The sequence below is a fragment of the Mytilus trossulus genome, chromosome 3 (genome assembly GCF_036588685.1).
Source record: "Mytilus trossulus isolate FHL-02 chromosome 3, PNRI_Mtr1.1.1.hap1, whole genome shotgun sequence".
NCBI classification, from domain to species: domain Eukaryota; kingdom Metazoa; phylum Mollusca; class Bivalvia; order Mytilida; family Mytilidae; genus Mytilus; species Mytilus trossulus.
The window spans coordinates 38,296,984-38,528,804 of NC_086375.1; the positions used below are offsets into that span (position 1 = coordinate 38,296,984).

At 31.1% G+C, this 231,821-nt stretch overlaps 8 protein-coding genes across 11 annotated transcripts; 3 read left to right on the top strand and 5 right to left on the bottom strand.

The window, feature by feature from the left end:
* Window positions 1–606: 606 nt before the first annotated feature.
* LOC134711421 (denticleless protein homolog) lies at window positions 607–25,785 on the bottom strand. The gene is made up of 15 exons (XM_063571988.1): window positions 25,626–25,785; window positions 13,016–13,104; window positions 12,369–12,405; window positions 11,895–11,990; window positions 10,302–10,484; window positions 9,689–9,754; window positions 8,898–8,992; window positions 8,299–8,372; window positions 7,804–7,907; window positions 7,481–7,585; window positions 5,736–5,848; window positions 5,222–5,311; window positions 2,630–2,744; window positions 977–1,992; window positions 607–749 (listed from the first exon to the last, which is right to left on the bottom strand). The coding sequence occupies exons 1-15, from the start codon at window positions 25,669–25,671 to the stop codon at window positions 699–701; spliced, it is 2,280 nt and encodes a 759-aa protein (XP_063428058.1). The 5' UTR covers window positions 25,672–25,785; the 3' UTR covers window positions 607–698.
* Window positions 25,786–25,948: 163 nt separating this feature from the next.
* Window positions 25,949–45,354, top strand: LOC134711422 (T-complex protein 1 subunit delta-like). Its single transcript, XM_063571989.1, has 14 exons — window positions 25,949–26,191; window positions 30,401–30,453; window positions 30,779–30,868; window positions 32,269–32,377; window positions 32,706–32,848; window positions 33,431–33,552; window positions 37,263–37,398; window positions 39,047–39,186; window positions 39,758–39,854; window positions 40,087–40,194; window positions 42,638–42,768; window positions 43,525–43,759; window positions 44,295–44,408; window positions 45,054–45,354. The coding sequence occupies exons 1-14, from the start codon at window positions 26,089–26,091 to the stop codon at window positions 45,069–45,071; spliced, it is 1,599 nt and encodes a 532-aa protein (XP_063428059.1). The 5' UTR covers window positions 25,949–26,088; the 3' UTR covers window positions 45,072–45,354.
* Window positions 45,355–53,423: 8,069 nt separating this feature from the next.
* LOC134711423 (acylphosphatase-2-like) lies at window positions 53,424–58,857 on the bottom strand. Its single transcript, XM_063571990.1, has 4 exons — window positions 58,737–58,857; window positions 54,994–55,010; window positions 54,671–54,780; window positions 53,424–53,635 (listed from the first exon to the last, which is right to left on the bottom strand). The coding sequence occupies exons 1-4, from the start codon at window positions 58,801–58,803 to the stop codon at window positions 53,521–53,523; spliced, it is 309 nt and encodes a 102-aa protein (XP_063428060.1). The 5' UTR covers window positions 58,804–58,857; the 3' UTR covers window positions 53,424–53,520.
* A 1,144-nt stretch (window positions 58,858–60,001) lies between these two features.
* Window positions 60,002–62,245, bottom strand: LOC134710750 (uncharacterized). The gene has a single exon (XM_063571145.1). It carries the CDS (start codon window positions 62,243–62,245, stop codon window positions 60,002–60,004), a length of 2,244 nt encoding a protein of 747 aa, XP_063427215.1.
* Window positions 62,246–73,251: 11,006 nt separating this feature from the next.
* LOC134711424 (uncharacterized) lies at window positions 73,252–115,846 on the top strand. 2 transcript variants are annotated; one of them, XM_063571991.1, is made up of 9 exons: window positions 73,252–73,605; window positions 81,397–81,468; window positions 81,875–81,988; window positions 92,987–94,131; window positions 102,355–102,596; window positions 103,260–103,452; window positions 105,168–105,221; window positions 106,909–110,862; window positions 113,508–115,846. In XM_063571991.1, exons 4-9 carry the CDS (start codon window positions 93,214–93,216, stop codon window positions 113,607–113,609), a joined length of 5,463 nt encoding a protein of 1,820 aa, XP_063428061.1. In that variant the 5' UTR covers window positions 73,252–73,605; window positions 81,397–81,468; window positions 81,875–81,988; window positions 92,987–93,213; the 3' UTR covers window positions 113,610–115,846. The 2 variants fall into 2 exon arrangements, with proteins under 2 accessions (XP_063428061.1, XP_063428062.1); XM_063571992.1 differs by lacking the exon at window positions 105,168–105,221.
* A 4,238-nt stretch (window positions 115,847–120,084) lies between these two features.
* Window positions 120,085–153,043, bottom strand: LOC134711425 (probable tubulin polyglutamylase ttll-15). 3 transcript variants are annotated; one of them, XM_063571995.1, is made up of 16 exons: window positions 152,927–153,043; window positions 144,869–144,941; window positions 134,616–134,843; window positions 133,822–133,977; window positions 133,195–133,314; window positions 132,342–132,417; window positions 131,663–131,732; window positions 130,700–130,783; window positions 129,677–129,761; window positions 129,281–129,359; window positions 127,065–127,173; window positions 125,343–125,409; window positions 124,214–124,341; window positions 123,171–123,270; window positions 121,685–121,801; window positions 120,085–120,222 (listed from the first exon to the last, which is right to left on the bottom strand). In XM_063571995.1, the coding sequence occupies exons 2-16, from the start codon at window positions 144,908–144,910 to the stop codon at window positions 120,091–120,093; spliced, it is 1,593 nt and encodes a 530-aa protein (XP_063428065.1). In that variant the 5' UTR covers window positions 144,911–144,941; window positions 152,927–153,043; the 3' UTR covers window positions 120,085–120,090. The 3 variants fall into 3 exon arrangements, with proteins under 3 accessions (XP_063428065.1, XP_063428063.1, XP_063428064.1); XM_063571993.1 differs by lacking the exon at window positions 152,927–153,043 and adding an exon at window positions 152,705–152,834; XM_063571994.1 differs by lacking the exon at window positions 152,927–153,043 and adding an exon at window positions 145,504–145,632.
* A 5-nt stretch (window positions 153,044–153,048) lies between these two features.
* Window positions 153,049–223,305, top strand: LOC134711427 (annexin A6-like). The gene is made up of 27 exons (XM_063571996.1): window positions 153,049–153,229; window positions 154,353–154,463; window positions 161,319–161,399; window positions 166,257–166,375; window positions 167,698–167,806; window positions 168,367–168,471; window positions 170,091–170,186; window positions 172,171–172,191; window positions 173,652–173,732; window positions 187,332–187,407; window positions 188,272–188,366; window positions 189,333–189,446; window positions 190,201–190,285; window positions 190,942–191,021; window positions 191,369–191,437; window positions 193,577–193,757; window positions 194,288–194,391; window positions 195,047–195,184; window positions 196,077–196,091; window positions 203,698–204,102; window positions 205,945–206,115; window positions 206,467–206,500; window positions 207,990–208,138; window positions 210,143–210,247; window positions 216,273–216,348; window positions 221,851–221,963; window positions 222,501–223,305. The coding sequence occupies exons 2-27, from the start codon at window positions 154,383–154,385 to the stop codon at window positions 222,621–222,623; spliced, it is 2,826 nt and encodes a 941-aa protein (XP_063428066.1). The 5' UTR covers window positions 153,049–153,229; window positions 154,353–154,382; the 3' UTR covers window positions 222,624–223,305.
* A 5,299-nt stretch (window positions 223,306–228,604) lies between these two features.
* LOC134710751 (uncharacterized) lies at window positions 228,605–230,248 on the bottom strand. The gene has a single exon (XM_063571146.1). The coding sequence runs from the start codon at window positions 230,246–230,248 to the stop codon at window positions 228,605–228,607; it is 1,644 nt and encodes a 547-aa protein (XP_063427216.1).
* Between the last annotated feature and the right edge of the window lie 1,573 nt (window positions 230,249–231,821).

Genomic DNA, 231,821 nt, shown 5'->3' on the forward strand with positions numbered 1-231,821 from the left:
ATCACATTATTTTCATATTTGGCAATCAAACCACATCACATTATTTTCATATTTGGCAATCAAACCACGTCACATTATTTTCATATTTGTCAATCAAACCACATCACATTATTTTCATATTTGTCAATCAAACCACATCACATTATTTCCATATTTGGCAATTTAACCACCTCACATTATTTCCACATTTTGCATTTAAACAAAATCTAATTTTTGTTAAACATGTATATGTACCAGTACATCTTTCTGTATAGAGAACTAAATTAATGAACTACAAAGCTGTAAGCTGAGCGTTGCATAAAATTTGAAAAGTTGGACTGTAGATTATTTTAATAACTTGCACATCATTTGCTTAAATGTATTAATTCATAACATCTAGACACTTTTAAGCCACAAAAAGCTGGTACCAAACTTGTCAGTAAAATAGCTGAATATTAAAAGCTAGAGTACCTGATGGAAACCACGATTGATTGTACAATCTAATGTTTTTATTTTTGTAGATATACGAGATATACTCTAAAAATCAAAGGTAAAATTCTTTAAAATGATGATTAAATTAAATATTCTGAACACAATATATTCTGAGAGGATATTGCATGATTTGTATAAAATTAATCAAAGAAACAGCTGGCTGTAAAACTCCACCAATTTCCTAAATGAAAGCACCATAAGACCCAATGGTCCATATCCAACATTAATTACTTGATTGAGAAGTAGTGCTTCAGTGACTTCATTCCTTTGGGTGGAGTCTGAAATATACATTAAATAATCATTAACAAACATTTTGTTTTATTTCAACCATTTATATGTTAAATAAGTCACACAAGAAGTGTAACTTTAAATTTGTACTTTAACCAAGCTTATATCTTAAAAGTGGACTTTTTAAAATTGACTCCCATCAATACACATTACCTATTTTCAAATGTTTATGCTTATCTGGCACTTTAAAATATAAAATGTAAAATTATCACTTTACCTCTCTCAGCTTCTCAGCAGTGTCATCATCTTCCTCCTGTGAATGATTTCCTTTAACCCGACAAGGTGAACACAATGTCGTGTCCTCCTTTAATTTACTTTTCTTATTAATTTTAGGGGAACTTGTACTGATGTCCTGAGAAATACTTTTAGTTTTACGTAGCCTGGGAGAACCTAAATCTTTAGGCGAATTTGAATCCTTTTTAAAAGCACTTGTGTCCTGAGAAATACTTTTAATTTTCCTTAGCCTGGGAGAACCCAAATCTTTCCTTAAATTTGTAGATTCTGACTCTTTCTCTAATCGTTTTTTTGTTAACCAGTCTATTTTGGATTTTTTCGGACTGTTTTCTTTATCACATTTTTTGAAATTGACATTAATATCCCTGACTGTTCCCTCTTCAACCAGATTTGGAAGATTGATTGTGGGTGAAGAGTTGAAAAGTTTTGTTTTAACATGTGAAGGTACTGACTGAGGCGTAGCTGCTAGTGATAATTTTGATGGAGAATTGTCAGTTGCAGATTTTTCCAGTACAACGGAACATCTCTTTCGAGGGCTTCCAATAGGGGATGCCATTTTACTTGTTTGTAGCCATTTTTGTGGATTATCATCACATTTCCATGGACTTCTCATAACATTTGTAGTAGACGTTGAAGGTTTATTTGGACTAGACAAAACAAAGTCTTGATCTCCAATATTTGGTCTTTTTCTTGGATTGTCATCTTCTTCATCGTCACACACCAATTTTCTTTTGCAGCTGACCCGTGTCAAAGATTCCTCATTACATGTAACCAACACAGACTTTGATGCACTTTGTGAGGTATTGTTAACACATGAGTTATTGATGCTTTTACTACCTTCAGTCACATTAGATTTGGTATCTAGCTTGGCAGTCTTATTATCACAGGCTGCTTTTTGAGCACTTTTGCTCAGGAAATGAAGTATTGATGGAGACACAGTCTTAGGGGTACATGGTATTTTATTTGGTGTTATTTCCACATGTTGGCTTGCAGATATACCTGAAAAGACAAAATTAAAAGTAAGTCAATGTGAAACTTCTCAATGTACACAAATACTATTACACTGGAACAAAATTTATGCACATATAAATTTCATTCCCCTAAAAGTCATTCTAATCTGTAGAATAGAAGGTCTTTTATTTTCAAGGTTTCAAAACTTTCCAGAAACAAGAATAATTTACAGTAAATTTACTGTGAACAACAGACTTATTATTACCAAGACATTATTAGGAAAGCATTGTAAACAAAATCAAATCCTTATAAAAAGTACAATTGATTTTATTAAAGGAGTAGGTCCAGTAAGACCTTTTTTTGGCCCCAAAATATAGCAGTTTTACACAATTGTTATAATGAATACTTGGAGTTATTAATTGGACAGTAAAAATGCTTCTGCTACATAAATATGGGCCGTCTTTGACGATATAATGCACATATATTGGGTACTAGCAACGCTAAGTCATGCTAAATTACAGAAATCTTCATAATTCTAGCATTTTAGTTAAATTTTAGACGGTTTATAAAGTGGTTAAAAAGTGGTCAGAATCTTTTAGTCAGATGAACCTGAAATTTGAGGCCAAAATCTGCCTTTACCGGACCTACTCCTTTGTTTTTAGTTTTTCTACCAGATCAAGAATACCTATTTCTCTGTGAGTTCTTTCCGAATATCCTGTTACTTCCCTTGGTAACCTTGGTTCCAATCGTCTGTTCAGTCTCCATATCCTCATTGTATTGTCGTCTGACAAAGTGGTCAGCTGTAACAGCAAGATAAATTTGTATACAGAATGTTGACTAAAGAAAAATGAAAATAGGCTGAAAACTGGAGCATTTATGTATACTTAGAAGGTATATATAAAATAATCAACAAAGTATATTCTCTTGATTTTTTATCAAATTTTCAAAACTGAATAATCTTCTTGAGGCCACTTTTTTTTTATTAGTTGGTTTACGGATCCGCCGACCCTGTTTTTCACGATTTTGAAATAAAAATAAAAACGATTTTGAAGATTTTTTTTAATTCTGCTGACCTTTTTCTGTTTGAAGAAGTACAAATAAAAATAAAAACATCATTAAAAAAGATCGATTTTTCTTCTTCCAGTCGGAATACCCTCGGAGTGGATTCGGAAATCCCGTGCGGTTCCCTGTTCGGTCAACGTTTCATGATGATCTAATGTGGTGAAAAGGAACCAGTTGAACGGCGGTTCCCTGTTCAGTCAACGTTTCATCATGTTTAAATGCGGTGAAAAGGAACCAGTTGAAAATGGAGGCAACTTCCAAGCAAGGACCGAAGCTCATAAACTCGGCAATCAATGTTACACGCAGGACTTCGGGAAAGTTCGGAGAGCCGACAACCTTGCTTCAGAAGTTGAAATGGAGGACCAGATACGACAGATACGATTTTAATATTGTTGCCTTGGTGAATTTCGGTGTAAATCTAACGGTTGAACAAAATAAACATCGCAGTCAGGAATAATAAAAATGAAAATTATTTTTGAGATGGTTTGGGAAGTTTGGTTTAAAAGGTCGAACAACCGCTAACTTGAAACCCTGTTTTAGACAGTCAGTGAGGTTGACGGCGGGTCAACTTTGGTTCAAGTGTTGATCAGAAAGTCTGAAACCCGTCGAAAGGGGTTGTTTTAGTTTCTTGAGGATTGAGCTCCATTTGTCATTACATATATGAGGTATTAGTCCAAATAATTGTGACGTCTGGCAAGGCTTTCTGATATCCAAGATTTGTTACAAATAGCCTTGCCAGACGTCACTCAAGGGAAGAATCTTTTAACTTGCTGCCAGGGATGGGTGTCTGATTAATTGGCCTTATTATATAAATACCTAAATACCATCCCACCGTACCCATTAAGATTTAATGGAACAGAGATGGGATATGGTGAACAAGATCCCAACACAAAATCAGAACATGTATTACTGTAATAGAATGCCTGACAATTAAAATCACTTCGACATTTATAAAAAGGGACAATCACAGAACACTTCGAGATACATTATATAAGCTAATACTTTATTAATAGCAGTGTAAAATAGCATAAAAAGCCTAAGAAGGACATGTTTTCATGTACCACATATGAAGGCATATGACATGCAGAGCGCATATGGTATTTCCTCAATAAGATTGTATTTTGTTATGAGGAATTTTGTCACTCCCTGATCTAAATTTGATAAATAAATACACAGAACAAAGAGAAATGCAATTGGTAAAGACACATCCCTTTCATCAGGGACATGCTTTCATCAATCTACATTGACATTGGACTCCTTGTAACACATTAAATTTAAATTAAAACAGCAAGAATCAATACCAAATTATGAAACGATCTGCATACATGTTTAGTACAAAATGCATAATACTATCTATCTATCTATCTTCCCGTCAAGGAGTGGACTCATTTTTGAGTGTATATACTCCAGCGATTATATTACTATTATATAGAGTAATGTCATTGTTTGTTTCTCTCCATTTTTGGTTAAAAAAACAGTATTCATTGTAATTTTTATTTTTATTTATTTTTCGACCTCCTACCCTACATTTTTTCATTGTTTTTATTTTTATTTTTTTTTCGACCTCCTACCCTTCCTTTTTTAAGAAGTATCCCGTAAACCAACTAATAAAAAAAAAGTGGCCTTAAACTAATCAAGCCTTACATTTTTTTCTCTCCAAATTTTTATTGAATGCAGTTAAAATATGGAAAAGTATTACACATAAATACATCCAAATTACATCAATCGTTATACTTTAAAATGCACACTAACGAATGACTTAATTGAATAAAAAGATTATTTGTTACAAATTTCAAGTCAAGCCTATGCACCACATCTTTGCTTATGCTTTTAGGTAATCATAGTTGAAGAGGTAATGCTTTACAGTGTCTAAGTTTGAATAATGGCTAAAAGATTCATCGGTAAACAATTCTGGAGTAAAAAAACTCTTATAACATATGTAACAAATTACGGATCTATACATGGGGCAACTAGTGGAGCAGAAACTTGTTACCATTCAGGAGTACTGGAGCTCATATGTTCGTTACTTATCAGGGTAATCCTTGTTGTTCAATATTTAGTTTTCTGTGTAGTGTTATGCAACCTTTTTTTTGCCATGGCAATCTTTGTTTTTCTTCTAATTAAGATTTTTCTCAACACTTAACCAGTTTTATATTTATATGAATTTCTTTTATTTCTGCAGTTTTTCATTTTGTTACTTTTACTAAAGATTTACCTTAGTGAAATCATTGCAATTCCATGAAACGTCTGTTACTTCAGCATTGTGGCCTTTTAGAACAACAGGACTTTCATTAGGTTTAGCAATCTGAAATCATATCAATGTACAATATTTACTTAAATCAGATGTTATGTGATCCCATGATTAATATTATGATTCAGAATTTGTATCAAAGGTTAATTGTTTTTGATTTAACCTTAAAACAATAACATATTTCTTATATATAAAGGTGGAGAACAAAATCAATGAATCAGTAAAGTAGGTCCTGCATAAGATGAGGGGGGATAGGACCTTTATTGGGACTCCGGGATCGGGTGTTTTTAAGATTGAGATTTCGGGATCCAGAAATTCTGTTTTCGAATTTCGGGATGTCTGGATTAATTTTTTTAAAATTCGGGACCTCTGGATTTTGTGTTTTTAAGCCTGCGATTTCAGGATCCTACCCTCCCTTTAAGATGGTTGAATAAAACAAGCTCACAATAGATGTTTGACTATATATATTTGTTATTACCTTCCAAATATAAGCCATTTCATTACTGGATCCACTAAGTAAGAACTGGTCATCTGGACTTATTGCTGCTTTAACATAAAATGACTTGTTCTGGTGTCCTTTAAAATGTGCCACTGGAAAAAACATACAAATATAAAATTCTATAACATGTTATATTCTACTCGCCAAATTGTTAAATTACACTTCCATAATCCAAGATGCATTTTGATTTTGTTAATAATATGTATAGCGAAACATACATAAAATTAACAGCATAGCAGGGAGTATTGCATACTTTCAGGTTTGTGAATGTTTAACAATGGAAACAACTAGAGGCTCTTTAGAGCCTGTGTCGCTCACCTTGGTCTATGTGCATATTAAACAAAGGACACAAATGGATTCATGACAAAATTGTATTTTGGTGATGGTGATGTGTTTGAAGTTCTTACTTTACTGAACATTCTTGCTTCTTACAATTATATCTATAATGAACTAAGCCCATTAGTAACAGAGAAAATTATTTGGTAAAAATTTACATAAATTTACCAAATTAATGAAAATTGACTATAAAGGGCAATAACTCCTTAAAGGGTCAATAGGACTGGGGGCAGCAACCCAACAACCAGTTGTTCAATTCATCTAAAAATTTCAAGGCAAACGATATTGATTTGATTAACAATTTAACTTCTTGTCAGATTTGCTCTAAATGCTTTGGTTTCAGAGTTATGAGCCAAAATCTACATTTTATCCCTGTTCTATTTTTAGCTGTGGCGGCCATCTTGGATGGCTGGCCAGGTCATCTGACACATTTTTCAAACTAGTTACCCCAAAAATGATTGTGGCCAAGTTTGGATTAATTTGCCCCAGTAGTTTCAGAGGAGAAGATTTTTGTAAAAGATTACTTGATTTACGAAAAATGGTTAAAAATTGACTATAAAGGGCAATAACTCCTAAAGGGGTCAACTGACCATTTCGGTCATGTTGACTTATTTGTAAATCTAACTTTGCTGAACATTATTGCTGTTTACAGTGTATCTCTATTTATAATAATATTCAAGATAATAACCAAAAAACAGCAAAATTTCCTCAAAATTACCAATTCAGATAGATCTTGACCTGATAAACATTTTTACCCCATGTCAGATTTCCTCTAAATGCTTTGGTTTTTGAGTTATAAGCCAAAAACTGCATTTTACCCCTATGTTCTCTTTTCAGCCGTGGCGGCCATCTTTGTTGGTTAGCCAGGTCACTGGACACATTTTTTAAACTAGATACCCCAAAGATGATTGTGGCCAAGTTTGGAATAATTTGGCCCTGCAGTTTCAGAGGAGAAGATTTTTGTAAAAGCTAAAGACGACGGACAACAACGGCCGACGCCAAGTGATGAGAAAAGCTCACTTGGCCCTTTGGGCCAGGTGAGCTAAAAATGGTAAGAGTAATTAATGTGTTACATACAGGAATTGACACATACATTAAATTACAGCAGAAATGTGTTCTGATCAATATAAAGCTCAGAACCTTATATTTTTCATTCAGAAAATCATAAGAACTAAATTCAACATTTTTTTTATTAACAGCATATGGGTGCAATTTATATATGTGAAATTTCAAGGATCTGGTTTGAAGACTAGAGAAGGAATTTTGGCCTAACCTCAGCAATACTTTGGACTGTTCCAACATTTAAGCAGAGCTGATAAAATTCCATTGTTTTGTTCTTTTTCAGATGTAAAAATATTGCATCAGCCTTATCTAGAATAAGTACATACCTGGTTTAGGATCTAGAGAGAGTAGATTATACTGGTATATTATATCATCTGTACAGCTTGCAAACAACTGGGTACAACTGGAATCTAATACCAGACTGGAGTATCCTATAATAGGAAAATTAAAATCTTTTACAGCTAATGAAAAATTGGTATCCCAAAGATACAGAAAATGAAAATAATTAAGTTACAAGTACAGCTCACAAATAAAATTGAGAAAATCATTAATTTCATACCTATATTTGACTATAACTGAAAGAAACTAAAGTTAATGTCTAAACATAGCGATTTCACCTACACCAGTTATACTCAAACAACAGACTTACCATGTGATCGTTTATTTACTCCACTGTAATTAAATGTGTGTTTAGCCATTGGATCAGGTATACTGGAGCTATAATTCTTTCTTAAATCCCACATTTTGACACACCTACAATGAGTTTCAAAATACCAAAATTCATTTATTATCATCGCTACAACAAATATATAAATAAGCTTGTATTACACTGTCAGATATAAAAGACACTTCTTCCAGCAGATAAAAGTCAGAAATAACCCTTACTACAAAATATTTGTCATCAAATTTAATATCAAAGTTTTCATTTGTTCCTTTATATTTGAACAATAATATAGACTTTTGTATCCATTAAAATAAGTTTTTATTTACAAGTATCAAATTTCGATCTAACCTGAATCTGCTATAAAGTGTAACAAATTGTAAACAAATGCCTGTGAACTAAGTTATGTAAACAGTGAAGTAATAAAAAGAGATGACAATTTTTCCTTTCTAGTCAATGTATAACTAATGTTTTAATACCAACCCATCAACAGCTCCTGCAGATAGTAAGGTCATGTCTGTTTGATACACTACTATAGTCACACTTTGTTGGCTATCCTACAATGAAATATTTTACTTTTTAACAAATAACAACATCTTTTCTCTAATGGATTATTTACTAAGTTAGACCTATAAATCTCCATGAAATTAAGAACTGTAAGTTTTTTTTAATTTGAAGAATAAATATAATCTGAAAATGATGTAACATTATGGAATTAACTTAAATGTTGTCTTTCTTTTTTTTTTTCTATACCTTTGCTTGAATGATAATCATGATATACAACTAAAGTGTTTATAAACAGTCGCTAAACCTAGAAGATGAGGTCAAAGACAACTGACATTTGCCATAAAAATATTTAAGAATAGGTATATGAGATATGTGGTATACAGGTTTTCTACCATCTAAAACAAATAGTTTAAGCCAGTGAATCCCTATGCCTTGTATTCTGCAACTTTCATCAGATGAAAACTAAAACAAAATGTAAAATGACTAATAAAAGAAGAGCCTTATGGACTTTTTGTGTTTCGTTCTCTTGATTATATAGAAAGCTGAACATACAACAGTTCAGAGTTTATACGTACCCTTGATGGACCAAGTTTTGATTTCTTTTTGGCTTTCAGTATATGTGGAACAGAATGTGCATTTTTGATGACTTGTACAGGGGAGGTATATAATCCTGAAATATAATATACTACATTTAACTATGGACAAAAATATTTTTAATCATGCAATCAGGACTTTTTTGTATTCTTGTATTCTATAAGATATACAAGTATAACAATGAAAACTGTCAAAACTAGACCTCGTCAGACAAATGGGTCTTTTAAAGATCCATGCATGAAAATGGACACATTTACTTGCTGAATTATGTGCATTGTTCCTCCTAGTATAATTTTTGTTTATACAGTACTTACTACATCAAGAGACAAGCCTGCAACTGATTCTTCAAAAGCGTATGTATAGAAATATATTCCTGCTGCTCTTGTGTTTAATCAAAACTATGCATTAAGCAACTGACACATGATATTTGTACAAACAAGATTGGAATAATAATAAATTTACAAGAATAACTTAATTTTACACATGTATGCAGAAATGATTTTCATGCTTAATATATATTTGCATAAAACATAATGTGTTTGGTTTGAAAAGAAAATGCAGTGCTTTTTATTTTAAAACCATAATAATGAAAGTTTACTTTAAATACCAGCTTTAAACACTGTAAGAAGGCAAGGTGGGGTTTTAAAATCTCTATGTGACTGAAATAGTTTAAAGTAGCTATTTTTCTATGGAGGTAACAACCTTATTTGCATCTATTTTTACACGATTTAAAGGACCTAAGATCTGCCAATATTTTGTATAGAAAATTCACCTTTCTTGTTACATCTTATGTCCCATATCATTACATGTCCATCTCTAGATCCTGTAGCAAACACAGCTGCAAAATAAAATCAACAACATAAAATTTAACTTGTTCGCAAAAGTAATAAATGATAAAAAGTCTAATTGAAGTTTAAAACCACATTTTGAAAAGAATCACATCTTATAACTTAATTTTCACATGTCTGATGATGTTTGTTTTAATGACCTTGATTGGCTATAAAGCTCTCCCACAGTCAGTTTCACATTTAAAAGATATCAAGAAAGAAACCATTCTTTTGGTGTAAGAACATGATTTATTTGTGATATGATTCAATGAGAAATGAACTATTAATGAGGGCCCATATAAATATTAGATGGATTTCTTCTAAGAAGATATTACAATTCCTCATCTTGGCAAATTCCTTTAAATCATGATCACCAACTTGAAAGTTATCATTTTGTAAAAGATTAAGATGGCTTTTAGTGTCAACAATAATAAAAGGTAATCTTTGATATTTACAGACAATAACCTTAAAACTACTGTACCAGTATTACTGAAAATATTTCCGTTGGTAGCCATAATATTTCTGTTTATTATTGGCTTAAGTTAATGTGTTACTTACCTGGATCATTTGTTTTGAAATTAACAGATCTAACACTGCTTGTATGACCTTGAAAACTGTTTAGTTTTTTGGCAGTTGGGACATCCCATAATACAACAGTCTGGTCCCCTGCTGCTGATAAAAGCTTGCTGTCTCCACCCATCCATGCCAGGTCAAATATAGCATTACTGTGAGCTCTCCAATCTGAAGTGTACATTTGTTTTATCATATTCTCATTTTCTACCATGATGCCAATGCAATTGAATCACTCTCCATTACTTTTAAGTTGTTGTTTAATGTTCATGCAATTTATCCCATTGTTTTTACTTTCCTGCTACATACCATACATTTTAAACAGGGTATTTAATTAATGGTGTTGAGGATATGGTGTAAATTATATCTTTATGTTTCCCTTATTGTACATCTTGTGTTTGTGTTAGGCCAGGATTTTTTAATTTGTTGGTTTACAGATCCGCCGACCTGATTTTGCCGATTCCAACAATAAAAATAAAATGACTTTTTATGCTTTTTTAATCCCACCGACCCAAACAAATACATTATCCCTGAAAAATAAATAAATTCTTATTTTAAGAAATGAAATGCATGAATCACTAACAAAATTGATAACACTCTCTGTTGTAAAAAAATAAAACTTCCAGTTTATGTTTCTAAAAATAGACACATCAATTATAACTGACCTTGAAATGTTGTTTAAGCAAATAATTTTGCGGAACGAAATTTGTGTTTAAAACCAATTACACAATAAGTTCTTTTCCCTTATTTGGCATCAGTCCGTAAGATGCATAATCTCATAGAAATAGACTTATCCAAATGTGGACAGGTGGAAAGCACCTTGGAAGTAAAGGTTCTGATTATCAACAAGTCATTTAGAATTTTCTTGTTTCATGGATAAAAAAAAAATCGTCGATTTGGATGAAAAACGGGAATGCATGACACCAGATTAACCCGATAGTCTCGTTTGTTCCGTGGACGAGTCTATTACGTTCTTGACACGTGTGTTGAAACTTATTTTCGTACGACGTTTTTTACATTTTTTCTTTATAAGTTTTCGTTCTTGAAGATCATTACTCCCCAAGTTTTCTGGAATTGATTAAGAGCTACGCGAATTTGTTTTTGTTTGTTTGTGAAATGACGGTTTAATTTCGTCTTAGTCCGTGAACACCCCCCTTTTTTTACGGTAAATCATTAGACAATGTCATGCGATATTTATGACAGCTGAGCAAGAATATTTCATCGAACTAAAATTTGAAATGATGACAAAATAGCATAAAAATTATATTGTTAGAAAGGTGAAATTTATATTTATTTTGCATTTTTTCTGTCTTGAAAGATATTTTTTTCTTTTTTTCCTGACCGACCGACTTGACTTTTTCATGGGGAAAATCCGTAAACCAACAAATTAAAAAACCGTGGCCTTATGTTACTTTGACCAAAAAAACATACTGGGGTAAGTCAATTATCCAATAAAACATAATCACATAAACTTTACTTGTGACTGACATTGATTTGGAAAATTATAAATAAATTCAAGCGAATGCATACTTCAGGCATTTTTTTTTTTATTCTTGAATTATTGTGTATCTAAAACTCTACCTTTAACAATAGCTTCCTGTCCATATTTGTTCGTATTGTAGATGACTACATAACCATTCTCATCGACTAGACCAAGGATGTGTGAGGAAGATTTTTCTGTAAGATGAAAAAGGTTAAATAATTCATATGGTTAAAGAAGACTCATCCTGTACACAAATATCATTTAATTTTTTCAAAATGTATTTAAAGCTAAATAAATAACTCCCCCCCCCCCCCCTCATTTTTCAAAGAATTTGCTATGTGTAACCATGTGGGTATCCTATAAAACTTTACAAATAAATTATTATAGAACCATGCATGAATTGATAATCTATCCTTGTTTAGAGTGTGTCTTTTTATGTTATGATGTTACACTTTGTCATTAGGAAACACAATTTCTGCTTTCAAATGTGATGAATCTTGGAGAAAATAAAGTTATTACATATTTCTAAGAGGCTGATATATACAGACAATATGATTAACTGTAGATCTTACCTTTAGAAAATTCACATGCCAATGGTGGTACAGACGACTGTAAGAGAAAATAAAAATTCTATAAATCATACAAAAATTGGTGTTCGAGAAATACAGTTAACAAAGTTATTCAATCAAAAATAACCCTCACTTAAAGTTTCAGTTAAATTTCTGTGTATCCAGAGAATCTATTATACATGTACATTTTTGTACTTCACATCACAAGTTTTAATTCAAAACAGATGAATCATTCTTTCCTGTCCATAGCAGGCTACTCGTTATTCCTACATGCTTTAAAACTTTGGACAATATATATCAGTAAAACAAATCATGTAAATAAGAAAGTATACATATGATTTTACTAATATGTAAAAAAAATTTTTGATGAAAATGTAGATTTTTCAATTATTTCTAGTGATATACTGTAAATTCAGAACTTATTGCTTGCATTTATTTTTGCAATTTTATCTTTTAAGACTAAAATTGCGATTTCAAATTTTGCAAATATTGAGAAAAATTCCTGTTTAACTTATTTATATATAAAATTTCAAAATGAGTTTTAATTATTACGATTATAACCCTGCCACTTGTGTGCAATAATAAAAACATCGCAATAATTTCAGAATTTACAGTAATTTTTGAAGGACAACTACTTTTAAGCTACTAACCCCCTCCTCTTCACCTTCTATGCCATACTCATCATAAATAGAGGATTCATACTGCTCCAATAGTTGGGAAAATAAATGTGGAGAGTAGCCTGCAGGTAAAAATATTATAACTTGGTGTTTTTAATAGATGAAGAAACAACAATACATGTATATTAAAAATATTCTTTACATTCATGACATTGCACCAGGTTAGTTCAGATACATTTTTGTACTACTGACATCTTTTAAATTTGTAAGATACAATGCAATCGTTTAGCTTTACCATTTCTTCTCTTATAAATGCTTTTGCTCAAAAAACGAAAATGACATGTGTAACTTGTTAAAACTATTGACAAACAGGAAGTGGCTACAGACTACAACTCAACATTATCAAAAGCAGACAAATATTATATCATTCACTTCAATATCAATTGAGAAAACTCACTCAGAAAACTTTGACAAAAATGTTCCTTGTACATGTACAACAAGTGTTGTAAAACAGCAAACAGTAAGTGAATATCATAAACATTATAAAGCTGCAGACCAAATATTAAATCCTTCCCTTTCTTTATATCATGTATATACATTGTAGAAGCAAGAAAACTTTGGTTACTTGAACTGCTTTTGCCTTCAGCATGTCTGTTTAAAGATACAAATTCCATTACAAAGACGGTCATTAGATACAACTAATATGATATCCCTTGTAAATCATGAACTTGGAAAATCATCTGACACAAAGAAAGATTTAAAAGCAAATATTTAGAATAAAGCTATGAGTTTGTTTATTTGTCAGAAATATGAGATGATTTGTTCATGTGAGGTAAATGTTCAGTACTAAAAAAATATTCAACCTATGATTTTCGACAGTGTATTCTCAAAATTAATGTTATCATGCATATACTTATAAATTATTGTTGATCATCTCAACAAGATTGATTTTCTCGCTCTAGCTGGTACAGTGAAAGTGAGAAAAGCAATCAAGTTGAGATGACCAATGATAATCTGTTTATCGCTATTTTACCTATGACGACGTTGTCAATTTCAATGTCAATTTCGTTAGCAACGCCACGTTGCCTCCTTAGTTTCTAGGGATAATTTTTCCATCTCAAGCAAGAAGCATGATATGAAAATTATCACAAAACAAGAATGTGTCCATAGTACACGGATGCCCCACTCGCACTATAATTTTCATGTTCAGTGGACCGTGAAATTGGGGTCAAAACTATAATTTGGCATAAAATTAGAAAGATCATATCATAGGGAACATGTGTACTAAGTTTCAAGTAGATGTGACTTTAACTTCATCAAAAACTACCTTGACCAAAAACTTTAACCTGAACTTTGCACTGTCATTTTCTATGTTCAGTTGACCATGAAATTGGGGTCAAAACTATAATTTGGCATAAAATTAGAAAGATCATATCATGGGGAACATGTGTACTAAGTTTCAAGTGGATTGGACTTCAACTTCATCAAAAACTACCTTGACCAAAAACTTTAACCTGAAGTGGGACGAACGAACGGAAGAACAAACAGAGGCACAGACCAGAAAACATAATGCCCCTCTACTATCGTAGGTGGTGCATAAAAAGATCAAAAGAAAAATGCACAAAATAGCGATAAATTAAAGTATATCAATTTTCCATATTTACAATGATGAATTTTCGGAAGAATATCTTAAAATAATGCTCTTTTATGACATGAAACAAGTTGCATAACAATATGATAGAATTTGCAATAACAATTTACAACATGTACAAGTCATTTTTTCACGTGGTAATGGACTTATAACATTTTATCTAATAGCTATGTTGAAGAATGAAGATAAGTATTGCAATCAATATACAGAATTTTTCCTGGAGGGAAAATATATATTTTTTTACCCCATCCTTAAACATGTTAAAAATTTGAAATTCCCAAATCACTAATTAAACTGATAGGCTCAATGCATCCCTCAAAATTTTGTGGAAACACATGTAATATGAAATATATCTTCTTAATCTATGAATAATTTATTGGCAAATAATGACATTTTGTTGACCGTATAATATCACTCTGTAATTCCAGTTTATCCAAACAGTACATGACACATTGCTTTTTTACATGCGAGTATTGGTATGTTCTATTTAACATTTCAATCACATGCATATAATGACATCCCTTGTCCATGTATTTCTCTTTACTACATTCTTCCTTTAAAATATGAAGTATTGCCTTTATCAAATCACAATCTTTATGCAACACTTCAAACACTTGATCTTTTTCAATCCTTCTGCAAAGAAAGCCATCGTCTTCTAAAGAAATCAACACTTCTTCAACACATTTGCGTAAAATTTCTGAGTCAAGCCTGTTTCTTATTGCTTCCAAACTCTCTAAATTCAATGCTACATTTGCAGTTATTTCTTTAATTTCTGAAGATTGTAAGTATCCATACAGTGTGGTTTTTATCTCCTTCATATCTTGTGTATTCAATTCATTCTCATCAACTTTACTCAATAATTTTTTTGCAATTTTCCACGGTAGCTCAAATGGTTTATCATATTTCATTTGATACAATTTAGGTAATTCCATCATTCTAAAAACTTCCAGCATTGGATCACTTACAATTTGATGACTTGCTGCTACAATCTGCCTTTTATCTCGAAATATACTTATTTTCCCACGTACTTGAATAACAGACCCTAAAGTATATCCACTGAATTCTTCAGTTGCATTCGAATCTAAAGATTTGAATTTACTTTGTAACTCAACAGGAAGCTTACAAATATCAATTCTAACATTTTCACAATGCTTGTCTGAGTATGAAAATTTCCAACAACTGCAGGAGATAACACCAGTTCCATCATCAACTTCATACATGAAACATTTAGAATTTTGATCTACTTTAACTATCACTCCTACCACATCTACTTTGTATATTGGATGATTTTTATACATGTATGCTCCAGGAAACATTTGATATTCGCTCATGGACAAAATATCACAAACGAACATTTTATTGTATGTCTGGAAATAGAAATCCAATCCCCAGTTCTCTTCTGAGTAAAATTGTAAAGTCCTGCTATCTTTTGAGCCTGGTGTATCTATTATTGATGCCATAACAAAAGGTAAATGGGTTTATGTTGTAATCTAAAACCAATTCTGAAAATATATATTTAGGTTCACTTCCTATATATAGCATCATTTCCAGCAAAATACTTAAAACCAGGCATACATGTATGTCATGTAGCAATTAGCCAACACTGTAAATTTGATATTTTTGTTTGAATAAATAAACATGATAAATGTTTAAACATGTTAAACTAGTTTGATGAAATTATTTTCTGTCATAATAAAGGTTTTAAAAGGGGCACAGGATACTTGTATACATGTATAGTAAAATCATTGTACTCAGCACAAGTAAAAAATATGTGAATCTGTGTTTGCAATAAAAATCAATCATCTATCAGTCTCTGTACCCTGACACATATTTTTTTTTAATACAATTCTTTTTTGATGTGATTTCAAACAGTAAAAAAGCAATAGAAAATCGTCCGCCTCAGATGGAATTGTACATGTGTACAAAAATGTAACTTATTTTATTATTACTTTAGAGTATTAATATTTTGCCCAAACAAGCACATAAAAGCTTTGAACAATATATTTAACAGTAATGAATCTGATAGGTTTTTCAGTATAAAATTAGTAAGGGTTCCGAGGAACCCAGTGTCTCGCCTACTTTTGCTGTTTTCAAATCACTCACTCAACAAAAATGATGAAAAAAATCAATAAAAATATTCCTCTCAATACTATCTTTTGATTGTCAGAAGCTTCTGTCCAAGTTTGGTAAAAATCCAGGAAAATTTAAGAATCTTAAAAATGTTTTAAAAACTTTAACTGCAGACTGTATGTAATGTAAACTGGAAAAAAACTAAGTCCATAAGTCATGTAAGTAAAATACAGGAAAAATGGAATTTTTTTTTTTTACAAAATTTACTTCTGGATACTATCTTATGATTAGAAACATGCTTCTGTCCAAGTTTGGTACAAATCCAGGATAGTTTAAGAAAGTTTTAATAATTTTAAAAACTTTAACCACAGAGTGAATGTCATGTTTCCTGGCAGAAAAAAACTAAGTCCATTTATAAGTAAAATACAGAAAAATTGGAATTTAATTTTTATAAACTTTACTTCTGGATACTATCTTATGATCATAAACAAGCTTCTGTCCAGGTTTGCTACAAATCCAGGATAGTTTAGGAAAGTTATTAAAATTTTAAAAACTTTAACCACAGAGTGAATGTTATGTTTCCTGGCAGAAAAAACTAAGTCCATTTATAAGTAAAATACAGGAAAAATGAAATTTTATTTTTACAAAATTTACTTCTGGATACTATCTTATGAGCATAAACAAGCTTCTGTCCAAGTTTAGTACAATTTCAGGATAATTTAAGAAAGTTATTAAAATTTTAAAAACTTTAACCACAGAGTGAATGTTATGGTTCCTGGCAGAAAAACTAAGTCCATTTACAAGTAAATTACGGAAAAAATGGAATTTTATTTTTACCAAATTTACTTCTGGATACTATCTTATGATTAGAAACATGCTTCTGACCAAGTTTGGTACAATTTCAGGATAATTTAAGAAAGTTTTTAAAATTTTAAGAACTTTAACCACAGAGTGAATGTAATGGTTTCTGGCAGAAAAACTTTAAGTCCATTTACAAGTAAAATACGGAAAAAATGGAATTTTATTTTTACCAAATTTTCTTCTGGATACTTATCTTAAAAACATAAACAAGCTTCTGTCCAAGTTTGGTAGAAATCCATGATAGTTCAAGAAAGTTATTAAAATTTCAAAAACTTTAACCAGAGTGAATAATTGTGGACGCCGCCGCCGACAGAATGTAGGATCGCTATGTCTCGCTTTTTCAACTAAAGTCGAAGGCTCGACAAAAAACTTGGTAAAATCTCTGACTTTACCAGACTACACAAGATTTTATGTATTTTGGTAGCATCTGACTGAAAAACTATCGGGTCTGCTCAATAAATTAACCACATAATTTTAATTGTAAATAAACACAAGTTTTATCATATAGTAGATATATTTCGTCATATGAGTTGACCAAAAAAGGTGAGATTTATTTGGTGTAAAGCATTTTAAAATGGTTTGTGAATTTGGGAATGCAATCAAAGCAATTTTTTTAATACCTCGTTTGCTTTCAAAAGGTGCCGAATCGACTAGGCTTCAAATTAACTGTGGGTCTCAATGCATATAAGGCACGTGGGATTGCAGATTTTTTGTAAGTGTAACACATGAAAGTCAAATTATTGTGCCTTGAAAACAGGAAATGAAGACTAGGACACCGGAAATTAAAAAATCAAAGCGCTGTAAGTGCTGAAGGCAGTTAACCAAAAACCAAGGCAAACGTAATTATGATAACTGTGGCAATGTTGCTTCAACACTAAACATTCATATATAGTACATTTAATAGGCTATTATTTGAACTTCAAATTATTTTTGATTATGGAATTTACATAATTTCTTGTGCTGGATATTTATTAATACATGTAAATTCCATGTTTATTCTGTACTTTAATGTTCTGTGCTGTGCACAACACTTTCTATTACAAAGAAGATAGTTAATTTTCAATAGAATGTACTGTGCCGCGCACATCACTATCTATACAAAATACATTATGTGAAAAGTGTTATGAACCATTCAAAACATTTAAAACCAAATAAACATGGAATTTATTAAAAATTTCAAGCACAAGAAATTATTCAAATTCCATAATTAAAAATAATTCCAAGTTCAAATAATAGCCTGTTATTTATTTCATTTGATTTGTTATATTGTCCCATACATGAATATATATGATTTAGGGGTGGGGATCTAGACCGTTTTTAAATTCTAAAACAGGAGGGGTGGGGTGACCCCCAGCGACTCTCCCTATATTTCATTTGATTTTTCATATTGTCACAAACATGAATATATAAAGTTAAGGGGTGGGGATCTCAACCGTTTCCCAACCGTTTCCAAGTTCTCAAACAGGAGGGGGTGGGTGACTCCAGGGACTCCCCCTATATTTTATTTGATTTGCTTACATTCAGGTATCATATAGTTGCATTATTTGTGAAAATAAAGTAAGAAACTTCCAGCTACTTTAATTGACCCTTCAAAATTGCAGTAATATGTTTACACTTTAAAAGCACCTCACATGCATTATCATCATTTCTCACTGATTAAGAAAATTTATACTGTGACCATGAACATATATATTGTTAGATATACTGTTCCCAGCTGTCACATTGTTTGGATTTTGACATTAAAATTTGTCAAAAAGTAATTTTGAGTGTCTGTATAAAATATTTTCTGTTTTTTTTTTCTTTTTCATATATCTTTTGGTTTTCAATTCTAGTTTTTATATTCATTTACCATGCATATATGTATTTTGTCACCTGCCTGGATCCGATATTGTAAAATTTTCTCTTCACGGCAGCCATTGTTATTGTGTTTACAATGTTGTTTTTGTCAATCAGATACGATTTTACTCGAATTTACACATTATTTGTCGGCGTTTTTCTGTATAAAGCTAGAGGTTGAACAAAATGAACATCGCTGTCATGAATTTTAATGATGAAAATAAGTTTTAGATCGTTTATTTGGAGACTTTGGTGAAAAGGTTTGCAAAGTTATTTGAAAATTTCTTATTTTCTTTCAAGTGGAAGGCAACTCCGTAGGGCCTAGCTAGAAACCAAGTCGAATTTCCGCGTGCAAAAGTGGAAGGTCGCAGACCTCGGGCCACCGCTAATTTGCACCCCTGCGTCCAAATTGAAAAGATATGAAAATTTCGTCTTCTAATTTGAAATTGCCGCCAACAGCATGAACAGTTAATCTTATTATATAATAGACCTACTGACGTAGTTGTACTACGTATTGATGACAAACAATATTCCTACGACTTTTGCCATTTGGGAAATCTAAACTACCGGTACCTGTCTTAAGAGATATTCTGCAATTAAATATTTCATACAATTGTTCTTTGACATCTTAGCCAAAAGCACAGGTCATAATAAACTACACAAGGATTCCTAATGAGCACTACTTCCTATGTGTAACTTCAAAACTTTTGGGTGATTTGAAGATCATTTAAGGTTTTTCTGGTCATATTTTTTGTAATCCAGAATACAAATTATTTAAAAAAAATTTCAATTAGTTATATATATATAACATAGTTGCCAGCTAGATAATAACAATGGCAAGTATTTCAGCATTTATTGGGTAGAACACAAATCTAGGGTGCTCGCATAACAGTAGGTCTTTTCACCACCGAACACCACCGCACACCCCCAAAAATTTATTATTTTGTCTTTTATCAATACAAATGAGAACTGAATATAGTATTTAAGGTATTAATTCATCAAATCCAGACCTGTTTACCCATTCTGATGTCTATCAGTAGAATTGTCAGTAGTTTTGCAATGTTGTCAGTAGTACTCTTGATGTTTGCGGCACAAAACCTTCTAGGGTGGTTTGGGGGCATGCCCCCTAAGAAAATTTTGAAAAATTAGATGCAATTTCCTGCTTTCTGACAGTATCTGCAGTCTTATTCAGACATGGTTGGAACAAAGATTTTGACCAAGATTATATTCTATAATTTGCATGATTTGACCAAAAGTTGAGCTCAATTTTGGAATAAGACAATACATGCAAATCTGGTTTTCACAGTGTACTTATAAAGAAACAAGATATGTACATTTAAAATTTCATTAAACATTTAATCTTGTACAACACATTAAAAATACAAAACCTCAAAATAATGAATTAAAACTCAATAGGGACTAGATTCTCCAGTTCTGTTGACTTTATGAAAGACGATATAGGCCTTTGGGTCGATTTCAATTTGTTATATTCAATGTGTGATTTTGTCATAACGTGTCTCCGGCAATCATCATTGCCTCCATGTTCGCACGAAAAATCCCATTCACATATGAAGCAGTAAACAAATTTTGGGCCCTTCTTCGAAACCCCCAAAGAAGGGAAAGTTTCCCTGTAACAATCTCTGAATTTTTGGCATGATTTGTTTGCCGATGTTGGTCCGGTTGTAGTATTATTATTATTGTCATCAGTGGTCGTCCTCTTGGACATGCTTTCATTTTACCTTGTCTTATATGCGCTTTAAACATGATATTCTAATTAATTCAATCGTTTAACTGATCAAGATCAAAATTTAACGGATTTTGAAATGAAATTTTTTTTTTTAAACCCGTAGTTTTTGGTATGACAATCGTAGTCCGTATTTTTTCACTGAAATCCGTAGAAACTACGGCAAAATCGTAGATGTAAACACCTCTGCAAAACAGAAGAGTCAGAGTCTACATTTCTACAGAAAACAGAAAAACACTACACTTTTTGACCTCCGCAAACCACCATCATCTGGGACACCACAAATACATTTTTGCTTCTTCTATCTCTTCTATAAAATAGTTGTACCAATAATGAGGGGAAAACTTCAAAATATAACAGATGAAGAGAGATCGAGGATACTAGGATACTAGAACTAATTATTTTAAAATTATGAATTTTATCTTTACAACGCACACAACGTTATCCCTAAAGTGATGAATTCGGAGACGTTTTTTATTATATTAATTATATTGATTATCGACTTTATTATAAAAATGAGGCCCTTAAAAATCTAAAAATTGATTAAATATCTTTAATTTAATTTAATTTATCGTTTTATTGTATAATATCACAGTTTTTGTTAGTGGTTGGTGGTTTTTGGGGTGTTCGGTGGTGTACGGTGGTGTTCGGTGGTGAAAAGACCCACCCCTCGCATAATGCAGCTTAAGGTTCATCATAACCTTTTGGCTAAAATGGCCGTATTTACACCCCAAAGGAGTAGGGGCTTTAATGGCCTAAAATGGCCCCAGATTTACAAGATAATAAAAATTCTAACAGAGCAGATTTTTCTCCATAAATTATTAGAATATGAGTCAATGATTAAAAAAAAATGTTTTTATTTAACTAAAAAAGGTTCAATGACGTCACAATGGTAGGTGCAAATGACGTCATAATTGGGAAAATAAGCAAAAATACAGAAATTTTGATGGTTTTTCTAAATTTTGACCACCGCACCATGCTTGCACCAATTAGAAATTTTAACATTTTGACAAGTTCATACATATCAAACTTCGGATTAAAAATCTTTTTGGTGCAAGGTTGGTGCGATAGTTTATTTTATATTTTTCATAGCAAAGCGGAGCAATAAAAAGCTAAAATTTGCTGTCCAAATTGGACCTTTTCATCTGACAAAGTTTAGTTTATACATTCTTTTGCCTATAGAAACTTTTTTTTTTTTTTTATGAATGTAAAGTGTATTCCTAATTATATTTCTGTAAGTTTATCTAGTTAAATTTCTTTAAAAAATCCGACAGCAATGAACTTCATGTGTATTAAAGGGAGTCAATAACAACTTTGAGGACATTTTTTTAATTATGAAATTGTGGAAAGACCTTCAATATAACAAAATCTGTACATTTCTGATGTTTTTGTTAATTATCAATTCTAAATCTGTTGTTTGAATGGGGCAATGTTCTCTCTCTGGTATAAGGGTCAGATCCATGGCTTATGTTACGAAAAGGGGGGGGGGGGATTATTTTACTTAAATTTCCATAATTGGAGAGAAAAACGAGGTTTATTTTGAAAATGAAACTACCTATATTATAATTGGATGTGTCTTTGTGGGTAATGTGCATAGAGAACAAGTTCTATAAAATTTGATGGTAAGAAAACGGAAACGGCATAAGGTAGACTATCCATATATCCGTATATACATATAAGTACGTCTAAGCCAGTGACAACTCTACAACAGATTTATCCATTGGATCACCAGCAGTGATGGTGATACATGGCTGTGTACATTATGTATATACAACTCGTCTAAACATCAACCCAACAATGTAAGATCTGTAAATTTGCTAGAGGGTGTGGGGTGGGGTGTGGGTGTACTTCAATACTTAATTGATAGAGGGTGCCGCTGTTGTGTCACCTCACCCAGTTTTACATTTTAAAAATATATACCTTTTCATAAATTGCGTAGGAAAAAAAGTTACCTTTTCACATATTGATTTGGTTTCATGAGGTTTTATGTAAAAGAGTAATAGTGTCAAAAGAGAAAAATTGGTTGATAAAGACACAGCGGGAACACCAAACAAGTTTACAGTCAAAGAAGTTATGGGATCTTTATTGTCCTTATCATATATATCTGATAGTTTTCTTAACTTTTCACTTATTCAAGCTTGAAAAGGTGTTAATAGAAGTACCCCAATCCCTTCCTGAAACATAACTACTGTAATGGAAATACACTTTTAAAAACACCCTTTAATGCATGTGTCTGTATCTATTTATTTAAAATAATAAATATTAAGATTTCTTTGCGCTAAATGTGTCTTGTCTTAAATTATTCTTCTTGTCGCTGATAAGTGAGACCCCACCCAGCATCAGATGCACAATCTGTATATATTAGCAATACCCGGTGTTTTGTTTTGTTTCTTGATGTTTCAATATTGCTTTCCCCCTTAATATTTACCTTGGAGTTTGTTTCTTTTTACAATTTGCATCTTAAATTGCCTTTCTGTTGCAATATATTTAAAATCAAATCTTGTAAAATAGAAAACAAATTGCGGTTGCCATGGGCACAGATGTGTTTCTAGGGAGAAACAACAGACGGTGAACAGTGAATTTGGCAAAAATGTGCAATCAATTATGTAATATTCAAATAGTGTAAAAGTGTAAAGTTCACTTCATGCTAAACAGGTTTAATTTCAAATATAGATATATTAAAGCTGTATAATAATCATATTTGACGAGTTTAACTACGCCATTATAGTGGTTGCTAGGCAACAGAATAAACGAGCTAGACCCAAAATTCAATTATTTTCAGAAGGTCTATGGTATAGACTTACAACATGACAAATTAAATGAGCACAGAATACCCTATACACCTGGAACAGTTTTGAGGGATGGCAGGAACTAGATATATATAAATTTTAAATGCATTTTATGTTTCAGAAAATTATAAACTTTTCTAGATTTTGCTATCCATTTTTTTTCGTTCCTGCAGAAGGTGCAAAAATTAACTAAGTAGTGAAAACGATTGAGAAGCTCCCCTCATATAATCAATATTGTGAGTAGTATTGATTTAAATGGACAATAGATGGACAATAGACACCTGTAGACAATAGGTGATTTAACAGGTTTAAACTGTGTAACTGAGTGGACCGTATCAAATGAAACTCGGGTGTTTGTTTATTTTGCCATCTTCTGCTGACTGGAAAAAAATGCACATCAAAATGCAGGTAAGATTTTAATTTTCTGAAACGTAGATTTCATATAACTTTTATATATCTAGTTCCTGCCATGCCTTAAAACTTTCCTGGATGTACCAGTTTGTCTGTACTCATAGTAATTTTTGAGGCGTAAATGTAACAGCCTCTTTGTTCCGTCAGTTGCTTTGTTCCGGTGGAACTTTTCAACTAGTTATTTCGTTCCGATGGAACTTTCCAACTAGTTGTTTTATTCCGAGTGCAGTCGAAAAGTTCCGGAAAAAAGTAGCTAGTTGAAAAGTCCCGGATCAATGTAGCTAGTTAAATAGTTATAGCTGAACAGAACAATAAGCTGCAAAATTTCAGTTGTATTTCATAGCTCACAAAATACGGAATAAGTTGCATTACCATTATTCATAGTACCTCAAGAAAGGGAGGAATACCCCCTCCTCATGTGGTTTTTTTTTAAAATATCAATTTCAGATAAATGTATAACAAATTCAATAAATTAGAACTTATTCCGTTATTTTACTTTGCATCAATTCTCCTAATGGAACTTTGTGACTGGTTGATAAGTTCAGTTGGAACTTTTCGACTAGATTGTTAGTTTTGGTTTTGACTATATTGCCAAAGAGGAACTTTGTGACAGTTGATAAGTTGCTTTTAACTTTTTTAATCAGTATCTTGGTTCCCCTTTGAAAGGGTCAAATGTAATATGTTGCGCTTTTACTTTGCATCAATTCTTCAAATGGAACTTTGTGACTGGTTGATCAGTTCCGTTGGAACTTTTGGGCTAGTTTGTTAGTTCCGGTTTTGACTAATTTGGCAAAAAGGAACTTTCTAACTAGTTGAAATGTTCCGTTGGAACTTTTCAACTAGTCACTTTGTTCCGTTGGAACTTTTAAACTAGAGGAAGAACAAAGTAACTAGTTGATAAGTTCCTCCGGAACTTTTCGGCTAGTTAATTCTTTCCGCCCGGAACTTTCCAACGTCGGAACAAAAGAGCATTTACATAAACACGGCCATATTTTTCAATTCCTAATGATGAACCTTAACTGCATACAAAATGAGAATTGTTTACGTTCATGGTGTAAGTGTGATACAGGAATCAGACAAAACAGTTAGCGGGATCTGGGATCAGAACCCCCAATGAGACACCCTTAACTTGAACACGACACGTCCAGCACATATTTCTAAAAATTCTATAAACTAGATATTAAAATAGGTGTTGGAAATCACTTGAGTCCATGTCCTCGGATTGTAATTTTGCATTTTTCTTGACTGAATGTATTTTAACGTTTGGTGTCATTAACTTACATTTTATTCCTAATTTTCGACTAGTTTCTAAGTGTTTTAACAGCATTTTCTCTGAAAAAAACTTCCCTATCTCCCGCCAAATATTCGTTGTCTGAAAAATGTTTGTGAGCAAATGTTTTATCGTGAAAGCTTCTATTTAACACAGACAACATACATAAAAGAAAAATAATCACGGATTGTAAAACCGGAAAAAATAAAAACACACATTTTTCTTTAATATTTGATGTTTTTCAATTTTTTTACGTCAGTATTTAAATAAATAATACAGTTTTACTCGATTAGAAAATGTGTTTCACTGGCGTAAGAGATAAAAGTAAGAAATTGGAAAAAAGGGGGGGTGAATGTTGACTTCCGGCCAACAAGAAGGATCGAGAACCAACGTGAACAAGCAGGCAAAATCTGAACCCATCAACATCATCTTTGCCAATATTTCAACGGTTTATACAGTTTAAAGTAAAGTAAAATGAAGGGCAAGTCAGGACCTCCGAGTAATTCCTCAAGATCTTTGTACAAAGACAAAGAAAAGCCAACTCAAATCCGTTACAGCAATATAACGGCAGCAAAGGGTTTGTTTACATTAGTTACATTCTTCGAATACACTTTATGCTACAAGAATAATGACTTGTTTATTATAATCAACAAAGAGTCAGTAAATACTAAAGATAACATGTCTAAAATATCTTTCTCCAGCACATTTTCTTTGCAAGGAAAAAGTAGGGATGTTAAAAATGTTGTGGGACTCATTGTAGATTTCTTTTGTGTCTGACTTTTAGGAGAGGTGTGTCATAGACCAAAGGTGATGGTTTTGCAAATTTAGTTTGGTCAGTTGTCACTAATAGGGTCTGCTCCATTCATTTAAGTTATAATAGCTTGATGTGATGTCTGAATTCTTGTTGGACTGTTTTGACCAAAAATGGCAGCTGATTTCTTAGAAAATGAAGCTGAGGTGCCTGGACATGTACCTGCAGTTCCAACTGAGCTCACCCAGGTAAAGATGTCTTTGCAAATGAAGTCCTACCACTGACTCGATCACTCATGCCAATTGTAAAAGTTGTATCCTCTTCTAACAGATGTCTAATTTTGACATTAAATTGCGGTCCATCCTAATTAAGGTTCATCATAACAAATGGACAAAACTGGCCGTATTTCACCTCAAAAACTACTCTGTGTACAGTTTTACCTGTGCTGTTTGGAAAGTTTTAATGCCTAGCATCCACTAGATATATGAAAGTAAAATGCATTTTGTGTTTAAGAAAAATAATATCTTTCTTGGTTTTTGATGGGCATTTTTTTCCTTTCCGCAGAAGGTGTAAAAATAAACAAACACCTGAATTACTTTGATACTGTCCACTCACTGACTCAGACAAACTCTTAAACTCACATGTAGTTGTGAGGATACCTCTTGTCCATTTCAATTAAGGACAATCAAAATAATTCAAACCGGTTTTTTACCTGAGGGAGCATCTCATAGTTGTACCACAACGTTAATTTTCACACCTTTTGCATTAAAGAAAAAAAATGCCCACCAAAATTCAAAAGAGATTTTATCTTTCTGAAACACAAAATGCATTTAACTTTATTATATCTAGTGGATGCTAGGCATTAAAACTTTTCCAACTTCACAGGTAAGTCTGTACTCGGAGTAATTTTTGGCATGTAAATACAGCCATATTAGTCCGTTTGTTATGATGAACCTTAAGAACTGTAACTTGAGAAGTTGAATTGAAAGGATTTTAAGACACTTGACCTGATTTATGCCATGCCTTTGACCTTACAAAACAAAATATTTTATGTGAGGTGCTACTTCTTGCCTACTGTTCTTCATTTTCTTCAGTTAGTCTTTTCTGTAGTTTACTCTTGTATTGTTGAATTATAATATGCTTAATTGATGGGAGGAAGAAATATTTCAAACTGTTTCTGACCTACTATAAAGAAAATATACTATAGTATTATGATGATGCCTGTCGGGTTCATTTTACTATTGGAAACACTCAACTTAAACCATTGTCGAAAAATAATTTATTAGGGGACATGGCATAATAGACCAAAAAGTAAAAAATTAAAAGTAATGTGCTGACACCTACATTTTCCAACAGAGTTCTCATTACAGAAGGCAAACTCGAATACTTCACTTGTTGATATCAAAGTGATATCCTCTAAAGTTTATACTAATACCTTCCTCAGTCACACTTGCACTTATTGCACATGTTGAAATGGTATCTGTAAAATTAATATAATTCATAGAAAAGATGACAGGAAGTACTGGAAATATAGACTGACAAGATTACAACATATTTGAAGTGCAATATAGACTGACAAGATTAAAACATATTTGAAGTGCGTATGTTTTAACATATGTAGGACTCGTAAAGTGCAATGGGGACACTAAAGTATGATGGTCACGCTAAAGTGCAATGGTCTATGCTAAAGTACGATGCTTCCATATGCTAAAGTGCTATGGTACGGGAAAATATAGACGTAAAAACGTAGTTTGATTATGACGTTAACAGTCCTTTATACAAACTCAAAATTTAACACGCCGGAAGATAAATTACAAATATCTATTTAACACCTTTAAAACCAAATGTCAATGACTAAATTGATTCAAACCTGACTGTGCTTTGACGGCTGAGGCAAATGTGTTTTTTAGCTCACCTGGACTTGAGCTTTTCTCATCACTTGGCGTCCGTCGGCGTTTGTTGTCCGTCATCGTTAACTTTTACAAAAATCTTCTATGAAACTACTGGGCCAAATAAAATCAAACTTGGCCACAATCATCATTGGGGTATCTAGTTTAAAAATTGTGTTCAGTGACCTGGCCAACCAACCAAGATGGCCGCCATGGCTAAAAATAGAACATGGGGGTAAAATGCAGTTTTTGGCTTATAACTCAAAAACCAAAGCATTTAGAGCAAATCTGACATGGGGTAAAATTGTTTATCAGGTCAAATTCTATCTGCCATGAAATTTTCAGATGAATTGGACAACTGGTTGTTAGGTTGCTGCCCCTGAATTGGTAATTTTAAGGAAATTTTGCTGTTTTTGGTTATCTTGAATATTATTATTGATAGAGATTAACTGTAAACCGCAAAAATGTTCAGCAAAGTAAGATTTACAAATAAGTCAACAGGACAAAAATGGTCAGTTGACCCCTTTAGGAGTTATTGCCCTTTATAGTCAATTTTTAACCATTTTTCGTAAATCTTAGTTTAACAGATACATTTGAATCATTATAAATTTTATGTTGCAGTTTATTTTGCAGTTCCCGTTAAAATATTGTCGATTTTTTGGGAAAGTAACGTTGATAAAAAAAATAAAATTTCATGCTTAAATTATAATTTGTCGGCTGTACATTGAAGGAAAATATAACATGTTTGTGTGGTCACTATGAAAAAGAAGAAAGGTCAGCAAACATGACCTCTCTCTCTCTCTCTCTCTCTCTCTCGTTTAGATTAAAGCTTTAAAAAATGTGACATATTCCGTTAATAATCTAATTTTGTATTTGTCATTCACAATGACGACTGAATGAGGAGGTGCTTCCACTAGTGATAGACTGTATTAACGGCAATCTACACCAATTATCTTTTGTAACAAGACTATTTTGTAACATGGATGTTTTTGTTTAACTATTAACATCGATATTTTTGTTTAACTATTAACAATCAAGTGATACAATCTTCCACATGTGAAAGTTTTTTAGGCATTAAAATTGACCCTTCCCTCACATGGACAAACCAAATTGACGTGATCTGCTCAAAAATATCATCTAGACTGTATCTACTATTAAAGATTAAAAAAAATCTAAATCTAGACTGCAGAAAATTATTCTATAATGGTTATATTTTGCCACTAATTGATTATTGTTGTATAGTGTGGAGAAGTTGTAGCAGTGAGGGTTTAAAAAGGATATTAAAATTACAAAAGAGAGCTGCTAGATTAATACTAGAAAGTTTTAACAGACCCTTTTGCTCCTTCTGCGCTCTTATTCAAACACTTAAACTGGATGACAGTTGAACAGAGAATAAAATATCACAAGTTTGTGATGACATTTAAGTGCATTAAAAATGATGCCCCATCATATCTTACTAAAAAGTTTCATTATGTTTCAGACAGAAATCCATACCCCTTGAGAAATGCTGTTCAAGGAAACCTCATACTCCCTAAACCAAAAACAGAATTGTTCAAAAAATCTTTTATGTATTCTGGACCATTCTTGTGGAATAATTTGCCAATACCGTTAAGAAATATTACAAATGTTAATTCTTTCAAATACAAAATAACAGATCATTTATTGAAATCAACCTAGCTGTATAAATAATATTAAAAACTTGATTATGTCATCATGTTTATTTTTTCATCACATTTTATCAAGTTGTATTGACCATTATTATCATACTTGACTTTTTATACTAATGTATGCAATGTATATGTTTGCATTTTGTTTGATTTTTCATGATGAGGGCCTCAGGGAAGATTAGTTATCTAGCTAACTGTGTAACCCTCTTAAAATAAAGTATTGTTGTTGTTATTCCTCGAAGCTTACCCTTTTGCCATCGCACTTTAGCGTGATATACAAATGTACATGTACTATCGTACTTTAGTGAACACACTTTAGCGTAGACGACGTACTTTAGCGTGACCATTGCACTTTAGAGTATCATAGCACTTTAGAGTCCTACACCAAACAAATCTCTAAGACCTGAATCCCCATAAAAAGTTGCATACTAAGATTAACACATACTCCTGACAGCCTATTTTTATAATTTTATTTTTAGCTGTAGCTGATGCTATCAGGACAAGTCTTGGTCCAAGAGGAATGGACAAAATGGTGAGTTAAATATTATTTATACTACATGTAAGTAATACAAAACTTTCAAGTTTGATGCATTTCCATTAATTTTTTTTTTTTAGTGAACATCTTTAACACGTTTATGGGCAATTGCAAGGTCACTTCTGTTCCCATGTTGAGGGAGTGGTTGGAAAATTGTAATGCTATATTGCTTGAATTATTCAAGTATTTTATAAGGAAAGATAGGAAAAATAATATATACATGTATGTAGATAGTTAATATCACATGATGAAAGAGTAAAAAAATTCAGAAAACTTCAGAAAAGTGTACTGATTGTTGAATAAATTAATTTTCTTTCTTTAGATACAATCTTCCAATGGAGACGTAACTATCACTAATGATGGAGCAACAATCCTGAAACAGATGCAAGTCCTTCATCCTGCTGCAAAAATGGTATATTTCTATACATGTATTATAAAAATAACATAAAATTATTCATACTTTTTGATTTCTAAGGTTTTTTTTAGTGTGTGGAAAAAAAAATCATTGATTGAAAAATGAAAGTCTTCTTACAGAGAAATAATTTGTTTTCAAAAAGTCTTAAAGGGTATTTGGAAGTATTATGGTATGATGATGTCTATCTGTCCATCAGATCTCCTAATCAATGGATGTAAGCCCCATTTGTCAGATTTGAATTTTTGGGGTCATTTCAGAGTAATGGGGTAATAGCCTGAGATGATGATGATCTAAGATAATATTTACATATCACACACTAACTAGGTTTATGTTTATATCCCAGAACATTTTTTTTGATTGAATTCCCACACTGCAGAACTATTTCCATGTTATGCTGACTATAGTTGTTCATGTATTTTTGTCGAGCCTGCAACTTTTGTTGCAGAAAGCTCGACATAGAGATAGTGATCCGGGCGGTGGCGGCGTTAGCTAACTTCTTAAAAGCTTTATATTTTAGAAGGTTGAAGACCAGGATGCTTCATACTTTGTATATGGATGCCTCATGTTACGAAGTTTCCGTCAGTCCAATGACCAATGTCCTTGACCTCATTTTCATGGTTCAGTGACTACTTAAAAAAGGTTAAGATTTTTTGCAATGTTAAATTCTCTCTTATTATAAGTTATAGGATAACTATATTTGGTATGTGTGTACCTTGCAAGGTTCTCATGCCTGTCAGACAGTTTTCACCTGACCTTGACCTCATTTCATGGATCAGTTAACAGGGTTAAGTTTTGGTGGTCAAGTCCATATCTCAGATACTATAAGCAATAGGTCTAGTATATTTGGTGTATGGAAGCACTGTAAGGTGTACATGTCGACCTGACAGGTGTCATCTGACCTTGACCTCATTTTCATGGTTCAGTGGTCAAAGTTAAGTTTTTGAGTTTTGGTCTTTTTTTCTAATACTTTATGCAATAGGTCAACTATATTTAGTGTATGGAAATATTTTGTGATCTATATGTCAGTGGTGCAGGATTTATTTGACCTTGACCTCATTTTCACGGTTCATTGCTCAGTGTTGAGTTTAGTGTTTTGGTCTGTTTTTCTTAAACTATAAGAAATAGGTCAACTATATTTGTTGTATGGAAGAATTGTTAGCTGTACATGCCTGCCTGGCATGGTTCATATGACCTTGACCTCATTTTCATGGTTCTTTGGTCAATGTTTAGTTTTCTTGGTTAATGTTAAGTTAATGTGACAGTTGTAATAAAGCTTTATATTTAGGACTATCAACATAATATCAACTATCAGTAAAGAAGGCGAGACATTTCAAGGTGTGCACTCTTATTTATATATTATATAGTTTTTTTCATAAGTGAGTTTCTGTATATTTCAGTTGGTAGAATTATCAAAGGCACAAGATGTAGAGGCTGGTGATGGAACCACATCAGTTTGTGTTATTGCTGGTAGTCTGTTAGATGCTTGTCACAATCTCTTGGCCAAAGGTCAGTTTATTTCATTTATATTGTTACTAAAATTGACTTAGTACTGTATTTTTTAAAAGAAGGAGCAGAAACCAAAAAATATAGTCAAACATTTTAGTGAAATGCATTTACCGTTTGTTTAAAGATATATATCATTACATGAAAGTACAGTATTTTAAAAATCCTGCAGAAAAGAGCACTTCTACACATGGGATGTCAAGTTAAGAGCACAATTTTAACAGACTTTAAAAAATTAGGTTCATGATTTGGGATTAAATGTAGGGACTGAGTAAAGAGTATAAAATAATAAATTTGTAAAAAGGTAACTTTTTTCTTCTTATACCTTCAGGAATCCACCCTACAAGTATATCTGAGGCATTCCAAAAAGCTTCAGACAAAGCTATCAAGATACTTCAGGGCATTGCTACACCAGTTAAATTGTCAGATAGAGAATCTTTATTGAAAAGTGCATCCACGTCATTAAATTCTAAAGTAAGTTATATACAAGATATAATTATTTTTTACTGTGTTAGATTCAAAAGATTTCTTTTTTTCAAAAAAAGATTTGAATCGTTTTGGCAAACATAATGTTCAAAGATAAAGTGTCATTTCTCAGTTTGATGGTTACAAAAGAATACAAAATATATAAATGTTTAAATGTCTTGTCAGAAAGTTTAGCTTTAAAAAGAAGATATCAGATGCATCACTTGAATTTTGTGTTATTATGATTGCTAAATAAGGATACATTGAATAATTAGTTTATATTTCAAGGTTTAAGAAATGAACAATCCAAAAAGGAAACCGTAGAACAAACTTTCCTGACATGAAACATGTACATTCCAAAAAAGGAGACGTATTGAAGCTTGTAACTGTCTGAATTTACAGTGGTTGGTTATAAGAACAAAACATAACTTAACACACCAATATTATCAAGTGTCAGTAGAAACAAACAATATTGTCCTCGAAACTGTTAATTTTAGAAAACATTGCTGCACAGTATATTTTACTTATTCTACCAAGGAAATAAACTCATATGATTATCATGAATGTAATAAATACTTAATTTTGGTATAGGTGGTTTCTCAGTATTCAAGTTTGTTGTCACCAATAGCAGTTGATGCTGTGATGAAAGTAATAGATCCAGCAACAGCTACCAATGTTGATCTTCGAGACATTAAAATGGTGAAAAGGTTGGGGTAAGTATGTTTGTTTCTGATAATAAAGTTACTTCCTTGAAAACTTATCTTTTAACCTTTCATAGTGATCAATTTAAAAAAAAAAGTTATGTTTATACTCCTTGAAACATTTGTAAGAGGCTAATTTTATTAGTTTCCAACTATGAATTAAGTCTTTGGAGCGTTTGATCTGTTTCCAACTTTAACTCATTCGCCCCAAGAGATTTCTTGAAAATCAGGCATTTTCGAAAATTTGCAATCATATGTAAATTATATGCAAATTAGCAGACTCTTGATGCTGTAACTGATGCTCATGTATTAAACTATATATTGGGATTTGGGGGTGGATGGCATGGGTGGGCGGTGGGGTGGAAAAATGGTAATTTCCCGTCTTTTTTCCGATTTTAAAACGACCTTAAGAGGTGAACATTGACAAGACTGTGTTTCTTTGTCATTCAAGTATTACCCTAAAGTTACAGCAGTCCATTCATGCTAACTGGGAGTATATTGGACTTGATTGTCTTGCTGGGGAATCATTATTGTCAAGTCAGGTCTGCCTAAATATCCTTTTTTACGGATTTTTGACAAAACAGTGACCTAGATTTCACAGACTAGATTTCTAATGTTCATATTATACCTCTTTGTGTTCCTGTACCACCTATGCATGCATGTATGATAATAGTTAATACCTACAGTCACTTCCAGTTACGTAGTGACCATCAAAAGATGCCCACCCCCACCTGATTTTGTCTACTTTTCAGGTTTTTCCGATTTTGAACTCTTAAACGGCTTTCAAAGTGCCATATTTTCATGAGCAGACATCTGAGAAGAGTTTATGGACCATGAACTGCTTGGTTAAAGTCCCTGCTATCATGACAGTTCAGCTGGGGCAGTTAGAAAAAAGGTTGGAGGGTCATACGGGCCATCAAAGAATTGTTCACGCCTACAGGCGGGATTGGGGGTTAAAGGGTTAATGTCTTACAGTCAAAGGTAACTTCGTTTTGTTTCTATACCCTCCTTAAAAATAGATTAATATCCTGGACAAAACCAGGAAAAACCCTATTACTTTTTGTTGCAAAAAGAGTGGGAACCCTGATGCATGTATTTAGTTAACTATTACATGTTTGCTATATGAAGAATTTTTCCAGTTTCACACAAATTCCTGGATTTTCATTTCTAAGAACTTAAAAAGTTGAATTTGGAAAAATAGTTACTCATGTTTTGATTTGTTTATATTAATAAGTTTTTAATTTTCACAGATCTTTGTCTTTTGATTGAACTTCCCATCTCACACACTTGAATATTGTTATATGAATATAAAATACACAATAATGATTAAACTTTTTTAGCTCACCTGGCCCGAAGGGCCAAGTGAGCTTTTCTCACCACTTGGCGTCCGTCGTCCGTCATCGTCCGTCGTCGTCGTCGTTAACAATTTACATTTTGAACTTCTTCTAGAGAACCACTGAATGGAATGGAACCAAACATGGCATGAATGTTCCTTATGAGGTGCTGACCAAGTGTTGTTACTTTGTAGCCGATCCATCATTCAAGATGGCCGCCAGCGGGGGACTTAGTTTAACATAGGACACTATGGGAAATGCATACAAATGACTTCTTTTAGAGAACCATTGAATGGAATGAAACCAAACATGGCATGAATGTTCCTTATGAGGTGCTGACCAAGTGTTGTTACTTTGTTGCCGATCCATCATCCAAGATGGCCGCCAGCCGGGGACTTAGTTTAACATAGGACCCTATGGGAAATGCATACAAATGACTTCTTTTAGAGAACCACTGAATGGAATAAAACCAAACATAGCATGAATTATCCTAATGGGGTGCTGACCAAGTGTTGTTACTTTGTAGCCGATCCATCATCCAAGATGGCCGCCAGCGGGGGACTTAGTTTAACATAGGACCCTATGGGAAATGCATACAAATGACTTCTTCTAGAGAACCACTAAATGGAATGAAACCAAACATAGCATGAATATACATTCCTTATGGAGTGCTGACCAAGTGTTGTTACTTTGTAGCCGATCCATTATCCAAGATGGCCACCAGCGGGGACTTAGTTTAACATAGCACCCTATTGGAAATGCATACAAATGACTTCTTTTAGTGAACCACTGAATGGAATGAAACCAAACATGGCATGAATGTTCCTTATGTGGTGCTGACCAAGTGTTGTTACTTTGTAGCCGATCCATCATCAAAGATGGCCGCCAGCAGGGGACTTAGTTTAACACAGGACCCTATGGGAAATGCATACAAATGACTTCTTTTAGAGAACCACTGAATGGAATAAAACCAAACATAGCATGAATGTTCCTTATGGGGTGCTGACCAAGTGTTGTTACTTTGTAGCCGATCCATCATCCAAGATGGCCGCCAGCGGGGGACTTAGTTTAACATAGGACCCTATGGGAAATGCATACAAATGACTTCTTTTAGAGAACCACTGAATGGAATGAAACCAAACATGGCATGAATGTTCCTTATGAGGTGCTGACCAAGTGTTGTTACTTTGTTGCTGATCCATCATCCAAGATAGCCGCCAGCCGGGGACTTAGTTTAACATAGGACCCTATGGGAAATGCATACAAATGACTTCTTTTAGAGAACCACTGAATGGAATAAAACCAAACATAGCATGAATGTTCCTTATGGGATGCTGACCAAGTGTTGTTACTTTTTAGCCGATCCATCATCCAAGATGGCCGCCAGCGGGGGACTTAGTTTAACATAGGACCCTATGGGAAATGCATACAAATGACTTCTTCTAGAGAACCACTAAATGGAATGAAACCAAACATAGCATGAATGTTCCTTATGGAGTGCTGACCAAGTGTTGTTACTTTGTAGCTGATCCATTATCCAAGAAGGCAGCCAGCGGGGGACTTAGTTTAACATAGGACCCTATTGGAAATGCATACAAATCACTTCTTCTAGTGAACCACTGAATGGAATGAAACCAAACATGGCATGAATGTTCCTTATGTGGTGCTGACCAAGTGTTGTTACTTTGTAGCTGATCCATCATCCAAGATGGCCGCCAGCGTGGGACTTAGTTTAACATAGGACCCTATGGGAAATGCATACAAATGACTTCTTTTAGAGAACCACTGAATGGAATGAAATCAAACATGGCATGAATGTTCCTAATGTGGTGCTGACCAAGTGTTGTTACTTTGTAGCCGATCCATTATCCAAGATTGCCGCCAGCGGGGGACTTAGTTTAACATAGGACCCTATAAGGAAATGCATACAAATGACTTCTTTTAGAGAACCACTGAATGGAATAAAACCAAACATTGCATGAATGTTCCTTATGAGGTGCTGACCAAGTGTTGTTACTTTGTAGCTGATCCATCATCCAAGATGGCCGCCAGCAGGGAACTTAGTTTAACATAGGACCCTATGGGAAATGCATACAAATGACTTCTTTTAGAGAACCACTGAATGGAATAAAACCAAACATGGCATGAATGTTCCTTATGAGGTGCTGACCAAGTGTTGTTACTTTGTAGCCGATCCGTCATCCAAGATGGCCGCCAGTGGGGGACTTTTGAATGAAATTAAACATGTTCCTTTTCTTATAAATGAGGTTGTGTTGTCACTTTTAGCCAAATTTTATATTTTTTTATATGATTTCAAAAACCCAAGTAGAATCAGGTGAGCGATACAGGCTCTTGAGAGCCTCTAGTTATCATTTATTTTCATAACAGAGGAACAGTAGACGATACAGAGTTGATTGATGGATTAGTATTCTCACAGAAAACAACTGGTGCTGGTGGACCAAATAGAGTGGAAAAGGCAAAGATTGGTCTAATTCAGTTCTGTATATCACCACCTAAAACTGATGTAAGCTTCAATACAAATATACCACAATCTGCTAGATTCTATGAATAACTACTAAAACATAACATAAACATAATGTGTCCAATGTCTGAGGATATAACTAAAATCATAGTTAACCAAATGTATTGATCTTAATGTGTGTTCAATATAAAAAGAAGATGTGGTATGATTGCCAATGAGACAACTCCCCACAAGAGACCAAATGACACAGAAATTAACAACTATAGGTCACCGTATGGCCTTCAACCATACCTACCAATTGTCCCGTTTTCAGAGGGAGACTCCAGTGCAAACACCGAAATTCCAGAAATCTCCTGCTTGCCGGTCAGTTCCTGTGCGGGAGTATAAAATATCCCGCTTTCGGATATTTTGACCTAGAATAACCTGCGTTCGTAATTCTCTAGCTTTTTCATTACTTTCAATAGAAATAAACAATTGGCGATCATTTGAAAACTTTGGTCAGTAGTTTTCATGTTCGATATATAAGTAATTGAAATTCAGTTCTGCTATGTCAACTCAAACAAGATAGAGGTCTTTGTCTGGACCAAGCGACAGTGTAAAAAAGAAGTAATGGGTAACTGCAAATCGAAATGTCGAGCAGATTTGAATGAAACATTTTAAATTTTTACGACCAAGTTCACTTGGCAATGCATCTTTTTGCACATCATGTTCAATCAACTTTTCGAATTCTTCTGGTGGTATGTACAATGTTTGAAAGCATGCTTAGTGTGAGACTCACAACAAAATCAAAACATGGAATATTATGAGTCATGAGACTCGGAGGTATTGAAAAAGGTTAAAATAAAAACCACCTTGTATAGATTATAACCAAAAAAAGAAATGAAGTATATTTATTAACTCCTATTGGTGTTTTGTAGATCATTACATAAACAGGTCATATATTTAACTTCAAAATGTCTTTTGCGCAAAATCTCCCACTGAATTACAGGCTCCTAACTGCTCATTTCTGAATTTACCTTTTTCAGGTAAAATTCTGGAAACTAAAAATCAATATAAAAATGCATGATGAGTTTTTTTTCAAAAACAGACTTTATAAAAGGAACAGCATTAATCATCTAATACCACTTTCCTTTAGGAAATTCCCTGATTTATTATAGCACAGAACAGAAATTTCATTGTTAAATTATAAATATTTAAAAAAACAAAAACACATTATTAGTGACCACATCTGTTTCAATTATTCATGGAAAAGCATTAAAAAAATATAAAAGGTTATCACATAGAAGTAAGGAAAAAACAAAAAATAGTCCACAAACCATTATAACAAAAAGCTATAATTATTTTTTAGTAATGTACCTAGTCTTTAAAACTTAAAGTGACCTCAGTTCTATACAAACTTATGCGGTTTCTTCTCCACTGGTTGTACTTGTTAGGTTGCTCATGATGAGTATTAGTCAGACAGAGTGTCATATTCAATGATTTGAGAAGGATAGAATTGATGCAATGACAAATTGAACTTAATATGTTGTTTAAATTCATAATAGTCGAGCAAGTCATGATATATTTGTAGATATTTTTTTTAATAAAGTATCCTACCTACAACCATCTGCACATTATCATGAAGTGGTCTATTGACTCAATAAAATACTGAAAGACATTAATTTCAGTATAATTTTACATTTATTCACAGATGGACAACAGTGTTATTGTATCAGATTATACACAGATGGATAGAGTTTTACGAGAGGAAAGACAGTATATCTTGGATATTGTTAAAAAAGTAAAAAAGGCAGGCTGCAATGTTCTGCTTATACAGAAATCTATTTTAAGGTTAGTAATTCAAAATATAGAAAACATAATGTTGCCAGATTTAATTTAAGCAAATAGTAGTATTGTATTTGAAGATATGAGGTTATCAATTTGCAAATTGATGGTCACTGAGTTCCATGCACTGCTGTCTTTGAACTGATTGTGACTGTTCAATCCTAAATTGGTATCTGCAAATACTGTTCTCACCCTTCTGATGCAACAGAAGGAAAACTTGCTAAATCATACATTATAAAATCAGTCTCATGACATCTGTAATTTTGTGCAAAATTTCAGACCATCAATTTTGGAATACATGCCCTGAATTTTTTTTTCAAAATCAAATCATAATGTTGCATTTAATATTCGACTTGACAAACTATTATCTTCTATACCAGATGTTACTTTTACAACTTATCAAGAAATTTTGATAAAGAAATGAAAGAACAAATGTTCAGGTTTTCATTCATGTTACATTTGATAGTCAAGTTTTTATGTAAATGTAGCATTTACATAAACTGTATCTAACAGACATCTAAAACATACTGTATATAAAACTTACACTTGATCATGAATTTTATATGTTATATTTTAGAGATGCTGTTAGTGATTTAGCTCTACATTTCTTAGCAAAGATGAAAATTCTAGTTGTTAAAGATATTGAAAGAGAAGATATTGAATTTGTTTGTAAGGTAAGACATTGATTTAAAGAGATATTTCATGTTAGAGGCCTAGCAATGGATTTTATGATCTGAATGATCAATAACTTTTTTTATTCAGTATATAATTTTTTCTGCAGTTTCAAAATCGGAAAAGAAAGGATATTGGGTGGATGAATTTGTGATAAAAATCTCTTGTTATACTTGTGAAATGTCAACTTTCATATAAGGATATCTATAGTTACATTCTAGTTATATTTTTCAGTCAGTAGGATGTAAACCAATTGCAAGTATAGACCATTTCTTACCAGAGAACATGGGTAGTGCAGAATTAGTGGAAGAAGTACAGACAGGATCAAGTAAAATTGTCAAGGTAATTGTACTGTACAAAATTCTCTATTTTCTTGTAGCAACAAAACTAAAAAAAATGATACATAAAAAAATAAAAGGATATGTACATGAGAAAAAATCGCACACAATACATAGAAAAAATAAAAATTATCAATGAACGGCTTTTATTCCTGTTCTTCTTGAAAAACTGGGTATAATATTAACAAGTACACACAATGATACACATGAAAAGCTGTCATACAATATCAAACAAAAAGGAACTGTGTTATGTTACTTAATTGATTACATTTAAAGTATAGATGGTTTTTAGCTCACCTGGCCTAAAAGGCCATGTGAGCTTTTCTTATCACTTGGCGTCCGTCGTCGTCGTCGTCTGTCGTTGTTAACAATTTTTCAAACATCTTCTCTGAAACTACTGAATGGATTTGAATGAAACTTAGCATGATTGTTCCTTAGAGTATCCTGCACAAAGTGTGCGCTTCGATTTTTGATCCGTTAAAAAACATGGCCGCCGTTACTTAAAATAGAACATAGGGGTCAAATGCAGTTTTTGGCTTATATCTCAAAAACGAAAGCATTTAGAGCAAATCTGACATGGGGTAAAAATGTTCATTAGGTCAAGATCTATCAGCCCTGAAATTTTCAGATGAATCAAACAAACCATTGTTGGGTTGCTGCCACTTAATTGGTAATTTTAAGGAAATTTTGCAGTTTTTGGTCATTATCTTGAATATTATTATAGATTAAGATAAACTGTAAACAGCAAAAATGATCAGCAAAGTAAGATCTACAAATAAGTTAATATGACCAAAATTGTCAATTGACCCCTTAAGGGGTTATTGTCCTTTAATGACAATTTTTCACAATTTGTTCATCATATTTGCTAACTTTAAAAAATCTTCTCCTCTGAAACTACTGAATGGATTTGGATGAAACTTAGCATGATTGTTCCTTAGATTATCCTGCACAAAGGGTGCGCTTCGATTTTTGATCCGTTAAAAAACATGGCCGCCGTTACTTAAAATAGAACATAGGGGTCAAATGCAGTTTTTGGCTTATATCTCAAAAAGAAAGCATTAAGAGCAAATCTGACATGGGATAAAAATGTTCATTAGGTCAAGATCTATCAGCCCTGAAATTTTCAGATGAATCAAACAAACCATTGTTGGGTTGCTGCCACTTAATTGGTAATTTTAAGGAAATTTTGCACTTTTTGGTCATTATCTTGAATATTATTATAGATTAAGATAAACTGTAAACAGCTAAAATGATCAGCAAAGTAAGATCTACAAATAAGTTAATATGACCAAAATTGTCAATTGACCCCTTAAGGGGTTATTGTCCTTTAATGACAATTTTTCACAATTTGTTCATCATATTTGCTAACTTTAAAAAATCTTCTCCTCTGAAACTACTGAATGGATTTGGATGAAACTTAGCATGATTGTTCCTTAGATTATCCTGCACAAAGTGTGCGCTTCGATTTTTGATCCGTTAAAAAACATGGCCGCCGTTACTTAAAATAGAACATAGGGGTCAAATGCAGTTTTTGGCTTATATCTCAAAAAGAAAGCATTAAGAGCAAATCTGACATGGGATAAAAATGTTCATTAGGTCAAGATCTATCAGCCCTGAAATTTTCAGATGAATCAAACAAACCATTGTTGGGTTGCTGCCACTTAATTGGTAATTTTAAGGAAATTTTGCAGTTTTTGGTCATTATCTTGAATATTATTATAGATAAAGATAAACTGTAAACAGCAAAAATGATCAGCAAAGTAAGATCTACAAATAAGTCAATTTGACCAAAATTGTCAATTGACCTCTTAAGGAGTTATTGCCCTTTAAAGACTTTTTTCACAATTTGTTCATCATGTTGACTTACTTTAAAAAATCTTCGCCTTTGAAACTGCTGTATCAATTTCAGCCAAACTTAGGCTAAATGAGTTTCAGAGTTTCAGAGTATCTAGTATAAATTTTATATTTCATTTCCTTGTATGTCAAGAAACATAGCTCCTATGGCTAAAATAGAACATAGGAGAACATGATTTTTTTTGGCTTTTGAAGAGAATAGGACATAAATAAATTGAAAAGCCAAAATAATCATTGATGAGAGATTAAACCAAAAAAATTCAGGTGAGCGATTCAGGCTCTTGAGAGCCTCTTGTTTTATTTGTACATTATAAACCTATTCCACATTTTCAAATATAATTGTGTCAAACCTCTGATCTGAAAGTGTGATATTTTCAAATAAAGATGCAAGAAAAGAATGAAGACAAAGTATATTTTGTAACGTACCTACCAAGCTGTTAAAATTATTATCCTGAATACAAAGTTTAAAGAGAGTTTATATGGATTGTTTGGAAATCATTGCAATGACAATTTGTACATCATTAGACAGATATCTATAAGTAGAAAATAGTAAATGATTTGAAAGGAATGCATTGATTTAAATCTTTTTTCAGATTACTGGAATGGCTATTCCCGGGAAATGTGTTACAGTACTTATGAGAGGATCTAACAAACTTGTGCTAGAAGAAGCTGATAGATCACTCCACGATGCCCTGTGTGTCATCAGATGTCTTGTTAAACAAAGGTATGGTGAAGATAATAAATATAATGGTTTTTAATCGTCATGAAATTATGATTTGCTAAATGAATGATTACTGGCTGGCAGCCTGAAAAGCTTTTTAAGAAAATTTGAGTAAGTTTAGATTTATTTACCAGATATGGATTTTTTTTCAGTACAGTGACAGTGTTCTCCCCAGGGCCTTTACCATCATGGTAATGTGATGCTATAATCTTAAATGTGATGCTATCTGAATTAATTTTCCTATAGTTTGTGTTATGAATGTGATGCTCTAATTTTAAGAAACAAGATGGTATTTCAAATCTTCTTCTTTACCAGGATGCTATATGAAATGTCTGGGGAGAACACTGAGTGATTTCAGTGCCAACAACATGTGTTAGTTGAATAATTTCATCGAGGACTCTCAAGAAACATGTCATTGCATTGAACACACACACTTTGTATAATACTTACTTCTTGCTATTTAGCATGGACAGTTGTTAAATGAGGAGAAACTCTGCTGATTTTGTAAATTATGAGGAATTTGGCAGAAGGAAATAGATATTGATGAAATATAAAGAGAACTGGCATTATGTTTTGGTTTAGGTTAGAAATGTATAAACTGATAATCTAGTCTGTTTTATCGCACTTTGTCCATTAAATAGAATAAGCAATATAAAAGATCCTAATAACTTTTTGATAAGAATTTGAAAACAGATAAGTTGACTTGACTGAAATATACCACAACAATTTTTCCTTAAGTATATATTGTGTTAATTTCAGGTTCATTATTGCTGGAGGTGGAGCACCTGAAATAGAACTATCTCTACAATTGATGGAATATGCCAATACCCTGTTAGGAACAGAACAGTATTGTTTTAGAGCATTTGCTGAAGCATTAGAAATCATCCCATTTACATTGGCTGAAAACGCAGGGTTAAATCCCATTGCTACTGTCACAGAACTCAGAAATAGACATGCTGAAGGAGAGATAACAGCTGGTATTAATGTCAGAAAGGTATGTACATTTAAATTAATTGATTTTCAAGACATGGGTGTATTGCAGAGGGATTGTGAGTTTTATATTAAAAGTAAGAAGATGTGGAATTGTTGCCAATGAGACAGCTCTCCACCAAAAAACATAGAATTTAACAAATATAAGTCATCGTACATCCTTTCACAATGAGCAAAACCAAAACAACGTAGTCAGCTTCAAAGCTTCCTGAAATGACAAATGTAAAACAATTCATTCAAGGAAACTTGTGGCCTGACTTATGTAAAAAACAATGTGATGGCTATCTCTAGAAATCTATCTCCACATTATAAATAAAAACAGGAATATGATATACCTTTGCTGTACAGATATTTATTGTTCAAATATTCAAGAAGGGACTATTATTTTTAGACAAATGTATTGCGTTTTAGCCTCATGCTGCTAATTATACTGATCATTAGTAATAGTTATACTTTATAATTATTATTGAAACTTGCATTATAAAGCATCATCATCTTGTATGTGCACATAAATTTAATTCCAATTTCTGTTTCTACAGGGTGCAATTACCAATATCTTAGAAGAGAATGTCCTACAGCCACTTCTTGTATCAACCAGTGCCATTCATTTAGCATCTGAGACTGTAAGAAGTATCATGAAAATTGATGATATTGTAAGTATATAAAATAGAAGATACAATAAGATTGCCAATGAGTAACTGCTTGATTTCTATTGGCATACTAATAAAGCTACTAAAGATCACAGTATGGCCTTCAACAATAAGCAATACCCACATTGTATAGGCAGCTTCATACGTAGTTGTGACAATTCAAACAAAAATAAATTGATAAACAGCCTGATTTATGACAAGAAAATTAAAAAAATAAACAAATATCACAAACAGCAACCACTGGATAACAGCCCCCTAAATGGATAGGCACTATATAATTTAAATGGTCTCATAATTCTGATTTCATTATCTGCTTCATATTAGTTTCTTAAAACAGATATTGCATATTTTGCCTTCATATTCTTTATCCCATTGATGCCACAAAATGGTATTGAATTTATTTGTGCTGAGGGCTGTTACAAGTATTTGGGATTGGGAGTGGTTTTCTTTATGCATGAGATGAAATTTTCATTTTATAAACTGAAACCATCCACATTTCATTGGTTTTAGTGTCTGGTACCACCCAATCTAGAATCCTTATTATGCCAAACATAGCAATGAAAAATAGTTTATAACAATTTATAAATTTTAAAGTAGAAGCTATAATTTAGACTTTATATATGCTAAATGTTATTGTTTATGTTTCAGGTGATGTGTATTAGATAATCATCTTTTGGACCATGCTGGTGGTATAGATACATGTGACACATAGGACACTCATCTACAAACTCTCGTCATAAATCTATCATCCACTAAGTGTTCAGGACAAAGCTTTTATATCCCCTTTATTGATGTGATCTAATGATAATTTAAAATAAAACTGGTACCCTGTGTACTCCAGTTGGTTATATTTATTTACAAAAAATGAATTTGCTTTTCCAGTCGAATACATTGTGAATATTTCACTTATAAGTATTAAACATTGAATTTAACATAAAGATTGGATAAATTCTTTCTAATCAGCTGGAAATTAGCATGTGACTTTAGCTTTATTATGGAATAACAAACTGCACATATTTAATAGTTACGGGAAATTTGACTTAGTAGTCAATACAATGAATCTGTAAATGTGAATTTCTTTTGATTAAAAACAGAAAAAGTAGGTAATGAAAAATAAAATTGCTGTTTTATTTACTTCTTTAATAGTGCTATATCAACAATACTTGTTCATTTTAAGTATCCATGTTAAGAAATGGGCATTATGAACAAATTTTATTAAAAAAAAAAGAAGGAAAAGGCTCAATTTTTTCAGTTAAGTTATTTACAGTGAAATCTTTTTACAGAAGCTTATGTATGGACACGATCAGATCTAAATTATTATTACTTAGTAATTGCAGGGTTTTAGCTAGGATTTTGAGGGCTTTAGTCACTTTTGCGCGTGATAAAAATCAGCCTTATTTTTTATAATAGCAAGGGGTCTATGATGTTTATCAAACTAGCTATACATATATGTTCAAGTCCTTCAAGGACTAGTTTAGGATCTTTGAAGACTTTTGGATTGCTAATGTAGGCAGTTATTGGCAATATTAAATGAATTGACTAATGTGATGCTAAGATATGAAGCTAAGAACAGGGATCTGGTAATATGGTTCACAACTTCACTTCAGTTATTTTCAGAGCACACCCCTGATCAACAAAAGTTGGGTGCCTCAGTCTATATTTTAAACCACTGCAGAGATGTACTTGTAACGACTTTTTCACTTCACAATCATTTATATCCTTGAAAATACGTTTAAATATCTATTTGGAATCAATTTCTTTAATATTGAATTGAAGGATCTGCATCTGTACTTAATGTGACGATTCTAATGACTGTAGATCACGTTTACTTTCGATTTTTAAACGAAATGAAATGAAAACGGGAAGTGACAATTGAATAATAATTTCAGAATAAAACCGGATTCATCTACGAACTTTTACGCATGCGCAATACATAGAACAGGAAGCACCTGTTTGCAAGTGAAAATATTTACGTTTTGAATAAAGTTCATTCTTTTTACTCGAAGTTGTCGAAAGTTTTTGATGAATATTTATGTAAAGTTTGACGAAAAACGTTAAAATGACGAAACTACGACAAGCAAACTGCAAATTATGATTGTAAGGGAAATATTGAAATTAAAATAAAGTTGAAATGTCCGGGAAGATCTTTATCAATTTGGTTTAAATAAATGACGAAAATACGACGGAATTGTGAGAAATGATTAAAATGAAATGCTGACTGACTGATTTAACTTTAATAGATTATTATGATGGTCATTTATGAGGTTTTATAATAATAATTAAGGGATTAGTGACCCATCTGATTGGCGATAGGCGGATTACTTGTCATCACAACTTTTAACACCTTTGGTAAACGTTAATTACCTGAGGGTCATAAACTTGTCAGAAACATAAAGACAGGTAGAATTCAAGTAATTTGATGTGTAAATATTTTTACACTTTCCAAATTTAAATGACGAAATTCAAATGAAAATTTTTCGTCATTTCGAAAACCTTTTCGTAAAATACGAAAGTGACGAGCGCTAGCTAAATCACTGGTAATTGTAGATTCCTATACAAAAGTTCACTTAAAATAAGTTTCACACAAATTTATGTCTCAGATTCCAACAAACTTTTTATATTTTTCTTTTTTTTTTGCAATTCACATGATATTTATTATTTGTAATATACAAAAAATGTGTGAAATAAATTTTTGTACTGAATTTTGTGTCTGAATTGTCTGCCTAATATTCAAAGCTTTGTAAACATGCAGAAAGATGGTCATGTCCTTAATGTTTCTTTGTGACTTCCATTCCATCAGTTTATCCTGATTTTCCAGTGGCATTCAATATTTCCAGGACCTTCATTCTGAACTGCCTCTATTACAGGACCTACCTATTGTTAATTTGTTCTCATCTTTAACATGCATGAAATATTTTCCACTGGACATTAAGCAATCTATCTACTACATCAAAAATCAATCAATGTGAAACAGAAAGGGATTATTTCTTCTGAGTCTGAACCTTGGTTTCACATAAATATTTATTACATGTATTGGGACAAGTAATTAATCCTAAACCTATACATTTTAAATGTAAACAACCCTTACATTGCGGATGCACTTTTAAAGCATTGATTACATTCGTTGTATCAAAAATATGAATAAAAGGATATGATGTGTATATATCAACGATAGAGCAATCCAACAACACAACTTAACAACATCTATGTCAATCTATAGCTTTTAACAAAAGATGAATGTCCTTACAATATCTAATAATATAAGGTTATTAGCAAAACTAGATCTCTGTCCATATCACATTCTTCATTAACAATTGTAATACATGCTGAGAACATAAAACCAAAACCTTAAAAAAAAGATATTTTGCTGCTTATCTGCCATGTGTTAAAGATTTGTCCATGTAGGTTGATATTTCATCTTAATATAAACTTTCTTTGTAAGCAGGTACATTGAAAACTCCACTCAGCAATAAGTCTAGAAAACTGGCTATATGCATTTGATGTTAAACTACTTCATTACAGGATTGTAATAGACCAGTAAGATAAAAGGTGCAGGATACAAAATTACTTTTACTGATATAGATTGATATTAGGTATGGGAAGACATAGGTTAATAATAAGTTGAAATTAGCTTTGAACTGTTTTTCAGTAACTTAGACTTCTTAATGGTACTTTGTTTCTTTCATCTTTTTGTTGGTTGTTTTTTCGTGATTGTGTTAATTTGATGAGCCTAGCCCTTTCAACTGAATTCATAAAAATGAGATGGGGTTTGATTGCCAGAGACAAAATGACATAGAAAATTAACAAGTAAAGATCACTGTACTGCCTTCAACAATGAGCAATACCCATACTGCAGTCAGCTTAGTTTATTGTTATGTTGTACTTTAACTTTCAAAATATTCTGTTTTACACCAATTCCAGTGACTGGCAAGGTCATGGCTGCAAATTTTTATTGAGAAGCGACACATCCTGTAGAGATCCACTGACTTCAGAAGGAAAACATTAGTTAAATTTGACATTTATTTGTAATAAAAAAAATCATGTCTGATACAGATCTTGATTGGCATGTAAACAGACATTTTAAATTTAGAATAGTATGTATGTAAATAGGAAAGACCATTAGAAAGTTTTCATAGTGAAGTCAATGTCTCATACTAGAAGAAATATATCAACTATATTTGGTATATGGAATGAAGGTAAGGTCTACATGTTTAACTGGCAGGTTTTACCTGACATTGCCTTCATTTTCATACTCCATTTGAACTCAGTTAGTTGATACAAAAAGATGTGGTATGATTGCCAAGAATCAAATTGAGTTTTTTTGTGGTTTTGGTCTACACAGATTCTATCAGCAATAAAGCTATTACAATTGTATAGATTGACAGTAAGGTGCACATAAATATGTATGTCTGGCAGGTTTTATACAACCTTGAACTAATTTTATGGTTCGTTGGTCAATCTAAAGTTTTCATGGATTTGCCAGACAGTTAAAATTGGATACTCTACATAAAAAGTTGATATTATTTGGTATATTTAAAGATTGAACGGTGTTTGTTATTGTCTTATTTATAAAAACATCTTCATAAACAACAAAATGGGGTTATTATTAAACAGTAACTTTTCAAACTGAAGACTAGAATATTTTTCTAACACTAAATATATGAAGATGACATGCTTTTCTGGATAGTATGGGTAAAGAAATATGTTAGAAGGTAGAAATGGTACAACATCCATATTATGTTACAGTGAATTCATTATTATTCGGTGGAAACCAATTTTCATGGGAACAGGTGAAACACAAATTTACATGTTGATTGTTCAACCGATACAAATTTTCTATAGGATTTGTATGCAAAGATTGGCAAAACCAGGAAATTAAATATCCATGCAAGTACAACTTTTTCTCGATACACGAAAACAAAAGAATCCACAGTAATTTATTGTCAGAAGTTACACCCTTGGCCTTATTTTTAGGATTCAATTAAACTAGGTACTTGAGGTTCATTTTTTGCAAGAAATAGGTCAGCTTTATTTGATGAAGAGAAACATTGCATCTGATAGCAGTCCTACGAATGGCTGCAACTTTTATCATGTGAGCTTATAAATACATGCATACATAATTAACCTGTACCAAAAAACTGAAAGCCAAGAGAAGCAATCCAAAAGACTATGAAATATGGCCAGTCCACACACATCTATTTACATGTAAAAAAAAAGGTTTTGATGTGTTTATTAAGTAGAATCCAACTTGAATAACAGAAATTCCAGTGCACATTTTTGTAACCAATGACATGAGGATGTCAATAACAATGTTTCTAGTCCTCCTTGTGAAGAAGGAGTAGACATAGCATCAGTTAGAAGTTGTTTGAATTTTTCAGTTTTTGTGATCTTCCACCTTTTAGCTCACCTGGCCCAAAGGGCCAAGTGAGCTTTTCTCATCACTTGGCGTCCGTCGTCGTCGTCCATCGTCGTTAACTTTTACAAAAATCTTCTCCTCTGAAACTACTTGGCCAAATTAATCCAAACTTGGCCACAATCATCATTGTGGTATCTAGTTTAAGAAATGTGTGGCGTGACCTGCCAAACCAACCCAGATGGCCGCCATGGCTAAAAATAGAACATAGGGGTCAAATGCCGTTTTTGCCTTATAACTCAAAAACCAAAGCATGTAGAGCAAATCTGACAGGGGTAAAATTGTGTAACAGGTCAAGATCTATCTGCCCTGAAATTTTCAGATGGATCGGAGAACCCGTTGTTGGGTTGCTGCCCCTGAATTGGTAATTAAAAGGAAATTTTGCTGTTTTTGATGAGTCTTATGTAGACGAAACGCGCGTCTGGCGTACTAAATTATAATCCTGGTACCTTTGATAACTATTTGGTTATTATCTTGAATATTATTATAGATAGAGATAAACTGTAAACAGCAATAATGTTCAGCAAAGTAAGATCTACAAACAAGTCAACATGACCAAAATGGTCAGTCGACCCCTTTAGGAGTTATTGCCCTTTATAGTCATTTTTAAACAATTTTCATAAAATTTGTAAATTTTTACTACCAGTAAAATTTTCCACAGAAACTACTGGGCCAAGTTCATTATAGATAGTGATAAATGTAAGCAGCAAGAATGATCAGTAAAGTAAGATGTACAAGTGATTATTGTAAGCAGCAAGAATGTTCAGTAAAGTAAGATGAACAAACACATCACCATCACCAAAACACAATTTTGTCATGAATCCATCTGCTTCCTTTGTTTAACATTCACATAGACCAAGGTGAGCGACACAGGCTCTTTAGAGCCTCTAATTGGATTAATGAGATGAGGTCTGTATTTTTTATGCTTTTTTTGTTGTTATTTCTTTCACTAAGTTATTATGCATACATAACAAATTAAGTCATAAAAATATATATTTATATCAAAAACTTAAATAAGCATAAGCCATATCAATCAATTATACAAACTTTTCTCATTATAAAACAAATAAACTTCATTTTTAGCTCACCTGGCCCGAAGGGCCAAGTGAGCTTTTCTCATCACTTGGCGTCCGGCGTCCGTCGTCCGTCGTCGTCCGTCGTCGTCCGTCGTCCGTCGTCGTCGTCGTCCGTCGTCGTTAACTTTTACAAAAATCTTCTCCTCTGAAACTACTGGGCCAAATCAAACCAAACTTGGCCACAATGATCATTGGGGTATCTAGTTTAAAAAATGTGTGGCGTGACCCGGTCAACCAACCAAGATGGCCGCCACGGCTAAAAATAGAACATAGGGGTAAAATGCAGTTTTTGGCTTATAACTCAAAAACCAAAGCATTTAGAGCAAATCTGACATGGGGTAAAAATGTTTATCAGGTCAAGATCTATCTGCCCTGAAATTTTCAGATGAATCGGTCAATTGGTTGTTGGGTTGCTGCCCCTGAATTGGTAATTTTGAGCAAATTTTGCTGTTTTTGGTTATTATCTTGAATATTATTATAGATAGAGATAAATTGTAAACAGCAATAATGTTCAGCAAAGTAAGATCTACAAATAAGTCAACATGACCAAAATGGTCAGTTGACCCGTTTAGGAGTTATTGCCCTTTATATTCAATTTTTAACCATTTTTCGTTAATTAAAGTAATCTTTTACAAAAATCTTCTCCTCTGAAACTACTTGGCCAAATTAATCCAAACTTGGCCACAATCATCTTTGGGGTATCTAGTTTAAAAAATGTGTGGCGTGACCTGGTCAACCAACCAAGATGGCCACCACGGCTAAAAATAGAACAAAGGGGTAAAATGCAGTTTTTGGCTTATAACTCAAAAACCAAAGCATTTTGAGGAAATCTGACATGGGATAAAAATGTTTATCAGGTCAAGATCTATCTGCCCTAAAATTTTCAGATGAATCGGTCAATCGGTTGTTGGGTTGCTGCCCCTGAATGGGTAATTTTGAGGAAATTTTGCTGTTTTTGGTTATTATCTTGAATATTATTATAGATAGAGATAAACTGTAAACAGCAATAATGTTCAGCAAAGTAAGATCTACAAATAAGTCAACATGACCAAAATGGTCAGTTGACCCGTTTAGGAGTTATTGCCCTTTATATTCAATTTTTAACCATTTTTCGTAAATTAAAGTAATCTTTTACAAAAATCTTCTCCTCTGAAACTACTTGGCCAAATTAATCCAAACTTGGCCACAATCATCTTTGGGGTATCTAGTTTAAAAAATGTGTGGCGTGACCTGGTCAACCAACCAAGATGGCCGCCACCGCTAAAAATAGAACATAGGGGTAAAATGCAGTTTTTGGCTTATAACTCAAAAACCAAAGCATTTTGAGGAAATCTGACATGGGATAAAAATGTTTATCAGGTCAAGAACTATCTGCCCTGAAATTTTCAGATGAATCGGTCAATTGGTTGTTGGGTTGCTGCCCCTGAATTGGTAATTTTGAGCAAATTTTGCTGTTTTTGGTTATTATCTTGAATATTATTATAGATAGAGATAAATTGTAAACAGCAATAATGTTCAGCAAAGTAAGATCTACAAATAAGTCAACATGACCAAAATGGTCAGTTGACCCCTTTAGGAGTTATTGCCCTTTATAGTCAATCTTTAACCATTTTTCATAAATCTAAGTAATCTTTTACAAAATCTCCACTGAAACTACTAGGCCACAATCATCTTTGGGGTATCTAGTTTGAAAAATGTGTCCGATGACCTGGCCATTCAACCAAGATGGCCGCCACGGCTAAAAATAGAACATAGGGGTAAAATGCAGTTTTTTGCTTATAACTATGAAACCAAAGCATCTAGAGCAAATCTGACAAGAAGTTAAATTGTTAATCAAGTCAATATCTATCTGCCCTGAATTTTTCAGATGAATTGGACAACTGGTTGTTGGGTTGCTGCCCTCCAATTGGTAATTTTTAAAGAAATTTTGCCGTTTTTGGTTATCTTGAATACTATTATAGATAGCGATAAACTGTAAACAGCAATAATGTTCAGCAAAGTAAGATCTACAAATAAGTCAACATGACCTAAATGGTCAATTGACCCCTTAAGGAGTTATTGCCCTTTATAGTCAATTTTTAACAATTTTCATTAATTTGGTAAATATATGTAAATTTTTACCAAATATAGTTCTCTGTTACTAATGGGCAAAGTTCATGATAGATATAATTGTAAGAAGCAAAATCGTTCAGTAAAGTAAGAACTTCAAACACATCACCAAAATACAATTTTGTCATGAATCCATTTGTGTCCTTTGTTTAATATGCACATAGACCAAGGTGAGCGACACAGGCTCTTTAGAGCCTCTAGTTTAAATATTCACTTATACAATTCTATTACTGTAAATTCATTATTCATTAATATTCATACAAAATTTCATGGATTTTGTGTGTGCGAGGAAACCACTTATTTAAATGTTCAAATTACAATTTTTTTTTTGAAGGAATGTTAGCATACTTTGCCAAAACAATGAAAATAAATATCTATGAAAATGAATGAATCCACATTATACATGTACAATATTTTCTTAAAATAAATAAACTTCAGTTTTACTTTCCAACTATATAATATGCTGCCTAATCTGAGATATCCATACACAACAGATATATACTAAAAGCATATAACACTAATGGGAAATTTTAAATGATTTATATTCAAACGATTGTATACTTTTTTCATTTTTAAAGTCACAGTTATCAATTCTTGATTTTTTGCTTCCTACTTTTGAGAGCCATTCCTTCCTGTAAATAAAAAAGAAAAAAAAAGATCTTGGTCACATGAAATTATGTAAAAACAAGACAAATAAGTTGTCTTCACTAACCATTTTGTGAAAAGCTTGTGTAACAAACTAATAAGATGTGGTTGCTAGCAAAGAAATTGCAATATTTGATAAAAAAAAATATTTTGTCATATATATGCTTTCTGTAATTAATTAATGTGCTCTTCATGGGCCCTTTGATTGGAATAAAAATAACTTATACTAAAAAAAAGATGATTACCTGCACCTGAATATGATATGCCAATTGAAATTTTAATACTTTGGAAGGATTGAAAAAAAATATGAAAAATGCATGTTTCTGTACCCCAACATCTAAGACCAAATGATTTAGTTTTCATTATTGGCTTATTTTAACCATCCAAAATTAACTTCATTACTGTTCATTCATATTACTGTAATTTATGAATTATCTCCCTTGTTGTGAATGCGAAATTGCTATGTATTTTTTTCAAATTACTTGTATGTGACTTGTAAGAGTTTTGAAATGGAAAATACAGTTACATATGAAGACAGATAACTGTGCATAAACCATAGTCTAATGCATATACATATAGGGTGTCCGGTGATGTAAATATTTGTTTCGTTTTCTAATGTCAATATCTGCACTGCACGCAGGTGATATGAATTAATTTTAAGAAAATGATATTATCAAGTTACTTATTTTTCTGAATTGCATATGAAAATCGTGAGAATCACAAGTATGCATGCTCATAAAAAAAATATATCCAGTTTTATTCATCATGAAACAAACAAGTTAAGTTTGTTGTATAATGAACAATATTATTAATTCAAAGTATGTGTATACTTCTGAAAATACACACTTACAAAACTCTCAACTCTTATCACAAGACAAAAAAAAGTTAGAGAGAACAGACCTTATTTTTTCATTCCTTCTAAATCTAGCTTATAATTATTTTCATAAGGATCCGTCTACTGTGTTATATTTTCTCCCCATACTTGACACTATAAATGTTCACAAACTGCTAAAAAGACTTACATGATTTTCATTTTACTTTCAGTCCCTTGGCATGAACCCTGCACAGTTCCTTGTGGTGTGTTTTTTACCCATCCAACTATCCCATGTGATTGTGCTGTCTTTTGAGTATTCTGTAAATAATCAAAACATTTGTATATCTAACTATCTATCTATATTATTAAGCATGGCATATATCTTTTTCTATAAAATATCTTATAAATATAAAACAAGACTTACATTATTACCGGGTAAATGACATTGTAAAATACTGTTGTTTTCAAATGCAATCTTTTAGAAAGTTAAATCAATAAAAAGCCAAGTTAAGTATTGTCTAGTGCACTTACCTTTCTAAAGAAAACACCTGAAAAAAAGATAATAATAAAATTAGTTAAATGATTTAAAAATATATAAATGGCTACTTCGTATCATAGTTCTTGTGTTATTATCAAATATGCACCTCTGTGCATCTGTACTTTTATAATATGTTATTATTTTTATGCCCCATTTATGGGCATTATGTTTTCTGGTCTGTGCATCCATTCGTTTATAACTTTAGTATAAATAAATAGAAATATATGAAAGAGGTATGGCCAATTTATCGATGATTTTTTTCACAGAAGGGCCAATTTCAAAAAGTGCCGAAAGAATAAAATTTACTATAAAAACAAAAAATAAAAATGCTTTTTGATCAATATCTCGATTTACATATATTATGACATGTGTGATCAAAAGTTAATTTGACCCAAAAAAAGGATGAAAGTCCAATATGCGGATTTTCAGGTGTTTTTAGGTGAGAAAAACATGGAATCCCCTAAGAAGGACATTTCAAACCAAAAAAAAGTTATACTTATTATGACTGTTGTTATTCATACAACTTGTTCACTTAGGCGGCTCGAACTTTAAAATTGATAATTTAACTATGAATCAAATTGGTTTAGAGTGTCCTTATTACATAAAAAACAACTTTAAAGAAAAAATTGTAACATCGATAAATTGTACCGATATAGATTCTTAATAAGAGAGATATGTATAAGCATCGCCGTAGCTCCATTAGTAGCGCACAGAACTACTAATAAATGATGGTTTTAAAGAAAGGGTTCGAATCTCGCTCAGAGTATTTGCATTTTTTGTATTGTTATATTAAATTTTAATGTTTCTATCATATTTTTTCGGATGTTTGCTTAATTCATAGAGTCATTCTGGTTCATTTTGACTATATAGTTTACTAGTTTATCATTTTACATGTATCAAAGAAAAAAAATGTATTGCTTATTGTGTGCATTCCTAGACTATCCATACTGACTTGACTTACTTTCTATTAATGTGGTTACATTTATTACATATATCCAAGGACCAACTGCCGTCAAACTGATAACCAATAAAACGAGAATTAATTCTATAGCAATGAAACCTACATATTGCGGGGGTTATATACACATAACTTAAAATAAGGCCATTGTATACAAGTTTCAAAACAACACAAACTATTTTTCGAAACCGTTTTTGAACATAGTATCATATGTAACAAATGCAGTCAACAACAACTTTGTCGCCAATTCACAAACTGTTTAGATACTAGTTCTGAAATGTTTACCACCGTCCCTACACCGGTACTTCAGTCATCAGAAAATAAAACAACACAACAGAACAATCAATTACACTACAAATCGTGATTGTAGGTAAAACATCAAGAAGCTGTTTCATCTGTATCACAACGAAGGTCCGATTTGTTAAAATGACAGATTAAAGGCAATATAACATGTGTCAGTAACATAGGGTGATCTATGACTTACTGACGGTATTAAAGATGTTCTCGGGTTAAAATATAAACATGTAGTATCTTATCTTATAGACGATAAAACCTTAAAAGACCAGAAAAAGTACAGATATACATATATTTAGAATGAGACAATCAAGATTTGAATTTGTTCCATGTTATTTGGCTCCTTGGCATGTTACGTGGTATGGCACCTTGCATAAAGGATGTTAATAATAAAATAAAATCAATATTAAAAAATCAATAGTCTTGGCCTTGTTTATGTAGGAATACCAGTGTTCAAGGTATGAAAATAGATGACGTGACGTATTATCATGTACTATAATTAACATCTATCAGGCTATTTAAAGCATGATTTACCTACATGTATCTAATCGAATGAAACAAATCGCCGGCAAATTGGCCATGGCTCTTTATACACAAGGTTTATGAACACTAAAGGATGGTTGAGATTTATTTTGGGAGTTCTGGTCCCAATGGTTTAGGAATTAGGGGCAAAAGGGTCCAAAATTAAACTTTGTTTGATTTCATCAAAAATTGAATAATTGGGGTTCTTTGATGTGCTCAATCTAACCAAATATTTAGATTTTGGATATTGGACCATAATAGGTAAATGTTCAATCTAATTTTTGAAGATTTTAGACCACATTCGTTCTGTGTCAGAAACCTGTGACAACAATTTAATCACAAATCAAATTCAGAGCTGTATCAAGCTTGAATGTTGTGTCCATACTTGCCCAAACTGTTCAGGGTTTGACTGCTGGGGTTGTATCAAGCTGCGCCCTGCTGAGCATCTGGTTAGAAATATGTAAGTAATTGCGGTCAAGATGTTGAAACTGGTTACTGCTTAGAGCCATGAATTTAAATATCAGTGCTTACAATCCCATGAGAATTTTGATAAGGTCCAGTCAAAAATGTTTCAATGTTATACAACTTCAGAATGTGATGCATAGAAAACAAGGACTGACAAACACATCATACAAGTGTTGAAGACCTGAATATATATATACAAAGGTATTCTAACTATTTGATTTAGGGAAGATCTTCTTTGGCTCAATTTGTTAGAGCCCTGCCTATAGATCCCAAGATTAAGGGTATGAATTCAGCTGTACCAGTTCCATCCATGAATTTTTCACAACATAACATGGTGCTGTGAGCAATTTCTACTTGTACAAGCAAGAGTATATACATGTAGGTGCCTTGGCAGTTTGATATATGGTCATGGTGGTTGACCAGCCAGTCATTAAATTTCCGTGACATATCTAGGTGGAAATGGCCTGAGGATTTCCCAGATGACCTGGGGTTTTACAGCAGTGGACCTGCAAGTTGATCGAAGGGAATGATATGCAGCCTGAAAAAAAGGGGGAAGATTGTTGTAAACATGAAGTCGTGAAGATATAAAGGTAGTCTAACTAGTTTAGGGAAGATCTTCTTGGTATAAATTGGTTAGAATCTAACTCAACTGTATTAACCCTTTCCTCCATAATGACGCCTTTTGACGCCACCCCCTTTACTCCATAATGACGCCAGGGTAACACGAATTACCGAATAACAGTGTTATTATCCGAATAACTCATGTAATTACCGAATAACTCTTCAAATATCAATATTAACACATTTAAGTGACTTTTAAACATATATTATTGAATAAAATTATAATAGAAGTGTATTTTATAACCTAAAAATAAAAAAAAAGTTGCAGGTAAGTTAATATTGATCATTATAAAATTATGGATATCGGTGTGTACTTCCAAGATGGCGACCAAGGAAAACGTAAGAAATGAAGAAAAGAAAGATTGCATATATGCCTTCAAAGGAAAACGCTATGAAAATATAGTATTAAATAATTTACTGTATATACAGAGAATTGTCTAATAATTGTTTTTTAATTCGAGGTACCGCTGGTACCATCCTAGTCTAAATAATTATGACATCTGTCAGAGTGTCTGAGACTATTATAACAACTATGTGTTATAACTTATTATCACTTATAGTAGTCTCAGCCCTGTCTGTCTAGTACCATCCATGAATTTTTCCAACTTAACAGGACATAACCATTTGTCTCTATTTAAGGAGAGAGAGAGAAAAAAATATTTAAAGATATAAATGCATTTTGAAAATTAAATTTGGAAAATACATGTATTAAAGTTGTATAATACTTTTCTTTCAACACTTTAGTTTAACTTTGATAAAAGAACTGTTAAAAAAGACCAAGGGGCACCTGTCCATTGCCATTTGATATATTGAGCTTTTTGGTGCTGCCTTTTATATTGAATGTTATTTTTTTTATAGCTTAAATGATCAAAATACCTTGAACCTTTCCAAAGACCTCAAAGTCAACAGAAATTTTACTTTCTGCTTTTCCGCCGGTGGCCATTTGTTTACATCGATACGAGTAACGTTGCAAACACTTTTTTGATTGGACAACTTTGTTGCAAGACTGGTTACTAAAATATAAAGTCTACACCAGCTTTGAACTTTTTCATAGTATCAGTAGAAAAAAAATCAGTGAAGTGTTGATGATTTAGAATTAGGAGCAACATGAATCATGTTTGAGACCAACCATTTATTGTACTAAGTTTGAAACCTATGATAATAATGATATTGCTAATAATGTAACGCAGTAATATACACACTGCTTTTCCTCCTTAGACCATCTTCTTCTGGTATTCTTTTTTCCGTCCACGTTGGGACAACCTCAATTGAGTACAGTTTTTCTTTCTTCAATATCTACAGACAACAGTAATCCGTCATCACAATAATGTCAATAATATCCATCACCGAATTTATATACACTATATATATACAACATATATATACACAATATCAATCACGGTAAAATTAGCACTAAATGTTCCCCGCACACTAACAATATACTTATTTCCTGTTAAAGACGCACAATTATCTCTTCTTAATGTCCAACGTTCTATATCTAGCAACGTGAAGAGCATAAATCAACTGTCTTGATAAATCTTCTATCCTTTGAAATAATTTATTATCATTTGTATACCGAGAAAGTAACACGGTGCAGTCCAAGATAATTTGAAGTTGGTCATCAGTTGGTATGTCCCTCATTCTATAGTTCAAGAAATCGGAGAAAATTTCATCAATTTGGTTGAGATATCTTTCTCTAATGCATTGGAGTATTTTACAAGTAAGCAAAAAATGAGAACGATCTTCGATATCTGCATCACATAATTTACAAGTAGGAGTTTCATTTAGATTATATCTTGATCTATGAGATTGTAAAATGTAGGTATCAGTAATAACCTTTAGTTTCACAGATATTCGGACAGCTTCTCTAGTTGGGTCACTTGTATTTCCAATGGAAAATAATGTATGGCATTTTCCTGGTGAAATGTTCAAGGTTACAAGGTATTTCAACGATTTATAAGTACAGCTCTTTTGTATTAATACATTTTTCCAGTAATTGTCAATTGCTAAACGAACGGATTTCTTCCAAGAATATTTTGTTGGTGGATCGTTCAGAAGTACGATTGGTGATTGTAGATCGTATTTGAATAGTACTCTCTTGATCGCTATGAACCAGCTATTACTTTCTTGATTTTTTGCGATTAATGCCTCCTTGCTATTTTCTTTTCTAAATGTTCTTCATTTTGGTTACAGATGTTGTTGAATAAATTTAATGATTTTTGATCAATTTGAGCTTCTATAGGTAGAATGCCAGACATGATGTAAACACTTGGATCAGGAGCTGATATAGGTATGGATAAAATTTGTTTTAATATTTTCTTCTGAAATTTTTCCAATTTAAGTAGATTATTTGAAGTTGGTAGTATGACTTCGAGACCATAAGTTAAGATGGGTTGTACGAAGGTTTTAAATAGTTGAATAGCAGTACTAGGATCAAGTCCATTTTCTCCATGCATACCGGCTGACATTAAGCTGTACGCGGCTCTTCTTGATTTGGTGATGTTCTGTTCAACGGTAGCATTTTGTGTTTTTTGACTGGTTGTTGATCTTAAAATTCCCAAGTGTGGAGATTTGTCTGAAATTGGCATTGCATTGTTGTTTATAAATATGCTTACTGGATCCTCAGATTTTTTCTTGTTTGAGGGTTGTACTTGTATAACTACGCTTTTTAGTGGTTGTAAGAGATAATGATGGTCTTCACTGTATTGTGCAGCAATATTCACAAGGTATTGTAGTTCATGTGGGTTTTCACTAACAATTGCTACGTCGTCAGCACATGCTACTGCATTAATCAGCGTTTCACCTATCTCACATCCAGATGTAGTATTTTCAAATGTATTAAGAAGATCTTCGATATATATCTTATATAGATCTGCGCTCAATAAACCGCCTTGTTTAACTCCTTGTAGAACTGAAATTTTTTCTGAGATTTCGGTTGACCATTTTATTCGAGATTCTGTGTTCTTATGGATTTCATCAATCAGTAGCCAGGATGATGGATCAGTGCCTGATATATATACTTTTCTTAACAACATTTTTAGAACAACAACATCAAAGGCTGACTTTGCATCCAATAGCACTATATAGAAAGGTAATTTTTTGTCCATATATTCCCTATACACTTCTTCTAAAATAATAGCAGCATTTAAAGGTGATGTATTTGCTGTGAAACCTTTTTGAAGTATGGACTGTAATTTTAGAGAGCCAGATCTTAGGTCTATACGTAAAATAAATTCAATGATCTTCAGAAGTATGGGAAGGATTGTTATTCCACGATAATATTTGGCATCATTTTTGTCTCCCTTGTTCTTAAATACTGGTGATAATAACCCTGTTTTGATGATGTCAGGAAGTACCTTATCTTCGATCATTCGATTAATCAGTTTATGCAAAAATAATTTAAATTGTTGTCCGGCATATAATACATTTTCAATAGATATACCAAATACATCTTCAGCTTTTCCTTTATTGATTGATTTTATAGCTTTCTCAATAGTGTCTAAATCTACATATCTAGTAGCGTAATGTTCACTTATCCTTTTTATAGAGATATTATCCATTTGGCATAGTGCTAAATGTTGATAGTTAAAGTCAGGATGTTCAGAGGGAATTGCCAGTTTACTAAAATGTTGGTTCCAGCCTTTTAATATATCATTTCTCTCAAATATTTCATTTTCAACGTGTAGATCATTGATGAAAGTGTTCCCATTTTGCCTCTGTTTCCGTATTAATTTAAAAAATTTCTGTTTATCATTCTGATTGTAGTTAATAATGTCATTTCTTTCGTTATGCTTTCTTCTAATTTCTTCATTTCTAATGGCTGTCCTGAAGTTTTTTCTAGTGAGTTTCTTTTCCGTTAAAAGTAAGTTATCAATATTTGGGGGTCTACCTGCTGATTTCCAGTTTTTATATGCTAATTTATTTGCTTCTAATGATTCCGAAATTTCTTTGTTCCACACATTGAGTTTTAATTTATTTTTCCCATACGTTTTCTTCTGGTCAAGCTGTTTTGCAGTATCAGACAAGAGGTCCATTGCTTGAAGGGTAATCTCTTCTATATTAACCTTATCGGAATTTAACCTTTCTATAAAATCTCCAATATTTCTACTGATAGTCTCTTCATATCTAGATTTGTCTACCTTATTCCAAATAATTTTGTGTTTTTGTTTTCCAGAATTCCTTGATTGTTGTTCTCGAGTTATGTTACATTTGATTCTCATTGATATAGGATGATGGTCTGATACATTAGATGGTAAATCAATCAGTCTTTTCGATGGTTCACACTTCAGATCAGTATATAGAAAATAGTCAATTTTAGAAGTATCAATACCATTTACATTTATAAATGTGAGGTCTTTAGAGTTAGTTTTCAGATTACATTCCATCATTAAATCGTTGAGTTTATGTTTGCGCCTGCTGTTGGATGGATTGTATAGATCTTCATTGAGGTCTCCTCCGATTATAATTTCATGGGTCCCACCATACTTTTGTACAATCTCCTAAATCTGGTCTAAACAGTCTAAAAATATGTCGTAGCTATCATTTGAGGATTTTGTAGGAAGGTATGCTGATATAATAATCTGTGGTTTATCTATGGCTTATTCGATACATTGTAATCTACTTGATCCGTCAGGCAGTGGTTTTATATAACGGTCTATTGATTTTTGCCAAAGCACTGCTACGCCACCATATCCACGAGGCACATGAGAGGCTGCAATTGGGTTATCTGAATCTACTGCTTTTCCGACACCTACTAATTTCGGGTGTAGTTCTTTTAATTGTTCTAGTTCGAAATGAAATAGCCAGTGTTCTTGAATTAATATAATATCTATGGATTTCTCTATTTCTTGAAAGAATTGACCTGTAGTTTTAATGTTTTTACAGTTGAACGATAGAATATTTAGAGTATCTTGATTGTTGTTGTTGCACTCTATGTTTCTTTCTCGGTGACTAGGGGTTAAGTCAGTCTGTTTACCATGCGACTCATCTCTAAAAAAGAATTGGTAGTGGTTGTAAGGTAATCCTGACTTGCATGAGAGTTGGTCATGGTTTGAGGAGGTTGAGGCTGTATATTTTGTTTCTTTAGAGGATGGTTAATGTTCGGAGGCGGATGGTTGATGTTCGGAGGTGGTTGGAAATATATTGGTTGTCCTATCATATGAAGTGTTTCTGGTCTTTGAATATCAAAAGGGCGGGTATATTGTGGTAGATGGCCATTTCTAGGTAGAATGGGAGTGTTGTGCTCCTCAAAGTTCATATCTGTATCTATTTGAACAGATGGTTTAGCCATATTTTGCTGTGGTATATGTACATTTTGGTTTTGACCTGATGATGGTGCCTGTGTATCCTTAGGTGGTGATTTATCAAGCTTTTCATTTTCAAAGTTAAAATTTTCTTCCATTTTTTCATCTAATTTATGTATGTGAGATTGAAACCATGTTCTTTCATTCTTCGTCTCTTCTAGCATTCTTTCTTTAAGTTTTACCTCCTCCTCACGCTTACGTAACTTTGTCTCTCTTTGCCTCAATTCAGCTTGTTTAATTTCCTTTTGATCTATGATGTTCTCTTTCTGTGTTACAGCTGTGTTGTTGATATTGTGTGTACTTTTCACAGTTGTATTTTCTTCATCATTCCTTATAGGATCAGTATTTAGCGGAGTAGCTGGAGTACTAACATTGACATCATCTTGTTCATTGGTGTTTGACGAGTCAGTTCTTTGGTCCATATTGCCTATACAGTTGGTACATATGCTTGTATCATCGCTCTCTTTGTTACGTGTAATACATATTTGGTGACAGGGTAAGGTACATACTTCACAGTTGATAATAATACCATCTATCTGTAGATTACATATGCAGCAATCCAATTGTAGCTCTTCGTTTAGAATGTCCCTTGCAGAGTGTAAACATTCAATTTCTGGAGGTGGCTTTAACATCAGATTTGGTGTTCTATTTTTACTAGCACATGGTTCTGTACATTTTTTACATGTGTAGATGTTGTCACTAGTACTATTTTCTATTTTGTAAATGTCATCTTTGTTTAAATAGTCACATCTGTAGTGAATCCAGTGTTTACCAGTAGTACAAAGAACCCCTCTTGTCTGAACGTTACGTCCGCATTTTACACAAATAATAGAAATTGTCTCACTATTTTGTTTAGATATTACAGTATCTTTAATTGTGACTGCAGTATGGACAGTATTAATGCTCGAGTCCTGATTGGAGTTTGTTGGTGAGCTCCTCATATTCGATAGTTGTTGTAATTGTTCTTCTAATTGGTTATTGAGTGTTTGAAGATTTACTCTGTTACCATTTAGGACTACATTTTTGATGGTATTATGTATATTAGGTAGGTCGGTTTTCATGAACCTCTCCGTATCTTTCCCATTGACTAGTAAGCGGCAGATTGTGTAGTATACTGACAATGTATAGATGTGGGTTTGGTCTATGTACATACGAAATATCATGCTGATAACAAGACCTTTTTTATCCTGGTCTTGTACTGTTTTTACAGTAATGTTGTTATTCTCACTATTGAGTTGTTGATAGTAGTATATCAAGGCATTCTTTAATAGTTCAAAGGAAACAGCATCAGCTTCTCCTGTAATACCACCCCCTGTAAATTTATAGACGATATTTGCTTGGCGCTTTGCAGCTTGAAGTTTCCGAGCTATCGCCCTATCTAAATTTAGCTCAAAGTCATTGTATCGTAAATTTTCAGTTCGAGGGTTGGTACTTGTATGTATTCCCTGTTTGCTAATGCTTGTCATGATGTATCAAGGATATTATTTACCTTAAGTTGAGTAGTTGCTTAAAGAATATTGTGTCGGTTATTATTTATTCACTATTGGTTGAAATCAGAACTATATTTTAACAGCGTGGCTTGGATATCCCATGCCTTCTGTTTTTATAGTCTACTTTTCAATTATGATAATAATACCAACAGTCTTTCTGTATTAAGTCTGAAATTTGACCAAGCCAGGCTTTAGCGAGTAGTCTTTTTGGATGTGTACCATCAGAATATAAGTTGTAGTTTATGTATTTTTCAGTCGGTTTACTTTTCCCTCTTGACCTTTGTCGCCTACTTTGTAGATGGATTGAGAAGCAGAGAGATTTTGTTCCAAGAGTACTATTCAAATATTTAATGCCGTCGATGACTTTGACTATTTGTTGTTGAAGTTGTGTTTCTTGCTCTGTATATTTATCTATAATATCTGATTGTGTCACTAAAGTCGGTATGATTGTTATTGCTGTCCTTGTGGTTGTTTTGTTTTTTATTGTTGATCTTTGAGGCTATTTTCTGATTATATTTAATGATGGAATATGGTGGTATTTCAAGTATTGTGATCTTTGAATGTGGATATTTCTTTACAATATCAATGCACTCATGAAATTTGTCTAAGATGAGTTGAACTGTATCATCACTTGTAGTTGTTATAGAGATGTAACCATTCTTGTCCCTTGTAGTGAGGTTACAGGTACCTGACCATATGTATATATTGATATCGCCGACTCGTTTGACTTTGTTGTTTATATTTGTTTTAAGCCACTTCAGTTGATCTTGGATAGTCGTGCCTGATTTACACTGCCAGTGTATATTTTTGTCAAGTGAATGTACAACCTGATCTCTTAAGTATGAGCCTTTGCTGTCAGATATAATGATTGGCGTTAAATGTTGTGTACCAGTTAGAGGTTTGCGTGGAATTTGTAAGTATTTTATCAATTTTGCCTCGGTCATGAATGATTGATATAATATAGTATATTGCTAGTGTGCGTTAGTGGATAAGTAGTTGGTTTATACAAGCTAAGCAGTTATCTATGCCGTATATATAGTCTAAGTAAGCTGTGCCAATACTAAGCTTTTATATAAAAATATTAAATGATTTGTCCAAGTTGTTTCGCACTTTCAAGATAAAAAAAGTTCAGAGTTCGTATGTAAATAGTACCATCAGCAAGCAGCGTGGCTTGGATATCCCATGCCTTCTGCTGTTGATGTACTGTTACAGTGTTAGAAATATTTTATGACTCAAGTTTATTCCAGATAATATTCTAAAATGAGTAAAATCGTGTTGTAGTTGATCACTGTGCTAGGATATTTATTTACACAAGGTCCTTCACAGCTCGGAAATATTCACACAATGTATAAAAAGTTAAAAGTACAGGATGGTTATAATCAAATAATATATATTTAATCTTTCCTTCGAAATTAGTTCATAAGTATAGGTTGCTAGTGATGTATCATAAAATTTCTTAAAAAGTTTGTTGAATTTTCAAAATGGCTGCCACATGTGTTTCTCTTCTTGGTTAAAAAGTTCTCAATAAAAAGTAAAATTCGTTTTCACCGTTGTTCAGAAAAGAATATTTAGGTGTATGCAGGGTCACTCATGACATATAAGTATATTCTGCAACTGTTGTCTGTAGATAAAAGTTGATAAAAGTAGAATTTTCCACCACCATATAAAAACACGTCCGTCACCATGAAATCTCGCAACAGTGTTCAGTAATTAGATATGAAAAGTCAAATAAGCATTTATGAAGGGTGTGTGTATATATTTATAGAGAGGAAAGATACTGTCTTGTCTGTAAAAATGGGGAAATTGGGGATGAACATCATTTCTTATAACAATTTTATGGATTTACCTCAAAACGAAAAATATTAGAAAATAAAATAAATGTTATGGTTAAAATTCAGCGTAACATTACCATGATCATTGATGATTACCACTGGCACTGATGAAAAAATATCTCTAATTGTTTAACAATAGCTCAGCATTATAAATTAGACTGTCTTCTTCTTTCATATCGAAGTGTTTAAATATAAGAAACAGTGAACTAGATGATACATCAATATGTAAATTTTCATTCTATCATGATCATATGATATGTTACTTTTCAGTCTAGCACGCCAATTTAAATATTATACATTATTATATATGTATCCAGTAGGTCTTATAACCATTTATTGTTAATGAGTTTGTGCCAATAAAATATTTATATTTGTATATGGAAGTTTTTAACGAACTTGACTGGTACAGGTACTTGACTGGTCTGATCACAGGGACATATACGGTGTACCATAGATGTTTTGAGGCTGAAATGAATGCCAGGCGACTGGTATGCGTTATATCGCGTGTAAATAGTAGAACTCAATGTATAACACATACCAGTCGACTGAGTGGGGTATATTTCTGCCCCAAAACATCTATGATAGGCGCCCCTGTGGTCTTGAGTTTTTGTAATACAAGTAAAGTTATAGGTTAAAAAAAGCAGAGATTCAGTCGAGTGCCTGTGATTTTTCATAGATATGGATAATTATACCGAACCAAATATGTACAAGAAGGGGACAATCCCCTAATTTTATATAGATTATAATAAGCAATGTCAGATAGTTGGCTAATTTGATGCAACCAAATGATTTATAAATGTTCCAATCTCACTTATTAGTGACAAGAATAAATTAAGAAACAAGAAAAGACAAAAAGTCTCATGAAGTGACAAGAAGGAAAAATTAGCAACAACAAGCCATATTAGTAGCAGGAAATAAATATATACATTTGTACAAATTACTATCAAAACAATAAAGTCAATTTATTACAGCTGATTACTTGCTGTGAAATTGTTTGTGAAAAAGTACATTAATTGTAAACCTCAGTCCTGCAGCCGCCTAAACTTTTCAGGGAAACTGTGTAATAACACAAACTTGTGTTATGTGTTGCTTGCATGGAACTTTGATGGGGAAGAGAGAGTGCATTGCACAACAAAATGTAACAGTATTTTTTTTCTTTCAGATGGTGACAAAGACAGAAGAAAAACAATTAATTACCAATTCACTCCGTAGGCGTAGCTTAGACACATAACATATGATAAAGATAAAAAGTCATGAAAATAGATAACAGATTATCTTGGATGAGAGCAATTAAAGTGAGAGCAAGAAGAACATGGAGAGGACCTGGTATCAGACGAAACAAATATTTGTTACTCACCTCAAGAAGAAAGGTGTCACATTTTTTATTAAATACCAAAATGTAGTCAGTTCAGAACTACTATTTGGAAACAAACGTTATCCTGACATATGTCAGAGTTTTTTTCCTTGAAAAATCAAATATTTTTCATAATAAATATTTTTCTTAATATTGATCCTGTTTTACTACTGAAAGGTTGGGCATGACAAGTAAAAATTGGGTGATCTTATTAACATGGAAAATGGGAAAAGATTGTGGCTAGATTGTGGCAATGACAAACATAACATGTACCTTGACATCTTTCTTTAGATATTTCATAAATTGGTAAACAAAATTGGGGTGATGTCCATTCAAATTTGAAAGGACAGCTTAAACCAGTGGCGGATTCAGAATTTTTCATAAGTGGAGACCCACTGACTAACCTAAGAGGGGCCCCTCTCCAGTCACGCTTCAGTATTCCCTATATAAGCAACCAAATTTTTTCCCAAAAAAGGGGGGCCCAGGCCGCCTTGGCCCCCCTAAATCTGCCTCTGTAAACTGTTCCCTCAAAGAACACTTGTTTTAATATAGCTCTCCTGTCCATATTGTTAGCAGCAACCCTGTACCTTAATCTGTTGTGGAGATATTTTTTATACAATAATTGTCAGCTATGGAATGAAATAGGGGACTATTTGGCAGTCAATTTTTCACTTATACTTTGACAGCAGCATTAGCAGGTATATATATATTTAAGTGATATATCATTTATTATTTTCAGGCTTAAAGTACAAAGATGGATGTCAGATGACCAAAAAAAAAGAAAAGGATTTCAATTGGAAGATTCCTTAATCCAGTGAGTCGTAGGACTGATTAGTTGTTCCACATGTTACAGTTTGCATGCCAAGTTTGATTATAATATAGTACATCATTTGCAGCCATGATTTAAATCACAAATTTAGATAAGAAATGGCATGAATTTATTCTTTGAAAATTTTATCACATTATTAATTTTGAATTATCTCCCTTTTGTTATTTTTCATATTTTAAATATCTTTATTCTACCCAGGCTTTAAATACCCATGTTTGCAGGTCCATAAGTTCCATGATTTTTATATTGAATATTTTCTTATGAAAACAAACTAGAACTTCTTGAAAGTTGTAGGTAGCTTCATTTGGCAAGTTTATCAAATTCCTGTTGCTGAAATCAATATATATTCTTGCTCATGATGGCCATGAATAAAATTTATAGCAAGCTTTATATTACTATGATTTACAGTGAAACATTTTTAAAATTAGTTTAATAAAAAAATCCTGTTGACCAAAATTTTATATACTCTTCCTCAGAGCAAAATGTAAGAATATTTGTGAGAACTTTTTCTGGATCTATTAATCAGAGGTTCCTGAAATTTGTTATTTGTTTTTATTTAGCATGCTATATTGTGTAATGTATTTTCAGATCCATGGCTTGTCAACTTCCTCTTTATGGGGAGTATCATGAGGTTGCAATAGGTCACAGTTCAACTTATTGTTGGTAATAAAGGGGAATGGTGAAAAATGCACTCATGGTGCTGCTGTGTATTGAGTCCTCTGAATGTATGCTCAAAGAGATGCCTTGAAAGGATATTTGTGTTAGGTAAGAACTTGGAACTGCTTATATACTGTATATTCAGAAATTATTGCATGCATTTATTATTGAGATTTTGTCATTTAGACTCAAATGCGATTTTATTCTTTGCTATATTTAAAAAATCCTGTTAAATTTCTATAACTTTTTTTATAAATGCGAGTTTCAATTATTGCAATTATAACCCTTTCGCATTTTTCGCAATAATTTCTAAATTTACAGTAATTATAAAGTCACTTTTCATTTGTGTTATGGTTAATCTATCCTGAGATACTTTGGGATGTGTCCAATGCAGGATTTTTTTCTATACACATTTTTGTGTGTTTTTTTTCCAAACTTAAATAGAAAGAGTTAAACCAAAAAAAAAGGATAAGATCTCCAAATAATTTGACATTACCAAATCAGTCCACTCCTATTATGAGTAATTTCCCTTGAATGATAATCTTTGATCTTTGCTTTTCTTTTTGTGTTTTTTTTGCAGGTGAACATGAGTGAAATCTTCTGTTGACTCCTTACAGTTATTATTTTTTGTGGGAAACTATACTGATGATCATGCTGATTGACAAAAACTGTTATTAGCAAAAATGATCAGAAAAATAAGATTACAAATAATAAAATAAAGATACGATTATCTCCCCTTAAATGATGAATTTGACCAATTTTATTTCTTATGGTTAAACTCATATCTTAAAACTATAATTATGTACATGTATTTTCATTTCCTTATCAACTGTAACTTTTATAACAATCTGTGACTGCAACATTTCTCACAAATAGACAATTTATGTATACTTTCAAATGAAGAACAGTTTAAATATTTACTATCTCAACATCCGAGAAAAACTGCTAAATATCTATTGCAAGCTTTCAGTAAGAGAAAAAACTTTTTATTTGAAAATTTTCGATAACATTTTATTTATTTTTGTTCATCGTACCATTGAAATTTATGTTTTAAGTGACTTATAGACCCAAAGGGTCGGGTGTTCTAATTATTGTTTTTATATCTCACTGTATTATATAATATTTTGTGAAAAACACATGTCACTTTAATAAATAATTTACTTACTTTTACTATATAGAAACTTTGAACAGCAATTTGATTCGAAATGCAAGATCTACAAATGAGTTAATATGAATGAGATTGTCTATGAATTTCTGCTAGGGGTTATTTGTACCCATATAAAAACAAAATCATTATTCATTATACAGTGGCAAGACAAAAACTTATTCAACAAAAATTATCTTGCTAAGAAAGATTTTTAACCGTTGTTTCATTCAAAACAAACTTTTTTGTTTCTTCATATCAGTTCTATGCAGGTGAGTAGTACAGGCTAACGGGAAACTCTAATTTATTTATAATAAGCAATAAATAAAGCTAACTATGTAATGTTGTTATGAAACCAATAAGGTATATGTACTTTAACTATTGTTACACATAAGTGCAAATTAAACATTATTTTTACTCTAGTCAATATAAGAGGGTATGGAAGGGGGTCTTTCGTTTCTGTATTCTTTAATTTCTTGGTTCATTTTTCCTGATTCATTAAATTTTTTGCCAAATTTTTGCTATTCCAGCATTTTATTTTCTCTATTCTTCATTGTTTTGTCCTTTTTTTGGGTCCAATTTTCTGGAGATTAAGCTCTTTATACTCTTTTCTATAAACCTCATTCAGACTCTCAGGTTTCCATGGTGAGTGAGAGGTAAAAAAAGTTTGTACTAAAAAAAGCACACTTAGTTATTAATTCAGTTTAAGTACCCAAAGTTACATACACAATTGCTCATCCTTATTAAGTGCATTTTACAACAATAATTTTTTACAGACAAAATTCATAAATGAAGTAGATTTTGAAAATTTCAACTTCCAATGCAGGAAATTATCATATCTCTTGAGATTATATAACAAGCTCTCAGTAAACATTTTCGTTTTTGATTAAAATTAGTCAATATTTGCATCTATTATTTAAAGTTTCATCAAATTCACATCAAGTCGTGAGTTTTTATACATTTACCAAAGTGTTTGGATAGAGGAAAACAAATAGAAACCTTTTATCCTCTTGTTTAGTAGTCATCTAATTCTGATCAATGGTCGTGTTAATTCTGTCATCAATATACTTGGTTATAGTGTGATGGATTTTATGTATATCGGTCAATTAATTAATTTAATTATTGGAGATCAATTGAAGTAGAAGTATTTGGTTGTTTTAAAACCCCTCGACCGTTAATCTTCAGTTACTGAGAGGATATTGCATTCGGTGTATTGGTCCAAATAATTTATTTTTCTTAGAGTCCTTTACCTATGTTTGATAATCAAAAGTAAAATCATAAATTTGTCTTTAGATTTTAGAATTCACTTATCTTTTACTTTTACCATAACAGATTCAATTGTATCTTTACTGTACAATTGTATCTAGTCTTCAGGGTTGAAGACCATTAGTTACTATGGGATAATTTGTATACATGTGATATTCGTATTTTCACAGATTTTTTAGATTTGATATTATTTGTGTCATGCTTCTTTTCATAAACTTTTTATTAAAAGAGTTGAATTGAGAACATTTTAATGATTTCCACCAGTTTGTAATCCCTCAAAGGTTAAGTTGTAATTTTCTTTGTTTGTAAATTGTTTTCAGTTTTCTCCAAACACCTGTCTTTTTTAGCTTTTAATCTGCCTACTCAAGATTCGTTAAGTAAGATACACAAACTTATCTGTTAAAACAAAACTGCTCTTTTAAATTTGGTTACGAACAAGTACTGTGATTATTCTGTACCAAATTCTAATATGATGTGTTCCTTTGGCTTTGTAATTTAATAAATTAATGTTGGAAATCCAATAAAATTTGTTTAAACATGCATATATTGTCAACTGCAGAAAAAAAGATTTTTTCAAATTTGCATGATTTTAGTATATTTCATTAACTTACAACATTTTCAAACTCTCAAATGATGCACATGTTTTTTTATGCACATGTTGTTAACTAATACATTTATCATGACTATGATGTTTTACAATTCGCAATTGACATATTTGACCTAGATACAACAACTTTGATGCTTGCTGTTCAAAACCCATCCCTCTGAAAAAACACATTGACTGTTGTATGCTTGTAAACAAACAAAAGAAGGGAGGTCCCTGGAATAGCCCACACAAACGCTCTACACTTGTACATATCAGGCATAGAAATCACCTTAATTGTCCTAATCAGAATTGAAATAATTGATGCAAGTTATACTTTATTGTAGTTTTAACATGGTTAGGCTTTATATTCATGTTATTTTAGCCATCACTAAAAATGATCACGAATATTATGCCTACCCATGTTAAAACTACAATAAAGTATAGCTTGCAGCAATTATTTTTTAAATTTATTACCTATTATCCATAGTGCTAAACAATTAATGCAGAACCCAGTTAGAATTTTCACACCAAAGATTATTTTTATATGCACATAATTTCTGCTGTACTAAAGATACTTTTTCTAATGAATTTTGAATTTAACAAAACTTTTTTCAAGTATGAGTGATAAATAAAAATATATTTTTTTTTATAAAATTCAGAGTTTAATAAATAAGTTATATATTGATTATGTACTTGTGAATTCTGTTTGATGAAATATTTAAAATCATCCTGTTGACATCAATAACATAAATAACTCTGGAAATATCAAAGTTTGTCTTTGTAAATACTTTAATTAAAGTCTGACATTTAAATATATATAATTTCCAATTGAAAAAGGGCTTTTCTGTCATATAGAGTTAGTTTTGAACATAGATACCTGTATTAACATATTCTATTCATTAAATCATATCAAACTTGAATCCTAACCAATTGGTGGTCGTTGGATTTTAAATCTTTAACATTTCTAATCTTGTAACAGTAATATTGTTTCTGAAAGATATTTTTTTCCATTTTACACCCGTTGATATTTTTACAAATATTTAATTAAATCAGTCGTAAACCATTTGTAAGTCAACAAAAGCGGAATCTATTTGTTCGTAGATTTGCACTAGGCTTGGTATTCGTTGAGTATTTGATTGTTTTATCAATAATTGAAAACCAAATATGATAAAGTGGTGATATTGTATATACCAACAGGGAGAAAAATAAGAATGTATGGAGGTACTAGAATGGTTTGACAAGCAGAAAACTTGTGAAGGGATTAACCTGACCAGTACAGAAAAGGTAGGAATTTTTCTTTTCTCTCTCATCATAAATAAATTAATGTGTTTAGGAAACAATCTCAATCTTATATTGTATGGAAAGATCTTCAATTTAAAAAAAAAACTTTATTCTCATTTAAAGTTTACATGTTTTATTAAAGTTTGTTTTTATGCCCCACCTACAATAGTAGAGGGGCATTATGTTTTCTGGTCTGTGGCTCGTTCGTTCATCCATCTGTGCGTCCGTCTGTCCGTTCAGGTTACAAGTTTTTGGTCAAGGTAGTTTTTGATGAAGCTGAAATCCAATCAACTTGAAACTTAGTACACTTCTTGCTTATGATATGATCTTTCTAATTTTAAAGCCAAATTAGACTTTTGACCCCAATTTCACAGTCCACTGAACATAGAAAATGAAAGTGGGAATTTCAGGTTAAAGTTTTTGGTCAAGGTAGTTTTTGATAAAATTGAAGTCCAATCAACTTGAAACTTAGTACATATGTTCCCTATAGTATAATCTTTCTTATTTTAATGCCAAATTAGATTATTACCCAATTTCACGGTCCATGGAACATGTAAAAGGATAGTGCGAGTGGGCATCCATGTACTTTGGACACATTCTTGTTATTTTCTTAAAACAATATGCTAGAACCATTTTCACTACACATCCTTGTGATATTTTGTCTTCATTGGCAAGTGTGTTTCTATATATTGAAAAGAAGATGAGGTACGATTGTCAATGAAACAACTCTCTAGAAAAGACCACATGAAACAAAATTAACAACTATAGGTCGCTTTATGGCCTTCAACAATGACCAAAGCTGATACCATTCTGTCTGTTTCCAATCTTTAAGATGTCTCTTGAGAGAACCTTACAAATGAATGGTATCTAAACTCACAGATATATTTTTATGAACTGTTAAAACAAACTTGGGTAATAATGGTTAAAGTGAAATTAAAACATGGCAGCTGTGTCCAAAAATAGCAATGAAATAGAGATAGAGGTTACCAATAAATAGTTAAACTCATTAGTAGAAGACAATTTACTGAGGGTAAAGTTTGCCTGCCTTGATGTTCAAGAGACCTGCAGTAGCTCGCCTGTGTCTAACGTGCGACTCCTCGATGAAAAATTTAGGCATGTCAAAAATTGTCTACAAAACACAACACAGGAAAACTTATGACTGGGCAGTATGAACCCCAACACAAACACAAATTTTCAAAGTGATGACTTCAACTTCACCACTTGGAACCCTTGATTTATTACTATCTAACTTAAATATTGAGTTTTTCTGACTGCTATTAATGTAACCCAAACCTCATTGTGGTTGATATCCAGAAGATTTGTCAACTATCCAAAAATCTATATTTGAACCTAATTACAGTGAAACTGGCATAGCTTTGTAAGAAGAACTTTACAAATCGTCATGTATTACTTTCTCAAACATATCACTTCTCATCTTTAAATAGTTGACTTAATATATGATTCTACTCCTTTAGGTTCATTAATCAGGTTAAGGATAATGTTTAAGGAAGACATAAGTTTAAGTTTTTGTCGAGCCTGCGACTTTAGTTGCAGAAAGCTCAACATAGGGATGTGTTCCGGCAGTGACTGTGTTAACTAACTTCTTAAAAGCTTTATATTTTAAAAGATGGAAGACCTGAATGCTTCATACTTTGTATATAGATGTCTTATGTTGCATAGTTTCTGTCAGTCACATCACTGTCCTTGACCTCATTTTCATGGTTTAATGACTACTTAAAAAAAAAATTAAGATTATTTGTAATGTTAATTTCTCTCTTATTATGAGTAATAGGATAACTATATTTGGTATGTACATACCTTGCAAGGTCCTCATGCCTTTCATTTATTTTCATTTAACTTCAAACTCATTTCATGAATCAGTGAACAAGGTTAATTTTTGGTGGTCAAGTACATAATCTCAGATATTATAAGCAATTGGTCTAGTATATTTGGTGTATGGAAGAGGTGTAAGGTGTACATGTCCAACTGGCAGGTGTCATCTGACCTTGACCTCATTTTCATGGTTCAGTGGTTATAGTAAGGGTTTTGTTTTTTGGTCTGTTTTTCTTTTACTGGATGAAATAGTGTACTATATTTGGTATATGGAATGATTGTAAGCTGTTTATGTGTAGTGGGTAGGTGTCATCTGACCTTGACCTTATTTTCATGGTTCAGTGGTCAAAGATAAGTTTTTGATTTTTGTTTTTTTGTCTAACAAAATATGCTATAAGTCAACTATATTTGGTGTACAGAAATATTTTATGATGTACAAGTCAGCCTCAGAAGGGTTTATTTGACTTGACCTCATTTTCACAGTTCATTGCTCAGTGTTAAGTTTTTGTGTTTTGGTCTGTTTTTTTCTGAAACTATAAGCAATAGGTCAACTATATTTGTTGTATGGAAGGATTATAAGCTTTAAATGTCTGTCTGGCAGGTATTATCTGACCTTGACCTCATTTTGGGGGTTAATTAGTTAATGTTGAGTTTTCATGGTTAATTTTGTTTCTTAGATACAATAAGCAATAGTTCAAATATATTTAATTCATAGATTGATAGTAAGGTGTACATGTCTTTCTCATTTGGTTTATCTGATTACAAGGACATTTAATAAAATAGGGAGGAGTTTACCATAGAACCCTATTTTATTTTATTTTCAAATGATTATGACTTCAGAACAGTTAGTGATAGACACATGGGGTCTTCAGTAATGACCAAAGGTACATATGGCCTTCTTCAAGGTATAATGTCAATGGTCACTTATGACCTTCATCTTTGACCTTGAGCATTTTTTTCAATTTACAAAAAAGTCTTCAAATATTGGAGAATCTAAAGAATTGAAAAAGTTATACATGACAAAATATATCGAGAGTCATAATGATAATGTTCAAATATCTAGAAAATGGTGAGATCCCAATTCATAAGGCAGATATATTCCTGTTCTTCATGACAAAATGATATACAAAGTGAGTCCCCAGGGATCATCCTCACCCCTATCACTTGAGAATGTTTGAATATCTTGTAAATGGTCATAACTGCTACCCCTTACACCAAAAATATTCCTGCATGTTTGTTATGTCAAGATAATTTGAACTATATACAGAGTTAGTCCCAAGGAGTCATTTCCACCCTAGTCATTTAAATTTGTTCGAATATCTCGAAATGGTGGATATTCCCACCCCTAAACCATGGATATTCTTGTTTATAAGCAAATATGATTTGAATGATATACATGATAAGCTCCAAGGGGTCACCTGCACCCCTATCATTTAAATATGTTCTTATATCTTATAAATCATGTTACAATCCTCATCCCTTATCCAAATAAATGTTCTGATTATCATGCCAATATAATTTGAATGATATACAGTGTGAGTCCCAAAGTGTCATCTCTATCCCCTGTATTTTGAATCTTGTAAATGGTTATGATCCCCACCCCTATGGCTAAGCCATATAATTTATGCAAGATCTATGAATAATTTGTAGAGTTTGACCTGTTTTGGGAGACTTTGTAGCAGCTTCCTGTTAGTGTTACAATCATTTCTTATTTTAGTTGAATTTTGAATTTATTCATTTATTTCTGTTTTTATCAAATTTATCATGTTTATATCAACAATATTTTGTATGAACCTGAGTTTTTGCAAAAAACATATATTAGATTGACAACTTGATTACAAAAGAACAGATATTTTTTTTTGCAGTTTCTGATGTAATAAACTGCCATTGCAATATTTATTACATTTGCACAAACCAAGTTAGTTTAATATCAACGGATGAAATTGGCAATTAAACTCAGACACAGGGGACAGTCTCACATTGAAGTGAATCAAACTTTAAAATTACTTTTGGCATTTTTCTCTTTTTAAAAGTTCTGCTAACTGTTTTGTTTAGTTGTTCTAAGATTTTTTTAATACCATTTTCTACTGTACATAAACTTTTGCAAAAAATCATAAATAATCAGAGATGGTCCGAAGGTTTTAACTATTAAAATTTTGCAAAGGATTGTTGACACTATTTTGGTATTTTGAAATAGAGATATAAGTTAGGACCAGCAGATTCACTTCAAAGGTCATCTGGAAAGATTTGGAAAACTCTGAATTCTAAGCATTTGAAAAAAATTAATTACTTTTAAAAAAAATTACCCACCAAAACTCTTGATAGAGAAAAAAGATACCAGAGGGAAATTCAAACTAATTAGTTGAAAAATAAACTGACAAGGCCATGGCTGAAAATTAAAAAAAAATTAACAGATAAACAAATGTACACAATACACAACATAGAAAACTAAAGACTGAGCTACACGAACCCCTAGAAAAATTCGGGGTGATCTAAACATAGAGTGGGTTAAAATATTTGAAAACCTTTGAAATAACCTTGGTCACAATACATTAAGGACATAAGTGGAAATCTATATAAAGTTAACAATCTGACAACCACTGCTGTGCTGTAACTGGGTTTTCTTGTTCATCGGTCAAAACTCTTCAGACAGTCAACATTTATCATATTTTTTGTTTGCACTTGCCTTAAGTACTTTTTTTCTGGACAATTATGATGTAAACTGAAAAGGAGTTGATTTTTCACATTTTACCATGCTATAGAAACGGGATAGAAACACTATATTGAAATATTCATTTATAGGTTTTGATTTAAACAATTTTACTTTGCCACTTTGAAGTTCGCTGACCATACTTGAAGTGATAAAGTAGCTTATATTGCTCAAAGTATTCACTGAATTCATTGCCAGTCTTTTACAAAATTTTCTTTTTTTCATTTCTTCTAAAAGTCATATTGATTAAATTATGAACTTATAGCCTTCAGAAGAATCTAATTGAAATTTTTATATGTGAAAGGTACATTCTATTCATACTATTCATGTTCTTGGTTCTAATTATTCATATTCATATCTTTTTATTTTGTATAAAGTAATCAGGCCATTTTTGCAAGGATGATCTTTTATAAAATGTAATGATATGGTTCTTTACAAACTGTGTATCATGGTTTTGGCCTTAGAATGAACTTTTTAATTTTTACTACGTTTTTGTCTGTGTGTATGGCGAAAAAAAGGGGGATCTTTCATGGACTTGTACAATGCTTTTAATTTAACAGCGAAATGTTGGTGTAGAAAACAGCATATTTTTAATGTTTGCTTGATTGTCTAGTTTCTTACAGACATCAAACTTACTTCTTTGCAATTATTAGAGTGTAAGGAAAAGTATAATAATGATAGAAAGTTTATATGAACATTAATTATATTTAGGATGTCTTCATACCTGCTAACTTTTTAAAATGCCCATGGGGGATTTACTTCCCAGATGGTTCTTATAAATGTACAAAACCTTCAAGGGGGCCTTTAAATATATTTTAATGTTGTTTTTTGGCTTCTTCATACTTTTACAAGCCTAAAACCATTGTAAAATTCATAGTTTTGTTTAAAATTGTGTACAAAATTGCTCTTTAAAAATGTCCAGGTATGTGATTTTTCAGTCATGAAAAAAAATTCAAAGCAAAAAACACATTATACTCTTCCTTTGCTTTGGATTCTGCCAAGTGAAAAAGGATTTTATGTCATGTACTATTTGAAAACAGCTGATTCAAACTTGGTGTTAGATATTAAACAACATTTTAAGTGTGAACCATTTACTTTGCATTAAGTTGAATAATGATGACCAGTTAATTTGAACAAGCTTAAAAATAAGATATTGTCGGGAGTTTTTTTTGTTTAAAACCTGTTTGTTTAGAAATATCAATAGATCTTCTATTGTGTTAATTGCAACGTTAATATTGGTGTGTAGGATGATGTGAAGCTGGACCGCTATCAATTTCCTATCAAATAACAATTTTCACTTACGTAGAAACTTTTTTAATATTGAAAAATCATTATTCAAGATAGTTTTTTAATGATTAAACATTGATCCTGATCGTACCGGGTAGAATGTCCGCAATAAATTACTATTCTACAGAGAACAATATCCTGCAGTTCAGTAAAAGCCAATCTAGTTCACTTTTCTATAATATATAATGGCTGATTATAATACTTGTATGAGCAGTATAATAGAAATAAGTTGCTTCATATTGAACATGCAGTGCTCTGTTTTTTTAAACAGAAAAATAACATTTTTTCATTGACAGAGCACTTGAAACTGTTTATGTAAATTGCTATTTAATTCTATATAAAGGCAAACAATAGTTAAATTAATTTCAATAAAGATGATAAAGAAAAGAAATGTGCATATATTTTTCATCAATATAACTAGTATTTTTTCTAAGTAGAAGTGGATGGGGCATATAGAGTTAGCAGTAGTCTTGTTTGCTTCCTTTGTTTCAGATTTGTGATGTAGCAAAACGTGCTGAAAATAGTGTAAACACCAACAATTGATCAATCATTCTGTTCAGAACATCTTGCTATTGGAAAATATATAGATGAATATATTTTGTCTGATCATTTTAAATTGATGATGCTCAAGCTCTTGCAGCCAATAAAACCCTGTTAAGAAGTACAAATAAAATGTTGGTTACAATTTACTTGACTTTAGCTCAGCCATTTGGCCTGGACAATAAGCAGCATATTTACATATTACTTGACTTTGTTTTGGTCCTAAATATGAATATTATATTTGCCACTGAACATTAAGCAACATAATGAAACATATAATGTGTCAATGTGGTTTAAATTTCATCTGGGAAATACTATAAGATTGACATCACTGAGATATGTAGTGTTTAGTGTACAGCATGGACATTATCATACAGAAGATTAAGGAAGACATTTGTTCTTGTAAAAGCTCTAGCCTCTTAGGCTTCCAGGAGTCTTTAATTGAAATATTGAATATAGATAAAAAAAAATAAAAAAATATGGTATGACTGCCAATAAGACAACTCTCCATCCAAGTCAAAATTTGTGTAAACCAGTATATGTCAAAGTATGGCCTTTAACTGTATGACTTGGCTCACACAAGCGTTTAAGGGCCCCAAAAATGACCAGTGGAAAAACATTTAAACAAGAAAATCAACCGTCTAATCTAAATAAAAAAAAAGAGAAACAATTGTGAACCACACCAACAAATGACAACCACTGAACAACAGGTTCAAGACTTGGGACAGGTGCAAACAAATGCAGCAGGCTTTAATGTTTCAACAGGCTCTACCCTAACATAGAATTAGACACACTATAAAATATCAATTGAAATATTGTGTATGTACAATTTGAAAAGTTATCAGATTTCGAAAAAGTAGTTTGTAATACATTCTTTAATATTGAAATATCTTGCCAAGCTTGACTAGAGCAAGGTATAGAAATAATTAGGGGGAAAAGGGGGGGGGGGGTGGAATTTTTAACTTACATATTAAGTGTGTAAGGAGGGAGCCTTAAGTTTAAGGCCTGTGTGTTCATAATGCAACACCCACTGCATTTCAAGATCATTTGCAACAATTAAGTCTTTCAAAGGTCAGTAGGTAATGTGTTGCAAGACAAACTTTTTGCCCCCAATCCATGCAAAATTACCCATTTTGATTAGGCATGAAATATTTGCTACTAGACATGAAAACACAATTAATCAATTAGAATATCAAAATATATGTATTATTGAAAACATTTTTAAAGATTATATTTGATAAGTGTTTGGGGACCTTGGGCGTAATTTGAGATAGATATTTATTAAATGGTTTTGCGTTATCTGTTAAAGACCAGTGTATATATTGTGCTACTGGTGAAAGAATTTTAAACTGTCATTTTATTAAATGTGTTGAAATTTTTTGATAATATATTAGTACTTGATTTTTGTGATTTTTATCTTGTAGTACCCAAATATTTGAAGAGGACCGCTCCTACCTAGAACGATATCAATTTCAAGGGTACACTTTCAATAGAAAGTAGGTATTAATTTAAATATTACTTCAATCTGAGATAAATACCCCTATTTGATCATGATTTTTTTTCACTACTGTGTTTTATTTTAGAAGATAATGATGGACGTGTTGTCATTGTTGATAAATATCGGTATTCAGTACGAATTTCTATATGGAAGCTTGTATATTCTGCTTGAATAGTAATTTAAAATCCTATTTTCGGTTACAGCTTAATTTTGGTTAGACAATGAATTTAGACGAGTTGGTTAAATGGAGTCGACCACAGTTCAGTAAATATATATAAGTATATACCTATATTGTATAGGATTCTTCATAAGTTTTTTAACTTTTATCAGTGACAAACAATGAAGCACAAAAGGACTTTTAATCATTTCTCCTTTCATACGTGTGAGGCTTTTGTGTATTGCAGAAAATGGTAGAAAAAGTAATTACTGCAGTTTGTAATAATGGGACTAATAATAAACAGAAGTTATTACCAGAAGAATAGAAAAGGTTTTGTCTGTTGTCTTTATGGAAAGCTATGGTAAGTCAAATACATATCTTATTTATAAAACAATATTTCAAAGTTCAAATTTATCCTTTTTATAAAACTATAAAGTTCTAAGAAACACATGAAATTAATTTATTTCTATAATTTCTGTAGTTTATATTTAAACATAGATAACTATGGATTCACTTTTTTAGTGGGTACCAATTTTGTGGATTGAGGAAACTTGAAATTTTAGATATTTGATTTTACAAGTTTACTAGAACTATACAAGCCTTCACAATATTTCAACTTTGTCATACCACAAAATCCACAAAAAATGTCCCTCAATCTGAATAAATGAAGGTATATGATATAATAGCTAGCCAATTATAATTATCATTATATTTGCATTTATGTCAGTAAAGAGAAAAAAAATCTTTCAATTCATTTTCGGCAGATGAATTTGTATCCATTTAAGAGAATATACCTTAAATAGAAATTTAGTCACATTTCATATTATATTCCGATATAAAGTCATGTATTTACTATTTTAAAATATTAAATAAACTTATACACACAATATCTTTGTGCATGAAGAAGCTCACTAATTTGGTAATGACTTCTGACATCCAATGCAACACAAAGTGATTTTTTGAACATTTTCCAAATGGAATAATGTAATTTTAAAACATTTTAATAAGGCAAGACAATGGGTTTTCTGTTATTTTAAGATTTTAAGAAGTTATACACTTTTGCTCTTTTCAAGGTAAATTTTCATAAAAAATAAAAAAAACGTATTAAGAGGGGGTTCGGAGGGTTCATGATCCCAAAATTTTGGGCTTAAAAACATGAGATTCCAAGGTCCTGAATTTAAAGGTCCTGTCCCCTCTCTATTAACCTGTTTCTAAGCCTTGTACTTTTTTTAATCCTTGTCAATGTATTATTATTCACTGTTGCAAAATTAAAGTGAAAGTGTCCAACTGTTTACTCTTACAATATGAATCAAGACTGATGTCATTAAGCTTTATATCCAATGTTATATGTATATATATAACTTAGTAAAAAGGATGAAAGGGGAAAAATCAGAGAAGGGCAAATTTTAGAATTGTCATTTTGAGTTTGATTTTTAAATCTTTTTAACTAAGGAAGGACAGTCAACTGATTTAAGTATATGTTAAGTCTTATTCAAAATAGATTAAATTTCATTAATACAAAATAAAAATTGCTCTTCATTTTACATTGCTTATCCTGGTGCCTTTGTTCTTTTACAATACCAATTGCTTAAATTTGTTACCAAATTGCTTTTGAAATCACCTAACTTATCTTAGGTGTAGAGGCACTCATTCACTTGACTCTTTTTTTGCCCAATATAATGTTTGATGCATTGATGTTTAATTTGACATTTTCAATGTTGTAAGATTTAGAATTTTAAAATTTTATTATTAGAACTGGATGTGTTTGTCTGCAATTACATTATGTTGTAATAGCATTCACAGACCACGCATTGTTAGAATGAAGCATTATTTGTTCGGTACTTACAAAATGTACATCATTTTATAAAATATGTATTACAATCCTCACGTCATACAAAATGTGCTACATGTTGACAATACAAACTTAACTTTTGTTTACTATCCTCTTCAATACTAAAAGCCATGAATTTTATATTGAATTTCTGAAATATCTGATTATTTATTAAAAAAACACATATGCTCGAACAAAAGTATTTGGAGAGTTAAAGTATTGTTACAATTTGATATATGAACAGCGACAAATAGAAATTGATGTTATGCAAAGGAAAACCATCTTTCAACTTGTTAGTGTTGAAAAAATCTCTGCAATTAGTCTGTAACAGTTTAATAATTGAATTTGATAGCTAGAAGAACCCTACAAAATAGAACAAACTCATCGAGAAGACTTTTCTTTTGCAATTTATTGTTCCAAAATCAATCAAAGTCTTTTACAGGTATGATGTACATGTAGAAGTACACTTGCATAAGGTTGATTTCTATCCGCCACAGCTTTCATTCTAAATATAACATATATTATGGTAAATTGGTCTCCAATTTGATGGGGAGAGTAAGCTTGATGCAGGGAATATATCCAAGTCAAAATTACTGTATGTGTCTAGTGTATCCCAAACTGTCTAACCGACAAAATGTCAGACAAAAAATCATTCTGTCAGACAGAACTTTTACAATTTTTTAGTTGAATATATAGTAGAAAAGTTCAAATTATATAAAGTAGAAAAGTTCAAATTAATTTTTTTTCGGTCAGACAAACTCTTATAAAGTTTTGGTCAGACAAACTCTTATAAAGTTTCTGTCAGACAAACTCTAAAATAGTTTGGCACAGACTGTGTAGGATACATTTTTGTATTCATAAAATTAAGATTCCATTTATTATTTTAATGATTCCAATTTTGACTAAGCATATTTTGTTTAAGAAGTTGAATGTCTTGACTCTTATTATATATTTTATTTGATTTAACGATTTTATTGATTGGGATCATATAAACTGATCACACCTTAGATAAACTATTTTATTTTGTGTCCTATTTAATTGTATATTGTTTATTTCACCTTGATGACCTGAGTGATAAATAATTTGAAAAGAATTGACTTGGAGGAATACAAAAATTGACTTGTATTTAATACCATTTAATATAATAATGTTTTTCTTTGACATGACATTTTATAGCGTGTCATGAAAGATCTATAATAAAGTGTTGATAATAACTTCTCCGTAGTTACCTTGACCAATTAGACAAATGTCTTTAGTCTCCGTAGTTACCTTGACCAATTAGACAAATGTCTTTAGTCTCCGTAGTTACCTTGACCAATTAGACAAATGTCTTTAGTCTCCGTAGTTACCTTGACCAATTAGACAAATGTCTTTAGTCTCCGTAGTTACCTTGACCAATTAGACAAATGTCTTTAGTCTCCGTAGTTACCTTGACCAATTAGACAAATGTCTTTAGTCTCCGTAGTTACCTTGACCAATTAGACAAATGTCTTTAGTGTCCGTAGTTACCTTGACCAATTAGACAAATGTCTTTAGTGTCCGTAGTTACCTTGACCAATTAGACAAATGTCTTTAGTGTATTCTTTGGCATTTGAATGAAATATTTAAATAGTTAATCATTGTTTAGAAATGAAAAAGAAAACATATTAGGTTAATGATATTTAGTTAAAAATTTTGTTGTTCTTGAATGTCTAAAAATAATGATGTTCTTCATGCTCGAGACCATATGAACAGTATTCTATGCATTCTATTTTCTGTCATTGTCTTTTTTGGAAAAAAATATCTATCCCTAGTTTCCTCTGTAAGCCCCCCCCCTTCCAAAAAAAAAAACCCAATGACCCTGTCTAAGTGAAACTAAGGGGTAAGATACCAGTTTTGTTGATTATCTGGAAAATGGCATAGAAAAAAATCTGACGCGGCAAAAATTGGTTAGAATTTTTAAATCGACCTTGTCCTCTTGTCTGCCTATGTTTAAACTATCTGACAACTTTTTATAGGAGTTATTGCCCTTAAATTATAAATTTTACTAAATTCTTTTACTCTTTGCTCTTATCTTGAAAACTATTATGGAGATAACTTTAAAAGTTGTAATAATGATTAGCTAAACAAAATGAACAAAAAAACGATTTAGTCATGAAATATAGTTTAGTCTCAAACATTGTAGACTAAAATATATTCCATGACTAAAATCTTTTTTTAAGTTTTACCCTTGTCCGTCTGTCTGTATGTATGTCCCAAAATTGGGAGTGTTAAAGTATTGTTTCAATATCCAGATTTGCAGCATAAATATGCTCTTTCATTTGTCTTTAGAGCATCTAGTTTTTAGTTTCATATAGACATTCTAAAAGTTTCAAACAAATTGCACTTTATTAGGATCATTTTAATACTAATATCAATAATTCATGAATCCATATTATACGAATTCTTACTTCCATGTTTTCATTCATAATCAATTAATGGAACAAATTTATGACGTGGAGTGAAATTTCAATTAAAACAAACTTGAAACGAATACTGTTATTTGTGAATGAATGAAAATATTTTTTTAATTGTAAATGCTCAAAAGAGTCCTTTGACATTGTAAGCATCAAATTACTGAAATGCTGAGACTGCTATAGTATGCATTATAGGTGACTGAATTACCTATTCTTTTTTTGAAGTGATAATAGATACAGTCCTGTGTGCTGAATAGTTAAAAGAAAGGCTTCTGTCTAAAATATGCTTTTGAAAATCCAATTATATATGTGCATGCAATTATCAGTAGAAATAAGAATAATGCATTTAATTGCTTTTTGAATTATGAAAAATGGAGTTAATTGCCTTTTCTCTATTTTTGATAGCTTTGTCAATATCTACGTAATTAAATTTTATTTGTTTAGTCCTATTTCATCGTTTTAGCTGTTTAATACCAATTGTATGATAATCAGTTTATTTTTGTCACTGAATATGTTCGTATAAAATTGCATAACCAACTTTTAGAATTTACATTCTGGAATATTTTGGATGCATTGGGCTATATTGTTTCATTTAAGAACTTGCATATGAACTCTTTTAATGTTAAGTATTGTAATACATGTTGTTGTATGATTAAAAATGGACCATTAGCCTCAGACATTATGCAAACTTTTTGTATATTCAGACTACAAGTATGATTTGTGAAAACTGCTTGACTAGCCAGCCTGACAGACTGTCATACAATTCTTGAATTGGATATTGGTTGTGTAGCCTCTTTTTCACAAAATATTACGGACCCTACAATTTTTTTTCCTAGCAGGGCCATGAGCTTATGGTTAGTAGAAAAGACTGTATGTAGCTTGTAGGCTTTATAAAAAAGTCATCAACACTTAATTAGTGCCCACTGAATGGCACTATAGTTTGTCTGTCCATGTCTGTTTTGTGTCCACTCTATATCTTGAAAACCATTTACTTATGATTTAAAAGTAATACTTGACATTTATATTAATTAACACCAGAGGGTGTGTCATAATGTATGTACATCTTCCTAGGTCAAAGGTCATGAACTTTGGTTTTAGTTGACAACCCTATGTCCTATGGTAAAGATTGTGTCCACTCTATATCTTGAGAACAGTTTGTATTTCAAAGTTGACATGTATATAAACCAACACCAAAGGGTGTGTAATAACTTATGCACAACTTCCTAGGTCAAAGATCAAGGTCAGAAACTTTGGTTTCAGTTGACAACCCCATTTCTTATGGTAAAGATACAAATTTTTACCACACATTATTCAGTGGAGCCCACAGAGATGCCTCCCATATCAATGATATCTAGTTTCAAATGTTTGTTTGTGTAGAAGAATATTCTTATTTGAACATTATATCATGCACCTTATGTTGTAGGCATTGCCTGAAAAATACATGTGAAAGTATATATGAAACACCGTTTTGTTTTCTTTGTTTTCAAAACAAATTCCAAAGAAAGTTGTTCAAACCCTGGATATGTTAAGTTTTGATAATCAATAAGACTTTAATACTTGTGAGTGGTCTGATTATTTTACATAAATATTTAAAAGATACCAATTAAATACTCAATAAACATAAAATTTAATGCATAAATTATTATTTATATGGTATACATTTAATGAAGCATGAGCATTTTAAAAGATAGGACACATATGACCCTAAAAAAAATAATGAGATGATTTATTTATGTAGGACAATAAATAAAACTTAGATATTGAAAATGTTAATGTTTATCTTGTATCAGAATATGCAGACTAATTTGAAGATATTAAGGATTATTGGGTTAGTGATTGTCTCTTAATTTTAGATTACAACCAAGGTAGCTACTGTCAATTAAAAATAGAAATGTTTTGATAAAATTTGAAAGTTTATCAACTTCCATTGATTATTGCTTTCTTCACACCCAGTTGCAAATATTTCATAAATATTCAGGACATAATTCTATACACTGGACCAATTTTGACATGGACAGTCCCCAGTATAGGAAATTATATAAAACATGGTAGAAACCTTAAGAAATCTGCCAATTATATTCAGACGCTGATCTAGAGGGGGGTTCAAGGGGTTGGAACCCCCCTATTTTTTGGACAATCAATGCATTTGAATGGGGACATGTAATTGGAACCCCCCCTCTGTCTGGGTTAGGACCCCCCCCCCCCCTTTTTTTTTAAATGGCTGGATCCGCCCCTGATATTGTTCAGTATAATTTTCAGGGCACTTCCATGCAATATTTTGTCCAACAAGAAAGAAATTTGAAAAGATAATCTCAATATAATACATTTGCTAAGAGATGGTTTTGTTACCTAAATATTTGAGTATTGGCAATGCAGTAACTATTTTGAGATATGATATTTAATTATCAAAGACTAGTCTCAATAGCTTTATTATTTGAGAATCTCATATATAATTCTTTCATCTAGGTTGGCAGTCTTGGATAAACTGCCTTTATTTTTAAGTAAAACCTCAGTGGCGGATTCAGGGGGTGGGTTCTGGGGTTGGAACCCCACTTTTTTTTGACGATTGTTACATTTGAATGGACATATAGATGGAAAGTTGATATCCACTACTGTTTTATTCAAAGGTCAAAATATATTAAGGGCTGTGTTTGCGGTAAATGATAAACCAAATTAATATGGGTTTAAATTTTCCTCATTACCTCCTTCATTGCTGTATAAAAAAAAACTAAAACACAAACTTTTTCAAAGCACATAACTTAAGATGCAAGATTTTTTTATTTGAAGATCTTTAAGAAAGTTTTGATTGATAACAGTACAGCAATACAAATTAATTTGAAATTTAATTTGATAATCATTTTGTAGATGTACTATATATGCAAGACATAGAAAAGATCATTTATATATCATTTATCATTCCTATTTAAACAAGGCTAACCTAATTACTGTTTTCAATATATATTATTGTTATAAATGAACACAGTGAAGTGGGGGTCTTTTTTCAGATAGGACAGTTTATTTTAACTTTAATAAGAAAATCCTAGGTACAAAAGACGAGAATTAAGTACCTATTGATGGTAACATAAATTAATTAACAGGTTGAAAGAAGGTGAAAATCTACTTTGTCAACAGATATAATGACATTCCATGGTCCCCTAACTCTGACATTTTATTGGATATAACTAAAGTATAGATAACCAGACTTGTTCAACACCTATCATTTTAAAGTTCAATATTATTAATGTGTATTGGTTTATCCTATTAGAATATGAACGTGTTCTGTAAAATAATACCTTATGACATAGTTTTCATTTAAAAGTTAATACATGTACTCCTTTTGGCCTTTTGTATGATAGGAAAATTCTAATAGTAGTAAGATAAAAAAAAGTTAAAAAGTTTAAGTGTCCTTAAATGTCAGATGTAAATCAATCATAGGTGTGTTGGATTCCTCTTTGTCTGGTACATGCTGCATTTTTTTTCTCTCACAATTTTAGTTAATAGTTGTGGAGTTAGTTATATAAGAATAAGGATGGATGCTGCTCCTAAGAATATATTTTTTAAAGTACAATTGCCATATATGAAGATAAATTTAATACTTTTTTTTAAACAATGCCCTACTTTGAGTCTTTTCTGGAAAGAAAAATGTTTTCTTTATAAAGGGAATTTCAAAAGAATTTTACATTTATTCAAATGGAATGTGCATGTATTTAATGAAATTTTATTTGATTACTTTAACAAAACCACTTTTGAAATTAGAAATGTTTTTAAATAAAAGAAAGATGTGATGTAAAATCTTAAAGGTATTTGAATTTACGTTCCATGGTCCTTCTTTGTTTCTTACTCACCATATAGTCTTACAGATAACTTAAAATGCTAAAGAAAAATCTCTATTAAAATTTTATGTGGGAAGGGAAGTAACTCTAAATTTACTTTTATTTGGTGCACTTGATTGTAAATATGTAATACAGGTTTATTTAATTGATTATTTATTTGATTTGTTTATTCAGTAAGATAACTTTGTGACCCTGTCAATGTCTGTTGGATATAAATTGGTAGAGCTTGATACCTACAAATCTAAAATGGATTAAAACAGGGATTGGTTGTATGTTAAAATGAAGAGTAATCGATTTTGAAAAAATGTGGGATTTGGAAAGAGGAAATTTAGTGATAGATCATGATTTTTTTGGTTCTTATCTTAATCCATGATCAAGATTTTTCATCATGACTTTGGGGTTTAAACTGTTTCAATTTCAACCTTAAAGATATTAAAAGTATTTGAGAAGTGCTAAACAACTTTTTACTGGCCATCTACAGTTTTTATGAAATGATAGTAATTTAAGAAAGAATAAAATCATTTAGTGTGTTTCTTATTCTCTTATTCTCGCTAGAGAAGGCATTCTTTGCCCATGAAAATTTGTCTTTTTTTAAAGTGGCTGAGTACTGTTTTAAGGGATTTTTTTTCATCAAATATTGGAGTGTCAATGAATTTACAGCACAAGTAGTACATGATTTAATGAATTACACAACCATTTTCGGTCACCTCAAAATATACCATATGCTTCTGTGATATGGGTAATGAATTTTCAGTAGCATTCTAGAAAAACTATGTTGAGATATCATCTATAAATGTTTATAATATTTCAAACAAATGCACCACTGAATGACCTACATTGCATTCTTGAGCAACTTTTTTATTTCACCAAAAAATTAGTATACTGTTAATAACAGAAATCATCAGTTGTGAATAGTAATTTTTTTTTTTTTTATTAAGTTCTTGAGTATTTAGATAATCATGATCTCAATAGTATGCTTTGCTGGTTCTTGAATAAGTTATTCTTTTAATTCCAAGCTATAGGTTTTTCACAAAGATCTTGAACTGGACATATATGCCTGAAATGCACAAATAAACAATCATTAACAGTCATTACCAGTAGTCATATTGTTCCTTTGCTTTTTGTCAAGCCTTTGACTTTAGTTGAAAAAGCGAGACATAGCAATGATCAATCCTACATTCCGTATGCGAAACTTTGTGGTTAAAGTTTTGGAAATTTTAGTAAATTTCTTAAAGTTGAGTTAAAACTATCCTGGATTTCTATCAAACTTGGCAGAAGCTTGTTCATGATCATAAGATAGTATCCAGAAGTTAATTTTGCAAAAATAAAATTAGTTTTTTTCCCGTATTTTACTTATAAATGAACAAATTATTTTTCCAGGAAACATTGCATTCACTCAGTGGTTAAAATTTTAGAATTTTAATACCTTTCTTATACTGTCCTTGATTTGTACACTGGGTTCTGTGGAAACCTTACAATTTTTTTGTTTTGTCAATGTTAGGCAATTTGGATATTATAGTGTTGGTTATGTTATGAACTTTCTTCCAATTATTTATTCAACGAAATTGAAACCAAAAATTTACCGATACTAAGTTCAAAACTTGCAAGTCACCATATCACATCAGGCTTATATTTTACCATTTGAAATTTTAACAACTATTTTAAAGCCTGATACAAGCTGATGTTAAATATTGAAAGAAATCAGTTATAGCTGTTTTATTGTACAAAGTTGATTTATATATGTCCAATAAAGGGAAACTTATATTGGGGACACTTCTAAAGAGTTTTTGTATGATTGTATGGTTATGCATATTTATTATACAGTTTGAATTCAAGTTTTAACATAGTATATAATTTTTGGAACCTTTCCATATTATTTTACAAATATCAGAATGGATTAAATCTTACAAAAATCAAATAGATAAAATGTTAATCTTTGTCATACATGTCTTATAAATATATAGTAGAGTCAGAAAAGGACAATACTAGGGTCGGCATAATATAAAAATGTTGAAAAATCAAGTGACGTATTGAAATTACAAGAGCATAAGCAAAACAAATATTCGCACAGAAAAATTAGTACCTGTATTGACTGTAAAAACAAACATGAGTAGAATTTATGGTAGTCTTCAAATCTTGTAAAATATGAACACTTAAGTTTACTGTTGAAAACAGTCTAGCAACTGTGAAGAACAGCAAATAGAACATTTCTGTATTTGATATATTTCCTAGCATTTTGTATTTCACAATATTTTTGTTCCATGGACGATCACACACCCCCCTTTTTCAAACTGTTGAAAGAGAGAAGAATGGGACATCAGAAATAATAAAAATAATTGAAATGTTACTTAAACTTACTATACCCTAAAAGATGCACATAAACAAAACCAAAAACTCAACAACTTCTAGTTAAGGGGGCCAATTATGATTCTTTCTGGTAAAAAAAACCCCAGAAATATGACTTATTAAAAGGGATGACATCTACTGGGTGTGTCATAAAGCACATTATCGCTATTTTAACGAAATTTTCCTTTGATCTTGCTGACTGATAATTTCCTTTTATTTCACTTTCACCATTAAGACTCAAGCGAGAAAATGAATCTTCTTGAGATGATCAACGACAATCTATAATTATCTGCTGTACAAATTATGAAGATGAATATAAGAATTAGAAGATGTGTTAGAATTGCCAATGAGAAAATTATCCAGCAGAGATCAAAGAACAAAATATGAACAAAACAATAGGGCACAGTGTACAGCTTAATATCAGCAATTAGTAAAAAGCATAGCCAATAATTTCTATAAAAGAATGACAAAATGTGAAAATTCAAAAGAAAAAAAATACATGTAGTCTAATTTATACTAAAAACAACAGACAGCAAATATATAAGACAGACAGCAAATATATAAGACAGACAGCAACCAGCAACAACCTATGAATAACAGGCTTCTAACTAAGGAAATATTTTTTTCTCCAACAGTTGAAAGGGGAAATAAGATTTTTCATTTAAAAACACTAGTTCCGTAGTTACTTAATATTTGTGGTAACAAAACAAACAAAAAAGCAAAATCGACTTCCCATATGTAAAATATTTACATTTAAACAAGATTCTAATTATATTTAAGTTAATTGATACTGAGTATCTATACCTATCACTTAAATCAGAGCAAGTATACATAAGTACACAAATTAATTTTCTTAAGTTCTACTTTAAGAAGCGGTATTGTATGTTTAATTTTACGTCTTTGATTATTTTCAGGTATAAATTGCAGTACTAATGGGACCAAGCTATTGAACAAGAAAAATTGAGTAAACAGTTCTATCAATATTAACACAAATGATATTTAAAGTACCAACGTTGGTCGTACCAAGGCGAAATAAATCAGTAGTAGAATTAATAGAAATATAAAAGTTGACATTAATGATATGATATAGTTGACATGAAAAGAAAGATCATCCCATTATACAAAATAGGGGTGCCATACCATGGCTGAAACTATCAATTGGACTATAGAAATACCCGTGTTTACCTTGGCAGTCATTGGACTGCTAGTTAACCTGACTTCACTCTTTTACAAATTGGTTCGGTCCTTTTTATTACCAAAGTTGTGGAAGTATTCATTAGTATCTTTGGATGCCGCTCATATTTTTTTGGGTGTAGGATTAGTTTTACATTTAATTTATAAAATAACAAATATAGAAATTATTTGTAAATCAATATCATTTTTCTTACAGTTTGGATTGTTCGATTGTGTTAGCGGGTATTTAATTGCGGGAGTTATTTTATTAGGTATATACAATCCAGGAAAGTCGTCTAACTTATCATCATTTCATCGCAATGTCTTTCTGGTTATATTTATACCACAGAAAATCGTATCAATTATTTTGTCATTATTACCACTCACTCCAGTGTCGTTTTTTAATTTTACCTCGGTGAATGCAATATCTTGTTTAAATATCGAACAAAAAGGAGAAAAAGCTTTTTCTTACGGACTTTTATTGGTGTGTATTTGTTGGATTGTAATTCTTTTCGCACTTATTTGTTGTATTATTAGTGCCGTCAAATTGTGGAAAGGATTTAGTAACAGAATTCACTCAGCTTCACCTAACGTTTGGCAAGCACAGCTCGTTAGCCAAGGAAGACAAATTCAGAAAATTTTAATTATTGAAATATTTGTTTGGATTATTACTTTATTAGTCTTAACGGTAATCAATTATAAGAATACAAGCAAGTCATTGAGTGCAAGTGCGGCAGCATTGATATTATTGGACATAGCTACGATAATTCATGGAGTTCTGACAAACATTGGAAACAGTATGTGGAGTATATGTTGTTGTACTTCGTCACAGACAATAGAAGAAACTCATCGGAAACTTAAACAACTTGAACTTGTCAGACTTGAGGTTAGTAAAACATGACAATTATATTATAAAAAATCATGTATGTACGTATTAAAATACACATGGAAAACTTTCAGTGTATGAAAAATACAACATGAAAAGGCATTAAACTAAATATTAAGTTATTTGCCACTCAAAGTCCTTTACATGAAGTTTTGAAACAAATGGGGAAGAAAAAAAAATTCTGGTTTGAAATAAAACATTTATGCTTGCAATGTACAATCAATAAAAGAATATATGACCCGGGAAAAAAGTGGTACAAAAGTATTTTTTTAAGTGCTCAACTCATACATACTAACCAAATCTATAAAAAAAATGAAGACTTTAGTTTTGACTTTGTCAAATGAAACTTGAAAAAGTCATATGTTGTCACAATCAAAGTTTCTATTGATTGGGCTAAAAAAGAAGGGGGAGGTATTCTGAGTAAAGTGGCTACAATTAATAAAATGATCACATAGCTATTTTACTATATCTTCTGTGTGTTCCATTTTGAGGACAAAACATGCTTTGAAAAAGATACAAATCCAAGATAATCTGATAGAGATGACATATTCCTTGGTAATAGTTCAGATATATATAAGTGCCATTCTTATTCATAGTACATATTTTTTTAATCTTTTGATTAGATAGGCATCTAATGTACTAACAGTGTCTAGTACATTTTATCTAAGCAAATGCTTATGAAATAGTAAATTTAACTCATTAAACTGAAATTGTATTGAAGAAATGATCATATTCAAATACAATAAAAAGTCTGTACCATATTTGAATTAATAAAAATCTTTTCCTCGATAGGGATATTTGTTTATAACAAATGTATACTAATGACAGAAAATATTGATGGTTTTATTGAATTCTGATAAATAAACGAGAAAATTTTTGCATTCATTATTTTCTTGCCTGCTGTTAATTTTTTTTTTTTAAAGTTTGTTATAAAATTACACAAGTTAGACATATATCTATGTTAACATTTTATTTCATAAATAGGGAATACTGGTAAATTCAGTTATAAATTTTTAAATTTCAATAATAATTTTTTCTTGTTTACTGCTTCATTTTCTAAGAGTTACAAGATGTTAACCTTTTATTAAGAAAATTTTGGTTTAACAATATAACTCAATTATATTATATATAACTTTCATCAAAACATAATTGAACATAGATTACTGTTTTCACAAGGAGTACAAATATTTTTGTTAATTTTCATTACAGAAAATTAAAATATGTATTAAAATTTCAATGTTGCAAGAAAAACACTTCAGACATTTTATATGGCTCTTTTATCTGAGGAACTTAAACAAATTTCATATTAATAAAATGGTCAAATATTAGTCTTCATGTAATAAAGCCAAGTTCAAAAGGAGAAGTTTTTCACACATAATGAAATGGATTGATCTGTTTGAATAAATTTTATTAGAAAACATAAAGAAGTCATTCGGAGGTAGATACGATGTTTCACTTCATATTTACTTTCCTTTATATAAGTATAAATATAGGTAACTAGTTACCTTAATGACTTATCGTCTATTCAATCTTGACTAATAAATAGGTACTAACGTGATCAAGCATTGGGATTTATCTTTAAGAAAATCTACAAGGTTTTTACATGAAAAGTTTTCCATATTTGTGACATGAAAGGTTAAACTAAAATTTTGATCTGTACTCCTACTTACATTCAATATTTTAAAAGCATATTTTATTTCTTACGAGCAATTGGAGATTTACCCCCATTCTAATGCTTTTTAATTTCTCCTAGAAATGGAGTGTTACTTTCACCATTACTTTTGTATTAGGTTTATATCTAATGAGGTTTTAGGATCTCTTTATTTTACCGTTAACTAAATATGATTCAAATGTGGTCGACATAAAATGTCTAGAATTTATCAAATTTTAATCTAATTTTGATATTTGCTTTCAATGTTAAGAAGAAAGGGAAGATAACCAGGCAGAATAAGAAGCCTGTGTAGTATTTTTAACATTTGCCTACATCAGTTATCAAGTTGATTGCTGCAGATTTTATTTAGAGCTAGGTTAAAAGAGGCTTGCTACAAAAAAAGCCTACATATAGTGATACAGTTCTTTTATTTACCTATTTCTGAAAGCATTTTTTCATAGCTGGAAATTACATCAAGAATGTAAAGACATCCCAGGATAGTGTTTTAACTGCAAACTGCAAATTAAGGGCATACGATACAGTTACAGGGGAGGTTATGACGTTGCTAACGTAATTTATCGGTCGTCCCACTGTCTATATCACTCTGTTCAGCTCTTAATATTATTCCGTATCATGTCTTTGTGACGTCAAATACGTTGACCCGGCCTTAATAACTTTGACTCGGACTTATTAGCGACGTCATAATGTTTGAACCGACGTTAATAACTTTGACCCGAACTTATCAAGTCATCTTTTGAGTGCTGGTGAAACAAAGAAAACACTTCCGAAACACACAAATGTAGCCCGATAAATCAATTATCAGCTTATCTGCATATTGATATTGTAAAATATCAGCTGCTTGATATAATATGAAGGCTTTTTGATCTCGTTCGCTACGCTCACTCGACAAAAAGCTTCATATTATGTCTCGCAGCTGATATTTTACGATATCAACATGCAGATAACCTGATAATCGGTACATGTTATTTTCGCGACGTCAAACTGTGACATATCGGGAAAAGATGCATTTTTCGACTGATTTTTATCATTTAAACTGATTTCATTTAAAAACAAGTTCATGGACCCCTATTTTTCAAAACAGCAATTTGTTTCATTTTGCAGGGAGATTATCTGACCCAAATTTTATAAAACTGTAAATAGAGGATTTTTTTTTATTTTGATAAACATGCAGCCAAAAAATGGCGTATTTTCCTCAATTCATGAACATTTGATAAATATGAGTTATTTCTGAATAAAAAATGCATAATTGTTTAGGGTACTTATAAAATACAGAAATTACCGATTATTTAACAGAAAACAATTTGTGTTTATCTTTTATAACAAAAAAGTTATGTCTTTCTCTCGAAAAAGAAATTATGGCCACAAATCTAAATTTTGAGCAAATATACAAAATTTCGAATTCATTTTACTCAAAAAGTAGCACATGAAGGTATATTTTTTATTACATATTTGATTTAATCAGGTAAAAAATAGCCTATATGCAAATTTTCACGAACTTGTAAAAACAGGATCAAAACTGTATTGTATGCCCTTAAAGTCATTATATTGTGCAACCGGAATTAAATTGATTTTACAAAAATGTTGCATTTGAATTATCTGAAACTTATACCTTTTTAAGGTTACTATTTGCTTTATCCTTGCTGAAATTTTGTACACCTGGGAGTTAATAATCCACAGAGAAAAGCTGGCTTCAGTATTGACATTTCCTTGTTGGAATTATATTTCTACTATGAGAAAAAATTGTAAAGGATTCCAAATGTAATAAAATTCCATTAAGGTTGGACAAAGTTATTGATGACTGAAAGACTAAATTTTATACATTACAGAAAAATAAAACACAATTATTGTAATTTTTGTTCTGGATAAAAATCTGATTTGTTCTCCTGTGAATAAAATTCCAAATCTTCAAAGAATGTAAAAAGCTACAGTCCAAATTTTTGAAATATCCATAAAGGATTGACGGTATTTTTAATGTCTAAAAAGCTTTAACCCTAAACTTTGACACTGCCGACATTAATGAATCTAGGATTGCTGTCTCACTTTCATGACATAGATGTTGCAGGCTTGACAAATAAGAAACAGGGGATACATCAATGATACAACAAACCACTGAAGACATCCACCAATTTTTGTACAGTCTGGTGTCTATTAAATTTCAAACTCTGAATTAGCCACTTTTGAAAAACAGCTTAGAACAAATCCTTCGAAAACTATCAAAAATCTGCTATCACTGCCAAATTCCCCAAATAACAAAACTTTTTGGAATATTTTGCCTATTGGCAGGGATTCTGACTTAACAAGCACTAAGACTCTCCAAAATATTTCAGTTATTATATCCCACTTATGCTGACTACAAGGCAATGGGCTAAAGATTATACATGTAGTTACAAGTGGGTCTCATTGGGGTCTAAGCGTGACGTGGGATTGCCTATTTTTTGTAAGCGTGACACGTGAAAGTCAAATTATTGTGCCGTGAAAATATGAAATGAGGTCTTGCAGGACCCGGGAAATGACTAAAAAAAGAGAATTGTTTACGCACATAGTGTAGGCAGGATACGGCAATCTGACAAAACAGTAAGCAGGATCCGGGATCGGAACCCCCCAATGAGACCCCTTACAACTCCTTAGAAGAAAGTTTCAAACTTCATAAAAGAAAGAATTATAATTTTTATGTTCTTGTTGTGAAGAGCAAGGCAATGCAAAAACAAGCAAATTTCAAGCATTCCCTAACATTAAGAAACTGATATATATGTTTTCACATTGAACTTTTTGGTGGTCTTTAATTTAGGTTAGTAAGCATGGGAAAACTGTATCCGAAATTGACAAGTATATGAGCCCAATATTTAATTCAAACTCAACGTTTTGTTATACATATCATTCTCCTATTCTCTAGCATTGTCAATATTGATCTGTATGAAATATTGAGATTTTTATCAACTTAATTATCTAATATCCACGAACAAAAGTTATAAATTTTTATTACAACATAATAGATGTATTTTTTTCTATTTTCTATATGAAGGTGTTATTGAATAATTAAACAAATATCAGATCACTCATATAACTCATAACTCATTAAGTACGACTCGATCTTGATTTATGATGATGTAGGCATTGATTATTATATAATAGCCACAATTTCAGCTTTGAATTATTGCGTTTGTTGTTGACTTAAACGGTGAATTCAGAGTGACAAGTAAGAAAAGCATGGACTTTTTTGTCACATGCAGAGAATAGAACAATTATATGACAATATATTCTAAATATTAATTTTATATGAAGGATGCAGAAAATCTTAATGTCTTTATTGTACTAATTTATTTGTTAACCCCAATTTTTTGTTACAATACACTGCATTCAAAAAATAAAATGAAAAGTGTAAGTTAAGCCATGATAAACAATGTTTGAAGTACAAGTTTTAAATCAAAATAGATCAGTGTTAAAAAATTGAAAATTCTCAAAATCATTGCCACCCGAAATATACTACATGTATTATAAGTGCAATAAAATGGATAATAAATATGTGGAATGAATCAATGAGCACTTTTGTTGACTTTTGTAAATGATGATGAATAAGTTTTTTTTATGGAGTTATCTCCCATTTTAGGGTTAAATTGTAGCACTCTTTCAGAGTTTAGATTTCTGTATATGAACATAGAAAACAAATTTGAATGTTTTTTTTTGTTTTTTTTACATGATCTGATTTTTTTATCAATAAATATCACTAGGCTGAAATAAGAGGTGTTGAGAAATCTGTTTGCAAAGATTTGAAGTGATAGGCAAATGAACTTGCGAACATTTGATTTTTATGAAGGAGTCCTCTTGTCATTGCTTGTTAATAATCAAACTGCCAGTATTATCAAATATTGTCAAGAATGATCAGAAAATATTGATTTTCACACCTGCCTACCCTAAAAAAACAGTAAGATATTGACATTACATGTCTTATGCTCATCTGTCTATTTCTGAAAGGTTTTTTTACGTGGGACTATTTCCAATACCAAAGTTTGAAGTTAGTCAGTCACTGAAGGAAATACAATATTTTCCCATTAATTTCCTACAACTGTCATGACTGTCAAATTCAAAGAAATATTTTTTTCAACTATTTTTTGTATGCAACCGGAAATGGCGTACTATGATTTGGTGGTACATGTATTACACCTACCAAGGGCAAAAAAAGGTCTAAAAGTTTATTTGATTTGGTTTGTTTTTTTAAACAAATTTTCATCCATTTGATTTTGCAATACATATATGTCCCGTTGGGAAAAGAAATTTTTATAGGTGAAACATCTTTTGTGCTTTATATTATACAGTTCAATATTGAAATTTTTAAAATCTTTTACATTGGCATTTTGTCAAATTCTCACATCAGTTTAAATTGTTTGTAAAGACTTTTAACTTAAAACTTTCACATCAATATCTGATATTATTGTCGTCAATTATATCAACATCAATAATTTTCAGATTTATATTGATTCAATATTCAAATTGACGACCAAAAATTTACGAATTTTAGTACTTTTTGTATTTGAAAGGCGTACCTGAACAACAAGATTTCAGCCGAGGATATGTATATGTTTCCCTACAAAACATTAAGCTTACTTCAGATTCAACTTTATTCAGGTGTCATTAGTTAAATATTTAAGGAAGCCTTCATGTTAAATCTTTTAAATAAATATTTCTTGACTACAATATTATATTTAAAAATAAGATTCTTAACTTCATGTATTACTTATTTTTGACTGTTTTTAAAGTCACTTTTAGAAAGGATCTGGTAGAAAAGTTATTTGTTCTTTGGCTTAGTGCAGTAGGTCAATGTGTTCATATTTGTAAATAGGTATACTGAAAACATCTAGAAAGCGACCATGTGTATTTGGATACACATGTACAATAAAAATCATACTCAGAGAACAGAGTTCTTATATGTATATAATGATGATAATCAGTCCTGTTTTACTATCAGTTCTTTAGTCCTACTCATAATATGGGTTGATTGTGTCTGTGTAAATTTTTTTTATGGATTTTCTTAATCGGCTGTAACTTGTTTCATTAAAGCCCCTTTAGATTTATTGTGAAGTATTATATTCCCCTGTGTGGGATTTTCTTCCTGTGTGGAAGACCCATTTGTGGCCTTGGACTGTTTTCTGCTCTTTGGTCATTTTGTTGTGTTTTTGACATATTCCCCATTTCTATTCTCAATTTTATTTTACTTTTGGAAAATCCAAAAAATTAGTTGGATGAAATAGGGGACTCACAATGCCATATTGATTTTAATTTGGATAGACAAATCTAAACAAATGCTTTTTACTATTCATCCCAATCTTCCCCAAGCAGCATTTCTAATAATATGGTCTATTTTATTTATTTTAAAAATGCATACTCTGAATTCCACAAGTCTGGTTTCTAACGCAGTGGGTATTAATGATTTAACATGCTGAACATTAAAATGCTTTATAAACATAAAATTACACAATTGCCTTACAAATAATTGTTATGTAACAGATGTATAAAACATTCCATTTGAATTCAGAGGAAATTTTAATGTTGACTATATTGCTGTAGTGATATAAGATAGAATTATTTGATGACAAATTTAAATAACTTTAAACTGTCATAACACACACTTATATTGGTAGTCTTCAACAAATTGATAACAAATATTAAATAGAAACTGAAAAATGTGATAAAAACAATTGTGAAGATTAAACTTATGACATGTGATAGACTGAGAAAATAACATTATAAAGCATATATGCAGTAACAAATATAAAAACAGTTTGGTTACTGGCAAGCTTTAAACTATTTTTGAGAAACAAGTATGAACATCACTGAAAACCACAAAATAAGTTTGAAAAAAGTTCAAGTAAGGTATGACTATAATCCACAATCAGCAAACATTCAAAACATTGTCTCTTTTATATTTGATGCCATCTTCTAGAACAGCTAAATGTAAATTGTATGCAGATGACCATCAATATGTAATATCAGTGGCGGAATTATGGGGAGGGTTCAGGGGGTTAGAACCCCCCTTTTTTGGATGATCAATGCATTTGAATTGGGACATTAGTTGGAACCCCCCTTTGTCCTGTGTTGGGAACCCTCCCTATTTAGAAAGGCTGGATCCGCCCCTGAATATGATTTAAAACTCACATCTTTTTAATTGACTACTGAATGGATTAGATGAAATGTAAATAATCTGTGTTTAAAAGTGTAATAGAAAGCACACATACACACACACACAAGTTACCTATAGTTGTTAATGTTTGTGTCATTTTGGTCTTTTGTGGATAGTTGTCTCATTGGCAATCATACCACATCTTCTTTTTTATAGATTTGTGTTTTGAGCACAAATTTTGTAGTCTGACTACTGAGTAACGCTTTTATGATCGAGGACCCAGGCTAATACCAACACACATGATATAATTAAAGAAATACTCATAGACACAAGAAAAAGATGTTGTCAGCAAACTCCATTGAAACAAATCTTTTTATATTAAAAATGTTAATTAGACATGTATTGTAATGGCAATATAATCTTTATTTAATTATAGGCTCCAGGAAAACTAAGATTGAGAGCAACATGGAATGTTGGAAAACATCACACCAGACAAGGTCTGATGAAGGTGTATGGACCAAAACATGTGAAGTCCTGGGCCCAGGAGATAGTAGTTCTGGGCATGTTACGTAAAATACAGCATGCTAGTTTGTTACAATGTCTTTGGACCAGTAGTTCAAACCCATACTATGAGACTATGACGCTGATCACTGGAGAGATTGTCACAAGTGATTCAAGGTATGATATGTACATTTGAAAATTGAAACTCAGAAAATCTAGAAAGACATTTTTTCTTGTAAGATGAACTTAACTTAAAATAAAAATAAGTTTAGATAAACCTTTTTCTATAATGAAATAAGAAGATTTGAAGACACTAGTTCATGACACCTGTAGAAAGGAATTCTTAAAAAGAGAAATGTACATATGATAAAACTCAAGGCTACAAGAATCCTGGAAATATACTTAGATAAAAAAGATGTGGTATGATTGCCAATGAGACAACTCTCCATCCAAGTCACAATTTATAAAATTAAACCATTATAGGTCAAATTAAGGTCTTCAAAATGGAGCCTTGGCTCACACTGAACAGCAAACTATAAAGGGCTCAAAATTTCTAGTGTAAAACCATTCAAATGGGAAAATCAACAGTCTTAAATATATATAAAAAAAACCCAAGAAACGAGAAACATGCACTTATGAACCACATCAACAAACTACTGAACATCACATCATGCAAATGCATTTTATGTCAGATAGTGCTTTAACAGCTTGAAGGACCTTTCAGATACAGAAAATATTATTGAAAGACCACACAGAAAAAGTTTCATAAACAGAGAATTTTATATAAGAGGTATGGTTATTTTTGCTAACAAATTTTATCCCCTGAATTTATGATTTCAGAATCATCTGTCTTGAATTAACAAACAGCGGAACACTGCAAGAGTTGATTAGACGACTTGAATCACCACTCCCAGAATCTTGTCAGAGAATGATCATCCATGATGTGGCTGAGGGACTGTATTACCTTCATGATCAGAATATACTTCACAACAATCTGAATTCATCAAGTATATACCTCAAAGGATCACTTCCAGTAAGATATTATACCATTAAATTATGTAGGCTTTACTATATATATCATCTTGTTTATCTGTAAATAATTATTAATTTTAGATATGTTTTGTAATATTTTTTTTAACAAAGTACACCAAAATGAACAATTTTTTCAATGGATAATATTCTTTCGTCATATCTGTTGAAAGCTTTCACATTCTGTCTGTATGCAATTCTGCATAGGAGCTTGATATGAATGGCAATTTATCAATGCATTAGTCTTTCATAAGATATAACTTGAAATCAGATCTAATGTACTAGATTTGGAAAAAAAGAATATAAACAAATTGAATAATCTTTCTAAATGATGACCAGGCTTCACGGTCATAAAACTTTCGAGCATGATTTTTGTACTCAGACTCGAAAATCAACCAATCAAATTGCTGGATTTCATGTTTCGAGTATGATTTTTGTGCTCCGAGCACTGAGCAAAGTTTTATGCGGCCTTGAAGGCCTGAGGAGAATATATGCAATATTTTTTTAGCACTGTTCTCTTTACATTTGTTGCTAGATTTTAAGCAGTAATACACATACAGTAGCTAGTTGAACTAATGTTGGGTTGGGGAAAATATTAAGTAAAGTGTTTAAAAGTTAATTAGGAAAGTATAGAAGCCTTGATCTTCAAGTTTTACTCTATTTCTGAAGAAATTTAAGTGCTAATAATAAAAGTTAAAGGTACATAATTTTCAAAATTTATTAGTTACTTGTTAAAAGTGAAATAAAGAAAGTATGTAATATTTGAAATTAACAACAAGGTGATAAAAGCTAACATTTAATACAATCTTTCAGTCTTCTTGGTCTCTTGCTGCGAAGTTTATTAGTTGACTAAAGTGTAGACGATTGATTTGCAATAAAATTTGATATAACCTATTCTTTTATTTAATAAAGATTTAAAGTAGCAAAAATTGATACTTGCCTTCTCACAATAATACAGAAACATGAGCTTTAAAGTATTAGATGTAATTTATTTTTGAATTAGGGTTCCGAAGAGGTATCTATCTATTGTAAAACACGATTGACAAATTATATCTTATAGCATGTAAATAATTTCTGAAGAAATTAACAATTTATTTGCAGATTATATTGAATTTAATGATTGCAATTAAGTTTGAAAATAACCATTTTATTGAAATTTGAATCCGGTTTAATAATGCACTTATATTGTTTATGGTGATTTATTTTATAACTTGATATGCATGTGTGTGTTAAATATGTCTAGAACTTTGTGTGTATCAGAATGATTTGACAATTTAATGTCTTGTTATTTGATCCATTTAAATAACTCAATAATTATCTTTGGCAATCTAACATCATAATGTCTATCAGCTTGATTCTATAACATGAAGTTGCATGTTTGTCTATTTCTTTGGTTTTCTGAGTTATTTCCCCTTGTTTATTTTTTTGATACAATGCTAACTTCAACTTTTTCTAATGCCCCCTTCATTTCTTCCTTGATAAACATACAAATTGTCAGCTGTAAATAATTTTGAGGTTTCTCATAGTATTCAGTTGTAAGATTTTTTTTTTTATTAATACCAGTATTTGATAAACAACTTAATTTATAATTTGTACATAAAATACAGGTTAATAAAATATTCTGAAGATTTATAAAAAAAAATGATGAAAAGGTGAGATAAATTGTGTTTTTGGATGTAGGAAATGTCTGACTTAATCTGTTTTTGTTACATTTTAAAGTCAGGGCAGGTACCAGTGTATATGTATGGCCAGGTGACAAATCGTGTGCTACAGGTACTTGATGCACCTATAGACATATACCAATTATATAGTGTCTCCTAATATGCTTATTTATTACATATATGCATCATATGATTATATTACTTATGAAATAGGGATGAATTGGTACATTCAATTTTATAAGTTTTTTAAATTCCAAAAACTTTCTTATTATTAAAAATTCCATTATTATATACCTCAGTTAAAGACATTGACACTCTATTCTTTAAGATCTACTTTTGAAATATAATCCCTCACTATATTGGTTAAAGGTGTATTATGATATTCTCTTTATTGGAGGTGGGTGTTTTTTAAAGTTTCCATTAAAGCTTGTTATCTTGGATGCATTTTTTTTACTTGAAAATATGCATATTAAGGTTTCAATATACATGTATGAACATGCAGTCTCTTGAAGGGTGTTTTCTATGGTTTTTACCAGGCAATTACCAATAACGAATTAATTTCAATACTAAATTTGATTATTTCTTTACTTATTTAAGACTGATGACTATGATTTATTCACCATTTCACTAATTTTACAAGTGACAAAATTTATTTGGAGTATTACTCTGAGTAATTTACTCCCTAATACACTTTTTCATTGCTGATATTAAAATTGTTAGTTTGAAACACAGAAAAATCATCCAAAGATAGCACTCCAAAAAATAATAATAAGGAAAACAGAGAAATGGCTCTAGCTGTAAACATAGCAGCATTATACAATGTATATGTCATGATAGCATTTATTTTTTATAACAATTATAGAGAGGCTTAGAATAGATTGCCTTTATTTAAGAAAAAAATGGCCATTAACATTATGTACTTCAGCATTTTTATAAAATGCTTTTTCATAGTATGCAGTATATATCATTTTTTTTATTTTCTTGTATCAATGTAATATGTAATATAGGGATAGTGCTTTTATTGAGTTTGAGTTTCTTGTGTATTATTCGGAGTTTAGTATGACGTTTATTATCAATGTACTAGTATACATATTTTTTAGGGACTAGCTGAAGGACACCTACGGGTGCGGTAATTCTCGCTACATTGAAGACCCATTGGTGGCCTTCGGCTGTTGTCTGCTCTATGGCCGGATTGTTGTCGCTTTGACACATTCCCCATTTCCTTTCTCAATTTTATTAACTTTATTCAACTAAATCTAGTATTCTTCTTTTTATGACTGTTATGCATCCATAAAAATAATTATTACTTGTTAGAATTATTTGGATTCTATGCTATCAATTACACATTAGATAACTTTTTTTGAAGACATTTCTACTTTCTAACATTTTAAAATACACTGAAGTGATGCAAGATATACATGAACCATAGTTTACAACTGAATCCATACATGAGTTTATCATTATATTGCAAGTTAGAAATTCTATTGAAATGTACTGAGAAAAAAATATCAGAGAAGTTATAAAACCAAAACTAGAGGTAAACATCAGGTGAATCTACGATAATGTTATGTGAACATAGCTATATCACCTGAGAAAATGATTTTTGTTTACTAGCAAATGTTTGAAAATAAAGTTCAAATTAAAATAGAAAAAACAAGTTACCAAAAAACCCACCCAAAAACAAATGTTTGAATTTGGTTGTAAGGCTATTGTTTCTTATGGTTTAGTTCCATATTTACATGTACATAATATGAAATCACTTTTCTGAATTTGTTGACGAGATGTTTTATATTTTTCAGAGTATGGTAATGAGAGCAGCCATAGGAGACTTTGAGGACACACAGATATTTGGAGCCATGCAACAAACTAGTAGCCACAGTATCAGAGACAAAAGGAATTTCTTCCTTCCAGACATTCGGTCTTTTGCTTTAATCGCCTTGGAAATTATATCAAATATGTGTGAGAAAAAATTTGCCACATACCAATATGAATGGGATCAATATATTAACGAAAAAAATGTACATAACTATCCGCAAACATTTTACGATGACTCAGATTTTGAGGATGAATTCTATAGGCATAAACCTCATGGGGTACGTTCTCCAGGAGAGGTGATCGAAGATTATAAAAGAACTAGGAGTATGTCACCTGGAAGTCGACCTCTGTCAGCACAATCATGTAGAAGTCAGAGGTCAAGGACAATGTCACCTGACTTATCAAGGTCTAGACATTCCCCAGCTGTAACGTTGTTTGGAAGCCGGGAACCGAGTCCTGAACCCAAGCCTAAAAGATCAAGAAGTAAATCACCATTTTCACGAAAACATAAAAAGAACCGTGCACCAGATCCATATGATCTGAATCTTGCTGATTCACCAATTGTGTCTGAAAATGAAAAACAAAGAAAATCAAATACACCTTCCAAACAGAAAAATGCTGATGCATTTAGTCATAGCAAACCTCAGGGTAAAACAAAATTGAAGAAAGTTGACAGTAAAAAGTGGGTGATTTCTAAATTAAAAACAATAACTGGATCAGAAACTGCTGTATCAGCATTTAAACCAAAGACTAAATCTGAACATTATGATTCAAATGATGAAGTGTCTGAGGAAGACATTCAGACTGTCCGCCAAAAACTTCATAAGAAAAAAAGAGGTGATTCTAAAAATTCAATGCAATATGAAAATGATCATGCTTTACATAAAAGTTTATCAAACCAAAGTAATCATAGTCTTCAACAGGCAGCTCATGGTGACCTTCAAAGAATGTCTTCAGGGTCAATTGATCCAACAATATATCAGAATATGTCTAAAGAGGATAAAAGGTTATATCAGTATATGCAAGCACAAAATGAGCAATCTCAATATAGAAGTACAACAGGAAATAGTGAACAAATGATGCATAGAACAATGTCAGGCAACAGTGAAAATATGATGCATCAAACAATGTCTGGCAATAGTGAAAATATGATGCATCGAACACTGTCAGGCAACAGTGAAAATATGATGCATCGAACAATGTCTGGCAACAGTGAAAATATGATGCCTCGTAGAATGTCTGCCAACAGTGAAAATATGATGCATCGGACAATGTCAAATCATAGTGATCAATGGAGTATCCTTAGTGATATGGAATACCCAAGGTCACATGGGCTTAGAAACACACTATCTCAGGATTCAAGGGCATCGTTATGGTCAAATTTACCACTTCCTGTGGAAATGATTGAAGAAAACAATAATCATTTGGATGAAATTATAGACTGTCTTCCTGGAATGGCAGAATCAGTTACTTTGCAAAGAAAGAAAAATTCTCAAAATAAAGAACATTTAGTTATAAGAGACAAAAATCTAAGCATGTTAAGGCAAGAGTACTGGAAAAGTGACGGACCAGGCACTCAGAGGTTTGAGCTTGTTGATTATTATGATGAGCTTCAAGGTAAATTTGTAAAGAAAATGGCTCCTCGTCCATTTTATCGTTCATCTTCAGGGTCAAATATGCTTCCAAAATCTGTTCACCGAACATTCTCAGGAACACAAATATTACATCGAACTACTTCTGGTTTACAAGAAATAACTGAGGCAGTTGAAGTTTCTGACAGTGATAATGAAAATTTCAGACATGACTTAGACTTGGCACGTAAAGAGTTAAAAAGTTTGGGCCATATAATTGAACCCCAGGTAGACAATACAAATGAAAATAAACCATTTCAGAAAATTAAACCAGTATTTATCAAGGAGGATTCTGAAAAACCAGAAGAAAAGCCAAAAGATATAATCAAACCAAAACAGTCAAAGAAAAAACGGTCAAAATCAGCAGAAAAGGCTGGAAATGCAAGAACAGACGAACAAAATGAATCAAGGTTAATGAGAAGTGAATCTCAGAAAAAGAAAGCGCGAGCAACCTTACAAAAGAAATTGACTAATAGGGGTGGAAATGTGCCTGTAATTCCACTCTCCGACAGAAGGGAAAAGGCAAATCTACAGGTCAAATATGCAAATGTTAAAAAATTAAAAACACAATCAAATGGTGAACATAGTGAAAACAAAGAAAATGGCAGCACTGATCAGAATCATACTGTTGTAAATATGGAGGACACAAAAGAGCAGACATCAAATCAATATGAGAAATTAAAATCTGGAGTACCGCGTTATTCAAGTTTTAGTAGCAATGATAGTGGTAGTAGCATTGACTCGAGTGTACGTGTAAGAAAAGCCAACGTTTCTTTAACAAGTGGTGAATTAACTTCATTGTCATCACAAGCTGACATTGACACTGATGGACATACAACTGACCTTGATTTGCCCTTCAAGGAAACCCAAATGAGAAAGAAATTGCAAATGCAAATGCGAAGTAAAGCTAGGATCAGTGATAGTGGTTTTGACAGTGAAAGTAGTGAACTTTCTTCTGATTATTATCGTAATCATAAAGGAAAGACAATTCAAAGTCGTTTACCAGTTCATCATGAAAAGAGTCAAGTAGGACTCCAGGTTGATGAATTACCATTTGTTTCTGTTGATTCAGGAAAAATGAACTTTTCAGAAACTGCATTTGTCCTTACTGGATTTGAAAACAATCATATTTTTCCTGATCAAAATGATATTGATGAAGAAATTCTCCCTGAAAATGATATTATGCCTAGTAATTATGAAGATGATTTACGACCTATGTCTAGCATGTCACGTATCATAGAAGTGACATGTGCTTCACCAGAAGATATTAAGGACTTGGAAGATGAGAATGATAAAGGTCTGTCATCAAAAACAGGCAGAGTTAAAATGTCAGATTCAAGACCCAAAACTCCATCTCATAGTTCCCGTCCAAAAACTGCAGGTTCATTAGGTTCTAAAGAATTGAGAGGCCCAAATGTATATGCTAGTCCAAATGTTGCTGCTAAAAGGTACAGAGAACTTACAAAGAAGGGTGTTCCATTGAGAGTATCTACCATAACTTCTGATTCACCAAAGTTAACAAATAAAGGTCAACCAGAGGTCATGTTGAATGAAACAGAAGACTCTGGCAATGTTACAGATGATCAAAAGCTTTTCAATGATTTAGAATCAAATGGTTTCTTCAAAACAACCAATCCAAATACACTTAGTCCTCCTCATAAACAACATCGAAAATCACGGAAAGACCAACCGAAGAGGAAAAAAATTAACAAGTGGAAATTGGACGATATTATTAGAGAAATTCCAGAAGAATCTAGAAGTCCAAGTTCAAGCAATAGGTCACCCAATCATAAATCATTTTTTGATGACTCATTTCACAATCAGTCAGGAGAAGAGGCCATGTTGAATCAGCCACATACATCGGAAGATTCAGAAACAGCTAGTGTTCAAAATAGTGCTGTGAACTCTATCCCCTCTTCAGGGATACCTAAACAACATCAGCCCTCAGTGGTTGTCGATGCTGAGTTATATATAGACAGGGTCTATTCTAATAAACCTGCAGAAAAACAAAATGGACAAGTTCAGTTGAATGATCCTGATTTTGATTCTCCGTTGAATTATGAGCGGGTATATCAACCCATGTCAGATATGCCCTGTATGAATGAATACAACGAGAATGTTGACTTGGATATTGATGTTCCATTGTTAGATGGAATGAATGAAAAACATGTGATTAATTGTCGGAAAATGACAACACAACTAAATCTTGTTTCCTTCCATGACCTTCTTCCTGCTAACTTGGAGAATTTTACAACACTGAAGACTAAACTTCAGCAGGGTGGACAACTTGGAAACATTGGTACACAGGTATGTGATTTATGGAATTCTCTTTTATCCCTTTTCTCCATGGATTTTTAACATACTTGATTCGCATAGGATTTTTCATTAAAAAAGTCATCAGGTTTAAAGTATTTATGTATGTGAAAACGAATATTTCATCAATGAAATTCAAGTCAGACATTCTCATGAATATCCTTTTCATATTGGATACAATTTTTTTTAAGTCTGATGCAGACATTTTTTTTGTCAAAGTGTTTCAACTGAGGTACTATACAGGCGTCAAAAGATGTCACTATGGAGTAAAGGGGGGGTGGGGGGGGGGTGGGGGGGGGGGTGGGGTGGGGGGGGCGACAAAAAGCGTCATTATGGAGGAAAGGGTTATCAGCCTTCAATACACATTAATAATTAAATATTAAAGCATGTCTGTCTGTCTGTCCATAAACATTTGTATCCCTAAATTATCCCAACTTAAAGTTGGATTGGACTGACATATGAATAAAAAATGTGTTGTGTACATTAATGAGACAGCAACCCAATGACAAAGATAGGGAAAATCTTGTGGGAAAGTTGGCATGCTTAGGATCTTGTGTAGATGACTTCCTCAATTTTTTTTATTTACAGGTTCACTTGGCTCTAAAAAAGTACCTGTTTACAAAACATTATTTGCTAAAACTAAAATTAACTCTTTTTTTTAATCTGAATGGAAAGACACATGACCTTTTTGTTTGTTTGTCAATATGAAAATTTTGTATGCTGGCCAAATAACTTTAACTGATAATGACCCTTTTTAAGAGAAAAAAAGAAAGAAATATATTTTTGGTGTAGAAAGAAAGAAAACCTTAACAGATTTGTAATTATAATGCTAAACTGTATGTGAACTACATTTCAGTGTTCTGCTATATTCAGAAATTTTCTGATTCAGGGCATGTAGCATATCAAAACTGAAGGTCGAAAGATGAGATTGGGACCTTGCCAAATTAACGTTTCCATTTTACTGAGAAATGGAAAGCCTCCCTCCCTTATAATATACTCCAACTTATTTTACATCCAGAGTTGCTCATATCACACATTTTCTTCATTGAGGGGCATAAAGGGGGATAACTGCACAGAAGAACCCAAAATAAAATTGCCATTTCATAATGAACGAACAATTAAAAATTTCTTGCACATTTCTCTTTTTATTTATTTTACAAAACACAGTGAATAATGAACCTTTTTCACGGTTGCATGTGAAATCAAAATGGCAAAAAGCGTTGCACAAAAATAACCCTTTCCCAGGCCACTCTCTTTATTTGTTCACCAAACCGATATTATTTTCAAATGGTTAAGTAATCCCTTATTTTACACTTTGAACATGAAAAGACAACAGGAAAGAACAGTTTAATCTCATCAACAGTTTTTGAATGAAGCATTTAAAATATGTATTAAAACTATTGTGGATAAATTGAAATCGTTAATGCCTATTGATTTGTTAGGAAAGGCTTCATTACACAGAAATCAATGAACGGATGATGAAATGCTTTCCTTTCATCATATTCATTTAACTAAAAAAATGCTGAATAGAGAGTTTTGAATTGATCAATAAAGTTTTTTGTCTGAAAATTCATTCATATTTCATATAAAACAACATGGTGTTTTTACACATGATTACTTCAATATTTAATTATAGTTAGGATTGGTTTAGTTGCAAAATATACTGAATATGAATATTGTTTTATATCAAAAGTTTAGAAAAATGAGATTTAAAGCATGAAAGCAATTTGATAAACATCCCAAGTAAAACAACCCAAATTGACAAAACCAAGGAAGATAAAAGCAACACCAGTTCTGAGAGATATTCATCTTGTAAATCATTGTTTCATGACTGTATCAAATCCATTAAACAGTAACACACACTTTAAATAAAATAGCTCTGTGCAAGTAAAGCTATATTTGTGGGCTACAAACTGACTTTTCATACCCCTACTCTTGATTGTTTTCATCACTATTGGCCATATCATTGATTTTTTATTGTAAAAGCCAAAGTGCAGCGAGAGAACCATGACATTGGCAGAAAAACTCTATCCTAGACAAATGAAATTGGACTTAAATGATTTATTTGCTGCATGTGGGGTTTGAACTCACAAACTCACTATTGCAAGTATTGGCAGACATGAAGTGGGCCATATCTCAATCACCTTGTCCGTCTAATTGTCTGTTCATCTGTTTTCCAACAAAACATTTTTGTCACACTTCTCTTTTCTCAGAAACCACTGCAAGACTGACTGTACATATTCCAACCAGTTTAAAAACGAACTAGTGTACCTTTCAAGTTTTGTCAGTAAACAGCATCCTATTTTCCAACACTTTAAATGACAAGGGCTGGGAGAGGGGGATGTGGGGAAATAGGGTTGGCACTACAAAGCATACATTCTTGTTATGGATATCATAAGAAAATTGTACAGTACAGAGACAGCTATGTTTTCAACCAAAGTTATAATTTTCCAAATGCTTGTATCTCAAAGACGAGCACATGCCTGTTTTTCATTTTTTTTTAATATAATTGTAGTGTATCATACATAACATATTAGTTGAAAATTATTATTTATAAGAATGATAAGATTTTTTTTTTTCATCAGGAATCATCCTCAAGTTTACATCAATATAGTACATCTTTGTTTTCCTATTTTCAGCTCTTGGAAATTATTCATAGTTGTTGGCTGAATGATTTACCTCCCACCTCCTTTGATCTGGTACTACAATTGACAGATCCAGTGACAGAAACAGAGCTGTAACCATAGCAACAGTTGTCTGACAAAACCCAAGATTGAATGTAACATAAGTTCCAAGTTTTAAAGAAGAATAAGAAAGATGTTATCATAACTAACACTTTAAATTGGACAGAATGTCAGAATAAACTGCAATTCACTGTTTCAGAATCTAATGCATTTTGGGTAATATTTTCAAAAAGCATACACCAAAACTTTGGGATTGGTTTAAAGAGTGATAAACAATAGAAATTCAACCAATGAAGTAACATTATTTTCATTTTGGTGTACGAGCAATGAGATTACCCATAGTTCTATAGATTCTGAAAAGGCAAATTGTTTGATGCTTTCATTTACAGTGAACATTAGTTTTATGTATCATGGATTTCATTAAGAAAGCAGTTCATGCATTGTACTGTATGGTATAAGATATTTCATGCATTTGTAATAAATATGATAGCATTTACATTGTAGTCAAAATATTTTTGTATATTGCATTTACTTTCCATTCCGTCCATTATACATGTAGTTGAAGGTTAGTGAAAGGTCATATATCTTTTTATGTTTTTATACAGCATTGTGAATATTTAATTAAGGAATTGGTGCCAAATAAAAATCATTTATGTATTCAATTATCATATTAGTCAAATTTTTTTTCTGTTTTTGATTGTTTTTTTTGTTGTTGTGTTGATTTTTTGACTGTAACTTTTTTGTCTTTTTTTCTGATGTAGTGTACAATCATACAATGTAATTAGATCATAAAATATAAAAGATACATTTTTTCCTAAACTTAAATTTAAATATTAATGAGAAAAGTGGAATTTAAAAAAACAAATCTTTGTTCATAATTTTCATACTTTAGAGAAGAAAGTGACATCCAAGGGACTTTTGACAATACTTTTCATTTTAAAATAAAACGGGAACTTCCTGACAACATTTAGTCTCGTTGACATTTACCTAACATTTTCTTTTATTCGTATGAAAATGTCATGAAAGGGACTGTACTGATTGCGTCAGTTCATACAAAGGGAGAACTGTCGGTCTTGTCAACAACAAATAAACAAAATCATTTAGTCGAAAGACATTGCATGACAAACAATAATTAGTGATCGGGTTTTCTTCGTACTAAATTTTACATAGTCAAAGTGACCTTTAAAATTTGAATCATATTAAAAGAGAGTGGGTTATTATTTTTCTTTCGAGATATTTCTTAATTACAAAATATAATTATACACTTTATTATAAAATAATCATGATATACTACTTTGTAGACCTAGGTTTGGTCCATCTTATGTACTTGTTGCCTTTATCTGAAATTTATATAAAATCTATATGAACTTGAAAAAGAAATAATCAAGAAATGAAAATTATCGAAAATCTGAAAACCTTGAAGGTTTCATAAACTTTTTTTTGTTTGTTTCTTCAGTATAGTTTTACATTCAATTGATTAGTGATATACAACTAGAACATTAAAATCATAATAATATTTGGTAGAGTAACCTCTCCTTTGAAATTTCAAATTGAATGATAGTAATTATAAAAATTTGAGGGCTATTTTCATAATGAATATGTTTGAAATACGTCTTCCATTTACAATTTAAATGTCCTTGTACGTTTGATGCTATTGATAAGTAGTTTTCTAATGTTCTGAAAATAGAAAGAGATTTTGAACTTACTCCAAGACAAATACTAGAAGCTTACTTCCATAATGACTTTTATCAACAGAAGTTTAAGTCAACATGAAAATTCAATTAAAACTTTTAAATTTTTAAATTTTAAAATTTTATATAATTGGTTAAATGGAAGAAGTAGATTTAAACATAAGTATATTTCTGATGTGTGAATGATTAATTTCATAAAAATAACACTTTTGTGTTGATATAATGCATTTAAACATTTAACTTAGCAAATAGACATGTACACCACCCAAAACGCATAAAAATTCAAGATATTTTTATGTCATATAAATAATAGGTTTCCAGTGATTTGTTTTATGAAAGAATGAGATTTCATTTTTTTTCAACTTATGAAATATCAATACATTTAATAAAAGTATTAATTTTGGAGCTTGGGTAAATTGAAGATACTTATTTGGACAATAATTTTTGTTTGCCTCACAAAACCACTTGAAAATCTTGTATTGGATTTTCAGTTTAATACTTCAAATAACAATTGTGACAAAAAAAATTAAAATCAGACTTCATAATATTATCCCATATTTTCTTAAGTGCTCTGACAGATAGTGAAACCTTATACAAATTATGATGCATGTATGTAATATTTCATTTGTGCCTGTGATATAAAAAAGATATTTTTATAGACAATAATTTTAATTATTAATAATCTGTGATAATTTATAGATTTGTTTACAGTTGTTGAAACATTCATTAAATATAAAGTAATGTTTTTGGAATTTTTCTCTGCCGAAAATTGAATTTTTTTAATTTCAATAGATGATGATGATAGATATAAGAAGATGTGGTATGGGTGCCAATGAGACAACTCTCCATTCAAGTCACAATCTTAAAAAGTAAACCATTATAGGTCGAAGAACAGTCTTTATCACGGAGCTGTGGCTCACACGTTTTACCCAACAGCAAGCTATAAAGGTTGTTTAACATCAAGTTTAAGGTAACATGCATATTCAGGATATGGTAGTAATACGTGAATATGAACCTGCTTTGCACTAGACAGACATGTTCAAAAATGGAATAATACAGGTGACAGTTGTTGAAGAGGGATTTGAGTTGGTGTATTACAGGTAATTTTTCGTCCTGTCGGCACAATTTTGATGGCACTAAACTGTTGATACAGAGATATGTCTCACCTATCAGCAGACAATTCAGAAAAAGTCCATCTGCTGAACAGCAACATGGCTCATTAGTACAGTCACTGGACTATGACGTAGGGAACAGGGCATTTCAATAGTCATCAAACTGACATGTACTGATAGTAATGCAAAAAAGAAAAATATCATTGATTTATTATAAGTAGCTCCTATCAAACTGACTTTAAACAGTAAACTTAACATTGAAAAAAAAAATGAAAATAAGTTCAAAGTCACTGGACCTAGGTGTTGGGGCTCAAAAGTTGTCATCAAACAAATATTTACTGATATTAATGCAACTTAATAGCAAATATCATTGATATACCACAAGTAGATCTGATCAAACTGACTTGAGCAGAAAACTAAGTTAATACTTGTGATGATGTTGCCCCTGTCATCCTCCCTGGAAAAGCAACACCTGTCTTGCTGTGACTTTTGTTGCAGGTCAGACAAAAATGGCAAAGTAGACTTGGATGTGTCTGTGTGTTTTTAATCTTTACAGAGTTTGTAGTTATCGTAAGCGAACAAACATGACTCACCTACAACTGACTTGAGCTATCAATAAGTATGGTACAGAATCAACTGTAGAGATCCCATGAAGATCATTTTTTTTTAGAAACTATACAAGGCTTACTTAATATACAAAACTCCAGTGAAAACCAGCTTATATCATTGTTATGTCAGTTGGTTGGACAAGAAGATGTTGCTTGGACAGGAAACAGTGAGAAAAGTGGTTCTCTATTTTTGTGTATTCAACTCCTTAAGTTTTCAACCAAGATACTTCAAACTCCATAGAAGGACTGAACACACTACTGATATTGATGTAAAAGACAAAGAAAATTGAATTTGTGACCTGCTTCAACTATTTACCAAACATATTGAGACAAGTTTGGATGAAGTCAATTGATCATCTTACTTTTACTTAAGAAAATAGGCTTTCAACAAATTGTTATCATTTTTGGTATTTGTTTTCATTTTTTCACACAGTTTCACATTTGAGCATTTTCACATAAGCTTTTATTCTTACACCATTGTTTAATGACATCATTGACACTATCTGAAATCTGGTAAACAATTTATAAAAAGCAAACCTCATGGGGGCAAGATTGGAACAGCTCAAACAATCAGTTGACATAAAAAATATATTCATATTTTAACACTGGTGTGTATCTTTGAAGAGGTTCAAATAATTTAGTTATAACAATGGGGTCTATCATTTAACTTCAGAAAAAAGAATGTGCCCATAGTACATGGATGCCCAACTCACACGTATCATTTTCTATGTTAAGTGGACTGTGAAATTGGGGTAAAAACTTGTCATTAAAACTAGAAAGTTCAAATCAAGAAAAATGTTTTCAATTCAAGTTGATCAGAAATCAATTTCATCAAAAACTACCTGTACCAAAAACTTAAACCTGAAGTTGGACAGACAAACAAGCGAATGGACACACATACCGGGTACTAAAAAACATAATGCCTCTAGGTGGGGCATTATAAAAAAAGATGGACAAAGAGGAAATCAATAAGGCCAACAATTATTTAACATGATAGTAGTTCTGAAAAAGAAATATATTGTTGGATGCTTTACAAAACTCAGGAATTTAAACAGCCATAATAAAATGATTCTGTTTGTTACGGTAGTATTGAAAGGGAGATAACTTTAAATATTAAAAGAATAAAAATCAAAAGTCTAGAGATTTAATCTTCTATTTATCTCCTTGAATATAAAACATACCAGTATTTGTCAATTTCTTTCCAATAGTTACATTTGATCAAGAAGATATTAATGAATCAAACTACTCTTTACACAAAATGGTAAAATTATTGCTCAATTTTTATCCAGCTTTTAACCATAAAATGTAAATAGTATACATTTTTTTTTAAAATTCAGTCAATAATGCCCTTTTTAAAGAACACTAAATGAATCAAATGGCATTTTTAACAGCAAATATGCACAATATTTAACTATTATAATAAAAAACAATATCAAATTAACAGTAAATGTTTGTGTTCTCTATAATACAGATCTGTTTCAATATAGATTCAGATTCAAGATTAAATATAAAAATTTCAAATGAAAAATAATGGTATCACAGGCAAAAATAGGTGGTTTTATTAAAAATTCAAAAAGCACACTAGTACTCAAATGTAAATTTAGATAACATGCTTATTAAATTAGTATACCAAAAGTGTCTTATGATAAACAGAAAAACAAAGAATTTAGTTGTTCTACTAATTTTTCTGCTATCACATTTAATAGAAACTTCATACCACTGATTGGTTTGCAAAGTTTTATACAATTACAGGCATGTAACTTATTCTGTATTTACCAAATTCTAAATTTTGATTAAAAAAATTAATTGAGCAATTTTTAGATTTAATATAGTTCTATGAATTTATAATTATTGATGGGGTACTTCTTTTCAAGGATTTTTTTAGTAGGAAAAACGAGAAATAGGGTTCTTCACACAGAGCAAATATTTTCTTAAGGCTTGTATGAGAATTGATCTAAAACCCACAAATTCCAATCATCCACTTAATTAAACTTATTTCCTTAATCCATTTGAACAGGCCCCTTAACAAAAATAATATCCTCATAAGCTGCAAATATTACATATATATAAAAAAAAATATACAAAAGATACAAAGTAAATACAAACATATAAAATTTGATGATTATTAATAAGTATACCAGGGAGTAAACAAGTAAATATACATGTACAAAACTTTTTTTTCTTCAGATTTCTCAACTAATATATTGAGTAATCTTACAAACTTACACATGTATACACAAACAAACATATACATAAAATGGGACCGCATCATAAATCATATTGCACTTATGTTTGATGAAAATATAGATGAATTATTATATATAAAACATTTAATTTGTCATTTAATATCAGTTAATAATATTGAACATAACAATAAGTAGAGAGCACTAGGTTTCCATATAGACAATTTAAAACAAAGAAGAACAAAATAATGAAGAACTTACTATGGTAGTAGGAAGCTTATGCTATATGATTAAAAAAAAAAAACATTGTGTGTTCCACATGATCATAGAAATAGAAATTGGCAATCTAATTAATAAACAGATCTCTCATCGCTCCTGTTTTATGATATGTCGCGTGGGAGATCTAACGAAACCCACTTTGAGGTAACATGTGAGTGACCTCATAGGAGTGTCTTTTTCAACCAATGAAAATTAACAATCTTGAAAGTTTATCGTGAGGTAAAGGGATGTAACTCATTTTATTTACGAAGAAATGGTCAGTCCAAATAATCCATATTTTTTTTTGATTGGCTGATTAATAGGTCTTCAACTCATTTGCATATCATTATAAATTCATAACTTCTAGTTCACTCACATGTGACCCCAAAGCGGGGTTTTTAATTAGATTGAGGAAATGGTTACTTTCTATATCAACCTATTAGTCTTTTACATTTAGGTTTTTGTGTGTTGGAATATACTATTCTTCATATTTTTGTTTTAACTCAAATGAATATTTTCCTTTTATTATATTCTTTTGTTTGTTTGATACATTTAAGTTTTATATTTGTATATTTAGCTTTGGCTAAAGACTCTTTTGAACTTGGTCGTTACTTTATTTTTATTTGACTGTTACAGTAGTATATCTGCACCAATAAGCCTTTTTGACAGTGAATTGTCTCTTAGAACTAAGAACACCATGCCTGGTCCTGTTGACATTTCCCAACATACCACATGTACATGACTTTATTTTTAGCATTAAGCCATTTATATTCCGTATTGGCTTTGTCTGGTTTCCAATGATGTGCTTCATACTGAGTCTGAAAATAAAAAATATATATATACAATTTGTTTTTACTAATTTTAAAGTAAAATTCTATTAAACTAGATCACATGTTTTACAAAACTATACAACATTCATGGCCACACAGAATCTATCTGTGGACTATTTCATAAAGTCTCATAATGCCTGAGTTGCAGTATTTATGACCAAATTTTGCTGAAAAATGACAAAGTTCCAAAGTCTAGAAAAATACAATTCAAATATAGCAGGTGCACAACCTCAACATATGAACCATCTTCCTGTGCAGATACAGGGATCTGGGTTGAAAACTGAAGGTATTGATTACAAAAAAGATGTTTCCTTTTTCCTTGCCTGACCAACTGCCTGAACATTAAAAAGTCTTACAAAGGGGAGATAATTTTGTATATAACTATGCTATATTTTTGTAAATTCCATTACACTTTGTGGCTGAAGGACTAAAGAAATTATTGTTATTGTAAATATAAGTAGTTGAATGGTACAACGAGCTAAAAATTGTGAACTTTTGGAACTATTTAATAATAACTACACAAAAGGACTAAATGTAAAATTTATTGCCAACTACTCAGAACTTTTACTCCGTCAAAAACATCACGATAAACGGAAACTTGATATTGTGAACATGCCAAAATTACGAACTTTTAGATGTCTTGAAACAAACTTTGAAACACAGCAGTACATTACCATTAATTTGACACGACAACAGAGATCGACTTTAGCCAGAATGCGTTGTGGGACTTCTCCGTTGGAATTAGAACTTGGTCATTATCGTGGTATCCCGACGTTTTTGTAAAGTTTGTAATGACAATGTATCCGTTGAGGATGAAAAACATTTTTTAGTTAAATGTCCTTTATATTTGTGTGAAAGAAACAATGCCTTCGCTGACTTTCAGCAACGTAACAACATAGACTTTTCCATTCTTTCTGATGACGAAATACTCATTAAATTGCTTACTACAGACTGTAAACTAGTGTCAAACTATATATTCAATATTTCAAAAATCAGAACTCAGTTACTTTCTCATTGTGATATTTAAATAATCTTGTTTAAAATGTTCTTGAAGTATTAATTTCATATTTTCTATATTAGCGCAAATTATAGATATTAATTGACAGTGCTTCGTAAGCCTTTGAAGGCTGGCTGATTGACTTTGCATCAATGTATGTAAAATAAATGTTATATCAGGTTGCACTATAAATAAAATTATATATATATAAGTAGCACATGTGTGTTTTATATAAATGAGAGAGCAACATAAGATTTAAACAACAACACTAAAATAGACTTCTTTAGTTATTATTTGCCTCCAACCTTGCATCCAACCTCCACACACAAACAAATACACTACTGGTACATTGCATAGTCTTGATGACTTTGAATTAGTTTTATATAATAACAAGTGATAATTTAGGATACTTGAGGAGATGAAAAACTTTTATCCATGAATGACAGTACTTACCATATTGAAATAAGGGAAGACCCTTCTGCATCCTCTCCTATTCATATGTTCCTGGTAGGCAGCTTTAAGACTTTTCTTCAGTTCTAATGTAAGGCACGGGCTGCATAATTGGCATTTCTAAGTGATGTAAAGAATACATTCTTAGAAATTGTAATACAGTTTAATTTAAGATAAATAAAAAAAAAGTTTAAGCATTCTCCTTAATCTTCTGAGTTTGTAGAAAACAGTCAAATCCTATTATTTACACTGAGTTTTATGTTGCGAAAATGTACCTAATGTTTGTTTTTTATTTTTGTGTATAAATTCAATACGGGAACACTCTGCAGTAGATAACAAGAGGCTCTCAAGAGCCTGAATCGCTCACCTGAATTTTTTTGGTTAAATCTCTCATCAATGATTATTTTGGCTTTTCAATTTATTTAAATGTTCTTTGAATCGTCCTATTTTCTTCAAAGCAAAAAAAAAATCAATTTCTCCTATGTTCTTTTTTAGCCATGACGGCCATGTTTTTTGACGAAATAAAAAATAAAGCACAAATTTTATTTTATACACCCTACTGATCATTCAGTTGAAGTTTGGTTGAATTTGGTTGAGTAGTTTTAGAGGAGAAGATTTTTTAAAGTTAGCAAATATGATGAATAAATTGTGAAAAATTGTCATTAAAGGACAATAAGGAAATGAAATATAAAATTTATACTAGATACTCTGAAACTCTGAAACTCATTTAGCCTAAGTTTGGCTGAAATTGATACAGCAGTTTCAAAAGAGAAGATTTTTTAAAGTAAGTCAACATGATGAACAAATTGTGAAAAAAGTCTTTAAAGGACAATAACCCCTTAAGGGTTCAATTGACAATTTTGGTCATATTTACTTATTTGTAGATCTTACTTTGCTGATCATTTTTGCTGTTTACAGTTTATCTTTATCTATAATAAATTTCAAGATAATGACCAAAAACTGCAAAATTTCCTTAAAATTACCAATTAAGTGGCAGCAACCCAACAATGGTTCGTTTGATTCATCTGAAAATTTCAGGGCTGATAGATCTTGACCTAATGAACATTTTTACCCCATGTCAGATTTGCTCTAAATGCTTTCGTTTTTGAGATATAAGCCAAAAACTGCATTTGACCCCTATGTTCTATTTTAAGTAACGGTGGCCATGTTTTTTGACGGATCAAAAATCGAAGCATACACTTTGTGCAGGATATACTAAGGAACAATCATGCTAAGTTTCATTCAAATCCATTCAGTAGTTTCAGAGGAGAAGATGTTTGAAAAATTGTTAACGACGACCGACGACGGACGCCAAGTGATGAGAAAAGCTCACATGGCTTTTAGGCCAGGTGAGCTAAATACATTTTTATTATGTTTGAGCCACTGGCTTCATATACAGTTTCTATGTCATTTTTCTAAACAACACAGTAAATAAGTAATTTTTCACTTTTAATCAATCTAATTATCTCCATCAAGATTTTGTATTTACCTCTGGCAAACAATTATTCTGACAGTTTTTACCACTGCACCATTCAGGAAACACAGCAATATCTCTGTTAGAGGATACCATAGCTCTCTCATCTTCTCCACTAAAATACAAAACAATAGTACAAAAGATTAATCTACTGCCATTAACTTAAGATTTCTGTTAGATAAATATCTGTATGATTCCTGAAAAAAAGTAAAATAACAAAAGTTCTGAACTCTTAGGAAAACTCAAAACAGCAAAATCAAAAGCTCAAACACATCCATACTAATGGATAACAACTGTCATATGCCTTACTTAGTACAGGCATTTTTTATGTAGGAAATGGTGGATTAAACCTGGGTTTATACTAGCTAGCCAAACCTTTTACTTGTAAAACAGTGATTGATTCTAGATATTTTGCCTCTACTGAATCAATTTATTGATTAAAATAACATTTAAGTCAAGCATTCAGAATATATTGGTGAAACTAAGGTTGTAAAAGAACCATGAATCACTAGTTTGAGAAAATTACTGAAATTTTGCAGTCTAATATAGGAAATAAAAATCTGCACCTCAATTTGAATAAATTGCAATGAAGTAATGGGGTATATAATTGGGTCTCCGTTCTGATGTAGAAACTGTTTAAAAAATATTGGTTCTCTACAATTATCAATGAAATGATTCTACAATATACAGAGGGAGATAATTTTTCTTTAAATCATAACCATTAAAAGTTTCATAACATTATAAATAGCTTGTTTATTCTGTATCATACTACTCCGGTAAATTCAGTGGTTGTCGTTTGTTTCTGTGTTACATATTTGTTTTTTGTTCATTTTTTTACATAAATAAGGTTAGTTTTCTTGTTTGAATTGTTTTACATTGTCTTATCGGGCCTTTTAAAGCTGACTATGCGGTATGGGCTTTGCTCATTGTTGAAGGGCGTATGGTGACCTATAGTTGTTAATGTCTGTGTCATTTTGGTCTTTTGTGGATAGTTGTCTCTTTGGCAATCATACCACATCTTCTTTTTTTATACTGGAAGACAACATTGATTTACATACCTGTTTTCAAATGGACTTGTCACAGATCTAGCTATTCCAACTAAACTCAATAGGTTAAATATCACATGTTCATACAGCCGTGTATTGGCACTAAAATGTGCAGACGACAGATTGGGAGACATGTTTGCCTAAAACAGAGAAAATATGCTACTCTAAGAAACAAATAATGAGATATTATCTACTCCTCTGGAATATACAGTCCAGGAAAGTAACTTTGTAAGCAGGACTTATCAGTTTAAAAGTGATGCTTTGGAAAATCTAGCATAGAGCACTAGGGTCTCCCAAATAGTTTTTTTGGAAACAAGTACAAATCATGAAAACAAAAAAAGAAATATATCTGATTTTCAGGGCAGTTTTACCCAAAAGAAATCTTTTCCCTAAGTGTAAAACAGTAGATAGCATAATGAAACACCTCACTTGTGAACTTTTCAAATATTAAAATTTACTTAGGAATGAAAGTATACTGACAGCAATTGTCCTAACCTTTTTTTTGGTTAAACTTAAAACGAAGACTTTACGTTTTGCGTTGGTTTTGACCCATAAAAACCTGACAAAGTAAACTAAACTGAAATGTATATCAAGGGTGATGGAACTTTGCAAGCAGGTAAAGCAAAACTATAAATTTATATATTTTATAATAACATTTAAATATCAAATGAATATGTACCGATTATCAGGTTATCTGCATGTTGATATCGTAAATATCAGCTGGGAAACATAATATGAAGCTTTTTGTCGAGTGAGCGTAGCGAACAAGATCAAAAAGCCTTCATATAATGTCAAGCAGCTGATATTTTACAATATCAATATGCAGATAATCTGATAATCGCTTTATTTGCATGTTTCGGAAGTGTTTTCTTTGGTTCACCAGCACACAAGAGATGACTTGATAAGTTCGGGTCAAAGTTATTACCGTGGGTTCAAACATTATGACGTGGCTGGTATGTCTGGGTCAAAGTTATTAAGGCCAGGTCAACGTATTTAACGTCACAAAGACATGATACGGAATAATATTAAGAGCTGAACAGAGTGATATAGACAGTGGGACGACCAATAAACTAAAATACTGGCATCTACACTAACGTTATGGGTTCTTGTTTCAGCACCTTTATAAAACTTTTTTACTTACTTCCATTAAATAAACATTTAAATCTTCGTCTAACACAAAATCAAATCTCATCATCTCAAAGAAGTTCCTATAAAAAATTTAAAAATGAATATTTTAAACAATGGTTGTCTTTTGCCAGTTTTGGTATGAATATCCTATTGTTTTGTAAAATTGTAAACAGGTCAACAGTGATAGTGATACAAGGCTGTAAAACACATATACACAATTTTTTCACACTCTGGGTGATCAAGTACTTGATACACTGTATAGTCACTTGTCTATAATTGATGACCCAATTCATTTATGAATTAATTGTAAAATATGTCCATGGGACACAGATGATGCCCCTGCTTACATATTATAAAGGGACATAACTCCAGAACGGTAAAAGTGATGCTACCCATATTTGTAAATGATCTGAAAATTGTGGTAAAAAGCATTGTGCATAAGTTGTATAACATTTAGTTGGGGTAAACAAAAGTTAAAGAACAGAACATTCAACAATTTTCTATTTGTAAAAAGGCATAACTCTAGTAAGGTAAAATTGATGCCAACTTAACCCAAACTTGATCTGTGTTTTGTGGTAATAAGCATTATGTATAAGTTTCCTAACATTTGGTAGAGGCAACCTAAAGTTAGAGATCGAAAACCAATTTCAGGATATAATGACATATATAGATGGACAAGGGTGAATAAACTCATCATAGATATCAGGACTAAATTTTATATAAATGGCAGATGCACATTTCTTCTACAAAAGACTCATCAGTGACGCTCGAATCCAAAAAATTAAAAAGGCAAAATAAAGTACGAAGTTGAAGAGCATTGAGGACCAAAATTCCTAAAAGTTTTGTCAAATCCAGGTAAGGTAATCTATGCCTGAGGTAGAAGAGCCTTAGTATTTCAAAAATTTAAGCAAAAACAAGGTAAAATTGTCCCTCCACTACAGCAGGGGCATACACATATATGATTATATTGAATCATTGTTTAAAATAATCTGTGCTTGATACAAGCTTCAAGAGGATCTGTGCTTTCAACTTACAAAATTAGAATTTTTTTTCATTAGTATGTACTGAATGCTATATAGTTTATTTTGATATAGGTACTGGTACAAAAAAGTGTGATTCACCTTGAATTGGAACTTAGCATTGATTTCTATTATTATTTCTTTTTCTTTTTAATTTTACTTACAGTGAAAGTTGGTCAGACATACATACTGGCTCATTTCTCCAAAATTGAGAAAGCATAATAAAAGTTTTGTACATAACAGTTTTATAAATACATGTATAAAATAAAGAGATCTAAGAAGATTTCATATGAGTGTCAATGAGATAACTCTCCATCCAAGTCGCAGTGTGTAAAAAGTAAACCATGATAGGTTAAGGTGGTACCCAACACTTTCACTAAAATTAATTTGGCTGGTTTAATTTTCATAAAATTTTGTCAAAGTATTCACTGTAACACTTTAACAAAAATATAAAAAAAAAAAAAAATTTTAACCAACTGTTTGTCAGAAAAGTACACTGGTTATATAGCAATTTGACAATCAACAATTTTGATCATTGAGAAGCTTAATATTCCTTTAATACCAAAATGTAATTAAAACGTTTATCTGACTTTACAGAGTTATCTCCCTGTAGTGTTAGGAACCACCTTAAATGCTTGTTAAAAAAGCACACACATAACACTTGGAAAGTACGGTACTTGATGAATGAATAAGACTGTTCAATATACATTCATTACCTGGAACTCCTGTATTTCTTCAGTATGTTTATAAAATTGTGTTCTTTCTGAAGAGCTACTGTGGCAACTGTTTCTCTCATATCCATCCACATCTTTTCATAATCCAAACCTTCAAACAAAATAAATGTCATTGGTCATTAAGAAATAAAGAAAGAACTGTTTGGAACTAGAACTGCAAGTGAATGTTTCTTGGATACTCAAACCGTGTGATAATATAAGAATCTGACTGTAAATTCAAAATATCAAGAAAACAAGTGAATCTGTGAGCTACTTCTCACTAATGATATCCTGCCTCATTAAAAATATAAGGTTAACAGGAAGTTGTTGAGTGATAAATAAACAAGAATGTGTCCATAGTACACAGATGCCCCACTCGCTCTATCATTTTCTATGTTCAGTAGACCGTAAAATAGGGGTCAAAACTTTAATTTTGAATTAAAATTAGAAAAATCATATCATAGGAAACATGTTTACTAAGTTTCAAGTTGATTGGACTTTAACTTCATCAAAAACAACCTTGACCAAAAACTTTAACCTGAACTTCACACTATAATTTTCTATGTTCTGTGGACCATAAAATTGGGGTAAAAACTATAAATTGGCATTAAAATTAGAAAGATCATATCATGGAGAACATGTGTACTAAGTTTCAAGTTGATTGGACTTCAACTTCTTTAAAAACTACCTTGACCAAAAACTTTAACCTGAAGCTATAGGACGCACAAACACATGGATGCACAGACGGACGAACGGAGGCACAGACCAGAAAACATAATGCCCCTCTATCGCAGGTGGGGCATAAAAACACATCACATGGTATAGCTGACTCATAAAAACCCTGAAATCAAATTTCAGAAATCCTTAGAAAGATGCAACAAAAAAAAATTCATGGGACTGATGGACATGGGTAAATCAGTATACTCACACTTGTTTAAAAGGAGGGTATAATAAATTCCCAAACACTTTGAAAAAATATTTGGCTTGTTTAATTTTCATAAAATTAACACAAAATATTTACTTTGACCATATTAAATATAAGAATTCAAAAAAGAAATTACCCACACACTTTATCAGATATACAGCAGTTTGAAAAACACTAATTTTGATCATTGAGAAACTTAATATTTACTACAGATATATGATTAAAACATTCAGTTGAATTTTACAGAGTTATCTCCCTGGAGTGTTATGTACCACCTTTACAGAGCTACCTCTCTGTAGTGTTATGTACCAAGTTTGCAGAGTTATCTCCCTGTAGTGTTATGTGTCAAGTTTACAGAGTTATCTCCCTGTAGTGTTATGTACCACCTTTACAGAGCAACCTCCCTGTAGTGTTATGTACCAAGTTTATAGAGTTATCTCCCAGTAGTGTTATGTACCAAGTTTACAGTTATCTCACTGTAGTGTTATGTACCACCTTTACAGAGCTTCATCCCTGTATTGTTATGTACCATGTTTATAGAGTTATCTCCCTGTAGTGTTAAGTACCACCTTTACAGAGCTCTCTCCCTGTAGCGTTATGTACCTGGTTTATAGAGTTATCTCCCTGTAGTGTTATGTACCAAATTTACAGAGTTATCTCCCTGTAGTGTTATGTACCACCTTTACAGAGTTATCTCCCTGTAGTGTTGTGTACCACCTTTACAGAGCTACCTCTCTGTAGTGTTATGTACCAAGTTTGCAGAATTATCTCCCTGTAGTGTTATGTGTCAAGTTTACAGAGTTATCTCCCTGTAGTGTTATGTACCACCTTTACAGAGCTACCTCCCTGTAGTGTTATGTACCAAGTTTATAGAGTTATCTCCCAGTAGTGTTATGTACCAAGTTTACAGTTATCTCACTGTAGTGTTATGTACCACCTTTACAGAGCTTCATCCCTGTATTGTTATGTACCATGTTTATAGAGTTATCTCCCTGTAGTGTTAAGTACCACCTTTACAGAGCTCTCTCCCTGTAGTGTTATGTACCTGGTTTATAGAGTTATCTCCCTGTAGTGTTATGTACCAAATTTACAGAGTTATCTCCCTGTAGTGTTATGTACCACCTTTACAGAGTTATCTCCCTGTAGTGTTGTGTACCACCTTTACAGAGCTACCTCCCTGTAGTGTTATGTACCAAGTTTACAGAGTTATCTCCCTGTAGTGTTATGTACCACCTTTACAGAATTATCTCCCTGTAGTGTTATGTACCATTGACATAACCAACATATATCTTACCTTTACTTTTAAGGTACATGCTGAAAGTTTCTTTAAAAGAGAATCCCAAATCTGTGTAATATTTCATTAAAGACGGCATCTACAAACATTAAAAGTGTATTACTAAAATATATTTTCAAATTATATTGACACAAAATCACAAGATCTAAAAACTCTTAAAATTGGTTTCGAACAATTATACAAAATAAAACAACCCAATGAATTAGTTAATTTTTGGGCTCATTTGGTCTCTTGTGAGGAGTTGAATCACTGGCAATCATACCACATCTTCTTTTTTATAGTCTTGTTATAGCCAAGTAGAAATTTCTAAAACCACAGTCAAGAAGAAGTTAAATCATTTATTCTCAATAAAAAAACAATCAATTAATAATTCCCTGACTGTTACCCTAATCTTACCTGCCATACAGGGATATAGTCATCATCTACCACATACTTCTTGGTATCATAGGGATCAAATGGATGGTAGTTCTTGGTACAGAATCTGTCAATAAAGAAGAGAAAAATAATTTCTTATAACATGAAGTCTACTGAACTAGAGTTAGTTTAGTGTATGCAAATTATTTTTCATATTTGAATTTCAATTTATTTCTTTAACTTAAAAACTTAACATTTGCTATTACATGTACTACTTTTATAAAAGAAGAAAACTTGGTGACACAGAGCGCTAATGAAATTTAAAAGTAAGAAATTTATAATTGAATTTATTGTTGGTTTTTAGAGCTTCAGTCTTATTTGGTTATTTTACATATTAGTTGATTTTATCTGGTTTTATGTAGCAAATACCTAATTATTACTAAAAGTTATAGTCTTTCAGCCAACTGTAATCTTAATTATTCTAATATCAGGATATCATTAGTGAGAAGTAGCGCACAGAAGTTTGTTTCACATATCAAAGAAATCAAATTTCTCATTATAGTCTTAAATTCCAAGGAAAAAATTACTGTAATGTCTAAAATTCATGGAATATCGTTTATCCTATAAACAAGAGGAACTGTGAGCAAACACACAGCTTAATTTCAATTATTTTCCCTTGAAGATATCTGACATTAATGTGCTGCATGCAAAGCTAGTATGGTGTGTTTCTTAACAATCAGTAATAATAAAAGTTTTACAGAAATCCAAATGGTTCTTCCTTTACAAAGAGATATCAGAGTTGTTGAGAAGACACCTGACCAGCAACCCACCGAATTAAGTTTGTATTCAAGGTCTACGTCACATCAGTGATGTCACCTTAGCTTAAGTTATAGTAACAAGTAAAACATCAGACAGAATGGCTGTTGTTTGTTTTTATAAACAGATAATTAGAAATCATGTCCACATTTATATTGCCATGACTAATGGAGCTACTGAAGCTCAAATCAATTAGAATAGGAAATGGTAGTGCTGTTACTAGACTTTTACGAAAAATTAAATACCAACCTATACAAGGCTTCATCATCTACAATGTATACTCTTAGTGGATCTATCGATGTGATAATAGCATATATTCCTATGTCAAATTTCCTGTTAAAAAATATATGATAATACAATAAATTATTTATCTTGACCTGTTGCAATTCTACTCAATATTACTAATAAATAAAAATAACTAAAACAGACAACAGTGCATACTTTCTAAATTCAAAAAGGAGATTTTTTTGTTCTTAGAAAATATTTCTTTAATCTATTACACCACTGTCACAGGTAAATTGTGGGTTGAGCTACCACAAACATGTTTAACCCAGCAATAGTCTGTATGTGCCTGTCCCAACTCAAGAGCCTGTAATTCAGTGGTTGCCATTGGTTACTATCTACCCTATTTGTTTTTTTTGTTTGTTAATTTGTACATAAATTAGGTTGTTGTTTTTTTGTTGAACATTTTGTCATGTTTGGGAAGCTGACTATACAGTATGGAATTTACTCATGTTTGAAGGCTGTACAGTGACCTCAAGTTGCTCATATCTACATCAGTTGGATCTCTGACAGAGCTATGTTGATTGGCAATCCTACCATATCTTATTATCTTAAATGTTTCTTGAATGAGTAAAATGTAAAATCCTTAACCTTACTAAGTAAGTCATCCTGATTGTGCATGCAATATTTGCCACTGGATGTTTAGCAAACAATGTTCTAAGTAAGCATATTTTTCAAATAATTTGAAGACTTTAGTACAAATCAACTAATTCTGTTCATTAAGAAAAGAATACATACGGTAACTTAATGTTACATAACTCTTAAAAGCATTGTAATGTTAAGATCTATGTCAGCCATCAATAAAAAATATGCAAAGTTCTATAAATCGTGATCAACATATGATACATTGTACCTTTTTTTCAATTATCTCCCCTTTTCAATCTTAATAGAACAAGTTTATCTTATGAAGATACAGCCTTAAAATTATACCTTCCATCTATCAACAGAGGTTTGTCTATATACTGCTGTACAAACGATCCAGTACTTCCTAGGTCAAGCTCTAAAATTATAAATTACTGAATTTTAGGCAACATATTTAGCCTTCTACTTCTTCCATCAACAATAAATATTAAATTTAAATTACATTTAAGTATGACGTTCTTCTTTCATTTAAAAACAAAGCAGATTTCTAATTCCAACAAAACATGGGGTTCATGGATTCATTAAAGAGGCAAATATTGTTAATGAATGCTAGTCATATGTTAAAATCTAATCCCAAACCTATATGCACACAGAACAAAATAGTGAAGTATATGACTACCAGAAGGAAGTAAAAAATAGGAATGTAGTGTAGGAGGCTTTCATAAGTAATTTAAACAGTGGTTGGTACGTGAATAAAAGGCATATAAGGTTGTACATTGACCTATAATGGTTTACTTTTTTTTTAAATTGTTATTTGGATGGAGAGTTGTCTCATTGGCACTCACACCACATCTTCCTATATCTATATATTTATGGGAACTAATGAATCAGGAATAAGATGTAGAATGATTTATCTAAATGAAAATGTTATAATACAAGTTTTGAGGTAAATTTTACAAGCTACCATGTGTACAATAATGACTTTCAAATGATGATTTTTGCTAAAAGAATATTTATAAGCCTTTACCGTTAGTCTTCTTTATCTTAACTCCTCTGTGAGTGTTCTTCTTTTGTACCCACATTTTATTGGGATGCCTTTTAGTCTACAAAATTAAGACAATAACACTTAAATACTTGTCAAGAAAGATATGTTTGAAATACTTTGAGGTTGATTGATATATGAAAATAACATCTTTTCAATGAATGAAAAGGAAATACAAATGTAATGTCAGCCGTGTAGTTAAGAGGAAAAATATAGAACTGAAGAAGGCCAATGGCCGAAACGTCTTGAAAAATTGGTTTATTTATACAATTATATAAAGTATGTTCCCTATTGGAATTTTGAAAACAAGGATGATATATGAAATACAAGAGATATACAAAAATAATGAGATGTGGTATGATTGCCAATGACACTTACTGTTATTGATACATTCAAATAAGCACTCATTTATTTTGATATGTCCAAGGGTTCCTCTATGACCAGAGACCTTTCTAGTTTAGTAGGGTCTTATGGGTTCTGAACAGAATTTTGTGCTTACCCAGTAGTCTTTGGTTAGAGGTATATGGGAGGGTTAAGATCTCACAAAACATGTTTAACCCCACCACAAGTTTGCCCCTGTCCCAAGTCATGAACCTCTAGTCCTTGGTAGTCTTGAGTGTTTTTTTCTTTCTTATTTTTTTCCTACGTGGTGCAAATTGATTGTATTTATTACCAAATATGAATATGATATTTTGAATAAGTGTCAATGAAAACACAACCCAAAATACAAATATGTTTGTATCAAACCTTTATATTTAGAAAAACAGCAGTTATAACGTTTTCCCATACTTTTTTAAATGTAGGTACTTTTATTTATTTTTACCGGTATGGAACTTACATATGCTAGGAATTTGTTTGTCTCTGATGGAATCTTGAATGCTTTTGGTATGAAGGAAGTGTTTGTTGTAGCTAAATAAACTTTGTTTGAAATATACCCTGATCCTGGAAAGTGGTTAATCTGAAAAAAATAGACATTTTAAAGGGTTTATTCTTACAATAACTTTTCAATATGACTATTACAAAAAAAAGTTTTTTATCTGTTATATTATAGGAACTCAACAGATGCATATAATGGTGTCAGTTATATTACAGATATATTCCAAAATTAAGTTTCAAGTTGTTTTTGAAATACTGATCCCCCTCTTGTTAGATTGTTTTAAATTGTTAAATTTTCTACATATTAAACAAAGTTCTAGTTGTGGCTTTAAAACTTTGTTTTTCTGAAAGTTGGTATTTTCCTTGATGAAAAAAATAGTTGCGAATCCTGACCTACTTTTGTCTTATTGCAACATGGATGCTACTTTTTTTTAATAACAGTACAAAACAAACCATTCTGGCTTTAATAGACATATCTGTTATCCTTTAATTTGATAGTGTTTACCATATCCACATAAAGATACTGTTGAAAGAGTTTTTTATTTGCATAAGATTATACCAAACATTAAACGTATTTTTACACAAATACCTTTTGATGAGGTTTTGCAATTGAAATCTTTTTAGACAGACTTTCAAATGGGTACTCATGTGACCACAGAACATCCCAGTCTGACTCAGCATCACCTACTGCATAACCTATTCTATCAAATACAGCATAAACGTGCTTCAGGTAGCCACTGTGTTTCTACAATACAAAATATATCTCTTATAATATAATACATATGATATTTCTTCACATATAATTGATTATGGCAAATCTACATACACATTTACAAATCAATAGGCTAAGATAGGTATAATTTTCAAGTTCATCTGTAAATTAATTTGATATCGAATCAATGTTGTTACACTTCTGTTTTATACTAACTTATATTTATTCATACAGAAACTAAAATTTTAAATTAAATGAACAAATCTCATTTTTACCCAACAGACATATAAATCCAATAAATTTGCTCTTGTTCTGAGTCTTGACCAAGCACGGTTAGCAGTATATATTATTATTGTATAGCAATATAATATTTCCCACAGAAAGTAAACAAAAGTTTAAGCGTGCAATAAATTCTAATATTGCACTAGTGCAATACATCTTCAAAATTCATGACGTCATCAACGACAAAATCTTAGTTTAAACCAATTTTTACTTTCAAATATTATATTTCTATACAATAAAAGGGTTAAGCTCGTGCAATATAAGATTCTACTCGGGACAATATTCCCCAATATTCATGCAATAACCCTATATTATTATATCATTCATTTTACCTAAATATACCATTTTTTTCAATATTCATGCTTTTTCATTCCCATTTCTAAGCTTACATTTTTGCCTTCTATCCATACAATAGGTTGTTTTGAAGCATATTTCCCTTCTTTAGCCTCCATTGTTGGTGTTAGGTGTGCAGCATAGTCCTCCCTCATCTTATGGAGTTCATAGATGTTGAGTAAGGTCAGCAAAACACCCAAGGTTAATACAATTATCACAACCAACCACAAAGGTCTGGATATAAGACCTCTGGTCTTAGGCTTCTTGAAGGGATGGTCATGTTCCTACAATGATATAAGTATTCTAAATTTTGTACCATATTTCAAAAGCTAAATTAGCTGGAAAATCTTATATTCAAAATAAACTTTCTTATGAATAATAAAAAAACGTTTGGAATTGAAATAGGAAATCATATATTTTGTGTTTCTCAGATCACCTGTTTTTGTTAGTTATTCAATTTTGGAACCAGTGAACTGTGGATTCATTTTTATTCTTTGGATACAAATTTTTTGTGTATTTCGCGGGTACAGATGAACCACGAAAATTAACTATTCAATAATCACAATTTCTTATAGGCTTGTATACACATTATGGCAAAACCACAAAATTTAATATCCACCAACATGTTAGTTTTCCTTAGTAATCCACAAAAATTGGTACCCACGAAAATAAATGAATCCACAGTATGTGATCTAATATGCAATTAAAAAAGTACTTCAATCTTTTTGGCACAAATAAGAATAATGTACAATATAACTAATCGTGTTAAATTATAAGACTTGTATGTATATTATGTAATGCTATACAGGTAAACAAACAATTAAGTTAAAAACTTAGATTAAACTATATTTATCGATACACAAGATATTATCATGTATATAGTATTTTTAGGTGTGCACATATTATTGTTTATCTGAATCATGAATGAATGCATGTCACTGTAACCTGTTGTATTGTATCTTTTTTAATGTGGTTATAGTTAAGATTTGTTTCACCAGTAAAAGTAAGATATTAATTATGAGTTAGATTACCGTAGACCCAATTTTATAAATTATGTGATGCAATCTTTATACCGTCAGTAATTGTATTGCATTTTTACAATAGTTAAAAGATTCCAGGAAAAATGCTATTATAATTTCTACTAATCAGTCAACTAGCAGGACTACAAATGACATCTTGCACTGTTATTATAACGTGTTGAAAATTTGAGAATAAGGTAATTTGTCATTATTCTACATTCATGCTGATTTATCTTTTTACACAATTTATAGTTAACAGTACAGGTAATGTATCATTCAATATTATAAGCCTTTTAAACTTTTTCAAAAATATCCCCCCAAAAATGTAAGTAACGTAGTTGATTACAATTATGATAGTTTCCTTATAATTTATACAACAAAGCAGCATTGCTCCTGTCAAACTGGTTGATTGCCATGGATTCTTGAACTGGTATAATTTCAAATAAATCTTACTAAGAAAAGAAGGAGAGAGAGTGCTTTGAAGACTGGTCAGTCAGATGCACAGATGGTCTTACACTTAGATAAATGCCTGGTATTTCCATTTCCACTGCACCCTGTTGTGGCATTAGAATCGGGGTATAAGTAAAATTTATAACATATTGTTATAGACAGTCTTAAGTCTGGTGAAAGATTAATTGCAAATAGATAGTCAATATAGTCATGATAATTTATTTATCCCTAATGTCTCAGGTATTTATATGTTATCATATATTTTAAAATAAACTCTCATTCTTTTTCAAACAGATGGAAGCAGCATATATAAGATATTTACACAAACAACACTGCAAGTTTGAAGAAGATCAACAAACAGTCAATGAAATAGAAGAAGGAGTTATAGCGAACCAACTGAAAGTTTTCCACAGAGTCGTCTGCTCTTTACCAAGGTATTTAAACTTTTGCAAGTTTACCTGTCCCATTGAATCAATACAATAGCTATTTAGTCCATCAGCTGGTAGGGCAAAATTTCAATTCTGTGTTACACCCCAGGGTACCGCAATTTTTTGGTATAAATTTAAAGAGTAATATATGAAGAATATTTTAAGAGGTGTTAGACTTTTGAAAAAGTGTCCAAAATGGGTTAAAAGGGGACTTGTTTAAGGGTATATACAAAATTTTGTTTTGTACATATTTACAGAAAAATGTAGAAATAACCAATAATTCAGTACTATTCTTTTTATCAAATGGAACAAATCATATCTTATTAAAACGCAGGCTAAGTTTCAATTATTTTTTAAATCGTAGAGGACCAAGAAAAAAGGGGGAGGGTAATTTCCAAAATTTATGATTTTGAATGAAAAGAAGCAAAAGTACTAATTTTCTTGATAAAATGGTATATTTTTTATATTGAAACATAGAGCATAATGTAACTACAATGTAAAGGCTGTTGAAAAAAAACCATTTAAAGGTAAGAAACAAAAACATAGAATCAACGACAGACACAAACATAGGCAACTAGAAATGCACGATTCTGTCACAAATTTATACAAGTCATCATAATTTCATGAAATAACTTACATAATTATTAAAACACACAAAACTGTCAGGGATTTTGTTCTTTGTCCATGGATTTATGAATTTTGAACAGCGGTATACTACTGTTGCCTTTATTTCTATATCTCTATCTTTTTAATTTTTTTAACAACCGAATCACTTAATTTTAAGGTCACACAGAAGGTCAATCAATAGAATCATCATCAGTTTGGTCACCTGCATCTACCGAATTATCATTATCATCATTTCCATCATAATCGTCGTCATCGTTAGCAATATAAACGTTTTGATAATCCTTTATCTACACTCTTTCGAGCATTTACATACAGGTATCTGTTCAGAATAAACCTTGTTGAACACATGAACATCTGTTGTTGGCACAACCAGCTTTAAATGAACAGCACTTCACAATTATTAAAGCATCTAACGCTGGTGGTTGGTCTAGCCAATTGATACTGATCAAATCGTTCTAAACAATCCAACTATAGTTGTTTAGCAACAGACCAGTGTTGTGTTTAAGAGCAGATTTCCGAATCTTCGTCTGAAAGTTGGATAATTTAATGTGCTTAAACATTGCATCTTTTGTTGGGGGCAGTAGATGACAATAAATCTTTTTTTGGTTGCATCTCAAAACGTTCTGATCTTTATTCATCGATATTTTTAATTTCGCAGCCATATATTGTACACGAAAACCTCTCGAGTGTTTTGCCAACTCTTCGTCAACCTCTTCAAAGTTTTCACCACGATGGAATAGACCTTCCGAAAACACATAACGTGTCAAAAAGCCGATTATTGTGCTTTGTTTCCATAACCAGACAAAACACTTACTGAATCACAACCTGTTCTGACGTGAAATCCTAGCAGTTTTCGACAAACATTCTCACCAATCGAACAGTGTTAGAATTGATATGCAACTGTGAAAATAGTAAGCCAATACTTCCACATCAATGTCAGAAGGTTTTATAACAATGGAGTCGTAACTTTTGTCAGCTGCATATTTTTGCATTAAGAAACATTTTGTAATCGGCTTCTTCCTGTTTGATAATAAGATAAAACCATTCTACGCTATTTCATTTCCAACATTTATTTTGTGGCACATACTTCTATGTGATACAAATAAATCAATACATTCAAGTGTAAATCTATAGGATTATTAACTCTTTTCCGAACCAAAGAATTCAACAAGAGCAACTTTGTTTTCCCCAACTAACAAACATTTCTTCCATTCCCAAGAACTCGATTGTGATGGTCTAGAACTTATCGTAATGATTTGCCCTTCCAAGGACCTGCTGTTTTAATTTTTTTATGGATATTGTGGGATACTAATCAGTGACAAAATCAATGCGGGACCTCTTTTCGAAACTAGAAGGATGGTTTTTAAAATAACAATTGCCAAATAAAAAAACGTGCTTGGTATCCTAGTAATGGGTTGAATAACTGACATGTCATCAAATATCCACATGCTTTCCTAAGGAATGACCATTTTCTAAAAGACCATCCAGGACAGATTTTAATTTTCATTACATGTGTACCATCAACGTTTGCAAGATACATTGGAAGAGGACCTAATTCAAACACGAGAACCTATCGCAGATACAACTATCTTGTCTGGGCTATGACAAGCAGGCGACATTTTTTTTCATCTGCTCTCAATGTTTTGTTGTTCTTATCAGCCACTAACTGCTTGTCGTTTTTTTCTTTTTTTAAAAATGAAAGCAATGATAATCTTTTAATTGTTTTGAAGATATCGGTTGACTTTTGTATAAGCCGTTCATTAATGAAAATTTTTGAAGCAAACTTTCCCTTTTCATACGCGTTTAGAAGGTTGCTCATTAATTCCGAAGAAGCAACGGAATCCGAGAACAAGCCATATAACTGCTCAGATGTTTCAAATGGATTTGGCCAACTTTGCAGTGTCTGAAACAATTTCATAACATCAGTTTTGTCTCGCTTCATTCGAGTTTTTTAAAGTTCTTTTTGTGCGGATGTTTCAGGGTTATCCATTCCTACCAAATCTCGAATTTTAAGGATATTATTGAAGCTCTTTCCACTGCTGGTGGACGTTTCGTCCCCAAGGGTATCACCAGCCCAGTAGTCAACAATCCGTGTTGACATGAATATCAATAATGTGGTCATTTATATAAATTTCCTGTTTATAAAACTTTGATTTGTTCGAAAAACTAAGGATGTTCTTATCCCAGACATAGACTAACTTAACCGTATTTGGCACAACTTTTTGGAATTTTGGATTCTCAATGCTTTTCAACTTTTTACTTGTTTGGCTTTACAAATATTTTGATATGAGCGTCACTGATGAGTCTTATGTAGACGAAACGCGCGTCTGGCATACTAAATTATTATTTTGGTACCTTTGATAACAATTTCATGTACACTTAACAACCAACGCTTAACAGAATCTTTATCTAAACTGAAAACAACAAAGCCATTTTTTTGGTATCTCTTAGAAACCTAGAACGTAAAAAGTATGGCCAATTCTCATAACTGACTATTTGACGTTCATTCAAAGCGATGTTTGTCGATTGAATGACTTAATAATCTTAAGTCAATCACTACATAGCTAAAACACAAAATGTAATCAAGCACACTTTTATTGAGTTCGATAGAGTGCACCTTTTCTAAACGCAAAAAAAAACCCACCTTAATTTGTACTTTTTCAGTAATATTTTGTTACACATTCACTTTATAAAATAATTTGTCTCACTAAAACATCATAAATCGACATTTAAATGTGTGTTTTCAGTTGCAAATTGATAATGCTTATGTGTGAATGCATTGTACATGTTGTATACTGAATCAAAGACGGTAATTTGATGATTTCTGTAATTTAACGAGTATTTGCACGTACATATATTTTATCAAATATTTCATATTTTAGACGATATATAAAACTGCAAATGATTGAAACATTGTATAATGATTAATTTTAAAGTTTAATTAACTAAAACGGGTAAATGTTTAACGAATGTCTTTATGAAAGGAAAAAATATGCCTTAATTTTAACCCAAAAAATCGGATTGTTTGTAATGTAAATAAAACTTTTTTTTAAAACAAAAAATCTTCAGAGTAACATTGAATATGATAGTTTTGTATCTGTTTTAGTTGTTTACACCTATACTTTATTTTTTTTTAGTCGATTTATATCAAAAAATTTAATTAAAAATTACTTAGTCGTGATTGCTAAATGAGGGGACCATTGAAAGGGACGTTTTTAAACCTCTTTTGGACACTTTTTTTTTAGTCTAACACCTTGTATTTTATCAATAAGATAATGAAGTTGAATTCTATCCAAAAAAATCGCGGTACCCTGGGGTGTAACACAAACTCCTTAACTAGAGCGCTTTTGAGAACTAGCTGATGGACTAATTGTTCTTTGTGAAGTTTATTCACTTGGACATTTAAATTTCTTGTAGGAGAAATCTATCACTCATTGATTAATTTGCTTGACCAAAAAAATATCTTCATTGTTGATTGAAATACATGTATAAACTCACATAAACTGCATGTGATACAGTATTTATTCAATATCAATAATATATATTCAATCTGTTCAATATAAGCACTGATTTAATTTTAAAAAGTTTATATCTGATTTTTTTTAAGTACTCCATGCATTTATGTTTCAAAGAATCTGCATGTTTTTCATGGTTCTTCAGTTATAAAGAATACATTTATGAAGACCTTTATTTAAACATTTTCATTTTAAGTTTTTATTTGTGAACAGACTAAAAAATAGCAAATTTTAATAGGTAAAATGTTGAAATTTGATCAGAAATCAACTTTTAATTTTTAAATCAGTGTTTCTATCAAACAAATTGAAAATGTGTTATTGATTGAATAAATACAACATCATATGCAGTTTTATAATGACTTATTTGTACATATATTTCCAGCATTGTCAGTTCAATTTTTTGTTCAGGTAAATTAATCAATGAGTGATATATTTCTCCTAGAAGAAATTTAAAGGTCCCAGTGAATAAACTATACAGAGAACAAAACCTGTTGTATTTGTTAGATGGGACAATAGAACTTACAAAAGTTTAAATCGACAGGTAACTTGCAGGTGAATCTGTGGAAAACTATAATAGGCTTCGCAATAAATATATAGTCAATGCAGTACTGAAAAAGGTTGCTGCAAAAAATTCAATATTTCAATTTTCAAAGTTTATTGAAGCTGGTAGCTTTTATGAAGAGACTAAAGTTGGTCAACCAAATGAATTTGATTTTACAGTTATCTTGAATCATTTATCAACACCTGGAGCAATACGAATTGCAGACGGTTGTTCAACCGGATACAAGAAGATCTTTGTAGAGGATCAGCTTGAGAATTATAAGAAGTGTTGTGATAGGGAAAATATGCTACATGTGGAAAAAATAAGAGCACAATTTTGGAATTATCTTTACGGAATTTGTCAGAAAGAACCTATAACTGAAAAAAATCTTACTAGAGGTCTTCTTAGAATTAAGGCTTGTAGAAGTAGGAAATTTGAGCTTGAATACATTGAAAATGCTGGGTTTTCTGAAATCCCAGGAACACCAGAATCAAAGGAGATTGTCCCCAGAAAATCTATACAGATAGGTATTGATCTTATGCTTGGAATTAAGTATCCTGATATAAAGCAAATTCTGTCAGATGATGGAGTCCCTGAAAAATGGAAAGATATTGTTGCAAAAGAAGGTTGCAATCTTGTTGTTAAGGGTTGTCAATCCTTTGACTTGCTCCACATGCTGGCAAGTCTGCTTAGCATGCTGTGAAATGCAGCTTATGAAAGATATTGGTAAAAATCATAAAATTTGTTACAAAGTTTTAAAATACCTGCTTACACGAGAAGTCCGTTCTCAAGGTAAATGCACAGGTTTGACTTCTTATGTACTGAAAAATGCTTTTATGTTTCATGCCTATGAAGGGGAATGTGAAGACAACTTAGGAAAGTGTGCAAATGATGTGCTTAGTTCCCTTGCTTTAAGTTTTAAGAAATACCAAATGCCATGTTTCTTATCTAGAAATCTCAACACCTGGGGTCCAATTATTAAATTTCCAGGTTTGCTTGAAAAAATAAACCATGAAGAGTCAGTTGGTACAGAATGGTATGCAGTTCTATGGCTAGAATTGTGGAGTCAAATTGTATTAAAGGCTGCAAAGATGCTAGCAGGAATAAAATATGAAGAATTTCAAAAGGTTGAAGAGAAGTTTGCTCACATGAAAGGATATATGATGAGCCTTATGGAACGATATGCCACAAGGGAAGGACTGCATCAATTACCCATACAACCAATAACAATGCCAGCACATGTTCCTGAAGATGTTCTAAATGCAAAATTTAGGTGGTATATAAAACGTTTGGATGAAATTTTTTCGACAAAATTTGAGAAAATTCTTCTATAGAAAACAACAAAGAATATGAGCCATTTCAAGGTATTCAAACAAGGAATTTATGTATTAAACATTATCTATAATACTAAACAAGAATACCTCATGGTGCTTTTAAGGACTTCAAGATTGAACAAATGTTAAGTGTGACTAGTACTCATTACTTCAAATACCCCACTTTAACCTTTGAATAAAAGACAATGCAAATATATATGGAAGAAGACAACAGAAAGTGGAAAAATAAACTTCATTAACTTACCAATATTTGACTTTGTACCATATATCAAGAAGCTATAATTTGTATCAGTAATTGCTAATAAAAATAGGTTGATATCTTGTTTAAAACATGAATCAGGGTAGAGAGCATACATGTATGCTTCAAACTCAAAGTATTGTAGAGTGACAATGTAAATTTTGTGTATTAAGCTTTATTCCTGGACCAGTACAATATAAATGGCAGAGGAGTGTATGCTTACAAAAAACGATGATAGACAAAATAAAAACCCCAGAATTGGCACATCTTTTTGCATACCTACACACTAGCTATTAGGAGTGATAAGAATGAAAGATCACCATGAAAGACACACACAGCCATTTAAAGAGTATAGAAATAAACAATACATACCATTTGCAGTTTCGTGATGATCAAAATAATTAACCTCTAAGTAAACTTATAACTTCTGACATCAATAATAATTGATTCATATACTTGATTTTACCTGTCTCTTCATCTTAGAATTAATGAAGACATTTAGTTCATTATCAAAGTAATACATGTTGAAGCAACATATTTAAGTCAATCACGTTCCTTTTAGTAACATATATTGTACATGTATGTAAATGAATTGACGATTCACCTGTTTCATTGCTAATGATACTATATATTATTAACCTGTTTCATTGCTTATGATACTATTTATTATTAAGATGAAATTTAAAATAATCAATCAGGCTAACACATTAAAATATTAAGGTTAGAGTAAAATTTGATACAGAATTGAATATTTCCAACCACTATTGATTTATTGATTGATTGGCATTTCGTGTCACTTTCATCATTATTGGCTATTTCATGGCTGTCACTTTATTTTTTGGTGGAAGTCAGAGAGTCTGAAAAGAACCATTTAATAACTTTGACAGGAGAATGACAATCCTATTCAACTAAGATTGGATTTTAAACTAATGCCTGTCTCCTGCAGGATTCAAAATTGCAACCTTAGTGTTGACAAGCAGAGGTGTTTCTAATTAGTACATTCTTATACTTTTGGTTAAGCTAAGCAGCACATGTTTCAGTCTTTCCTTTTAAAATGTTCATACCAAAACTACATGCAATTATGTCTAAAGAACATGAACATATACAAAACAAGTAGATGTGGTATGATCCACCAAAGTTCAAATACAGTGCTTAATTAGATTGATACTGAAAACACAAACCACAAGTACTGTAAGTTCAGAAATTATTGCATGCATTTATTGTTGCGATTTTGCCATTTTTGACTTAAATGAGATTTTATTTTTTACGATTTTGAGAAAAATTCAGTTTAATTGCGTTTACAACTCTGTGGCATTTTACGCAATAATAAAAACCTCGCAATAATTTCTGAACTTACAGTAGTATACATCTTCAACTTGTAAACTGAGCTAATGTAGGCTTTGCTCATTGTTGAAGGCCGTACGGTGACCTATAATTGTTAATTTGTGTCATTTTGATCTTTTGTGGATAGTTCTCTCATTGGCAATCATACCACATCTTCTTTTTTATATAATATGGATGATAGTAGATTTCTGTTGTCATGCATGCATATATATCATTGTATATGGTCATGTCTGAATTTTCAGAGAAATAAAAAAATGTAGGTCACTTTGACTTTTAGTTCCAACTTTAAACATTAAGGAGGACCTACTAAGGGGAACCACAACAACTATTTGCTTAGCCTAACAACAGTTATCTAGGTGACATATTGACACATGACAACACCAAAACAGATTCATCTTAAACTTATAACATTTAAGATGAAAAACAATTGATTATTATAAATGAAATAACATGTAAAAAATATATTAAAAGATGAAAAAAATATCCTGGAGCAAAAGATTGCATTTTATTTTCATAGAAAATGACACTTTGATGATTATGTAAATTCATTTTAATAATAACAAGGAATTTATTTTTGACATTCCTTTTTTGATTTTATAAAATGAATTTGTAAATTATATCTAACAATAGTTAAACATAAGGAGAAAATAGCACTTTAAATAAAGTAACCATCTGACAGGCAAAGAATTGCCAGCCATAATCAGCTTCTGCATACAAATATGATGTTGATTTAAGACTGGATAAAAATAAATATTAATAAATCTAGAATTAGAAATCTTTACTGATTTATCATTCTAGTCTTATGAATTTTACCTGAAGCATAGCTGTTCCAGATTTCCTGTAGTACAGGTCCATTTCTCTAGTGTCATGTTAATTCCATTTGACCCTATAAACAATAATGCAAAAAACATAAAAGCATTTATAAGGTTTTATCATATCATGCATACAATGTATTTAAAATTCTAAATATTTAAGTTAGTTGATTCAGTTACTAACATGACAAACCTATTATGATCTATTATTTGCACTGATTCATACACATGTACTACACATTGTAAATAAAAACAAAACTGCACACATTCAAATCTCTTGCCTGATTTGCTAATCATGATTGAATTTTATGTTGATGGATTGTCAGTTGTTTAACATCCAGTGGCAAATATTTCATGCATGTACAGGACGATAGGAATTTTATGTTGAAAGCTTTATAACTAAAATGACTATAATATTAGTGAGAGGTATGCCTACATTGTATGTGAGTTAAAGGGGAATAATCTTCAATTTGACAGAAATATAAAAGTATGGATACAGACTAAGTAAACCCAGACAAAATAAACCAGGTACATTTACATCTACCCCTATATATTTCCTAATTAAAAATATTAATACAGAGTGTAATTGATTAACCTAACTGTAAAAGATTAAATAACAATAATAAAAAATATTACCAGTGAAGTTAATCCTAAAATATATCCTGTTTGACAAAAGCTGAATACATTTTTATTTACATTGTACATATATCATGACCTTTCATCGTGACATGTTCTATTTTTTCTTTGCTCATTGAAGCAGAAAATCTATTAAAAAACTTAATATATCTGATTTGAAATTCAGTCAATTGAAACATTTACAATATCAAAATATCTAAAAGAATCACGATTTGTACTCACTGTCATCTGAAAAGTTACAAATACATGTAGCTTTTTAAAGTGAAAAATTATCCAGTGTCTTCAAACTTTATCATAAGTGGAAAAAATACTACATATATATTTAAAGCAGATGTGTCTTCTTCTTTTAGTTTCCGCACTCCATCATAATATTGATGACTATGTGCCGTACATGCGGGGTAAAATTTACAATTTTATATTTACATCAAAAAGAAATTTAATAAAGAAATAATAACTTGTTTTTGGTTTTCACTGTACATATAAGATAAAACTATTTACAAGGTGTTACATTACATGGTGTAGTATTGGTTGAGAACAGATACAGGAATCTGTTCTCTGAATGTTTCAACTGTGGTGCATTGGACAGCAGTAACTGGTAAAAGGTTCCATTGGACGATTGTCCTAGGATAGAATGAAAATTTATATGAGTCTTTTTTTGCCTGTATGTGCCTGAATGAGTGACTATGAGTGTATTGTCTTGTTTGACTGTCTGATGGTATTAACAGGTTTGTAGGGTATATTGCTACTTGGTGGTGTATAATTTTGAAGAAAAATATAAGCCTTGTTCTTAATCTTCTAATTTCAAGTGTTGGCCAGTTAAGATGGTTAAGCATGTTTGTCACAGAGCTGGTGTTATGATATCGATACATATATATCTGGCTGCAAGTCTTTGGACCATGTCTATTTGTGATTTTTGGGATTTTGTATGTGGGTCCCAGATGCAGCTACCATACTCTAGCTTTGGTCTCACAAGTGAGATATAGGCCTTTTCTTTAACTGACTGCGAGCTGACTTTAAGGTTTCTTTTGATAAAATTTAGTTGTTTAGTTGCATTTGCTGTGATGTTAAAGCGACATGAATGGCCCAGTCTCAAAAAGTTGGAAAATCTACACATGTGGACACAAACATGATGGTAGTCTCACATATTAAAAATCAGCTCAAAATCTGGAGGTGTATAGGAAAAAAATCTGTATAACTGTGATTTTTAACAATTTTCAAAGTTATAAACCCTTAAGTTTGGCAAAAATTAGCAGAGCAGAGTGAAACTGAAACTGGATCTGCAACTCATCATGAGTATCTCACACACAAAAATCAGACCAATATCTGAGAGAGTTTAGAAAATAAGTCTGTATATTATTAAAATGAGACACTAATACTCCTACTCCCCTAGTCAAATTAACCATTAATGAGTTTTTGATATCCTTTTTTTTTTCATGTAGTTCTTTAAACATTAATACTTATTCGAATTAGCTTTCAGAATGTTTGGGGTTGAGAAAGTATTTATGTTTTTACCACATTTATCATGCTTATAGAAACTAGAAAGTCACCTTAAAAAATGTAAATTTGAAAAGTAAATCTTTGAGTTGAGGGTTGTTTATCAGGTTTTGTAAACCTGTACAATTAGAGCTCATATACATGTAGCTGGACCATACTACATCTGATGCATCCCTGGAAAATTATGTCTCTTTGATGGTTTTCAACTAAAATTTCAGGGTTTGATGTGCAACCTAAAACTTTAGTCTAGACAAAATCAAGACAAATATCTGATTATTTATATGAACAAAATTTCTATCATAACAGGATTTTTCTTCAAAATTAAAAGGTGAAAATGTATTGCATCATATCATAATTAAAATAAGTAGTAGAACCTTAATACTTCAGCTCATATATATTTATTTGCTTGCAAAACTTTAAATTACACTTTTTTGTTATATATAAGATAATCGTGAACTTCATTTTAAATTATAGCCACACCTACAATGTATTAATATTTGCTCTAGATGAAACTTTACAGAATAATGGATGTCAGTTTGTCAGAGGTAATACTTGATATTTACTGGTACATGTAATTTACTTATTTTGAAGGTAGAGTTATGTCCCTTAGTCTGCAAGATTATTTTTTTAAACTAAAATCAGAAAGTTTTATTTTCATTGTATATATGTAGGCTTTTTTTTATCATGTGTTAAAAGCATTTAGTTGTCAAGTCTTTAATAGTTCTCTTTAATAATTCATATCTAGAGTATAATACATGTATATATAATGACAATGAAAATCTCATCATGTCTGAGTTTTTTTACCTTTTAATAGAATCAATATATATATAATAAAAGTGTCTAGGAAAAACTAATTTTTGTTATAGACTTTAAGCAGTTACTCAATTATTATTTTTGGAAAGTTCATAATATAAAAATAGGAACTCAAATTAATGAACATATAATTAAGCAAACCATGAAAAAATAACTGACTGCATGTGTATCATTTATGTATAATTTTAGAATGTACATTTTAAAAGGCTAGCTATATAGGTTACTGTACATGTAGATCCACACGGAAGAGTATTTTCCTTCCTAACTAAGTACATATAAACATGTTTGTATCCTTTATAGCAAGTCAACGATCAGTCATCAGACTCAGTCAAATTCAGATCAGAACTCAGATTTTGAAAAGGAAAGGGGGCCTGGTGCTCCCAAACTTGGCAATGTCTTGAGACTCTGAGTGGAACATGTGAATAATCTTATATAATTACATTAACCATACACATGTACATTTCTATATTTATATTATATTGAGTACGTCTGAACCATTGAAGAATCTGCAAGAGATCACCAGTAGTGATGGTGGTACAAGACATGTATATCATGTATATGTTCCGGACCATATGAGTATTTGGACCATACGCGTATGGTCATGACCATATGGGTATATACTCATATGGTCCGACCATACGCGTATGGTCCGACCGTACGCGTATGGTCGGGGTAATTAACACTCTGTAACAGTTTACTTTTAATACTACTAATCTCTTCATATATGGTATGACCGTTCATTTAAAAGACGCTATCATATATAGATAATTTTATTGTTATAGACAGAGAATATTATAATAAGAAGATGAGCTAAATAAAATAAGAAGTTTCACATAGTTGATTTTAGTTAATTGTCAAATTTATAGTAAACACATTTTATACCGATGGTCATTACCGGTGCATGGTCATTACCGATTTGTTATCACGAGTGAATGGCAATATGTTGACTAAAAATAATGAATTCCAAAAATTCTTAATGAACTGTTACATAAGAAGTCACTGGAAAGTAACATACTTTTACTTTATTTAAGTTGTGTTGTGAATATGGTGTATTGCAGTCATTTTTCGATATTTGAGATCTAGAGGTTCTAACACCGTAGACATCAGAATGGCCATTATAAAATTAAAAAATTGTCATGTTTTAAACCATCACTGTTATTTATATAAAGTTTTTGTATCATTAAAACGTTTATATAAATTTAATTTGAAAAAAATATATACCAATACGGTCCAAATACTCATATGGTCCGGCCCGTTAATAACTAAACAAGTATTATACTCATATGGTCCGACTATACGCGTACGGTCGGACCATACGCGTATGGTCGGACCATATGAGTATACGCATATGGTCATGACCATACGCGTATGGTCCAAATACTCATATGGTCCGGAACATATATATAACTCGTTTAAACATCAGCCCAACAATGTTACATCTGTAAATTTGCTTTCACAAACTTTTTGTTCTTTCCTCCCCAGGATTTACTACTGAGTTATCGCTGCACCAAATAGCCTTGCACTATAGTCTTTATCTGACGCGCTAGAACACTTGATCTCCAAGGCTCAGTCTATCATGTTGATTTTTCTTCCAAAAATGAAGGTAACTATTTGAGACCTCTGACCAATCACAAGAAGGATATTTTGTAATTTTAGATGAATCTATGGATTTCTATACAAATCAATGACAAATCACTGTAAGTTTTTAACCAATTTGTATTGTTAACGGGATGAAGTCCCCTATTACAGTAGAAAAATCAATAAAAACAGAAAAAAACAAAAAACAGGAAACTTCCCCAATTTTTCATTATATTAATGAACTCAAAATCATTCAATTTCTTGATACATGCAGAAATCTACTTCCGTTTCCAGTCTTGTTTGCATTCAACTTTAAATAAAATGTATATTTATCAGTCTAAGAAAGGAACTCAATACTAATTCATTTTTAAAAATTGTTTGTTACAAAAAAAAAGTTACCTGATGGCAGTGTTGCATTGTTTACATTGAAAATGTCGTCATAACTTAAATAACTTCACATCTAAATACTGTAAACCAACTTATTTCCGCAACCAATTTATTTTCGCGACTTTCGCGAGTAGAAAAATAATGCGAATATATATCGTCGCGAATATGTCAATCTTTGATCTTTCCTTAATTATTTTCATCAAGTTAATCAGATAATCGCGAAATTAAATAGACGCGAAGTGGTCAAGAAAGGGTAAAACGCAAAATAAAGTATCCATGAAAATAAGTTGGTTTACAGTACTTAACAACAGAACCAGAATAGGAAACGTCACGATATTTCTGTTTCTTTTAATAAGGGAGTTCGCTTCTCAGTTTCAAGATAATTAACTTTTTAAAACACTAATTTATATTTATAGGGGGTTAAAAAAGGAATCAAAATAGCAAATAAAATATATAGGTCAATGTGCTTATTTTCTAGATATAAACCATTGAAACTTTTGGCGAGAAAATATTTTCTCTTGCCTTTTCAAAGCTTTATCATTGACAAGTTTAAGTTCTCAAAAACTATTAAAAATTATTATAGAATTTTATTAGACTTTTACAGATGGTTTTATCATTATACATGTGTACATGTAAAAGGTTTGTAAAAAGAAAAATGGGTGTCAATGGGCACTTTTTTCAAGGCATTCAAATAGATAAAACCAGAGGATTCCAAAAATCTGAAAAAAATCCCAAAACATGACAAGTGAACCTCCTTGATAGTTATCTACCAGGATTATAATTCAGAATGACAGACGCATGTTTCGTCCACATAAGACTCATATAAACATGTTTGATTTTAAAAAATAATTCATGCAGACTTCGTCCCCATTCACAGGTAACACCTGCCTCTTATTATTTGATGCTAACAGTAACAGTACCCAAAATTTCCTGTTGATGCCTGACGATAACCAATTTTAATAGAGTATTTGGGTGACTGGTCTCAGGCACAAAACTTGTTTCTATCCATATGATATATGGATTATTCAACCATTATATGGATGGAGACAAGTGTCTGTTTTTAAAGTCACTAAATAAGCTGAGACTAATAAATGTGTTATACTTGTAGTCTCAGGCTAGTCCAAATAATTATGACGTCTGGCAAGGCTATTTTTTTTCTGGGACGCCTTCCTCCCAGAAAAAAAATTTAACATAGCCTTCCCAGACGTCATAATTATTTGGACTAGTCTGAGGCTAAAGTAAAGTAATATACATTGATTAGTGTATAATTGACATAACATGTCATGATGATGTGTGATTTATATGGAGCACAAATGTATATAGTATGCATGGTGATGGAACAGTTTCCTGCACGTCTACAAAAACGATTTGACATTAAGTTATTCTAAAGTTTATGTTTGAATTGAGCACTGGCTGGGATCGCAGCCTTAGCTCATTTTGGATAAGACCAACTGCCGTTGCGTTGTAAATTGGTGGTGGGTACGCCAGGCTGTGTTGATATCCTTTATACCAGTATCTAGAACAATATTTTTAGGCGAAATAATACTGGTTTGTGCACCGATCATATATTCACTGTACAATATTCCTGCACATGCACACAGTTGCTTCAAGTATACAGTAATCAGTTGCTTATCCGTGCTACACTACAAAAGAAGTGGTACTCCAGACAGTGGAGGGAAGAATTATAAAGAAGAAGACAGTAATTGTAACAAAATATTTGTTCCGGCGTGACATTTGTTCCGCCGGAACAAATTTCATATGAAATATGTTCCACCGGAACTTATGTAACAGAAAATATGTTCCAGCACTATAAAATTTGTTCCGGAACTAATTTTTTAAACAAAAATTACAGCACCATGAGTTTTGTTCCAATACTAAAATTTAAAAGAAAAGGTGAAATAAGAACCTGTGATATTAGTTTTCAACAAAGGTATTTTATAGAAATCAATGAAAATGTTCTGCTCGAACCTATTTCACAGCAAATAAGTACTGTGCTTGCATGGGGTACGTTTGCAATTGAATGCATGACTGTAGGATGAAGATAAGAAATAAAAGCGATGATAATGTATCATAATGTGTATCTATGTTTTATCCTTTATGTAGTATTCGACCTCCTTGTTTCCTGATAATCTGTCATGGGTGTTCTAATCATACATATACTTAGCTATGGTCATTGCACAGTTTTTCAAGAGTGTGTCTTTTGTTTCTTTGTTTTTTAAAATAATTGATCAGTCACTTTGTCCTTTTTTAAAAGTACAATTGTTCCTCTTTAACTATGATACCTTTTTTGGGGGAGTAACTTTTATTATTATTTCTTTCTCTTTCTCTTCTACTCTTTCCTGGTTCATAATTGTCATTTTTAGTATTATTAATTGAGTATGTTATTTAATTTTTGCTGAACTCCACATGATCCAAATTGGATGTTTACACTTTTTATTTATTACATTTAATCAATATAATACAGACTAAATACATGTTTTTATAATGACTTTAAACTGACTCATGACAAGTGCTCAGTATATAAGATAACTTGTTTAACCAGTGGAACATATTTCATATACAAGGAACTTATTTCACCAGGTGAGGAACAAATCTCACAAATCCAGAACCTATTTCACCAGGTAAGGAACAAATCTCACAAACATGGAACTTATTTCACTAGGTAAGGAACAAATTTCACCAACCCAGAACTTATTTCACCAGGTAAAGTGTGGAACTTATTTCATATAGAAGGAACAAATTATATAGAAATTGTCTGTGTAAAAAGTTCTCCCAGAACAAATTACCTGTGAAATTAGGTCCACTGGAACTTTTTTCACAGGAACAAATTTTGGCTCACATAATCTCCCTAAGGACATGAAATTCACTTAACACAGGTATCTTATTGTGATATGGATCTGTGCAAGTTTATATTTGATGTGCAATTTACCTCTATTATCTGCACAGTTTCTTGCATAACAACAAATGAGCTCAAATATTTTCAATCAAAGATTTTTTTTGTTTATAATTCGAAACCGGAAGTACGGACGAAAGTTACCTCCATCAAAGAGAGTACTTTTGGATGCTGTGGTGGATGAAAAGCAATAAATGTATCTATTTAATTTATTCAATTTATCCAAATAGTTTGATGAAGTTCAAACACATAACTTACAACAAGTATCATTAATCACCGTAATGTAACCATTTAAATAAATGAAAACAATGGTTGGTAATTTGTATTTTTTTAGTATAAGTCACAGTTTAAATTTCCCACCAGATTCGTTCAGACGTGTTTTTGTTTACGTTACCATGTAGATAACCTTTTAACTCAACCGAAACGAACAGGTAGCATGAACCAAACAACACTGAACATCAAAGTATTAAATGTGGAAATGTTATAATAAACAAAAACAAGTCAACAGTATTATATTCAAATAAACTGGAATTAATAAATTGAAGTTAACTTTGAGAAGAGGTAAGACATTAATAATAGCCATTTATATAATGTGTGAGGTTTCATATTGAAATAATACTTTATAAATGTCTTAAGCTCCTTTTCTTGTAAGGTGATTAATTTAAATATTGTCTTAAGAGTGACCACTGTAAACAATATACAGTTATCTTGTTGCAATGTTTTGATGTATGTAAACTAATTATTCTAAATCACAAAATAGCATTTATGCCTACTCAGTACTGTTACTTTCAGATTTGTATCTGGATTTCCACTTCTGTAATATAATGATTTTTAAAATATGAATTTAATATAATGGAAGAAGATGTTTGAAGAATTTTGGAAAACTAATCCATAATCATACGTTTTTTGCTTGAGTTAAGTCTGCCAATTGATATTTTATCGTATGTTTTTCTATGTTGTGATGTTATGCTATTGTTTCAGAAAAAGGGAGAAGGTTTGGGCCCATTAAAACGTTTAATCCCGCTGCAAATGTTTGCACCTGTCCTAAGTCAGGAATCTGATGTACAGTAGATGTCGTTTGTTTATGTAATATATACGTGTTTCTTGTTTCTCGTTTTGTTTATATAGATTAGACCGTTGGTTTTCCCGTTTGAATGGTTTTACACTAGTAATTTTGGGGCCCTTTATAGCTTGTTGTTCGGTGTGAGCCAAGGCTCCGTGTTGAAGGCCGTACTTTAACCTATAATGGTTTAATTTTTAAATTGTTATTTGGATGGAGAGTTGTCTCATTGGCACTCACACCACATCTTCCTATATCTATGATTGCTGTTGCAAAGTTCTGCCAGGATAAAGGATTAATAGTATGATTTAGATTACCTCCAAAAACAATATGTACATCTTCCTTTGTTAAACTACACAAATATACTTATATTGAAATTAAATAGAAGGGACTGAACATGAACTAAATATGTATGCATGTTGATTATATATATATATGCTAGTTCTTAAATTAGTTTTTTTAAAACATACATGTACATGACATGCTGATATTTAATTTATCTAAATGTATAAATATAGATAAGAATGAGAAAATATCTGTAAGGAATTTATATATGTTTAAAGTGGAGAGGAGTTGTCTCTGATGTTGTATTAAATGCATATAAACATACCTTTTATTTCACAGGCCAACTATTTAGTGAACTAAGCTGACATCATGCCAGGAACTTTCCCAGTGGCCAGTAAAATTCTACACAAATATGAACAAGATAGAGCTTACAGATTACACAGACAGAAAGTTAGTACCAGTATACATAAAAAAAAGATACAAATACATGTACATACCACAATACTCTTCACTCTTGACTTTTTCATTAGATTTTTTATTTTAAGTACAAACTGAAACAAAATGTATTTTCTTCAAAGAGACGAATGGTATCAAACTTTGTCATGACACTGATTTTATAGCTTCAATATGGTTTGTGTTTTGCTCATTGTTGATAGACATACAACTGTCTTTATCCTGGTCCTCTTGCCTCTGATGAATAGTTGTCTCATTGGCAATCATACTCAATATTTATATACAAGGTAAAGACTCCAAAAATGTTTTAGCTAGTAAAGGCACTGTTAATTTCTGTACTTATGCTGACACTTTGACAGCTTTAATTAGTATTTTATACATGTTATAAACAGTAAAATTACTTGTTTACTGAAATAAACTTTACTTTATATAAGCTTTTCTATAGATACCATAATGAATTGAATTTTAATGTGTCTGTTTACAAATACACATAGATGAATAAAATCACGTATCTTTTTAAATTCAAACAGTTTTCTTCTAAAGTCAAATTATGTTAGGCACAATGGTTTTAACAAACAACTTAAAACTGACATCTTATTTCATCTCAGTTCAAAAGTTTACAATTCATTAGATATTAAAATCCTTTTAAGATAACATATATTTGAATACTAAATTCAATACTGTATTTATGTATCAGATTCCTTTACAAAATTAATTTGAACATGTATTCTGATTTCTGAATGATAAATTGAAATGAACATCAAATTTGAAAGCATATATATCTGTATATAGATTTAAATTCGTCTATATATATTGATAAACATTCCAAATAGTTTCATGAAAAGCCATTTATTTGAGTGGTCAGTTTTAAAATGTTTACTGCAGGCATTTTAAAATATAATTCATAGTATATACAAGTTTGCTAATATTGCCATTATAGATTGAAAATTTAACTGTAAATGACAAAAGGTAGCTTTTACAGTCAGTCATATTACCTGAGGTTGAATTATTTAATGTAATACCTAGGAAAAAGAATATAACAAATTTAAATCCATTCACCTAACATTGAAATGTTCTACTTCAGAGAACATGGTCGTTCCTTTTATTTTTATGGCTTCAGGTTGGCATAAGAGAGAAACATTTTCAAAAGTTGAGAACATCTACACTTATTGGAATTTCCAGTTCCACATCTTAACTCTGTTTATATATTAAGTCTAATTGAAATTCAAACTAATCTTTAGATTGTCAAGTTTTTTATTTGATCAACATCAGTTAAGAACACCTAGATGCAAATTCGAGTTCAACATCTTAGTTTTTTGTTGTTGAAAATAATATATTCTTGCTTTATCAAACTTAGGTTCCTCTCTATCATATTTTTAATTACAATGTTAAAATGGTGGAGATTTCATACATGTACGTAAATTTCACTTCATTTCACTTCATCAAATCTACCATGACTACAATCAATGCTAAGTCTATGGTAAAATTGATGTAAAATATCAAAGTTTCAATTAGAATGGTTTCTGTTTAACATGAATGTATTCTTTGAATACAAAAATATCATTAAATTATCAATAAATTTCCAACAGACTCCACATTGAAATATTCTTAAGTATCATTTATGTAACAAATTACACTCTCCATGTAACCATCTCTAATAATTCATAGATCATATTCCATTTAGTATAATGATATAATAGATATTGATTTCCAATATTTTTATGTATTTGATATTTGATAATGTTTACATAATAAGATGAGAACACAGGATAAATATTTAATTAATGTTATTTTGTAATTATCATTTAGTCATAACATATCTTGAGGGGATATTAATTAAACAACCTCTTACAGTTTATTTATCTACTGTTCTCTATGCAACATTTGTTGCATTTGAAAATCTGCATGCTTTCTTTTCAAATTTTCATGCAATTGCATTTAGTTTAAATGGAAACATCACAATTTTGTATCCCTGACATTGTTACTTTGCTGCTTTAAATCTTTCTAAGAGTTAGCATTCATAGGTTTGTAAAAATAGCATGGATTTTAAGGTTAATAATTTCTGAACATGTGTTGCTAGGTAAACTCAGTTTGCAACAGTAAAATCTACATTTTACGAAGGCCAAGCTTAAAATACAATACAGTAAACTCCCACATGTAAAGTATTAATGAATTAGACAGCAACCATACAACACAAAAAAACAAAAAGAAGCAATTTATGGAACATGCCATAGTCACCTATAAGTACTTACTGTGTCATATTTGGTTCAGTATCATCCGTAAAGATTTTAGAGTGAGCAGTATACAAAGACTGGATTTTATGGTTAATTCTACAGCTGAAATTAGGCAAAATGATAGCAGAAACAAATATTTATTGAAGAATGTATGACTTGAGAAGCTATGAAATGACTAGTCACAATTTTTTGATAAACTTTCTTTTTTTTTGTACTCTTTTGGAATACCTTATTTGTACTCTTTTATGATTACTTTATTTTGTACTCTATTGGAAAACTTTTTTGTACACTTTTGGAATACAAATTTTAACCCCTTGGATGATAAGTCAGACTATAATATACAGTGAACTTACATGGATTTAAAAATTTAATTTCTTCCCACTAGTTTGGAAACTTTTAAAAAATTTAAATGTTCAACTCTCAATAGACCACAAAATGTACAAAAAGTTAATTACTTTCTTAAATAATGCATAGAATTTTATCTTTTTATGATTCTTGTTTCTAGCTTGGTGATTAATAAATAATATTTGCATTACTTATTAAATACCTTTGATACAGTTCAAAGTTTTCAGGTGATTTTTATTGACGAAAGGTGTAAATAATTTATTCGTTCCCCGATCATCCTTACAGCTTGAGTGTCAATGCAACGACTAACAAACAATATCAAGACATGGATTTGTAAATCGATGGACATTTTGGATTTACTGAGTTGTTTCCACTTCATATATAATCTCATTTTAATATTCTGTTGAAGTGTTCCTCAAACACGTTAGATAAATATGCCTTGATGCATTTTAAATATGTTACATTTATCAATGGAAATCAAAATTTGGCATAGTTAATTTGACATTACCATGGAAAACTTTCTGTGTTGCATGTGTATAGGTTAAATTCAAATAATATATGAAAATAGAACTTTTTAAAGCAAGGGTTTAGGTATTTAAATTCTAGAATGAGAAATAAAAGTGCACTTTAGCAACAAATAGACAATAATGTAGGGTTGAACACAGCATTTTCCCCATAAAATGTCTTTCAATTTTCAGTCCATAAGCATTAAATTCATTTTCATATTAACAGTATCAGTAAGAACCTTGGAATGATTTTATACATTGTTTACATTGGGGATAAATTTCTTACACATAAATTCCTACAAAATGTATTTGGGAATTACTCTCTCTGTCTGTCTGTCCATCATTTTTCTATGCAAGTCATTTCAAGTTAGAAGTTTTGAATGTCTTTATCATGTTAAAAAGGATATATTATATTAATAGTATTATGTATTAATGTGGACCACAACAAATGTGACTGAAATGTCTGCCTGTAAGGTTAAGGTCAGAAACTTAGTTCAAGAATACATCCCAATGTCCAAATAAACAAAGATGGTTTTATTAAAGAAATTTTGAATGTCATGAAATTGATAATGGATGTTAAGGATACTTTGTGTAAATGATGCACTACCAAAAGTTGAGTCACCAATAAGGTTGGAAATTATTTCCTGAAGGTCAAGGTAACAAAAGTTTACATCCCAATATTCAAATATACAAAGTTGTGTCCAGTACAGAACTTTTGAATGCCTAAAGAATTTAAAATCATGTTTGATATTATTGTTGCTAGCCACTTGACTGGGTAGTAGTTTGAATTCTGTCTGCAAGGTCAAGGTCAAATGAATATCTGGGACTGTAACTATCATTTTGAAAGCAGTAGTACACCTAGTTTCCATTATGTTTTTATTCATTTATATGTTTTTACTTATAGTCTTATACACACCTGTCAACTATATCGGCCCCACTATTTGGAGATCTCCACACTAACAGGTTTTCTGTTAGGAAGTAATTGAATGGCAACCTTTCAAATATTATTTATTAATTGATATCATAATTTTTACAACTGTCATTATTGACATATCATTTGAGCTACATGTATCTGGCCTATTGAAATAACTTTTATTATGTAAACAAAATCTCTGTTAACTTTACATAGCTATATGAATTAGACATTTTATGGGAGACTATCAATTAATCTATTATAATTCATGTATAAAATCATTTGGTAATTGGAAAGTTAGAGGGAATTTGACTTCATCAAAGAGCAGTTATGTCTTGTTAGAGATATTGAGTGCAACCAGTCAAATCTCATTTCTAACGGGTGTGGCTATGAACATTACTTTCACAGACTAAATCTACAATGCTTTTTAACTTCTTATAGAAAAGTTACATTTCTCATTCATAACAGAATTACACATAAAAATCATAATGATTAAGATTCCATATTTTAGTTCTGACATGATTTAATTCTCATGAATTCACAATTTATAAATAAAGATATATTTTTTAAAATCCTATGGTTCATCTCCCTCAAGTGTAAGTGTACTGAATTTATTTAAGTGTTGGTCCTTTTTAAATTTCTTGCACTAGATGTTATGTAGGTTTTAGGTTTTCCAAATTTTAGGATTTAAGTATGCATTAAGAAGTTTAAATACAAGAAAGTGTACAGTAAATAACATTTATTTATAATATACTTAAAAATGCTGAAAATGAAATGTGTCATCAGTTAGTAAAATTTGTCTAGTAATACAGTTTAATATATGAAAATGACAATTTATTTATATGCATGACTATCCAACTTGAAATTTATAATTGATTATTGTTGGTTATCACTAATGGAAACTGGTGTAGAAATCATTCCAAGCGTTTTTTTTTTCTCTCACTTTGATGAAATTAAATGTCAGATATATACATGTACTTAACTATTAATATTGATATACGCATGTAGCTGACTATTTAGTATGGGCTTTGCTCATGGTTGAAGGCCCTAAACAAAATTACTATTGTAATACCATTCAAACTGGAAAACTAACAGTCTTAACAAAACAAACAAAAACGAGAAACACTTATCATGTCTTATAAACCACATCAGCAAACGACAACTACACATGTACTTAACATCAGATTCTAGGACTTAGGACAGGTGCAACCAATTGCAACAGGTTTAAACATTTTAGTTGTAACACAGTGGCGGATCCAGGAATTTTCCTAAGTGGGGGCCCACTGACTGACCTAAGAGGGGCCTGCTTCAGTTACACTTCAGTGATCCCCTATATAAGCAAACACATTTTTTCCCAAAAAAGGGGGGCCTTATTTCTGTGTCATTTAGTCTCTGGTAGAGAAATTTCGAATTGGCAATCATACCACATCTTCTTTTTATATAAGATATGTGTGCCATATTCACAAATGAAAAGTTTATAGCATACTTTATACAAAAATTATAAAGGACACATTCCTGTTTACATATAGTAAAATATACTGTCAGGTTTAACAAGTTTTCACACCAAATCTAAGTTTCTTAATAAATAAAAACAATTAAATTATCATGGTTAGAATTTAGACAAATAGGTATGAGGACAGCAGTATGCTTATCATTGTTCTCATTAAGTCTTGAGTTTTTATTAAATGTTGTTATAAACTTCTGTTCCTAACAGTTAAGGAGTAAATCTGCATTGAAAAAGACAGCTTTTTTCCCCATATAAATATCACTTAAAGGTAAAGTATATTTTATCTCCAAACCAAACATAAAAATTGACAAGCAAAAATTTATGACTTTTGAATATTTGCATTTTTGTTTTCAGTGTCTTTCCAGAGCTTAGTGACTTTATTCATAAACAAGTTGCAGTGCATATCTTTATATATATGGTTTATTTAGATTTCCATTTTGAATGTGATGTTGAAAAATGAAGCTCTTTTAGGAACTTGAGCTATTTTTTTGGATATATCTTTTGCCTTGAATTATATATAATTTGATCTTTACCTTGGTGACATTTTACTTTTAAGTATCTTTAGGTAAATGCTGTATCTAGTGCGAAAATATCAAAAATTTAGATGCATCAAATTAACAAAATGTTAATTTTATTACATCTCATTAAAAATAATGAATTTTCTTTTTTTATAGTAATTTTCAAATAAATTTCATTCTCTACTTTATATAGACCTCCTGATGTTTGATTATCTCAGATATAAGATAAGAACAATGAATTTTTCCTGCTGTGGTTATCTTGGTAGTTAAAACGAAGACTCATATATTGATTTATACTTCTCATAACTATGTCCCCTACATGCAAAATTACTTAAGATTTAATATTTGCTTTTGTTGTAAAATTTCTATATAACCTGGAAAGTCCTTAATGAATAAGAATTGTTAATGCAGTTTCTATTGATTACGTATGCTTCTTTGTTGATTACGTTTGCTTCTTTGTTGATTAGTTACACCGTCTATTTTGCATTTTTCATCACATTGTAGATTTGTATGAGTAGGCGAATTTTAAACGGCTATAACATTGTACTTATAAGTTTACCTGAAGTAGTTATATATGCAAACTATTAAATCTTCTATTGTCCATTATCCAGATGCATTTCAACCTTCTCAAGATCCTCCTTTCAAAGTTTCTGTTGCAAAAGTGCTTTACGATAAAAATGGCTAGACATAAAAATTTCGAAGAAATCATCCCCAGTTTGCTTATGAAATTGAAAATATGAAGGATACAATACAAACAATTTGAGCTTACAGGTTCACTATAGATATACTTTTGCGATGTTTATAATACAAACTTTTATCTTTTTTACAGGTATCCACCATAAAACCAAAGGTAGCAACCAAGGGACCAAGGAAATATCCTCATCTTATTCTCAGCTTAAAGAAAATACAGGTATACCAAGGGTAGAAACAACATATAACATAATAATTCTGTATTCTAGTTATGTCTCTGAATGAAGCCTTTTTGACTTCTATCAAAGAACTCCACTAAAACTGGCACCATAGGGTGTCTTGAACTGACAGGGAGTTTTAACTCTTTAAAGTGTGTTGGTGGCCACATTGTTACTTTGAGATGAAGAACAGCAATACATGCAATGTTGCATTTACTTTTGATTTTATCCAGTGGTGTAAGGATTTTCATGCCCAATTTTTGGGCATTATGTTTTTATGCTCCATTTATTATGCCCCATTTATGGGCATTATCTTTTCTGGTCTGTCCATCTGTCTGTCATACCATTCATCCGTTTGTCAGTTCGTCTGTTCTTCCAGCTTCAGGTTAAAGTTTTTGGTCAAGGTAGTTTTTGATGAAGTTGAAGTCCAATCAACTTGAAACTTAGTAAACATATTACCTATGATATGATCTTTCTGATGTTAATGCCAAATTAGAGATTTCCTCCCATTTTCATGGTCCATTGAACATAGAAAATGATAACATCATTTCATTTTTTTTTGAAATAATAACAGAAAGTTTATGTTGGTTACCTTCAGAAAACACATGATGTCAGTTTTACAATCAAATTATTTTCTCATTTCTCTTTCATTATAAACTCACTGATTTACAAGTAGGCAGATGAGTAAAATGTTGTAATGTAAAGGAATGAGGACTTAAAATAATAGGGAGGTGAAAGAAAGATACCACGAAAAACAACAATTTGATTTAAATCACTGGCTAAATAATAATCCTGTCTTATCAGAGGCAAGTTTAGGCAAAGGCATGGTTTGTAGTCTGATTTGAATCACTGGCTAAATAATAATTCTGTCTTATCAGAGGCATGTTTAGGCAAAGGCATGGTTTGCAGTCTGATTTGAATCACTGGCTAAATAATAATTCTGTCTTATCAGAGGCATGTTTAGGCAAAGGCATGGTTTGTAGTCTGATTTGAATCACTGGCTAAATAATAATTCTGTCTTATCAGAGGCATGTTTAGGCAAAGGCATGGTTTGTCGCCTCAACTGCAACATACTTTTTTTTTTTATAAAAATTAAGCACTTATCCCTTTTAAAAAAAATCTAAACTTCTTCTTAGTTTTCTTTACCTCGATCTTGCTCATCGAATAATTCAATTATAATACACCATCTGTCTAAAAACTAAAACTGTTTTATTACCCAACATGTATTTATATACAGAAATTAACATTCAATTAAAAAAGACCACATTAATATTTATTCAGAAAATAATGATTTAAAAGCAATTATGTTTTCGAACTTTAATGAAAATTTACATAGATTTGAACCTGTATTAAAAAAATTGAACCTTGAACAAAAATGATATAAAGGTATTCCCTTAACATGCTTAAGTAGTGTGGAGAAACATAAATATTAATTTGTTATTTTAATTTTCCATTTTGTATTTAAAAATGTAGAAAAAAGTAATCCTTTTAGTCTGATTTGAACAAGAGAAAGAAATAATGTCATGTAATTGTTGTATTTACTGATAATAGTTTTGATTGCAGTAGGAATTATACATGAATTCACAGTGTGTGTTGTAATCAGTCGTATTGACTTGTTGGAAATATTTAAATCTCCTTGGATATATCCCAATCTATAATGAATGTCCGCCACAGGGAGTAATTGCTTTTTACGTTCTCCTGCAGTTAATTACGGAAACTATTTTTTTTCTTTTCTCCGTGTTCAATCATCTATGACATGGTCTATATCTGGCAGTCTTATGACCGATATTTGTATTGTAACACTTGCAATTACTTCATGTTAAATGTTTACACGTAAAAGTGAATGACTTAGTAATTAACTGACTTATAAACTTTTAAAAGACCTTAAATATTTTTTCTAAGGAAAATATGTAAGCCTTGAACTTCAAAATGTTTTTAAAAATAGTATAAAGGAAAGTTTTTGTTTTGTTTTCTTGTTTATTTTTGTTTCTGATGATAGGGTTTATATATCATATTACAGGATATTTTTGTATAAGCTTGAAAATCTCTTTTTTCAAAAACAATTAGATAATCTCTCTTGAATACCTTTTCGTGTATTAGTCTCATCCTACATGAATTTTGACAAACTATTGCATGGTAGAATTAAAGAGATTAAGTTGTAATGATACAATTACAATAACCAAATGCCATAGGTTTACCAAGGTTAGAAATTAAAAGTCAGAAACACATATAGGTATCAACTTTTAAAAAACAAAACTAGAAAATGTTTTCTTTGTAGTAATATAATTTCTTGATGTATTTTAGAAAAAGAAAACTATCCTTGATTTGGTAAAAGTATGTAATGCACTTGTATTTTTTTACCCCTGTTTTTAATGTCCCCAAATGTTGTCAGTATTGCCTTACCATCTACCAGTCTGCACATTCCAAATAATTTTTATTATGCCCCTGACGCAGAGGAGAGCATTAAGTGTCTGTTTGTCTGTCTGTTCCTCTAAAGCAAGTTCATCTCAAAATTTGTTTCCTTTCTCTTAACTTTAGTTATGCCTCAACCAAATGTTACGAAACCACTACACAATGCTTATTACCAAAAAACTCAGATAAAGTTTGAAGTAAGATGGCTTCACTTTTACTGTTCTTGAGTTATGTCCCTTTACAATGTTATATGCAAGCAGGGCATCATGTGTGTCCCATGAACGCATTCTCCATTTATTGTTGTTTAAGTTTAAATTCATGAAATATTTTCCATTTTAGTTGACCATAAAAAACAGAATACATTTCATGATTATTACAAATTTGTTGTTTGATTGATTGAACATGCAACCTGGTGTTTGTTGCAAATAAGTCTTATTTTGTCTGGGACAAGTCTATCAAATAAGTCAAGTATGACATGTTTGTGATGTTGGCTCTACAAAACAAATTTTGAAATTTTAAGGGGTAAAAAAGTTAGTTTATCATACTTTTATCTATAAGAATGTTATGAAAATAAACCACAAATCATTTATATTTGGAAAATACTGAAAATTCAGAAATTATTGCGTGCATTTAAATTTTATTATTGCGATTTTGTCAGCTTAGACTTAAATGCCATTTTATTTTTTAAGATTTTGAGAAAAATCCTGTTTAATTCATATAAAATATTTCAAAATGCGAGTTTGAATTAATGCATTAACAACTCTGTCCCATTTTTCGCAATAATAAAAACGTGTGGACGCAATAACTTTTGAATTTACAGTATATGGAAGGGAAAACACCTGTCATGTTGATCAAAATTATTTTTTTACCATAGAAGCACCATGTGTATTGCCATGGCAGTATCTAGGTCAATATCCTACTTCCATGCAATAATACAAACATTTGAAAACATACATCTACTTATTTTAGAAGTAAAAGACTTATGTTTAAGCATTTCAAGTTCAATTTCAACAACTACAAATATTTTTTTTTCCATCAATTTCATTGCTCAACAAATGAAATTCAGAATAATTTTGAGGATATTATAATACAAACTAATTATCAGAGAGTTCTCACTATTGTATTAAAATTGAATACATGTACTTTAACTATGAAAACAAAACATGAACATGGATACAATTATTATATGAAAAGACATAGTGATGAAGAGAAATGTTCAGCCATTGATTTGCTGTAATAGAAATGTAAATACAATTATCAATATTAAAAATTTATATACATCTTATCAAGCTGGCTTTTGCCTTTTAAAATCCTACTGGGCAAATATTCTTTTCCAAACTACATGTGAACTATTTTTTTCATCTTTTCAAACTGATCAATGGGTTAAACAGTTCAGCTCGTTAAAAGCTAGCCCAGTGTATGATATAATGATATAGGTTGTTGTTTCCTTTCTGACCATCCTTTTCTGAGGATTGACTTCAGAAGCAGATTAAAATTAATTATAGATTGTCCTTATGATAGAAGTTTGAAGTCAAAATATTATATATGGTGTGACTGATAATTAAGGGTTTGATTTTGCTAATCCTCATGTGCAACATCAAATGTTAAATAATTCAATATCAATTATAGATTGTCTTTATGATAGAAGTTTTCATGTTAAAGTCAATTACTTTTTTACACTGGTGTGCCAGATAACACGGTGTTTGATTTTTCCTATCTTCATGTGAACACCAAGTAAACAAACTCATTATATGTATATCCAGAGACATATAGTATACATGTCTCTGGTATATCTAATACCATGATTAAAATTTTGTGCCAGACATATTTTTTTTGTTTATACATTTGTAGTAAGACTCATCTCTCAAATCATAAAAGTTAAAAAGGTCAAATAAAGAAGGAAGTAAATTATTGGAATTTGCCTTTTCAGAATCTTATGCATTCTGGGTAATATTTTCAGAAACTTATATACATGTAGGGCCTCTGTGACCGAGTGGTCTAAGTTGTTACTTCTGTGATCACTAAGCCAGTCAACACTGAGGTTGTGAGTTCGAACCCTGGAGTGCAGGTGCACTTGACTCCAATCTTAATTGACTATGATTGTCTGTTTTCTTATCGAAGGTGGGTGGTTTTCTCCAGGCACTCCAGCTACCTCCATCAATACAACTGGCCGCCAAATATTCAAAAAGCGGTGCTTTAAAGTGGCATTAAAACACTAAAAATCAAATAAAAAACTTGCACCAAAAAATTGTGATTGGTTTCAATGTTCAAAGCAATGGTAATTGAACCAATGATAAAATGTTATTTCCATTTTGGTGTAAGAACAATGAAATGTTTACCCATAGTCCTTTTTGAATCTGAAAAGGTGAATTGATTTATAAGAATATTTTTATCTAATTGTGTCTGCATCTAATAAAAATACTAAAATGTGCTAATCTAATTTGTAGCTTGAAGAAGAAAAACAAGCAGAAGTAGACCATGAAAACAGACTACTGCTCCATAAGATGACAAATATCATGAAAAACAGAGCTCAAGTGGACAACTGGAATGAATATGAACCCAGAAGGTAGATAAATATTTGGCTGCAGTATTAAATATTTGCTCCTTGGTTAAATATGGCTCTGAATAAAACGGAACTAAGGTTTCTTTACAAATCCCTTTGTTTTCCATGGTTACATTCATGGGTTAGTGAATATGCAGGCAGTGCTCCACATCCTATTCTCAAGATATTTATTATTTGACACAAATTTGTTTGCCAATGAATAATGAATTGTTGATAGGCTTGCTCAATGTAGTAAAATGACAGCTACTCGACCTACATTTCATGGTTCACTAACATTGAAGTTTTAGGTCAATAGTAAGTTTTAAAATGAATATAGTGATAAAAACTCTAATAACATGGTGCATTATGGTCTCTTAGGCCTACATTTCATCAGTGAATTAGTGAATTAGTGAAGTTTTGCATCCAAATTCAATTCCCACATACTAAGTGAATTTTCAATCATAGGTCAAGTTGTAAAAATGTACACATTGGAGTAAATGTCTTATTTATATTTCACACAATTTCTGGTCATCATTTCTCATTAATTTGTATATCTATGTTTAATATATTCATCCTCATTTAGAAGGTAAGTCAATAATAAAAATATAGATGAAAACAATATATATTTAGGTGTGTGGGATGGTTTTATTATGGGTAAGGTGGTGTTTGGTGGTGAAAGATGTAATGATTGTAAGGTGTACATGTCAGTCTGGCTTGGGATATCTGACCTTGACCATATTTATGTGGATCATTGATGAAGTTTAGTTTATATTGTATGCTATAGACAACTGAAATCTTTATATTGACGGCTTTAAATATAGAATAAATCTAAGAGAAAAGCACTCCAGATAAATCAGTGTGTGCATTCTTTTCTTTATTATAGGTTAAACATTTTTTGTCCTTTGGAAAATTAGTGATTTAATAGATATTTGATTACTTTGTTCAATTTCTTTACTACTTTTATGGAATCAGGGTTGAATAAGTGCTTGCCATGTTATTTTCACAATTCTCTATAGTAAAAGATTGTATGATGACCTATAAACATTTTGCTGTGTTGTCTCGATGTTTTCACATTGATGTTAAGCTCACTTCTTCTTTCATTTATATGTATTGAAGTTTTAGGATGAATTAAATGATTGATGTCAATTTAAATCCCATCAATTGGAATGTCGATTTCCTATTATGGTAATTCTTGTTTGATTTTTTAAAAGAACTGCATGGTCCTAAAGGAATCATTTAATGATTTTTAAATTGCAATTTCCTTTTAACTAAAAAATGCAGATGTGCTACAATATTTTATAGTGCAACTATACTAACAATAAAAAAAAATATCTTTTTATTTTCAGTTTGAATTATATAGCTAGAGAAAGGCATATAAGAGATATTCAGTCAGAGAATATAGGTATCGCTAAAAGACTTGAGAAAGCACAACCTGTGATAAAGGCTGATGATTTGGTTTGTATATTATACTATTTGTCTTATTTCTTTTTGAACATTTTTTTTTGCAATGAAGCTACTAAAAGGGACATTGAAACTCAAAAGTCAAAGACTAACCAAATTTGCCAGGGCAAAAAAAAAACAAAGAAAAAAACATGAAAAAGACAAACAACAGTAAACAAAACACAACATAGAAAACTTAAGACATAGCAACAGGAACCCCATCAAAATCTGCAGGCGATAAGTAGCTCCACCCCAAGTTTTCAATTTCAAGTTTGATAAAGTTGACCAATTATTGAAAGCAAATTGAACATTCAATGTGTAGCACAGCATAGATACACACTTATTTTGTCTTCCATTTCTGAAAATCAAGCTTTTGAATGCTATAATCCTGAAATATATTTGACATGGTTTTGAATGAAAGGAAATTAGACATTTCAAAATTTACTTAACACTCCTCTATAAACATTTCAAAGGCCAGGAAAATAAAAATGAAATTTAAATGGTAATTATAGCATGTTATGATAGTGATGTATTTTATGCTTATTTTATTTTTATCTTAACCTTCAACATTACAGGAAAAGGAATATCAGCACAAAAGATATTTGCAGAGTTTATGGAATGAGAATGCCAAAGACTATGAAGAAGTAACACCTCGTCATCACAAATTTAAAGAACTAAAGGTATGATCAGTCAATAGTGTATTTGATATTTAAACTTGAATTCTGTGATAATTTCATCATTGTATTACTAGATTCTTTATGCAAATTAAAACATAACCTCCACCTGACCAGTTGAAATAACATCGGTATAATAGGTCTTTAGAAATTTTCCACTTTTCATAGGACCATCATTGTATTACTAGATTTATTTCACTTGACCTGGCAGCGTTTATGAAGTTTTCTTATTAAAGACCAGTTTAGCTATAGAAAGGAGTTTTGGAATAAAGTCATCAATGAGATGTCCAGTTATTCGTCCCATATCATACACTCATTTCTTTTGTATAAGCATTTTGTGACACTGATAGATGATTAGAATTCAATAATAATTATAACGGCCATCATCCTTATCACACACATCTTCAAATAGCTATCCTTATGCAAATTAAAACATAAGCTCCACCCGACCAGTTGAAATAACATTGGTATAATAGGTCTTTAGAAATTTTCCACTTTTCATAGGACCAAGATTAAGTGAAAACTCACCAAAACTATTAAATACAAAAGAAGATGAACCCAGGCCCATAGCCAGGAATTTCTAGAGGGGGGGGGGGGGTCTTTGGACTCACAAACTCGACTTAAACAATCACAATTTCGAACAGAACATTGACTTTTATAGTGCTTATTTGTTTTCAAAGGGGGTTCATCCACCCCACCCCCACCCCTGGCTAAGGGTATGGAACCTCTCTATGCAATTTTTCCTGAAATATCAGTGTTCTGTTTTTATGAAGAAAATATATTGTTTGTATTCATATGTGACAATATAACATACGTGTCCATTTACCCAAGCAAATAAAATTCCCTAAAAAATACTTGTCAGTTATGTTTATTTTCAATGCAAACTTACCATCTGAATCTAGACATAAGGTCCGAGACCACAATTATTTCGTAGTGCATTTCTTTTAGAACATAAATGAAAATAAAAAAAATCCCACCTGCGCTTTCTCAAAGAAACTTTTAGTGTGTTGTACTACTTTTGGGACAAATTATATCAAAATTATAGAAAACTTCATCGTCTCTAACTCAAAATATGGACAATTTAATCTTTAGGGCGTCTTGAAATCTTTTGACAGCTTCGGAAGTGCTATTTTTCAACCTTTTTCACCTGGACCAAATCACTACTTTCCCTTAAATTCTGGACCCAAATTTTTTTACAGTGTAATTTTACCCCCTACTTGCAATTTGAGGCATTAAACATGAAGAAATAAATTTGGAAAGGGGTATAAAAATTAATGGCAAGTAACCCACTGTCAACACTAGGGACTACATTTGTGAACAATGAAAATCAAGGGACGACAATTGTGGTCTCGGACCATAATTCTCAGATTAACTTTTAAAAAAAAACAACATAAGAATATGTGGAGTTAGGAAGCATGGCCCAAAATTACTTGAGAAGAACAAAGCAATACCAATGTGGTGCACTCATGAGAAGGCTGCTTTTTTATAGGACAATATTTAAGGCTTTCCATATTATTTTTTTTCACATAATGCTTAGGAAGTCTGTTAGTTCATTCCAGTAACAAAGACTTTATCAGATATTATTTTATCAAATGGCTGCAATGTCTAACCTTTTTTTGTTACAGAGAAGTAAAGATGGTATAGAAGGGGAAGATGATTATGATGATGATTTTGAGGATGATGATTCTAAAAGTAAAAAGAGGGAGAAACTTCCTCCACTGGTAAGTTAACAGTAAGAACAAACCTACCAATGGAAACTAGAAGATGTGGGATGATTGCAAATTAGACTACTATCTTCAAAAAGACTGAAGAGCAACGAAATCAGCAAATATAAAACAATGTATGGCTTCAACAATGAGCAAAATGTATACACTTTAGTAATTTATAGAAGTTCCTGAATATAAAAATGTACAATAGAAAAAAACTAGCATTCTGATTTAATATTAAATATTCATATTTTCTTTTAACAAATTAAACTGCTTCAGAAATTGTCAAGAACTTATATAATTGCCTAGGAAAAAACGTTCTTTTCCCTTATTAGCTCTTTATGAACTATTTGGGTTACAAGAAAATATGTGGATATGGTATTGAATTTTCCCCAAATAAAGATGTTCAAGTCTTCAGAAATAAAGAAAGAAGAAAAGTTTTATTAGATATAGAAAGATGTGGTGTGAGTGCCAATGAGACAACTCTCCATCCAAATAACATTTTAAAAAAGTAAACCATTATAGGTCAATGTACGGCCTTCAACACGGAGCCTTGGCTCCCACCGAACAACAAGATATAAAAGGGCCTCATCAAAAAAAAATTAGTGAAATTTCACCCGAAATAGTATTGAAGTATACATAAATATATCAAATTTAATTCTAATTCTTACATACTATTACATGTATTACACTAGGTGAAACGAAGAGTAAGCCATGTAAGCATTGAGATGATGTTTCAAAATTTTTGGCATTTTTATTAATTTTAAATGTACTTGTACATGTATTGTATTCCATGTAGTAATGTGATTTTTTTTAAAGATATGCATGTGGTAGAATGGTTTAAATCTTTAGTAAACATGGTAAAGTGATGCTTTTGCAGAATATTTAAAAGAGCTAATTGTTCTTGACAAAGATGAAATAGGGGTTTAACATTCAGGATGATAAACATGGTAGGCAAGAACAATTTTAATTAACTTCCCTTTAATGCAGTAAGAATCACAGAATCGATATTCAGACATTAACAATAAATAAAATCTTGAAACGGTAATCAAGCACCGGCTCCTAGCAATTAGTTATCTTAAAAGATGATATAATGAAATAGATTTCAATGAATATTTAATTTAAATGATTGTTTTGATTCTTTGATATTTATAACTTTTTAATGGCAAGTAATAATTCACAAGGCTGCACTTAATATTTTACATTTCAGATAATTTATTAGGTAAAGTTATCAATATTTAAAAACAAAATTTGAAAGGAATTTATTCCTGAGTTCAGATATATTGATTGTCTCATCTAATAATAAAGAATTACACCATCTTTTTTTACGTATTTTAAGTCCCTGAATTTTGAACAGGCACTTTAAGAATATAAAAATCTTAAATTATATATCATAAATTATATTTGAAATTTGTAAACACTCACATACTGCAAAAACAAAACGCATAGCAATATTCTATGTAATTTACATGAGTATTTTAAACTGCTATTAAAAAATGTATCAGTATGTATATGTTAAATTTAAAATTGCAGAAAGACATTTTTTCCCTGAATTATCTTTTTTTAAAACGTTTATAAAAAATATTATTTGATGAATTAGAAAAAATTTGATAGGAAGATTGCATGTTGCTTTTTGTCAAAATAGAAAAAAATAATGTGTCAAATTTATATTACTGTAAAACAACCTTTTATTTTCGCCTTTTGACTACCTTGTTTGAGCTCAAACGTTCTTAAACATTGTAAATCGTGTCCTCAATGGATTATGACAACATCGTTTTGTATTATGTTTTTTGCTGTTTTTAAAAAATTGTCTGCTGTGAGTTGTATTGATAGGTTGGTGAGTTTGCAGTTGAAACTAAAATTTTACTGAGCTCACCATTTAGATCAGTGATTATGCAGTACTTATAAGTTCATAGTCAGAGAGAATATTGTTTAACACTTTCTCATTTTTAATGTGTGTGTGTGAGTGTTTGTTGATGTAATAATTTGTCGATTTCAGACTGAGGACAGGACCAGTAAGGTAAACAAAATCACAAAATGTTGTCACTTTTTGTTAGTTTATTTAGTGTTTCCCCCAAGGCTTCCTTAGGTTTCAAAACCAAACGCACCTTTTTTAGTGAATGGTAAATCAAGATTCAAGATAAACTGATTAAGACTGGCACACTTTTGCATGCTTAAAGAGAACATCATTTGCATAAATATATTTGGCATTGTTGTAAAAAATACTAGAACAACTGTAAAATAGTGTGATAAATGACTTGATAGAAGAAGAAAATATGCTTATTTCAGGGGTATGCTTTACCTAGCTTCTTGAACTTTTGTTTTAGCCCTTTGTTGCTTCTTGGGGAAACACTAGAATATGATACCTGACATAGCTTTAACTATATGTTAAATTGATATTTTCGTCTTGTTATTTTTATTCCAAAAATGTTGTAAACATGCATATATAATAGTAAGCTATGTCAGGAAACATTTTGTAAAAAACAACATTTTAAAGATTTGCACTGCTAGCTATGCATGAATGTTGGCTTTGCAAATAAATGATAATATAGTTGATGCTAACACTTTTAATATTTTACATTTAAAAATGTAAGAATATGGACTTGCACTGCATGTAGTTTAGTAGTTAGTAGATTATCACAGGTAGAGATTTAAGATTTCAGATCTAGGTAGAGTTACAGTGACTTTTTGGTATTGCTTTTATAGTTTATTTGTGTCATATATTGTTGTGGACCTATCTTGGCCATCATTTACATGGACATTCAGGTGTTTTGTATTAAATGCCAATATTCCCATTTTAATTAGCCTTGAAATAAATTACTCAAAATGTAAAGGGGTGTTACTGTTTTCCATATCAGTGACAAGAAAGCATTCTCAAATTCATAAGCAGGGGCCTTGGTGGCCGAGTGGTTTAAGTAGTTGCTACTGTAATCACTAGCCAGTCATCACTGAGGTTGTGAGTTGGACCACACTTATTGGTTTTCTCTATGCACTCTAGTTTTTTCCACCATCAAAATTTCCACCATAAAAAAATAGCTAAAAAGCGCTGCTTAAAAGTGCTCAAAGTCAAATTCATAAGCCATCTCGGCATTTAATACAGTGAGGAAAATTACTTTGCCTGGAAGGGAAGATAAAGGAATTATTTTCATTCACATGACATATGCATCTCAAGATCCATATCTGAGAACCATCAGTGATAAGAACATGTTTTTTTTCATGGATACATGTATTTGCTTTATTATGAAATGTCACACTTTAAGAATGTCACAGGCACTTGTATTGTTAAATTACAATCCTGTAAAATTAGTCACTTATTTTTTTCTTTAGCTGCTAATATGCCTTTTAGTATACCTACATTCTTTTTAGAATATGCCACTAAATACTATTGCAGCAGGAACCATTTCATAAAATGATCATAGCTTAATGAGCAAACAAAACAGCTAAATCATATTTTCTTATTCAACTGTATTTATATTTCAGTCCATAAAGTACAGTTATAATCCATACACCAACAAAACATCTTCCAGTAATGATAGCTTGCCTAGGATCGACAGCAAAAAGGTAAATAAGAAATCGGCAGAAATTAGAATGGTGGCCCCTGTCAGTTAATTTACGGACTTTGCTTTGCCTGACTTACACCAGTATTAACTTTATCATCAAGAGACATACCTAATAACAACCATATGTGTATTACTAACTTCATTTGCTAATTAATGTAGATGATTTAACCCTGCAAAATAATATTATTTGCTTGTTAGAATTTTAGATATTTTTTTATGTTTTATGTGTAGAAATTTTGCATAATGTGAATTCGTTTGTCTTTAATATCACTTGTCGAACGAAATATCTTGGGAAGAAAATTTTTGGAAATTATGAAAGAATTTTATTATTTTAATGTACTCTTTCTGAACATATCACTGTCCTATTTTTTTCACATGTGTAGCTCATAACATATTTTAAATTACTTTTCACTTTTTATTGTGTTTCATCCTCTTTGTAATTCCCAAGCATTTATTAATTGGCATATCTTGATATTGTTTTAGAATTTTGTAATTATATGAAACTCTTGATTTTTTGTCTTTTAGTAAAACATCCATTACAAATTTATGAAAAAAATTTATAAAGACTCCTCTTTACCCTATTTCACATTATTTAAACTTGCATGCCTTGTGTACAGACAGCTGAGTTATGCACTTTGTATTTTAGTAATATTTGCACCAAAATCTCACAATTTCTTTAATTCTGATGTTCTCTTCATAATATTTCATATCAAAATATATTGCTAGCAGCAAATTAGATATTGTTAACCAGAATATTGATTCTCGGATGGATGGGGTTTCCTATAGGGATCCTATAAGTCTTTCAAAAGTAAGATAGGACATGCAATTTTATTAAATCTGTAACACCAATGTAGTAATTTTAGAATGTGGCAGACTTTGGCCAAAATGTTCAGATGGGAAAATAAATTTCATGGATTGGATTAAGAATCATTCACATTGGCACCATAAATGTGTAAATAAAATAATAGACGACAAGGTGATATTTAACCATGAAACAAAGAAAATGTCATGTGATTTGATCACTAACAAATATGCTTGTTATGCTTAACTGTTTGTTTTATATGCTAGCATGAATTGGCATGGCTGGGCAGTGTTAATATATTTGTATATTTGTGTTTTGTATTATTATTGTTATACTTTATATTTTGTTTTATGCATTGTGACCCATCTATATCTTTCTTATGAAAACATTATTTTTATAGGTTGTTTAAAAATATATTCATTTTAGTGAAAGGTTAGTGATTTTGCCATGCAGCAAACATATTTGGGCAAATTCAGTTGGCAAACATGCATTTTTTTTATATGGAAACTCAGAAGTAACACTTTGTTTTTTTGAAAATAAAAGAAGGATTTGATATATGTTAGTCAAATTCTTTACAAGTTGCATTTGAAACTAAAGATGTATAGAAAGAAAAAGAAAAGAGATTTACCCCTTTCAACTTCATGATTAGAACAATGAAAAGTCTGTGTTCTTAATTTGTTCATAAATGCTACCTCCGGGTGCGGGAATTTCTCGCTACATTGAAGACCTGTTGGTGACCTTCTGCTGTTGTTTTTTATTTGGTCGGGTTGTTGTCTCTTTGACATTTCCATTCTCAATTTTACATGAGTTTCTTGTAAATACTTTATCTAAAGAACTTTCACAAAAAAAATGTTTGATTTACTGTAAATTACAGTAACATGTACTGGTAGTAATACTGTAATAGTTTGTAAAGTTTTTCAAGAATTATGTCTTGGACACATTTTGTTAAAGCTTAAATTTTGATCTGTGATCCTGCAAATTTAGGTATATAAATGATAACCATCTCTATTTTACTCCTGAGCAGACAGAAAGAGAAAAATTGTTCATGTATTATGGAGACGCTCCTCCAGATGAAAAGGTAAATGGCAATGCTTTGTTTATACATGCTGGATTGTGGGTTTTAGACATTTTGCCCATTCTACATTGACCCCAATTTTATACATATCTTTACGTATATCTACACTATCATTATATTTCTATAAATTAACAAAATTATATCTAGTCAGTTATTGTGCAGGTCCAGAAACCCTTTCCATTTTTTCTTGCAACTGACAAAACCATTATTGTCAAGGGAGATGAACTGTTTGATGTTCAAACTAGATTTTAGATTATTTCAGCTCTTTAATTTTCATTTAAACAGCTTTCTCTTTTTTCAAAATATTTGTAAAAATTGGAATAAATCTGATCAGTTGCAAAGAAAATATATATGATTATCTAGTTAATTACCATTGTTTACAGTAATTCTTTGAATATCAAGTAAAACATCCTAAATGTCTATAAAAATAAATCCCTCCAAAAAGCTGTTGAAAGCCATTTTCTATGAAGAATTTGTCATTTAGACATGTTAGACAAATGTTGTTGGTCATTATTCTTTTATAGAATAAATTGGGGATCACAATCCAGCAATTGCAACTGCCAACACCATTTTTTTGTTGTTCACTATTTTATATAAAAAGGGGGGTTTAGTTTTAAAATGTGTGTTTTTATGGTTCTGATAGTTATATTCAGAAATTGTACTTTTCTTCAACCTTTATATCACAATTGAGCACAGTTGACTTATATATATATATATTTTCATATGTGTGTCTAGTTTCACAACTGTCTTTAAGCATCTGACTACAAAACAATTGAAACATGTTCACTAGATATGTATCTTGCATTTAGTTCTTATTTTCTTGTATTTTTCTTTCATTCTATTGCCTTCTTTGTCCTTGCTGAATGTTTTAATTTCTTGTCTTTTTATCTTGTATGGCGTTATCTGTGATTTTTATAAACTGTTTTCTTTATTGCATGTATAAGGTTATATTTCTACAGCTTACATGGTTAAATTGTCCATTGTCAGTTAGTCTATTTTATGGTACACCATATTATAAAGAGACTCATCATTATTTCATGCATGAATACACCACAAAAGTAGGGTCTGCCAAAAAGTAGCCTAAGTTGCATGATAGACAGATATGTAGGTTAACTTGACTAAATTGTCCCCCCTTGGAGTATGGTAGAATTACTAAGTGATGCCTGTGAATTCCTTGCTATAGTTTTGGTTCCTATTTTATCAAAGCTGTCATATATGGTATTACACTTTTGTTTTTTGTAATGAAAACTTGATACTGACTGATTATGGTAATATTATACTGTAATCTTGAAGAAAATGTTTTGTGATATGTTTTGTGCCAAAAACTTGTCTTATTTATATATCCCATCTTGGTTAAGAGGGGTTGGGTAGTAATATTTGTGTTGCTTTTTGTTCACTTGTTAAGTCAGCAACCCTCATTTGCTAGTTTTGTTGAAACTTTTGAAAAAACTTTCAATACTTTATGGCATTGTTTATTTGTTTTATTTCTTTATTTCCATCTGATTTTAGGTTTTCCTATTGTTAAACATGAACTTCACTATATTGAATAAAATAAGGGAGTTGATAACTAATTTGTGATCTCCTATCACAATTTTTCTGGTACATGTATATATTGTAAACTTGTTTGATTGTCCTTTATAAAAAATCATAACTCAATAAGTATGCAACTAATTCATGTTTCTCACCTATTATTTTGTCAATCGGTATAACTAGTACTGTATATATATAATTAGTGTTTATATCCAATATATTGTTACTCTATGTATTGTCAATATAACTTATGTGATTTTTTGTTTTTGTATTGTTATTAGTATTGTATCATTGTTACTACTTTTGACTTATTTGTATTCAGGAGGGACAACCATGTGACATTTAAACAATCATTGCCTTATATTCATTTGACAAATTCAAAGATGGTATTCACATACACTATATTCAATTTACAGCAATATGTCACATGATTGTCAAATTATTAACCAGTATTCAATTTAGTTTCATTTGTTATTATTACAACAGAGTATATATATACATAATAATAGTCTTTTATAGTTTTAATTTTTTATCATGTTATTTTATACTATTAAAAGTTTTGCAATATGCTTCTAATTTTGTTTTGTATCATTTTGTTTATTTGCTGCTTGGAATATTAACACCTTTATTAGAAACATATAAGATTACGTGCTGTGAGCAAAAACAAAAATGGTTCTTCTTCAAAATTAACAGATTCAAAATCTAGGTTGAGTTTAGAGAATATAAAGTCAAATGAGCTTATTTCTTGCAATGGCCAAATTCCTCTTCACAAAGAGGCTGATGACATAATAGTGATACCAGATGGAAACAAAACAGCTGGAAGTTCACTCTCAGCCATTACAGAAGCTGAGTGTGGTGATCCTTTAGTTTCTCATAAAAGTCAAAACAGTTGCCAGAGTGAACAGATTTCTAGTTTGAAGTCATTGTCTGCTACAAATGAAGATGGACAAAATGGCTGTCAACAGCACAGTTCTTTGCAGAACCTTGGCCATAAAACAGAAACTGCAGATGGTTTGCAACAGGAAGATAAGATTGACTATGGTGTCAGTAGTACCAAACATGTTAAAGACTGTGTTGATGTGACAACTGTGTCCTTAAATCATCATCCATCTCTTGACAATGGTGGAATAAATCCATCTAAAGTCAAAATGTCCAAGAAATCAGATGAAAACATTTCTGTTGATAAGCAAGGAGAAATTCAAGATACCAGTAGTCTTCAAGACTGTATTCCTAGTAAAGGTATTGGTGATGGAATGCATTGCATGTTCTCAGATGGTACCCAGTCCTACACTAACACCACTTCCTGTGAACAACATGAAGGTGATGGAACCACTCCCTATAGGCATAATTTTACTAACAACATACAGGCAAGATCAACTGTGTTTGGTATTTGTACTGTATATCTGTATCTTTTGAAATATCAGTAGTCAAAAACAGTCCAAGTTTGCCTGATACCATCAAGTCTATAATTCAATAAGCATACTGAAATTTTATGAAAACACCAATTGTTATAAGCTAAAAAGATTGATAAAGTTCAAATGAAAAGAACTTATTTCAAAGAAGTTTATTGTAGACAAAAAAACCATGCATAATAATAATCAATTGGATTTTTATTTTTTTTAATTATGCTTTTATTTCAAAGTAGTATACATATGGATATGCCATGGACTGATTTTGACTACTGCCACATCTGGCTATGGTAGTTCAGTGCTGATTTTGTCACTTTTTGTATAAAAAAAAAAACCAACATAATTGTTGCAAAAACTGCTCTATCTTTCAAAACTTTCTTGCAAGTGGTCAGTCAGTTTTATTTAGATTGTAACAAGCCATTTAAAAAGCTGAACAAAACTCTGATAAATACTAACAAAATGTCAGCCAAAGTAAATTAGTTTACTTAATTATGTCTTATAATTTCATGTGTAACACATTTGTTTTCAATGACATCTGTTGAACCCTAAAAATAATTTATGAATTGTACGAAAATTCATAAAGATCTCAGATGTCTTATAGTAAACCATATCTTAGTGAAAGAAATAAAGTAAAAGTCAGTAAGTCTTTGTATTTTGGAAATTAATCAAAGAACTTACCATAGCACATCTACATAATATTTTGATATGGTATATGTAAACACTTTGGTGTACAGTTGTACAAAATATATTTTGTGAAAGTGTCAACAAATTGTTGAAAAATGTATCGTAAAGAGAGTCCTCTTTGGTGTAAGGTCTACAGTAAAGGATTGAATATTTAACTCAAAAACTCAAGCTTTAAATATAATATGAAGGTATATTTCATTATTGTTGTCATCAACATGCATGAAATATTTGCCACTGGATGTTTAGCAACCAACTTTTAGTCAATCAATTATAAATCAGTTAATGTTTCATTGGCCTTCCAAGAAGACTCTCTTGATCATTGTTGTAAAATTGGTATAAAATATCTATTGTATGGTGTTTTGTCTGACTCTTTTAACAATCTCTTATAACCTAAGCTGATTTAAGAACATTTGAGTAATAAAGTCATGTATTTGCATTGACTCTTCATTTCATTTGACTTTCATGTATGTACCTCTTTGAAGAAGGATTTTTTTTTATTACTTTACTTTTTAGCTCACCTGGCCCGAAGGGCCAAGTGAGCTTTTCTCATCACTTGGCGTCCGGCGTCCGGCGTCGTCCGTCGTCGTCCTGCGTTAACTTTTACAAAAATCTTCTCCTCTGAAACTACTGGGCCAAATTTAACCAAACTTGGCCACAATCATCATTGGGGTATCTAGTTTAAAAATTGTGTCCGGTGACCCCGCCAACTAACCAAGATGGCCGCCATGGCTATAAATAGAACATAGGGGTAAAATGCAGTTTTTGGCTTATGACTCAAAAACCAAAGCATTTAGAGCAAATCTGACATTTGGGTAAAATTGTTAATCAGGTGAAGATCTATCTGCCCTGAAATTTTCAGATGAATTGGACAACCTGTTTTTGGGTTGCGGCCCCTGAATTGGTAATTTTAAGGAAATTTTGCTGTTTTTGGTTATTATATTGAATATTATTATAGATATAGGTAAACTGTAAACAGCAATAATGTTCAGCAAGGTCAGATTTACAAATAAGTCAACATGACCAAAATGGTCAGTTGACCTCTTTAGGAGTTATTGCCCTTTAAAGTCAATTTTTAACCATTTTTCGTAAATTTTATATATCTTTTACTAAAATCTTCTTCTCTGAAACTGCGGTGACAAATTGATCCAAACTTGGCCAAAATCATATTTGGGGTTTCTTGTTTAAAAAATGTGTCCGGTGACCTGGCCATCAAAAAAAAAATAGAACATAGGGGATGAATTGGCCCCTGTAGGAGTTATTGACCTTTGTAGTCAATTTTCAATCTGCTTCCTTTGTTTAATATTCACATAGACCAAGGTGAGCGACACAGGCTCTTTAGAGCCTCTGGTTCTTAGTTACCAAGTATTGAGCAGTCACCACCACTTTATTCCTTCTTTAATGATACATGTTTAGCTTTTGATCCTTATATACCAGTTGAATCAAAGGCATACAATTTATTTTCATACTTAAATAACAGTCTAACATCATTAACATCTAGAAACACTTTTAGTTTGATTTAACAAACTGTAAAAAGGTTCTAATGGAACAGGTATGCATAGTTACCTCAAGACAATTTTGATGTCTTTCTCCTTTAATGTGTTTGTAGTTTTCTCTTTATGATTGTCAACAGTTACAGCCGATTGCATAAGCATTGAGTGTGTAGGTAAGGTAATATCTTAGGTTAGCTTGCTTGCTAGTTGAACTGTGAAGTCATTATTAGGTAAATTTACTACCCTCCTTTCAAAGTACCCTAGTCCTACAAGCAGGCTGATAAGTTATCTATCAGACTAGTCTACTATTAAAGGAGGGTAGTTTACCTAACTAATAATGATTTCACGGTTCAGATAGCAAGCAAGCTAACCAAAGATATTAAATTTACCTACACATTCAATGAAATTGGATGTAAAAGAACTTAAAAGTGAACAAACACACATCTACATTTCACAATATACAACCTCCTGCTTGAAAATAATATCAACCAATATTCATTTATGTGTTCAACATCAGCAATGTGTTTTTCAACATCTGTCATATTTGACATGTAAATTTATACATTAGAGTAGTTACTCAGTGGAGTCAGCATGTACCACTCCTAGAGATCAAATAATCTTTCTTTTTTTTTTTTTTATGAGAAAAATGGCAACATAATTGAAGAACATACCAATAACCCTTGATCTGCCCCTTGCTGTCCCAATAAATATAACAATTATTTTATTATGCCCCACCTACGATAGTAGAGGGGCATTATGTTTTCTGGTCTGTTCGTCTGTACGTTCGTCCTTCCGTCCGTCTGTTCGTTCGTCCATCCGTCTGTTACACTTCAGGTTAAAGTTTTTGGTCAAGGTAGTTTTTGATGAAGTTGAAGTCCAATCAACTTGAAACTTAGTATACATGTTCCCTTTGATAAGATCATTCTAAATTAAGTGCCAAATTAGAGAATTTATTCCAATTTCACGGTCCAGTAAACATAGAAAATGATAGTGCGAGTGGGGCATCCGTGTACTGTGGACACATTCTTGTTTGATAGATCTTAAGTTTTTTTTTTTTTTTTTTTTTTTTTTTTTTTTTTTTTTTTTTTTTTGCTTATTAACATTTTATTACATTTTATCAATCAATACAAAAACATTGTAAAACACAAACATAGATATATTGCACCTTTGGAACTTTCTTGATATGAAAGGTATGTCAGATAGGAAATAAAGCCAATTGAAGAACATTTTTGAAAAAAAAAACTATTGTTCCATTCTACTTAAAAAAAAATCCATGGAAAAAAACATGAAGTCTTCTGCATTTCTGAAAAATAGTTATATAAACAACAAGATAGTGCATATTAATGGTTAAAGAAAAAATAGCCTTTATATCATCCTTCATATGTTTACTTTCTATCTGACAAAACCTACTCTATAATAGCACCTTTTTAGATATATATATATATAAGATAAGAACAATTGACATGACTATAAATATTGGGGATTGTGGATTCCTTGATTTGCAATTACTATAGAACTAAACTTCTCACTCTTCCAAAATACAGAGTTCACTCAAGATTTGAATTGGAGTTCAAATAGTTCTCAAGAGTAATGTTTGCACACAATAGATTATATGAATTACATGATATATGGGGTGCATATAAATGAAAAAGCAATCTTATAATTCTATCTTAAATTTAACAAAAGTAATGATGAGTATTTTTTTTTATTTTTTTATTTTTTTTTTTATTTTTTTTTATTTTTTTTATCCAACATATATAATATACAACAGTACAGTTTTCAAACAATAAGTTCATATATATAAATGTAATATAATACAACCTATTAGAAAATGTATAGAACTTGAAAATAACATTTTGTTTGGATTTTATAATTGTATCTTATTAAAAAGGACATACAAAAAAATATAGAGAATTAATAAATAAAAGAATTAAAAGATGATTAAAGAAAAAGAAAAAAAAAAAAAAGCAACAAAAAAACCAATATAAAAAAAAAAAAAAAAAATCAAAAAAAAAAATCATTTTGATGTCTGATAATTTTTTCATAGTTGCTCATCCACCAAATTATCCTGTAAAGCCTCTTGGTAAATGCACCAAGCTTGATTAAACTTTTCAAAACATTTATTTTTAACTGATATCTTCTTCTCCAAAATATAATGATGCTTTATTTTTTCAATCAATGCTGTTAAACTTAATTCTCCTTTAAAATATCGTGTATTATATATATATTGTTTAATCCAGAGAAAAATATTGTTTTGAGGGTCACCTTTGTACATTCGTGATAAATTTCCAAACAAAAAAATATCCTGTGTAAATGGTATACTAATACCGTTATGGAGAAACCACATTTCAGTCTGCTCAAGAAATTGTTGTACATAATAACAATCCCACAGTATATGTTCAATTGATTCAAGTTCAGTCTTACAAAAAGTACAATATGGGTTTTGCACAATCCCAATTTTGTTTAAAAACGTATTTGTTGCCAGAATTTTATGATTAATTCTTAAGTTTAGAAAAATTATAAATTTTAAAAAGTTAGAAATACTTTTCAGATGAGTAGTAAAAATTCCCAAGCGGATTCAATGGTAAGCCAGACATCTTCTAGATTGATCTCTAGATTAAAAAAAAACTTCTGATAAATTAACAAACTAGATGGGTGTTTCTATCTTCATTATATGAATATTTGTTCTAGATTTCTTCGTTAATTTTAATTTTGAAATAAAACATTATAGACTCTAAGATTTCTGTCACTAATACATTCGACTATTTTTTGTTCAGATTTGTATATTATGGTTTTGGTAAGTTTGGGGATGCGAATCTTAGATAATAGCATGTGGATAATACATACACACTGTCACACATATAGTTCTAAAAATACCTTTCAGTAGCTTGAATATTGGAATTCTTTATAGCAGAGAATAGTTTTTCCAGAGGATGAATTTAAAAACAAATGGTAAAGCTGTTTAAAGAATTGATAGCAAATGAAAAATAGATTGCTTAAATTGAATTAGACTGTTGCAGATGGAATTCAGTCTTATTATGAAGCAGTTTCAATTTCAAGAGCTTTCTGTTTCTAAAATGATTTGAATTAAATTGTAAACTTGTAAGAATATATACTTATTGGATTCAGAATTAAAATTGTCAAAACTAGAAAGTTTGTTTGAAGTCATGTACACCGCTACAATGATAATCTGATCTATTCAAGTTACTGACGATATCATTTATTTACAAAAAAGTAAAATATATAAAAAAAAAATAAGTTAAATATGCATGGGCGATTGTATATATACTATGAATGAATAATTTATTGAGATGTTAATAGAAATATTCATGATGAGTTGAATTTTATTGGTAAAAAAGAACAGGTTTCATAGCTATAAATATTTAAAGCCATCATACGGTGAATATTATATCCTGAAGTCATCATACAAAAGAAAACCTTGGTGTTAAATTGTAAACTTAGACCGTTGGTTTTCCCGTTTGAATGGTGTTACACTAGTAATTTTGGGGCCCTTTATAGCTTGTTGTTCGGTGTGAGCCAAGGCTCCGTGTTGAAGGCCGTACTTTAACCTATAATGGTTTAATTTTTAAATTGTTATTTGGATGGAGAGTTGTCTCATTGGCACTCACACCACATCTTCCTATATCTATTGTAAAAAATTATAGACCAGTATATTAAAAAATATTTATTTCAAATCTTTTTAAACACTTGTATTGCAGGTTAAAATTTCAGGGGGGAAAATTACATACATTATGTATTTTTGATATTAAAACAGATCCTGTTTTAAACATGTTTTGTTTAAATCTTCGCATTAAAAAGTTTATGTTTCTAGTATATACGAGTCTTTTAAAACAACTTTATATATTTTGTTTCAGAATGAAAAACAAAAGATTCTTTATACACTCAATTGTGTCACAGTCGTTCTAAAGCAAATATTAAAATTGCCTTCATTATTGACATATTGAAAAAAACTTATCAAAGACACCATACTTATAATTGATTTTGTCTGACAGAGGTTAAGCCAGACTTTTCAAGTTGAAACATTACCACATCAAATAACACAAAAGATTACAAGTACATGTAACAGTAACACTGTTGTTTTGGTTGTGAACTATATCATAAGTTAAATTTTGCTTTTGAATGGTTCTGGCACAATTGAGCATAATTACCTGAGCATCTCAGAATTACTATTAACTATACTATAGCTGACTATTAAACCACTGAATGTCTTCACTTTAGTTATACCTTAGTTAGCATGTGTGATAAGCTTTCATTTTCTTTACTTTTCTTAAAATTGGTATATTTCATTTCCATGAAAAAAATCGTTCAATATTGTAAACAAAGATCTCTTGAAATTTGAATTAACCTTTATATTGCTTAAACTACACTCCAGCTGTTCTCAAAAGTTACATATACTTTACAGTACTTGTAAGTGTACTAATTGTCAATCGTTGCTTAGGGAATGTATAATAGAATTCTGAGCAGAATGGCTACAAAGATCTTCACTCATACATGTAGCAATTAAAAGTGACAATTAATGTTACAAATCATACATATAAACCATCTGTAAATTGTAAAAATTGACAATAATAGCATGTTATATTAACTCATAAATAACTTGTTAGATTTGGTTGTAATGGGGAAAACATATATTTGCAAAACAAATAGTGAAATAAAACATTGAACTTTTTAAAAATTTCATGGAGATGAAAGAAAATATTTGTATTATGTTAAAATTGAAACCATAAATCAGAATATTTGAATGCTCACTTTAATAGAAGTTTTCTTTTATAGAAATACCAGTCGTCTTTGTTATGATGATTTTGATAAATTGTGAACAATAAACTCCACTAATTCTATATTTAAGAGAGCCGTGGTGTAGTGGTTAGTGCATCGGACTACTAACACAAAGGTTCCTGGTTCGAGTCCCGTTTGGGATGGAAATTTCAGGAACTCAATTTTCGGCTCTCCCTTGACACCATCTGCGAGTATGGTCTTGAGGAAACGATGATAGTCCGTCGGAAAGGGACGATAAATGGCTGACCCGTGTTAAGAGAGAGCCACATCTCTTGCACGTTAAAGACACCCTTGTAGATTTCGAAAAAGAGTAGGCTAATGCCGCTACAAGGCAGCACTCGCACCCGCAAAGTGGAAAGGGATTAATATAAGTTGCAAAACTTGTTTCCCAATCCACTATAAATAAATATGTTTAAACTAAACTATATTTGAGCTGCATCGGATAGAAATCCAATGTATGCAAGTGCATGTGTACATGTATAAGACTTTTATTGATTATGGAACATTAAAATACAAAATAAAGGACAAATTTATGTCAGTTTTGTAGGGTTCTTATATTAACTCATATTTCAAACAGTTTCAAACTCAGCAAAGATTTTTTTCAATCAGAAATATGTTAGGTTAAAAGATGAATTGGTATTCATCTGCACAAGGTTGACTTCTAACCAATGAAGCTCATATTATAAAATGATTACAGTGACTTGACTGTTAGTGTTGCTATCCACCAATTGCAACTCATTCAAAATTTTGACCCAATTGCAATTTGTTATATTAAACCAAATTGTTCAACTGGTCAGAAATTTGAACCAACTGCTGTGGAAACCCACAGTCAGGTTGTGAAAGTGCAAGGTGATAAAATAAAACATACTTACAATCCTATAAGACTTTAACTCCACTTAAATGATGTTGTGACAAAATTTGTCTATCAGTTTGTATAGGTATATTATAGTCATTACCATGCTTAAGGTGAAATTGTTATTTTGAATTGCTGTAAAAATGTCCATCCTCAGCTTTCATATAGTTTTTCTTTCGAAAAGTCTTTTATATTCATAAGAATCAGACATTGTGTGAATTAAAACATTTCATATTCAGTAAAATATGTGTAAAATTGCAATATGTTTGTAGGAAGTTTCCATGGGGAGATAATAATTTTTTCTTTCAAAAAGTCTTAATTCAAAAGATTAATATTTTAGGTTATCTCCCCATGAAAACTTGTCAATAGCATATTGTTATTTCACACATATTTTCCTGAGTATATGATGTTTTATTTAAAATGATATTTGGTTCTTATGAATATAGAATACTTTTAGAAAGAAAAACTATATGAAAGCTTAGTTTGGACATTTTCATAGCTATTCAAAATAAACAATTTCACCTTAAGCATGGTAATGACTTTAATATACCTATACAAACTGATAGACTCAAATTTTCACTACATCATTAAAGTGGAGTTAAAGTCTTATAGGATTGTAAGTATGTTTTATTTTATCACCTTGCACTTTCAAATTTTGACTGAACAATTTGTTCAATATTCTGACCAGTTGAACAATTTGGTTTAATAAAACAAATTGCAATTGGGTCAAAATTTTGAATGAGTTGCAATTGGTGAATAGCAACACTAACAGTCAAGTCACTGTAAAAGCTTCAACTGAAGGCTACCTGATATATGTTATTTGTAAACAATGGGAATGTTTATTAACAGCGCAAATAATAATTTATATCATATTTTGAAAGTTATATAGAAAACAAAACATACTGGTGAATTGCTTATAATGGCATTGCATGTATATTAATTGTGAATGTTATTATACAGGATGACGATGAAATCTCACCTACAAATCCAACAGATAATGATTGCAAACAGTTGTTTAAAGTAGCTAAACAATTATGTGAGTTATTTCCCTTGTAAAAAAGGCATTTTTTAAAGAAAGAAGGTAAGGATAAAAGTTAATTGTCTCCCTTTTTAGAGAAATTAATCTGTTTCTATGGTAACAATGTTTTATCAGTGAAATATTCCAAAAAACAAAAAAGAATGTACATGTGTGAAACACAACTTGATAAATAGATGAACAGTTAATAATGCAGATATTACCAAACAGGTGTATGAAAATTCAATTTGTCCTGGATTATGTCCCTTTTTGAAGTTATTACAAACTGCTTAGTGAGAACTGAAAATAGCTATACTAAGTGTAAAACTTTAGGAGTTATTTGCATCATTATTTCTGCTAAAGCAATGGACACAGCTTGTTTCATTGAACTGTTTTAAAAGCAATCACCAATCAATCAATTGTAATAGTGCTAAAAACAAAACATAAGTGAGAAATATGAGTATAAAAAAGAAGATGTGGTATGATTGCCAACTTTGAAACAACTCTCCAAAAGAGACCAAATGAGACAGAAATTAACATTGTTATGTCACGGTGCAGCCTTCAACAATGAGCAACGCCTATGCTGCATAGTCAGTTATAAAAGGCCTTGAAATGACATATGTAAAACAATTCAAACGAGAAAACTTACAGCCTAATTTATGAAGTATGCATTTTATATTTCTTTATTTGAGATTTCAGTTAGAACATCTCAGAAAAAAATACCAGAATTTTATTTCACCAGAATTTTATACATTCAGTGTTTCAAACTTGAAATAAGACCACAAATCTGTTAACCAGAGAGACTGAAGATTATTTAAAAACAAATTTAAGTGATAATACGTATCCATTCTATAAGTGAAAAAAAATCAATGCTATAACTTTCAGCTGCTCCACCTGATATTATCATTAAAACATTGGTGAAGAAAACACCAAAACAAAGACAACAGACAAAAGAAAGATTTAAAGAAATGTATGATCTGGTAAGAATGTCACATTAGAATAGTTGTTAGTCCAGTTATCTTGTAAAGTTATCATGTCCCCATTCTAGTATTTATAGCAAAGTGTGATAAACAATAGGTTACTAAACCCATTTGAGTCATTGGGTTTACAGACCGCTTTATGTCTGTTTTCTCTCTTTTGTTGTGTTAGCAATATTGCATTCACCTTGTCCCTGCTACTAATGTTTCAGTTATACTTTACTACTGAACTAAATGACTGCTTATTTGGCATTAGTTTGACAGTGATGATTTGTAAAGTGATAAGATTATTAAGATCTGTTAAACACCTATCAGTACTAAAATGTTTGCCACTATGTTGAATGCATAAATTCAGCAGATTGGCAGTGATAAATTGTAATCTGTGAGCACTTCCAATTTGTTAGAATTTAAAGTAACTGCTTGTTTTTAGATATTTCAGATTATTGATAACAGTACGCTTAGCACAAACTCATTTACAACTACATATCTCTTTTTAAAGTCCGAATAGATTAAGAGACATTTTGGACAATTATATGCATATAGATTACAAAATTTAAATTTAAATGCTTCTAATTTATTTATTTTTTTCCCATAATCCAGACACTGCCACCTGAAAAGGAATCATTGATTTGAATTTACACTGAAGCCTGAATGATATAATCTTTATTTTCTGCCATTTGTTGCAATAGATGCAAATACAGATATGACTAATGGGTTTATAAAGACATTGATGGATGCTTTTTACTCTGATATTGTCCATAATCCATAATTAAAATGCATACCAGAGTTTTCAATGGCAGTGCATTGAAATAAATCTTAAGACTTAAATAGACTGGGTTAATTTTTGGACAAGAATACAGACATTTCCAGGAATTGGTTTCCAGAATAAATGGAAGTACTTGTCAGAATCATATTTAATACCACTTGTCACTGATTTATGTATGATTATATCTTTGTTTGTTTTTGTAGGAACTAGTCCCTGAATTAAAAGAAGGACTTGGACCTGAATGGCACCTTCTGATTGATGCTCTTTTGACTGATAGCACAAGTTCTGGTGCCAAAAAATTACATGATGCATTAGAGGTAAAAAATTGTAACAATTGAAATGTATTGAATAAAGGGTTACCTTATGAATATTTTATTAACATGGTGCTGTTAGAGTTATCTTTCTTTGTCCTTTTGTTTTGTCTCATCTCAGGAATTGAACACAAACTTAACAAAATGTTTACACTAATTTGTCTATTAAACTGTAATCACATAAGCAACAAGACGGGTGCCACATGTGGAGCAGGATCTGCTTACCCTTCCGGAGCACCTGAGGTCACCCCTAGTTTTTGGTGGGGTTCGTGTTGTTTATTCTTTAGTTTTCTATGTTGGAGTCGTGTGTACTATTGTTTTTCTGTTTGTCCTTTTCATTTTTAGCCTTGGCGTTGTCAGTTTGTTTTAGATTTATGAGTTTGACTGTCCCTTTGGTATCTTTCGTCCCTCTTTTGTCTACATATGAAACTTTATAGAATTGATTTGTGGTATTGTGAACAAGTATATTTACTTACGGTTTAATAGATTAATCTAGAAATTGACAATTGGAAGTTTGTTCTACATATTCCATGTAGTAATTACGATTTAATTCAAAATAATATTTTTATGGAATGTGAGTGGTTTTTTTTTTATGTTTAACATTTAAAATAAAAAATATTTTTGAATAAGCATGTAAAATTACCTAAACATGAACAGATCTATATGATCAAGGTATGCTTTGCCTGATGTAATTTAAAACAGAAAATTAGAATCAATTTCATCTGATTTAATGATAAATGTTTAGTTATTCATATTACAGGAGGGTGATTACTCACAGACAGTAGAGATTTTATGTTCATCTAACAAAAGTGCAATGGCTGATCTTAAAGAAAGTTATAAAAAGGGTAGGTGTAAAGTATGAATAAAAGGAAATGTGGTGGTTAACATTAATAACACAGCAACCAAATGACAAAATTGCCAAAAGGCATCTGGAGAGCAACTCACTGTCCTCAAAAATAGGCAGTTGTGTGATGGACCAAGTATGGATTGGTGTTCAATGTCCAGCGGCAAAAACTACCTCAAATGAGGATGTGAACATATTGATGTGATATAAAAATCTAATCCTTTTTCAAACTATATATACCAACATCATAAGCCTGATTTTTAGCATGTAAGTACACATGGCATCATGTCACCCTATCTGGACACTTAATTATACACCAGTATGCTTGGCAGAGAAGCAACACTTACCATTTTTTTAATCTTTGGTTAATTTTTTTTTAACTTTTACAGTAGTTTTAGGAAGAAAACCCAAACAGAATAAAAATATGGACACAGATTTATATTCAATTTGCAGCTAGTAAACACAATGTTGTAAAAACAAAAGAAAATCGTTCAGTCACATAGACAACTAAATGATTGAAAATCCCAATCTGAAACCTGGTTGTGTGCGTTCTCATGTTATTATGTGTGTTCTAATGTTGTTTTGTGTGTTCTCATATTATTTTGTGTGTTCTAATGTTATTTTGTGTGTTCTCATGTTATTGTGTGTGTTTTACAGAATATGCTGTAAGCTTAGAGAGTGATATTAAAGACAAGACAGATGATCCTGAACAAGCATTACTGTTAATTTTACAAAAGGTAAAACTATCATTCCAGCATGCCTCCAGTAGATTTGAAGAGCAATGAGTTGTGTTAACTAGAATTCTTCTAGAAAATTCTGATCAACCTTTCAAAACAACAGTTAACCAGTTATGTAACCTCAGTTGTCCATCTCAACTCCAAAACTATGCCACTGGTTATAGACTGACTTACAATAACATCCCATTGTAATGTGCAGTATTTTATCCATCATTCTTCTTGAACAGTTAGATGTAGGATTGCATTTATTTAAATATATGTGGGAATAGATGGATTACTCATATAATTTATTTTCATATGATAATCATTCATTATTTAATCTTACCTAATTTTTGTTTTCTTTCTAGGGATTAAAAGAAGATTCAGGAAAAGTTGATGAAAAAACAGCAGGAAAAGACGCAGAGCAATTAAATGAGGTAACTAAACTTCCATTTATGATTTTACTTATTTTCTGTTTATTTTTTCATTTTGCTGCACATTATTCTTTTTTATTTCATATCAGTTGAGAATAAGATTATCTTATTGGATAAAAAGGGGTCACATGGCATTCATTAATCTTCAGTAATAAATTCCATCGGTCATTTACAAAACAAAACGGACAGGAAAACCAGTTGTTAACAAACTTTTACATGATAATGACCGGTAGGGCATGGTTTCTGTCTGATAATGACTGTTGGGGCATAGTTTACGTCTGATAATGTCTGAAGGGGCATGGTCTCTCTGTTCAGAGAGATGTACTTTTTATAAAACATGTTCCTGTTTTTAATATTATGTTTAAGTTGTCGAATTGTTTATTATATTTTTTCGTTAATTATAAAATTAAAGAGAACTTGATAAAGTATTTATATACAGAAAAGTTGCACTAAAATGAATCGCAGTATTACTTCGACTGGTCTTCACTTTTTGCCATAGAAATCATACAACTACTCGAGTTCGCAATAGGCGTTTTGAATATATGAGAACTTTCCAAAACATGGTTTCTCAATGAAATAAACATTATAGTTCTTGAAAAACTGGTCATTATCGTGATACATGAACTGCCCGTATGACAGTGGTATTGACTGCGACAGCGATAATGATCTCGCCTTCGTCTCAGTCATTATCACTATCTTAGTCAATACCACTCCTGTCGGCAGTCCATATATCACGATAATGACCAGTTCTACAAGAACTATTATATAAATCTTTCCAATGTAGAAATTATTTCTGAAATCCAAGAATAATATCTTCAGACTTATATTTGGTATTTGTTTTGTCATCCAATATTTCAGCCAGATGTATGTTCTGTGTTGTTCTTGATTCATTCTTTTAAACCATTCATCAAGTATATGGAAAGGATGTTTCACATAAAAAAATCTGTGTACTGAGATTTTTATGCCCCACCTACGATAGTAGAGGGGCATTATGTTTTCTGGTCTGTGGCTCCATTTGTCTGTCCGTCCTTTCGTTCATCCCACTTCAGGTTTAAGTTTTTGGTCAAGGTAGTTTTTGATGAAACTGAAGTCTAATCAACTTGAAACTTAGTGCACTTGTTGCTTATGATATGATCTTTCTTATTTTAATGCCAAATTAGACTTTTGACCCTAATTTCACGTTCCATGGAACATAGAAAATGATAGTGCGAGTGGGACATCCATGTACTTTGGACACAATCTTGTTGAATTCTATGTACAAGATATAAACTGTTAGAAAAGTATAAAGGATAAGCAGTGTTAACAGTTAAATAGTATGGCATTCATTATCACTGAACTAGTATATATTTGTTTAGGGCCGGTTGAAGGACGCCTCTGGGTGCGGGAATTTCTTGCTACATTGAAGACCTGTTGGTGACCTTCTGCTGTTGTTTTTTCTATGGTTGAGTTGTTGTCTCTTTGAAACATTCCCCATTTCCATTCTCAATTTTATTAAAAAAAGATATAATTATCTTTGTTCAAAAAATATACATGAGATAAACTTTGAAAAAAAAAACAAAAAAAATATTCATATTATACACTTGGGTTTTTGCTCTTTTATTTAGACAACACCTATACCTGTAATTGCTCACATCTTTGTGGTTTATTTTCATATGCACTTGTGAAATTGGTAATCTGATCACATCTTCAAATTGTTTTCCCTTCCAAATTAACATTCTAAGTTATATCGTTCGCTACTGACCCCATACAGATCCATAGAGGGTTAGCAAAATCCATAGGGGGTGAGGCCGGAGGCCGTGTCCCCTATGAATTTTATTCACCCTCTATGGATCAGTAGGGGGTCAGTAGTCAACTGTATAACAAATTTATCGGACGCTGGATTTTTTCTGCAGCGTTTTGTTGAAAAATAAACAATGAAACACAACAACATTAATAGATGACGTGGCCATTAATGCGTCATGAACTCCATATGAAACTTACTAACCCCATATGGTCTCATAGGGGGTCACCATGTGACGGCGTTTATCCAATCACAACATGATAATTCATCTGCGGTCTGATAAGATATTATAGAAATGTACTGATAATCACTAGATTCTCTGTCACAGTTTTAATATATATTTTTATTTATTCATTTAATAGACTGGAGAGGGGCGATGGTCTAGTTCATCTGGAAAGTTTCTAAAGTTACTCAGTACTAAAAGTTTAGCCCATCTGAGAGTAGTACTTAACTTATATACTGTGGAAACAGGAGGAAGAGATGCCACTGATGATATCAAAAAGGAATGTTCAAAGAATTATGCAGATGCAGTTGTAACATTGTGTATGTTATATTTAATCTTTATTTAAGTCTACCTCTTTTTTTCTTTCATATATAAAATAATAGATCAAACTACACCAATTTCAAAAATAATTTAAGCCATTCCAGCAGAATCCTTATTTTGAAATTTTTTGAAAAAATGGAAAAATGGAAAAAAAATCCATTTGTTTACATGAAGGCAACCTTTTATACCATGATAGAACAAGCCTTGTGTAATTTCTTGTCATGGTTTCTGATAAAAAAAATTAATTGATTGTGTTTCTTTCTCCATTGGATATGCTCACTGCAAATCACAAAAGCAAAAAATTCTCAAAAGGAGTGCATGTGAGGTTATCAATAAGATGTACCATTGTGTTAGAATGGTGATGGATTTTCTTGCTGTGCTGAAACCAATTGGTGGTTTCGGCTGTGTGTATTTTTACTCTTTGATTGGGTTATTGTCTCTTTGACACATTCCCCATTTCCATTCTCTAGTTTAGATATTTTTATTAACTGTTGATAAAGAAACTGATGTAGTTTATTATATTTTACAGTACAACAAGTGAGAGGTGCTGAGACACATTATGCTGATCAGTTGTTTAAGAACATGGGACCAACAAATCCTGTCTTTATTGATATATTAGTCAACAAGAATGAGGTAAGGGAGATATTCCATAAACATCTAGTGATATAGCAGAGGATTGAGATATCTGTGTTCAGGAATTTCGCTGCTCAGTTTCCAAATAAATAGCTTTCCATAACGCTAGTATATATTGATAAGGGATTAATTGAGGAATCAAAAAAGCAAAAAAAATGTAGGGGTCAATGTGCTTGTTTTCGAAATATTAGCCATTGGAATTTTGGCTTGAAAATGTTCTCTCTTGACTTTTTGTAGCCTTTATCATTGACCAGTTAAAGTTTCAAAAACTATTAAAAAATAAATAAGATTGTATAAAACTTTAACAAATGGGTTATAAATATACATTTAAAAGATTTATTAAAAGAAAAATGGTGTCCATGGGCAAATCTTTTAAGACATTCAAATGTATAAAACCAGAGGATTTCCAAAATCTTACCAAAATTCCAGAACAAGCAAACATCCTTAAACTTACTTATTCTTTAATATATTTTTATTTATACCAGTTATCAAAGCTTTTACCATATGATGTATCACCCCAAAGGTATGATGTTATTACAGCATACCTTAATGCTGGAAAGAAAAGAAAAAGAAACTTTCTTTTTTCAATAAAAACATGATTTTGATAGAAATTTCTAAAGTATTCAAATATAATTTAACTACTTTACTATTTCAGGGTGACATGGCAGCAATAAGAAAAGAATACAAAAAGAAATATGATGCTGAATTACCAGATGATGTAAAACACAAGGTCAAAGGTCACCCAACAGAAAAAATCATGGTGGAATTGGCAGGAAAATCAAAAGGGGGAAAGGTAAATCTTTATTAGTTACCTCAAATTGAGTTTTACTTTACCCTTAAAACTTGGAGGACTAGATGCCATGATTTATCACTACTGTGGATTCATTTTTTTGTTGGATATCAATTTTTATGAAATTCATGGGAAAAGAAAACCAAGAATTTATATGTTCAATGAAGTGTAAATTTTCTATAGACTTGTATGCAGAATTTTGTAAAACTATGAAATTAAATAATCATTGAAATACAATTCTTCTATGATCTTGGAAAATAGGTATCCACAAAAATAAATGAATCCACAGGAATAGGTTATCTTCTTGTGATTATATGACGAAGTTAATATATTTCATACATATATAAATAAATTTGGTGTTTTTACTGTCTTCTGATTGGTTAAAATTATTAGTTTTATTTTCAATGTTGTCAATTTTGATGGCGACACACCCACTCTGCCGTTGAGTATTCATACGCCAACATGTGTGTACGCTTGTTATTGTTAGTATAAATAATATAAAAAGTTCTTTGAGCCTTATTTTTAATAGAAACTTATTTATAATGAATGGCAATGATTTATTTTGATTTTATTGAACCATAAAACTAATTTTTGACTCTTCACATTTTACATAATCCGCTTCGCGGATTATTCAATGTGAAGAGTCAAAAATTAGTTTTATGGTTCAATAAAATCAAAATAAATAATAGCCATTCATTAAATACAAGTGATAAAAAATGATAATCCTATGTGACTGCATTTTTTCCTTCTTCAGTATTTTTGTAACTTTTTTATATTTCTTGATTTAGTCTGCAATTTTAATTGTATACACAAAGCCTCAGGTAAATATTATTTTTTTTTTAATAAAATGGTGGAAGTAGTATTTTTTTCAGTTTCCATTTATTGACAATTTTAGATTGAGGAACAAAAAGTAAGTTAGTGTTCTAAAATATTGTTTTATATTTTGTGGTGTGATTTTATATTTATGAAAAATCAGGTTATACTTTGTGATATGGTTTTAAAACTAACAAAATATGGATTGTTCTTAGTGCATTGATTAAACTGTCATATAATTGGTGCTATGATATGGTTTAATATTCACGCTACTCCATGTGATCTTGTATAAATAGTCAAATTATCTTTTGTTTGATATCTGCTTAAATGCAATTTATTCCAATAAGCTGAGTTGACAGAAAAAGTCGTATGATTTGAGATTTGGTGTTGTTAAACCAAAACTTATTTTATTCAGAGTTGGTGAATTGATCTATAAGATTTGGGGATTTACTATCAACTACATGTATCACTATATTCAAATCAGCTGGATTGCCAACCAATCAAAATTGTGTCCTTCAGTGTCATTTTTCGAGTATTGCAAGTTAAAAAAAATTTAATGCAGTAATTATTATGATGTTTTAACTATGGACAGTAGCGAGAAATTAAGTATTGTGATCTCAAAAAGAGTTTCATACAAATAATACAATCAAAATGTAAAAGTACATTTGATCAATTATAAATCATTGCAAATATTTCTAAATTTACACCGCCTTCAGGTGTTTTCTGCTCTATGGTCGGGTTGTTGTCTCTTTGACACATTCCCCATTTCCATTCACAATTTTTAAGTATCAATGTATTCTACATACTTGTTGGTACTATATTCCAAGTGTGGACTAACATTCTGTTCTTTTGTTCAAATTCTTACCAGATGGTCACCTCTGGGTGCGGGAATTTCTCGTTACATTGAAGACCTTTTGGTGACCTTCTGCTGTTGTTTTTTCTATGGTTGGGTTGTTGTCTCTTTGATACATTCCCCATTTCCATTCTCAATTTTATTATTTGAATATTCAGTCATGGTGACGTTTTGATATCAATATATATTTCTAATGCTGCTTTCCTAACATTTTTAATTGGATAATAACATCTCTATGAGCTTAAGCTACTGTGTTTTGGATAACAACTTTTTACTAGAATAATCAACTTCTATTTTCATGGTATCAGTATATTAAATTTTCAAATTCCTCTTAAACTGTGTATTACGGTAAACATGGATATATAGCAAGTTATCAATTTTAGATAATTTCAATGTATGAGTATTTCTGGGCAGGAGTTGAAATTTACACATCCAACATCATTTTTTTACATTTCACAAATCTAACATGATCATAAAATAAGTAGAAATTAACCCCTTCATGAAAATTACTTGTATATATCTTTCTAAAACTCATAGTCCGGCGGCTACAAGCATATTTCAGACAAATTGTGCACATCCTGTTACAAGCATGAAATTTGGCATAGACCTTCCTCAACTATTACTCTTTTGTTTCAGATAGGGAGGCATTTGAAAAAAATGTCTCACTTCCGGTAAAATCCAAAATGGCGGACGTCATACTTAAATCAGCCCAAAATCTAAGGCTAGCCTGTAAAATGTGTTATTAACTTTAAACTTTAAATTTTTAAGTATCAATGTATTCTACATACTTGTTGGTACTATATTCCAAGTGTGGACTAACATTCTGTTCTTTTGTTCAAATTCTTACCAGATGGTCACCTCTGGGTGCGGGAATTTCTCGTTACATTGAAGACCTTTTGGTGACCTTCTGCTGTTGTTTTTTCTATGGTTGGGTTGTTGTCTCTTTGATACATTCCCCATTTCCATTCTCAATTTTATTATTTGAATATTCAGTCATGGTGACGTTTTGATATCAATATATATTTCTAATGCTGCTTTCCTAACATTTTTAATTGGATAATAACATCTCTATGAGCTTAAGCTACTGTGTTTTGGATAACAACTTTTTACTAGAATAATCAACTTCTATTTTCATGGTATCAGTATATTAAATTTTCAAATTCCTCTTAAACTGTGTATTACGGTAAACATGGATATATAGCAAGTTATCAATTTTAGATAATTTCAATGTATGAGTATTTCTGGGCAGGAGTTGAAATTTACACATCCAACATCATTTTTTTACATTTCACAAATCTAACATGATCATAAAATAAGTAGAAATTAACCCCTTCATGAAAATTACTTGTATATATCTTTCTAAAACTCATAGTCCGGCGGCTACAAGCATATTTCAGACAAATTGTGCACATCCTGTTACAAGCATGAAATTTGGCATAGACCTTCCTCAACTATTACTCTTTTGTTTCAGATAGGGAGGCATTTGAAAAAAATGTCTCACTTCCGGTAAAATCCAAAATGGCGGACGTCATACTTAAATCAGCCCAAAATCTAAGGCTAGCCTGTAAAATGTGTTATTATCATGCTACTATCATAATATTTGGTACAGACCTTTGTTTTTTACTACTTTTGGATAAATTAAATAGATTAGATGTCTTCAGAAACCCCACTTCCGGTTTAAATCCAATATGGCTGACATTGTACTTAAATAAGCTTATTTTTTAGGGAGGGTAACTGAAATGTATTTTAACGTATTGCTACTATCATTACATTGTGTATGAACCTATCTGTGGTGTTTCTGATGGATACAATGCATAAGACATATGTCTAAAAAACCCTTTCTTCCGGTAATATCCAAAATGGCGGACATAGAAATATCATTTTTTTATTCAAATTTTAATTTTTTCAAAATGTAAAGAAAATGATTTTATTTTGTGCTGGTCTTTAAACTTTTGGCTTAAAGTTATCCTCAAAACCACTTATTCTAGCATGTTGTAAATATTTAGATATAAAGTTGACAATAGTTAAAAATATGACGTAAGTTTCAAAGATGAGTCCTCAATCTATTTCTTTGATGTAGAGTTTTGGATAGATTGATTAAAACAAAATAAAATCACTATAGTACTAAAAATTATTTAAAATTACTACTATTTGGCCAAGAATACATGTTTATTCACAGTCACCATGACATGCACACATCACAGTGCACGGGATACCCGATTTTCCACATTAAAAATGACCACGTTATCCTTTCTTACATCCACAATGTATAAGCTTTTGACAAAATGATGAGGCCTCAAAAAGAGTTTTTCAAAAGTTATCCTCTTTGTCCCCGCCTGGAGTGGGTAGCATAAGAGCCAATCCCAAGCGCGTCTCCCTAAACACCTACCTAAGTATATTGCATGATTTACATGCTGGAAAAGACTAGACCAAGTATAGGGAATAGCCTCAAAAAGCCGTCCCTGTTGCGCAAATAGTTATTGCCTTGCTTCGTTAACCATGTTATACCCATCTGTTAAGTTTGTGCGATCTTACAGTAAAACCCTGGTGATTTAATCTGATTAATCATCATTCTTTTTGTTAAAATCACATCTTCAAATGCAATCAATGTCTCCCACATAGTCTTTTTCCCTCTTTCAAGCAAAGAGAGAACCATATCACAACATGTAAAGACATGGCTAACAATAAATGTTTCAGATCACTCAGATCACTCATTGCTCAGTGCATTTGAAAGGCCATTGATAGATATAATATTAATCCAAGGCTTTTGCCCTCCCAAACACAATCCATAGTTCGTCTACCCCTATGTCACGGAATAGCGAAACAGTATCGACAGCATCATCATTAACGACTGTTCGAATCATGACTCGTTTAAGTGCGTGTTTCACTGCATCAGACACATGCACCATGATTTTAGTGTCTGCCTCTGAATGTGAACTTGGTGCTGAACTTGAAATACATTACGTGGTGGATAAGATAGAATATCCTGACCATTTGTTGCTATAACTACCATACGCATCCAAGACTTCATCCACTCGTATTTCAGTTTCAAGATATTTTATTTCGGTAAGGACATAATACCCAATCAGCATACTCAGTAGGCCGCAATTCACAATCGGAGAGCTGATTTCCAACATTTACAAAGACTGTGGTATTGCTTCTCACATCCATAGATTCTGCAAAAAACACATATTGTCTTGCCTTGTTAACCTAATCTGTTTCTTTTATTTTTCGATCTTCCATCAAAACCACGTATCGTTTTCAATGACATTAAACATCAAATCCATATGGTGATGTTGGCTGGTCAATCATCATTCTAAATGCTATAGTCACATCTTCAAACTCCATTAAGGTCACTAACGCAGTTCCTTTTCCAGCAAACGTGTTATCTTTTAATGCCTATAGTGCATTTGAAAGGTCATTGATTGATATATATCTTATACTTTTACCCTTCCAAATGCAAAACCAAAGTTTGTCTGCCCCTATGTCACGGAATAGCAAAACAGCAATGACATCAGTATCTACTGTTTGAGTCATGACTCAATTAAGTCTATGTTTCACTGCATCAGACATATCTATCTTGATTCTAGTGTCAGTCTCTTCGTGTAAACATGGTGCTAAACTTGAAACATCATCAAGTGGTGGATAACACTTAACATCCTGAGCATTTGTTGCTTCAACTACCTTGTACTCAAAATTGTATTGAGCAAGCTCATGTGAATGAAAACTTAAAAGTTCTTTCTTACTGTCGTCATCTCTCAGAAAACTTTCCCAATTTTGAGGATGTTTTTTAATCCTGGGTTCGTCTGTGTATTCCCTTTCCCCTAAATGTTGCCCTTGCTTCTTTTAGCAGCTTTCAAACTACCAGTATTGTCTATGTTCACATTCAACACTACATTCACTGTTGTTACAGTTTCAAGGTGTTTCCTTACGAGTATGATGATTGTGTATTATGTCCTTACCTTAATAAAATACCTTGAGACTGTAACAAGAGTGGATGAAGTCTTTGATGAGTATGGTAGTTGTAGCAACAAATGCTCATGATATTCTATCTTATTCACCACGTGGTGTATTTTAAGTGTAGCACTGACACTGACTGACACTTAAATCATGGTGCATGTGTCTGATGCAGTTAAACACACACTTAAACGAGTCATGATTAACAGTCAATGATGATGCTGTCAATACCATTTCGCTATTCCGTGACATAGGGGCAGACGAACTATGGATTGTATTTGGGGAGGCAAAAATCTTTGGATTAATATCTATCAATGGCCTTTCAAATGCACTAGGCAATGAGTGATCGCACACTTTTATTTCTGACCTATACCTTATGACGGGTTGTGATACTGTTTTCTCTTTGCTTGAAAAGGAAAAAAAAAGACTGCGTGGGAGACATTGATGGTATTTGAAGATGTGACTTTAACATAAAGAATGATGATTGATCAGCCTAAATCACCGGGGTTTTACTGTAAGATCGCACAAACTTATCAGATCTATCATGATTAACGAAGCAAAAAAGTCAATTTTTGCACAAAAGGGAAAACTCATTTTAAGTGAGGCTAATCCACGACTTGTTCTAGTCTTTTCAAGCATTCAAAACGTGTAATATACTAATGCAGGTGTTTAGTGAGACGAGCTTTGGATTGACTCTTGTGCTACCTAGTCTTGTCACTAATGGATTGAGAAGGGAGAAAGAGGGTCCCTTTTAAAAAAAACTCTTTCTGAGACCTCATTCTTTTTTTCAGAAGCTTGTACATTATGGGTGTAAGAAAGGATGCCTTTTTACTTTTAAACGAATCGTAATCGTAATTTGTAAAATCGAGTATCCCGTGCACTGCCTTGTGTGCATGTGGTGGTGACTGTGAATAAGCATGTATTCTTGGCCAAATAGTAGTAATTTTAAATATTTTTTAGTACTATAGTGATTTTATTTTGTTTAAATCAATCTATCCAAAACTCTACATCGAAGAAATAGATTGAGGACTCATCTTTGAAATTTACGTCATATTTTTACCGGAAGTGTCAACTTTATATCTTAGCATTTACAACATGCTAGAATAAGTGGTTTTGGGGATAACTTCAAGCCAAAAGTTTAATGACCAGCACAAAATAAAATCATTTTCTTTACATTTTGAAAAAAAATGAAAATTTGAATAAAAAATTGATGTCCGCCATTTTGGATACTTCCGGAAATAAGTTTTTTTTTTAGACATATGTCTTATACATTGTCTCCGTCAGAAGCACCAAAGAAAGGTTCATACACAATGTAACTATAGTAGCAATACGTTAAAACACATTTCAATTGCCCTCCCTAAAAAATAAGCTTATTTAAGTACAGTGACCGCCATATTGGATTTTAACCGGAAGTGGGTTTCTGAAGACATCTAATCTATTTAATTTATCAAAAAGTAGTAAAACACAAAGGTCTGTACCAAATATTATGATTGTAGCATGTTAATAGGACATTTTTACACGCTAGCCTTCGATATGGGGCTGATTTAAGTATGATGTCCGCCATTTTGGATTTTACCGGAAGTGAGAGATTTTTTTCAATTGCCTCCCTATCTGAAATAAAAGAGTAATAGTTGAGAAAGGTCTATGCCAAATTTCATGCTTGTAACAGGATGTGCACAATTTTTCACAAAGCCGCCGGACTATCAATTTAAAGGTCACTTGTTATCATGATGTCATATTAAAAGTTACCTCATCCAACAAGTACAAGTCATATTCCTTCTAAGTTTTTTGTAACCACCAGTCAGTTCAGTTGTAAACTTATCCAAAGCTTGAAAAAAGAAGTGCAAGGGGGTCAGTAATACACAGATTTAATAGCTATTATCAAGGAACCTATCCTTGGAATAAAAAAGATGCTTTCTGAGCAATATTGGTTTAATCCACACAAAAAAATAACTAACAAGAAATGATGGATTAGGATTTTTTTGTGAGGACTTGTGGTACTGTTGATTCATTATTATTCATTTGATAAAAATGTTCATGGATTTCATTGGGGAAGGGTTAACCACAAATTTAAATGTTCAGTGAAGAACAAAAATATATAGGCTTGTATGCAAACCACGAAATAAAAAATAAAAAATGATACGGTATTTTTGTTGTTTACATATTTTCCTTAAACAACAAAAATACCGTAGATACCTGAGCAAATTAATGAATTCACAGTATGAAATGCATACATTTATTATTGTAAGTCTTGGGCAATGAACTTGTACTTTGAAAATGAGATTAATTAATTGAGATCCTGTAAATTTTGTTTTTAATAATAAATGTCAGGGAAAAGTGTTAGTTTTGAGTGTTTTGATGTTCATTTTGTTGCATAGAAGCATTGATTTTCTCAATTTATGTTACTGTCAGTAATAAAAATAACTTTTTAATTATTTTATTGTAAAAGCTCAATTATTATGATAGGGAGTAAAAGTAGTTGCAATAATTAGGAAGTCTATTTTAACTTTTGTCATAACTGTCACATGTTAAAACGGACTAAATTAAGACTTTATACTTTGAGAAAAAAAAAGGATACATTTGGTTGACAATAAGACAAGCAAGTCATTAACACAATAAGAATTATTATTTACTTTTTGTTGTTGAAATCTATTCTAGACTTTAAGCTGTTGTGGTTTTTATTGGCTTTTATTTCACAAATTGTGACCTAAATGGAGAGTTGTCTAATTGGCACTCAATGCACATTCTTTATATCTATTTTAGCTGTTTGCAAATTATTTTACCAAAAGAAAGCCTGAATCTGAAAATGGTGGGAAAACCCTTTCCTCTTTTCATTATTTTGTATTTGAATAGAGATACAAAGGGAGATAATTTGATTATTTAATATTTTAAGGGTCAGAAGAAAGGTTCAACAACTGCTGCTCCTCCACCTTCCAAGAAACCAGCAGCAAAGAGGCCTGCTGAGAACCAGTCACAGAAAGGACAGGAAGGAGAACAAAAGAAAGATAATCCATTATCTAAACCTACACCAAGAGTTACTGCAGATGCTAAACAACAGAAAAAAGATAAAGAAAAGAATGCAGAGAAAGAAAAGAAACAGAAAGAAGAAGAACAAAAAAATAAAAATGGTACTGTACAAGCATCTTCTAATTCTGACCCTGATGAAGATGTGTTAGCACTTTATGATGCTATGAAGGGACTTGGAACTGATGAAGATGCCATTATTGAGATAATACCTCATAGAAGTAATAGCCAGCGACAGACGCTGAAGAAAAAATACAAAGAGAAGTATAAGAAGGTAAATTTTACTACTGAAAGTCTATAATTTATAGATTTTATGGAAATTGTAATAAAAATGTTTTTTTCTGCCATGCAAAAATTATTCTCAGTTTAACATATTAGATTAAGGTTAAGGTTCAGTCGTTAACAAACATGAATATATCATGAGTTCAAGGAAAAGAATATGTGAAATCTTTTTACATTTTAATACAACTGTTCTAGTCTGTCCATTTCCATATATGAACAAGTTATAAAAAGATTTTTTTTTAACCATGGCTCGTCAGTTTAATTTTGACTTATGAGTTTTAATGCCCCTTTGGTATCTTTCAACTCTCTTATATGGCCACACCAATTTAATTTCTTGTTCTACGGATTGGATTTTTGGACTAAAAAATTGGGGCGAGCGAGCGATTTGAAAATTTTAATAAAAAACATTTAATTTGCAAATTTTTTAGGCTAAGCTTAAAAAGTAAAGACGAGCGATTTTTTTTTTTGTAAACATAAAATAGTAGGTTTTGAATATATTAAAACTTGATTTATCATTTGCACCTTGACATTTCTTTAATTTATGAAGTATTTTTCCCCTGTTCAACAAGAAATAATTGAATAATTAAATCTGGTCTATGTATGTGTGACTGACAATGAGACAATTCTCCATCCAAATCATAATCTGGTGCAGAACAATCCCTTAATGTTATGAATATCCCTTTTATGTGGGGTCAATATAACTTATAATATATTTTTTTTGTAAAAACACTTCTAGTACAAAGGGCTAATATTTTCCCAAAGAACTATAATATCTATATGGTATTAAATGGTCAAAACATGTCCAAGAATTTTGTAATATTCCTGGACTTTAACCATGTTAACACATTTTCTTTAACGGTATTATTAATATAATTCAAAATAAGTGGCCCCCTCTTTTAGAAAAGTTGTTTAAAATATAATGTGTTTCTCCTCGTTTTGAGTAAAAAGTTCTAAGTTTTCAAAGTTTTTGTATAGTAGCACTTTACAAATCCTTAGTATTTCTATTTTCTTTTCTACAATAGTAAGCATGGTAAAATGACCCCTTCAAGGTCCTTGTCTGAGGATGGGTTGTTCCCATCCTGATAATAACAAACATAGGTCAAAGTACGGCCTTTTATATTGAGCTTTGATCCCGACCAAACAACAAACTATAAGGGACTTAGTATTGTACACAATTCAATTTAGAACAGGAAAACCAGCGATCTAATTTATATTTCCAAACGGGAAAGATCCAATGAACCACATCAACAAATGATAACTGCTGAATGACAGGTCCCTTAATCAATCAGGATACATTGATAGGTGCACAAACCTGAAGCGTGTATGACCGTCAGCATACATTATAATTGCAGTTGAAGGCAAATCCTTCAGAAGATCTTTGTACTTTATTTTAACAACGATTATTTGTTGATAGGGATAATAAGTCAGGGGGAAAGAAACCAATGTTTTGTTCTGTACAGGTATTTCCACAGTTACATATTTATAATTTGGAGCACTCCCACTTGGAATAAATTAGTTTCATGCTGAAACAAATATTCTCACAGATATGTACAGTGTTGTGGGGTGCTTATAGGTTTAAAATCGTTATATAAAGGTTACACTGTGATTTTAAAAACAAATTTTGAGATCTTTTTTTAATATTAACAAAAAACGGTGTGGGAAATGGACATGATTCCATTTCGGGATGCGGAAAGCAGGAATATAATAAAAATAAAAAAATTCTGTTTTGAAAAAAATAGGTGCGGGTGGGTCCGTCGAACAAGGAATTAAATTGGTGTGGCCAAACCATATAATAATGAAATTATTCATAAGATTTTGAATTTTTTCTTTTTAGGATTTGGCTAAGGAGCTACAATCGGAGTTGACGGGAGACTTTGAAGAGATAATATTAGCCTTAATGATGACACCTGTAGAATATGATGCTTACTGTTTACATGATGCCATGGATGGTATGGGAACAACAGAATCCACATTGATTGGTATTATCTGTACAAGGAATGCTAAGGTAAGGGTCAGGATGACCAGTATTTATTTGAGGCCATTGACATTCTATTAACTATGCGGCAATGTTGGGTGATAATTTGTGTACAAAAGTGTCATAAACTAAAGAAAGATAGTTTAAGTTTTCTTCCAATAAATTTATTAAGCAAAACTTAACCTTTAAAACTTTTAAGAAATAGACAGTGTCCTGGCTTCAATGGAAATACCTGTTAAGGCCTGACGAAATTGATGTACAATAAAAAGCTGAATTATTTCTTTTTCAGTTTTAGTTCAATAAGTCATATGAAAAATATTTTGAAACATTAGTCATTATAAAAAGAAATACCATAATAATTTAGCCACTCTTTTTTTTCAGGAAAAGCAAGCAATCAAAGAACAGTATAAAAAAGGTAAATTGAAGTCAGAGTACAATAAAATTAGGAATGTAAAATTGTACATGGTATATTGTAATTTTACACTTAACAGTAACCTATAATTGCTAATACCTAAATTCCCACAACAAGCCTGGTTGAAAATTTGTGTCTGGAATGTTAAAACCATTGGAACTTTTCAGGCCATAGAAGGAATTAATTTGAAAGAAATTAAAAATCTTACACACAAAAGAGTCCCTGGAGACCACCAATCTCAGACAATCCAAAAATAAAATTTCTTGAAGACTTCTTTAAGAATTGCTTGCCTTATAGAAAAGCTTACAATAGATTGTCTGTGATTTTGATTGCAAACATTCTTTATTCTGCTTGGTTTTTTAAATACCCATTCAAGATTGAAATTGATTTAAAAAATATTGACTTGTGGGATGAAGTCAGACAAAGGATGAAGAATTTGACTGCAATTTAATAGAAAGCAATAGCTAATTGGATTGAAATTGATTAAAAATAGATCAAGATGCAGTTTTCAACATAAGAAAAAAAACTGTCTTTGCAATTTTTCAAGTTCTAAATTGTTGTTAGTCTAGACACATCTTTAATAGCCAAGGGTTAAGATTCAACCTACTTCTCTTCATAAGAACAAGTAAGATTGTATGTGGAGAGGAGCCAGTCAGATTGTAACCCTTGGATAGCAAAGATGGTCTTGACAAGTTATGAAGTATTTATTAGATATCAAAAAAGATCTGCCACTCACTCAAAACTCCCTAAAAATGATTAAAAAAAAACACATTAAGATATAACAAAAGATAATCTGTTTCTAGGTTTTTGACTTGGGCTAGGTACATGAAAATAGTAAACCTGCCAATTTTTCTCATAGATTGGAAATATCATCATGATAGGTGTTGAACCATTGAAATCCTTTATCATATAAACTCAAAACTCTAAACATACATTCCAATGAGCTCTAATCATTCCTAATTACATGAATACTCTTTCAATAACATATTAGGTTAAAACACTTATGACATATATGAGATATGTATTTGGTTTCTTGTGCTGAAACCATTCTAGCATATTTTAAGATGTTTACAGGTACATGAGGTATGCTGACTTTATGCTATAGTGGTTAATGGTGTCTTGTGAACCATTCACAATCATGCCACATCTTCTTTTTTATTTCTTGAATTATCTTTTTGTGTTTCAGATTATTATTTGTATATCTGTTTTGCATGCCATTCTCTATACCTTTGAATGTATTAGTTTTAGAAGATATATTATTGGTTTTTAGCTCACCTGTCGACCATGTTTTGTTTTTAGCTCACCTGTCGTCCGTCGTCGTCTGTCGTCGTAAACTATTTCAAGAATCTTCTCCTCTGAAACTACTGGGCCAAATACTTTCAAACTTTAACTGAATGTTCCTTAGGGTATCTAATTTATAAATTGTATCCGAAGTTTTGATCTATCAACAAACATGGTCGCCATTGCTACATATACATGTATTTGTTTGTAGCCTATAAGAAAGACTTGGAGAAGGATGTGATAGGTGATACCAGTGGAGGGTTCACTGCTCTCCTGTTGGAGCTACTGAAGGGAGAGAGAGAACAGGGAACCTCTGTTAATCAGAAACAGGCACAGGAAGATGCTAAAAAACTTAGTGGCGTAAGTGTAAAAATAGAAAGCCAATTGTGTGGTTAAAACAGAGGTAGGAGATATCAAAGTAGATTATCAATATTTATAAGTCTAGAAGAAACAGAATATTATACAGTATAACCTGTGTTATCCAAAACATGTACAATGGGGGACCAGAAAAAAATGTCAGAATAAGCAGGGTGTGGGAATACTGTGTATTTTTATGCAAGGAAAGGCATATTTTAGGACCATAAAAATGTGTTGGTTAAGCAGGATGTTGGAATACTCAGGTGTCAGATTAGAAAGGGTTACACTGTATCTTATGAAATCTTGACATCTTGACATTCTGATATTTTTCCATTCTACTAACTGTACCAGCATAAAAATAAATTTAATCAGTTTCTCAGTTTGATATGTCTTCAACAAATTCAAATTAATGGTTTAATATTTGCTTATTGCAAGAAATCTATACTATAAAAGTAATGTCATCTTATGTTTATCTATGTATATAAAATATCATTAGACAAGACATTTTTGAAATAATGTAAAAGCAATGATTAAACTACTTTCACCTTAGAAATCAAATCTCTCTGCATCTATTAAGAACTTAATTTCACTGTGTCTCTCTCTATTTAATAGTTTTAATTCTCTTGAATATAACATTTTATAAAAATTAATTCATCAGTTTCTAGTAAAATTTTATTATGCAATTTTATTTTGTCTTGTTTTCTTTTAAATGACATCTTGACATTTTGGTTTAATTGAGTTCATGTATCTGAATCAGCAAATATTTAAATTGGTTATAACACATTTTTTTATTTTTACAATAAATTTCAAATTAACCTTTTGATATTTGCTTATTTGATAGAAAAAAATCTTTATGGTGAGATTTGGATGATAGTTAATGCCATCTTTAAGTATTTTGTTAGCATATCCAAAATATCATTAACAGAGACATTTATGAAAACTCATACAATTATTGCAAAGGTTAACTACTTATCTTATAAAAATCAGATCTATTTATCTATTAGAAATGAAATTTGCACTGTATTGGTTCCTCAATTAAATAGTTTTAGTTGTTTTGAAATATCGTTTTATAAAAGTTATTTCAAATATCTATCAAAATTTTCGTTATAAAAATTTCTTGCTGATTGGTTTTTTTTTAAATCATGCTGCCATAACAGGAGGAAGAGGTTGAGGTTGAGGTAGGTTTGTGTAAAACATTTCTGATATATTAGACATGTTTTTTTTATTTATTGATTCAACTATTGATTGTTTCCTTGAAATGAGTTCTCATGTTAGGAATTTGTTTTTTCAGATTTTCATGATGGTAATTAGTTTCAGTGAACCTTACAACTCATAAAAAAGTGTACTCCTATAAATGTTTTAACAATTGATTGTGATGTTCATTGTTATTAGTTGTCAACTGTATTATCTCCCTTCACATACTTTTAAACCTTTGTATGTGATAATCCATGTAGAAATGTTTATTACAAAACCTAAGCTTGATCCATTATATAAAATTAAACATTTTGATGGCCTCACCACTTAGTGGCTGGGCCATGTAGTTTTTCTCTTGTTTGTTATTCTGTCATTCTGTTATTCCTTCATTCCACAACGAACATTATGCAGACTTTTTCTCCAAAAGCCTTCACATATTGTGCTGATGATGAGATACAGATGAATTTCATGTTGGTTCCACTCCCTTAATTTTTACAGAAATTTATATATGTGTGACAATTATTCCTTTGTTAAATTGGACTGTATCTGAAGAAAATCACCTGATGAAAGAGGTTTCTCCTGAACAAGATAGATTTCAATACTCAGAACTGTTTGAGCAGCTCTTCATAAAATTCAGATTGTAATTTACATTTTGATTATAAATTCTGGAATATTTTCAGCATTCATTATTTCTTTTGTTATAGTTAGTAGTGAGTTTTATTTGTAAGATGCGTCATGTATAGAAATAATTATTTGATTAAAAATTGACAAGAATTTATAAAGTTCTATTGTATTTCTGTCTTCTTTGAACAGAATGGAAAAGAAAAGAAAATAGATTTGAACAGCAAAGAGTTCATAGAAATTATGACTAAAAGAAACAAGGCTCAACTGAAAGCTACTTTTGAGGAATATAAAAAGGTATTGTGTGTATTTATATTCTAATATTCTTATTATATAGTTCCTTCCAAACAGTCTTTTCAATTTTATTTATTTCCAGAGTTAAATAAATAAAAAGATGTGGTATGATTGCCAAAGAGACAACTCTACATCAGAGACCAAATGATGTAGAAGTTTGCAACTATATGTTACCTATTTGGCTTCAACAATGAGCAAAACTTATAATGCATAATAAGCTTTAAAAGGCCTGGAAATGACAAATGTAACATGGTTTTCTTTAATATACATTTAATAGTTAAACATATTCCACATTGTTAACAATAATCTTGGGTAAGTTGTTTTAGATCCAATACCACATTGTAGACTGTAGAGAATAAAGTTTTATCCAAATTTAACTGAGTTTTTATAGCTATCCTACAATAATAGAAGGGCATAATTTTTTCCCCCATCTATGTCTTTCCAGCCTGTATCAGGTTTAAGTGTTGTTCAAGGCAGCTTAATGTTTTGCTTAAGATAGTGTATGCTACATCAACATGAAAGGAGTATGTTTGATCAGGTCCTAAAATGGCCCCCTTTTTTAGCGTAAATTTCAAATTCGGATTTATTGACCAATATCACGATAAATTATAGCTAATACATTGACAAGATAGGATATGAGCCATTCTGTTGAAATTTTTCGTTTCTGCATTTCATTATTCAAGTTGTACTCATATTGATTTTTCACTAAAAATCAATGAAAATGGGTAAATTTCCAAAGATTATTTGACAGGAAACGTAGAGCGCATACCTCGACAACAAAGATCTTTTAAAATAATGTTTGTGAAGACATTTAACATGTCATATTTGAATATTAAGCTTGTGGACGCCTGCCCTCTATGTTTCCTGGTCATTTGTATGGTTGAAATCCAGCTGATTCTGTCAAATTTCACCAAAATTCATTATCATGACCTTTTTGGGATGTAAACATCAACACGTTAGAATTAAACTTTGACAAAAAACAGCCCTGTTTAACTATCTCACATGTCTTTAAGGCAACTTAAAACAATAATTGATTTGTAACCATGAACTTTACAATTGGGGCCAAATATAAAACTTACCGAACTTACTCCTTTGGTACACATGTTCTTTATTCTCACAGTTTGCTTTAAAAATGTAATTGAAAGCAGTGAAGTAAAACATGTACTCAAACTACTTTATCAATCATGAAAAAAATGTTTTTGAAAAAGAAAGCAGTATTGTACATGTTTTTTTAAATACTTTACACTTGGTTAGTTCTCTTTCTCAAGATTATCATTTCTCATCAACCCAGAGGCCAGTGCTTCAGTACTGGCAATATTTAAATGATTCATGTTGTCTGTAATATTTCCTTTCCAGAAACTACACGATTCTTATGTCTCCAATTTTTCTGTGTAGAATATACTTGATGTATGAGAGTTAATGTCATACATTTTTTATAAAGTTCATTTCAGTTTATGAAATTATGTCTGATATACCACACACAATATTGATCATAGTCTGTTTAAAAATATTCTAATTGACAGGATTATATTTCTCTCATCATGATATCTAATATCAGATCTGGTATATAATGAAGCTTGTCTTGTCGGCTGGCTGCTTTAAATTGTACAATTATTACAACAATAGATCCATATTACAAGATACAAGATACAGGAGATAGTTTTGTCACAAAAAAAAGTGACATGAAAATAATTGGTTTTGTGATTTTACCAGTGAAATAATCTTAGTTATGACATCATGTGGTTTTTTTTTTATCAAGAATTGAAATAACATTTCCAGAGATGCTGTCAAATAGTTAACGTACAGTCAATAAATTTTCTGCAACTGTGAAAAACATTTTGTCATTATTTGTTTAAAATTGTACACAAGAGAAAGTGTTGAGAAATCTATTTATTTTAAGATATGTAAGGCCTTTAATAGACTAGTCTATAATAGCTGAATATGCAGTATGAGTTTTACTCATTTTTAAGGTCATATGGTGACAGCATCTCTGGAAATGTTATTTCAATAATTTGCATTCCTTTATGAAAAAGTACTGAATAAATATTTAAATTATTTTTTTTTACTATACTGTAGGTGTTATTTCATAAAGGAGTGACATTTATTTTCTGGTTTTAAAGACAATTTTTTTTTGTCTCATGTGCAAGGAAACTTGAAATATGATATCCCTTCATCATGCCAGAAACATATAAGTTCAACTTTCATTTTGATTTTAAAAGGTCAGGCTTTGTATAAAAAGTTTTCTATATTTGATTTTTCTAAGCTTGAAGATTAAATTTTTAACAGTGGAACCCTTAGATACTCCCACAAGTAGTGACAACATAAACCATTCATGTATTCTTTTATTTTGGTTGCAATTAGTTCGCTTGATATGAATTTCATCAAAATATATTTCAAAAAAAAAATTAAGGTACTAAAATCAGTGTTATCATCTTGATTCACCTGACTTTTACAATTATTTCTAAGTGTGTCTTTAGTCCATGAATCTGAGATATTTGATTTTACAGTTGACAAATTTTTCAATATCTTTTTGTTATGTACAAGATGAAGTCTTCACATATCTGAAAGGGGGCTCAGTGGCCAAGTAGTTCTACAACTGTTATCACTTTCTAGTCAACACTGAGGTTGTGAGTTCGAACCCCGCTGGTATGGGTGCACTCAACTCCAATCTTAATATACTAGGATTGTCAGTTTTTGTAATGTGGTGTTTACCAGTGGCGGATCCAGAACTTTTCCTAAGGGGGGGGGGGGGGGCCCTCTGACTGACCTAAGAGGGGGCCCGCTTCAGTCATGCTTCAATGATTCCCTATATAATCCAACCAAATTTTTCCCATGAAAGGGGGGGGCCCGGGCCCCCCAGGGCCCCCCCCCCCCCCCTGGATCAGCCTATGTTTACCAGGCACTCTGACTTCCTCTACCCATTAAATCTGTTAAATTAAGCATAAACACATGAGTAGTCCAGCTCTTCTTCTAATTATAAAACGGTACTGATTGTGTTCACTCACTCATTATCTTTGAGAATATATACTGTATTTGTTGTCTCCCTTCTCTTATATAATATTGTTTTAATTTTATTGTCATGTATTGTAATTTCAATGAAAAAAATCAACACAATTATTTGTACACTTTTATTTAAACTGTAATTGTACTGCTCCTCGGGGCGTCTTGATTGACAAATAAAAATTGTTGTTGTTGTTGTTGTTGTTGATCCTCTATAGAAATAGCCAAAAAATAGTACTAAAACACTAACAATCAATTAAGCATCTCATATCTGAGTGGAATATATCTTATTTACATATATTAAGAAATAAAAACCAATTTTATCTTTTCTCTTGTTCTAATTAGAGTAATTAGTTTTGATAAAACAAGAATAGTGTCATTATCTAAAGTTTTCCAAATGCAGTGACACTTTAAGGAGATGTTTTATAGTTATGGGTGTGGAATGAAATCTTAATTGCTTCCATTTTACTCTCATCAAATTGATAACCTATCAGTGGCTGCTTTTGTGCGGTTATATGCATTGCAGTCCTATCTTGTCTTTTTCTGGTTTAATTACCAAAACCTGAACATTTTTGCTGATAAATGATAACACTTCTATGTAAATTAAAATATAATTTACCACTTGAATGAAATTGGTTAATGCATGTATGTTTTCCTCTGTAATGCATAATCTTATGAAAAGCAATTTAAAACTTTTCAAAGGTAATTCCGTTAAGGAAATTGTAAGGTTTGTTTTACCAAAATTAGAAATTGTTTCATATAAATGATGAATAAATAGGGTTCTTGACAACTATTACTCACATAAGAGAAGTAAATAGCAATTGAACTAGTTTTTTTTTTTTTTAATAAAAATCATGCTTTCTGAAGAAAGGATAGGTGTTCAACATATGTGATGGGACAGTATTTGACTAGGCTCCAGCATATTTTGCCATATTTTCAATAGTGAACAAATTATAGTATGTCTCCATCAACTGACTTAATATCAAAATGTCCTAGGCATGCATAAAAAATACTTTTAAATGGTTATATCTGATGATCAGATTTAAATCACTTGTTTGGACAAATACTCCTAGTTAAGTTAGAGCTTAGAGTCCTGTTGGTAGCTGTATTACCAGTGTAGTGTTTTATTTTATAATGTTCTTTTAGAACATGTTGTATTTATAGACCAAAGGAAGGGAGTGCAGTGTGCACATAAAAAATTGTTCCAACCCACAACATTTATGTCTGTACCAAGTACAACAAGTTTTTAAAGACAATGACTAATTTGACAGTGGTGTCTAAATATGAAAACTATTTTGACATTGTCATGATTACAGAATATAGACGCTTTTTTTCAGTTTACCATAAGTTGATTATAACATTTTACTTTTAACAGTCAGAATTGATTGTCTTCCTCTTAAATGCATTAATAACCAAATGTTATACAGTACCGGTATATTGAAAATTTAAATTCTGACGGCCTAAAATGAAGTACTTAAATCTTATTATAGATCTCTGTACTGAATATTGATAAAGTTAAGTGCTCAAACTATTCCATTATTTAACAAATTACCCAAAAGAATTGCAGGAATTCAGAGGCTTTAATGAAACCCTTTAGAGGTGACATGTCTTTAATTGGTAATATAGTTTCATTATTGTATAAATCACTGTAATGTTTATGTCAAATGTTGGGTCTACAATTGTCAAGAATATTGATCTTTGAAGCCCACATAAAAATCAGCACTTTACTTAGCTTCTAATGTGAAATTAATTGTAATTGAATGGCTGAAGCTGTTCTTGTTTTTGTCTTCATTCAATTAGTCAAAACAAGTTTGCATTTCTTCAGTGATATAAGTTAGATTATCAGGGGCAAGGACATACCATTGATTCTTATAATTCAATCTGTCATCCCTCAGTGAACATTTATTTCCTTGTGTTCACTGTTTTGTATAGATTACATTTCAACAATAGCTCACCTTTTGACATTTTTTTCTCTTGAGAATATTTGCTGTAATTGAAATAGTTGTCTCCTTCAGAAAAAGAACTGGTTCAACTCATTCAACTATGAAAATAGATATCTGCCAGTATAATAAAAGCAATTTGACTGGCAATTATGAATTACAACTCTTGTTTATTAAGATTGCAAGTGCAAAAAGGCTTCTGGTAAATTGAAACTAAGAAATTGATGCCTGCATTATTGTTATCTGCCTCTGATTTCAAAATTTGGAAAAAGAGATAAGACTGACAAACTTAATGAGAGATTTAATTATTGCAATTAGACATGTACTATCTCATTGCACAATCTTATTAAAATATGGATCCTATGCCTACACTTTGCTGGGGCCTCAGTGGCCGATTGGTCTAAGTAGTTATCACTAGCCAGTCAACATCAAGGTTGTGAGATTGAACACTGCTCCTGTTGGTGCACTCGTCTCCAATCTTAATTGACTATGATTGTCAGTTTTCCAATCGTAGTTTTCCTTCTAGAACTCTGGCTTCCTCCATCAATAAAAACTGGTGCTTAAAAATGGTGTTGAAAACACAGAAAATGAAAAATCATATCTAAGCTTTGCTTTATTCAAGGATCTGACAACACTTAGCTTTATGTTTGTTCAACTTTCACTTAACTTTGACCTAAACCTGCCCATGAAGAAATGATAAAACCATGTCCTGTTCAAGGTGAATGCCAACCATTTGTATCAGAGAGAAAAAAAATGAATTTTCCATCCAATCTGTGCCAGAGAAAATAGCCTTTGCACATTAATAATTGGTATTGGGTGTGCTGGTTCCTGGCTGCAAAGGTCATCAATGGTACCAGGCTTACAGTTTTGCTCATTGTTAAAGGCCGTACTGTGACCTACAGTTGTTAATGTCTGTGTCATTTTGGTCTTTTGTGGATAGTTTTCTCATTGGCCATCATACCACATCTTCTTTTTTATATTACAGTTTGTATGCAATGTATCGAGTAGGATCCAGCAGTCAGCATAGTTTATTCTAATGAAATGTCTTTCAAAATAATATTTCTCACTATTGAATTTTTTATTTACAGTTAATGGGACATGATATTTACCAAGGAATAGCTAATTCTATGTCTGGTGATGCAGAAGATGCTTACATAGGACTTGGTATGTACACTTTATCCTTTATAAAATATAGAACCCTGCCACATTATTTATGTATGTGCCTGTCCTAAGTCAGGAGCCTGCAATTCAGTGGTTGTCGTTTGTATATGTGTTACATATTTGTTTTTCATTCATTTTTTACATAAATAAGGCCTTTAGTTTTCTTGTTTGAATTGTTTTACATTGTCTTATTAGGGCCTTTTATTGGTGACTATGCTGTATGGGCTTCTCTCATTGTTGAAGGTTGTACGGTGACCTATAGTTGTTAATGTTTGTGTCATTTTGGTCTTTTGTGGATAGTTGTATCATTGGCAATCATACCACATCGTCTTTTTTATATGTTTTGGTATACTGTAAAATAACTACCAATTGTGTTAAAAATATTTCATTTCATTATCAAAACATTCATTAATGGTATATTGTAGTAAGATTAGTAAATTGTGAAATACAAAATTTGCAAAGAAATTTGATGCATTTTCTTATAGGACTAGCTGTCATAAATTGGATGTATTCTGATATTCTACTATAGTTTTATCATGTTGAAACCTTGTGAACCTTCAGGGCTTATTAGACACATGTTCTGGTTTACACAGTTTACATGGCTGTGGAAAATAAGCTTTTATATGCTTATTCAAATGTTTTTTTAAGGCAGGTTTTCCCTATAAAGACAGGGTTTTTAATAGACAGATTACTCTATACAAAGGAAAAAATATATCTACATGTGCATTCTTGATCTTCATGTTATCAGCAGAAGAAAAAGTAAAGTGCAAATGTAAAAGTACATGCAATTGTACTTAAATTCATGCAATACTGTACATAAACCAACTAATTTTAACAAGGGATTATTTACGTAAGTACAAATGTATTAAATTACATGAATATAAAATTCAGTGAATATGTCTGATTGGATCTTCTCTCATATAGATACATTAATACTGTTAAATGTTAGCCAACATAAAAATAAATGGCTAAAAGGTCAACCGGAAAGATCTCAATGTGAAAGTAAAAATTCCCAAAAAATAAGTTGGTTTATAGTAAGTCTAGTTTACACTAGTTTTATATACAGATGTAAGATCAGTGACATAATTTTCACACAACAATCATCTATAGTTTGTTATTCTTACAAAAGGGAGACGATGTGGTATGGTTGACAATGAGGCAACTTTCCGCAAGAGACTAAATGATGTTAGCAACCCATGAATGAACCCAATTCAAGCTTGATTTATAGCCTTAGTATGTCTTATATATATAAGAAAAAAAATCTAATTTTCACATTTGTTACAAATTGATGAAAAAGACCTGCATGTCTGATAGGGAAGATATTTCGTATTATTTATTACATGTTATTGCAGAATGGCAGCAACTAGTCTATTCTGTTCATGAATTTGTTTTAAAAGCAAATTTGCTCATATTGGTTTAATACGAATTAGTTTCCTGAACCATGCTATTTATCTAATTTATGTTTTGATTTTAAAGTAAAATTACAGATCTTCATAGAATTAAGATCTAAGAGACAGATTGTAATGGAATACAGATAAAGTTCAGATGTTTTTATAATAAATATTTCTTTTAAGGAATCATATCTTGGATGTTATATTTTACAGTTTGTCTGTGTATAAACATGCTTTTAATCATTGCAGAATATATAAATATTCACTATGATGAAGTAAATGTTACTAATATTTACATTTACTAGCTATGTGCAAATATTGAAGTACATTACAGCGACTTGACTGTTAGTGTTGCTCTCCACCAATTTCAACTCATTCAAAATTTTGACCCAATTGCAATTTGTTTTATTAAACCAAATTGTTCAGTCAAAATGTGAAAGTGCAAGGTGATAAAATAAAACATACTTACAATCCTATAAGACTTTAACTCCACTTTAATGATGTGAAAAATTTGAGTCTATCAGTTTGTATAGGTAAATTATAGTCATTACCATGCTTGAGGTGAAATTGTTTATTTTGAATAGCTATAAAAATGTCCAAACTAAGCTTTCATATAGTTTTTCTTTCTAAAAGTATTCTATATTCATAAGAACCAGATATCATTTTAAATAAAACATCATATACTCAGGAAAATATGTGTGAAATAACAATATGCTATTGATAAGTTTTCATGGGGAGATAACCTAAAATATTAATCTTTTGAATTAAGACTTTTTGAAAGAAAAAAATATTATCTCCCCATGAAAACTTCCTACAAACATATTGCAATTTTACACATATTTTACTGAATATGAAATGCTTTAATTCACACAATGTCTGATTCTTGTGAATATAAAAGACTTTTCGAAAGAAACACTATATGAAAGCTTAGTATGGACATTTTTACAGCAATTCAAAATAACAATTTCACCTTAAGCATGGTAATGACTATAATATATCTATACAAACTGAGAGACAAATTTTGTCACAACATCATTAAAGTGGAGTTAAAGTCTTATAGGATTGTAAGTATGTTTTATTTTATCACCTTGCACTTTCACAACCTGACTGTGGTTTTCTTCAGCAGTTGGTTCAAATTTCTGACCAGTTGAACAATTTGGTTAAATAAAACAAATTGCAATTTGGTCAAAATTTTGAATGAGTTGCAATTGGTGGATAGCAACACTAACAGTCAAGTCACTGTAAGTGATGAAATATTTGATAAAATTCATATGGTATAAAATTGTTATGTCTGGATACTTAACAGTTCAATATTGAGTAGACCCAAGGCTTTCATTTTTATAGCAATTTTAAAAGGTCAAAGATAGTCAGTATTTGGCAAGATGTGTTGATATTTTAGTTTGAATTGAAACCCTCAAACCAATTCTATCCCACTTTCCTTTCTAACTTAGGTTTCAACTCTTTCAGTCAAAGTTGGCCTTAAATAGATTTGACTATTTTTTAAGATATTTTGGTCTTCAATTGTTTCAGTTCTTATGAATCCTGGGCTGTCAAATATGTTGCTTTGCTCACACCTGAAGGCATCTCCATAAAAGCTCTTTGAAGGCATAACATTTATTTAATGTGGTGTTTTCATTTTTACATGCAATGCCTCTGCTAGTGTCTTAGAGAGTATCATCAGCTCAATATTCGCAACTTTGGTACTAAGTCTAACAGGATTTATAACAATCCTCTCAAATTATTAGATTATGAATTTATAAATTAAACTATTTATAAGGTTTCAACTCTCTCAAGCAAAGTTGAAGTTTGAAATCTAAAGAATAGAGATACATCAAGATTTATTACATGAAATTACTAAAGAATAAGAAATAGATCTGTGTAAATACTTATAAAGAATTAAAACTGCAATTTTCATTATATCTGGAAAGAGAGAGACTCAAATGAATCTGTTCATGTCAATTCTATCACATACAACAACTAATATAAATCTTTTTAAAAATAATTTTAAAAGTACCTAAAAAAAATCTCATATAGCATAAAATCTTCGTTGTCATCAGTTTCTAATTAATTAGAAGCAAGCTGATGAAAGTCACTATAATGACAGTTAAGCTTTTGAAAAATGATTGAAAAGGTTTTTAATAGGCATATTTAGAGTTGACATAAACTGTGTTTATTTAGGACAAGGTGTTTTCATCTTTGCGTGAGTTTGTTTAAAAATATATACCCCATTATGATGCTATTGGCCACATGGTATCTATCATGCACAGCATTGACTCAATCAGAGTATTTTTTATGTAAAACTATAGTGATGTGTCAGAGATTTATTTCTTATTTGCTAATCTTTTGAAGTTTTAGACATGGTGAATGAACATAAAACTGTTCATCACTGATTTATCCTCTGTTTGTACTACTGTACAGGATGAATTAAAGTTTGGTCAGCAGTTTCTGGTCAGTATGCACACTTTTGAATCTCTCTTTTGAATAACAAATGCTTCCTGTTTGAAGATAAATTGAATATTTTAGTATGAAAGGAAACTGTTTTTTTTTACATTGACTGCATGAACAAAATTATTTAATTTTGGGCAGTGATGAGTTCTTATGTGCTAGTGTTCTCAGATTTGTAAGACTCCTACTTTCTATTTCTCAATACTGTGCATTGTTTGATTAAATTGACTAGACCAGAAGCAGGAAAGATTTGTATTGCATGCTTTAATATGCATTTGATTACCTTCTGGGATTGGGATTAATTCCTGTAAGTTCATTGGAATATAAAGATTTTATATTACCTGTTATTTTATACAAATAATATAATGTCAAGGTTTATACATAGTTTATTAGACATTCACATGTTTTAGCTTTCGTTTATTAATCTTTCTCATAGTTTTATTTCTGTAATACAAATTAATGTCATTTTCAGACAATGATAAATTGTGGTTGAGGAAACATTTATGTCAAGAATATTGAGAAATAAAAGTTCGAAAAGATTAAAGTGTTTCTCCAATTGCAGCTATGTTTTGATTTACAAGACATATTATCTGTAAATGTGATATCTAATTGTCTATTACTTTCCAAGTGCATTATTTCCCAGTAGTCTGCCCTTCAGGATTGGTTAGGATTTATTACATTCTCTGCTGATAAATTTTCAAATTATACATTTTAAAAATTAAGATTGTCAGACAAATTTAGACGTATATTCTTTCAGGAGATTTTTATGCCCCATTTATGGGCATTATGCTTTTGGTCTGTGCGTCTGTTGTCCTTCTGTTTGTTCGTTTGTCCATCTGGCTGTCCCGGTTCAGATTAAAGTTTTTGGTTAAAGTTTTTGATCAAGGTAGTTTTTGATGAAGAGGAAGTCCAATCAACTTGAAACATAGTACACATGTTCCCTATGATATAATCTTTCTACTTTTAATGCCAATTTTAAGTTTTTACCCCAATTTCACGGTCAACTAAACATAGAAAATGAGAGTGCAGATGGGGCATCCGTGTACTATGGACACATTCTTGTTTTATTATTCTGCTTCCTTGGGCATGCTTATGTATTTATACATCTTTGATCTCCTTAGTTTGTTTGCAAAAATGCTTCAGCCATAGAAAGTTCATGTATAATGTATGTCAATGTTTTTTTCTGAGCAGTTGTATTACACCCTGTGGAATCTAATCCATTGTCAGAGTCATGTTTTATGTATTAATTCGTGCTATGAATCTATGTAGGCTTTTATTTCTAAAAAAAATCCTGAGACTTAGTTTAATCTCTGTTTTTATCCTATTTAACCTTTCCAAAGCATAGCAGGAAAGACATACACATGTTTTAACTTTATAGCATTTAACTCTCTCCAGTGATTTCAAAATGATTTCATTCTCAGTACTTTGCTGTTTTCTTCACAACACATGCATGGTGTGATGTTAGCACAATGGTAGACATAGCATGTACAAGTAGAGCAAATTGTGGATTAAACAATTTAATTAACATTGCCATCTTTCTAGTTATATATTAAGCTTGAATGCAGCCATTTTTCTCTTCCTCATCAATTCTCATCTTAATTTCAGCTTTAGAAAATTGCTTAAAGATTAATAGAAAACATTATTAATTACATATATATTTGTTTTTCAGTAACTGTTGTAGAAGACCCAGTAGGATTTTATGCCGACAGACTGAGTAGAGCCTTCAGTGGACTTGGTACAAATGACAGTATGTTAATCAGGATTGTTGTATCAAGATCTGAGGTAAGTTCATGTTGATAATCTTGGTATTTAATCTGTTCACAATATTGGTCTTCTTTGACTTTAAGGTCCTTAGGGTAAGGGTACATTTATGGTTAAGGTAAGGGTTCATTTACGGTTAGGGTGAGGGTTAGGTTATAACAGCTCTGTATGGGTTGCGACAAGAATTGAAAGAAGTTCCCTGTATTTTTCTCTGCAGAATTGAGTTTTGATGTGGTCTGTTCAAATAATATATTATTCGGTTAGTTGACATACATGTTCCTTTTTTTTTTTATGAAATTTGGATAAAAAGCATACATGTTTTTTTTTAAATTTAGTTCATTTATATATTTTCAAGTTTAGTTTGATGTTCTTTTTAATTCACTAGTTTATACTTTTTTGGGGGGGAGACCAGCTAAGGGCCACCTCCAGGTTCCAGATTTTCTCCCTGGGTTGAAGACCCATTGGTGGCCTTCAGCTGTTGTCTACTCTTTGGTCGGGTTGTTGTCGCTTTGTCATATTCCCATTTATATTCTCAATTTTATAATCCTCTCTTTCCAGATTGATCTAGCAGAGATTAAAGTGAAATATAAAGAAGTGAGTGGAAAGACATTGAGGGCTTCAATAGAATCTGAGTGTAGTGGGGATTATAAGAAGATATTATTAGAAATTGTTGGTGAATAATTTATGAAGAGATATAACCAGGATTATGATGGAATATATTTACTGATTAAGTCTGTGATATTATTTTTATAAGGACACTCATATCAAATGATAGTTTTCAACAAAATTAAATAGTGTTTTTACCCCAATTTTTTTCTCTCATTTTTTTAGACCTTTATTTAATTCCATATTTTTTGTTAGACTGATCCAATAAGATGAAAAAAGTTGTCTTATCGGCACTTATACCAAATCTTCGTACATCTATTATAAGATGAAAAATAAAATCAAATGCATGTAGCTTAAGATTTTTTTTCAATTTGCATGATCAAAATGATTTTTCTAAGTTGCAATTATAACTGAGAAGAGAGATCATGCTTTATTCCTTTTATGTTATTTCATCTTAAAGCATATTTAGTTCTACCACTGTAATTTCCTTTTGAATACTCTTATATCATTGGTTTAAATACATCAAAGTGCTAAGCTGTGATATAATATTACTTTGAGAGTTATTTATATAATATCTTTATCAAATTATGTATTTTATGTAATTATGTTCATAAATCACTTGAGATTCTGTATTATTAAAAATAATCCTATAGAAATGAAACTAATATGGACTTATTGCTCGTTGTCATTTTCTGTTAACGACAACAGAGATATTATAAGGCTTATTTACACAGTGGGAAACATGGTATTTAAGATTATATTTAACATGGTATTTAAGATTATATTTTCAGTAGTTTAGCATTTATATCAATGTGCAATAATTTTATCTCTATTCTATTTCTACATTTAATTACTGGTTTTTGTGATGAAAAACATACTGTTGCAACATTTTTAAGAAATGTGGAGGTTCAAATTTTTTTCGGTTTTGCCTTGGAATTGATATGATGGAATGTTTTTTGTGGTTTTAAGTTAGAGAAAGAAATAATCCTTCCTGAAAGCCAATTTTGCATTTTGCTATTGGGGATTTAATTTCCTAAATATTATCTATATCCATGAAAATAGCCTTATTAAAACTAAACCAAAAATTACACATATCTGTAAACCAACTATTTTAGAGCAGTTTATTTTTGCTTTTCTTGAGAAAAAATTGAAACAGATATAAATTGTCATGAAATGACAACCTAACTAATCTGCACCTCCAACAATGATCAAAACCCATATCTTTAAGTATGCTATTAAATGCCCTATCATCACAAAGTAGGAAACAATTCAAACAAGAAAAGCAACAACCTGATGTTGGTATAGATACAGACACAATTTTATTCATGTCAGTATTATTTGAATACATTTACTGGTTAAAAACATATTGCAGTTACTTGCAAGTTTTTTAAATGTTTTTGCATTTTTGAAGATCTTTATTAGAATGTGATTTTTATGGTGTACCTTTTATTTTCTTTGAAAACAATAAAGTCAGTACACAAGAAGATTTATCTAACATATCCGTCCATTTATTTACATCACTTATCATGTCTTAAATTTATATTTGTTTATCTTTGCAACATTTTATAGATTATTTCTTGCATTTACTTGTTATATTTTTATTTTAAAGTTTTCATATACAAATTGTTTTTATATTGCAATGTATAAGTATTATAAGTATTAATGTTTCATATTATATTTATCATATACAATGTATATCATGGGTTTTTCCAACATTCTTTTATGACCAAAATGGAAACACAATGTTTGTTTTAGTTACTCACAAAAAGTTAAATTTATTTAATGCTGAACCTATACTGTTATACAAATGTTTATACTGTATCCTTTTAAAAAAATCCTTTCGTTTTAATTCAGTGAGAAACAATAACATATTATTTCTCTCATAACCAAGTTACATAAGGGAGACAATTTCCTTTTTCTTATGATGATCCTTAGAGCTTGAGTGATCTCTCCTTTGCAACATAAGTTAAGGTTGGTTACTAGTTCTAGTGCTTTTTATCTCTTCTTTTTTTATATTTATTTTTAAAGAATATTGTTTCTTAAAAGATTATAACAATTTTTTTATGATGGTTTCTTAGTTTTATCTAGACTCTATAAGATGCAGTAATTTTTTAAACTCATGTCTGAAAATTATCTCCCTTTTTGAAAAGAACATAGCTAAACTACTGGTTTACTGCACTGGAGAGCAATGTTGAGAAGTTTCTAAACATTTCTAGCAATATAATCAAGTTGAGATACAAGGATGTTGATAGGCAAATGACTATTAGTAATTGTAATATTTAAATAAACCAATTATTATTCTTAATTTAACAGGGAATACGAAAAGCTATTCTTCTTCCTAGCAAAGGTAATAACTTGATTCAATTATTATTTAAAAATTATTCCAGAAATGAGGTTTTAGAAAGTAAAAAAAACATATGAGATATTTAACCTGTTATATTTTCCAGATTTATTATCTTGTCAAGAAATGTAGTTTATTTAATGAGAATTCACAACTCTTTTTTTTTACCATATGATTGATACAACTTATTTCTGGTCTATCATTTGTACACTTTTTTTTTTTTTTTAAATAAAATATATATTCTTGCACCTTGTTGTCTTTTGCCATCTTGAAAAACAACTATAAAAATAAGCAAACAAATTAACAAGGTCTGTAAGTCAGTATTAATTTGGTAACTTTTTTGTCTCACTGGAAACAAATGCATTGATTTAATCTTAATAATTGATTGATTGATTGTTTGTAGTTTAAACACCGATTTTAGCACTATTGTACTATTTATTGGCAGTCAGTTTTTGGGATACAATTGCTGTCAAGCAATTTGTAAACTTTTACCATTGAATGTCTAAAAATATAGTCTATCTTGGTCAATTGAAAAGGGATGAATATGGATGTATTAAGCCTATCTCGCTTCCTAAATTATCCTATTTTCTTCAATTTAGGTACAATATAGGAACATGATATCCAAACATTACCAGTGATAGAAAATTTGGTCTTTTATTGCATACCCGCAGAATACGGGTCAGTTGACAGGTATGCATAATTTATAAAATCTACTTGAAAATTGAAATCAACATTTTTTTCTGTAAATTTTTCTTCAGTTATTTGTTTTATACGTGTATATTATTTGTACAATCCTAGCGTATCTAGTTATCATTTGGTTAAAGATTAAATTTATGTTTCACTAATTCAACTAAAATGCTATTTACAAGTAACTTTAGTGTCCCTATGTTACATAATGTCAGAATTTATTTAAATCACTTATCAAACGAATCACTAATTAGGGAAAAACCAAAAACCAATCGGGGATAAATATAGAGCCTGTAACCAATCATTGTTGACAATAACCTGATATCTTTCTGTTGCAATTTCCGTTGAGAAGAAAATTATTTTAAGATCTGTGAGATTTTGTTGCAATAATGAACACCTGAAAAAAAATGTCGTTAGTTGACGTAATAATTATCACATTAGAAGGTAAGAACAGACCTTTATCAGACCCTTTTAAGTGATGTACAGATAGGATACGAGGAAATCAATACCAAAGGCAATTGATTGTATCAGATAGATAATTTGCAAATAAAATTTGTAGATGTGGTTTGATTGTTAATGAGACATCTATTTACCAAATGCAACTTACAGTCACCATTTAAAAAAAGGAGCAATTATTAAAACTGGTGAACGATGAAATGGTACCTACTAATAACTGAGTAATAACTGAGCTTTTAGCAACCAAAATAAACTGCCTAGAATATTAGGCAATAATTACATCAGGTTACTGCTTGCATAAATATAGGAAGATGTAGTGTAATTGCCAATGAGACAACTCTCCATCCAAATAACAATTTATAAAAGTAAACCATTATAGGTCAAATTGCGGCCTTCAACACGGAGCCTTGGCTCACACTGAACAAAAAGCTTTAAAGAGCCCAAAAATAACAAATGTAAACCCATTCAATCAGGAAAACCAACGGTCTAATCTATATAAAAAAAACGAGAAACACATATAAATTACATAAACAAATGACAACTACTGTACATCAGATTTATGACTTAGGACAGATGCAAACATTTGCAGCGGGGTTAAACGTTTCCTGAAACAATAGCATAACATCACAACATAGAAAACCACACAATAAAATATCAATTGGAAGGCTCAACTCAATCAAAAACGTAAATTAACACACTATGAACGAATAAATTTGATCTGTGATGCCCGAATGCAAATGCACAGTTAACATATCCACTTTTGCTAATATAGATTGTGCTGTATTTATGAGGAAATATCATACTGATATATTGAGCTTATAGAAAATAATGATCTTGATATCAGGATATACCAAAGTACCTAGCTGTTGTCATTTAGGAAAACGTCGAATGTAGGACAAAATAATAGTAGGCAACTTACTCAGACTTGGTTTGACAAAAATAACCGACCTAGGACATGGGGTTACTATTTTGAACACATTCAATTGATAATTATTGAAAAAACTACGTAAATAAAGGCAACAGTAGTATACCGCTGTTCGAAATTCAGAAATCGATTGAGAACAAAACAAACCCGAGTTACAAACTAAAACTGAGGGAAACACATCAAATATAAGAGAAGAAATACGACAGAACAGAAACACAACATCGAAATTGATGAATAAACCTGTTCAAGAATTGGAAGACCACATCATTGTGTTTTTTTCTAAATTAAACATAAGAAATCCATCCTACCTGTGCTCAGAAGAATTCAACAACACAGCTAAATCATTAGCTGGTGTATTTGCATTCAAACATCATCACCAGGAAACAAACTCTGTTGACATTTTTTGTGTAATATTATTTCAAAACCCTTTGTAGAAAACTAAAGGCAACTCCCAAAAGAATGTTCAACACGGCGAGTTAGACAGATCGGATTAAAACAGTCAATGGATTGTAGTGTCACACACACAGCGCATACATCGCTGCTAGGCAAACCCAAAAGATGGAATATGCTTTATGCATGTGTAAAGAATGTACTGATAAATTTCCCTCATTTACAACAAATAAGTTGGTATATCCTGATATCCAAATGGTAAAATTTAGAAAGATGTCAAAGGCTAGAGAAGAAAGTACGAACTGACGGTAGAACAAGTAAAACCCACTTGATCAAAATATTGTCAGATGAAAAGATGGAAAATGCTTACGATAGGGGTCACATGGAAAGAATGATTTAGGACAGCTTTCGAGTAGTCCCTCTTGAGAGAGACAAGCACAATAAACACAAAGACTTAAATAACCAGTTTCATTGGTATTTACAACAGAGGATAAAAATCGCCTGCCTGATTTGAGACAAACTAAAAACTAAAGATCCTCCGACCCTTAATATGTTAAAGAAGAATGATATACTACTGTTTAATTTTAATCAACACAAAGCTACATAAAGCAAATAAGTCAAGGCAAGATTCTATACGGTAGGTGGATTACGTCACTCTGAAACATGGAATACAATGACCGTTTCGCAGCACCTGATGCTTTCTGTTTAAAATTTTGTAGAATGTTGTTTGTCTATTCATCGTTTTTCTATTTTTTGGAATTTTCTTGGCTATGGCTTCGACTGACGAATTTGTATATAGTATTGGTACATTCTGTATTTTCTTTAATTCATACTATACACAAGTTTGCAGCATGATGGTAAAACAATTTTCCAAAAATATATTATGAGTCATTTGGATAAAGATAAGATCCTTACTGATAACCAACACAATTGTGATTCAGAACAATCAAGTCCTGTGAAAACCATTTAACTGTTACCATCAATGACATGGCAAAAAGTTTTAATGCTGGAGAACAGATAGACTCAGTCGAAAAAGATCTCATAAAAAGTTATCGATATAATATCACCCCAGTGGTTGTTACTAATTATATAATATCACGTCTCCTCTTTTGATGTAAGACTAACTCAGTTTTTGTCCTGCTTTTTCGTTGGATTTTTTACCGAACTTTAAAATAAATATCAGAAATTGATAGAACAACAAAGGACAAAAATACTCTGTAAATGTATTATTTAATGCATTTATGATGAATGTACAAGTCAGATTACAAATTTTGCGACATAAATCTTAGAACAGTCATCATCTGTTTGAAAACTCCCTATTAGTAATTGTCCTTCTTTGTTTATATTTAGACTGCGTGGAGAAAATACACCATCTTCTTCACCTATCAATGTTAGGAAGTCCCCATTCGATGAAAGGACGTGTATTGTTTTGGTTAAAATATCTGATGTTAATACCAGGTCGGTGGTAGTCACAATATCACATGGAGAAAAATCTAACGAAGAATTGATGATATTATGTCCTTTATATATCCACTTAACTTGAGCAAGTGGATGGCTAAACTCGTACACAATTACTATACCTTTCCAACTAGTGACCACTTTACTCTGAATAACACAAATATCGCCATTCAAATTTGTCGTTATCTTATCGGGTATAGTAAAGGAATCATTGTCTCCCGGGATGGAAAATTCCTGAACTTGGTCGCTTTTTAAATTAAAGATTACTATACCAGTTTCCTGTATACCGGTCGTATTTATAAATCCTACAAACAATTGGTGATTTTCATCCACATGAACTCCCCTAACTTGTCTAGGTGATAAAACAGACTTGAAAATGTCCTTTCCAGAGTCGGTTATTTTATAAATAACTTCTGAATCACCATATGAGGCGAGTATAATATCATCGTTAGTGACTGTTATATCAAATACACTCATTTCAATACTTTTCCTGAACTCACATTTAGAATCTTGGAAAATAAACTGCTTCAAGGAATAATGTCTTTCATCGGTCATCACATAAGTTCTATTCGTAAGTGTTTTAAAGTTTGAAATATCTAGGTTTCCTGTGTCATATATTTCTGTTATTTCTATCATACGTAGAGCCTTCTTCAATGGTCTAATGTTGAACTTGATATCAATTTCTGGTTCTCCTAGTGTGAAACATGCTATTTGTTCTTGTGGTAATTTCTTAAAGGGTTTTTCTGGTAATTTAAAATCAAATTGCTCCAAAGTGTTTAAAACTGAAGTTGCATCACAAGAACCTAATGCGTCATCTGCATCAGCTTTTTTCTGTTTTATTTCGTTTTCATATTTCTGTAAACTTGCTTCTTCTTTGGCAAATGATGTGTCATCATATGAATAAATGTCATCAAGTTCCTTCATAAGATTTGAAGCATGTGCAGTTATAATTTCTTTTAATGCTTTTTCCCTTTCCAGGATGTTCTCTTTTATAGTAGAATAACTGTTTAAAAAACGTTGTTTTCGTCCACGTTGCTCAGCACAAAGCGAAAGCTCCATCTCCACTAAACCTCTGAATTTTCCCAGTTCAGAATTCTGTTTGCGGTAAACAAAATCAATCTTCACTGCTTTATGACCACTGTGTTTTTCAAGAATACATGATAAACAGATAGGCAGTCTGCAATCGTTACAATAAAGACAACATTTTTCATCACAATGGTAGGTACACATAATTTTCCGAAGATTTAAGTTTCGTATTTCACTTTTTGCCTCCCTTGTCCCTAAACGGTTTAATTCAATGATAGTATGCAGCTCAAATCCTTTAAACTTTGAGTGTGTTATTGTTTTGCATTCTGTACACAACATCAAATCACAATTAATACATTTCCACTTGATTTCATTAGAAAGTTCACAAACATTACATACAGACATGATCTGAGCCATATTGTACCTGTATCACTGTAATAAGGAAATAATAAACCACACAATTTACGGGGCAGTTCAGGGGTTCATCTTAAGCTATCTTGACAATGCTGGCAAGGCATACATATTTTAAAAATAGATTATAATGTAAAAACCAAGATTTAATTCCTTTACTTCTTGTGTTTATTTACATATGTTATTGGTTATTTTATTTTTGTGTCATTTTACCGATAACGAAAGCAATGTGCAACAGATAGCCGATAGCATGTTTGTTTGGTCTGATAAAAGTCACCTATATATTGCACATATGGGTTCGTTATCAATTAATTTCGTTTCAATTAAAAACTATGAAGCCAAAATGCTGCTGGAATTATACTTTGATTTTTGTTATATGATTGATTATACTGACAAGATTGTTTCAATACTTATAAAATAGGTAAAAATATATAATACCAAACTGCAAGGGAAATTCAAAACGGGAAGTCCTTTAAAAAAGAACACATTCAGGTGTAGTTTTAAAATGTTTAACTGTAAGAGAAAATTTAATTCAATAAAATGTAAAAACATATCATATTCCCTACATAATGATCTGAATACAGATAATGGTGTCTTATATCAGATGCGATAATGTAGAAATAAAAACATGGACGCATTTGACATGAAAATAAAAATAAAAACATTGAATGACTCTCGTGGTTAGTCAATGTAGTTAAACAATCCCATAATAGCAGTTTCATAAATACTGTTAATTATATAATTAAGATCTAAAGTGAATGAAAAAGAATATAGAGTAGTATCAACATCACAGACTTTGTGAAGTTCCCTCAAACGGTAGAATTGAAACAATATATGACATGCATAGTCCTGTTCACTTTTGTTATCGCAACTAATATCCATTGCTGTATAAAAATGAAATTAGCATACTAGTATTAGCATATAGTATTTTCTGCAGTTTCCCACAAATGATAATTACAATGTAATACATGACCTTACATTGATGCATACATTTGTGATAGGAATTCGAATCAGTTGACCATCTTTGATTGGTTGTGATATCATTTAAGCATTCCATATCATTGACAGCATCAAGAAAAAATTATCACTCTAAACTGTGTAACAAATCTGTTTTCAGATCAATTCGAAAACTAACCGGATTAAAATATTAAGTGAAATAATTCGACTTCGCATACTTGGCACACAGTTTACCAGACAGATTGAGATGTAATGTATGTTTTTTTCCCTCAAGAATTAGGTCAAATTAAAACCTATAGACATAACATTTTCTCTTTTTTGTTGTTATTTTTTACGTGACATGTCGTCGGCTGATTTGACATTTGTCAACTTCTACGTCATGTGGTAAATGCTAGAGTTGTCTAGTTGGCAATCCTGCCACAACTTCTATGTTTAAATGTAAGGGGTATATCATGATGGAACGTTGTAACTGTCAACATATAGGGTTTAGTTTCAAGTGTATATACATATCCTTATTTTTCACTCTATATCACATCATTCCACGATTAATATAAATACTGTTTATGCGTACAATACCCTGCTATATTTCTAAAACCTTTGATTTTTAAAGCATTTACAGAAT

Excerpts from the sequence above, each read along its gene's own strand:
- LOC134711421 (XM_063571988.1), bottom strand. The coding sequence starts at position 25,671 with ATGCTGTTAAAACACTTAGAAACTAGTCGAAAATTAGGAATAAAAT. Across the intron at positions 13,105-25,625 it reads TCGAAAATTAGGAATAAAAT|GCTACTCTCCACATTTATTT; the intron begins GTAAGTTAATGA and ends TTTTACCTGCAG. Across the intron at positions 2,745-5,221 it reads ATTGCAATGATTTCACTAAG|CTGACCACTTTGTCAGACGA; the intron begins GTAAATCTTTAG and ends TTGCTGTTACAG.
- LOC134711422 (XM_063571989.1), top strand. The coding sequence starts at position 26,089 with ATGAAGGGCAAGTCAGGACCTCCGAGTAATTCCTCAAGATCTTTGTAC. Across the intron at positions 32,849-33,430 it reads CCACGTCATTAAATTCTAAA|GTGGTTTCTCAGTATTCAAG; the intron begins GTAAGTTATATA and ends ATTTTGGTATAG. Across the intron at positions 37,399-39,046 it reads TATCACCACCTAAAACTGAT|ATGGACAACAGTGTTATTGT; the intron begins GTAAGCTTCAAT and ends ATTTATTCACAG.
- LOC134711423 (XM_063571990.1), bottom strand. The coding sequence starts at position 58,803 with ATGGCCACCGGCGGAAAAGCAGAAAGTAAAATTTCTGTTGACTTTGAG. Across the intron at positions 53,636-54,670 it reads GAAAGTAAAATGAAAATCAT|GAAGGAATGGCTCTCAAAAG; the intron begins GTAAGTCTTTTT and ends TTTTATTTACAG.
- LOC134710750 (XM_063571145.1), bottom strand. The coding sequence starts at position 62,245 with ATGGAATGTAATCTGAAAACTAACTCTAAAGACCTCACATTTATAAAT.
- LOC134711424 (XM_063571991.1), top strand. The coding sequence starts at position 93,214 with ATGGCTGAAACTATCAATTGGACTATAGAAATACCCGTGTTTACCTTG. Across the intron at positions 102,597-103,259 it reads ATTGTCACAAGTGATTCAAG|AATCATCTGTCTTGAATTAA; the intron begins GTATGATATGTA and ends TTATGATTTCAG. Across the intron at positions 105,222-106,908 it reads TGACAAATCGTGTGCTACAG|AGTATGGTAATGAGAGCAGC; the intron begins GTACTTGATGCA and ends TATATTTTTCAG.
- LOC134711425 (XM_063571995.1), bottom strand. The coding sequence starts at position 144,910 with ATGGACCTGTACTACAGGAAATCTGGAACAGCTATGCTTCAG. Across the intron at positions 132,418-133,194 it reads CAAACAAATTCCTAGCATAT|ACTAAAAGGCATCCCAATAA; the intron begins GTAAGTTCCATA and ends TTAATTTTGTAG. Across the intron at positions 123,271-124,213 it reads ACAAGTCCATTTGAAAACAG|TGGAGAAGATGAGAGAGCTA; the intron begins GTATGTAAATCA and ends TTTGTATTTTAG.
- LOC134711427 (XM_063571996.1), top strand. The coding sequence starts at position 154,383 with ATGCCAGGAACTTTCCCAGTGGCCAGTAAAATTCTACACAAATATGAA. Across the intron at positions 168,472-170,090 it reads ACAAATTTAAAGAACTAAAG|AGAAGTAAAGATGGTATAGA; the intron begins GTATGATCAGTC and ends TTTTTGTTACAG. Across the intron at positions 210,248-216,272 it reads CTTTTGAGGAATATAAAAAG|TTAATGGGACATGATATTTA; the intron begins GTATTGTGTGTA and ends TTTTATTTACAG.
- LOC134710751 (XM_063571146.1), bottom strand. The coding sequence starts at position 230,248 with ATGGCTCAGATCATGTCTGTATGTAATGTTTGTGAACTTTCTAATGAA.